Source organism: Schistocerca gregaria, chromosome 9 (genome assembly GCF_023897955.1).
Source record: "Schistocerca gregaria isolate iqSchGreg1 chromosome 9, iqSchGreg1.2, whole genome shotgun sequence".
NCBI classification, from domain to species: Eukaryota; Metazoa; Arthropoda; class Insecta; order Orthoptera; family Acrididae; genus Schistocerca; species Schistocerca gregaria.
The window spans coordinates 29,379,984-29,668,341 of record NC_064928.1 but is presented as its reverse complement, the minus strand read 5'-3'; the positions used below and the strand labels follow the sequence as shown (position 1 = coordinate 29,668,341).

The 288,358-nt window shown below is 40.9% G+C and overlaps 2 protein-coding genes across 7 annotated transcripts in view; one reads left to right on the top strand and one right to left on the bottom strand.

Moving 5' to 3' along the window:
• Nucleotides 1–87,187, bottom strand: part of LOC126292122 (gastrula zinc finger protein XlCGF17.1-like) — a 139,781-nt gene extending 52,594 nt beyond the window's left edge. Inside the window, exons 1-4 of the mRNA XM_049985953.1 lie at nt 87,170–87,187; nt 53,387–53,455; nt 43,842–43,943; nt 15,672–15,773 (exon numbers count right to left, since the gene is read on the bottom strand). Of these exons, the coding sequence (XP_049841910.1) occupies nt 15,672–15,773; nt 43,842–43,889 (150 nt within the window). The 5' untranslated portion in view covers nt 43,890–43,943; nt 53,387–53,455; nt 87,170–87,187. The remainder of the gene's footprint in view (nt 1–15,671; nt 15,774–43,841; nt 43,944–53,386; nt 53,456–87,169) is intronic.
• Nucleotides 87,188–118,005: 30,818 nt separating this feature from the next.
• Nucleotides 118,006–288,090, top strand: LOC126292120 (zinc finger protein 701-like). Of its 6 annotated transcripts, XM_049985951.1 has the most exons (8): nt 121,070–121,160; nt 140,554–140,622; nt 157,912–157,980; nt 165,275–165,388; nt 195,579–195,677; nt 235,550–235,599; nt 276,525–277,006; nt 287,628–288,090. In XM_049985951.1, exons 1-8 carry the CDS (start codon nt 121,086–121,088, stop codon nt 287,639–287,641), a joined length of 972 nt encoding a protein of 323 aa, XP_049841908.1. In that variant the 5' UTR covers nt 121,070–121,085; the 3' UTR covers nt 287,642–288,090. The 6 variants fall into 6 exon arrangements, with proteins under 6 accessions (XP_049841909.1, XP_049841907.1, XP_049841906.1 ...); XM_049985952.1 differs by lacking the exons at nt 121,070–121,160; nt 287,628–288,090 and adding an exon at nt 118,006–118,032 and having other exon boundaries at nt 165,284–165,388; nt 276,525–278,827; XM_049985950.1 differs by lacking the exons at nt 121,070–121,160; nt 287,628–288,090 and adding an exon at nt 120,925–121,063 and having other exon boundaries at nt 165,284–165,388; nt 276,525–278,827.
• Nucleotides 288,091–288,358: the final 268 nt, after the last annotated feature.

Below are 288,358 nucleotides of genomic sequence, written 5' to 3'. Positions count from 1 at the left end.
TATAAAATTGCAAAATATATCAATTGTCAAAAAATTATAGTTTACATATGAGTGGTCTTTTGCCAGAATGAACTAAGTGACATTTAGTTAGTTTTGAGAAATAAAGGACTGAAGTTATGAGTTTACAGCAACTTATTTATTAAAAAATATTTATGAATATACATGTGGTCTGGTGCATAATGGGTGTGAAAAACTTTTACAAGCATTTTGAGCCTTGCAGCACATTATTTAATTACAGTTTGAAACTTAAAACTACAGAGAAAAAATGTAAAATATCCATGTACATCAGGTAATTTTGTTGTCACATCACATTAATGCACTTCAGTACAAAATATAAAGTAAAGTTTTCTTGCTTTTGTATTATATTCATATATAGATCTATTTGGCAACTGAAACACACACATATAATTTCAGCATTTATGTAATAGAGCACTATTAAGCAATTTTTGGAATTAGGAGAGAACATTGCAATATACTTAAGGCAATGATTATGCTTCCCCATTACTCATCTACTTCCTTACTGTCACTGCTCATTCCTGATACTTCAGCCATTTTGAGACCCTTATAGAATTCATGGTAAATTGGGGGTACGTACGTTAGAAGGCTCTGAATATCTTTCAGCTTCTCAGGGCGTAGAGTGTGCCTTAATTGATACAGTGCAGGTAGTGTAGTTTGACAGAGAGAACAGTGGCGAGCTTTTAAGCGTTTATTTAAATTCATTGAAGAATATTCTTCCATGTCATTGTGGCTGTATTTGTACTCCATTATCCCCGGCTTCTCTTTTGAAAATCTCATTTCCTTAATCCTAAGCCATTCAACCTTTTCTCCAGAAAGATTTACTTTTCTGTTAGTCATTGCTTTTTCATGTAGCATAGTACTTTTGAAGTCACTACAATCCATTTTTACAACTTCAAATTTACCTTCCTTCACTCTGGCATTCTCAATAATACAATAAAACTGTTCTGGGGCAAATATTTGTGGATAATGCCATAGCTTCCTCTCTATATCCCGAAAATCACTGTCGTTCAGAAGATACGAGCAGATTTGTGCGCAATTTCCTCAATGTTAGTTTTGTCACTCTGAACCAAATACATCCAGATTGTCATAATTTTAAAATTCCTGTTTTGCCCCCCACACGAATCCAACCATGTTACCATCCTTGGACCAATATCATGAGATTCGACTTACTTCAGTACACAAGAGCCTACCTCTTGAGCTCCCCTTGAAGCAGTACTTTCATTCCAGCAAAGCATTACTGCCTTCCCACTTTTAAAATCATGAATTCCAAGATTAAAGCAGGAGAGTTGACGTTTATGGTATGCAACACTTGTTGTCAATTTTGGCAGCAGTAATGCTTTCAGCAAATCAAATGAAAAAACGGTAAGATTATCTTCTGTCTTGGAGTGCTCCATACCCCTTTTCAGACAATCGCTTGCAGCTTCAGCTTTCCTGTGGTGCAATTCATGTTCCTTTCTTAATCTTCATAGCTTCTCCGTATCTGCCTCACCAGTGTCTCCTCTGCTGTAATTAGCGTGTTTAGCCCGTCACATGTTTGACCTGTATCCTTTTGAGGAGGCTTCAAACTGAGATTGAAGTCTCGTCTAAATACTTTTTCATACAGTGATTGGCTGGGAAGCTCAACATTGGGATCTTCTTCTTTCAGCTTATCAATGAATAATCTGTACATCAAACCAAGATTAAGTCTACTGTCCAAGTACTTTTTTGATAAATCTCTTCTGCAGTAGTGACTCCATGTACTGGGAAAACTATTAATATGATTATGGATGTGAATAATAACTGAGTCAGACTTTTATTATGAGGTACGTGTTTTCCACACTGGTCACATAAAGAGCTTGCCTTTGCTTTTGCTATGGCTCGATGCACCCTGCTGCCAGAAATCTGTAGTGTCTTTAGATAAGTTTCTTTGCACGCCTTCACATCATTTCCATCTGCACTAGGAATATTGACTGGAATATTTTAAACTGAACCATATATTATTGATGTCTGCACATCCCAAGATCCACTTTCATAAAATGTGTCAAAAAACTTTTTCTCCTCACAATTTATTTTTTTGCCAGCATTTTTGTCTACATGTTGTTGTTGTCTTCAGTCCTGAGACTGGTTTGATGCAGCTCTCCATGCTACTCTATCCTGTGCAAGCTGCTTCATCTCCCAGTACCTACTGCAACCTACATCCTTCTGAATCTGCTTAGTGTACTCATCTCTCGGTCTCCCTCTACGATTTTTACCCTCCACGCTGCCCTCCAATGCTAAATTTGTGATCCCTTGATGCCTCAAAACATGTCCTACCAACCGATCCCTTCTTCTAGTCAAGTTGCGCCACAAACTTCTCTTCTCCCCAATCCTATTCAATACCTCCTCATTAGTTACGTGATCTATCCACCTTATCTTCAGTATTCTTCTGTAGCACCACATTTCGAAAGCTTCTATTCTCTTCTTGTCCAAACTAGTTATCGTCCATGTTTCACTTCCATACATGGCTACACTCCAAACAAATACTTTCAGAAACGACTTCCTGATACATAAATCTATATTCGATGTTAACAAATTTCTCTTCTTCAGAAACGCTTTCCTTGCCATTGCCAGTCTACATTTTATATCCTCTCTACTTCGACCATCATCAGTTATTTTACTTCCTAAATAGCAAAACTCCTTTACTACTTTAAGTGTCTCATTTCCTAATCTAATTCCCTCAGCATCACCCGATTTAATTTGACTACATTCCATTATCCTCGTTTTGCTTTTGTTAATGTTCATCTTATATCCTCCTTTCAAGACACTGTCCATTCCGTTCAACTGCTCTTCCAGGTCCTTTGCCGTCTCTGACAGAATTACAATGTCATCGGCGAACCTCAAAGTTTTTACTTCGTCTCCATGAATTTTAATACCTACTCCAAATTTTTCTTTTGTTTCCTTTACTGCTTGCTCAATATACAGATTGAATAACATTGGGGAGAGGGCTACAACCCTGTCTCACTCCTTTCCCAACCACTGCTTCCCTTTCATGCCCCTCGACTCTTATTACTGCCATCTGGTTTCTGTACAAATTATAAATAGCCTTTCGCTCCCTGTATTTTACCCCTGCCACCTTTAGAATTTGAAAAAGAGTATTCCAGTCAACATTGTCAAAAGCTTTCTCTAAGTCTACAAATGCTAGAAACGTAGGTTTGCCTTTTCTTAATCTTTCTTCTAAGATAAGTCGTAAGGTCAGTATTGCCTCACGTGACCCAACATTTCGACGGAATCCAAACTGATCTTCCCCGAGGTCTGCATCTACCAGTTTTTCCATTCGTCTGTAAAGAATTCGCGTTAGTATTTTGCAGCTGTGACTTATTAAACTGATAGTTCGGTAATTTTCACATCTGTCAGCACCTGCTTTCTTTGGGATTGGAATTATTATATTCTTCTTGAAGTCTGAGGGTATTTCGCCTGTCTCATACATCTTGCTCACCAGCTGGTAGAGTTTTGTCATGACTGGCTCTCCCAAGGCCGTCAGTAGTTCTAATGGAATGTTGTCTACTCCGGGGGCCTTGTTTCGACTCAGGTCTTTCAGTGCTCTGTCAAACTCTTCACGCAGTATCGTATCTCCCATTTCGTCTTCATCTACATGCTCTTCTATTTCCATAATATTGTCCTCAAGTACATCGCCCTTGTATAAACCTTCTATATACTCCTTCCACCTTTCTGCTTTCCCTTCTTTGCTTAGAACTGGGCTGCCATCTGAGCTCTTGATATTCATACACGTGGTTCTCTTCTCTCCAAAGGTCTCTCTGATTTTCCTGTAGGCAGTATCTATCTTACCCCTAGTGAGATAAGCTTCTACATCCTTACATTTGTCCTCTAGCCATCCCTGTTTAGCCATTTTGCACTTCCTGTCGATCTCATTTTTGTGACGTTTGTATTCCTTTTTGCCTGCTTCATTTACTGCATTTTTATATTTTCTCCTTTCATCAATTAAATTCAATATTTCTTCTGTTACCCAAGGATTTCTAGCAGCCCTCGACTTTGTACCTACTTTATCCTCTGCTGCCTTCACTACTACATCCCTCAGAGCTACCCATTCTTCTTCTACTGTATTTCTTTTCCCCATTCCTGTCAATTGCTCCCTTATGCTCTCCCTCAAACTCTGTACAACCTCTGGTTCTTTTAGTTTATCCAGGTCCCATCTCCTTAAATTCCCACATTTTTGCAGTTTCTTCAGTTTTAATCTACAGGTCATAACCAACAGATTGTGGTCAGAGGCCACATCTGCCCCTGGAAATGTCTTACAATTTAAAACCTGGTTCCTAAATCTCTGTCTTACCATTATATAATCTATCTGATACCTTTTAGTATCTCCGGGATTCTTCCATGTATACAACCTTCTTTTATGATTCTTAAACCAAGTGTTAGCTATGATTAAGTTGTGCTCTGTGCAAAATTCTACTAGGCGGCTTCCTCTTTCATTTCTTAGCCCCAATCCATATTCACCTACTATGTTTCCTTCTCTCCCTTTTCCTACACTCGAATTCCAGTCAATCATTACTATTAAATTTTCGTCTCCCTTCACTATCTGAATAATTTCTTTTATTTCATCGTACATTTCTTCAATTTCTTCGTCATCTGCAGAGCTAGTTGGCATATAAACTTGTACTACTGTAGTAGGTGTGGGCTTCGTATCTATCTTGGCCACAATAATGCGTTCACTATGCTGTTTGTAGTAGCTTACCCACATTCCTATTTTCCTATTCATTATTAAACCTACTCCTGCATTACCCCTATTTGATTTTGTGTTTATAACCCTGTAGTCACCTGACCAGAAGTCTTGTTCCTCCTGCCACCGAACTTCACTAATTCCCACTATATCTAACTTTAACCTATCCATTTCCCTTTCTAAATTTTCTAACCTACCTGCCCGATTAAGGGATCTGACATTCCACGCTCCAATCCGTAGAACGCCAGTTTTCTTTCTCCTGATAACGATATCCTCCTGAGTAGTCCCCGCCCGGACATTTGTCTACATGAACAATTAAAATCCACAAATGTCTTTCCTGGGACAGTCTCAACTCTATTTCACTTCTTCTTCCTTAGGGTTTTCTTCCATTGTTCCCTGTTTCCTTTTTTTCTTTTATTGCCAGAAATTTCATTTTCATCTGAAAAACAAATTACTTACATCTACAAATTCGTTTTCAAAACTGATTTATTAAAAATGCAAATCATGAGGCCAAGTTACGATATTCCATTTCATTACTTTCGGTAGCTGACGAATATGCAAAATACAATTCTTTCAGGAACTCTTCTGCCAGAGTGAACCACCTCTACATTAAATCGCATTACCCACCCTAAATAAAGAGGTATTTCTTTCCACGTGGTCAATTTTTCTCTCCCCTCATTATTTATGGCAGCACTGGACAAAATATCGACATACACTCACTATCGATTGTGCAGTGACATATTTACTACTTGTGGTCACGGTTCATTCTGGCATGTGAGGTAAACAGCATAACCTCCAATTAACGAGTTTATTCTATAAACTAAAGTATCACCAGTTATTAATATCCACTTACTATTTGATGAATGAGAAACACACTCACTAGGTTCATATACATCGCAACAACTACAACTAAAAGACTCGTCTTCAAAATAATCATCGTTTGCTGCCATTGCGCGTGAACGTGCGCCTGAGCTATATACTGCGGTGGCCATCTTGTGATGCCGCATGGTTCACTTTGGAACAATAAAATGAACGGTACCAAACTTTGCCAAAGAAATCCCTTGCTACAACAATGAAACGAGGCGAGTTGTCAGATAGGGTTTCATTTTGTCTCATGTCAAAATGAACTATCATTTTAATATGGTGAAGGACTCAATTTTTTTTAAATGTTGCTTAGTTCATTCTGGCATAAGACCACTCATATATCCATGAATGTCATAGTTATTTATATGTAATGGACATACAGAAACACAAAGCATGATAGTGAACTATAAGGAACAGGAAAAAGAATCGGATACTGAATGCACAAACACATCTACATCTACATGACTACTCTGCAATTCACATTTAAGTGCTTGGCAGAGGGTTCATCGAACCACAATCATACTATCTCTCTACTATTCCACTCCCGAACAGCAAGCGGGAAAAACGAACACCTAAACCTTTCTGTTCGAGCTCTGATTTCTCTTATTTTATTTTGATGATCATTCCTACCTATGTAGGTTGGGCTCAACAAAATATTTTCGCATTCGGAAGAGAAAGTTGGTGACTGAAATTTCGTAAAAAGGTCTCGCCGCGACGAAAAACGTCTATGCTGTAATGACTTCCATCCCAACTCGTGTATCATATCTGCCACACTCTCTCCCCTACAACGCGATAATACAAAACGAGCTGCCCTTTTTTGCACCCTTTCGATGTCCTCCGTCAATCCTACCTGGTAAGGATCCCACACCGCGCAGCAATATTCTAACAGAGGACGAACGAGTGTAGTGTAAGCTGTCTCTTTAGTGGACTTGTTGCATCTTCTAAGTGTCCTGCCAATGAAACGCAACCTTTGGCTCGCCTTCCCGACAATATTATCTATGTGGTCCTTCCAACTGAAGTTGTTCGTAATTTTAACACCAAGGTACTTAGTTGAATTGACAGCCTTGAGAATTGTACTATTTATCGAGTAATCGAATTCCAACGGATTTCTTTTGGAACTCATGTGGATCATCTCACACTTTTCGTTATTTAGCATCAACTGCCACCTGAAACACCATACAGCAATCTTTTCTAAATCGCTTTGCAGCTGATACTGGTCTTCGGATGACCTTACTAGACGGTAAATTACAGCATCATCTGCGAACAGTCTAAGAGAACTGCTCAGATTGTCACCCAGGTCATTTATATAGATCAGGAACAGTAGAGGTCCCAGGATGCTTCCCTGGGGAACACCTGATATCACTTCAGTTTTACTCGATGATTTGCCGTCTATTACTACGAACTGCGACCTTCCTGACAGGAAATCACGAATCCAGTCGGACAACTGAGACGATACCCCATAGGCGCGCAGCTTGATTAGAAGTCGCTTGTTAGGAACGGTGTCAAAAGCTTTCCGGAAATCTAGAAATACGGAATCAACTTGAGATCCCCTGTCGATAGCGGCCATTACTTCGTGCGAATAAAGAGCTAGCTGCGTTGCACAAGAGCGATGTTTTCTGAAGCCATGCTGATTACGTGTCAATAGATCGTTCCCTTCGAGGTAATTCATAATGTTTGAATACAGTATATGCTCCAAAACCCTACTGCAAACCGACGTCAATGATATAGGTCTGTAGTTAAATGGATTACACTGGAAATGGATTGAACACTGGTGCGACCTGCGCAATTTTCCAATCTGTAGGTACAGATCTATCGGTGAGCGAGCGGTTGTATATGAGTGCTAAGTAGGGAGCTATAGTATCAGCGTAATTTGAAAGGAACCTAATCGGTATACAATCTGGACCTGAAGACTTGCCCGTATCAAGCGATCTGAGTTGCTTCGCAACCCCTAAGGTATCTACTTCTAAGAAACTCATGCTAGCAGATGTTCGTGTTTCAAATTCTGGAATATTCCATTCGTCTTCCCTGGAGAAGGAATTTCGGAAAACTGCGTTCAATAACTCCACTTTAGCGGCACAGTCGTCGATAACAGTACCATCGGCACTGCGCAGCGAAGGTATTGACTGCGTCTTGCCGCTTGTGTACTTTACATACAACCAGAATTTCTTCGGATTTTCTACCAAATTTCGAGACAATGTTTCGTTGTGGAACCTATTAAAGGCATCTCGCATCGAAGTACGTGCCAAATTTCGCGCGTCTGTAAATTTTAGCCCATCTTCGGGATTTCGCGTTCTTCTGAACTTCGCATGCTTTTTCCGTTGCCTCTGCAACAGCGTTTGGACCTTTTTTGTTTACCACGGGGGATCCGTTCCATCTCTTACCAATTTATGAGGTATGAATATCTCAATTGCTGTTGCTACTATATCTTTGAATTTGAGCCACATGTCGTCTACATTCGCATAGTCAGTTCGGAAGGAATGGAAATTGTCTTTTAGGAAGGCTTCTAGTGGCACTTTATCCGCTTTTTTAAATAAAATTATTTTGCGTTTGTTTCTGACGGATTTGGAAGAAATGGTATTGAGCCTAGCTACAATGACCTTGTGATCACTAATCCCTGTATCAGTCATGATGCTCTCTATCAGCTCTGGATTGTTTGTGGCCAAGAGGTCAAGTGTGTTTTCGCAACCATTTACAATTCGCGCATTATTATTATGCAGCAACAACTGAATGGCGTCTAACCAGAGTCAAAATAAATAAAGAAATATGATAACAGAAGCAACAGAAGATAGGTAATGTAGACTCTGACTTATCAGTTCCACATTTACAACAGTAACATATATGACAATCTGTATACTATGTGAGAGGACAAATTTCAGATCCTATCATATTAACTGACACACATGTCACTGCCTGGAGGTACATGATGTAAGTAGGCTTATAATACTGTGACATATATATAGTTCTCATTTTGCAGATCAATGTACATACAGTTGTTTGTTTTGCTGGGTCAGATGCCACTGATGATGTGTTATAAATCTGATAACCAGTACTGGCAAATAAATATTTCCAGTGCAAACTCATGGTGTAAAGAAGTTGGTACTTGTGCTATTTGTGCATAGGGTGTGTTTATGTTGTGAAGTCTGTTGGTAGTAACCCCCCGCACAGCTGTCATTTCCTACTTCAGGAGCCTTGGCACCCTGGTACTTGTGTTGTTTGCATGTTGGGCGTGTTTAGGTTGTAACGTCCATTAGTATTACCAAGTGTGTGTGTGTGTGTGTGTGTGTGTGTGTGTGTGTGTGTGTGTGTGAGAGAGAGAGAGAGAGAGAGAGAGAGAGAGAGAGAGAGAGAGAGAGAGCATGTAAAGGGGGGGGGTCTATTACCTAGTAGGAGAATCACTATTTTGGTTCTCATGCATTTGGACATAGGATGCAGATTTCCCCTTCCTGCTCTGTGGTTATGCTCTCCTATCTCCTTTAATGCTTCTACAGTTCAGCTGATACAACCCATGCCAGGTATGTAGATCACTGGTGTTTATTTGTCAAAATCTAACTAGTAAAACCTACTGAATTTGATTTTCACCTTCTTTTATGGGATTTTTAAGTTATGTGATACGTAAGCTTATGTGAGTGGCATGTGTATTCATGAAGTTAATTAAGTTGCAGGCAAAACAGGTAAAAGAATCATTATTGTGAGTGGATTGTACATGTATGATATTGTATCCATCTGTGCCCAGTTAGTCCTATTCATGTTCACAAGCCATTCTAACGCTCCTAAAGTCACTGTATCATTAGATATACTTGTTTATTGATTTGTACAGCTGGCCAGATGAGTAAATTGATAAATTTTATGAGTGCTTGTTTCACTTTATTCATTTTGATTAATTTGGTACCTGTGGTGTTAACTGGCCATGTTTGTGTATTATGCCTGTTTTTGGTGCAGGCTTTTAGGCATTCCCATTTGTAGGAATCTAAACTCACTCACAGTTAGGACTGTAGCTTTACAGTTGAACTTGCTGACTGATGCTCTCATTGGTAAGCACTAAGGTATTTCTTTAATTAAAATGTTATGAATATTTAGCTTTCACACTATCTAAGCCTGTTCTCAGTATTTCACATATTTTATTATTCATTACACCATTCAACTTTAAAACTAAAATTTATCATTCAGACAGACCTCCACTGATGTAAAGGTTTTGTATTTAGATTCTGTCACTGTTAATTTAGCTCATTTATCTGCTGATGATTAAATTGTAAATTATGGAAATGCTGAGGAACTACGGGTAAATAATGTTGTTCGAAGCTTTTCATTTCAATCTCGTCTTGCACAATGTGTCCATCATCTTATACTTCACAGTTTGACTCAAAACTGCTAATCAGAAAAATTGTAATCACTTTTGTCATTTGGTACAAACAATTCTAAAATGTTTGACACCTCATCTCACTTGTTTAAGTAATGCTTATAGAGGTTAATAAATTTGTCAAATTGTACCGTCATTTTCTGGATTGCCACTCAGGTGGCTACTCAAGGGTTCAGAGTATGCTAAATTGTGTTCCTCTCAATAATGAACTTCAAGTAATTATTATTAGCACTACAGACCTATACATTAAGGTCTTACTTGTTACCTGGACTGCATCTGTGTTTCTTACCACTTACTCCATCATACTGTAATAAAGTTAGTTTGTTTAAAATTATTTATATTCTCTGCCTCTAGTAACTTATGCCTCCCCAAACCCTCTCTTGCCTTTCCAGTCAAATTTGTGATTGTATAAGTGCTAACAGGAGATTCAGATTAGCACACGGTAGATGGTTTCTACAATCAGCTATATATAGCCTCACAGAAGAAAAATAAAAAAATAATTAATACAGAGTAATGAGAATACGTTCACCTAGGTGACATATATAAGTGATTAACATTGCATCAAAAGTTAATATAAGCATGAGATAAGCCATTGAAAATGTGCTAAAGTGGTACATTAATAACCAACCAGAATTTTGAATGCAAGCGTGCAAATGTTCACACATGGTGTTGTACAGGTGCCGGATGTCAGTTTGTGGGACAGAGTTCCACACCTGTTGCACTTTCGTCAATACAGAGATAGTTAATGCTGTTTGTAGAGGATGCCGGAGTTGTCATCCAACGGTGTCCCATACATGCTCAATTCTAGACAGATCAGAGGCTCGAGCAGGCCGAGGCGACATGTGGATACACTGTAGAGCGTGTCGGGTTACAAAAGCGGTATGTGGCCACGCATTACCCTCTCAGAAAACACCCTCTGGAATGCTGCTCACGAAGCGTGACATAATAGGTATAATCACCGTTAACCACGAGAATGCTCCTGTTGTCATACGAACTCACACCCCAGACCGTAACTTCAGATGTAGGATCAGTGCGTCTAGCATACAGACAAGTTGATTGCACATTCTAAAGTGCCCTCTTCCTAACCAACACATGGCCATCACTGGCACTGAAGCAGAACCAGCTTTGATCAGAAAACACAAAAGACCTCCACCCTGCCCTCCAATGACCTCGCACATGACACCACTAATGTTACAGGTGGCAGTGGTTTGATGTCACTGGAATGCACACTACAAGGCACCTGCCTTGAGGCTCTCCTCAAAGTAGCCACTTTGAAACAGTACATTGTGTCGCCATAATGCCATCCACTGCTGCAGATGCAGTATGGTGCACCAGAGCCACATGCAGAACACAACGGCCTTCCCTTTCGCTACTGCAATACAGCCATCCGGAGTCCGGTCTTCTCGCAACCGCACATTCTCGTGACCACTGCTGCCGGCAATCGTTTACAGCTAAATTCCTGCCGAGTCTTTCTGCAATATCACAGAAGGAACGTCTGGCTTCTCGTAGTCCTACTGCGTGACCCTGTTCCCACTCAACGAGTTGCCAATAATGGCATCTTTGTTACCCTGAAGGCATTTTTGACTAACATCAACTCACCGTGTCCAATCTCAAAGATAACTAATGCTTACAACCACTACAGTGTATATTTAAAGCAAGCCTGACTTGCATCCTCATAGTGACATTACTGTGACGCTCTTATGTAACTGGCATGAAATTTGAATAGATCATCATCTTTCATTTGTAGAAACAGGCCTACCAACTTTTGTTCGTATCACACAACTCCTCAGTGCTGCGATATTTTTCCTGTCCGTGTATTTTTGAAGGGGTGTGGAAAATACCACAAACAAATCAAATAGTTCACATACTGATATCAAAGAGATGGGCATTTGATATGGAAAATGTGTTCCCTTTCCCATGTGATTTTGATTCTGATCATTACCTAGCAGGAGAAAAACAAAGCAGAAACTTGCCATGGCTGCCAAAGGAAATAGCACCAAGCTAAAAAAATGAAATACAAAACAACTGAAAGTTATGTTAACTGTTCAAAAGTATTGAAAGAGTTCAAATTCCTAAGGATTCAAACAGATAGTAACCTGTTGTGGAACATTTCAAACAGTATCTGAAATAATTTGTAGTTTAACATGAAAAGTAGTCTATTTTGCTTGTTTTCATTTGCTTATGACATTATGGTATTACTTTTTCGGGGAAAATCTTTTGATTCTAAAAGGATATACTTGGCTCAAAAAGGGACGGTTCGAACAATACGTGATGCTAGTTCAAGAACCTCTTGTCGACTGCTGTTCAGTAGTCTGGGAATTCTGACACTGGCTTCTCAATACACATTTTCTTTAATGTTGTTTGTTGTTAACAATATTAGCTTATTCCCAAGAGTTAGCAGTTTTCCTTCAGTCAATACTAAGCAGAAATCCCATCTGCATTTGGAACATACGTCCTGGACTCTTGTGTAGAAAGGTATCAGTGTTCTGCTGCGTCCATTTTCAATAATCTGGCACAAGAATTCGAAAATTTAAGTATCAATCCACAAACTTTCAAGTCTAAACTGAAGAGTTACCTCAGAGTTCACTACTATTCTGAAAAGGGATTCCTGGAAAAATTAAACTAAGGATAAGGATTCCTGGAAAAATTAAACTAATTCCTGTGCTTCATTCTTGATTATGTTTATTTAAATTTATGGCTTGTCATCTGCAGAGGATTTGTGTATTTTTCATTTTATTTATTATTACTCTTGTGTTATAATTTCAAGTACTGACTCGTTCCATAACCATGGAGACTTGCTGCTCAATTTGGTCCTCTGGAATACAACATATAAAATTTAAAAAAAAAATTAAAAAATCAGAACACATTGCAACAAGAGTTACGAGCAAATAATGGTGGACACCACAAGGACAAAGAACAGAACTATATTAAAAATGCTATGTTGAAAACAGCACATCAGATACTAGGTGAGACAAGGGAACTTAAAAATGAAGAGTGGTATGGTCAAAAATTGAAACAGATAGTGGAATAGAAAAAGGAAGCAAAGTTGAAATGCTTACAATGAAATACGAGATCAAACCAGGCATTATATAATGAAATGAGAACAGAAGCAGCAAGGACATGTAGGAGGAAAAAAAGCGAAGCCGTAAGGAGAAAGACAGAGGAGATGGAAGAACACTACCAAAAGGATGCAAGCAGAAAATTTTGCAAGGAAATTAAAGAAGGAACTAAAGGATATAGACTGAAAAGAATAGCATGCAAGGACAAAGAGAGAAATTTGCTGACAGGTAAACAAATTGTCCAAGATGTCATGCATAGATGGAGAGAGTACTTCAAGGGAATTTTGGGGAACGATCCTGCTTGAAGCGAACAGCTACCATATTATATTGTAGATCCAAAGATAGAGGAACCCACATTAGAGGCCGTACAGAAGGTAGTGCACTGTCTCAGAAATTACAGAACACTATGAACTGATGGAATAACTGCAGAACTGTTGAAAAATGGGGGATTTCGTCTCCATAAGTGAATCGACAAACTCATCAAGTTAATACGGAATCATAAAGAATCATGAAAGAGCAGACCTTAGGTGAAATTCAATCAATACATAAGAAAAGACATAAGATTTGCTGTTCGAATTGACGAGGAATTATGTATATAGCCTAAAAAATTGTCTCTAATATTATCTACAACTGGCTAGCTCCGCACACAGTAGAGATTCTAAGAGAATATCAGTCTGGATTTCAGTCTAATAGGTTGACAACAGGTCTGATATTTTGGATACTCGCCCGTAGGGCCAGGGTAAGGGGCTAAAAGGGGACCTATTTGCATGGATAGAGCATAGGACTATGGAGGTTAACGGCAGGGGCTGATCTGCCATCGGGGTCGCGCAGGGGCGTATTGAGGGGGGCCTATTTGCATGGATAGAGCATGGGACCTGTGGTGGTTGGCCGTACAAAGCGATCTGCCATCGAGGGTGCTCAGAGGCAGATATATATTAAGAGCCGAAGCACATACATCAAAAGGCACACAAGTATATTGAGCTTCATAATCTCTATGTAGACTTCAGGGAGGTGTCTGATGGTCTTGACAGTGTGGAAGTGCTATACAATTTGTCACTGTTTGGTATATCCTTTAAGTATGTTTCAGTCACTCCAGCAACCTTGGCTGGTTATAAAGCTGTCAGCACACTGATTATGCTTTTGAATGATAACATTAAGAGTGCCAAGCTCACCGTCCTACTGAATGCTCAGAAACTATGCAACTTGTCCGTACGGTACGCATATCTCAATGTGGTATACACATCACAGCGCGCTCCAGTGGCACTTGTTGGCTGTGTCTAACTTGTGATCTCACAGTTTATTTACAAAATGGATGAGCACAAAATTCCTATGTTAGCTTTAATGCACAGTTCCTCCCTTGTCCATATGCCAATAAACGTTAATATCCATGAAAATGTTATAAGGCAGAAAGGAAAGAACAGTGAAACTTCACGTAGCAAGCATAATTTGTTCCAGAATATTCCTCATAATGCAAAACACTCATTAAATGTAACAATTTATCCCACATAAATTAATGTAAAATATGATAATGCATTGCATGTAGAAAAAATACTGAAAGTTTTATCTTATTCATGCCATTTATTCAATACATACAGCATTATGTACTTTATCATACACGATTCATAACTAATTCTTTTTACTATGAAGATATCTATAGGCATTTGTTTCTGCCGACTCTTCAACACTTGGCGAAAATGCGACACAGCATTATCGTCAAATAAATTTGTAGTGTGCATAGCCACTGCTTTATTGGGGTGATGATTTTCAATGTACCATGCAACTGATTCCCATGTTTTCAGCATTTCTCTTATTGCGCCAGAAGATTGCTGCTTTCCTGTTACCGCCTCCTCCTCCTCCTCCTCCAAACTCCTCTCCGCAACTTCCTGGTGTGAAACACACTGCATGTCCATAAACTCATCAGTGATCATTTCTTGGCTGTGACCTTCCATAAGCTCCATCATATCAGTGTTATCCACTTCTAGTCTCATGCTCTTGGCCAAAGAGACAATCTCGTTGACTAAAAACAAAACAGGTACTGACTCACAAATACCTCAAGAGTTCTCTCCTGTCTTTGTGTCAGAGCTGCCTGCTTTGACATGCCTCACAACACTGTGGATGCTGGTTGTTCTCTTAAACTTCCCTTTATCATGTCTTTAGCCACTGACAATCCTGGGGTCGTGTTGATGAAGTCAGCAAAACTCATTCTCACTTTCTCACAAATGATGTTCTCTTTAATAGTGTCACCTTGCAATTGATTTTCACTTATCCATTTAAGGAGCATCCTTTCAACATCGTACAGAATACAAAACCTCTAGTAAGTACAGAGACTGACATAGCCAATAAGAAAGGAGCAATAAACATCAGCACAGAGACACCCTACACCACGAAGGAGCACTCCAGAACAAGTAAAAATTGTTTATACTACACTAAGCACTCGTTTCCAGACAGAGGTTTATAGGACCTTTTTTTCTACTTTTGAAAAGTATTATCTATTACAAGACTACCTCTATATTAGGAGTATACTGCATTGGGTGTTGCATCTTTTTGTTGTTAGAAAGTCCCTTCCCACTAGACCTGAAGGTTTCCATGCAAAACTAAAATTCTACGGGCAGCTAATTAATATAAAGCTTGACCTTCCTCGCACCAGCAGCAGACAGGCTGTGGGGAACAGACTCACCTTGAAGTCTTCTTCCTCCACTGGCTCCTCGTCTTCCTCATTCTTAATTTTCTCAACAACTAATGTGCTAGGCCCGACAATATCTTCTGAAGCTGAACATTCCTGAAACAGTTTTAAAAATTGCTTCATGAAGGCAAGAGAAGTATAGCAAAAATGATGCAAAGTAGCTTATTTAAATCATGGATGCTAAGGGAACTGGATCAGGAAAACTAGCTAGAGACAGAAGAAGATGAGTTTTGCTATTTTTGCAGCAGAATAACTGACGATGGCTGAAATAGAGCAGAAACAAAATATATACTGGCTATGACAAGAAAAGCATTTCTGAAAAAGAGGAATATGTTGACATTTAATATAAATCTATGTGTTAGGAAATCTTTTCTGAAGGTAATTCTCTCTAGTGTTTAATGCTACGGATTGGTATACAATTTGATCCAGTAACTTTAGCGATGAAACACTTAGACAAATCATGGGAATGACAATATTCTTAGTTACTGTGAACTTTCTGTTTTTCATAATTTCGATGCTTTATTAGATGGTCAATGCAATTAGACTTACAATCATACTATTTGGGATCATAATATTATTATTGTATATAAATTTATGAATTATGGGTGATTCTAGGATACTTCGTATTTTGTAAACAACTCGGAAATATTTAGGCCATTTCCAACGAACATCTAACGGTAGCAATTGTAATAAAATTTTCCACAAGACACTTAAGTCTCATCTTTATCTACAATACTGATGGAAGGTGAAGAAATGAATTAAAATTTGTGCCACGGTCAGGACTCGAATCCAGGTCTTCTTGCTTACTAGGCAGAAATGTTGACCATAGTGCTGCAGTGGTGTAATGGTTAGCATTTCTGCCCAGTAAGCAAGAACAAACAAGTTTTGAGTCCCAGCCATGGTACAAATTTTAATTCATTTCTTCAGCTTCCATCATTAACTGTAACAAATTGTTGACTTTTTTTCAAAACCTTAGAAAATATTCTAGTAACAAGATCCATTGAGGAATTAAAATGTAAATTAACTTTTACTTGTACGAATTCTTTATAATATGCAAGTCCCTAAATTTCAATCTAAAAATGTTTTACTATCTAAATTCCACTTACACAAGATTTTTAACTATATTTTATAATAACAAATCCTATGTTGAAACTATCAAAGGTTTATAGTTTTTAACTGAAATTCCAAGTACACATCTAACAATACTCTATAATATCAGAACCGTAAGTTCCTTATACTGTGGCGGCAGTGCCCACAAACAAAGTATAGCATTATACAGAGTATAGTGTGGTTGTTGTTGTTGCTGTAATTTAGGCTTCGTTACTTGTTGCCACAAACATGTAATGCATTATGTTTCTTTAAGCATTATAATAAATGTAGAGCAATTTAAAAAAAGTGTTTGGTTAACCCATGCAGTTACCACATACCCAGACAATTTACCAATACTGAATAAATTTTCATAGTTACTATCATTTATGCATTTGCCATTCAAACTTATCTCTCTAGGTGTGGTACATTGGAGTTGTTCCAATAGAATCACCTTCAGCTTTTCAAAGTTTATTGTTTGCAACTATTATAAAATTTGTTATTTCATGAATTGTCAATTGGTAGATATCACAAGTGTAGCCTTGTATAGTAATAATACAAGGATGATAAGTGGTCGGGGAAAGAAGAGAATAGATGCTTTTGAAATGTGGCGCTGGAGAAGAATGCCGAAGATTAGGTGGGGAGATCAAATAACTAAGGATGAGGCACTAAATCAAATTGGAGAAAAATAAATTTATTCTACGATGTGGCTGAAACAGGACTGTCCACTTCCTTTGGTTTGTATCCATTTAAACAAGTGCCTTTAAGGAAGTGATTTTCGCTATGAATATGGTACAACAGGAGTAATATACAGAACATTTATACCATGGATTCTAATGCTTTAGACGACCTGAAGCAATGTGAAGTTGGATTGCAAAATCCACACCTCTCTCCCATAGGTTGACTTACTTGGTATGTATAGCCTATCTTCTTCTCTTGATTTCCGGCTATGAAAACTTGTTCTCCAAAGAATACTGCTGGTTAACAGGAATTTATAAGACTCACTCTCTACTTTTGAAATAATTTAGTACCCAAAGAATACTTTTAGTTTAGTCTTGGTATATTTCAACTTCCATAAATAATATATTCACCATTTCTCACATCAATATTCGAATGTTTACAAGCCAACTGATTCGTCTCGCATTAGACTCGATAAAATACATCTGAAATAAAGTTTGTTTAACAACCACATAATTTATGAACCCATCTTGCCTCTAGCGAGTCCAATACTTGAAGTACTTAAAAATCTATAATAAATTGTTCATTTTTCTTTAACAACAATCACAGCCACTAAAACAGCAAAGAATACTACATAATTACTTCTTGTTCTTTCATCACAGCTTCTGTGGCGCTAGCGGCAAACACTAGTCGGCGTCGTTCGACTGCCACGCTTACAGTCTTCTCATAACGAACTTCCAAACTGCACACAGAAACAGGTGGCACAGTAGATACATTTGCACTTTCCCACTTACATTTAAAATATTGTGTGTTTAAGACAGTAGAAGAACAAGTGGTTCTAGAATTTACACGGAAATTCTCGAAGCACTACATATCCCTCACCTCAGCGCAAACCCGCAATATTTTATACATAATCACCATGTACGTTAATATTCCACATAATACTAATTCACATTTTAACTAGGATACATTCTATTTCTTTTAATAATCACGAACAGCCTTTTATTTAATACTTAGCTCTTCTTTTTTCATTCTGCTTTGATAATAACAACTTGAGCATTTCACCTAATGTTGGAGTTAGTTCCTTTATATCTAGGAATCGTGTGAACAACATTCCTGATTTCCAATGGTAAACTCCATGTGTCATGGACAACTGATTATTTCATCCTTCATTCTAATTCTTTGTGCTATTTTTTCTTTAGCATGTACTAGTTTCATTATTCACAGTAGTTTCTCAGGAACTCTGGGCAAATGAAAGTGTTCTTTCTGTCAGTCATAACACATAATAATGCTACTGGTATATAGAATTCAATCTTACTAGAATAATTCCTATAAAATGTGTGACTTCTGTCACAATACTGTCATTTTCCCCTAGGATCAGTACCTATACCTTACATGTGGGTTGACCCTATGAGTGCACTTCCTCCTCCATTTCTGGTAGATACGCCCCATCATAGTACACTCCTATTCATCAGGCCACAGGTCGTCCCATCTCTATGTTAGTACATCTCCCCTATATCCTTAGTAAATGTCGGGTATGCCTCCCTTATCCTTTGTGAGTAGGCCTCATGGTTCATTGCCCTAGTATATGTATGTATACTATAATTAAATATTTCCTGGTAACAATAAAAATCTATTTTACACTTTATTCTCCCTTCTTAATACTTTACTTAGTCCCTGGAGTCCTCCCCTACTTTTTGACTTCTTTACTCTTAACAGATACTATGTCTACTATGTTTGACTTGACATTCCTCAATAATTATCACAATCGATTCCTCTCTGGTTTATGCTCTCTTTCCTTACTCACGCCTCCTTCTTAAATACTCGACGTGGAATCCTCCTAGTTTTTTATGTGTATATTTATATGCGATATTGAATTGTCATAGTTCTTTGTGTGTGTGTGTGTGTGTGTGTGTGTGTGTGTGTGTGTGTGTGTGTGTGTGTGTGTGGGAGGGGGGGGGGGGGGGGGGTGCAATGTAGAACTGTCACAATAAACAACGTGTGCATATTTCCGAATGTACACATACCTTACCCTCCAACACTTGATGGTTCACACCTTTTGACATGTTTCTAGTCAGTACTTTCATTGTTTGCATATCCGTGTATCTTTGTGTGTATGCTGATGTGTGCTTGTGCAGCCTGATTCTTCGGCTTTCTTATGTGAAGATAAGTTGTAGGTTATTGGAAACCATAGAAACCAGGAAGGACTTCTGCGATAGAAGTAGATGAATATGGAAAGAGGGAGAAATAGATAGATCCTCAAACGAGAAGTTAGAAAGGAAAAAAATAGATGTGGTTGCTAAGACTGAAGAAGAGAAAGACGACAGCCACAAATATAGGAAACCATTCCCACCCCCTTTCTCCAGGATCCCTACCTTTCCAATACTTGAGTGAGAAGACGGAGGAGGCATGTTGTTAAATCGTCTCCTACAGAACGGACACTCTCACCTTCACCCTTGAGGTCCATGAAAGAAATCTTAGCAACCGCTATGGAAACGGCAAATGGTGAAGAATCAGGCACACTTGTTAGCGAGGGTTGTTTGAAAGGTGTGATGTGTGTTTAATGTTGTTGTTGTTGTTGTGGTCTTCAGTCCTGAGACTGGTTTGATGCAGCTCTCCATGCTACTCTATCCTGTGCCAGCTTCTTCATCTCCCAGTACCTACTGCAACCTACATCCTTCTGAATCTGCTTAGTGTACTCATCTCTCGGTCTCCCTCTACGATTTTTACCCTCCACACTGCCCTCCAATGCTAAATTTGTGATCCCTTGATGCCTCAAAACATGTCCTACCAACCGATCCCTTCTTCTAGTCAAGTTGTGCCACAAACTTCTCTTCTCCCCAATCCTATTCAATACCTCCTCATTAGTTACGTGATCTATCCACCTTATCTTCAGTATTCTTCTGTAGCACCACATTTCGAAAGCTTCTATTCTCTTCTTGTCCAAACTAGTTATCGTCCATGTTTCACTTCCATACATGGCTACACTCCAAACAAATATTTTCAGAAATGACTTCCTGACACTTAAATCTATATTCGATGTTAACAAATTTCTCTTCTTCAGAAACGCTTTCCTTGCCATTGCCAGTCTACATTTTATATCCTCTCTACTTCGACCATCATCAGTTATTTTACTTCCTAAATAGCAAAACTCCTTTACTACTTTAAGTGTCTCATTTCCTAATCTAATTCCCTCAGCATCATCCGATTTAATCGGACTACATTCCATTATCCTCGTTTTGCTTTTGTTGATGTTCATCTTATATCCTCCTTTCAAGACACTGTCCATTCCGTTCAACTGCTCTTCCAAGTCCTTTGCCGTCTCTGACAGAATTACAATGTCATCGGCGAACCTCAAAGTTTTTACTTCATCTCCATGAATTTTAATACCTACTCCAAATTTTTCTTTTGTTTCCTTTACTGCTTGCTCAATGTTGTTGTTGTTGTTGTCTTCAGTCCTGAGACTGGTTTGATGCAGCTCTCCATGCTACTCTATCCTGTGCAAGCTGCTTCATCTCCCAGTACCTACTGCAACCTACATCCTTCTGAATCTGCTTGGTGTACTCATCTCTCGGTCTCCCTCTACGATTTTTACCCTCCACGCTGCCCTCCAATGCTAAATTTGTGATCCCTTGATGCCTCAAAACATGTCCTACCAACCGATCCCTTCTTCTAGTCAAGTTGTGCCACAAACTTCTCTTCTCCCCAATCCTATTCAATACCTCCTCATTAGTTACGTGATCTATCCACCTTATCTTCAGTATTCTTCTGTAGCACTTGCTCAATATACAGATTGAATAACATTGGGGAGAGGCTACAACCCTGTCTCACTCCTTTCCCAACCACTGCTTCCCTTTCATGCCCCTCGACTCTTATGACTGCCATCTGGTTTCTGTACAAATTGTAAATAGCCTTTCGCTCCCTGTATTTTACCCCTGCCACCTTTAGAATTTGAAAAAGAGTATTCCAGTCAACATTGTCAAAAGCTTTCTCTAAGTCTACAAATGCTACAAACGTAGGTTTGCCTTTTCTTAATCTTTCTTCTAAGATAAGTCGTAAGGTCAGTATTGCCTCACGTGTTCCAACATTTCGACGGAATCCAAACTGATCCTCCCCGAGGTCCGCATCTACCAGTTTTTCCATTCGTCTGTAAAGAATTCGCGTTAGTATTTTGCAGCTGTGACTTATTAAACTGATAGTTCGGTAATTTTCACATCTGTCAGCACCTGCTTTCTTTGGGATTGGAATTATTATACTCTTCTTGAAGTCTGAGGGTATTTCGCCTGTCTCATACATCTTGCTCACCAGCTGGTTGAGTTTTGTCATGACTGGCTCTCCCAAGACCGTCAGTAGTTCTAATGGAATGTTGTCTACTCCGGGGGCCTTGTTTCGACTCAGGTCTTTCAGTGCTCTGTCAAACTCTTCACGCAGTATCGTATCACCCATTTCGTCTTCATCTACATCCTCTTCCATTTCCATAATATTGTCCTCAAGTACATCACCCTTGTATAAACCTTCTATATACTCCTTCCACCTTTCTGCCTTCCCTTCTTTGCTTAGAACTGGGTTGCCATCTGAGCTCTTGATATTCATACACGTGGTTCTCTTCTCTCCAAAGGTCTCTTTAATTTTCCTGTAGGCAGTATCTATCTTACCCCTAGTGAGATAAGCCTCTACATCCTTACATTTGTCCTCTAGCCATCCCTGTTTAGCCATTTTGCACTTCCTGTCGATCTCATTTTTGAGACGTTTGTATTCCTTTTTGCCTGCTTCATTTACTGCATTTTTATATTTTCTCCTTTCATCAATTAAATTCAATATTTCTTCTGTTACCCAAGGATTTCTAGCAGCCCTCGTCTTTTTACCTACTTTATCCTCTGCTGCCTTCACTACTTCATCCCTCAGAGCTACCCATTCTTCTTCTACTGTATTTCTTTCCCCTATTCCTGTCAATTGTTCCCTTATGCTCTCCCTGAAACTCTGTACAACCTCTGGTTCTTTCAGTTTATCCAGGTCCCATCTCCTTAATTTCCCACATTTTTGCAGTTTCTTCAGTTTTAATCTACAGGTCATAACCAATAGATTGTGGTCAGAGTCCACATCTGCCCCTGGAAATGTCTTACAACTTAAAACCTGGTTCCTAAATCTCTGTCTTACCATTATATAATCTATCTGATACCTTTTAGTATCTCCAGGGTTCTTCCACGTATACAACCTTCTTTCATGATTCTTAAACCAAGTGTTACCTATGACTAAGTTGTGCTCTGTACAAAATTCTACTAGGCGGCTTCCTCTTTCATTTCTTAGCCCCAATCCATATTCACCTACTATGTTTCCTTCTCTCCCTTTTCCTACACTCGAATTCCAGTCACCCATTACTATTAAATTTTCACCTCCCTTCACTATCTGAATAATTTATTTTATTTCATCGTACATTTCTTCAATTTCTTCGTCATCTGCAGAGCTAGTTGGCATATAAACTTGTACTACTGTAGTAGGTGTGGGCTTCGTATCTATCTTGGCCACAATAATGCGTTCACTATGCTGTTTGTAGTAGCTTACCCGCATTCCTATTTTCCTATTCATTATTAAACCTACTCCTGCATTACCCCTATTTGATTTTGTGTTTATAACCCTGTAATCACCTGACCAGAAGTCTTGTTCCTCCTGCCACCGAACTTCACTAATTCCCACTATATCTAACTTTAACCTATCCATTTCCCTTTCTAAATTTTCTAACCTACCTGCCCGATTAAGGGATCTGACAGTCCACGCTCCGATCCGTAGAACGCCAGTTTTCTTTCTCCTGATAACGACATCCTCCTGAGTAGTCCCCGCCCGGAGATCCGAATGGGGGACTATTTTACCTCCGGAATATTTTACCCAAGAGGATGCCATCATCATTTAATCATACAGTAAAGCTGCATGTCCTCGGGAAAAATTACGGCTGTAGTTTCCCCTTGCTTTCAGCCGTTCACAGTACCAGCACAGCAACGCCGTTTTGGTTAATGTTGCAATGCCAGATCAGTCAATCATCCAGACTGTTGCCCCTGCAACTACTGAAAAGGCTGCTGCCCCTCTTCAGGAACCACACGTTTGTCTGGCCTCTCAACAGATACCCCTCCGTTGTGGTTGCACCTACGGTACGGCCATCTGTATCGCTGAGGCACGCAAGCCTCCCCACCAACGGCAAGGTCCATGGTTCATGGGGGGGTGTTTAATGTTAGCCACGACTTATCTGTTGGTGTAAATCTTGCTTTTATCTACACTACCCAACCCTTTCAAAATTGATATAAACCCTTCCTTCTATATCATATCTCATAAAAGTTATAAAATATTCTATACAAAATAGAAAATTATACACTACGATAAAATAGTTGTTCTGTTCGGCACATTTTATGTCTAGAGATCACTGTTTATCCGTGGTTCTCTTATGCCAGTCTTTACGTTATGGTCATATCCAGTTTGCTAAATACTAAAATTATTGGATAGTTAAAGAATTCAGTAACAGACTACAGAATAGTTTAAGATTTGAAGGGAATTCGGTGCAGCGAAACTATTTTGGATTAACACAGAATGTTAACATCCCTGGGGGATATACAACTTTACATCCTTTACGCAGTATTTTCCCTTCTCTGATCCAGTTGTAGGATTTACTAAGAATAAGGCTTTGGGATGTATTACCGTTTGTATTCGGAAAGCTCGTTTGTATTTCTAAAAAAACTTAAGTGTCTCTTTCGTCAGGGCAGAACTCTGAAGATGTTATTTTACCAGAAATAGGTCAACCACTTTCTCATTATGTTTACTCACTCTTTGTTGCGCCTTTTCAACTAAATTTCTAAAACTATTTCCTGATTAAGATCGTAATCTAAAGTAGGTTGTTCAATTAAAACATTTAATCAGAGATCCTCCTATAACAGGTTGGCCTACTACTTCTAACAGTGTTAATCCAGTTGATAAATGCAGTAATTCATTTAAAATACGTTCAAAGTCTTTAATTTTCGTCGCCCATACAGAATGCTATTCACGGCACTAGGTACGGCATAATTTCCCAATGTCTTTCATAACTCTTTCACTCAGATTCGACGACGAGTTATAGTTGGATATTAACACTTGACGAATATCTTCCCAAACTAGAAACTCTTTAAATTCGTTATTGACAAATTGTGGTCCATTATCTGTGAGAAATTGTTTTGTTTTTGCTACCTCCAGAAAGTACTGTTGCACACAGTCTGTGTATTTACTCTTTTGATATGATGTAACTTAACATACTTTGACCGGCATTCTATGATGACTAAAATGTACGACACAGCTCCCTTTCCTTTTAGAACTGGTCCAAACCAATCAACTGCTGTAAGATCGTGAAACGATTTAGGAATAACCGGGTACATTCTGTATTTAACATTCTGTATTTCACCTTCTGACAGATCTCACAAGTTCTGATTTAAGATGCCACTTTAGACCCTAGCTTCTCAAAATAATAGAACTTATTCATGTGGGCTATACACTTTTTTATTCTGAAGTGTCCGTATCCTGTATGAACATACCATACAATTTCGTCTTCCATTAACTTCAGAATGCATATGCGCCAACATTGTGATGTTATACTGTCTCTCCAAAACAAATTATGCCCTATAATTTTCCACTTTTCTGTTTGATTAGGAGGTAAGAAATTACTGATAAACATAGCAAACATTTCTGAAAAATAGGGATCATGATGGATGTTACCTGTTACTTTTCAAGCCATCTCTTGTACCTTGGTGTGCTGATATTCTGCTGTCAAAAAATTAATTGCAAAAATTATGCCAGGTCCTCCCATCGTTTTAACTCTTCCATGCCTAAAGGCAACTTGGACAACGCGTCTGGTACAATACTCTCAGACCTTTTACATAATGTATCCTAATGTCATATTCCTGTGGGAACAACATCCATCTAGTTAATCTACTATGTAACAATCTACACTCATTAGAAAAGATAGAGTCTGATGACCTGTATAGAAATGGATTTCTGACCCCCATACTAGTGTTAGCAATTGTATGGAGTATCCAGAAATTTCAAACAGCTCCTTTTCAGTAACCATGTAAATTAATTCACGTTTATTCAGGCTACAGCTAGCAAAGGCTATGGTTTGATGTTCTCCATGATCTAGATCCCACTCTCCTTGCAAGAGTTCTGCAGCGATACCATACTCAGGTGCAGCGATTGAAATTTTAAATAGTGCACTCATTATTGGATGATGTAGTCGAGGTTATTCTACTAGCGTTCTCTTGATGTTTTCAAACGCATCATTTGCCTCTTGATCCCATACCCACAGTATTCCCTTTTTAACAAATGTAAAATTCTTGGGTTGTCCAGTTCTTGGCTTCGTATATATCGTCTATAGTATCCGGCAATAACTATAAATCCCTTCACTTGCCTTATGTTTCTAGGGGGAGAACATATAGCTTTTATGCATTCAAGGTCCAGTCTAATCCCCTGCACCCCTACAATATGCCCAAAAACATAAGCTCTTGCCGCACAAAGTGCGATTTAGACAATTTCACTGCAATACCTTTTTCTTTAAATATTTTCAGCGCCTTACTCGAGGTTAGACAATGTTCTTCCCACGTAGCTGAGATTTTGAGGATATCATCTACACATATTATTAAATCCTTTAACAAATTTCTGCCTAATGCCTCATCCAACACATGTATAAATACTGATACTGAGATATTAAGTCCAAACGGTAACACATTGAAATGATATGATTTACCATCAAACAGAAACACGATATACTTCTTTGATTCGAGATGTAACCTAATTTTCCAATATCCTGCAGTCAGGTTCATCGTGCTAAAAAACCTTGCTTTCTCAAATTTGGATAACAATTCATTGATGTTAATGGGTCTGTCTCGTTCTGTCTCTATATGCTTATTCAATGTACGCGTGTCTAGCACTAAACGTACACCTCCTTTGACCTTTTTTACCACTACTAAAGGGTTATTCATGATGCTAGAACTACGTTCTATTATTTGTTGTCAATCATTTTGTCAATTTCCTCCTTAACTGATTCTTTCACCGAGTGTCATCTTCGATTTTAAACTTACATATGTAATCGCTGATATTACCGTGACGATAAAATACTTCTTCATATTCAATTATATAAATCTTATTTTTATGCACTGGTTAATATTGGAAACTAATTTACTTTGTTTTGTATGTCAACTCAATGTGACATGCACTCTACATTATCAATCTCTGGTAACAATTGTGCTGTAGCAGTTAATTGTAAACATTGACACTCAGCTGTTTGTTTTGCAATGGTATCCAACACCTACTGCCATCTTTGCCAAAACAAAGATTTTCCTCAAAATTCAATATGACGTTAACTTCTAATATCCAATCTAGGCCAAATAATACACCCCTCTTAATATTTTCTAATATTAAAAGTGTTTGACAAAATCTGGTATTTACAATGTGACAGTTCACTTGGGTTTCATGTTTCACTACCTTGTTTTTCGTTCCGGTTATGTCAACTATGTAAACTCCACTTATTGGTAACAGAGATAAGTAACGTTTAGTCTGTATCGTGTTAAAGAATGCTCTAGAAATGAGTGACACCTCACTCCCTGAATCTATAAATATGTTAACTTCATAAGTTTCCACGGTTCCTGCTATTATTGGTTGTGGATTATTGGTAGTCAAGTTTGGTTCTTCCAGTAGCAACCATTGTTTTGTAGGCATTTTGAGCGTGAAATTAACATACTTATTATGAACCAGGCCTCCTAGTGTATCTCTACGACCTAGACCCCGGCCCTGGATCCAGATCATACTGTGTTTTCCTCATTATTGGTAATTACTGGCTGATTACCAAATCAGGTATTACGTTACCACTTTGTACTCTATTATTACTTGGCAGAAATTCCTGCAAAGTTACAGGCCCTAAATTCGAAGGTGGGTGCTTTTTGTGATAATTATTATTACCATTATTCCTGTTATACTGGTGTACTCTAGCTCAGTTGGCGTCAAGTTTTTTAAAATTATTTCTATTATTCCTTTTGTAGTTCTGATTTTCACTTTGGTATACTTTCTCTTTGTGGTCTTTATTTAAGGCATCCAGTGCATCCACAAAGGACAACAACTCTTCTATTGTCTTCCACCAACTACATAATATATCTTTCCTTGTGTAAATGGGTAATCGTCTTACTAAAATTCGAACTAATCCTTCTTCCTCCATTGGCTTATGTAAGTACTTCACCCGTGTTAAATGTCAGTCGAAATACTTCCCCGTTGTACCCCACGTATTACTGTAATACTTCGGGTCCTGCAAGTCTGATATTAATTTTTTCTGAGCACTTGATGACCAATACTTATCTTTAAACTTCTTCTGAAAATCTCCCCAAGAGGAAAAGTTCTCAATGTTTACTGTACCCCACTCTAGGGCCTCCCCTAATAGATACCCCACAGCAAACTCAATCTTTTTAAATCCTCCCAGTTCTTGGGCAAGGCTTGGTTGAACCTTTTCAAAAAATGGGTAGGACGTACTTCCATGTCTGGCTTAAACTTACGGAATTTCCTAGATAATCCTGAACTGGCTCCCCACTGTAAATCTGTCATTAGCTCACTAGTCAATACCACATTAGGAGAAGCCACCCTATTATCTATTTTGTCCTGAATAAGTTTGAATTTTTTCCATAGTCCATCCATACCTCTTGGTATAACCAAGCTCAGAAGATAAAACAGGAGATCATGGAGTAGAAATAAAAACTTTGAGGTTTGCCGATGACATTGTAATTCTGTCGGAGACAGCAAAGGACTTGGAAAAGCAGTTGAATGGAATGGACAGTAGTAAAGGATTTTTGCTATTTGGGGAGCAAAATAACTGATGATGGTCGAAGTGGAGAGGATATAAAATGTAGACTGGCAATGGCAAGGAAAGCCTTTCTAAAGAAGAGAAATTTGTTAACATCGAGTATTGATTTAAGTGTCAGGAAGTCGTATCTGAAAGAATTTGTATGGAGTGTAGCTATGTATGGAAGTGAAACGCGGACGATAAATAGTTTAGACAGGAAGAGAATAGAAGCTTTCGAAATCGGGTGCTACAGAAGAATGCTAGATTAGATGGGTAGATCACATAACTAATAAGGAGCTATTGATTAGAATTGGTGAGAAGAGGAGTTCGTGGCACAACTTGACTAGAAGAACGGATCGGTTGGTAGGACATGTTCTGAGACATCAAGGGATCACCAATTTAGTATTGGAGGGCAGCGTAGAGGGTAAAAATCGTAGAGGGAGACCAAGAGATGAATACACTAAGCAGATTCAGAAGGACGTAGGTCGCAGTAGGTACTGGGAGATGAAGAAGCTTGCACAGGATAGAGTAGCATGGAGAGCTGCATCAAACCAGTCTCAAGACTGAAGACCACAACAACAACAACAACAACAACAACAACAACAACAACAACATGAGATTGGAGATTACTCTTGCTGCAACTTTTCTGTCTATCATCTCTTCTACCTGTTCCTCCAGACTGCTTCTATTTATTATGTCCTAGTTTCTCTTTAAAGTTTCTTTCCACGTTATCTACTCGAGTGTTAATGCCTGCAATTTGTGAATGGCCTATTGGTATTAACTTGTCCTATTTTTCAACATGTAACATTACATACAGTTTAAAATGATACTAATTTTTCACTCAGTTCAGTTTCTACACTATTACATTTATCTTCAATATCAAATTCCATCTTTTTTTTTGTCAAATTCTGAAATTGGTCATTCTGTCTCTGATTAAAGTCAGTGAACAGTTGATTTACATGACTGCTTAAAGAACTAGTTAATTCACCTTTCAAATCTAGTTTCAGATTTTCTACTTTAGTAGTTAAAATGTAAAATTCAGTCTTCAAATTCCCCATACATTCACATAAATTACTAAAGTCTTTACTTTGTGAATCTATCTTAGCACTTAACAATTCTAAAGTTTTATTTTGAACATCCGATTTATTATTTAATGGGAGTATTCACTGTGTCTATTTCTCAACTTAATTTAGCTCTCTGTGCATCAAGTTTTTCACTTCAAGTTGCACTTATTTCATTACTCAAAGAAGCACCTTGGTCATTTATTTTATCATTTAATTGTAAACTCTCAGCTTCTAGTTTGGCATCTAAAATCACACTTAGTTCCGTTCTTAAAGTTGCTGAATCTGCAATTTGGGTTTTGATTAAATTTACTACTTCAGACCAGTCTGGCACCTCCTTACTCACTTTTTTTGCCATGGCTGGTTCTGAAATCCCTCCCCCCCCCCCCCCCAATTCTCTGTGTATTACCCATATTTCTCTTAGTTTTTTATCTAGTGATCATTTAACAAATTAACTCTAAGCATTATAACTACACTAATACAGTCTAGTGACCATTTTCTTCAACATTATACTGGAGAATTATTGTTTTTGCTCACCCAGCATAGAGTTTTTGGTTGCGTCAGTGAGCAGGTATGGAATCAGCCAGGTGAATAGTAACTGGTGCCAGTAGCGTTGGTTGCTGGTTTCTGTGTCGGCGTCTGTGTGCAGATGTAGAATCAGCACTGGTTAGCAGCAACTGGCGCCGGTGTTGTCGGATGTTGTCTCTGCACCTGTGCCCCCGCAGTGCGTGTGAGAGCTGTACACTCCCCCACATTGGATCATCTTAGTTGAATTATTCTCGTCGTATCTCTTCTTAGTCTAGTACATCAAGGTCTTCTTTCCGTTCTTTTAACGTTATTACTTTCATACGTCTTTCACTGTGTTGCATTCACAAAATCTTTTTAATTAATTTTTGGACTTCATCCAACTACGCGAAACAGTTCTCTTGTCTTGTTGTACTTGGTTGATATGGCAAGACATCAGTTCTTCTGCTTCGATTTCCTCTCAAAATTCTTGTTTTTAAAGTCCTGTAATGGTGTCACGTTCTAACGCTTTAGACGACCCAAGATGATGTGAAGTTGGATTGCAAAATTCACACCTCTCTCATAGGTTGACTTACACGGTGGGTACAGCCGAACTACTTCTCTTTATTTCCGGCTATGTCGATCTCCAAAAACTACTTCTCCAAAGAATACTGCTAGTTAACAGGAATTTATAAGACTCACTCTCTACTTTTGAAATAATTTAGTACCCAAAGAATACTTTTAGTTTAGTCTTGGTATATTTCAACTTCCATAAATAATATATTCACCATTTCTCACATCAATATTCGAATGTTTACAAGCCAACCGATTCGTCTCACATTAGACTCGATAAAATACATCTGAAATAAAGTTTGTTTAACAACAACATAATTTATGAACCCGTCTTGCCTCTAGCGAGTCCACTACTTGAAGTACTTAAGAATCTATAATCAATTGTTCATTTTTCTTTAACAACAATCACAGTCACTAAAACAGCAAAGAATACTACATAATTACTTCTTGTTCTTTCATCACAGCTTCTGTGGCGCTAGCGGCAAACACTTGTCGGCGTCGTTCGACTGCCATGCTTACAGTCTTCTCATAACGAACTTCCAACCTGCACACAGAAACAGGTGGCACAGTAGATACGTTTCCACTTTCCCACTTACATTTAAAATATTGTGTGTTTAAGACAGTAGAAGAACAAGTGGTTCTAGAATTTACACAGAAATTCAAACCAGAGAGAACATAAACACCACATCACATCACTCAGTGCAATACTGACAGTGAAACAGAGCATATGCGAAGGCTATTCATGTTAACAAAGAGTTCAAACATAGTATTCTGATCACAGAACTGGCGCAGATGGCAGAATCTGTTAATGGCCAGAGCAAACTGAAATTTTATGTTCCTGACAAAGATCAAACGGTAAGTTCTGCACACTGTGGGAACTATAAAATAGAAAAATCCTTGTACAAACTTTTCAAAATAAAAATTATTCACTCATCAATATTTAAATAGTGATACGAATATTGTGTGTTAATGATAACACAAAATCAATCAGTTTTAATGATACAATGTGAAATCAGCAATTTCTGTGAAATGTAATGAAACTTCCCATTGTCCCCAGAGTAAAAATGTCATAAATCTAAGATCAGCAGAATACTAATATTGGTAACTAACAGTTATTTATTATTGAATTTGGATCGTGACCTCCTTTCTCAAAGTTGAGATTTGCATATCATCTTAAAATGACCAATCATTTTCTACATAAGGACCAATGCCCTAGACTAGACATCACAAGAAAATATCCTACTTTCAACATTATGTCCTGAGCGTTTCTCACAACCATTTGTACCAAAACAATGATGTGCATTGTTGTTGTTGTGGTCTTCAGTCCTGAGACTGGTTTGATGCAGCTCTCCATGCTACTCTATCCTGTGCAAGCTTCTTCATCTCCCAGTACCTACTGCGACCTATGTCCTTCTGAATCTGCTTAGTGTATTCATCTCTTGGTCTCCCTCTACGATTTTTACCCTCCACACTGCCCTCCAATGCTAAATTTGTGATCCCTTGATGCCTCAGAACATGCCCTACCAACCGGTCCCTTCTTCTTGTCAAGTTGTGCCACAAACTCCTCTTCTCCCCAATTCTATTCAATACGTCCTCATTAGTTATGTGATCTACCCATCTAATCTTCAGCATTCTTCTGTAGCACCACATTGCGAAAGCTTCTATTCTCTTCTTGTCCAAACTATTTATCAGCCATGTTTCACTTCCATACATGGCTACACTCCATACAAATACTTTCAGAAATGACTTCCTGACACTTAAATCTATACTCGATGTTAACAAATTTCTCTTCTTCAGAAACGCTTTCCTTGCCATTGCCAGTCTACATTTTATATCCTCTCTGCTTCGTCCATCTTTAGTTATTTTGCTACCCAAATAGCAAAACTCCTTTACTACTTTAAGTGTCTCATTTCCTAATCTAATTCCCTCAGCATCACCCGACTTAATTCGACTACATTCCATTATCCTCGTTTTGCTTTTGTTGATGTTCATCTTATATCCTCGTTTCAAGACACTGAAACTTTATGAGTGTGATGCATGCAAGTAAAACACAAAAAATACCAAATATGACAAATACATAATTCCAGTTAGCAGATTTTCAGTTTACTACTTCCATCAGATCACAAGAATAATACAGTACATTTGTAATTAAACTTTTGCTATTTCAGTTAATGTACACAGAAAACTATCTACCGTGTGGGTACCCGTCATTGCAGGAATGATTGTCAGACTGTGCAATGCAATATTCCCATCGTTAGGAGTGGTGGTGTCATGATTTTCCATTAGGTCCCGGTATTGCTATCGTGACAAAGAGTTGAAACACAAGCATCAGTGGGCATTACAGTTGCAGATAGTTAACATGGGATTGGACAAGGTCAGCAAGGCTTTACCCGGAAACCCGTTTTAGCAAAACCATAATAGTGCTGCCTCCCTTCGTGAGTATCAGTGCGTTAAAGGACTACGGGAGGTCCTTTTCCGCACCACGGTTTGAAGACGACGATTCAGAAGTGCAAATTAACCCACTGCTGTCCAGGGCATCTTCAGATACACCTTTGCTGGTGATTGGAGCTCAATTCTAAGGAGGAATCATCACTGAACACAATTCTACTCCAGCCAAAGAGATTCCAGGCTGAAGATGTGTCTGAGGATGCCCCGGACACTTGTGGTATAGCAATCTGACTGTCGCCCTGAATACAGCATGGCAACCTAGAGTGATGGTGTCATTTCTTTTAATGGCAGGACCCCCTTTGGTTGTCATTCACAGCACCCTTACAGCACAGGCATACACCGACAATATTCTGTGCTCTAATTTGTCGCCCTTCATGAGAAGCCATCCTGCACTTACACTTCTGCGAGATAATGCTCACCCCCCCCCCCCCCCCATGTAGCGACAGTTTCTACTCCTAGCTTTCGTGCTAGAGAAACTCCACCTCAACCAGCAAGTTCGCTGAATCTCTCCTTGATTGAGAATATTTGGAGCATTATTGTCAGGTCCCTCCAACCAGTTTGGGATTTTGAAGGACTGATGCATTACTGACCTGCTCAATTTGTGAAGCTCTTTCCTGTGAATAAATCATCCAATTTTTCTGAAATTTTAATCATTTCCAGAATGAGATTTTCACTCTGCAGTGGAGTGTGTGCTAATATGAAACTTCCGGCAGATTAAAACTGTGTGCCCGACCGAGACTCAAACTCGGGACCTTTGCCTTTCGCGGGCAAGTGCTCTACCATCTGTGCTATCGAAGCACTACTCGCGCCCGGTCCTCACAGCTTTACTTCTGTCAATACCTCGTCTCCTACCTTCCAAAAAAGTGTAGCAACAAATGCCTCCAATCACAAGACAAGAAATCGTTACCAGCTGTAATACAAGATTTTGACCCCTTTAGTGGAATTAAAACAAATTGTTGGATTTCACGAAACAGGCAGATGAAACTGCAATGGATCTCCATACGCTGTTATATACATAATAACTAAAAAATAAAATTCAAATAATCTGAATGTCAGTACCATATCATCATACAGTGCTGATGATGTCAGTATAAATTATGGCAAGCATCAATGACTCACAAAACTATGAGAATGAAAAAGTCCTCAAGGTCAGTTGTCTTGACTGTGTGCTTCATGATGCCATGAAACATGCATGCAATTGTTTCCAATATGTAGAAGTTGAAGTTTTAGTATTGAAAATATATAAGAATTTTTTTCTGCTCTGCCAAACTAAGGGATACGTTAAAATATTTTTTGAATCTGTTCATACTGCATGGGCTGAAATCTTGCAACATGTAAATACTAGATGGTAATCTCTCACACCTGCTGTAGAAAGGCTTTTAAAACATTGGGAGCCTATAAAAATCAAACAATAGAAACTCCAGGTAGGAATAACAACAATGTATTATAAGATACACTGCACCTTATTGTACAAAGGACACGCCAAGTTGCAGACATGCATGATTAAAAGCCATTCTGACCGAAGATGCTGGAGTTGACGATCGTGTGTGTGTGTGTGTGTGTGTGTGTGTGTGTGTGTGTGTGTGTGTGTGTGTAGGTGGGAGGGGTGCACGCACGCTTATTCTATCTTCACTGACAAAGGCTGTGGCCAAGAGCTGCAAAGGAGTGTCTTTTAATCGTGCCTGTCTGCAATTTGATACGTCTTCTTTACAGTAAGTAGCAATCAATCTTTTTCCTACATTGTTGCAGCCTATAAAAGGCTATTTTAAAATCATAGACTGTCCTAAAGTGAACATCGTGAATTTTGGAAATGTTTTCATTCAAACCGCAAAATATTTGGAGATTTCTGATCTTCGCGCATTATGGAATCTCATGGAGATGTACAGTTGCTAATTAGTAAAGGTAGACAGAGAAAGAAAGATATATTTTCTGGCAGTGGTACTCATAAGTTGTTAGCCACTGTTCTTGATTCAAATTTGAAATCTACTAGTGAGATCAAGTTCACTGAATTCTACGTTCTTTAAATTCTTACTAACTTAACAAATTTGATGATAGTTTAAAGTGTTTAATCCCACCATGTCTACAAAGGGAATTAACATTCAATGGCACACATGAAGTTGTGGAATGTGTCACGCTCGGTTGTGTAAATGAAAATGAATTATATGAGGAATTCTGTAGTTCTAATGATGCAATTAAATGTGCTGTCTGTTTAGAGAGTAGTGTTAGCAAGAAACAGTTAAAAGTTTGAACAACTTTGAAATCAAATAATGTGAATTTTGAAAATTTAGGTAAGCTGGTAGGTTATGACATGAGTATGCCAGGAATGAACAATAAATGGGCAGATGTAAGGAACAGAAGTAGTACAAACCTAATAAAATGTGAAATGCAAGTTGCCATGAATTTTCCTTGCTGAAAAATATGTGTAAGCATTAGCAATATGTAATTAAACAGTTATCTTTCACAAATATTGCTTTGATTTTTGGTGAAATTTCACCATGCTCTTCACCTCCTCTTTTTGTCAAGAATATAAATATCTCCCTTATTTTCTTTTTAAAAAATTGATCACACTAGTAGTACACAGGGATTATAATTAAAGTTAGACTTTCAAAATGCTGTAGAAATAACACCACTGGTCAGAATGAAGTCAAATTGCAATGGAATATTATCGAAGAAGGGGGTAAAATGTCTGGCAGAAGGGAAAAAAAAGTGTGAAAATTGATCAACAGATGGCACTGTATGTGTCAGAATACATAAATGAAAATACCTGTCATACACAAGACCCATTGAAGTTGGTAAAACACGCCGGGTACATTGCTTTTCCTCCTTTCGCATCTGCAATGTTTGCCATGACTGTCTCTCAATGCGGGATCGCACTCTGCTTGTAAAGCTGTATTACAAGAATGATGACTGTGTACACGTTGCTCTGCAGAATTTCTGGATGCTGAAGGGTTTGAAAATAAAAGTGTTGGTCTGATGACTGCCTTGGGTCTAGAGAAAACGACTTGGAAATTTGAAAAGACGGGTTCTTTTGATGTGCAACATGGTAGAGGGAGGAAACGAATTGATTCGACGTAAGTGAAAGCAGTGGCCACAGCAATGCAGGAGGTGATGAGTGGTGGTGTGCAAATGTGTAGTGCATGGAGAACTGCCCGAACATTGGCCATACCCGAGAGCAAGGTACGTAAAATCCTATGAAACATCCTTCTTGCTACACATTCAAAATTATCCATGTGCTCGAGTTGCTTCCCACTGACCTGCCAGCAAGAGAGACTTTTGCTTTAGAATTTCTTGCTCAAATGGAAAGGTCACTGTGTGGTGCGGGTTTATGGCACCCATTTATCATAGAGAAATATTTTTTCGAAGAGACAGATGATTCTGGTTCCATTATCTGTACCATAACTGGTAAGCGCTATGAGTCTCTTTTGCCCAACAAAGTCATTTGAGCTCTCCAACAGAGTGGATAGGATCATTTCTTTGCAAGATGGTGCACCTACGCACATTGCAAATTCAGTTAAGCAGCTGTTGAAACGCCATTTCTGAAATGCTAGAATTATCAGATGCCGTTTCCCAACAGCCTGGCCATCCCAATCAACTAATCTTAATTCATGTGGCTTCTGGCTGTGAGGCTATCTGAAAGACGTGTTCAGTGTTCCAATTGCAAACTTAGCTGTCTTTAAGGCATGCATTGTGCAGCACATTCTGAACATGACCCTGGAAATACTTTGATCAGTTGTGGAACATACTGTTTCTTGATTTCAACTTGTTGCAGAAAACAGTGGACAGCATACTGAACATGTTTTGCACTAGTCACATGGAAATTAATAATCTGATTTGATTTTTATTGATGCTTTTTACACGGGGTTTGGCCCCAGGACAATTAAAAACCAATGTGACTGATGCCTTTTATGCGATTTTTGCTCTCGGTATAATTAGAAACCGATTTTTCCCATCTGACAGATATGACCTTACCGTGGCGGATGGGGTTATGCAGCTAACACTATCACACCTGTACACCCACACACACTGAGTAGTACAGTTGGCTCAACATCAAACTTATACCTTAGGCTTTGTGGTACGATTCATTTGTCATTTGTAGTCCACCACTATTAAATTATGATGCTTACCGTTTCATCTATTTCTACATTTTTTAATTATTTATTTCTCTTATGCCATACGTTTCCCCCTTCTCCGCTAATACTCCGTTGCAGTCTGACACCGTTCTGACCAGTGGTGTTGCTTGTACAGTGGTTTGAAAGTTTAACTTTAATTATAATCACCCTGTATGTAGCATGTAAACAACCAAGAGAGAACCTTAAGAATGGAAGAACAAAGAAAGATCTTGGATTAAAAAGAATGTAAAGAGTGTAAGACGGGGAGGCAGTCTTTCAGCCATACTGTTCAACCTACACATCAAATGAGCAATGGCAGAAATGAAGGATAGGCTCAGGAAAGATATTACAATAAATGGTGAAAGGATATCAATAGTACAATTTGTTGATGACATTGCTAACCTTGGCTGAAGTTAGGAAGAACTTCAGGACTTACTGAGCGGAACCAACAGCCTCATAAGTAAACACTACGGATTGAGAACAAAATGAAGAAAGACAGCAATAACGAGAAGTAGCATGAAAGACATTGGCAACAAACTTAAGATTAAAATTAGTGACCATTAAACAAATGAAGTAAAGCATTTCTGCTACCTTGGAAGCAAAAAATCACATCCTGAACAAAGTAAGGAGGACATAAAAAGCAGACTGGCGCAAGTGAAGAGGGCATTCCTGGCCACAAAAAATCTACCATTATCAAACATTGGCCTTAATTTGAGAAAGAAATTTCTGAGAAACTGCATCTGTAGCACATGAATGTGTGAAACTAAATCACATATTCTGGGAAAGGGAAAAATCAGAAACGGAGTGAACTGATCGAGCAGTTCTACTCAGAAATTCATCGATCGAATACAGAGAGGTGGCTGAATAATGGACATCAATTTTATTATTTATAGTATTCATTCCCTGAAATGAACTGTTCATTTGAAAGATATATGTCATTCATCACAAATTTCACTAAGCCATAAATATATTGGGAAGCCATAGCTAGTAACCCAGTTGCTCAAACATGCCTTTGCAAGATGTTCTTGAATTCACAACTCAAATAATTTGTATTGCACACTTTTGGACTTGCAAAACTTTAGTTTCGCTTGATGAGCTACGCCAAAAAATGATCCCGTGTGGCATTATGGAATGAAAGTTAAGTAAAGCACACTAGATTTTTTTATTTTATTTTTATATCAGCGAGACAGCATACACAGACTTTTCAGCAGTTAGGTGGCATGATTCTATCAACTGAATTTATTATCAACGTGTAATCCCACAAATGTAACACTGTCAACCTCTTCTATCTGCTCATCATCAGTTTGAGGCATTTACTACGGAGAAATCTCTTTCAAGTTCTGAACTACGTATTGTGTATCTTTTCAAAGTTTGGTGACAATGAACTGGTTTAGAACCAATAGTGTTAGAATTTACTGGCATGCCCATGACAATTACATTAACAAATCTTTCCAATAGTATACTCAAGTTGCTATTTACTGCAAGGTTTTTATTATCGGCAAACAAAATAAATTTGGCATCTGGTGATAATACTTATGAAAGGTAGCTAATATACACATTATAAAGTAATGGCCTTGAATACTAAGTAAGAACATGGGACACTTCTTTTTGCATTCCCTATGTACACCTACAGAAGAAGTATACAGCACTGGTTGGTGCATCTCTTTGCTACTCAAAGTCATTTCCCACTAAGCTACTTTTGCCGGAAGATGAATCTAATATTCTACAGCCAACTAATCAATATAAAGCTCGATCCTCCTCTACTTTACACAGATGCCTGCAACACACCAGTGACGGACAGTCCACGGGGTAAATGTCCCAGCCGTGTCCACTCGTCAGGCGAGAGGTCGTGAATATCTCGCACCGTAATTCCTAGGACGCAGTGACTGTCACTACCTTTCGGAAAGGAGATTTATAAGCGGGAAGGGACTTGCTTGATGTCTTACGCAGACTCCACTGTGGATAGCAAATGACTTCGTCCCTACTTGCAGGAGGTCATTCTTATTTACGAGACTGAAGAAAGTGACTTCACGAAATAATGTAGATCAAGAAGTAAAAATTGACCTACGTGCTCGAAATGATGTGGGATTTTATTGAAACCACACAAAGTGCACAAAATGACTAACAGCTGGTGATTCATATAAAACAAAAGCAATAATTAGCATAACAACTGATTTCTAGCAAAGAACGTGTTCTTTTTAACAAATGCTTAACATATCAGCTGTCATTCATCAACAATGCCTGCAGCCAGGAGATAACATTATGTACAGCACTGTACTGTTAGTGAGTAAGGTGAGATATTGTTGTCAGAGGTTGTCTTTTAGCATCCCTAATGAGGTCAGAGAACTGCAGTAGATTACCTAGTTCAGGTAACTCCACAACGGATACACTGAGTGAGGTCTGAGGACCTGGGAGGACAAGCATGACGGAAGTGGCTGTTCAGGGCACGATCCTCATCAATCGATGTCCACAAGGAGATCTTTCACAAGTGCGTCCCGCAGAAAAGTTTTATCTTCCACCCGAGTGTTTATTGGCCTCGTACCCGTCACACTGACTGTTTGAAACAGAGCACCCACCATTTCCTCAAAGGGTCAGATTACAACTGATGTGGTAAATCCACACCACACTGTGATTTTCTCACCACACATTGGGCTTCCACAGCAGTTTCTCAGATTCTACAGACGTGGACACTGACAGACCCACAGAGTGTGAAATTGGCTCTGTCGGTCAGCAACACATTAGACAACTGATCATCACCTTACCGAAATGCTCTCACAAAATCGATGGCTAACGGTTCACAGTTTGTATGGATAGCACTGGAAGGCAAGCGTTAATACCCTTCAAACACTAGTGAATGGAATTCCAGTGTGACCTCACTACACAGAGGTGAACCTTCTCTCTGCAGTTCTTCCTGAACTGTCTGAGCAGGAGTAACACTCGTGTATTGTCACCCAATATGGGGCTGATCACATGAACAGACTGTTGCTTCAAACTTCGTGATGATTTTATTTGCAGCCATGCTTGTAACAGGAACTTTACCCATTCAAAGACCTTTTTTATACAGGGTGATTCAAAAAGAATACCACAACTTTAGGAATTTAAAACTCTGCAACGACAAAAGGCAGAGCTAAGCACTACCTGTCGGCGAATTAAGGGAGCTATAAAGTTTCATTCAGTTGTACATTTGTTCGCTTGAGGCGCTGTTAGCTAGGCGTCAGCGTCAGTTGATGCTAAGATGGCGACCGCTCAACAGAAAGCTTTTTGTGTTATTGAGTACGGCAGAAGTGAATCGACGACAGTCGTTCAGCGTGCATTTTGAACGAAATATGGTGTTAAACCTCCTGATAGGTGGTGTATTAAACGTTGGTATAAACAGTTTACAGAGAATGGGTGTTTGTGCAAAGGGAAAAGTTCTGGACGGCCGAGAACGAGTGATGAAAATGTAGCACGCATCCAGCAAGCATTTGTTCGCAGCCCAGGAAAATCGACTCGCAGAGCTAGCAGAGAGCTGCAAATTCCACAATCAACTGTATGGAGAGTCCTACGAAAAAGGTTAGTTATGAAACCTTATCGTCTGAAATTGTTTCAAACACTGTCTGCAGCTGATAAGATTAAAAGAATCGATTTCTGTGATTTTATCCTTGCTCAAATGGAAACAGATGAATCTTTCGTTTCAAAGATTGTGTTTAGTGATGAAGCAACTTTCCACACTAACGGGAAAGTCAACCGTCACAATGTCTGTATATGGGACACTGAGAATCCGCGGGAAACAACTCAGTATGAACGTGACTCGCCTAAGGTGAACGTTTTCTGTGCCATTTCAGCCAATAAAGTTTTTTGTCCCTTTTTCTTCGAAGGTGCTATTGTAACTGTAACTGTATCTGGAGATGTTAGAGAATTGGCTGTTCTCTCAGCTCGAACAAGAAGCACAACAATTCATATTTCAGCAGGATGGAGCGCCACCACATTGGCACTTATCTGTCCGTAACTACCTGAATGTCGACTACCCGAGGCGATGGATCGGCCGCCAGGCAGCCTGTGACAGAGCATTCATCACTGGCCTCCAAGAAGCCCTTATCTTACCCCCTGTGATTTTTTTCTTATGGGGGTATGTTAAGGATATGGTGTTTCGGCCACCTCTCCCAACCACCATTGATGATTTGAAACGAGAAATAACAGCAGCTATCCAAACTGTTACGCCTGATAAGCTACAGAGTGTGTGGAACGAGTTGGAGTATCGGGTTGATATTGCTCGAGTGCCTGGAGGGGGCCATATTGAACATCTCTGAACTTGTTTTTGAGTGAAAAAAAAACTTTTTAAATACTCTTTGTAGTGATGTATAACAGGTTATATTGTGTTTCTTTCATTAAATACACATTTTTAAAGTTGTGGTATTCTTTTTGAATCACCCTGTATTACGAAGCTACTGCAGCAGCATTTTCACTGACAATGGCTTTTCTGGTAAAGTCAGCTCACTGCGACTGCTGGCATATCTGACTCCCTCTTTGACTACAACTCATTTTATACATGATTCTCACACAGCATCACTGACTTCTCGTTGTCTCGTACCATCTGTTGGACAGTTTTTGCACTCTGTTTTTGATTTCAATAATACCCCGTGTCATTTCAGGCATGTGTGTCAAGTTTCATCTTTCTACCTACGTTATTCCACAGGTTACTGCATTTTCAAATGTTAACAGAGTTTTGCGTCACCCTGTTTCTATCAGTATTAACAAAAAGAGAACTGAGAGCAGCCCCCATTCACATATGAATACTATTTAAATGTGAGGGAGACAGATATATTAACCAAAGAAGAAAGGATAAATGCATGAAACTATAAAAGTATCCTAACCACCACCTGCATTACTAATGGGCTGGAGATAGATGAAAGCATGTGGGTATACTAAAATGCTAGAAAAGGGGCGAGTCCACGAGATAACGATCAAGGTGACAGAGGGAGGTGGTTATAGTACCTTCTTCCCACACGGCTGAACGTATTACGACTCGGAAACAACCGACCGAGTCTTGCACGCCGAGTAAAAATGGTGACACCTGTAAAAAGTGACATTACTAGTATCCTCTGCTCAAGGTAATGAACAGCAAAGCTGTATTCAGATTAAAGGTGGCAACTGCAAAGATCAGAGTGTGTTTTCATTGTAGTTGTCTAGCTGCAACTGTTAGCCCCACGAGAAGCTGCGAAACGTGAGACTTGAGTGGCTGTGTTCTGGTGTGTTACATCCTCACAGTGTCCACTCTACAATGAGCTGCTGACCTCACAAAATACGCCCAGTACCGGCAGCTCAGAGAAGCAGTGGCCGAGGATTACCGACTGCAACTTGAAAAATAGACATCTTCTGTCCACAGAGATTTCACGTCCATCCTTGCCTCCAAGCACTGAAACACAATTCCACTGCAGGTCCTCAAGGAATCAGAAAGGAGAAACTTGAATTGTCAACAACAATTAACTGTTGCAATCATCTTGAGCAAAGAATTAAATCATCTCAAAAGATCACATATGAAATTCAATAACAGTATGCAGTTTGTTGGTAGGTCACAAATTTGTCTATTTTAGTCTTCTTTCCATTTTAATTTTTATATGGGGAGGGCAGATGTAGAGCAAAACAAGTAAAGTAGTAAAGGAGTTTTGCTATTTGGGGAGCAAAATAACTGATGATGGTCGAAGTAGAGAGGATCTAAAATGTAGACTGGCAATGGCAAGGAAAGCGTTTCTGAAGAAGAGAAATTTGTTAACATCAAGTATAGATTTAAGTGTCAGGAAGCTGTTTCTGTATGGAAGTGAAACATGGACGATAACTAGTTTGGACAAGAAGAAAATAGAAGCTTTCGAAATGTGGTGCTACAGAAGAATGCTGAAGATTAGATGGGTAGATCACATAACTAATGAGGAAGTATTGAATAGGATTGGGGAGAAGAGAAGTTTGTGGCACAACTTTACCAGATGAAGGGATCGGTTGGTAGGACATGTTCTGAGGCATCAAGGGATCACCAATTTAGTATTGGAGGGCAGCGTAGAGGGTAAAAATCGTAGAGGGAGACCAAGAGATGACTACACTAAGCAGATTCAGAAGGATGTGGGTTGCAGTGGGTTCTGGGAGATGAAGAAGCTTGCACAGGATAGAGTAGCATGTAGAGCTGCATCAAACCAGTCTCAGGACTGAAGACCACAACAACAACAACAACCCAAACATGTTACACTGCAGTTGCAGCATCTTCAGTGGGTTTTTCTGATGTAGTAAAAAGATGAAAAATAAAAGCCCACTGAAGATGCTGCAACTCCAGTGAAAGATGTTTGGGTTAAAAAACAAAATTGTGTTTTGCTAAAGGCAGACCCTATCCAGAAACATTCGTATTGTTAAAGCAAACACGGAAAAAAGAGCTTCAACCCCAAGATGATTGTTGTGAAATTCCAGTTTTATTGACTGACTGGTTTACGAGAGAAGGTACATAATAAAAACAATGGTAATTAAAAATTCAAATGCTTATAAAATGTATGTCAATGCACATTTGCAAACAAAAACTGCACAGAATATCGAGCATTATGTTCTATATAACTGTCTCAAGTTTTACTATTTTAGCTGTAATATTATTGGAGATAAATATGTTTAAGTACAAGAACGCATTTTGAGCTACATCTGTCCTTAACCTGCATTTACAGTTTAGGGAACCTCAAAACAAATTATGTAACATGACAATAAGCTCACAAGCAAGTTAGTCATTCAGAATCGGCCCAGAATCTGCAATGGTATGTATGGAATATTAATTATTTGGAGTTATTTCGTATGGGCCTCACGCATATGCACATTCGTGTGTGTCAACTAATGAGTCACTGTGTTACAATGGAATGTGACCCACCTGCCCACCATCTTCGCTCACTGCTTTCTCGTCTTCCTCATCCTCCATTTTCTGAATATTGAATGTGCCAGACACAGCAAAGTCTGCTGAAGGTGGACATATCTGAAACATTTGAAAGAAAATGTGCTATAAGGCAAGAGATAGGGTATGACAAACTGTTGAGCAAAATCACAATGATTTCCATATATCTAACAAGTGCAACACAGCAACATAACTCAAATAAAAGTGACTCAGGCAGAGTGACAAATCAACAAGAAGGAACAGCATCTTTACAGTGATTGCACTAAAATGTATAATATCTCAAAAACAAAATCAACTTGTTGTAAATATTCACAGAAGAAAACAACTGTAACTGAACCTAGCTAACTAATATAGATTAGGAGGCTACTTACTAGCAAACATTTACTTTAAGCAACAAAATATAAAGGTGGTGGTGTGACAATTTATGTAAGCAAACACATAGTAGTTATAAAACGTGTTCATGAACATTGCACAATAGAAGTACAAATTGAAATGATGAGTAATGTGTTCCACAGTAATGCTCTTAAGTCAATGAAGCATAAAGTGATCATTCTGAGCACTTTTGTCTGCAGAGTACCTAGTAAATTCAGCTTTGCCAAATTGTCAAAAATTCTGCAGAAATGAACACCAAAAATGCCAAACATTGGCTTTTAAATACACAATAGCATAGTTGAAACAGGATTTTGCATATCAGATGAAGAGATCTGATGACAAATAGAATGACTTCTATTCTTTGTCAAATAACAACAGTAAAATCAGGCACTGAATCATTCCTTAAACTACAAGCCTACAAACTACATCTACGAGGTGTATTCAAGTTCTAAGGCCTCCGATTTTTTTTCTAATTAACTACTCACCTGAAATCGATGAAACTGGTGTTACTTCTAGACGTAATTGCCCTGCAGACGTACACATTTTTTACAACGCTGACACCAAGATTCCATGGCAGCGGAGAAGGCTTCTTTAGGAGTCTGTTTTGACCACTGGAAAATCACTGAGGCAATAGCAGCACGGCTGGTGAATGTGCGGCCACGGAGAGTTTCTTTTAGTGTTGGAAAAAGCTAAAGGTCACTAGGAGCCAGGTCAGGTGAGTAGGGAGCATGAGGAATCACATCAAAGTTGTTATCACGAAGAAACTGCTGCGTAACGTTAGCTCGTTGTGCGGGTGCGTTGTCCTGGTGAAACAGAACACGTGCAGCCCTTCCCGGACGTTTTTGTTGCAGCCGCAGGAAGGAATTTGTTCTTCGAAACATTTTCGTAGGATGCAATTGTTACCATAGTGCCCTTTGGAACACACTGGGTAAGGATTACGCCCTCGCTGTCCCAGAACATGGACACCATCATTTTTTCAGCACTGGCAGTTACCCAAAATTTTTTTGGTGGCGGTGAATCTGTGTGCTTCCATTGAGCTGACTGGCAGTTTGTTTCTGGATTGAAAAATGGCATCCACGTCTCATCCATTGTCACAACCTGGATGACACTTTTCGCATTTTCAGGTCGTCGTGCAGGATTGTGTGCACAGAACCCACAGAAATGCCAACTCTGGAGGCGATCTGTTCAACAGTCATTCGGCGATCCCCCAAAACAATTCTCTCCACTTTCTCGATCATGTCCTCAGACCGGCTTGTGGGAGCCCGAGGTTGTTTCGGTTTGTAGTCACACGATGTTCTGCCTTCATTAAACTGTCGCACCCACGAACGCACTTTCGACACATCCATAACTACACCACCACATGTCCCCTTCAACTGTCAATGAATTTAAATTGGTTTCACACCACGCATTCAGAAAACGAATGATTGCACGCTGTTCAAGTAAGGAAAACGTCACCATTTTAAGTATTTAAAACAGTTCTCATTCTCGCCGCTGGCGGTAAAATTCCATCTGCCGTACGGTGCTGCCATCTCTGGGATGTATTGACAATGAACACGGCCTCATTTTAAAACAATGCTCATGTTTCTATCTCTTTCCAGCCCGGAGAAAAAAAATCGGAGGCCTTAGAACTTGAGTGCACCTCGTATCAGAAATCTAAATAAAATATTTTTCAAAAGAGCTAGAAAAACAAAGCTGGGATGAAATATATAAGGAAACCAATGTGAATATGAAATTCTCTAAATTCTCCACATTGTTTAAACTGAACTTTGAAAAGGTATTTCCAAAAGTATGCATGTCTGTATCAATGACTCACAAAAACAGATGGATAACAGCAGGTATTAAGAAGTCCTTTTTTTGGTCATCAGTCTACTGACTGGTTTGATACGGCCCACCACGAATTCCTTTCCTGTGCTAACCTCTTCATCTCAGAGTAGCACTTGCATCCTACGTCCTCAATTATTTGCTTGAAGTATTCCAATCTCTGTCTTCCTCTACAGTTTTTGCCCTCTACAGCTCCCTCTAGTGCCATGGAAGTCATTCCCTCATGTCTTAGCAAATGTCCTATCATCCTGTCCCTTCTCCTTATCAGTGTTTTCCACATATTCCTTTCCTCTCCGATTCTGCGTAGAACCTCCTCATTCCTTACCTTATCAGTCCACCTAATGTTCAACATTCGTCTATAGCACCACATCTCAAATGCTTCAATTCTCTTCTGTTCTGGTTTTCCCACAGTCCATGTTTCACTGCCATACAATGCTGTACTCCAGACGTACATCCTCAGAAATTTCTTCCTCAAATTAAGGCTGGTATTTGATATTAGTAGACTTCTCTTGGCGAGAAATGCCTTTTTTGCCATAGCGAGTCTGCTTTTGATGTCCTCCTTTCTCCGTCTGTCATTGGTTATTTTACTCCCTAGGTAGCAGAATTCCTTAACTTCATTGACTTCTCATTACCTTCGTCTTTCTCCGATTTACTCTCAAACCATACTGTGTACTCATTAGACTGTTCATTCCGTTCAGCAGATCATATAATTCTTCTTCACTTTCACTCAGGATAGCAATGTCATCAGCGAATCGTATCATTGATATCCTTTCACCTTGTATTTTAATTCCACTCCTGAACCTTTCTTTTATTTCCATCATTCTCGCACTCGTCAGCTCTTGCTGTCTTCGGAATTGTGTGGATGATGCTTTTCCAAAAGTCAGATGGTATGTCGCCACACCCATACATTCTACACACCAACGTGAATAGTCATTTTGTTGCCACTTCCCCTAATGATTTTAGAAATTCTGATGGAATGTTATCTATCCCTTATGCCTTATTTGACCGTAAGTCCTCCAAAGCTCTTTTAAATTCTGATTCTAATACTGGATCCCCTATCTCTTCTAAATCGACTCCTGTTTCTTCTTCTATCACATCAGACAAATCTTCACCCTCATAGAGGACCGTAAGTCCTCCCGAACACTTAAACACCTCAGTTCCATGAAAAAGGTTCACAATGATCCAGAATTCTTAAATTTCTTTCATAGATACAAAAATATCTATAGGAAGGTGCTGACTGCTGGAAAAAAGTAATTTAATGACAAAATAATTTATAATGCAGAGAATAAAAGCAAAACCGCTTGGGATGTTATAAGAAAGGAAACAGAAGAGGCAAACAAATGCAGAATCACATACTGCTAAGGGAGGGGGATATGGTAATAAATGATGCACAATAACAGCAAAAATTGCCCAAAACAAATATAACATCTGTAAATAATGTTGCATTAAATACAATGAGGTTACTTCCAACCACAGAGAATGAACTCAATAAAAGTGATAAAAAACTAAAAAATAAAGTCAGTAGTCTTAGACAAAGTAACTGAAACAATGCCTAAGGATTATACAAAGCTCCTTAACAAATATAATAAATGAGTCCTTTACATCAGGGACATTTACAGAGCAGCTAAAACAGACAAGAGTTGTACCTTTGCTTAAGAAAGGTAACACAGAAGACATAGAAAATTACTGGCCCATTTATCTGCAGTCAGAATTTTCAAAAATAATAGAAGCAATTATGAAAGACAGATTAATGAATTACCTGAATAAATACAATCTTTTAAGTGAATCACAGTTTGGTTCCCGAAAAGGCAAAAATACAGTCAGCCATAGCAGAATTCACAAAAGTTGTACTTGATGCTCTTGATAAAGATGAGTGTGTCACAGGCATATTTTTGGATCTTTCTAAGGCGTCTAATACAGTCGACCACAAGATTCTATTAAACAAATTAAGAGGGGTAGCTAATGACTGGTTTCGATCATACCTATCAGATAGGGTACAAAGAGTAGAGGTAACACATACTTCGAATAGATCGAAACATTTAGTAAAACACTTATCAGAATCAAAATACATTAATATAAGGATTCTGCAAAGTAGCATATTACGACCAATACTGTTCCTGATATACATCAATGACTTTCGCAGTAGTATTACTCATGGTGAACGAATTCTCTTCACTGATGACAGCAATATTATAGTCACGGAGAAAACATGAGAACTCCTTGCCATGAAAGCAAATGAAACTCTCAAGGAAGTTTATGGTTGGTTAATAAGCAATAAAGTGACATTGAACATAAAGGAAACTAATGCCATGAATTTCAGTTTGAATTGGAAACATGACAATGTTAAATTAAATGTAGATGGCAGCTCTATAGACTGTGTAACAAATGCAAAATTTCTAAGAATGAATACTGATTCTCAGTTGAAGTGGTGTGGACACACAAAGGTACTTGCAAACAGAATGCCATCAGCATGTTAGGCCCTTAGAATCCTATCATCAGTGTGTAACATGCAGTGTCTTTTAGTTACATATTATTCATATATACACACTCAATTCTTAGCTATGGCATTCTTTTTTGGGGAACAAATGCACAAAATATGAACACGATTTTCAAACTCCACAAAAGAGCCATAAGAGCAGTAAACAAAAATACTAGTTGAGCTCATTGTAAAGATCTGTTCAGAATACTAGAGATTTTAACTGCTCCATGTGAATACATTTACCAGTCAGTTGCACACATCAAAAATAACATTGGTAATTACTGCACAAACAGCTCTGTCCATGACCATGCAACAAGAGATAGACTCAACTTACATTTACCAAGAAAAAATAAACATAAAACTCAAAACAGCATTTCCTACCAAGCAATAAAACTGTACAATAAATTGCCAACAGAGATTAAAGAAATTGCAAAAATACACTTATTTATAAAGGCAGCTAAAAAGTACCTGCTATGCAATACATGTTAAGATTACTTAGATAAAAAAAAAAAGTTATACAAATAAAACTGTGTGCCGGACCGAGTCAAAATCTCATTCTGGAAACATCCCCCTAGCTGTGGCTATGCCGTGTCTCCGCAATATCCTTTCTTTCAGGAGTGCTGGTTCTGCAAGGTTCGCAGGAGAGCTTCTGTAAAGTCTGGAAGGTAAGAGACGAGGTACTGGCAGAAGTGAAGCTGTGAGGACGGGGCGCGAGTCGTGCTCGGGTAGCTCAGTCGCTAGAGCATTTGCCCACGAAAGGCAAAGGTCCCGAGTTCGAGTGTCGGTCCGGCACACAGTTTCAATTTGCCAGGAAGTTTCATATCAGTGCACACTCTGCTGCACAGTGAAAATCTCATTCTGGAGTGCAATCATTGTCAGAATGTCGAAATGGAAAGATTTATTACAGGTCCAAAAAGACAGCGGGAGTCCGGTTCACGCACATATTCCGTCAGCAGCGACACAGGCTGGAATTTGTATGCCAATACTGCAACTGGAGTCCATCGAACGGTTACAGGTGGCTTCTTCAGACTAAATGACGTTTTATGCCCCATCGAGCATGAAACATTTGAAAGCAAATACCCTGCCAATCGTCGGAAGGGTTGAGACTGAGAGAGGATGCGTTATAGTCTGTAGAATATTTTCGTGGCATTTCCTGTGTGACCTCATCACTCTGGAAGGCACAGTGGATCAAAACAAATACGCACCTTTCCTTGGGGACATTTTCCACCCCCGCATCCGCATGCAGTTTGTTTTTCCTTGGCCTGATGGCACCTACCAGCAGGAGCACTATGCAGTGTGCCACACAGCTACTAGTGTGTGTGTGTGTGAGGGAGGGGGGGGGGGGGGGGGGGTGTTGGAAGAGCAGCTGGATGACTTTACCACATTCCACTCACCACAAAATTTTCAGGATTTAAACACAACCGAGAATCTGTGGGACCACGTCGATTGTGCTGTTCGCGACAAACCTAGCACAGTTGGCCGCAGCAATGGAGTTAATGTGGCTCCTTGTCCCCATTGATACTTTCCTGGGCTCCACTGACATTCTTCCTGAACATCTCGTTGCAAAAAATAGTTATTCCAGCTTCTGACATATGGTCACATTAAAGTGATTGGACAGTGTTTTTATCACACTAGTAGTAGTAGTAGTAGTAGTAGTAGTAGTAGTAGTAGTAGTAGTAGTAGTAGTAGAGGGGTTTTGGGCGCACGACAGCAAGGTCTTCAGCGCCCGTTCAGTAATATCTTTCAGGAATATAAAACGGAACAGATAACATGGGTAATAATTGTCGAAAAACATGTGCTCACCCACACCAAAGCGTGGAATGAAGCAGAGCGTCAGCAGTAAAACATGGACAACACAGGAAGAAAATGATAGAAGAAGCTAAAACAGTGTAGCAGATGGAAGTGGCTGGCTGACCGCAAGGAAAAAAGGGGAGGAGTCAGCCACTCTGCAATTTATCACACTAGGTAAGATTTTGTATCTACAGTGCAATTATGGCATAATGGGACGTTTAGCTGCATGGTCAGTGGTAACTTGTTGCCATAGGTCGTATCAAATTGGGTGACAGTATCAGCAGCCGACAAGAACTGACAAATATAATGATTTATTCCAGCAAAATATATGATTCCATTATTTCCACTTTCAAATTGGAGAGCTTAAAATTGATAGTTATTGAGCTGGCTATTATGGATTATAAAGTTGGGCACTGATTTTCGTATATATTTTTTGTATTATATGTTTTTCAGAATATGACGCACGTTTTTGAGGTGGTGTTTCACGTTACAATAAAGTTGCTTCCATTTGTAAGATGAGGAACTGAAATGGTGTACGGTTCACGGATCATTGCAAAATACAGGATCTGCAGATATGTTTTCAGCCAATGAAGCATGTACTAAGAAAATATACGAGTGATGACATACAATGGTTCTACAAAGAATCTTCTTATAGTTGTCGATACAGTACTCGACAGAGAAGTTAGTTTGTGGAAGGCAGGCTGATAATGGGGAACACATTAAAATAATTTATTTATAGGTTCAAAAATGTAGTAGCATTTTTACTGCTTAGCTGCTACATTTATCAAAGCATACTGTTGTTGACTAGAATAGCTTTTGCTACAAAGTCTGTTTTGGATTGTGTTGTAGGGACTGACAAATACATGTTTGGCAAGAGAATCAGGAAGAGATAATCATGTTTTAAGCAAATTGATGTTGGGTGGTGTGTAAAATACTGCAAGAAGTGCTGCTTTGAAGTTGTTTACAATAGAACATAAAACGCTCTTCTCAATGTGATAACAAGGATGAAGGTTGCATATGCTTGACAGTGAACCATAAAATTATTGTCAAAGATTAAAATGCAAGTGCACACACTAATACTACAGAAGGGGCATGGTCAGCTATGCAATGATCTATGCAGGGAACGAACAAGTTCAAAAATCTGTTTAACTCTTGTTTTATTATACATTGATGATGAAGTGAAGAGAAGAAAGTGAATTATTATGAAATTTATGGTACGTGATTCCAAAATTAATCATACGGAATAGTTTTAATTTTGGCTGTACATTTTGCTTTTCAATTACTACTTCAATAATAGTTGCAACTCTTTAGGCTAAACAGAATTGGTACAGAAGGAAAATTGGTAATGCTGTGGTCAGACCATGCAGCTGAAGATCCCATTACACCATAATTTCACAATAGATATAAAATCTTTGCTAGCGTGATAAAAAGTCTGTCCAATCACATTAATGTGACCATATGTCAGAAGCTGGAATAACCACTTTCTGCAACGAGATGTTCAGGAAGAATAGCAGTGGAGCCCAGGAAAGTAACAATGGGGACACGGAGCCATACTAACTGCAGTGCCGCAGCCAGCTGTGCTAGGTTTGTCGCGAACAGCACGATCGACGTTGTCCCACAGATTCTCGATTGTGTTTAAATCCTGGATATTTTGTGATCAGTGGAATGTGGTAAACTCATCCAGCTGCTCTTCCAACCCCCCCCCCCCTCCCACCCACCCACACACACACATTGCACAGTCCTACTGGTAGCTGCCATCTCTAGCAAATTAAGTACAAAGTAGTATCACAAACAAATAGAAGCAGCACCTATTTTAGTACATGTGTGAACTAGAAAAAAAAATGTATGATGTGACAGGCTGGTTTGTAGTGTAGCTCGAGGGCTAGGTAAGATTGGAATGTTACAGTTTGGTTGTGAGAAGGCAAAGCCAACAAATGTAAATGCAGGAAAACTAGCTGTGGTGATGGACTGATCTGTAGCATAGCCCAAGGTGTAGATTAGGTGCAAATGTGTGTATGTAGCTGTTCAACCTCTACAATACATTTATGGTGATCATTTCAAAACTCAGTAGGTTGTTTCCATAACATCCCAATTTGCATGATAGTGGTTAGGCATTAACCTAAGAGTACAACTTAAATTTTACGGTACATTGTTTTTCATGAAAGCTTTCTACACAACTGAATTTCATTATGCTGCTACATAATTTCATACACTCGAAGTCATGTCAATGTTCATCAAATGCTATTTTCCCAATGAATCTGTCATCTTGTCTAGCCAGTCAATGCCACCAGTTTACTACTGCCATTGTGTATTTAACATATTTTTCTTACATCATAATTTTCAGTGCACTGTATGGGGATTTCTAAATGATTTATGTTAGCAGATGCACTTCTTACAATTTAGTAGCCAACATATAATTTTCACACTTGCTGACCGCTTGGAATTGGCTCCATACGTATTCCACAGAACGTTTTAGAGGTTCTTATGCTAATTTGTTAATATTCACAGTCGCATTTTTCCCCCCAAATATGCCGACATTTGTGAGGTTGTAGTTAGGATGGCACCTACAAGTACTGTTTAAATTTGTGTGACTGAAATGCATTATTCGTGGCACAAAAATTGCCAACTGCACCAATGGAAATACCAGCTACACTGTAACCACACTTCTTCTGATTGTGTTTATCGCCTTGCATGACATCAGACAAAAGATACAGACAACAGGCTCTATGACACGGGAATGAAATTGCTTAACGAACTTCCGAAGTACCCATATGGATGTTGCTCTGCAGGTGTATCTTACTAATAGGTGTTTTTATAGTAATACGTAATGCCTCTCAGAAAGGTAGACTATCTTTCTTTGCACCATACAAGCTATAAATAATTGAAATGCACTGTGTTTCTGTAATTATTTCCTGCAAGATATGACATGATTTGTAGCACCTGTTGAAAATAAAAAAGTATTGTTTTTTATGGAAAATAAATAATAAACTGCCTTTCTATGTTATGTAATACAATTATTCACAGCAGCATAGGAAGAATACAAAAGTAAAACTGCCCTAACCTCTTTCAAGATGCTTCGTGCGCCCTGTGTACCACTGTGGTCATCAGGCACCTCCCACTCTTGCAGACACTGAAAAGGAGTGCACCAAGTTACTATTGTGTGAACTACAAATACCACATACTTGTTTAAGTTATGTCGTGACCACTACAAAACCTTTTTCCTTTTTTTTTTTTTAAATGAGTAGCAAATAACACACAGAGAGCCAGATATATATAATTTGGCGCCCTTCGCAATTAATAGTTTTTTAAGGAGGGGCAGGACTGCCAAATGGAAGTTGTAATGTTATACTCCTTACTGAACACAAAGAAAACAAAAAGCATGCAAATTTCCATTACAGCGGGAAAACAACTATGTCACGTTACACATAGATGACAAACCTATATACTGTGTAATCAACACGAACTAGTTAAGGATGAATACTGACAGTCAGTTGACATGGAAATAACACAAAAAAAGAGACTGGCACATAGAACGTCGTCAGCACTGTAGACTCATCAGGCTCCATCTTCAATTAAATAACAGCAGCCAAAGTCATGTGGTGACACACTGTTCCTATGTCCACTTAGTTCTCACATATGGATTCTTTTTGGGGGTTTAAAAGCACAAAACATGGGCACTATTTTCAAACTGAGGACGATAAGAATTTTAACTAAAATTAGTAGGTTAGTGAGATTCATTATAATGATCTATTTAAAAAGACAGGATATCTTTACTGAACCAAGTTAGCACTTCTTCCAATCTGTTGCGTGTATCAGTGAAAACATTAAGTATGCTACTTCACTAGGAGTTCCATACACACACATGTAACAAGAGCCAGTTTGGAATTACATTTTCAAAGGTAAAACAAACAAAACAAAGTTTTCTATAAGGAATAAATTGCACAATAAACCATCAAATGAAAGATTCATTTGCCAAACATTACAGTGCGAGATCAGGAGGTGTTAATACAAAATAAAACAAGGGATTAACAATGACCTTTTTCCAACGTAGAATATGCCTGAGTCATCTCCTGTACCAACTATTGTTTTAATGGAGCTTTATGTTTGAGATTTCCAGGTGCATTAGAATTCTCCGACAGTGAGCTTCCATTCTGTTTGCAAGTTCACTTTCGTATGCTTAGGTTCTTCAGCCATATTCTCAACATATATTTTCCCCTTTGTTACTCATGAAATGCGCTGTTTCATTGACAAAGATGTACATCATCTCCTTTTCCTGTGTACGGTACTTCTTGGAAAGAAGCCTATGCATAAATCCTTTTATAAAATCATAAACAACAATAATAAATGATAAAACAATGGCCTCACAGTATATCCTATACGTTATGCGCTTTGTAATTAAGAGCCACTCAATGTAAACAAACAAGATCAAAAGACGAAAACACAACTTGGATATAGACAGTAAAAAATTGAGCCTTGTACAAAAGGGGGTAAATTACCATCTTGCACAAAACGCCTTGCCAGTGTAGTGCCAAAATGTGTGTCTTGACGATTTTCTAATGAATATTTATCCATTGTAATTTAGCAACGAAGCACTATACATATAATAATCATTATTACCACTTTGTACATGAATATTATGCCCTGCCTTACCACTGTACTTATTATGGTCCATTTAATGACATATTTTCATGTTTGGCATTTTATAACTTTTAATTTGAGACACCTAAAATTTTGTTTCATATATCAGTTTCAATGTGGTAAATGCTCAAGTTTGTAATTATTGGAATATTTTGTTCCCGTGCACATGTTATGTTACTGTTTGTAATTATTAGCGCACTTGGCTACCGTTCACATGTATTGTCAAAGTACCTCAATTTCTAAATGTTACTTTGTAATGCACAACTCGTCCCACAGCCACTCGATTCTTTATTTGGATCAACGGTAAAAGAATAAATGGAATGTTTTGCTGGAGTTTCGTCTCTAGGATTCGCATGAATGTTATAATACTTTCTATCGTAGCACACACTTGTTATATTTTAATTACATGGAGTATTTTTGATTACGTGATAAGTTACTTTTACATTTTAAATCACTTCATACATTCGTTCTAATTTCATTGTATTGTTCCCTACTTACATTGGAACTGCATTCTTCTGCAACGTTTTGTTGTTGACCATCAGTTAAATGTCTGGGGAGATCGCTTGCAATATGCAGCGAACTGTCATCAGTTTGTTGATGCTCTGATGGACAGCACATTTGTTTACTATTTCCGCTCTGGTTATGTGAGGTTGTGTCGTTTTCCACATTAATTTCAGTTATTCGTCTAATAGGATCACTTTCCTTACACACTACACTGTTGGCAGGGGTTTCGCCACTACGTTTTTCGTTACACTTTAGCGACTGTAATAAATACTCTTCCAATCTTGCATTTGAACTGAGAACTGTATCTAGATTTCTATTTATTGTCGAGTTATCATGTGATATTTCATATGTTAACTTGAGAAGATTTTCTACAAGCTCCATTAGGCAACTGTTTACACTGTTCTCTAAGCTTTTAGTTTCATGCGCTTCTTTTCCTCCGACAAGTTCGATACCTAACCTATTTTCGCAAGCTTCACAATGAAACTTAATCTGCTGTTTCGAAAACGACACTGCACGAGCCGCTCTGTTACTAAGGCCTACACAATCACTGTGGAATGATTTTCTACACCATAATCCACACACTAAAGCTATTTCCTTGCTATTAACTGTTTTTTGGCACTTTACACACGATTTACTTCCGTCACTCGGCGCCATCATTGTTTTTACAAGATCGCGTACTACCTGTAGCGACGACCGAGAATTCGTCACGCGAACTGTGCTCTAGCACGCATGCATAGCTCTCCAGCGCCAGCCGGCCACCGCATTCTGAGCTGCGACGCCGATCTGTTCGGATGCACTGCGCTAACGCTGGTCTGATCGCCGCTACTATGTTATTCTCCACCGGCGCACGTGACTGCCGTGAAACGGCGTGCGCTCGCCGGTGTTGATTATTGTGTTTGCGACGACGCACACTGGACAAGTCGGTGTGCGAAGGCCGCGAAATACACGCGCTTAGTTTATTGCCCCAACATCACGACACCACGCAGCAGAGCTCCCACTCTGCTTCCACCGAAAATAGGGATGATTCCGAGCCAGGGTCCGCGGCACTGCCCGGTAACCCGCGTTCGAGTAGCTTAGGGCCAGCTCTGCACCGGATACCCTACGGTGACAGCCAAGGTGTAACTGGCAATCCCAGCGTGGTGTCTGGAGACTTTCCCCAATGCCAGACGTCTGACTTTACCCAAACAGATCAACCATTCACTACAGTCAAGCGTGGTACTGCTAGGGACCGCCGAAAACAAAACACGACACACACAAAACACACTAGAAAGACACACAGACCCGAAGGCGAACCAGGCACGTCTGCTGTCAGCAGCAGAAAACAAGCCATGGAGGACGTGGCTGCAGCAATGGCCGCCCCTCTACCTCACGATCACGAGGAGGACATGGAAGTGGCAAATGTCCCCACTTCAAACAGATTCAATGAACTCACACATGACGTAGACGACGCTCCCCGCCCTGGAGCAACAGCGTCTTCAAAGAAAGTCCGCAAAAGGCTATATTGATTTCGTCAAGGAAATCAGACCAGGGCTCAAAAGCAAGATACAGCTTACTTACAAAGGAGACTCGATAACCCAGACGACTACCGCTATCTGCGGCAACACCTCGCCCTTCGCGTTATGCAATCTCACACGTATGACCTAGAGCCAAACAGACTACAAAAAGTAGTCATTGAATATCTCCCTGACTTTGCGGAGCCGCTCGAGATAAAATATGCGTTGACCGAACTCAACTTTGATGTCGAAAACGTAATTCAAATGCATGAATACCAAGAAATAAATGGGAAATCACAGCTCGTGAAATTACCAAACTTCATAGCCACCATTGTGAAAGGTGAAAATTCTGGTGAAACCTACAAAGTAAAACGCCTTTACGATAGAATCCTACAGAAGGAAAGATCGCCCAACGCAGTGCTACCGCTGCCAGCGGTTCAATCACGGCAGCCGCAACTATCGAGCTGAACCGCGTTGCGTAAAATGCGCAGGGCCCCATCTATCCTCTCTGTGCTTCAAACCCAAAGACAAAGATCCAACGGGCGTACACTGCGGGGGAAACACCCAGCAAGCTACCGGAAATGCCCGAAATACATTGAAATAGCACAAGCCATGAAAAACAACTCGAAACGAGAAGCTGGAAAGCCGAAACGAAAACCAGGCCCAGCCATAAACACCACAAATTTCCCGACGTTGAGAAGCCGTGGGGTCGTACCCACGGTTATTTGAATGGGTGCCCAAAGGGAGCGTACCGCAGCAGACACAGGGAACGGCGGCCGCGCAGCAGCCAGCCCGGCCGACAATACGTCTGTCGCACTGCATGCACTTCCCCACAGCGGGAATGAACCCTGACGCAACTACGAGGCATCGCCAGCCGACTCACTTCGTTTGATCTGGCCAAAGTGGCCAGAACAATAAACACTATGGCACAGCTTCAGGCAACAAACACCTGACAAGGTCTCGAAGCTGATAGTACTAGCGTCTGCAGTTTTAAGTTTCTTCGACGGACCTTAATACAGTAGACAATCTGTACCTAATAAACTGGAATGCTGACGGCGTTCAGAGACAAAAGCATACTCTAGAACATTTCCTGGCTGATATGGGAGTTGACATAGCTCTCTTAACAGAGGCGCATCTCGACCCCGACCAAAATCTAGCGATTACGAACTATTCCATGTCTCGAAAAGACAGAGCGGACCGTCCAAAAGGCGGAACGCTAATACTAATTAACAACAGCATTGCTCACAGAGTGGTGGACGTCCCTCGACTCGAAAGAATGGAGGCGTCTGCCACAGAAATCAAGCTCGATCAGGGATTAGTTATTCTTGTAGCTGCCTACCAGCCTCCAGGAAGAAACGTAACAGTCAGAGACCTGGATTCCCTGCTAGGACTAGGGCCAAAGTAATTGTGGTTGGAGACCTGAACTCCAACAGAAGGACGTTGCCTCGCAAACAACAACAGTGGTGGCACGTTGTACAACTATGTGCAAAACCACAATAATGTAACTATAATAGCCCCTGACGAACCGACCCACTTTCCAAAAAATCCGACCACAGACCCGATATACTAGACATCTTTGTAACAAAAAACTTCTTCGGGGCTACGACCCAGTGGTTATAAAAGAACTGGACTCTGACCACGACCCTGTTGGTATCGAAATCACAGGAGCCAGACACAACCGAAACAACAAAGCCTATTACACATATAGCACCTACTGGCACAGCCACAGGGACCTAGTCAAGCACCATACCACCGAACCACCTAGACTGACAAACTGTAGGGATATAGATCAAGCCGTGGACCACTTCACCCACATAATTAACAAGTGCAATATACAAACATCCACCAGAACACGCCACCTAAATAGAAGGCAGGACCTACCTGAAGAAATCAGGAACTACTGCGCACAAAGAAACGTTTCGGTAAAAGGTGGCAGGCTTACCGCGATACCGAAGACAGGAGAATCGCAAACAGTCTAGCCCAGGAAATCAGGGTACTCTTGGCTGAGTTCAGAAGCTCTCTCTGGGAAAAAACTCTCCACGAAACCGGGAATAATCCACAAAAGTTCTGGCGCATAATCAAGTCGCGTAAGGATTCCGCCAAATCCACGGCCAAAACGGTCTAGTCTACGATCCCCACGACAAAGCGGAGGTCACGGTGAATTCCTTGGAACTACAGTTCATGGAAAACATCGTCACTGCTGACGAGGCGGGCGACCACGAAGAAACGGTCATTCGCACAGTTCCGAGAAATTTACGAAGATGCTCGGACATGGTTTTTCAACCTGTGACAGAACAGCAAATCTGCTCGGCCATCAAAGGGCTCGGAAACAACAAATACCCCGGTCCTGACGGCATCAAGCCACCCCAGCTCAAAAACCTACCCCCCTCAGCCACCCTTATCCTAACAAACATATTCAACTCCTGTCTTATACATACTTCCCATTCTCCTGGAGAGCAGCAAAGGTCAAAAGGTCAAACCCGGAAAAAATCCCTTATTCCCACAAAACCGTAGACCCACTTCCCTCCTTTGTATCCCTGGAAAAATACGCGAACGCCTTATCCTCGCCTCACTCCATTCATTGCTAACAGAGAGACATATAACCATCCCACAACAGTTCGGACTTCGCGCCGGAAATGGCACAATAACTCAGACCACCCGAGTGGTCGTGCAGATTTGCAAGGCATGAGCCGAAGGTCAAAGTACGGGGGCCGTATTTCTAGATATAGAAAAGACCTTCGACCGCGTATGGCACTACCGCTTGCTATGCAAAATACACAACTATGGCTGCCCACACCACATTCTTGCTGTACAAAATACACAACTATGGCTGCCCAACCCACATTCTTAAAATACTGGCGTCTTTCTTAAGCGATAGGAAGTTCTATATAAACCTGGAAAGACACAAGAACAACCTCAAATCCATAGAGGCAGGCGTGCCCCGAGGTTCCGTACTCGGCCTTGTCCTTCACAGCATTTACACCACTGATATACCCCAAAGAGACAACACCCAACAGACACGGCCGTATACGCCAGTCACTCTAACCTAAATTACATAGCATACCATCTCCAAAGGCACCTTGACGAAATTACGCAATGGTGCAATCTTTGGAAAATTAAAATCAATGCTACGAAATACAACGCCATCATGCTTACAACCAAAAGACGGCCACCAAACCGGCAGACCACGATCGAAGACAACGACCTTCCCTGGTGTAACACCATCAAATATCTAGGGCTAACGTTTGACAGCAAACTCCTCTGGAGCGAGCACATCACAGACGCGAGCAACAAAGGCTCAGGACGACTTTTCCAGCTTTACCGGCTTTTGAAAGGAAACGGGCTGACCACCCAAACAAAGCTAAAAATCTGGAAGATGGTGGTCCTTCCAGGTCTACTCTATGGCTGCGAGATCTGGGGCATGGCTGGAGACACCCACATACGCAAACTGCAAGTCATTGAAAACAAGGCACTTCGTATCATCACAGACGCGCAACGGTTCGTCCCAAACGCCACTATACACAGAGATATACACATGCCCACTGTATCGTCTATAATGCAGTTGAGAACGCAAACATTTTACGAAAATGCCGAAATATCACCTTACCAGCTGACATCATCACTGGGCTCAGACCCATTCCACGTGCACAAACAAACCCATCATGTTAACAAACCCAAAAGTCAGACAGAAGGCATTAGGAAAAGCCACCGGCCCTTCAGAATAAATGGACTGAAGTCCAGTCATGACAACGGCAATGGCAGCCCTCCCGCCTGGCTCCACAACTCCCCTACAGCCAGACTTCGCTGTCTGAACGTGAGGAAGGAGAAACTGCGAACGCACCGCTTTCTCATGACAATACAATCGCATTGCATACCACTTGGTTTTATATATCAACAATATAGATCACAAAGAAAACAGATTTTCAGTATTATTTAAATAATGTTTGACCAGCTGAAGGCCTAATTTTATCTGCCACAAATTGGGGGCATACGGACAGACGCACGTACTTTAATCGTAACTTATTTTAGTTTCAGAATCCAAAAGCGCCTTGCGCACACATATGTTAATCTAAATATTTTATCACGTTTGCAGGATCATTGGAGAGGCATGCAAAGCTGAAAACTTAGTCCTTCTCGACAGTTTTGACGTGAAAGAATTTATCTTAGAAGAATTACATTACAGTTATCTGTTGCATCTGGTCATGAGCAATGGCACTTTCAACTAAAATGGCAAAATGTCTCTAAAACAGATGCAAGTCGGCAATGTCATCAAAACAGTTAGAAAACTATCCTCGAAATTCCATCGAGGTCACAATGCATTCTTCAGAACTCGCGTTTAAATTGAGGCTGTTTTTTGTGCGAATTTGTTCCTTGCATAATGCGATTTTCTTTTTAAAAGCATCAAATCAGAAGTATATTGTTTCTCACCTTGCACTGTCGTCACACAACACAACAGACGGGTGGAATCGGACGCTTCCATTGACCCGGTTTTTAAATCGAAAAATCGGTCCGGGCATGCCCTTAGACTCAACCAACGTATTTTGCAGCAATACAGAAAATATCTATACTATTAGTTCAATTCTGCAGAAAATGTTGCAATTCACAGCGTAATAATGCGTGCGAGCTCAGAAAATTTACTATGCGTACCTAGGGCGACCAAAATTTGCACATGGTTTTAAGGGAGATAACCAACATCTGGCCATTTTTTAAATGGAGCTTTACGGGGATTTATTAGCAATAATTTTCAACCGCCCAACTGCATTGTATTTTCTTGGAATGATTGATATAAAATTGGCATACTTTGCTTCCTTTCATTTTATTATGTCATACGGTATCATATTTTGGGGTAACTTCATTGTCACTAATGAAAACTAATTTACTTCAGACGCAAATGAAACCATAAGTGGAAGGTGAACGATCACTTCGTTTACATGGGGCTCCCAAAACCGGATTTCTTAAACCAGTTTCCCCAATATCGTACCGCTTCTGGGTTGTCATCACCCCATTTACACGGGGCTCCCAAAACCGTATTTCATAAATAGATTCCTAATACCACTTCAAGGTTATCATGTAAACACATCAAAATCTGTTTTGGAAATGCGCTTCTGATTGCCTGTTTTCCAATGTAAACGCAACCGGTTTCGAAATGTGCTTGGGCTGTCAGGTTTAGTCTTAGTTTTAAAAATGTTCGGCTAATGTGGACGGAGAGGCTTTTTGAACAGTAAAGAATAAATAGAAAAATTACACCGAAGCTGTTAACACCTCGTCTGTTCGAAGAGAAACAGCGATGGTGCTGACTACATCAGACACTGTCACAGCCGTTTTCCAGGCGCCATATTTAACTGGGCTCCCAAACCCGCCTCAGACCTTAACACGTAAATACGACAGCGAGAAATGGTTTTCGAAATTCGTTTTTCGTGTTTCAGAAGATATGTCGCATTTAAACGCAGTGAGTACTCTTACGGGAAGAATACGACACACTGGGACATTTCGTGTTGGCTGTCCTTTGTTTTCGATTGCTGCCAACTGGTGTGTTCCATCAGTACTGCCTCTTCGTCACATAGCGAAACGTGTTGAGCAAGTGGTTAAGAAATAACTAATGTAACGAGTACAGCTGGGCATTAACATCTCTATAATGCGATTTCTGGAGTCCTTGTTACTTCTGTGTATAGTTTATACTACAGCTGCTGATCAGTTCGAGACGAACGCATCCGTGCGTTGCCCGTACCACAAATATACTGTTGAGCTACCTACTTTCATTGTATTAAGATGACAAATCCTACAACACTTAGGAGTAAAGAAGACCACTCGCCAGTCCTGCAAAGCGGCCCATCTCACTGTCTGTGACCGCACTTCTTAGCCCTCTGCGTCAGCAGTCAGCAGTCTCGGACGAAACGGGCCCGTGACGTCACTGCAAGGGCCGAGCTGGGCCACCTGTCTGATGGGTGTGCGACGGGCCGGTGTTGCCCGCCATCCCGAGGGCGGACGAAACGAGACCGAACGTCAGTTCGCGGGCAAGGCAGTGTTTTATGTGTTATTCCCACAACTAGGAGCACGTACTTTATTTTATCGTTATTTTATGTAATTCTATTTCACACATGAAATTTTACTCTGGGCCGGTTGTACAACGGCCGCTTAAATACAAGATTAGCTAACCACGGAATAAGCTAACCACGGTATAACTTTGACAGGGCGTTGTACGGTGCCATTTTATTCTCTGGTTAGTTAATCCTGGAATAGCGATCTCGTTCAGTTAAGTTGGCAACAGCAAGAGAGCACTCTGGATATTTTCGCGCGTTTTTTAAGTTTATTTACGTCTCGTCGTCTGCAAAAAGAGCTCGATTAAAATGAGCGAAAAGCGATCGAGAGCTCAAAACTATTCCCTGAAGATGTATTAAGGCTTGTCGATATCGTTCACGATTTCAGAAGCATAATAGAGAACAAGGAAACGAATGCAGTGTCATGTAGTGGAAAGCTCAGTCAAAACATTTCACTAACCTTGTAACGTATGTATAATGAAGTATCTCTTGAAATTGGTTAAATGATCAAATTTTCGTTGTTTGACCAATAAGATATCTTTCCAAATTTCAGAACAAAGCGTGGGAGAAAGTATCCGATCTCTATAATTCACAAACAACATCATGCAGAACCAGTGATCAGCTGCGACAGAAATATGACACGCTAAAGAAAGAGACCAGAAAATATGCTCCCTTAAGGCAGCATAGGCACCAGACTGGCGGTGGGCCTTTTGTCCAACATAAATTTGTAACTGTGTATACAAAAATACACAATATAATTAAACTTCCTTCAGATGGCCACACTAGTCATTTTGATTCTGACGCAACGTTTCTAGGTAAGAATATTCCGTCCAAAATGGTAGATGATGAATTTTTCGTAGGCAGCTAATGTAGTAACTATTTTGAAAGGCAAGGAGCTTTTTAAAATAATGAACGTCATGTCATCGTTTCAGAGACTGCAACAACCAGCGACAACACAGGCGTCACGGAGTTTAATTTGGCCGATAATTTTGAGGTGTGTTATTTACGAGCTAGCTCTCTGACGTAATTAAATTTTATAATGATTAATTCCCTACAGTAGCAATGGGTGTTTTACAGCACAGGATAGAGTAGCATGGAGAGCTGCATCAAACCAGTCTCAGGACTGAAGACAACAACAACAACAACAACAACAACATAGTACATTTACTGAATTATTGAACACTGTTTGTTCCTCCACTTCTGCTGCTTCTTTTTTTCCGTATACAAATACCATTTTTATGGTGGGGCGGTAATTAAATATTTTTTGGGGGGATACACATGGAGAATAGGTTGTCAACATTTATAGTGGACAGCCATAAACCTTTTTATATTGCTGGGGTTTAATTAATCTACTTATGGGTCATATCTTAGCTAGAGGCTGTTGTCATTTAATGTCTCCTAAATATATGAGTAACAGTTGCTTTTAAATATATAATTATGGCTTTTCAATTATCTCTAGCATCTATGTGTAATATAGGGCGAGGGGGAAGTAACTGGAGAAGTAAGATCTTCACTCTGTTCTTCCTTGTTTTCTACAATATTAAAATTTGCGAAACAAGACAAAAAACTGTTTGTTTAGTTAATTCACAATGTTTCACCAAGGACTCTCTGTTGATGAAATTACAATGATTTATCATTACTTTATAAGAAATTGTCCCTGCCCAATAGTTTCAAGTCATTAAAATGTCAACTTTTGTCTTTTACGCCCCTGCTCGACGTGTCACAAAGAAAAAAATTACACCTTCTATTTTTAACACTTGATTTTTAACGCAGCAAGTGCACAAATTTGGCTTTTATCGGTGTTTAGGTCATACTGAGAAAATGAAACGCCATCTCCTGGCAACATATTGTGGATATCCCCATTATGGTGCGTCTAAAGCTCTTTCCTCAATTTTCTGAGATTGTTTTCCCATTAAGGAGCAAGATCGATGTTACAGTTACTTCTCAAAGAAGATAAACTGCGCTTTATACTCTACAACGAGGTAAGGAAAATAGTAAAGTACACTCCTGGAAATGGAAAAAAGAACACACTGACACCGGTGTGTCAGACCCACCATACTTGCTCCGGACACTGCGAGAGGGCTGTACAAGCAATGATCACACGCACGGCACAGCGGACACACCAGGAACCGCGGTGTTGGCCGTCGAATGGCGCTAGCTGCGCAGCATTTGTGCACCGCCGCCGTCAGTGTCAGCCAGTTTGCCGTGGCATACGGAGCTCCATCGCAGTCTTTAACACTGGTAGCATGCCGCGACAGCGTGGACGTGAACCGTATGTGGAGTTGACGGACTTTGAGCGAGGGCGTATAGTGGGCATGCGGGAGGCCGGGTGGACGTACTGCCGAATTGCTCAACACGTGGGGCGTGAGGTCTCCACAGTACATCGATGTTGTCGCCAGTGGTCGGCGGAAGGTCCACGTGCCCGTCGACCTGGGACCGGACCGCAGCGACGCACGGATGCACGCCTAGACCGTAGGATCCTACGCAGTGCCGTAGGGGACCGCACCGCCACTTCCCAGCAAATTAAGGACACTGTTGCTCCTGGGGTATCGGCGAGGACCATTCGCAACCGTCTCCATGAAGCTGGGTTACGGTCCCGCACACCGTTAGGCCGTCTTCCGCTCACGCCCCGAACATCGTGCTCCCCGCCTCCAGTGGTGTCGCGACAGGCGTGAATGGAGGGACGAATGGAGACGTGTCGTCTTCAGCGATGAGAGTCGCTTCTGCCTTGGTGCCAATGATGGTCGTATGCGTGTTTGGTGCCGTGCAGGTGAGCGCCACAATCAGGACTGCATACGACCGAGGCACACAGGGCCAACACCCGGCATCATGGTGTGGAGAGCGATCTCCTACACTGGCCGTACACCTCTGGTGATCGTCGAGGGGACACTGAATAGTGCACGGTACATCCAAACCGTCATCGAACCCATCGTTCTACCATTCCTAGACCGGCGAGGGAACTTGCTGTTCCAACAGGATAATGCACGTCCGCATGTATCCCGTGCCACCCAACGTGCTCTAGAAGGTGTAAGTCAACTACTCTGGCCAGCAAGATCCCCGGATCTGTGCCCCATTGAGCATGTTTGGGACTGGATGAAGCGTCGTCTCACGCGGTCTGCACGTCCAGCACGAACGCTGGTCCAACTGAGGCGCCAGGTGGAAATGGCATGGCAAGCCGTTCCACAGGACTACATCCAGCATCTCTACGATCGTCTCCATGGGAGAATAGCAGCCTGCATTGCTGCGAAAGGTGGATATACACTGTACTAGTGCCGACATTGTGCATGCTCTGTTGCCTGTGTCTATGTGCCTGTGGTTCTGTCAGTGTGATCATGTGATGTATCTGACCCCAGGAATGTGTCAATAAAGTTTCCCCTTCCTGGGACAATGAATTCACGGTGTTCTTATTTCAATTTCCAGGAGTGTACATAAAATGGAAGGAATTGAGCACTGCAGATTAATCAACATCTACACTTGAAAATGTGAATTGCATGCAAAGTAGCTCTAATCTAATGTCTTCTTGTGTTATTGTCAACTGCATGATTTGACTTCAGATAACACCACTTGTAAAAATCCGAGTTTTAAGAAGCCCACTACATCCTACATTGGAGGAGGAGGTGGATATTGGTGTTTAACGTCCCGTCGACAACGAGGTCATTAGAGACGGAGCATAAGCTCGGATTAGGGAAGGATGGGGAAGGAAGTCGGCCGTGCCCTTTCAAAGAAGCCATCCCGACATTTGCCTGGAGTTGTCTAGGGAAATCACGGAAAACCTGAATCAGGATCGCCGGACGCGGGATTGAACCGTCGTCCTCCCGAATGCGAGTCCAGTGTCCTCATCCTACATTGGATCTAAATGCAAGTTCTTTACATGAATCTGACTCTAGTTCTGCAAGCTTGAAGTTACTGCGAAATGAAACAACTGGTAAGCAAATTAATTACTCTGTTCATGAATTTTCTCAGTATTCTAATGTAAACTTCAAATATTGCATTACCTGTTGACATCATCCTCTGCCACACAAAATCTAAATCTTATGTAGGGGGAACCGTAAACTTATGTTTACACTAGGTTAGCAGTGCTTATAATTATAGTTTCACAAAATAATATTTTGTTGGCAGCACAATACTTGATGTTGAGTGAAAATATTTTAACAGCCTAGAGGGTTCACAGCAATTAACTTAAAACTTTGGAGAATGTAATTTAAAATTTGTGCTAAGGTAGAATCTATGTCACTGTGTCTGTCTCACAGAGCTGTAAATATGCTTGCCCTCTTACATAACGTGATGTCTCAAGGTATTACCTTGTATATTCTATAGTTTAGTGCCATATACTGGGGTTACTTTACCCTTTGCAGGTAACAGGCCCTATAGTCAGATAAAGTCTTAAATTTTCTTTTCCCCAGTGAAAGTAATCATCTTTAACAAGGAATAAACAAGGCAGTACGCATTCTCAATGTGGAAAGAATGATCCTGAAAGATGATATTATTTTGTGAAACTATTTTGTTGGCAGTACAATAGTTGATGTTGAATGCGCCGGCCGCGGTGGTCTCGCGGTTAAGGCGCTCAGTCCGGAACCGCGCGACTGCTAAGGTCGCAGGTTCGAATCCTGCCTCGGGCATGGATGTGTGTGACGTCCTTAGGTTAGTTAGGTTTAAGTAGTTCTAAGTTCTAGGGGACTGATGACCACATAGTGCTCAGAGCCGTTTGAACCATTTAATTTGATGTTGAATGTAAATATTTTAACAGCTTGGAGGGTTCACACCGGTTAACTTAAAAAGTTAGGTAAATGTAATTTAAAATTTAGAACCACTTAAACCTAAGGACATCACACACATCCATGCCCGCGGCAGGATGCGAACCTGCGACCGTCGCAGCAGCGGGTTTCCGGACTTTAGCATCCAGAACCGCTCGACCACAACGGCTGGCTATAGCGAAGTACTCTTCATAATTTCATTAGATGCATCTGCAGCCGGCATTCAGTTATAAATTAACTGCTTTTACTGCTTCGATGTACACAATCATACAGTAATACGTTCCCTGCCTTTTCACGATTTTCTTTACTTTTCTTCTAAGGCTATTTTCCTCCCATATAAAGAAAGGCCTGTTTATACTACACAGAAGCCCCAAAAAACTGGTACAGGCATGCAGTATTCAAAAGCAGAGAGATATGTAAACAACCAGAATACGGCGCTGTGGTCGGTAACGCCTGTATCAGACATGCGTCTGGAGCAGTTAGATCGGTTACTGCTGCTACAATGGCGGGTTATCAATATTTAAGTGAGTTTGAACGTGATATAGCCGGCGCACGAGCGATGGGACACAGCGTCTCTAAGGTCGCAATGAAGTGGGGTACTCGCTTCGGCGGTACATATACTACAATTGGAACGACAAAGAGAAGATTAGCAAGAGAATCGTTCAACATGACAGAAGTGCAACCCTTCCGCACATTGCTACTGATTTCAATGCTGGGCCATCATCAGCGAACCATTCAACGAAACATCATCCACGGGCTTTCAGAGCCGAAGGGGCACTCGCGTATCCTTGATGACTGCACGACACAAAGCTTTACACCTCACCTGGGCCCGTCAACACCGATATTGGACTGTTGATGGCTGAAAACATGTTGCCTGGTCGAAAGCGTCTCGTTGTAAATTGTATCGAGTGAATGGACGTGTACAGGTATGGAAGCAACCTCACGAATCCATTGACGCTGCATGTCAGCAGGAGACTGTTCAAGATGGTGAAGATTCTGTAATGGTGTGGGGCGTGTGCAGTTGGAGCGGTATGGGACCACTGATAAATCTAGATACGACTCTGATAGCTGACACATAGGTAAGCATCCTGTCTGATCACCTGCATCTATTCATGTCCTTTCTGCATTCCGACAGAATGTCGTCCAGAATTGCTACAGACTGGCTCCAGGAACACTCTTCTGAGTTTAAACACTTCCTCTGGTCACCAAACTGTCCAGGCTTGAACATTATCGAGCATATCCTAGATGCCTTGCAACGTCCTGTTCATAAGAGATCCCCACCCACTCGCAGTTTTACTAATTTATGGACAGCGCTGCAGGATTCGTGGTGTCAGTTCTGTCCAGCGCTCTTCAGACATTAGTCGAGTCCATTTTCAGGCACACAGTTCCAGCTGTTTCAATTTTTATAGCCGGGATGGCGGCAGTTGTTCGACAGTGCGACGTCTTCATACTTCTAAAACAGATGCTTTGTAACACAGCTGCTCCAACGCAGCTAGTAGCAATCTTATTGCGATGGACACAAATAAATGAGGCACGAGTCGTTGATAAATTCTAGGAAATCGTTTACGAAAGTCCTTGTGTAATCTTTTGGAAAGATACGTTGTCTTATTATGTGTCAAACAGAAGTTATGGTATAAGAGATTTTCATGTTTTTCGTATTACATAGAAAATGATGCGGAAATTGCAAGTGCTTCGATAAGAAAGGATGGTATGTCAAGAAAACGGGAAATAAAACAAAAACTAATGGTTGGTGAACACAGAACCAAAGAGCCTGAGCCAAATCAGATGGTGATGGCAACACTGTGCAATGAGCATTACTTGCATGCTGAAGGCTCATCTGGAATTCACCTGTCTCACGGTGGCATGGCTCACCAAACACGCCTTCCCAGATCTGCTCAGGGCAAATTACTGATAAATTCCTGGCTGTGTATGCGCGTGATTTGAGATCCTACGAAGTTATTGGAGGGGAAGGGATTTTGGATCTGGCTCAGAGATTAGTCAATACTACAGCGACTTACAGAAAATGTATCCGCAAAACCTGTTATGCCTCCCCCACAACTGTCTCACGCCACATCACAGATAGAAGTGAAAGAATGTTCGACGACACAGATATGCGAATATGTAGCGCCAAGAGCATTCATTACCTGACATGTACAGATCCTTATTTTGTTAACTGGGACGTCAGCTCTCGTTTCATGTTTATGACCTGGTTCCTAGGCGAGCCTAAAACAGATGAAAACATCACAAAGGAATTGCTGAGGCGATTTATCTGAAACATGTACCTTTTACGACTGTCGCTGCTCTTCTACACTGAAGTTTGCCTGTCAGTTGCTGAACACAGTGCTACCAAATGCGTTTAATGTGCGGTATATGTCACTCAATATCCCGCAACTTGGTTTTGTTCCGACTGCAGTGAAGGAACTTGTGACATTCGCAGAGCAAAGTGGCGTTGCTCTTAGTCTAGAGAGAACAGTGGAGCAGTCGTCCGAAACTCTCTGGGACGCACGATTGACCACGCTTTAATCGGTCAAAAGGCAATACTGGGTATTGTGCAAAAAGCTCTCTGAGGAGAGTGAGAAACAGAGAGAATGAAGGCTTCACATAACGTTCATGGACGAACTGAGCTCTGTTCTAGCGCTATGTATGCTGTTATTTTTGTGGTGTCACCGCCAGACACCGCACTTGCTAGGTGGTAGCCTATAAATCGGCCGCGGTCCGTTAGTATACGTCGGACCCGCGTGTCGCCACTATCAGTGATTGCAGACCGAGCGCCGCCACACAGCAGGTCTAGAGAGACTTCCTAGCACTCGCCCCAGTTGTAAAGCCGACTTTGCTAGCCATGGTTCACTGACTACTACGCTCTCATTTGCCGAGACGATAGTTAGCATAGCCTTCAGCTACGTTATTGCTACGACCTAGCAATGAGCAATTATCAGCACTATTGATGTTGTAAACCGTGTGTCGTCAAGAGCGACGTTCGTCATTAATGGATTAAAGTTAAGTATTCCAGCAGCTACGTCCGTTTTTCTCAATTCTAATTCCCTTGTCCTGTTCCAGACCTCACGCCAGCCTGCGTGAGCTAAGACGCGTGCATTTCGGCCTCCTTTACCAATATGGTTAGCTCTCCTGCCGACAACAACATTGGCGACGAGAGTAAAAGTGTTCTTATCTAAATTGCCCTGATTTACTTGTGTAATGGCTTCGCCACAATCTCCAGATGTACTGTCCGAATTTTATCGCTTACAGAATCAGCAGACGCAGACCTTACTGGATGCCCTTGGACAGCTCGTCCAGGGTCAACGTGCAATGCAAAACGATGCGGCAGCAGCTCCTTCGCCGCTAACGCAGCCACAACACGCTGTTGCACCCACTTTTCGACCTTTTGATGCTGCACTGGAAAGCTGGACGGAGTAGTAACGCCAATTTGGATTCCATCTCACCGCCTACAGAATTCAAGGTAACGAGCGGCAGCCTTTTCTCCTTTCCTCCATCGGGGTACAAACGTACCGTGTGATAGTCAAATTATTTCCCCGGCGAGACGTGGCAACTCTGTCCTACGAAGAAATTTTGTCTGCATTAGATGCATATTTCAAAGAATCAGTCAATGTAGTTGCCAAACGGTTTACCTTCTTTCGTACAAAACGTACGGCAGGTCAGACTAATCGGGAGTGGGTTGCAACCTTGCAAGGCCTTACTAGGGATTGTGCTTTTGAGTGTCAATGTGGACTCCCTTATTCAGATACTGTGGTACGGGATGCAATTGCACAGAACTTTTCTGATGTTCGTATAAGGGAACAGATTTTGAAACTAGTCAATCCCTCCCTTCAACAAGTGATGGACATATTGGATCGGCAGGACACACTTGACTTTGCTCAGGAATCATTTGAAACTTCGCCAACAGTGTGTTAGGTTCACCAGCCCGCCGGGCGAGCTGCACGGAGCAGTAAACAGCCCTCACTCCGGGCCGCGCCGCTGCCGCCAGGCTCTCAGCCACGTGTGTCACGCTGGCAAGTAAATGCCGTGATCAAATCATGCCCGCGGTGTGCTGCTAGACATTCGCGTGAGAACTGCCCGTCACGCCAAGCTATTTGCTTTTATTATAATAAAAAAGACATGTTCAGAGTGTTTGCCAGAAAAAAACTCAGATCGGAAGCTCAAAACCGTTCCAGGCCCTTTGCTTCGCGCCGGAATCGGAATAGCACCATGGATACTCAGGCTCGCGAAACTTCGCCCATGGAAATTCATGTAGTTCATTCCACTCCGCCCAGTGCCACTCTCTCTAACAGTGACTGTTTTCGTCCCAAAAATGGAGTGCGTCGACATAGCAGGAACTAATTTCAAGTCGCAAGTGATTATGTACCAGTGTCAGTTCACGTTGCACGAGACAGTCGCTCTTGTCGTCAGCAGGACAATAAACTTTTTGTAGACTTGGACATTAACGGCAAAGTGATACCATTCCAGCTCGATACCGGAGCTGCAGCTTCACTGATCAATCAAGACACTTACAAACTGCTGGGCACACCTCCGTTGCGTGCCGAAAATGTTAAATTAACTAGTTTTTCAGGTCACGATATCCCTGTGTTCGGACAGTGCAGCCTTCTTGCAACATACAAAGCACAAATAAAACTTGTGTCATTTTACGTCCTTCGTTCTTCTTCTGCAGTGAACTTGTTTGGTTTCGATTTATTTCAGTTGTTTAACTTGTCTGTAGTAAATCAGGTCCTATCAGTGAACCAGACTGTGCCTTCAGACAGTGTTTCTCGTCTATGTGAAGAATTTGCAGACATTTTTGCACCGGGCCTCGGTTGCGCTAAGAACTATAAAGCACATCTGGAACTGAAAGTAAACGTGCAACCGAAATATTTCAGAGCGCGCAATGTTCCCCAGGCATTGCGTGATGAGGTCGCAAAAACATTACATGATTTGGAATCACAAGGTGTAATTGAACGTTTGCAGGCTTCTCTCTGGGCATCACCCTTAGTAATTTTGTCAAAACCTTCCGGAAAGTTGAGACTTTGTGTGGACTTCAAGGCAACAGTGAATCCACAATTAGTGATTGCAACTTTTCCTTTACCCCGCCCGGAAGATCTTTTTGACAAACTGTGCCCGGGTAAATATTTTTCGAAGTTGGAACTAGCAGATGCGTACTTGCAAATACCGGTGGACGAAGAATCCCAGCTCGTTTTGGTGGTTAACACGCATCTTGCTTTGTATCAATTCAAACGACTGCCATTTGGGTGTGCTTCTGCCGCTGCATTGTTTTAGCAATATCTACAAACTGTTTGTGCGTCTGTCCCTACTGCAGCAAATTATCTGGACGATATTGTGATCTCCGGAAAGACGGTAGAAGAACATTTGGACAATCTCAGAACATTATTTCAGGTCTTGCGACAAAATGGTCTTCACTTGCGGAAGGACAAATGTCTGTTTTTTGCTCGGGACTTACCATACTTGGGACATGTACTCAATGCCCAAGGCATCCATCCCAGTCCCACGCACCTACGTGCCATACAGGACTTGCCTTCGCCGCAGACTTTGAAGCAGCTACAGAGTGTGCTGGGAAAAATTACGTATTATAACAGATATATTCGGCACGCCTCTTCCATTTCAACTCCGCTTCATCGCTTACGCCGTAAAGGTGTTCCGTTGGTCTGGACGACGGAATGCGAACGCGCCTTTCGCCAGTTGAAATCGTCGTTGCTTTCCAATACTTGCCTTACGCCAGTCGATCCCCAGAAGCCCCTTTTGTTGATGGTGGATGCATCGGATTTCGGGATCGGTGCTGTGCTTGCGCACAAAGATGGATAGCACGATCGCCCTATTGCCTTTGCGTCCAAATTTCTCTCGTCTGCTCAACGAAATTATTCACAGATCGAGAAAGAAGCATTGGCTCTCGTATTTGGTGTTACAAAGTTTCATGGTTTCTTGTATGGTCGTCACTTTACCATAACCACAGACCGCAAACCTTTGACATCGCTTTTTCATCCGACCAAGCCTGTACCTCCACGTACAGCGCAGAAATTCATTCGCTGGTCTATTTACCTCTAGCAGTACCGCTACGATATCTTGTATTGGTCCACTGCTAAGCACGGAAACGCCAATGTGTTGTCCCGCTTGCCCGTTGCTGAGGATAGGGCATTCGATTGCTCCGAACTTGCTTGCATGTTCATTGATGCCATTTTCGCCACAGTCAAACGGTGCCGCTAAACGACTGGTCAGGACTTTCAAGTCACAGATGTTGAAGTTGAAAGAGTCGCATTCTCGGGAGGACGCGTTATTGCCCTTTTTGTCCTCGTATCACTCTCAGCCCCGAGATGGTCGCTCGCCGGCTGAGTTGCTCCACAGTCGCCCTCATCGAACCTTGATGTCTTTGCTGCATCCGCCGCATCAGGTTCCTGTGCAGCGGCAGACACCTGCTTTTGCTCCAGGCGACGTTGTCTACTATCGCCACTACCGAGGTTCACGGCGTTGGCTCGAAGGGAGCATTCTTTGCTGCCTCGCACGCGCTATGTATCTGGTTTTGGGGGCCTCTGGTGTGGTGTGTCGGCATCTCAATCAGCTGCGCCCCTGTCGTCGCACGGGATCTGCCGCTCGCCGTCTGCTTTCAGCGACGGTGCCGTCCTGTCAGCGCCCTGGGGACCCATCTACTGGCTCGCCTCAGCCCCAGGTGTTACCGACGCTGCCTTCCATTTTGCCCCATGGCGACGCGCCGCCGCCGCCGCCGCCTGTTCTCCCGCCGGCGACGCCCGCAGTGGACGCGTCGCTGCAACCGCCGGGCGTCTCCCTGGCTCACGCGCAGCCAATCGCTTCCCGTGCCCAGTTGTCCTCCGACATGGAACTCTTGCCCGCTCCGGACCATATGTCGTCTTCGCCCGTCGGGTTCCCCGGCCCGATGGAGGTCGACCCTTCGGCACCTCCTGTCTCTCTACGGGCGCAAACACCGCATGTTGGCGTGCACCCTGGAGCAGGTTTTCAGGCGTTTCCTAGCTCTCCGCGGTCCGAATGGCAGGGTGCGGGTGGCACAGCCTCGCATACGTCAACATGCGGTCCTACCCACGGCGGGCGGAAGCCTTATGCCACAACCGTACGCCGATTTGCGGGGGAGGAATGGTGTCACCGCCAGACACCACACTTGCTAGGTGGTAGCCTTTAAATCGGCCGCGGTCCGTTAGTATACGTCGGACCCGCGTGTCGCCACTATCAGTGATTGCAGACCGAGCGCCGCCACACGGCAGGTCTAGAGAGACTTCCTAGCACTCGCCCCAGTTGTACAGCCGACTTTGCTAGCGATGGTTCACTGACTTATACGCTCTCATTTGCCGAGACGATAGTTAGCATAGCCTTCAGTTACGTTATTGCTACGACCTAGCAATGCGCCATTATCAGCACTATTGATATTGTAAACCATGTATCGCCAAGAGCGACGTTCGTCATTAATGGATTAAAGTTAAGTATTCCACCAGCTACGTCCGTTTTTCTCAATTCTAATTCTCTTGTCATGTTCCAGACCTCACGCCAGCCTGCGTGAGCTAAGACGCGTTCATTTCGGCCTCCTTTAGCAATATGGTTAGCTCTCCTGCCAACCACAACAATTTTTATGTTAAACTGCTATTCATAAGCACGTAAATTATTTGAGGAATTGTAAAGCAGGGATTTTTTTTACATCCCTTCTTGAAGACCTCAAAATAATCACCTACAATGTACCTCGTGTTGCGATGGGAGATGAAGCTCCTAAAACACTTAAATAAAGATCCTCAGGACGTAGAAATCTCTGAAATAAATATTGCGAATACGCCAGAAAAATTATGTAGAGGAAAAGGCGCCTCGATCTAGCTTCTTTCCTGTGGGCAACCTGGAAATGGTGTCTCAATCTCAGAGGCGTGAAGTCATGGGAGAGATAAGAATACTATTTAGTAACTACTACCAAAATAATTTCGAGTGACCATTCACAATAGGACGCTCTCTCCTGAAGCGCCGTGTACTAAATAAAACTAAATTCGGCCATACAAAAGACGGCCATATCACGTATATTCTCACTTAAATAATGGCCAAATATACGTGAACTGTTTGTCAGACTGTCCAGACCGAATCTGAGAGCAACCTTAAATCCTGAAAAATAATTCAAATATTTTTAAGAACGGAATTTTTTCCCCCTTCAGTAGTACTTTTACACTCTGTTGGTTTGCCAAACAGTATATTAAAAGTCTGTGTTTCACGCCAAGAACAAAAGTACAGAAGTTTGGTTTGTGGGCAGATAATGATGGCAATCCGACTCCCACAGATGAGTTAGATAGGTAGTTAAACCAGAATTCGAAATTGGTCTAAAATGTAGCTTATGACTGGAATGAAAACGGGCAAATGAACTTCTGGACCCGAACAATGTTCATGCTCTTCTCCTTCTGCGTAGCAAGTCCAATATCAGAGAAAATGAATGAAGGAATAGCTTGTAAATGTTTTCCACACCACGTTTTGTTTTATGTTTTCTCTAAATCTATTGTCGATTCTGGTATCTGTTTGTCTTGTAGCTATTCTCAAATTAGTGTTGATTTATTGAAGCCAAATAAACGTAGGCATCATGTTGGCAGTTTTATCGCACTCCAGGTCATCATGTTTTGATGTTAGTGCAGTGACAATCGTGTAACGCGAGAACGCTTAATCTAAATAATCCGTTGACGTGAAATAATACTATGGACCCGGCGTAATGACATACTCAGTTTTTCTTTAGCACGAAACAAAATGGTGTGACATGACAATATTCCGCTTCTCATTACAGTTAGGTATTCAGTACATATTTTATGCAGTTGCATCAACTCTACTTTTGTTTATTTGTTAGACCAAGCAGAAGAAACACTGCTGCTTTTGGGCATGTTCTGGCGCTGCCAGGGTCAGAAAATTTCATTATTCTAGTCAGTCAGTTTTCGAATTCGGTTCTGGATGTGTCGAAGCGTAATTTATGTGTCTGATGGCTGAGAAATCTATGCGAATACAACTCATCATTCTGCGTAAAATCGAAACATTCAAAGCGTAAATAAATGTAGCTAATGATGTATTATGCAGACACTACGTCGTGACGGTTTTAGGTGGGGAGAGTTTTGAACTATGATTGCGTAACATACCGGCGGGGGGCGGGCCTGAACTGCCACCCCAGATCACGTAAGAAACAGATTGAACGTCTTTACTGCGGAACTGGCAACCGTAAAAATAGTTTTCCCATCGGTCAACAGATGTCGCAGGCGACGCTACAATGCTGACCTGTCCATGTCGCGGAATTGGCAACGCTGTATCTTCGGTGACGTGAATGACGCTGATTTGTGTTCGGCTAGAGCGTTGTGCGCGAAATGCTTCCGTCACACAACTGACTGTAGACCATGATCGGCTATGGTTTTTCAGTTTTCAATCGAAGAATGCAGATTAGCTCCTGTAATTCTACAAACCAAGTTTATTTCTACTATAGGGATACTTCAGACAATCATATGCGAAATGAAATAAATGAAAAGTAATACACAAATATTTCTCGTGAGCTACTGTTTAAATGCAGACTGTATTGCAGTCACATAGGTTTTACACTCGCTTCCCATGTCGTCTATTTCCTCTTTGTTATATAGCTCTTCTGATACGGATTATGGTGGTAAAAAAGATTTCCACGTGCAGGCTAACACTAGAAAAAACCTCAACGTCTTTGAAATATAATCCGTTAATTTACCGAAAAATATTGCACTGAGCAGTGGGTTTCGTGTCCTGACATTACCGACATAATTATTTATTTTGCATAAAGTTTGTATAGGGATTAGGTGAGTTACAACTACAAGACATTTTTCACATTGAGACTGTAAATAAGTTTAAGAAACAGATTTTGCTTCCTTTCTAAGTATTTCTGTAAGCGTTCTTAAGTATAACCACGTTTTGCACTTGCTTACTGTTAGTTGTAAACGAATATAATTTCATGTACGCACTTAACAACGATATCTTCGGAAAAAAAATATTGTGAAACTTTAAATATCGTAAGTAGAAAAAAAATTCTGTGATGGTAGACATCTTAACTTTGCGGTCAGCATATCAGCAGTACTGTTTTGCTCATATTTAACACATTACTTCTTTCTAGTTAAACATGGTAGAGTGATTAAGGAAAGGCAACGAAACTTATTGAAGCAGCCTTACGGAGAATCTTTATTTGGTTCTTAAATACAATATGAATAAACTACATATTTTTTTTATAATTTTCAATTTTGAGACAGTTCTACTACACTTGACTTTGAACATTTAAAAAAAGTCCAAATCGCAGCTGAGATTTCATTTAAAAATTATATGATATGATACTTGTACAGGAAGGGCGGCTGCCACGTTATATCAGAATATAAGATCGACAAAATGTAGATAGGATCGAATGCTTAGGGCTCTTCATTAATTCTTACTCGTAACTAATTTATTGATTTAACTGAATTAAAAATCCACTCGTGTAACCTTTCTTTATCTTTGACAGGAAATCTGAACATTTTTAATTCTGGATTTGTTCGTCTACTCCTTCCACAGTTGATATACTCGCAGGCCCTTGGCATGACGCGATCCACTACCATTGGTATGTCAGAAACAGCTGGTACTTCACACACGCCAAATAGTGGAAAGCAGCACGCGTTCGGCCGATGTTGCCACATATTTCACAGAACGGAGTGACATCTAGTGGTTGATTCCACAAGTAAGGGTGTGACGCTGTTGCCACCTGGTGGCTGTTCACATCTACATCTACATCTACATGACTACTCTGCAATTCACATTTAAGTGCTTGGCAGAGGGTTCATCGAACCACAATCATACTATCTCTCTACTATTCCACTCCCGAACAGCGAGCGGGAAAAACGAACACCTAAACCTTTCTGTTCGAGCTCTGATTTCTCTTATTTTATTTTGATGATCATTCCTACCTATGTAGGTTGGGCTCAACAAAATATTTTCGCATTCGGAAGAGAAAGTTGGTGACTGAAATTTCGTAAAAAGGTCTCGCCGCGACGAAAAACGTCTATGCTGTAATGACTTCCATCCCAACTCGTGTATCATATCTGCCACACTCTCTCCCCTATAACGCGATAATACAAAACGAGCTGCCCTTTTTTGCACCCTTTCGATGTCCTCCGTCAATCCCACCTGGTAAGGATCCCACACCGCGCAGCAATATTCTAACAGAGGACGAACGAGTGTAGTGTAAGCTGTCTCTTTAGTGGACTTGTTGCATCTTCTAAGTGTCCTGCCAATGAAACGCAACCTTTGGCTCGCCTTCCCGACAATATTATCTATGTGGTCCTTCCAACTGAAGTTGTTCGTAATTTTAACACCCAGGTACTTAGTTGAATTGACAGCCTTGAGAATTGTACTATTTATCGAGTAATCGAATTCCAACGGATTTCTTTTGGAACTCATGTGGATAATCTCACACTTTTCGTTATTTAGCGTCAACTGCCACCTGACACACCATACAGCAATCTTTTCTAAATCGCTTTGCAGCTGATACTGGTCTTCGGATGACCTTACTAGACGGTAAATTACAGCATCATCTGCGAACAATCTAAGAGAACTGCTCAGACTGTCACCCAGGTCATTTATATAGATCAGGAACAGTAGAGGTCCCAGGACGCTTCCCTGGGGAACACCTGACATCACTTCAGTTTTACTCGATGATTTGCCGTCTATTACTACGAATTGCGACCTTCCTGACAGGAAATCACGAATCCAGTCGGACAACTGAGACGATACCCCATAGCTCCTCAGCTTGATTAGAAGTCGCTTATGAGGAACGGTGTCAAAAGCCTTCCGGAAATCCAGAAACACGGAATCAACTTGGATCCCCTGTCGATAGCGGCCATTACTTCGTGCGAATAAAGAGCTAGCTGTGTTGCACAAGAGCGATTTTTTCTGAAGCCATGCTGATTACGTGTCAATAGATCGTTCCCTTCGAGGTGATTCATAATGTTTGAATACAGTATATGCTCCAAAACCCTACTGCAAACCGACGTCAATGATATAGGTCTGTAGTTAAATGGATTACACTGGAAATGGATTGAACACTGGTGCGACCTGCGCAATTTTCCAATCTGTAGGTACAGATCTATCGGTGAGCGAGCGGTTGTATATGAGTGCTAAGTAGGGAGCTATAGTATCAGCGTAATCTGAAAGGAACCTAATCGGTATACAATCTGGACCTGAAGACTTGCCCGTATCAAGCGATCTGAGTTGCTTCGCAACCCCTAAGGTATCTACTTCTAAGAAACTCATGGTAGCAGATGTTCGTGTTTCAAATTCTGGAATATTCCATTCGTCTTCCCTGGTAAAGGAATTTCGGAAAACTGTGTTCAGTAACTCCGCTTTAGCGGCACAGTCGTCGATAACAGTACCATCGGCACTGCGCAGCGAAGGTATTGACTGCGTCTTGCCGCTTGTGTACTTTACATACGACCAGAATTTCTTCGGATTTTCTACCAAATTTCGAGACAATGTTTCGTTGTGGAACCTATTAAAGGCATCTCGCATCGAAGTACGTGCCAAATTTCGCGCGTCTGTAAATTTTAGCCCATCTTCGGGATTTCGCGTTCTTCTGAACTTCGCATGCTTTTTCCGTTGCCTCTGCAACAGCGTTCGGACCTTTCTTGTGTACCACGGGGATCCGTTCCATCTCTTACCAATTTATGAGGTATGAATATCTCAATTGCTGTTGCTACTATATCTTTGAATTTGAGCCACATCTCGTCTACATTCGCATAGTCAGTTCGGAAGGAATGGAAATTGTCTTTTAGGAAGGCTTCTAGTGGCACTTTATCCGCTTTTTTAAATAAAATTATTTTGCGTTTGTTTCTGATGGATTTGGAAGAAATGGTATTGAGCCTAGCTACAATGACCTTGTGATCACTAATCCCTGTATCAGTCATGATGCTCTCTATCAGCTCTGGATTGTTTGTGGCCAAGAGGTCAAGTGTGTTTTTGCCACCATTTACAATTCGCGTGGGTTCGTGGACTAACTGCTCGAAATAATTTTCGGAGAATGCATTTAGGACAATCTCGGAAGACGTTTTCTGTCTACCACCGGTTTTGAACAAGTATTTTTGCCAACATACCGAGGGTAGGTTGAAGTCCCCACCAGCTATAACCGTATGAGTGGGGTATTTATTTGTTACGAGACTCAAACTTTCTCTAAACTGTTCCGCAACTGTATCATCGGAGTCTGGGGGTCGGTAGAAGGAGCCAATTATTAACTTAATTCGGCTGTTAAGTATAACCTCCACCCACACCAATTCGCACGGAGTATCTACTTCGACTTCACTACAAGATAAACCACTACTGACAGACACAAACACTCCACCACCAATTCTGCCTAATCTATCTTTCCCTGACAAGGGAGTGTGCTCCCTGCCGCCGTTGGATAAGTAGCTGCAGCAGCAAGTCGTATATTCCTAGCTCACTCATTTGTTACATATTTTAATTCCTAATTTCTTTGCGTGTTTTTGGTACTTGCATTGTTTAATTCATAAATTTCGTGCGTATTATAGTATTTGTGAGTTGTAGCATCGCGTTTTAGCACCTGAATAGTGTAAAATCGCGTAGTCTCCTTCCGCCGCCGAGCAGTGTCAGCAGTGCGCAAGTAGCAGCATTACTTCATTTACTAGGCAATCTTGTATTTTAATAACCGCTTACATTTTGTGTTGATTTTTTTGCGCTCTCTGTAGATTAGTTCAGACGTTCTTTGCACAACAGTTTTTAGCATGGATAGGGACTGCAACTGCTGTGTTCGGATGCAGGCTGAGTTGGCATCCCTTCGCTTCCAGCTTCAGGCTGTGTTGGCTTCGGTCACACAGCTTGAGGCTGTTGCCAATGGGCATCACTGTGGGGGTCCGGATGGGGGTTTGTCGGGGACGGCCAGCTCGTCCCACGCATCCCCCGATCGGACTAACACTGTGGTTGCCCGGGATAATGCCCGCATTGAGGCTGGTCCCTCCCCTGTGGTACAGTGGGAGATCGTCTCAAGGTGTGGCAGGGGGCGAATGACATTCCGGAGGGCTGAACGGAAGGCCTCTCCAGTTTGTTTGACGAACCGGTTTCAGGCTCTGTCTCAGGCTGATACTGATCTTCGGCCTGACATGGCTGCTTGTCCTATTCCAGAGGTTGCCCCTCTGTATGCAAGATCTGGGCGGTCGCAGAGGGTGGGCTTACTGGTAGTTGGGAGCTCCAACATCGGGCGCGTAATGGGGCCCCTTAGGGATATGGCAGCAAGAGAGGGGAAGAAAACCAATGGTCACTCCGTGTGCATACTGGGGGGAGTCATTCGAGATGTGGAAAGGGTCCTTTCGGATGCCATGAAGGGTACAGGGTGTACCCATCTGCAGGTGGTCGCTCATGTTGGCACCAATGATGTGTGTCGCTATGGATCGGAGGAAATCCTCTCTGGCTTCCGGCGGCTATCTCATTTGGTGAAGACTGCCAGTCTCGCTAGCGGGATGAAAGCAGAGCTCACCATCTGCAGCATCGTCGACAGGACTGAGTGCGGACCTTTGGTACAGAGCCGAGTGGAGGGTCTGAATCAGAGGCTAAGACGGTTCTGCGACCATGTGGACTGCAGATTCCTTGACTTGCGCCATAGGGTGGTGGGGTTCCGGGTTCTGCTGGATAGGTCAGGAGTCCACTACACGCAACAAGCAGCTACATGGGTAGCAGGGGTTGTGTGGCGTGGACTGGGCGGTTTTTTAGGTTAGATGGCCTCGGACAAGTACAGAAAGGGCAACAGCCTCAAAGGGTGTGGGGCAAAGTCAGGACATGCGGGGACCAAGCAGCAATCGGTATTGTAATTGTAAACTATCGAAGCTGCGTCGGTAAAGTACCGGAACTTCAAGCGCTGATAGAAAGCATTGAAACTGAAATCGTTATAGGTACGGAAAGCTGGCTGAAGCCAGAGATAAATTCTACCGAAATTTTTACAAAGGTACAGACGGTGTTTAGAAAGGATAGATTGCATGCAACCGGTGGTGGAGTGTTCGTCGCTGTTAGTAGTAGTTTATCCTGTAGTGAAGTAGAAGTGGATAGTTCCTGTGAATTATTATGGGTGGAGGTTACACTCAACAACCGAACTAGGTTAATAATTGGCTCCTTTTACCGACCTCCCGACTCAGCAGCATTAGTGGCAGAACAACTGAGAGAAAATGTGGAATACATTTCACATAAATTTTCTCAGCATGTTATAGTCTTAGGTGGAGATTTCAATTTACCATATATAGACTGGGATACTCAGATGTTTAGGACAGGTGGTAGGGACAGAGCATCGAGTGACATTATACTGAGTGCACTATCCGAAAATTACCTCGAGCAATTAAACAGAGACCCGACTCGTGGAGATAACATCTTGGACCTACTGATAACAAACAGACCCGAACTTTTCGACTCTGTATGTGCAGAACAGGGAATCAGTGATCATAAGGCCTTTGCAGCATCCCTGAATATGGAAGTTAATAGGAATATAAAAAAAGGGAGGAAGGTTTATCTGTTTAGCAAGAGTAATAGAAGGCAGATTTCAGACTACCTAACAGATCAAAACGAAAATTTCTGTTCCGACACTGACAATGTTGAGTGTTTATGGAAAAAGTTCAAGGCGATCGTAAAATGCGTTTTAGACAGGTACGTGCCGAGTAAAACTGTGAGGGACGGGAAAAACCCACCGTGGTACAACAACAAAGTTAGGAAACTACTGCGAAAGCAAAGAGAGCTTCACTGCAAGTTTAAACGCAGCCAAAACCTCTCAGACAAACAGAAGATAAAAGATGTCAGCGTAAGGAGGGCTATGCGTGAAGCGTTCAATAAATTCGAAAGTAAAATTCTATGTACCGACATTACAGAAAATCCTAAGAAGTTCTGGTCTTACGTTAAATCAGTAAGTGGCTCGAAACAGCATATCCAGACACTCCGGGATGATGATGGCATTGAAACAGAGGATGACACGAATAAAGCTGAAATACTAAACACCTTTTTCCAATGCTGTTTCACAGAGGAAGACCGCACATCGAAATAAGTGCCCAAGGAATAGAAAAGCAACAGGAATCACTCAACAGAGGAAAGTCCACTGGACCTGACGGGGTACCAATTCGATTCCACACAAAGTACGCGAAAGAACTTGCCCCCCTTCTAACAGCCGTGTACCGCAAGTCTCTAGAGGAACGGAAGGTTCCAAATGATTGGAAAAGAGCACAGGTAGTCCCAGTCTTCAAGAAGGGTCGTCGAGCAGATGCGCAAAACTATAGACCTATATCTCTGACGTCGATCTGTTGTAGAATTTTAGAACATGTTTTTTGCTCGAGTATCATGTCGTTTTTGGAAACCCAGAATCTACTCTATAGGAATCAACATGGATTCCGGAAACAGCGATCGTGTGAGTCCCAACTCGCTTTATTTGTTCATGAGTCCCAGAAAATATTAGATACAGGCTCCCAGGTAGATGCTATTTTTCTTGACTTCCGGAAGGCTTTCGATACAGTTCCGCACTGTCGCCTGATAAACAAAGTAAGAGCCTACGGAATATCAGACCAGCTGTGTGGCTGGATTCAAGAGTTTTAAGCAAACAGAACACAGCATGTTGTTATCAATGGAGAGACATTAAATAACCTCTGGTGTGCCGCAGAGAAGTGTTATGGGACCATTGCTTTTCACAATATATATAAATGACCTAGTAGATAGTGTCGGAAGTTCCATGCGGCTTTTCGCGGATGATGCTGTAGTATACAGAGAAGTTTCAGCGTTCGAAAATTGTAGCGAAGTGCAGGAAGATCTGCAGCGGATAGGCACTTGGTGCAGGGAGTGGCAAATGACGCTAAACATAGACAAATGTAATGTTTTGCGAATACATAGAAAGAAGGATCCTTTATTGTATGATTATATGATAGCGGAACAAACACTGGAAACTGTAAAATATCTGGGAGTATGAGTGCGGAACGATTTGAAGTGGAATGATCATATAAAATTAATTGTTGGTAAGGCGGGCACCAGGTTGAGATTCATTGCGAGAGTCCTTAGAAAATGTAGTCCATCAACAAAGGAGGTGGCTTACAAAACACTCGTTCGAGCTATACTTGAGTATTGCTCATCAGTGTGGGATCCGTACCAGATCGGGTTGACGTAGGAGTTAGAGAAGATCCAAAGAAGAGCGGCGCGTTTCGTCACAGGATTATTTGGTAACCGTGATAGCGTTACGGAGATGTTTAACAAACTCAAGTGGCAAACTCTGCAAGAGAGGCGCTCTGCATCGCGGTGTAGCTTGCTCGCCAGGTTTCGAAAGGGTGCGTTTCTGGATGAGATATCGAATATATTGCTTCCCCCTACTTATACCTCCCGAGGAGATCACGAATGTAAAATTAGAGAGATTAGAGCGCGCACGGAGGCTTTCAGACAGTCGTTCTTCCCGCGAACCATACGAGACTGGAACAGGAAAGAGAGGTAATGACAGTGGCACGTAAAGTGCCCTCCGCCATACACCGTTGGGTGGCTTGCGGAGTATAAGTGTAGATGTATATGTAGATGTAGGTTGCCTGCTAGACAAAGCGATCGGGCAATCTGTTTCTTACGTGATCTTGGCTACCACTGCCAACCGCAGCGAACAATTGCGCTGTTCAAATGGCTCCGAGCACTATGGGGCTTAACATCTGAGGTCATCAGTCCCCTAGACTTAGATCTACTTAAACCTAACTAACCTAAGGAAATAACACACATCCACGCCCGAGGCAGGATTCGAACCTGCGACCGCAGCAGCAGCGCTGTTCCGGACTGAAGCGCCTAGAACCGCTAGGCCACAGCGGCTGGCAATTGCGCTGTAGCCACTACCAAGTGCTTTGTGTTCTCCAGTTTGCTTTGCATTTTGATTCATTGTTTCTTTCTCTAATATTGAAATGAGTGAAGTGACTAATCTTGGTGCATGAAGGGATTCGAATAAGACTCTCATCACAAGAAAAGGAATCAGAGATCTCTATGACCGTTATGTCCGTTGTGCTTTCGTGGAATCAGAGAACGCGGAAGCTGGATGGTAACCCACAGCACTAGTCTCCCCTCGAACACTCAAAGTTCTCGTCTCTTTACGGTCGCGGCCGACTACCATCGTAATATTAGCATAATATCCGCATAATACTAGCAACTGCGTGTGTACATTTTAGGAGCAAACAATATTTCAGAAAATTGCTTCCAATATACTGTCGATCATTTATTTTGCATGTATAGAGAAAATGAATTTCTTTTAGCAAGGAAAAATATTTTGAACCCCATCATTTTTGTGTTAAACAATTTTCACGATACACTATGTGATCAAAAGTATGCGGAAACCCCCAAAACCATACGTTTTTCATGTTAGGTGCATTGTGCTGCCACCTACTGCCAGATGCTTCAAGTCAGCGACCTCAGTAGTCACTAGACATCGCGAGAGAGCAGAGTGGATGGTCAGTTGACTAGGTGTCACTTGTGTCATACGTCTGTACGCGAGATTTCCACTCTCCTAAACATCCCTAGGTCCACTGTTTCCGATGTGATAGTGAAGTGGAAACGTGAAGGGACACGTACAGCACAAAAGCTCTTGACTGACAGAGACCACCGACAGTTGGAGAAGGTCGTAACGTGTAATAGGCAGACGTCTATCCAGACCATCACACAGGAACTCCTGACAGCGTCAGGATCCGCTGTAAGTATATGACAGGCGGGAGGTGAGAAAAGGTTGATTTTACGGTCGACCGGCTGCTCATAAGCCACAAATCACGACCGTAAATGCCAAACGACGCCTCGCTTGGTGTAAGGAGTGTAAACATTGGACGATTGAACAGTGGAAAAACGTGTGGAGTGACGAATCACAGTACACAATGTGGCGATCCGAAGGCAAGGTGTGGGTATGGCGAATGCCCGCCAGCGTGTGTAGTGCCAACAGTAAAATTCGGAGGCGGTGGTGTTACGGTGTGTTCGTGTTTTTCACGGAGAGGGCTTGCACCCCTTGTTTTGCGTGGCACTGTCGCAGCACAGGCCTACATTGATGTTTTAAGCACATTCTTGCTCCCCACTGTTGAAAAGCAATTCGGGGATGGCGACTGCATCAGCACCCGCTCATACTGCACGGCCTGTGGCGGAGTGATTACACCACAATAACGTCTCTGTAATAGACTGGCCTGCATAGAGTCCTGACGTGAATCGTATAGAACACGTTTGGGGTGTGTTTGAACGCCGACTTCGAGCCAGGCCTCACCGACCGACATCGATACCTCTCCTCAGTGCAGCATTCCGTGAAGAACGGGCTGCAATTCCCCAAGAAACCTTCCAGCCCCTGATTGAGCTTATGCGTGCGAGAGTGGAAGCTGTCATCAAGGCTAATGACGGGCTAACACCATATTGAATTGCAGCATTACCTATGGAGGGCGCCACTAACCTGTAAGTCGTTTCCAGCCGGCTGTCTGGATACTTTTGATCACGTAGTGTATATAGGTAAACCCTTCAGTGAGAGGTGGTAAGAGCACATCTAGTGTTGCAGAGCCTGGCAGGCAGCGCAGGACGTGTGTCGGAGAGGCGAGTGTGGCTGCCGGCGGCAGCGAGAACGTTCCTGCTTCCCTTCCCTCCCCCTCCCAGCTTACGTGTAACTGCTAGAGATAAGTGCGGAAGCCAGTATCATGTGTGAAACAGTCAGGGTTCCTCAAGTATTTAGGGTGAGATACAACAGCCTCGAACTTGATATGTGCCATAGGTACATTTCTGTCCCAGGATTTAAAAAAAAAGTGGTCACTTATTGTAAATGCCGGCACATATACTAAATGTAATTAATAACAATCACATCATAGAAACAGAATTACATATGTCTACATCTATATCTACATACATACTCCGCAATCCACCATACGGTGTGTGGCGGAGGGTACCTCGTACCACAACTAGCATCTTATCTCCCTGTTCCACTCCCGAACAGAACGAGGGAAAAATTACTGCCTATATGCCTCTGTAAGAGCCCTAATCTCTCTTATCTTATCTTTGTGGTCTTTCCGCGAAATGTAAGTTGGCGGCAGTAAAATTTTACTGTAGTCAGCCTCAAATGCTGATTCTCTGAATTTCCTCAGTAACGATTCACGGAAAGAACGCCTCCTTTCCTCTAGAGACTCGCACCCGAGTTCCTGAAGCATTTCCGTAACATTCGCGTGATGATCAAACCTACCAGTAACAAATCTAGCAGCCCGCCTCTGAATTGCTTCTATGTCCTCCCTCAATCCGACCTGATAGGGATCCTAAACGCTCGAGCAGTCCTCAAGAATAGATCGTATAAGTGTTTTATAAGCGGTCTCCTTTACAGATGAACCACATATTCCCAAAATTCTACCAATGAAGCGAAGACGTCTATCCACCTTCACCACAACTGCCATTACATGCTTTTCCCACTTGATACCGCTGTGCAATGTTACGCCCAAATATTTAATCGATTTAATGTCCAAGAACTCCAGAAAGTGATGCACAAATGGGGTTCAATAATTCAGCAGGGGTATTTTCTGCATAACGCCCGTCGCTACAGTAATCAATTAATCATTCTAGCCGGCCGGAGTGGCCGAGCGGTTCTAGGCGCTACAGTCTGGAACCGCGTACCCGCTACGGCTGCAGGTTCGAATGCTGCCTCGGGCATGGATGTGTGTGATGTCCTTAGGTTAGTTAGGTTTAAGTAGTTCTAAGTTCTAGGGGATTGATGACCTCAGAAGTTAAGTCCCATAGTGCTCAGAGCCATTTGAACCATAATCATTCTAAGACATAAAACCGACAGCAAGCTAGCCAGTAACACCTCTCAGAATTTTCAGTTAAATCAATCTCCATGCTGTCTGTCTTGTAAGAGCTTCTTTGAGAGACTGCAAATTTCACAAAGAAGACCACATTTGACAGTTCCTTCTATACTATGTGCATACTTACAATCCACCAACTACGACAAAGCTACATGTGATGGAATAGTATCGTGTAGAAGTGTTTGCATCTGAATCGAACTGACTGTGGCGTTCTTCTATTGACAACTTAACCAAATCGTGTATTCCATGGTACACAATTTGTAACTAATATTTCACATATAGCGTCACTGCGAATTACCTCGACTATGTAACAGAGCGTTTCTCCCATCATGTCATATATTTGTGAAACTTGTCTGGTTATTCCCATAACTGAGGACAGAACGTGCAGTATTTACCATGTTCTTAACGATACAGGAAAGATTTTTTAGGCGTGGAATTATAATCTGGAAAAATAATTTGTTGAAGTGACGAGGATGGTTTATCTTTTGCTTAAAATTAGTGCAGTGGATGTTTTTGGGTTGTGGTAGGTGGGCATGAGCAGTGCCTGATTCCTTGCACGGTTTTCGTGACGGTAGGGTGGCGACTCTGCTACGTGAAGTGCTGTTTCCACCTTCCAGTGCTACACGTGTTGAGAGTATCCCACACTTTGCGTTTGTCTTTCACACGTATACTGAATGACAGTCATTGGAAGTTATTTGACGTTAAATGAATCCAGTACAACAGATTTCGAGTACGCAGCGACTTGCAGAGGTGTGATTTGAGGTCTATTAAAAAATCCTGTTCTCACATTAAAGATGCATTTCTGGTTCAAGTAAAACGAGAAGCGACACTTTGATACTTGACAACTATCGATTACATCTTTCTAGTAATTAGACCTACATCACATTGTGAAAAGTACAGTTTCAAAGTTTATGTCTGATACGTTAGATGTTATTTACGATGTTCTAAATATTAATTTGAAATCTAATATTTTCACTCTTGCACGTGAAATACCTGTTCTACAAAATTTTTAATTTTTTAACCGAATTTTGAAGTTTTGAAGCGCACTAAAAGACAATGTAGTAGTGATTTTCTTTATTAAAGGCAACACTCAATCTGAAATAATACTGCCATCAGGAATACTGTTACTTCCTTTGTCAAATCCACTTGGTAAGTGTCTAGAGAGCAGTGAAGTATACTAGAATCAGATTATCTGAATATCCAGCAAGTATTGCATTAATTTTTCCAATTTTTAGAATAAAGTGAGCTGCTGTGAAATCACAAATCTATCTTTCATTAATTACACAATACTTGCTTCCTTACATTCAAATTTTATCTATGCATCATATAATACAAACACGTACTTTCACCAGGTAAATTAACCATTATGTGGTCATAACCTCACTGGCAAAAACTTTACAGACCAAAGTCGTACATCCTACCACTATACCATACTAAACCACAATCTGAACAACGTGCTTCGGAGAGATCATTAGTGCAGTGTATTACTGAAACCACATATTTTCTTAATACACGCTTATAAATATGAAAAACGTCAATTGTGGCCTGTTAGTTTTTAAGGCGGTGGTCTGGTCCCTTCTGACGCTGATCGCTGTTGAGAGGAGGAAAGTGGCATCACAAAGTTAAAGCGTCTTCCACTTTTGTGCCACGGTGTTTCTCCTTTCCTCTCGTGTGTTCGTACAACGTGTCTGGTGATTCTAGTAAAGAAGGACGGAGTGTACAGTACTCGCCACGTTCGTTTCGAACCAGGTTCAGCGAAGTTACATCCATCTTATAATGTACACATAAAAAAAGTTTTGCATCACCCCGGTTCCCAGGACTACTCAGGTTAAACGTTGACTGTGGATACTGTATCACAGACACAGTCCTTTGACCGTTCAGAGATGTCACTAAACTCGCCCAAAGATCTAAACAACCATGCCTGAGCAGCGCCTATTAGATTGAGGGGGTCCGACAGCCGATCAGTTCCAGTCATTCCACCAAGAATGAGGTACACGGCTCGTGTTGTCTGTAGTTCAACCGTGCCTAGCTGGTCAGTACCGCGGTTCGATCGCTTCCGCATTGTTAGTTTGTTCCGGAAAGGGCTCTCAACAAGGGAAGAGTCCAGGCGTGTCGGAGTAACCAAAGTGATGTTGTTCGGACATGGAGGAGATACAGAGAGACAGGAACTGTCGATGACATGCCTCGCTCAGGCCGCCCAAGGGCTACTACTGCAGTGGATGACCGCTACCTACGGATTGTGGCTAGGAGGAACCCTGACAGCAACGCCACTATGCTGAATAACGCTATTCGTCGTGTTACGACTCAAGATGTGCACAATAGGCTGCATGATGCGCAACGTCACTCCCGATGTCCACGGCGAGGTCCATCTTTTCAACCACGACACCATACAGCGCAGTACAGATGGGCCCAACAGCATGGATCACTCAGGATTTGCATCACGTTCTCTTCACCGACGAGTGTCGCATATTCGTTCAACCAGATAATCGTCGGAAACGAGTTTGAAGGCAACCCGGCCAGGCTGAACGCCTTAGACACACTGTCCACCCAGAGCAGCAAGATGGAGGTTCCCTGCTGTTTTGAGGTGGCATTATGTGGAGCCGACGCACGCCACTGTTGTTCATGGAAGACGCCATAACGGCTGTACGATACGTGAATGCCATTCTCCGACCGATAGTGCAACCATATCGGCAGAATATTGTCGAAGCATTCGTCTTCACGGACGCGCCCCCATCGTGCTCATCTTGTGAATGACTTCCTTCAGGATAACGACATCGCTCGACTAGAATGGCCAGCATTTTCTCCATACATTAACCCTATCGAACATGCCTGGGATATATTGAAAAGCGCTGTTTATGGACGACGTGACCCACCAACCACTCTGAGGGATGTACGTCGAACCACCTTTGACCATGCGGACCAACAGTGCCTTGAGAAACTTGTGGATAGTATGCCACGACGAACACAGGGATGCATCAGTGCAAGAGGACGTGCTACTGTGTATTACAGGAACCGGTGTTTACAGCAATCTGCACCACCACCTCTGAAGATCTTTCTGTATGGTGGTACAAATGCAATGAGTCGTTTTCATGAGCAATAAAAAGGACGGAAATGATGTTTATATTGATCTCTTCCAATTTTCTGTGTAGGTTCCGGAAATCTCGGAACCGAGGTGATACAAAACTTTTTTGGTGTGTAGTTTCTCCTATGTCTGTAGACACGGCGCCACCGGCCTACAGTTCAGTTTCGTCGTTTGTGAGTGCCGTAGTAGCGTGTAAAATGGAAGTACGAGTTGTGGAGGAGTTAACCTTCTTTGCATGAAATCGCTGCACAAGCCAAAAGATAAAAAAAAACAAGAAATGAGTTTGGTCTCTTGACTGTATAAAGATAAGACGTGAGCTCTGTTGCTCACCGACTATGCTGGAAGAAATTGTATTGGAAGACCCTATAAGTTATTTTAAGCATTGTATTTTAATCATTGGGAAGCACTGCTGTGACGTTTTAAATAAATATTGAATAAAGTGTTCATCTTTCCAGATTTCTGTAGACTTTTCTTCTATCACTATTTTTCTTAAAAAAGTATCGTCCAACTCTAACCACGGGATTTTAGCTTTGTAGACGTGGCCAGTTCCACAGCCAGATGTTTTGCTTGCTTGCATTTTTTAAAAATTCATTTGTGTATGTACTCCTATAATTTAAATTGAATGGATTTTGCTCTGCAGCCCAGACATTGTCCACGAATTGACTTCAGATCGTGCGTGGCAGCTTCACGCCCATCAAGAAGTCACTGCTTGTTTTTGTACTCAACCTCACTAAAACCCTACATACCTATGCGAAGCATTGATACCTAAAAAGCCAACAATTTTCTCTGTTCCTCACTTAATATTCCAGTTTGTTTACCCTCTGCCTACACAACTAACTTAAATACACATGTAAACTGTGTCACCAAAGTTGGAACAAGCCGAGAAAGTTTAGTTTCGCCAACGGGATTGCAAACGCACGCATGCGCAGTGGCCGGTAGCGCAGTTGCGTGCAACTTAATGTCGTAGTGTGAACTAGGCTTAAACGCCAGTCGCGTAAGAGTGGCGCTATCTTCATGGTAAGAATAAACCTGATATAAACATTACGCCATGTATTCTTCTGCGTTTGCTTGAAGTCACTGGATTTCGATTCATTTGGAGCGGAAGCCAGTACAATCGAGTACAATCATTAGCGTACGGTACGTTTTATGCTGTGTTACACGCACATAGACGGATCGATAACGCAGGACAACAGTTTTACAGACGCGTTAAACTTTCATACCACTGGCCAGCCAGCGGTCCAACTAACCTGCAATGGTTTGAGCAGTTGTAGTTCAGACGTAAAAAGAGACAACCAAAGAAACAATATTGCTTCGAACGTCATTAGAATTTTAAAAAGAATGAAATAATATTCGCCAAAACTCCAGCACTAACTCGCGGTTCTTACCTGACCAGATGGTAAGCATAAAATGCTGTCGTTCTCACCTCGCATAATATTCTAATTACAAATAAGAGCGATGAAAATTCCGACCTTAAACACAACGTATTTTTTCTGAGCGAGCTATGTGTGATGCAAAAGCGTACTGCAGGGATTTCAACGTACTGTTGGATACTAAAGACAATGAACGTATTAATTACTGTCAATCGTCGGATAATCTCTTAGCTCCTTGCTTCTCCGAATTTGAGAAATACGTTTCAGTTCTGGAACTGCCATGTGCTACGCCGATAAGGAGACAATCAAAGACAGGATCCAGACGCCGCGTTCTCTCCTCTTCTTTTATATCGTGTCATTCTGTATTACGCGAGCGATAGGCAGTGAGATGTGAAAAAGCTGCGTTCGTTAGTCCAGTACGTCTGGCAGCTTGACACTCTTATTTATCGGTCCAAATCCCTTAACATGTCTCTGTTAGGTTCATGTTGTAATGGTACAGTGGCAAATATAAAATGCATGACGATGCTATGAAAATGATTGTTTCCACGTTTCTGTGGTATGAAACAACGGACATGGACCAAAAAATTAAATTGCTATGTTTTCCTAATTTAAGTAATCTTTATTAACAGTCTTTCATAAAATATCGATAAGTAAGAATTTATATTTGAAATGGAAACATGAATTTCGCGTGCAATATATAATTAAAACAAGAAGGGGTGCATTATTCATAAAAAAACGATGAATTTTACAATTATGAGATGTAAGTGTTTAAAATCGGACGAGAAAAAAGAACATGACTCAGACAAAACTCGAACCTTTCAATTTTATGTAATACAGTCCATGGAAAAACTTCAAAGCCGATTATCTCTGCAAACTCTTAAAAAACATTGAAGAACAACCTTTTGCTCGGCACTTTTTAATCGTGTTCCACACGCGTGCTTCACTACGGAACAGTAAGCAATCTAAGCCATTCTCATAAAAAACTACATAACTAGAGTGTGATTAATAAATACGTTGATGGCCGTTAATACATTTGAATTAATGAACATCTGAATGTATGAACCATGGACCTTGCCGATGGTGGGGAGGTTTGCGTGGATCAGCGATACAGATAGCCGTACTGTAGGTGCAACCACAACGGAGGGGTATCTGTTGAGAGGCCAGACAAACGTGTGGTTCCTGAAGAGGGGCAGCAGCCTTTTCAGTAGTTGCAGGAGCAACAGTCTGTATGATTGACTGATCTGGCCTTGTAACACTAACCAAAACGGCCTTGCTGTGCTGGTACTGCGAACGGTTGAAAGCTAGGGGAAACTACAGCCGTAATTTTTCCCGAGGGCATGCAGCTTTACTGTATGGTTAAATTATGATGGTGTCCTCTTGGGTAAATTATTACGGAGGTAAAATAGTACCCCATTCGGATCTCCGTGCGGAGACTACTCAGGAGGAAGTCGTTTAAAAAGGGAAATGCATAGGTTAAAGTTAGATATAGTGGGAATTAGTGAAGTTCTGTGGCAGGAGGACAAGACTTCTGGTCAGGTGACTACAGGGTTATAAACACAAAATCAAATAGGGGTAATGCAGGAGTAGGTTTAATAATGAATAGGAAAATAGGAATGCGGGTAAGCTACTACAAACAGCATAGTGAACGCATTATTGCAGCCAAGATAGACACGAAGCCCACACCTGCCACAGTAGTACTAGTTTATATGACAACTAGCTCCGCAGACGACGGTGAGATTGAAGAAATGTATGATGAGATAAAAGAAATTATCATATAGTGAAGGGAGACGAAAATTTAATAGTCATGGGTGACTGGAATTCAATACTAGGAAAAGGAAGAGAGGGAAAAGTAGTAGTTGAATATGGAATGGGGGTAAGAAAGGAAAGAGGAAGCCGCCTGGTAGTATTTTGCACAGAGCATAACTTAATTATAGCGAACACTTGGTTAAAGATTCATGAAATAAGGTTGTATACATGGAAGAAGCCTTGAGACAGTGGATGGTTTTAGATTATATAATGGTAAGACAGAGATTTAGGAACCAGATTTTAAACTGTAGAACAATTCCGGGGCTGATCTGGGCTCTGGCCACAATCTGTTGATTATGAACTGTAGATTAAAATTGAAGAAACTGCAAAAAAGTGGGATTTTAAGGAGACGTGACCTGGACAAACTGAAAGAACCAGAGGTTGTAGAGAGTTTCAGAGGGAGCATTAGGGAACGATTGACAAGAACGGGGGAAAAGAATACAGTAGACGATGAATGGGTACGTTTGAGAGATGAAATAGTGAACCAGCAGAAGATGAAGTAGGCAAAAAGACGAGGGTTAGTAGAAATCCTTGGGTAACAGAAAAAAATACGGAATTTAATTGATGGAAGGAGAAAATATAAAAATGCAGTAAATGAAGCAGGCAAAAAGGAATACAGACTTCTCAAAAATGAGATCGACAGGAAGTGCAAAACGGCTAATCAGGGCCTGCCGGAGTGGCCGTGCGGTTCTAGGTGCTACAGTCTGGAGCCGAGCGACAGATACGGTCGCAGGTTCGAATCCTGCCTCGGGCATGGATGTGTGCGATGTCTTTAGGTTAGTTAGGTTTATTTAGTTCTATGTTCTAGGTGACTGATGACCTCAGAAGTTATGTCGCATTGTGCTCAGAGCCATTTGAACCATTTGGCTAGGCAGGGATGGCTATGGGACAAATGTAAGAATGTAGAGGCATATATCACTAGGGGTAAGATAGATACTGCCTACAGGAAAATTAAAGAGACATTTGGACAAAAGAGAGCCATTTGTATGAATATCAAGAGCTCAGGTGTAAAAACCAGTTGTAAGCAAAGAAGGGAAAGCAGAAAGGTGGAAGGACTATATAGAGGGTCTATACAAGAGCGATGTACTTAAGGACAATATTGTGGGAATGGAAGAGGACTTAGATGAAGATGAAATGGGAAATATGATGCCGTGTGAAGAGTTTGACAGAGCACTGAAAGACCTAAGTCGAAACAAGGTCCCGGGAGTAGACAACATTCCATTAGAACTACCGAGAGCGTTGGGAGAGGAAGCGCTGACAGAACCCTACCATCTGGTGAACAAGATGTATGAAACAGGTTAAATACACTCAGACTTCAAGAAGAATATAATAATTCCAATCCCAAAGAAAGCAGGTGTTGACAGGTGCGAAAATTACCGAAGTCTCAGTTGAATAAGTCAAGGCTGCAAAATACTAACACTAATTCTTTACAGACGAATGGAAAAACTAGTAGAAGTCGACCTTGGGCAAGATCAGTTTGGATTGCATAGAAATGCTGGAATACGTGAGACAATACTGACCCTACGAATTATCTCAGAAGATAGATTAAGGAAGGGCAAAGCTACGTTCCTTGAATTTGTACACTTAGATAAAGCTCTTGACAATGTTGACTAGAATTCTATATTTCAAATTCTGCAGGTGGTAGGAGTGAAATACATGGAGCGAAAGGCTATTTAAAATTTGTTCAAAAACGAGATGGCAGTTGTAAGAATTGAGGGGCATGAACAGGAAGTAGTGGTTGGTAAAGGAGTGAGGCATGGTTGTAGCGTATCTCCAATAGTATTCAGTTTGTATATGAGCACGCAGTGAAGGAAAAAAAAAGAATATTTTGGAGTAGGAATTAGCATCCGTAGTGAAGAAATAAAAACTTTGAGGTTTGGCGATGACATTATAATTCTGTTAGTGACAGCAAAGGACTTGGAAGAGCAGTTGAACGGAATGGACATCACCTTGAAAGGAGGATATAAGGTGAACATCAACAAAGCAAAACGAGGATAATGGAATGCAGTCAGATTAAATCTGGTGATGCTGAGGGAGATTAGGAAATGAGACACTTAAAGTAGTAAAGGAGTTTTGCTATTTGGGGAGCAAAATAACGGATGATGGTCGAGGTAGAGAGGATATAAAATGTAGACTGGCAATGGGAAGGAAAGCGTTTCTGAAGAAGAGAAATTTATTAACATCGAGTTGAGATTTAAGTGACAGTAAGTCTTTTTTGAAAGTATTTGTATGGAGTGTAGCCACGTGTGCGAGTGAAACATGGACGATAATTAGTTTAGCGAAGAAGAGAATAGAAGCTTTCGAAATGTGGTGCTACAGAAGAATGCTGAAGATTATATGGGTAGATCACATAACTAATGAGGGGGTACTGAATAGAATTCGGGAGAAGAGGAATTTGTGGCAAGGCTTCGCTAGAAGAAGGAATCGGTTGGTGGGACAAGTTCCGAGGCATCAAGGGATCAGCAGTTTGGTATTGGAGGGAGCGTGGAGGGTAAAAATCGCAGAAGGAGACCAAGAGATGAATACACTAAGCAGATTCAGAAGGGTGTAGGTTGCACAGGACAGAGTAGCGTGGAGAACTGCATGAAACCAGAGTCTGGACTGAATACAACATTTGAATATCTTAAAACTTCAAGTTACGTAACGTAGTAGTAACGTATCTAATACATAAGTAGGACCTACTTGCAAGAGTGTAACGACACCAGCGCACGTGCGCTACGGCTTCTCACCAGTCACCGTGTTTGTGTTTGTGTTTGTTTACATGTGGTTTGTTCTTATGATGAACGGAGTATAGTAGCGCTCTTATGAGGACGCGTCTACGTCTCCGTAGCTACCCCGCAGTCCACCGTACAGTGCGTGGCGGAGGGTATCCTGTACCGCTACTTATCATTTCCTTCCCTGTGTACAACGAGGCTGAAACGACTATTTACATGCATCCCTATGAGCCCTAATTTCTCGTATCTTCGTGAGCCTTGCGTGCAATGTGTTGGCGATACTAGAATCGTTCGGCAGCCAGCTTCAAATACCGGTTCTCTAAATTCTATCAAAGTGTTTCGCAAAAAGAACGTCGCCTTCCCTCCAGAGACTTCGATTTGAGCGTCCGAAGCGTCTCCGGAAGGAACACTTAGATGTTGTGCGGAACCTACTGGTAACGCACTTGGCAGCCCACCCCTGAGTTGCTTTGATGCTTTCCTTCAGTCCCACCCGCACTGTGACATTTGTGCGATGGAGGCGGAGCTCGCCGTCTGCAGCATCATTGGCAGAACCGACTGTGGTCGTTTGGTCCAGAGCCGAGTGGAGGGTCTGAGCCAGAGCTTCGGGCTGTTCTGTGACCGGGTAGGTTGCGGATTCCCTGACTTGCGCCATCGGGTGGTGGGTTTCCGGGCTCCGCTTAATAGGTCACAAGGCCATTACACACAGGAGGCGGCTACACGGGTAGTGAGGGCTGTGTGGAAGGGACTGGGCGGTTTTTTAGGTTAGAGGTGTTTTTTACGTTAGTTTCTCAGGAAACCACAGAAAGGGCGTTGAGCTAAAACGGGGGCAGGTAAAACACAGTAAGGTAGTTGTATCAAGGATCGGTATCGTAGTTTTCAGCTGTCTAGCTGTGTTGGGAAAGAACCAGAGCTCCGAGCCCTAACAGAAAGCACTGAAGCTCATATAGTTACAGGTACGAAAAGCTGGCTAAAGGCGGAAAGAAGTTCAGCCGATGTTTTTTCAGACGATCTAACTGTTCAGAAAGGATAGATTAAATAGAGCGGGTGGTGGAGTATTTATTGCTGTCAGAAGTAGTTCACCTTGTAGTGTAACTGAAGTAGCTAGTTCAAGCGAAATACTATGGGTAGTAGTTATACTTCACAATCGGACTAAACTATGAATTGTATCGTTCCTCCCCCCCCCCCCCCCCCCCCCCCCGCCCCGACTCAGAAGAAACAGTTGCTGAACAGTTCAAAGAAAATTTGAGTCTCATTTCAAATGGGTACCCCACTCATCCAATTATAGTCGGTGGTGACTTCACTCTAGCCTCGATATGCTGAGGAAATTATACGTTTAAAGCTGACGGCAGGCATAATACGTCATCCGAAAATGAACTGAATACTTTCTCAGGCAATTACTCTGAACAATTAGTTCATGAGCCCACTCTAAGCGTAAATGGCTGCGAAAGCATACTTGACCTCTTAGCAACAAATAATCCTGGACAAATAGGGAGTATCGTGACGAATACAGGGATTAGCGACCACAAGGCAGTTGCTGCTAGGGTGAATACCGTAACACCCAGAACCATCAAAAGGAAACGCAAAGTACATCTATTTAAAAAAGATGATAAAAATGCTCTTAACGCCATTTTATTAGACTGTCCAAATCCTTCCGATCTGATCATGTAAGCGTAGAAAAGATGTGGAATGGTTTCAAAGAGATAGTATCGACGGAAATTGAGAGATCTATACCACATAAATTAATAAGTGTACTGATCCCCCATAGTACACAAATCGAATCACATCGTTGTTGCATAAGCAACGAAAAAGCCTACCAAATTTAAAAGAACGAAAAGTCCTCAAGATTGGCAAAGTTTCGCAAAATTTCGAAATATAGTGCGAGCTTCAATGCAAGATACTTTTAATAATTTCCGGAACGACCTCTGTCTCGGAATCCGGCAGAAAACCCAAAGAGATTCTGGTTATACGTAAAGTACTCCAGAGGCAAGGCGCAATAAATACCTTCACTGCACGATAACAACTGTGAAGTCACTGATGACAGTGCCACAGAGCCAGAGTTTATAAAGACGGTTTTCCGAAACTCCTTCACCAAAGAAGACGAAGTAAATATTCCTGGACTCCAATCAAGAACAACTGCCAATATGAGGAACATTGAAGCAGATATCCTCGGTGTAGCAAAGCAGCTTAAGTCACTTAATAAACGGAAGATGGTATACCAGTCAGGTTCCTTTCAGCTCCACGTTTAGCCATTATATACAGCCGCTCGCTCATAGAAAGATCCGTACCTAAAGACCAGTGAATTGCTCAAGTCACACCTATACCCAAAAAGGGAAATAGGAGTAATCCGCCAAATTACAGGCCCATATCACTAACGTTGGTTTGCAGTAGGCTTTTGAACATATGCCGTGTTCGAACATTATGAATTACCTAGAAGAAAACGATTCAGAAAATATCGTTCTTGTGAAACACAACCAACTCTTTACACTCATAAAGTAATGAGTGCTATCGACCGGGGGTGTCAAATTGATTCCAGCAGGCTTTCGACACCGTTCGTCACAAGCATCGTCTAACCAAACTGCATGCCTGTGGAATATGGCCCCACCTGTGCGACTGGATTCGTGATTTGCTGTCAGAAAGGTCACAGTTCGTAGTCATAGACGGAAAATCATCGAGTAAAACAGAAATGGTGTCCGGCGTTCCCCAAGGAAGTGTTATAGGCCCTCTATTGTTTGTGTTCTATATTAGCGACATAGGAGACAATCTGAGTAGCCCATTTATTTATCGTCTCGTAAAGCCATCAGATGACTAAAACGAACTGAAAAATGATTTAGATATATGTATGGCGCGAAAAGTGGCAATTTATCCTGAATAAAGGAAAGTGTGAAGTTATTCACTTGAGTCTAAAAGAAATCTGCTAAATTTCGATATGCGATAAGTCACACATATCTGAAGGTTGTAAATTCAAGTAAATACTTAGGGCTTAGAATTACAAAGAACCTAAATTGGAACGATCGCGTAGATAATATTGTGGGCAGAGCAAACCACCGAGACTGCGATTCATAGAACACTTAGAAAGTGCAACAGGTCTAATTAAGAGACTGCTTACACCACGCTTGTCCGCCCTATTGTGGAGTATTGCTGTGCGGTGTGGGACCCTCATCAGGTGGGACTGACGGATGACATCGAAAAAGTTTAAAGAAGGGCAGCTCGTTTTGTATTATCGCTAAATACGGGAGATAGTGCAACAGACATAATACGTGAATTAGAGTGGTAATCATTGAAACAGACATTTTTGGTTGCGACGGGATCTTGTCATGAAATTTCAATCACCAGTTTTCTCCTCCGATTGCGAAAACATTCTGTTGGCACTTACATATGGAGAAATGATCATCACGATAAAATAAGAAAAATCAGGGCTCGCACATAAAAATTTAAGTGCTCGTTTTTCCTGCGCGCCGTTCGAGAGTGGAACGGTTCAAAAATGGTTCAAATGGCTCTGAGCACTATGGGACTTAACATCTGAGGTCATCAGTCCCCTAGAACTTAGAACTACTTAAACCGAACTAACCTAGGGACATCATACACATCCATGCCCGAAGCAGGATTCGAACCTGCGACCGTAGCGGTCACGCGGTTCCAGACTGAAGCGCCTAGAACCGCACGGCCACAACGGCCGGCCAGGAACGGTAGAGAGACAGCTTGAAGGTGGTTCATTGAACCCTCTGTCAGTCACTTCATTGTGAATAGCAGAGTAATCACGTAGATGTAGATGTAGATACGATGACGAACACTCGTACAGTACTCAAGAGTAGGTCGCAGCAGCTTCCTGCGGTCTCCTTTACAGGTGAACCACTCTTTCGTAGTATTCTCACAGTAACCCGAAGAACACCTTCCCTACCACAGTTCTCAGATGCTCGGTCCATTTCACATTGCTTTGCAACGTGACACCCAGACATTTAAACGACCTGACCTTGTCAAGCAGGACACTACAAACACTACAGGTCTGTTCTCCTTACTCGGCCTCATTAACCAACATTTTCCACATTTAGAGACAGCTGCCACCAACTAGACATTTTGTCCAAGTCTTGTATGTTCGTACAGTCACTCAAGTTGGACACCTTACCGGACACCACAGCGTCACCAGCAAACAACTACAGGTTGCTGCCCACCATTAATGTATGTAGAAAACAGCAGCGGTCCCGTCACACTTATCTGGAGCACTGGTGACGGTACCCTTGTCTCCGATGAACTCTCGCCGTCGAGTACAACGTACTGGGTTCTATTACTTAAGAAATCGTCAAGACACTCACATATCTGTGAACTTAATCCATATGATGGTACCTCCGTTAAAACCCTGCAATGGGGCACCGTTTCAAAACCTTTCTGAAATCTAGAAATATAGCATCTGTCTGTTGCCCTTCGTCAATAGTTTGCAGTATATCATGTGAGAAAAGGGCAAGCTGAGCGATGCTTTCTAAGATCATGCCGATTCGTGGACACAAGCTTCTCACTCTGAAGCTAGTTTATTATATTCGAACTGAAAATATGTCCAAGGTTTCTGCAGCAAACCGAAGCTAGGGATATTGGTCTGCAATTTTGCAGTTCTTCTGCCCTTTTTATATACTGGAGCGACTTCCACGTTTCTCCAGTCACTTGGGATTTTGTGCTGAGCAAGAGATTCACGATAAATGCAGGCTGGGTAAGGCGCTAATGCCGTACAGTACTCCTTGCAAGACCGAACTGGAATTCCATCCAGACTTAGTGACTTATATACTTTCAGATATTTCACTTGTTTCTCTATAGCTGGGATCTTATTACTAGGTCGTCCATACGGGAGTCTGTCCGATGGTCAAACGACGGTATGTTTGAACAATTCTCCTGTGCGAACGGCTTCTTGAATGTGAAATTTGAAACTTGGGCTTTCGTTTTGGTGTCTTCAACTGCGACAAAGGACTGAACCGAAGCAGCAGGCCCGCTTAGCGATATCTCGCAGGACCGGAATTTCCTCGAGTTCTCTGCCAGATGTTTTGCTAAGGTGTGCCGGTGGTAGTTACACACATCTTTCCACAGCCGCACGAAGCTCTACTGAACTTTTCTTGTTGTCATTTGTGCGTTCTCCTTTGAACCGAGAGTGCAACAGCTTCTGCTTCCGAATTTCATTTTTAAACAATGGTGGGTTTTTCCCATCCTCTATCCACTTACTAGGCAGGCATATAATTCTCCAGACGACGATTTACAGTCTGCTCAAACTTTGCTCATAAGTCCTCTACTAGTCCAGTGAAACTGTCAGAAAAAAAGCCTGTACCTTGCAAAGGGTGGGGTAAGAGATCCTATTTTTTTAACTCGTTCATATTGTTGGAAAGGTTAGAAAACAAAGTTTTGCCAACAAAATTTCTCTTGGGAAAAGATTCTGCAGTCAAACTTCGAAAATTTCGAACTTTTTTCAGTTTTTTTAAATATCTCAGTTTCATTTGCTCCTATCTCTTTAACGTCTATTTTCTTTTTTAAAGAGCACTAAATTCTCTACAAATTTGATTGTTACCATTTTTTCTACTTGCAGTATCTAAGACGTCAAAAAATACCAATTTTTCAAATTTCGAGCAAAGTGGCCAATTACCTAATTTTTGAACACTGCTATTTCAGTTTCTATTTGTGTAGTACAAACATGTTACTCATCATGTTATTCATTGGATTTACCATCTCACTCTGCTGCAGGGCCAGGACAAACAGCATCATATTCAGTAACTACGAACACATTCGCGTCGGATTGCGTGAAGTTTATTTATGTTACAATGTGTAATACGGTTGCATGCAGGTGCCGTACATTTTCTACAGTTGATTGACGTTAACGATCAGTTATAAGAAAAAGTATGTAGGAATTGTTCTTTAGCGGACAAAAGCGAATTTATTCTTTGGCGGGCGGAAGGCGATTATCTCTGGTGATTATTCATAGCGCGCTGACAGCTATTAGCACACAACAATAAGGATCCTACAGTTTGGAGTCGCTTCCATTCAGTATATGTTGTGGTGCTGAAAATGAGTATGTCTGACATGAATTTGTGTTTCATTTGCGAAAAATCTGTGGTGAGTGGTAGACGCAATGTGAAAAAAAAAAAAGCCGGCCGGTGTGGCCCTCCGGTTCTAGGCTCTTCAGTCTGGAACTGCGTGACCGCTACGTTCGCAGGTTCGAATCCTGCCTCGGGCATGGATGTGTGTGATGTCCTTAGTTTAGTAAGGTTTAAGTAGTTCTAAGTTCTAGGGGACTGATGACCATAGATGTTAAGTCCCATAGTGGTCAGATCCATTTCAACCATTTGTGAAAAAGAAAGGACTGAGCACACTTACGATTGTAGTGCTAAACGCAGGGAGTCTGCTCACACCCGTTTTTTGAAAACGCTGAGTGAAGTGATGTTGCATGAAGCATGCTACAAGAAGTACATTAATGAGAGAATGATAGCAGCTAGCCTCCGACATCCTCAGGAACCAACAGGCGTGCTACGTCGGTCGCAGGAAAAAGGTCAGTTCAATTTCAAAGAGAAATGCTTTTTATTTGCAAACAGTTAAGATTGCCATATGCCAATCGAAATTTTGCATACAAAGTAATGAAATTGGAAGTGCAACCGACAGTATTAGAACAGCCTAAACGACGTGGTAATGAATTTGGTCAACAAGTGATAGAGCTGATTCAAAATGTAAATGATTTGGTTGCTGCAGATGGGTGATACCACGGATTTTGCTACAGAAAGCTCTTTCACCGTGTTTCAACTATTGGACAGAATCGAGGTTACCGACCTGCAACACAAGTATATGAAGGCATGGAGGCTATATTTGCCTACCTGGAAACCAATACGGAAGAATGTCGGTTTTCTATGGACAATCTGTTAGAGCAAATACCCATATCACCTCGCCCTGATATTCGAACTGTCAAGGCTCGCCTTTTCCAGAAATATGGTGACGATGTGGTGATAGCTGAAACAGCTTCAAAGCCAGGACAAGAAGATGCTGACGTTATGATTGTAACATCTACCATTTCAAGAACCAAAGATTTTGGAAGTGTTGTCATTGTAGGAGAAGATGTTGACCTCCTTTTGCTCATGACCGGTTTGGGGCAAGGCAACTTATTTTTCTTAAAGCCAGGAAAAGGAAATGCAGAAGACAAGTGTTTTTCCACTGCATCTTACAAGTTTGACAGTGAATATATTCTGTTCACTCACGCCTTTAGCGGATGTGATGCAACATCCGCTTTTTTTGGTCAAGGAAAAATTAAGTGCTGCAATGTTGTTGCGAAAAATGAACACCTAACCTCAGCGCTTTGCACGTTCAATAAACTACATACTACCCATGAAGAAATAATAACAGCAGGATAACAGATTACTATCGCATTGTATAGTGGAGGTGTCAGCAGTTCCCACACACTAGACCATTTGCGGTACCAGCTACTCGCCAAGTCTTCCACAAAAAGCAAACTAAATCTTGCACGGTTGCCACCTACATAAGATGCTGCACAACATCATTCGTTGCGGACTTACCAACAAGTCCAAAGCTGGATGGGAAACTGGAAACCTCCTGAGAAATGGGGCTTGAATCACAGTGACCACGGTCCAATATTCGTTATAATGTGCCAAGCTCCGGCACCTGAAGCACTTCTTCACATTTTTTTCATGCTCATGCAAGCTCAACTGTGGCGGAGCGTTCTCCTGCAGAAAAGCGGGTTTGAAATGTTCTTCAATTTGCAATAAATGTATTGGGGTCAACTGTGAAAACATGCCAAAATTTTTATGAGGACAGTGAAGAAGATGTTATGGAGGATGTTGAGGAAACCGCTGACGAAAGCAACGAACTTGCTGAGGCTGACACACTGTTTAAAGAAGAGGTCAATCTGGGATCAACTCTATGTACAGACCCTGAATCCTAACTCAAGGTATTTCTGATGACATTGAGGAACCTGGCCCATCAAAACGTTGGAAGTGATGCTCATACCTGTCTCAAGTGCACTAAAGAGCGATATTACAAGTATTACACACCCAGAACTGTCAACATTTTTTAGTAGCTGACAATGCATTTTAACTGAAATAAAGCTACATATTTTTAATGACAACTGTGTGGCCTTCACACACAAGAATAATTACCTGTCTAATTAGGTTGCCTATTGCACTAATAATAGTTCGGTTTCCTGAGACAATTTATTTTGTGTGTGTGTGTGTGTGTGTGTGTGTGTGTGTGTGTGTGTGTGTGTGTGTGTGTGTGTGTGTGTGTTGGTGTCTTAATGATGTATTTTTATATTTATAGTTTTACAAATACCAGGGCTGAGGTGGCCCATAGTGAACTTCAGGTAGTGATGTAAGAATCACAATAGTTGGGTGCCCAGCAATCCTCATGTCGCATACAGAGAAATTGAATACCTGAAAGTGAGGTGGTAAATTCCAACATATAGCATGATGTATAATGTATTTATACTACACAAACAGAAACTGAAAAAAATAGTGTTCAAAAATAAGGTACCTTGCCACTATGCTCAAAATATGAAAAATTGATGTTTTTTTGACGCAATGTAGCGGCTTAGATACTGGGAGCAGAAAAAATGGTAAGAAACAAATTTGTAGAGAATTTTCTGCTCTTTAAAAAAAGAAAATAGATGTTAAAGCGATAGGAGCAAATGAAACTGAGATATTTTTAAAAAACTGAAAAAAGTCCGAAATTTTCGAAGTTTTTTTGACTGCAGAAAATTTTCCCAAGAGAAATTTTGTTGGCAAAACTTGGTTTTCTAACCTTTCCAACAATATGAACGAGTTAAAAAAATAGAATCTTCTATCCCACCTTTTGCGAGGTATATCTGCAATTTGACTGGTCTATACGCCCATCTTCACTAAGTGAGACGTTACTAACTGCTTATCCGCTCTATGTAACAGAAACATTCGTAGCCTTCTTGACCGAATTATTAACTTTCGTAGCCGTAGTTGCTATAATGAGAGCATCATTGCTAATCTCCATTTCTAAAGTATCTCGAATGATTGTCTATCCTCCACCGCCCCCCCCCCCCTCCTCCCTCCCAGAAAGACTTCATAGACATCGGAGTCTATACTCGGTAGGTTAATGTCGCTTCCATTATTGTGTGATCTGGTTATTTATGCACTACCGACTGTAGACTTTCTTCGAGTGACTGTAGAACTGTCACAGCGCAATCGCGTGGCGGGTAAAAATATCCAACAATTAACTTGGTTTCATCTACACATGTTACACGCGACCAGATAACTTTACTGTCACACACAACTTCAGCCTCATTAGAGACAAAATTTTTTGTAAGCTTCGATGAACACTCATCCTCCTGTGGCCCCTACCCTTACTCGCAAGATGTGTCAGAGCCTTCCATTTCGGACTTCAGCCAGCTCTCGGTGCCAAGAATAACTTAAGCGCAAGAACATTCCTGGAAGGCAGTAAATTCGGCAACTTTATTACGAATACTTCGACAGTTTACTGATAAAATTTTGACAGTCAAAGTGTCTTTACTCTGAACACAATCTGGCTTCCCTTGCTGTGTATCTACCGGCGAGTGTTCATCAGAGCACCTCAAACTACTGCCTAGTCAAAAAGAAAAACCTCATTTGTACTCCACAGGCAATCTGCTACTCAAGTAGTAGCATTTTTGTAGTGCACCCCTGACCTATCAGGGGTATCCCTACAGATCTTAACACGATAACGTAAGCTAGAAATCTGCAGCCAAGGCCATCACAGACTCGACGAAGCCTTTGACTGAGACCCTTCACTCGGCTCCAAATCAAAGGACCCCAGTCAGCTTTGAGGGCAAAGCCAGTATTCTTCTCTACCTCCACCAGCCAGCAGTACAAATTGAGAATCCGTGCCACAGGAGTTGTGAGCCACAAGCTGCAGGCGATTGCCCACTGCCCTCTCACTAGCATCAGGCCAGGCTGCCTACGCATCTCGGATGAGGCTCAGCTGGCAGGCATACCGAGTGGACAGTCTCTGGTCTCTGGCTCCATAACGCGCCTAACGTTAGAGCTCCAGATAGCTATAACCCCCCCCCCTCCCCCCCCCCCCCCCCCCTCTGTGTGCCTGCTCGGACCCTGGTGAAGGAATGGCCACCTGTCCACCCATAGGGTGAATGGTTGAGGCCAGGCGGCCAGTCTCCACACTGGCCTTCTGCCTCGAGCTATGACGCGCCACTCTCCGTGCTGTGGGGCCGATCCACCGCGTCGAGTTCACTAGGAAGCACCTCGGAAGTAGACACCTGAGATGTCCCATGTCACTAGTCAGATTCTTCGCTACCACTAGATCCTGAGGGAGCAGCCTGAAGGTAACTGACCGTAGCGAAAAGTGCATTCAGCTGTTTGCAAAGTGTGGGCAGCTCCTCCTGCATCCACACACAGCATGCACGCATCCTAACCATCTACATCTACATACATACTCCGCAATCCACCATACGGTGCGTGGTGGAAGGTACATGTACCACAACTAGCATCTTCTCTCCCTGTTCCACTCCCAAACAGAACGATGGAAAATTGACTGTCTATATGCCTCTGTACGAGCCCTAATCTCTCTTATCTTTGTGGTCTTTCCGCGGAATATAAGTTGGCGGCAGTAAAATTGTACTGCAGTCAGCCTCATATGCCGGTTATCTAAAACTTCCTCAGTAGCGATACACGAAAAGAACGCCTCCTTTCCTCCAGAGACTCCCACCCCAGTTCCTGAAGCATTTCCGTAACACTCGCGTGATGATCAAACCTACCATTAACAAATCTAGCAGCCCGCCTCTGAATTGCTTCTATGTCCTCCCTCAATCCGAGATGATAGGGATCCCAAACGCTCGAGCAGTAATCAAGAATAGGTCGTATTAGTGTTTTATTAGCGGTCTCCTTTACAGATGAACCACATCTTCCCGAAATTCTACCAATGAACCGAAGACGACTATCCGCCTTCCCCACAACTGCCATTACATTATTTTCCCACTTCATATCGCCAAACATTTACTGCACTACTAATGGAGTATTCAAACATGACGGGATTCTTTTTCCTATCCATCTGCATTAATTTACATTTATCTATATTTAGAGTTAGCTGCCATTCTTTACACCAATCACAAATCCTGTCCAAGTCATCTTGTATCGTCCTACAGTCACTCAACCATGATAGCAAGACAAACTGAAAAAGTAAACTATAAAAGCAGACAGAATCCTTGATATGCAACTTGCTGCCCTCCTGATGTGTCGCCAACTGACTTTGATGCTTTAGTGAGCTATGTAGTTGGCTGTTCAGTGAGCAGCTATTGCGCTACAGACTCATTGCATTTACCCTTATAAAAACGCGAGACTAAACCTCTTAAACAGAAAAACACGCACGAAATTTATTAAATGCGCTACTCGCCGCTCTGCAGACGCGAATCAGCTGAGAGCTGCTGCCTGCGTGACCCGCTGGCTCACTAAACGAACGGACGATTGCCTTAAAAACAAAACAAATGAGAAACTACTGCGCTTTTGTACTGCGGATTTGTACTTAGAGAAACGCAAGATTAAGCCTCTTAAACAGAAAAAGACTCCCGTTATTTAATAAGTATATTATGAGGAAAATACAGAAAAAGATAAACATTTAACTTGTCTTTCTGTAGATGAATATCAGCTGAGAGCTGTGGCCCGGCCCACTGTATGCTGCAACAGCCGTGAGCGTTAGTTACCTTTCAGGCTGGACCTGCTGAGTTGATGTTAGTCAAGAATGCCTTTAAGGCGAGAACGACGCCATTTTGAACACCTCACTGAGTTTGAACGAGGTCGTCTGATAGGGCAGCGAGATGTGCGATGTTCGTGCTGTGATACTGCAGACAGGCTTTGTAGGAATGTAGTCACTGTACGTGATTGCTGGTGGCGTGGTCACGGCATTCTACGGTCACAAGGAGACCGGTCTCCGGATGGCCACCACCATGCTCGGCATCTGGCTCTGGCTCATCGTATAGCACCTGCAGCAACAGTATCAGCAGCAGTTGGCACCACAGTGACAGCTCAGAGCTAGATGCCCTGTACCGCGACCCCAGACAAACGCCATTTGCAACTTCAGTGCTATCAAGCGAGAGCTCATTGCAAGGTGGAACGGGGGTGTGTTGTGTTTTCTGCTGAAAGCTGGTTCTGCCCCTGTGCGAGTGATGGAGGTGTGTCGGTTAGGAGGAGCCCAGTCCAGGGCCGGCAGCCAACCTGTCAGCAGTCTAGACACGTTGGGCAATGGTCCGGGATGCGATTTCATACGACAGCAGCGGCACTCTCGTGGTTATTCCACGCACCCTCACCGCGAATTTGTACGTCAGTCTGGAGATTCGACCTTTTGCGCTGCCATTCAGTGGGAGGTCGCCCCAGGGCGTAGCAGGCGGCGAAAGATTTCCCAGGCGGCGGCACGTAAGGCCTCCCCGGTTTGTCTGACAAACTGGTCCCAGGCGCTGTCTGACACTGTCGCTGAGCCTGTCCTGTTTTAGAGGAAACCTCTCAACGTGCAAGATCCGGACAATAACAGAGTGTGGGGTTACTGATAGTTGGGAGCTCCAACGTTAGGCGCGTTATGGGGCCCTTTAGGGACACGGCTGCCAAGAAGGGAAATAAAACCAATGTGCACTCCGTGTGGAGTCATTCCAGATGTGGAAAGGGTCCTCCCGGATGGCATGAAGAGCACAGCGTGCAACCGATTGCAGGTGGTTGCTCACGTTAGTACCAATGACGTGCGTCACTTTGGATCAGAGGAGATTCTCTCTGGTTTCTGGCGGCTAACAGAAGTGGTAAAGGCTGCCAGTCTTGCAGAGCTGACCAATGCAGCATAGTCGACAGGACCGACTGCGGACCTCTGTACCAGAGTCGAGTGGAGGGTCTCAATCAGAGGCGCAGACGGTTTTGCGACCGTGTAGGCAGCAGATTCCTCGTTTCCGCCAAAGAGTGGTTGGGTTTCGGTTTCCGCTGAATAAGTCAGGTGTCCACTATACGCAGGAGGCGGCTACACGGGTAGCAGGGTTGTGTGGCGTGGACTGGGGGTTTTTTGAGGTTAGAGGGCCTCGGGAAAACACAAGAAGGTCTTCACCCGGAAAGGGTGCAAGCCGAACACAGGAAGAACGTAGATACAGGAACCATCGGTATAACAGTTGTAAATTGTCGTAGCTTTGATGAGAAAGTAACAGGGTTTTAAGCGCTAATAGAATGCACTGACGCTCAAATCGTTATAAGCGCAGAAAGCTGGCTAAAGCCGGACATAAACTCAGCCGAAATTTTTGCGAAGTACCTAACGGTGTTCCGAACGGATAGGCTAAACACGGTTGGTGGAGGCGTGTTTGTCGCTGTTAGAAGTAGTTCATCTCGTCGCGAAATTGAAGTAGATAGTTCCTGTGAGTTAGTAAGGGCAGAGGTCATTGTTGGCAACCGGAATAAAATAATAATTGAATTCCAATTCAGATAATACAGTTGCTGAAACTTTCAAAGAAAACTTGAGTTTGATTTCAAACACGTACCCGAGTCATACTCATAGTTGGTACCGATTTTAATTTACCCTCGATATGTTGACGAAAATACATGTTAAATTCCGGAGGTACTCAAAAAACATAATCTTAAATTGTGCTAAATACATTCTCTAATAATTAATTCGAGCAGTTAGTTCACGAGCCCACGGCAACAGTAAACGGTTGTGAAAACACACTTGACCTCTTAGCAACAAATAATGCTCAGTTAATAACGAGCATCAAAACCGATACAGGGCTTGTCGTGGCGAAATTGAATATTGTAAACCCCAAATCTTCCAAAAATAAAACCAAACTATACCTATTGAAAAAAGCAGATAAAGATTCACTCGACGCCTTCATGAGAGACAATCTCCACTCCTTCCAAATTAATGATATAAGTGTAGACCAGATGTGATTTGAATACAGAGAAATAGCATCGGCTGCAATTGAGAGATTTATACCAAATAAATTAACAAACGACGGAGCTGATCCTTCTTGGTACACAAAACGGGTCAGAACACTGTTGCAGAAACAACGAAACAAACATGCCAAATTTAAACAGACGCATAATCCCCAAGATTGGCGATCTTTTACAGAAGCTCTAAATTTAGCGCGGAATTCAATGCGAGATGCTTATAACAGTTTCCACAACGAAACTCTGTCTCTAAACCTGGCAGAAAATTCAAAGAGATCTGGTCGTATGGGAAGCATGTTAGCGGCAAGAAACAATCAATGCCTTCTCTGTGCGATAGCAAAGGAGATACTATCGAAGACAGTGCTGCCAAAACAGAGTTACCAAAGACAACCTTTCGAAATGCCTTGACAAAAGAAGACGAAGTAAATATTCCAGAATTCGAAACAAGAATAGCTGCCAACATGAGTAACGTAGAAATAAATATACTCGGAGTAGCGAAGCAACTTAAATCACTTAATACAAGCAAGGCTTCTGGTCCAGACTGTATACCAATTAGGTTCCTTTCAGAGTATGCTGATGCATTAGCTTCATACTTGACAATCATATTAAACCGTTGCTCGACGAAAGATCTGTACCCAAAGACTGGAAAGTTGCACAGGTCACACCAATATTCAAGAAAGGTAGTAGGAGTAATCCACTTAATTACATGTCCATATCATTAACGTGGATATGTAGCAGGATTATGGAACATATATTGTGTTCGAACATCATGAATTATCTCGAAAAAAACGGTCTATTGACTCACAATCAACATGGGTTTAGAAAACAATGTTCTTGTGAAACACAACTAGCTCTTTATTCACATTAAGTGTTGAGTGCTATTGACAAGGGATTTCAGATCGATTCAGTTATGTGACTTCCTGTCATAGAGGTCACAGCTCGTAGTAACTGACGGAAAGTCATCGAGTAAAACAGAAGTGATTTCTGGCGTTCCCCAAGGTAGTGTTATAGGCCCTTTGCTGTTCCGTATCTATATAAAGGATTTGGGAGACAATCTGAGCAGCTGTCTTTGGTTGTTTGTAGATGACGCTGTCGTTTATCGACTAATAAAGTCATCAGAAGATCAAAACAAATTACAAAACGATTTAGAAAAGATACCTGAATGGTGCGAAAATTGGCAGTTGACCCTAAATAACGATAAGTTGAGGTCATCCACATGAGTGCTAAAAGGAATTCGTTAAACTTCTGTTACACGATAAATCAGTCTAATCTAAAAGCCGTAAATTCAACTAAATACGTAGGTATTACAATTATGAACAACTTACATTGGAAGGAACACATAGAAAATGTTGTAGAGAAGGCTAACCGAAGTGATTTTATTGGCAGGACACTGACAAAATGTAACAGATCTATTAAGGAGACTGCCTACACTACGCGACCGTAGCAGCAGCGCGGCTCCGAACTGAAGCGGCTAGAACACACAACGGTCGGCGCGTTTTTTTTCGTCGGTGTATAAACATCTCATGCGTCCTCAATACTATAATAAAGTCAAATCCAAGAAAAAGCTATTAAGATGTTCCGAAGGGATAAGTCGATGTGGTTCACATAATAATTTTTCATAATTCGCCCCCTTCTCCCAGTTTCTTCATTTGGAATCTCGGGTGGGGTGGGTAGAGGTAAATTCCCGTACAGCAGCCAGTTTCTTTGAATTGTGAACTTTCCCACTGAACTACTTCTCCTGAACATGAAAACTTGTCCCATTTCTTCCAGAACCTTGTGTTTAGTTATCCTATCTTTGTATTCGGGCCGGCCGAAGTGGCCGAGCGGTTCTAGGCGCTAGAGTCTAGAACCGCGCGACCACAACGGTCGCAGGTTCGAATCCTGCCTCGGGCATGGATGTGTGTGATGTCCTTAGGTTAGTTAGGTTTAATTAGTTCTAAGTTCTAGGGGACTGATGACCTGAGCAGTTAAGTCCCATAGTGCTCAGAGCCATTTGAACAATCTTTTTGTATTCGGAACATCTAACATTTCTCATTTGCTTTGAAATACGTCCGGTTCCAGGGTTGGGAGCTGGGGGCCACCGCCACCGTCCAGGACGGCAGGTTTATGGGGGGGAAACAAAATGTTAAATTTTAATTTGGTTCCAAAAGAACAAATTAAGCAAGACAATGAAAGTTTTGTACATATGAAGAAGTGTGAGAATGTGTTGAAAACACAAATCAGTCATAAAATCCAGTATCTTATTCGAAACTGACTACGGTATTGTGAAACAGATGACAAAGAAAGCGCAACTGAAAGTGTTGGCAACTCTGTTTCTACCGTGCGCCTACACAACACTCGAAACAGAGTCTTCACAGGATACAGTGGTCGGTGTGCAATGAAACATTTTCATTCAAAGCGCTGGGCAGGAAGAAGAGGGCGACAGTGTTGCCTTCTTTCGGCCGATCGGTGATGACAAAATCGAGGCGCACGCCCTGGAATCTTTCTCGAAAGATTTTACAAAAACTATTCGGTAAAAACGTTTCATTCTTGCATTGTTTATAGGCTTCATAAGTCAGGTCGACGATGATGTCCCATCATTTCGTTAATGGTCATAATTGTTTACGTAGAAGCAAGACATTGCACGAAATTTAAAAAAAAGGAGTGCAAATTAGGGGTCGCTATCATTTTGCGTTTGGTGCATATTACAATAGTACATAATATGTTGCTGCGTATGCAATTTAGCAGACATATTGAATTTTTCTTTCAATTTGGGTGCAAGACTCCAACTGTCACCAACATCGAGAAAATTGATCTGAATTAGCACACTTATTTACCAGCCACAGTAAAATATCCACAACATTCCTAATATTCCATAAACGATTGGAGATATCGAAACGAGATTTTGGCAAATGATAGCTCGCAAAGAGGAGAGTATTTTGTCACATGATTATTATGCAAAACTTCACTATCTACTGAGTTATTTCACTAGTTACAGACTTTTCCGATGAAAAATTGTAATTTTAAAGGGCCATCGATATCTGGTGAAACAAGAAATGCTGTGAGGTTTGGAAAAACATAAGTGAAGTCACTACAAATTTATTTTGTACCAAGAATGTGCTTTTTCGAAAGCCACTGACCTTAATTTTCCTTAGTTCCTCAATCAATAAACCATAGTGATGTTACCCTGTGGAAACTCCTCTCTGTTTTGGCAAGGAAGTAAATTTTAACATGGCAAGAAGACAAAAGTCTCATGACGGTTCTGTGAAAGTTACAAGTGTTTGACAAGCCAGGCCAAAATCAGTCGTTGCATTTTCAGTGGTATAATTTTTAGATAGTAACCAGATTAGGAAATGAGACGCTTAAAGTAGTAAAGGAGTTTTGCTATTTGGGGAGCAAAATAACTGATGATGGTCGAAGTAGAGAGGATATAAAATGTAGACTGGCAATGGCAAGGAAAGCGTTTCTGAAGAAGAGAAATATGTTAACATCGAGTATAGATTTAAGTGTCAGGAAGTAGTTTCTGAAAGTATTTGTATGGAGTGTAGCCATGTATGGAAGTGAAACATGGACAATAAATAGTTTAGACAAGAAGGGGATAGAAGCTTTCGAAATGTGGTGCTACAGAAGAATGCTGAAGATTAGATGGGTAGATCACATAACTAATGAGGAAGTACTGAATAGGATTGGGGAGACGAGAAGTTTGTGGCACAACTTGACTAGAAGAAGGGATCGGTTGGTAGGACATATTCTGAGGCATCAAGGGATCAGCAATTTGGTATTGGAGGGCAGCGTGGAGGGTAAAAATCGTAGAGGGAGACCAAGAGATGAATACACTAAGCAGATCCAGAATGATGTAGGTTGCAGTAGGTACTGGGAGATGAAGAAGCTTGCACAGGGTAGAGTAGCATGGAGAGCTGCACCAAACCAGTCTCAGGACTGAAGACGGCAACAATAACAGTAACCAGAGCAGAAGAGGCAGATCTTTTTGATCGGTCACCTTGCAAGTGTGGGCGTGGAGGAACTCCACTTAATAATTACAAAAAAGTGTGAGCATGGCGTCACTTTAGAATGGCACCTTCACTGCACGCCGGTACCGGTCTCACGACGCGTGCCCTAGCGGCTGCGTGGTCTCGACCTGTGTCAACTTGAAAGGCCCCACAGATGCAAAAAACTTTGTAATAAAGAAATAAAAGTAAATTTCAGCATATGGTGGCCTAACAGTTCCTTAAATACCTATAGGGGTATCAATGAGAAAAAAACACTTTGTAATAAATAGAGGAAGAATAAGTAAACTACATACTGACCGTTACATGCCACAGAATTTTGAATCCAGACATTGTGATTAATGGGCGTTTACATGTGGACAGATGTGCGGCTTCCTTCCCCCACCGTTCCATCTCCTTTGGATCTGTGATTAATAATATTTACGTTGCTCTTCTTCTTCTCATGGTACTCTAAACTAATTTCTTCTGCCTTGTCTGTAGCTTCTTTTAAATTTTCTCTCATTCCTTTTTTTCTCCGTCTTGAAGCCATAATGAATACATTTTAACATATATTATATATCGGAAACTAGCCTGTCAAACATTTTGGAAATAAAACACCTAAATGAATTACACAAACTGTTTATCCAGTGTCCTCGTATTTCACACTGTTCGCATTCCATCAACTTTATTTATCGTATAATTGTTACTTTTCGCTGCAATAAATGAAAGTCCCTCCAAAACTACTCGTATCGAGCCGTAAATCACGGTCGTGGCATGTTGGAAAGCGCGCCCTCTCGATATTCGACCACAGCTGTTTTTCCTTTATGGACGCGCCATATACGTGCTGGCGATTTCAGCAAATAAAGCGTTTACGTGGAAGTCACTCGCTGACCTGTGATCTTCTACTTTGTGCGACAGAAGCGACGACCCCTGCGGTACTCAGCTACGTTCTGCTCAGGGAATTAGTCAAAGTGAACAGATTTTAGTTATGTACCCTAAGACTGACATAACTTAATTTTGGTTGCATAATTAATTCTGGAGTTACAACTCAAAACGTATTACACTGTAAATGTTTCACCTCTGTTTCACTGACTGGTATCCCACTCCCAGCCCAGCTACGGTCTTCAGGTGTGTTTACGTAGGATGTATGAATAAGCGTGGTATGAAAAAATTAGACGTCGTGGATGAATGACATTGTGAAAAAGATTGACTGAAAATGCAAGCAGCGGCAAAATCCTTGAGGCCAGTCCTGCTTCGTAAAGTTATGTTACTCTCATAATTTGTTAGCAAGACCACTGTTTGGGCATCTTGCAGCGCGCAACTATGGGACAGTGTCTCTCAGAATACGAACACCGGTCCCATTGGCAACCTTCTTTCTCGCCGTGTAGGGGCACCCTATCCCCCGAGTAGCGAGCGTTTCACAATTCCCCCACTCCCTGGCTGCTCCGCGCCTCATTAAGAGAAACACTCTGACACTAGCGAGCTCGTCAGCAAGCCGCCGAGTTTTACTGTCAGGCGGACACAAATCGCGGGATCCTTTAACCTTCGACTGGACGCCGTTTTCCAGTGTGTTGCGGCCATTGTGGTGATTTGAGTAGAATTGTATTGAGGCTGATAGAGATGCAGATCGAACTTTATATATTCTTTAGGGCACAGAAACAATATTTGTTACTTTTAATTGCACTGTCTACATGTTCCAGTCTAACCAGGAAAAATGGTGAAGAGCTGTGCCGCGTTTTATTGTACAAATAAATTCCAGAAAGGGACAAATGTTACCTTTCGCAAGTACGCGGATATATTTAGACTTTTGTATGGTAATACACTTTGCTGATGAATAACTATAACATGGTAATAATATAATGATCACGCATTTATTTGAAGGTTTCCTGTTTCAGAGTCACAGCTGTTACATCTACATCTACATGGTTACTCTGCAATTCGCGCTTAAATGCCTGGCACAGGGTTCATCGAACCATTTTCATACTACTACTTTACTATTCCACTCTCGAATGGCGCATGGGAAACAAATCGTCTACCGCTGTCACAAAGCAAGGTTTCCGACCCACAGAAAACTATTTTCTATGCTGTGGGCGTTTCGAAGAAAGCACTTTCCTTGCGAGCTACGTAAATTGCAGAAGGCGGGGAGGATAACGCTGTTCCATCTATCTTTCGTTTTCGTAAGTATATATAGCAGAAAGTAAATTATTTTTGTAATCGATATTTTATTTTCACTACAGAACTTTTAAGGAGACTGAGATGCAAGCAACGAGTTAGCAGGGCTTTTTATCAGTATAAAACTGGCTGTTTACAATCAACTGATTTCACAGCTTTCCTCGATAGATCTTCGTTGTTGAGCTTTCTTTCGTCCACGTATTTTTTGGGACAAGTATAAATTTTCAGCCAACTACAGCTTATCGCCGTCTGTTAAAGAGATGCAACGTAGTAGTCAGACAATAACTATTTCCTAAAGCTCGAACACCAATCAGTTGAAAAATCTAAGTGAATACAAAGAATACTAATAAAAATCAAAGAGTAAAGCAGATTGTCCGTGCACTCGTCGCCACAGAATAATGCTGCATTTCATTGTGCACTCACAGATGTTCTTTCGGCGACATCCACAAATTCAGTACAAGAAGATAAAGCTATTTAGGTATGTCATCACCACCTCACTGTCTCAGAAAGATACAAAATACTCGGTACAATAGTATTCACAGCCTGTTGTTGTTGTTGTGGTCTTCAGTCCTGAGACTGGTTTGATGCAGCTCTCCATGCTACTCTATCCTGTGCAAGCTTCTTCTCCCAGTACCTACTGCAACCTACATCCTTCTGAATCTGCTTAGTGTATTCATCTCTTGGTCTCCCTCTACGATTTTTACCCTCCACGGTGCCCTCCAATACTAAATTGCTGATCCCTTGATGCCACAGAATATGTCCTACCAACCGATCCCTTCTTCTGGTCAAGTTGTGCCACAAACTTCTCTTCTCCCCAATCCTATTCAATACTTCCTCATTAGTTATGTGATCTACCCATCTAATCTTCAGCATTCTTCTGTAGCACCACATTTCTAAAGCTTCTATTCTCTTCTTGTGCAAACTAGTTATCGTCCATGTTTCACTTCCATACATGGCTACACTCCATACAAATACTTTCAGAAACGACTTCCTGACACTTAAATCTATACTCGATGTTAACAAATTTCTCTTCTTCAGAAACGCTTTCCTTGCCATTGCCAGTCTGCTAAGTGAAATAATGTACTTGAAAAGTAAACGTAATAAATTCAATAGTTGGTTAAGTTTTTGCTTCGTAGTTCTGCAAAAAAGTGTATTATGTGTGAGTTAAAATATGCAATAGTCTTGTGTCTGTAAATACTCAGCAGCGTGCCTTTTGAATCACTGGCGCTGTGCGCAGAGACGGCCGGGGGTGGCTGTTTTCCAGTAACTGCGTTGAACGTATACTAATATATCGTATACTAATGTAACCAACTCAAAAACGCAAATGAACAGAATACACACAAATCACAGCACACTGTGCTGCTACTGCTACTGCTACACGGGATTCTCTGAACTACAGTTGCAGCGGACTTCCCGGCAAATGCCACTTGCTTGCACGATTCATTTTAGAGACAGGCAATTCTGTTTATTGTCTTCAGGCTACATTTACTCTTTGATATCGTCTGTGGAAATACTACAATTTCCGACATTTCAAACGACAGTCAGAGAAGCATTCTGTTGAGAAAATTTTTCGTGATAGTGCATATCTCTCTGCTCACATAATTTCAGTTCCATAGTTTGTATTGCTGCCGTTAACACAACAGAAAACAGTTAATCCAGTTCTTGATTACTGATGTAGGCTATAGCCAGGACCTGTAAATTAACAAGAACTCAAGAAGTGACAAGAGTATAAGGAAAGATGGACTTAAACATGAGTTGATAGATACGATGAGTTTTGCAGAAATATATGGCCAACATGTCGCACTCATGCCGGCCAGATTGGCCGAGCGGTTCTAGGCACTACAGTCTGGAACCACGCGATCGCTATGCCGGCACGGTAGCATAGCGTGTTCGGTCAGAGAGCCGGTTGGCCTCTGTAATAAAAAACTGAGTGGAAGGATCAACCACCGAACTTGAACAGGATGTCTTGCGACGTCCGCAACGACCAAACACAACGATCAACAAAGAACAAAATGAAAAAAAAAAAAAAAAAAAAAAAAAAAAAAAAAAAAAAAAATCCTGTCTCGGGCATGGATGTGTGAGATGTCCTTAGGTTAGTCACGTTTAAGTAGTTCTAAGTTCTAGGGGACTGATGACCTCAGAAGTTGAGTCCCATAGTGCTCAGAGCCATTTGAACCTTTTTTTTTGTCGGATTCATTTCCTTGTAATAAGTACAGTTCCCGTTACAGGAAACGAGTTAATGTAACTGTGTCCTCGATAGCAGTATTTGGAAACGGTACAATTGGTTTGGGCTTTTTTTTTTTTTTTTTTTTTCACCGACCCAAAGATGTTTATGGTGTATGAGAAAAGATGGCTTACACTTTAATAGGTTACTAGTAGGCTCCAAGAACTTCATAAAATGCTTTGGACGTGTGTAAAAAAAAAGATAAGCGAAAGCATACTTCTGATGGGATACAGAAAAAACGGACTTAAAAGAGAAAGCGTGAATATCAAAGAATCCACCAAATCATAGTCGACAACATATATGGTCCACTGATGCACTGTAATATTCATGTCTAAACAGCCGGATATCTTAAATATTATAAAATAGTGAGTTAATTTTTTTCTTACAGAATGTGCAGATACCAGAATAATCTGCATAAAGTATATTGGTTATAGAATGGCATCGAAGGCTCTCGTTTGTCAGAATGCTGCAACTGCTGTACAGGACGACCGAAAATCTGCTTTTAGTACAGCAGTGTAGTATGCTGTGATTTGCGCGGATTGTGCTCTTCTGCGTTTTTCCACTGGGTGCTCATTCCGTTTTTGCTATAGTATTAAGAGTTATTGGAAAGTAACCACTACTCGGCGTGTCTGCGCATTTCGTGGCCACTGGTTCAAAAGGCGCGCTATGGAAATGCCAACATAAGCGTAAACTCACGCATTCGCACAACTCGTACGTATCCATAGCTGTGGTATAAATAACAGAAGCAGCAAGCTTATGTGAAAGCACTAAATATAGACGTTCATGTCCAAACACACATGTTAAGTCTTTTATTTGAGAATTCAGACGCTTCAGACTTCGCCACACTACTACTCTTAGCTCGTTGATGTTGGTAGCAATCATAAAAAACACAGTCGACACGAAATGTTCCGGTTCGTGCCAACACGATGGATTATTCAGTGTGGGGGACAGTCGCACTTCTTTCCGTAATAAAGCGCAAGTCAACTTTAGAAGAAAAAAGAGATAATTGAAATAATTAATTATAAGGGTAATATTATGTAAAATAATGGCGTGAAAGACGTATTGATATAGCCGTAATCGATTACCAGAATAATTACGATTAATCGATTAATAGCGCATCCCTTTTACCAACCGCTGGAACTTCAGTTAAATTCGTTATCAGTTCACAGACTACAGAATTGAGAATTACGTGTGTAGATTCAAGCTCTGTGAATCTGAGAAGTAATCCTGCTTTGGCGTAAAATTTGTGAAAGAGCTGAACTTCGGAGCATTCGCGATGGAAATGGTTAGTTTTATCGTAAAACAACATGTTTGGTCTGTGTGATCTAATATTACACAGTGTGCTACAGATGCCGGGCGAACTTTGCTACTGTTTACATCGGGTAGTTATGGTTTACAACAAATTGCAGTAGGTTCATACGAAACTTACTTCTGAGTAGTTCATATGTCTACATCTACATACATACACCGCAAGTAATCGTGTGTGTCGAAGGGTACCTCGAACCACGATGTCATTTCCTTTCTTGTTCGACTCTCAAATAGAGCGAAAGAAAAATGACTGTCTTTATACCTCTGTATGAGACGTAATTTGTCATATCTTTGTGGCCCTTACTCGAAATTTATGTTGGCAGCAGTATGATTGCACCGCAGTCAGCTACAAATGTCGGTTCTCTAAATTTTCTCAGTAGTGTTTCCTCGCAAAGAACGTCGTATACCCTTCAGTGATTGCCAATTGAATTCCCGAAGCATCTCCGTTATACTTAGGTGGTGTTCGAACAAACTGGCAACAAATGTAAAAGCCTGCCTTGAGTTGCTTCGATGCCTTCCTTCAATTCGACATGGAGCGGATTCCGAAAACTAAAGCAGTATTCAAGAATGAATCGTACTAGTGCCCCATATGCGCTATCCTTCACACATACACCTCACTTTCCTAAAATTCTCCCAATAAAGCTAAGTCACCCATTCACTTCCCCTATCACAAACATCACGAGCTCGCACCTTTTCATATCACTTTGGTACGTTATTCCCAGATACTTACACGACATGACCCTGCAAACAGAACGCTACTTGCACTTAGTCATAACATACTGTTCTAGATATTCAATTATAATCTGGGACACAGCAAGTAAGACTTGATGACTTTCCATATTTATGAGTTGCCTTCAACAGACTTTGTACCATACTTGCATTGATCATACTGAACAGCTAAAGGTCCATGTGGAATGCTCCTTTTTGCCAGAGTTGTGTATTAACAAGTCCACATGCAGATTTGAATTTTCTCTGTTTGTAGTTTTCATTGTGTTTCTTTAGCCTGTGTTCAGATGGTGCCATGTGATTTTTCTAAGATTCTTGCAGTCCTGGAAATACACGAGCAAAGCAGTGTTAGCATCTTGAGATCTGTCAACAAGAGTGTCTAGTTTTTGTGTCATTAGTGATCTTACGTAAGCCCCTGTTTGAGCATAGAATGCACTTAACCAGGCAATAATTCCCCTAGCCTTTGCTTTTTGTGGGAAGTTTTATGCGAAACATGTGTTGCATATAAAATTTAACAAGATTTGATATTTAAAAAAAAAAAAAAAAACCGCCAGCATTGAACATCAGTGGTATTGATAAACTGCATTTAGGGACCTCCTACAAGTATCTTACAAAAATGGACCCTTATGAGCTAACTATAGCAAGGTAGCTTGTATTGACATGATTCTTTAAAGGTCGAATATTTAAGGAAAATCCTGTTGGCCAAACCACAAATTCTTGTTAATTTTGTATTCAGCAATGTTGAGAAAAGTATAGTTGCTACTTACCATATAGCAGAGTCGCAGATACGTACAACAAAGACACAATCTCTCTCTCTCTCTCTCTCTCTCTCTCTCTCTCTCTCTCTCTCTCTCTCTCTCTCTCTCTCACACACAAACACACAAACACACACACACACACACACACACACACACACACACACAACTCACACATATGACCACAGTAGCCAGAGACTGGGATGAAAATTTTATATTCACACATGGATGTTGAGGTGATGCTACCATCTCCAACGTGGGTTTCCATTTATTTTACTTAACAGGAATAACTTGTTTATGGTGCTAACTGATCTTATAAAGAAAAATCACTTCATAAAGAATATGTAAACTTCACTTGGCAGAGAATGTTGGTTGTGTTCTTACACTATCACCTTTGTTGGCATCGCCAACTTAAAATCAGTTCAATTCTGAACCTAATGAAAAGCTCAGGCTATACTATAGCACAGCCTGACACTAAGATTTTCTATAGCTCAATCTGTCACTATAATCTTCATCCACTAAATAGTATGTTTGTTAAAGAGTAAACGTCAGTAAAGGCCTAAAAAATCCATCCCTTTTCTTATTGCGACTCTTGTGCAAAGGATGAGTTTGTTGCTGTTTGTAAGCGGTTGGAATTGTCCAGAAAGCTGCTGCAAATGAGTATGTGGGAATAACTATCAAAGAGATACCAGAGGTACTTAAAGTACTGTTCTCTCCCATAGATACCGTCTCCTCTCCAAGAAATACAGTACTTACCTGTCACTACACAGTGACTCGACTTGCTGATGAGTCTGTGGCAGGTGTAGGCCTTTGTACATGGGAGGCAGGTATGGGGGGGACAATCATGGTACTACACGTGTACCACTTACAATGTAATTTGAAACTGAGCTACTTCGACAAATTTCACCTGTTAGGGAGGTTGCTGTCAGAGAAAACATGTTCAAATGGGGTGCAGTATGTTATCCTTGATAGTTTGAATGTACTTCAAATAATGCTACACCTTAGGGAAGCAGCAGCAGCAGGTGTTGTGAAAGAGGGGGTGGGTGTCATTAAACATGTTGAGGAGGCTGTTCTAAAGGCATTGAGGGAATACCTGCAGCCAGCTGCAGAAAGTTGTGTATGTTGCAGCAAAGTTCCAATGGTTAACAGTGCAACAAGAATAACAAAATACTCAAAGACAGCTGTTGATCAGGTATTAACAGATTTAGGCAAAGAAAACTGTGAGGTGGTGGTTGCAGAGCTAGGATTGTCTGATCACTCAGGTCAAATCATTAATGTAAAAGTGGCTCCAGAAGAAACAAAGAAAATGTACATTTACAGACAATTTTTTTCTAAACAAAGTAGATATGAGTTTGCCAAACAGATAGCAGGATAAACATGGGACTCAGTATACTCAGAGGTAGATGCAAATGAAAAATTCAAAAATTTCATGACATTGTTTAAATTAAATTTTGAAGAAACATTTCCTGAAGTGTTATGTCCATTATCAACAGCAGAAAAAAAAAACAAGTGGGCCACAAAAGGCATCAAAAAATCGTCTGAAACACTTAAGTACCTGAGCTCCATTAAACACAGCCAAACTAATCCTTCTTTCTCACTGTTTTATAAAAGATATAGGAAAACATATAGGAAAATATTGATTGCGGCAAAGAAAGCTCATAACTCCAAACTGGTGCTCTCTGCTGAAAACAAAAATAAGGCAGTATGGAAGATTGTAAAGCAGGGAACTGGTACCAGGAAAATGAATCTGTCAAACTTGAAAATCAAAGAGGAAGTGACTCTAATAAAAGACCCAATATATTTGTAAAATTATATAAATGATTATTTTAGTAGCATAGGTATAAAATTATGGAAATGTTTCTAACAGCCCCTCAAGTCAAAAAGCCAAATAATGCTGTATCACACTCAATGGTGTTATTCCCTACAACACAAGAAGTAGTCTACAAAGCAGTCAGCAAACTGAAAAACAAAAACTCAGCTGGTCTGAATGAAGTCCCCGTTTTCCTAATTAAGGACTGTATCAAGAGCCTATTTCCACCTTTAGTTGATATTATAAATCAATCTTTCAAGCAGAGCTCCTTTCCAGACTATTTAAAATATGCTAAATTACTACCTCTCTTCAAAAAAGGTGATGCAGGAAAAATTGAATATTATAGGCCAATTTCTCTACTCTCATGCTTTGCAAAAATATTAGAAACTATTATGAAAGATAGGCTAATGAATTATTTAAATAAATACAACTTACTGTCTGTTGACCAGTTTGGATTTAGATCAGGGAAAAGCACAGAATCAACAGCACACTTCACAAAACACATTCTAGAAGCGTTAGGTAAAGGGAACTACACAACAGGTATATTTCTTGATCTAACTAAAGCGTTTGATACAGTAGACCACAACATATTTTTAAATAAGTTAGATGAACTGAGAATAGGGGGACTTGTGAAAAAGTGGTTCCAGTCATATCTAAAAAATAGAAGACAGATAACTGAAATCTCACCTATTTCAAGTTGTTCAAACTATATTGTAAAGTATACTTCAGACCCAAATGATGTAAATATAGGTGTCCGTCAGGGTAGTGTCCTTGGCCCAATACTATTCCTCATTTACATAAATGACTTCCCACAGAGCATCAAGCATAGACAAACAATATTGTTTGCAGATGACTCAAATGTTCTATAATCAGTGACAAATTACCAGATGCACTGGAAGAAAAAGCCGAGCAAACACTAAACAGTGTATGTGAGTGGGCATCCAATAATAATAAAAAAAAGTTAACTTCTATGTCTGCAAAAAACCACACTACAACAACTTTAAGTTAAATGATGAAGCTATGGAACGTGTAGACTACATAAAATTTCTTGGTATGCATGTTGACAGTCAGTTAAAGTGGGAAGAACATTAAAATACTTCGTAACAGAATCGCTACTGCATGCTAAGCTCTTAGAATTCTGACTGCAGTGTGTGATACTACATGTGTCACATCTGTATATTTTTCTCATATCCACTCTGTTATTACCTATGGAATAATATTTTGGGGAGTCAACTGTAAAAATATTCCAATAGTTTTCAAATTACAGAAAAGAGCAATTTGTATAATAACAAAGAGTGGCAGTAGGGCTCACTGCCTTGAACATTTCCAAAAGCTGGAAATCCTAACTGTCCCCTCTGAATACATTCTTCAAAGTATTATGTATGTAAAAAAAAATAAAAATAAAAAAAAATAAATCTTGAGTGCCATGTTAAAAATTCTTTAGTACACAGCTATGAAGCTAGAAAACAATACAATCTGCACCTAGAGAGGAAAAATAAAGTTAAAACTCAGCAGAGCTTGTTGTACAATGCCATTAAATTGTATAATAAATTACCCCAAAATATAAGAGATATTGACACAATTGGAAAGTTCAAAACCAAACTAAAAATTTCTTATTAAATAAAAGTTATTGCACGGTAATGGACTATCTGAATTAAAACACGTAGTGTAATTAAAGTAGCCTAGATTGTAATACACAAGAAAAAAATTGTAATATGAAATCCAGAATTCTTCAGTACTATAAGAAAATTACATAAGGATATAAAACTAATGTAAGATACCTTAAAAATGTATGTAAATATTAATTTTGTGTGTATAAATTGTAGGTGTATTGTATATGATTTTGCTGACGAAATCCACAACATGTAAATTGTTACATGGATTAATAAATAAATAAATAAATCAATCAATCAATCTTCTGGGATGTGAGTTCAGTCTTGGAGTAAATGGCAGAGAAGGTGGAGAAGATCAGGGTTGCTCATGGAGTTTCACTTAAGGTGAACCTGCATCATTGTCCTCATACCCCTTTGATTCCTAGTTGAATAGAAATTTTAAACTAGAGGCTTTGAAGGGTCTGTTATAATTTAGGCTATGACTTTATGGTCTGTAGGCCCTGTAAATAATCATACATGTTTGTCAAATTCACACTTATCTAAACCCACATTTGACAATAAGCCTGTAGACATACCGATAAGGTGTGTCAGTTTAACCTCAAATGCTGTTTGTATATGCTGTATTTTGAGACTAGTGGGAATGGCTACAAATGTTCATATGGCATTTCTAACATTGACTCTGGCACTCTGTTAAAAGATGCTGGGCCAGGGAATGGTTTAAAATAAGACGACTCTGAACCTTTCTGCAGAAACTGTTAATAACTTGTTTAGAGTTTCTTTGCACTCAAAAACTGTAAAAAAAGATATGATTATGCAAAAAAATTATTTTCTCTTCTTAGTTCTCTTCTGACAGTTCATTAAAATACCAGAATGTGGTAAAATGTAGGCTACATCATCCATGGAAGAAAAGGAAAACTTGTGTGTATTAATTTTATTACACTCCCTGCTGCATTTTGTGTGCAGAATATTGATTTTCTTCTTAACATCTTCCTGCATAATATACTGCTGGAGACTGTGCTACACCTCTACCATTTTGGTAATTGCCATTGCTATTTTGTATTTATTCTTCATTGTAGGTTCTGTATTTGTGGAAACGGTGGTATCAATTGTAATAAAACTTTTTCATCGAACATTTGTGGTGAAACATCAACACAGTGCCTGCCATCTTCTCAAATTTTCCGTCAGTCGAGATTTCTGTGATACTTGCTGTGTTTGACAAACATGACAAGCAGAACTGTACACAGTCAAATATTTGGCAAACATAGTAAAATTTGATGAATTGTTTGATCATGTACAGGGGCCTTTCAGCCATAGGGTTAAGAACAGTAGGGTCCACCTACACAGGAATGCTGTGCTCTACACAACAGAAGCAGCTACCTGGGTAGATGCACAGAAGAATTCTTTCGGTTAGGCAACTCAGCTACTAGTCCAGATAACGAGAGCTGAAGGGGGCCACAAAGTATTCAAGGAAGACCCAAACCTATGGTTTCCACATGTGAAATGATTAAAATCCTAATGTCAAAGCATAAGATAAGTGGCCAAAACCCAGAATTGGCAGCAACGAGATGGGATAAGTAATACCGAAAGGATAGGCTTATGGGAAACAAAAATGAAGCATATGTTGCAGTAGACAAAAAACTAAGTACACTGTGATCTATGATGGAAATTGATGGTCCATGCAAGTCTGTTTAGGCAAGACTCAGTATAAACAGTGAGCATGAACTTTTGTTTCTTTCTACCGGATGTCTGACTCACTACCAGATGCAAAACAAAATTTTTAGAGAAAACCTCAGCCAAGTGGCATATACATTACCCAATCATATTGCCATCATTAAAAGGAGACTAATCATCTAACAATTGATTGAGATAATTCAATTTTATAAGTGGTGGGCCAGTAAAGACTCCCAAGAAATGCTATGAAATGCCCTCTATGATAACCAACTACAACAGATAGTTCAGAATGGCAGTGGAGTGTCATATAGAACTATTGGCAACTAATAGATGTAACTACTTTGATGGTGTTCACATTGACAGGGGTATCAATCAGCAGGAGGCAGTAGTAATGACAATGACGACAGAAGTGCAAAGTTGAACTGAAACACACACAAAGGTTTACATATTTGGTAAACTGGATAGGGATGCAGCAATATTATATCCGATGGAAGAACATGAAACATTTACATCTGAGTAGGAGCTGCTTAAAGGAACTGTGAATCAAATTTAGAGGAATCGTTCACTAAACACTGGATGGGTATGTATCTAGCAGAACAGTTCATGATGGGAAGGTCCCTACACTTCTAGAGAAACAGTGATCATTCATTCCTTCATTCCCAGTCATTCAATCATTGTGTTCTGTTAATCCCCTCGTGAAGAGAGCTTTCAAGGATGTGGGACAAGTCAAATTATCCACTAACGGTCAGAGGCAGCGACAGGTGGATGCTTGTGTAGAGTGTACTAACAACAAATTATGAAAAGCAATGGTCTACTCAAACTGACAATTACAATAATTGCTTCTAGATTACATGGTACACACACTGACAATTTTTAAAAATTTACATATATTTACAAAAATATTTTGCTTCTAAATGTTCACCAGTTTATATCTGTGCCACTTCCTGTTAAAATTTAGAGTATTGCAGATAGATTTCAGACACTTTAGATTCAGCATTTAACTAGATTGACGTAGTTGTCATTGGTGATGAAATATCATTGCTATCTGGTCTTGTTTATTTCTGATGCTTTTTGTTCACAAACTAAGTCATGGACATTCAATTTATTCATTACCATTACTTAATTTCAGTGTATAGTTAAATGTACTGCAAGGAACTTAATTCAGGATCAGATAATTTTAGTTTATTTGTCAGTGAGTTAGAGGTAATGGAGACCACAGACTGAAGCTGGTTACTAAAAAAAGAAATGTTCTGTAGTTAACAGTCGTCCAATCTGCAATGGCGATATTTTTCAAAATTAAAAATTGCGACCAATTTTGCACCAATTGAAGACACATCCTCAGGTGATATCCTTTTTTAACAAGTCACAATGAAAAGCTAACTGCCTTGGAGCCTCTTCCAATCATCCACATCAGGTTATAAACTTGTATGTGCCAAAAGTGGTAGCTCACAGTTAAAATGAAGGGGACAGCAGAATCATGACTGAGCAGCATCAACAGCAGGCAAGGCAGCAGTGACTGCTCTGGGTTCCCCTTTCCCACCTGTGGCACTGTTCTGGTATCCACTTCATTTCAACTATGGACTATCACTCATAGCACTGAGTTTGATTTGATGTGAATAATGGGGAGTGGCTCTAAGGCAGTTAGCTTTCTGCTATGAATTGTTAAAGAATCTCTCTCACCTGAAGATGCATCTTTGATTGACACGGAACTGGTCACGACTTTTACTAAAAGTATTATACAGCCAGTGCAGATCATGTCATTCAAAATGTGGAGATTTGGCTGCAGTTGCCCACAATTTAAAATAACACACTTTGTGAAAATGGCTTCTTACTGTTTTATGAAATTGGTGCTGGGCACTGAACTTCAAATACTATAAATACGAAGAAAATGGAAGAGGTTAGAGCAGTCTGTAAGTTAACCTTGTTGAATGTAAATAGTGGGTCTGCACAACAATTTTTGAGAGAGCTATTGGCAGAACTGGAGTCCGCCACAGTCGTATTGTGGCCTTAGTGTCTGCATGCACCGAAGATGGTATGGATACAGAAATTATTCATGAATTGCTGCTCGGACAAGAATATGCTTCATACTGTCCACAAATTCTTTTATTCTGGTATTAGGATACTTGTCCCCCAAGTATAGCACAAGATCCTCAGTTTTGAGGGTCCAAATTGAAACCCTGTCTATCGTTTGGAGTGCCAGGGAACCTTGACCATAGAGCAATGGCAGTGTTCCACTCACTGAACCGTAGCAGAAAGTCATATCCACCTTTACAACTTGAGTAAAATTAGGGTTCTGTTCCATACAAGTGGTAAAAAATAGAAACAAAATGGATGTTATCATTCACATTTGTACATACAAACAGCACAATAACAGTGAACACTGAAGTGACATAATATGTTTAAATAAGAAGACAACATGATACATACGCAGAGCCGTGAGTAATTTACTGTACGGTATCGCACACTGACACAACTGAGACTACTGTACAATACCACTTGGACCCCACAACAGGCTTAGTTCTGAAACAGTATAAGTAGTACAATGATACCGACAGACAAAAAATGTGACTCAATTGATTCAATGGATGGAGCACCAAGCAATGACTGTGTTCATATCCACAAATGGCTTTCAGCTCTTTTTGTGAACATCTGTTCAGATCTCAGAAAGTATGCTTTTCTGCATCCACATTTATGGAAAATTGTTTCTGGTCTTGATGATTGCTACCACTTGTCAATATATTAGACACTTTTCCTTGATGGCCTGTAAAAATCAGTCATATCAATGTACAAACACAGTTTAGTGTAAACAGTAAAATGATAATAATAAATGTTGCTACTGATGCATTGAGAACTGTATAGTTTGTCTTAATCTACCCCTTTCTGTCTTGTGGAATTGTATTGTGAGGTGATAACTGACAAATATACGAAGAGACATGTGAAAATTATTGAAGAATTAAAGTCAAACACGAATATGTTTATTAGTTTTAATACTATCGCTGTTTATGTTGTTTAAGTTTTATGAACAGTAATGAGAGTAAAGAAAAACTCTTTCATATGGTCAGTAGAAGGCTGACTTTGATAGCCAGTAGCTTATGTATTGAGATAGGAATAATTTATAATTTACTGCCAAATGAATTGAATTAACTGTCTGAGAGAACTTTACAAAATGGCTAGAGTGAAATATCCTTGTAACATGGAACTGACAAATAGTGACAAACTTCCTTAAATGTAAATAAATATCATACACAGATGTAGTTCAGATCTCTCCCTCTTCAGTCCATGTATCTTACACTCGTAAAACTAAGAACTTACCTGCCAGGCTGAGGAACACTTCAGTACTAGCAACTGTACAGGCTATAAGCATGCCTAAAATTTTCAAACTTGATTTTCTCAAAAGCAGTTCCTGATTATACATGTTGAAGTCCTAGTCCTATACAACCTGTCAGTATGAATCAAGTCATTGAATCAAACTCCTGCAGCTATGCAACTACTCTTAAAAATATTCAAAGATCTGACCTCTGCACTGGAATATGTTCACTGAAAGCAATCCATTACCCCAATGTCCAGCAGGCTCCTAGCAGCTTCTGGTGATAATATGGTCAAAAATCAAAAGGGAAAGAGTCGCACAAAAACAACAGACTTCAGTTTCCAGAGAAATGAGCATAATTTATTGGCTTTAATGGAAACCTCACCAAATCTGTCTTGTACACTAAATGTCCAACAAGCTACTTCATTCCAAAACTTAATATGAGGCCTCTTCCTATTGAGTGCCTGCAAATTTGCTAAACTACAACACACACTTAGAGAAGTGGAATGGTTCAACCCAAAATCCATCACCATGCAGAAGCATACACTTTCAGAATCTTTCAATTTTCCATACTACAAGAAATAACTTGGTTCATCTCAAAGTATTACCCTCCTATGACTCCTCCAAATACACCAAAGAAATACCAACCCCATCCCAGAGAGTGAGAGACTTCTATACCCCAAGAGGGCTTCCAGATAATTCCTTGGTTTTCTTTGCAAGATCCAAACTACTGCCAAAAATTATTTAACATTAGGCGTGTCAGCCAGTCAGAATTAGGAGCAGAATATCGGCATTTTCATTGGACATTTCCTGCTCCCACTTACTGTGCTTCTGTAAGCTGCCACTTCCTGTCAGGATACTTACAAGCTTTTCTGCAAAGGCCATCGTGGGCTAGATCCTGAGTCAGCCTTCTGTGCTCACACCACTGTCAATTTGGGAGGTTTAGGGAAAGCCGGCCCTTCAAGTCCAGGCTGAAGACAGCCTCCTTTCCTCAGAAATGGACCCTGTAGTCACAGAAAGTACACAGGTGCAGCCAGGAAATTGTGTTACATTTTGTGCATAAAAAACAAAATACCTTTACATAAAGCCTTTCTGATTTTTGCATTATAATTCCTGACCCTGTTAGATATTGTAAGAAAAATTGTTGCTTATTATGCTTGAATATGGACAAATTAGGTACCAGCACTGAATGTTGTATTAGTGGCATAACATAGCTTCCAATTAACGTTGCACCTTTGGCTCTTATAGTTCTCAACTGGAGCTTTTACTGAAAGTTCAGACTTTGAGCTTGAAACACGAAAAATCAAATCCTCGAGCAGTGACTGCTGCGATTCCAGCTCTATACCCCAGGTGGTAGAGGATCATTGCCACGTCCAAAGCTTGCTCAGGCCATTGTAGAGCAATGACTGGCGCTGTTCACAAATCATCCCAGATGTGTCTGCTGCAAAGAGGAAAACTGGAATTTCTTGAGAACTTTCTGTAACAAGAGGTAACTTTGGAAAAATCTTTAGTAAGAAATACAAACTGTGACACATTGAACCCCAAATCAAAAGAAATTGACAAGTTGATTTGTGAAGATATGATCCTTCAAGATCACCCATCTAATCTCAGGTTTCAATGCCTAATACAGTTTGTTACAGGGTCAGTTTATTTTTTACAGTCTGACGTGTGATATAAATGGCTAATGAATCATTTCAGTTGTTTATAACGATTGTATCCAGATCGCAGTGTTCACGAAAGTGATGATGAATCAAATTCTTTTAGTAAAATGTTATCAGTCAGGAGTGAGTATAAAGAAATTCCCAAACACTAGCCTTAAACCCTTGATAACTGTTCCTGTTTGTATAAACATATTATGAGTAATAAGAGACTGAAATGTTATTGAGGGTTTGATGCTGATGCCATCTAGGAAACCTTTATTGTGTAATTTGTGACTTGGCTGACCAATGACCGCTCACAAATTGTGAATGCCCAGATATAAAGATGATCATTATATACGATTGAAACTAGATATGAGTAGATTAATACTACTGAGATAGTAAAAGTATACTTTTGCCAAAATAAACTGTTGCGATATTTCCTGAGACAATGTGCTTTAGCAGTTTGTTATGCCAAACTGTCAGTCGGGCAGCAGTTCTCAGCAGATTCACACCTGCAGAGTGACAGGTTAAGTTTTTATCTTTTTCTTTGTTTTCTTCAAAGATTATTTATTAAATTTTGTACATTTGTTTCTGTTCAATTTTGGGTTTTTGTAAGGACGAATTCATTCAGTCCATAACGCAATAGTTGCTCACTGAAGAGGGAGCTGCATAGCTCATTAATGCATCTGGGTCTGTTGGTGACACATAAGGAAGGTAGCAAATTACATATATGGGATTCTGTCTGGTTTTATAGTTTACTACCTCAATTAGTCTTTCTAGTATGGTTAGGACGTGTGCATGCTGTGTGCAGATGGAGGAGGAACTGGCTATAGTTCACAAACAGCTGAATGTGCTCTTTGCTAAGGTTAGTCGCCTTTTGGCTGTTGCCTCGGGGTGTGGTGATGACGGAGAATCTGTCGTGTCGTGTGGGACACCTCAGGTGTTGCTTGTTGTACCCACGGGCTCTGCTTCCAGGGCACCTCACGGTGTACCCGACACAGTGGATCCAACCTCACACAGATCGAGTGGCAACGCGTTTGTGTCACTTGCGGTGGAGGGCCAGTGTGTAGAATGGTTGCCTGGCTTCGCCCATTCACCCTACGAGTGGACAAATGGCTGCTCCTTCAGCACAGTCATAGTAGACACTTAGGGGCAGGGGTTTACTAATTATCTAAAGCTCAGTGTTAGGTGCGATATGGAGCCCCTTAGGCAGATAGCATTCGGGGCTGGAAAGAAAGCCAATGTGCGCTCAGTGTGTCTGCGAGAGGGCCTCGTCTGAGATGTGGAGGCGATGTTGCCTGTAGCTATCCAGTGTGCACCCTGCAGTGTGATGTCTTCAAGTTGTGGCTCGTGATGGCATCAATGACACCTGGTGCATGGGTTCTGAGGCCATCCTCAGTTCATACAGATGGCTGGCGGAGGTGGTGAAGAATGTTGGCCTCGCACGTGGGGTGCAATCAGAGCTCGAAATTTGTGGCATTGTTCCCAGAGATGATTGGGGTGCTTTAGCTCAGAGCCAAGTGCAGGGTCTCAGTCAAAGGCTTCGTCGACTCCGTGATGGTCTACACTGCAAATTTCTACATCTGCATTATTGGGTGGGGATTTGTACGGTTCCTCGTGATTAGTCAGAAACACACCACAGAAAGGAAGCAGCTACTCAGGTAGCAGAGTACTTGTGGAGTGCACATGATGGTTTTTTTAGGCTAGGCAGTAGCTTGAGGTGCTCAGATCAACATTCACAGTTGATACACAGCAAGGGAAGGCAGACAGCGTTCAGAGTAAAGACACTTCAACTTTCAAAGTTTTATCATTAAACTGCAGAATGATTTGTAATAAAGTTCCTGATTTTGTTGCCCTGCAGGAAAGTTTTTGCACTAAAATTATTCTTGGGACTGAGAGCTGACTGAAACCCGATGCGAGTCGTGGAATCTATATCGGAAAGACGGATTAGAGGCCATAGGAGGTGAAGCGTTCATTCCACTTGACAAAAATATTGTCACGTAGAGGAAGGTGTAAGTAGATGAATGACGAATACTAACTTCACTTAACGAAGGTTTATTCGGCACTTGCACATACAAGAGAGCAGAGCGAACTACCTCTGGCCAGAACACGTATGATATATACACAGCTACTGAACATTCCAGTACAATGATTCTTGCCATTTGTGGGTACTTCTAGAATGTACTCGAACCGAATATAGAAATTAAAATTTTACAGTTCAGGTGAGTTTTGAACTCACTACCCTCCATGCAACAATCCAGTATCATAACCACCATACGACGCTGTTCTCTGAAGGAGGGAGCATAGTCTCAGAAGAAATTGAGTAGCAAAGTCAGATAATCAGTGCAAACAATAATCCATCCATTTCCACTAGCAGACATTGGAAATTGTATGAGGAGGTCAATCCCAACATGCCGGAAAGGCATTTTGGCTGGTGGAATTGGTATGTCAGCCAGATGGTTTCTCAGGAACTGCCTTTCTCCTCTGGCACTCTTGACAGTGCGATACATAGTGATGGACACTTCTAAATACACCTGGCCAGAAAAATCTCTTGTGTATCCTATCATATGTCTTAATAATAATAATTTTCAGTTCGAACATTATAAACATTCTTGAGATTGAGAACCTTATGTCTATGATCAGTGTGATTTTAGAAAGCATCGCTCCTGCAAAACTCAGCTTGTCCTTTTCTCACATAATATACTGAGGACTATGGATGAAGAGCAACAGGTCGAGTCCATATTTCTAGATTTTCAGAAAGCATTTACCTTAGTGCTCCATTGCAGGCTGTCAGTGAAGGTATGAGCATACATAGTGAGTTCAGATATGTGAGTGGCTTGAAGACCTCTTAAGTAATAGAACCCAGTACATTGCCCTCGATGGCAAGTGTTTGTCAGAGTTGAGGGTATCATTAGGAGGACCCAAGGGAAGTGTGATGGGACTGCTGTTTATCTCTATATACATAAATCATTTGATGGACAGGGTGAGTAGCAATCTGTGGTTGTTTGCTAGTGATGCTGTGGTATATAATAAGGTGTCGAAGATGAGTGACTGTAGGGCAGCTGTCTCCAAATGTGGAAAATGTTGATTAATGAGGATGAGTAGGGAGAACAAATTTGTAATGTTTGTAGTGTCATGCTTGACACAGTCAAGTCATTTAAATATCTGGGTGTAAAGTTGCAAAGTGATATGAAATGGAATGAGCATGTGAGAACTGTGTTAGGGAAGGCAAATGGTTTATTGCGAGAATTTTATGAAAGTGGTTCTTCTGTGAAGGAGACCACATATAGGATGCTGGTGCAACCTGTTCTTGAGACTGCTCCAGTGTTTGGGAGATTGAAGGAGGACATTGAAGCAGTTCAGAGCCGGGCTGCTAGGTTTGTTACTGGTAGATTCGAACAACTAAGTGATATGGAGATGCTTCGCGAACTCAAATGGGAATTCCTGGAGGGAAGGCGATGTTCTCTTCAAGGAACACTACTGAGATAATTTAGAGAACTGGCATTTGAATCTTACTGCCAAATGATCCTACTGCCAACACACATTGTATGTAAGGACCGAGAAAGTAGGGTTCATATGGAGGCGTACAGACTGTTGTTCCTCCTTCGCTCTATTTGTGAGTAGAAGAGGGGAGGGAATGACTAGTAGCATCACACGGTTCCCTCTGCTGTGCACCACACAGTCACTTTCAGAGTATCAATGTAGAGTAGAAATGGGAACCATTTCTTGTTGTTTTCAGTATGTGTATTTGCATTGTATCTTGTAATCATTAATCATATGATTAATTTCTGATAAAACATTAAAAAAATATAAACAGATAATTTGTGCAAGTCTTCTTTTTTCCAGAAACTTTAATTGTGTGACTGTTACCTCCTAATTTAGCTCCAATTAAACCACCTCTCTTGCATCCGTAGTGTGTATGGTTTCAGGAAGATAATGTTGATTTATTTGAAGTTGATCATGGATAATAAAATATTGGCATTACTGGTTAAAATATTTTCAACTTTTCCAGATAATTGTTGTTATCTACCATAAGTGTAAGTGGGGTTTAAAAATAGTATAATTATGATGTAAAATACTGTGTATGTGGTCTCGTGTGACTCTTACAAAATGGGTGTGAAGAGCTACCTGTAGTGATGCTGTACATTTTCTGTCATAGTGATGGCATATGTTTTGGTACTAGAGTGGTGTGCAAGTAAAAAGGCAGCTGCACAATGCTGTCTTTGTAGGGAGAGATGGAGAATGCAGTTGTGTAATACAGGGTGACAGTTATTGAACTACATGAAATAAAATTGCCATAACTTCTGAACGGTTTGTATTAGAATGTTCAAACTGGACTGTTGGCTGCATGACGGGAATTACTATGTGCCTTGTTGTTGCCAGCCACTTTCATTTGGATGGGTTCATCAATAAACAAAATTGACGCATTCAGGGGACTGAGAATTCATACTTCACAAGAGAGAAGTCTTTCACCCTCAATGAGTGACTGTGTGATGTGCAATGTTCAGTCACGGAATAATCTGTGCGATAGTCCTTGATGGCACGGTGGCTACCAAATGGTATGTGAAGGGTTTGGAAGATGATTTCATCCCCATTATCCAAAGTAATCCTGATTTTGATAAGATGTGGTGCAGGCAAGATGGAGCTCGACTCCATCGATGCAGGAGTGTGCTTGATGTTCTGGAGGAGCACTTTGGGAACTGCATTCTGGCGTTCGGCACCCAGAGCCCACTGGCACAGGCCTCGATTGGCTGCCATATTCTCCAGACCTGAACACACGTGACTCATTTTTGTGGGGCTATATTAAAGACAAGTGTATGGCAATTACCCCAAAATCATTGCTGAGCTGAAAACAGCCATTGAGGAGGTCATCGACAGCATCAATGTTCCAACACGTCAGTGGACCATCCAAAATGTCACTATTTGTCTGTGCCACATCATTGCCAATGATGACAGGCGTATCAAACATGTCATAACCAAAATCTGAATATCTGTAGTGACATTTACATGTTGAATAAAGTGTGTGCAAACTGTAGTTTGCAACTATTTTATTTTTATTTTTTCATATGGATCAATCATTGTCATCTTGTACACTCTATGTAGAGAAAGGGATAATACTTTGCAGCATCACCAGTTTGGTCTGTGCCACACCTCACACTCTAGCTGTTGCCTACTGTGGCAACTGCGCCATGTTCCAGCTTCTGACTCCTCCTAGGAAAATATATATGCTCAGAAAGCTGTTCTTGTTTTCTTGTTTGCTTAATGCCACCCATAATGAAGCATGTTCACCTTACTAAACTAACACAAAAATCTGCACTAAATGTTTTGTGTCCCGCTTGAAGCATACACTAGAGGTGGACTTGGTAGAATTACATTGAAGTGACGAAAATCAGGGAGTAACGATGTGCACATATACAGATGGTTGTAGTATCATGTACACAAGGTAAAAGGGCAGTGCATTGGCAGAGCTATCATTTGTTCTCAGGTGATTCGTGTAAAAAGGTTTCCAACTTGATTTTGGCTACACGACTGAAATTAACAGACATTGGACGCAGAATTGTAGTTGCAGCTAGAGGCATAGGACATTCCATTTTGGAAATTATTAGGGATTTCAATGTTCTGAGATCCATCACAACAAGTGTGCCATGAATACCAAATTTCAGGCATTACCTCGTATCACAGACAATGTAATGGCAAATGGCTTTCAATTAATGATCTAGAGCAGTGGCGTTTGTGTAGCACTCTCAGTGCTAATAGACAAGTCACACTGCTTGAAATAATCGCAGATATTGATGTGGGTCATGTGACGAATGTATCCATTAGGCCAGTGTTGCGAAATTTAGCAATAATTGGCTAAGGCAGCAGACGACTGACACAACTGGCATTGCTTACTGCACAAAATCATCTGCAGTACCTCTCTTGGGCTCGTGACCACATCAGGTGGACCCTAGACAACTGGAAAACTATGATATGGTCAGATGAGTCCTGATTTCAGTTAGTTTGAGCTGACAGTAGGGACTGAGTGTGGCACAGATCCCACAAAGCCGTGGACCCAGTTTGTCAATAAGGCACTGTGCAAGCTGGCGGTGACTCCATAAAGGTGCAGGCTGTGTTTACGTGGAAGGATTGAGTCCTCTGGCCCAACTGAACTGATCATTGACTGGAAATAGTTATGTTCGGCTACTTTGAGACCATTTTCAGCCATTCGTGGACTTGAAGTTCCTGCGCTAGCAACGCTTTTAGTATTATGGACACCTATGGAGGCAACATGACAATGTTTCTGTAGGGCTCTTCCAGTGACTAGTTGAGTCCATGCCATACCTTGTTGTTGCACTACGCTGGGCAAAAGGAGGCCCAACATAACAGTAGGTATCCCATGACTTTTGTCACCTTAGTGTATGGTACTGGCTGGAATGGCACGTGATTCACTACGGCTTGCCACTGTGCATCGACTCATCACCTACCTTATTATTTGCACACAATTAGAACACTGCCCAAAGGTGAAAAATTCTTCCAGGTATCAAAAGACAGAAAGTGGAATGGATCAGCTGATCCTACCAGTACTGGGAGTTGGCTTCATCCCATTGCATAATGCAACAGAAACACTGACAACATTCGTTATTTGTCTGTCTTAGTTTTCAGAATGTGTGTTCTGGTGACAGACTGGTCAGTTGTGTAACCTGAGATCTATCTTAGGATCAAATGTGACAATTCAGTTGAGATTTGGTGAAGCTAGCTGATGCAGATACAGTGTCATACTGCTCTGGTGTAATGTAGGTTGAAAGATGATGGTTGCGAGTTGGGAAAGCAGTATCAAATTCTTGATTAATTCCTCTCCAACATAACGTTTCTCTTCAGATTGCCAACTCAGTAGAGAATGAAAGAGAACTTACATGCAGTTTCAGAAAAACATGTCACAAGTTGATGCTTGTTGTTGTTGTTGTTCAGAGGACTACAAGAGAGGGAACACTGGGATTGAGTTCAGATCAGGCACAAGTATTCCTCCAATCACATTGTCTCAGTACAGTGTGGTGGAATAGGAGCCAAAAATTCCAGTGGTGCCCCTGTGTGAGTGCCCCAGTCCTAAGTTTTTGTACAGCTGTGCTGTATCTCTGTAATCTGACTTTTCCTGAAGACTGCATGTGATTTAAGTCCAGGTCATCAACCAGCAGCTTGCCAAGATGACACTGACTAAATCAACTACTGCACATTTCTCATATTGCAGGAGATGTATGTATATTCCTTAGGTGTAATGAATTAAATACACAGAAATGAATGGAAGAATGAGGATGAACTCCATGAGGGAGCATGATGTAAAATGACATTATTTTAGCCTTGATCGTTTGAGAACACCTGGACTGTTTTTGTAAATATCAGTGAAGAAAAAACTGAAACCTGCCACAGTTGTTGAATGAATGATTTATTTTTCTGTAACTGCTTTAATTCCTGGGCCCATTATTGTACGCCAGTGAGAATTTATTGCACAAATTCCACATTTTGTCCTTTGTTTGCTGTGCTGTTCTTGATGATGTTCACTTTCATGTGCCTTAGAATGATTTTTTTGTTATATGCTTTTTGTTAATCACAGTTCCTAGTTACAGAGAAAGAAATCATTCAAGAAGTGTGGCAGGTTGCAGTGATGTGGACATGAGCTAATACCAATGAAAATGGAAGAGAGATATTGCCAAACCTGCAATGTGATGCACTGATTTCATCCCCATCAAACAGTTTACTTAAGTTCACTACATTTGATTCATTTTGTGTCTGTCCCTATGTCTGTGTGCATCTTGGTCCTTGCGACAAGCAGGAATCACAGGTCTGAGTCATGATCTTACACAGACTTTCAGGTGCCATGAAGTAATTATTTGTATTATGTGGACTAGTCTTTATTTGTGATTTGTTTATTCTGCATTGCAATTGTAATAAGTCATTTACTTTCATTCAGGTGGAGACTGATCCACTAGTATCTGTGAAGCAAGAGATCGAGTATGTATGCGTTGAGCAAGAATCTCCGGTAAGTATTAGAATTATATGGAGGCTTTCATTGGATAATTTGCACCTATTTTCAGGCGTATGCCAGTTTATTTGTTTCAGCATTTCCATGACACTCTCTCACTGGTTAAACAGATCTGTGACCATTTGCTCTACTTGTAACTGTCAGTATCCTCTGATAGTCCTATTTGGTATGGGTCCCGCATACTTGAACAATGTTCTAGGATGTGTCACACAAATGTTTTATGTGCAATATCCTTTGTAGACTTATTCCATTCTTCTAGTGTTGGATCACAGTCTGGCACTTATTTTACTCAAGACTGGACCTATGTGATCATTCCATTCCATTTCATATCCCTACATTGTGACACTCAGGTGTTTGTAAGCAATGACCCAGTCCAACTGTGACTCAAACAATGGTGGATACAGATAAACCTCAAGGAGGGGGCACTGAAGATATCTTGAGCTACCTTTACTTTTACTATGATAAAAAAATAATAAAGTTGTATGCAAAGTTTAAGAAAGTTTCATTTAAACTGATTGTACACATATAGAAGACAATGCCATCTTCTGATATAAAAAAGTTAAAATTGTGGTTCTCTTCCTTAAATGATGAATTCTATGCACCTAGTCTTCCTGGCAAATTGGTTATTTACATCGTCAATAGGACAATCGGTGTCAGAGTAAGTGTTCAACAGAGATAAACCATAAGTCGATCCTCCTCCATTGTCGACCTCATCCGTGTATTTGGATGCCACAATGTTGAAAAAGTTCTTTCTACTGTAGCAATAGATGCAGGTAGACAAGCAAATATTTTGTACAGTGTGTGCAAAGTAGGATAGTACAATATAGGACAAACAGACAATGCTTGCATAACAGAATCTACGTACTAGGCAGAAACATACGAAATAACGACGATGTGGATGCGCGTGCTGCACAGGAAAGTAAAACTACTCGATAATTCGGTTCAGTCGAGTAAACTGATGAAAGAAACGAATGAATAGTGTGCAGGCTGGCCGGTGGGGGTGGCGCAGGTGTCAATGCGGGTGCCCCCGTAAGAGGGGAATGCACGCCCCGTGCACCCCCATATGTATCCGCGACTGGATTCATTTACATTGTAGTTGTGGGATACTACGTGTTTACATTTTGTGATGAGCACAATTTTATATTTCTGAACATTTCAGCAAGTTGTGAACCTTTACACTACTTTGAAATCATATTGAGATGTGACGGAATATTTGTGCAGCTAATTTCAGACACTGATTTGTTATAGGTAACTGCATCGCCTGCAGAAAGTTTGACATTACTACCATCTACGGACTAGTTTGATGCACGACTGTCAGGCTGTCATGTGTGAGAAATGTGTTGAGTTTCACATGATCTAAGTTTTGGTTGGAAATGAGGTGGTCATTCTGTTCAAGATATCTCATTGGCATATATTCTAAGGTTCTACACCAAATGAAAGTGATACTGGACTGTGGTTTTCTGATCATTTCTATTATCTTCCTTGTAGACGTGTTGTGATCCGTACTTTCTTCCAAACACTCACCACTGTTGCTTTAAGGTATCTACAATATATCTCAGCTGCAAATTCAGTATGGAATGTGATAGGACCCCAGAGTGTTGTTAATCCTTTCAGACCTGAATTTTTTTCTGGAGGTACGAAAATTTTTCTTTCTACGCTAATGCTCTTAGGTGATTTTTTAATGATTTTAGACACAAGATTTCTTCAAAAATATGTATCCATTTTTGAAACATGCTTTGTACACTGACTTCATTTTATGGACTAAAATAACTAACTACAAAATATTTTCTATTGTAGTAAATAGTGAAATGATAATTCAATAATTACCACAAAAAATAACAATAACAATATTCAATTACACAGTGGAATACAGCGAACTGACCACATCTGTGTATTCTTGCGGTTAATTGCTACGATGCACTCTTACGTCGACTAGCTGAGACATTTGTAGCGACACCCGACAGTTAGCAGCACTCACACTCGACAGAGAGGCTGAACGGCCGCAGATGTCTGCCTCAGGCCACCACCGAGGGGAAACACCTGTGCTGCAGCTAGACCACAGCGAAGCTTAATGTGCGCAACTGTAGCCAGGGGATGTGGAAGGGTTTAACTGTAACAATTTCAACTGTTTCTCAGTACCATTGATCTTTGCACTGATGTGACAATTACATTGGGACAATAATCCTGCATTTTTCTTTGTAAAGAAATATTTGAAAATGGAGCCCAATATTTCTCCGTTTGTTTTTACCATCACTTTTGGTTTGTATTTGTACACGTATGGGGACACTGTTTTACAACCGACAACCTTTACGTATCATCTGGATTTTTTTTCTGGGGTCTGTCAATACTATTCTTCCACAATACTCACTGAAAGCTTCACACATTGATATATTGACAGCTAAACTCATTTAATTCAACATCTCTCTATCTATAGCCTTACATTTTGTATTACACCTATTATGCAGAAGTCTGTTTCTGTAGAAGTCGCTTTACAGCAGCTGTACGGTATGGCGGGTCCCTTGGATTACAAACTCATCTACTCAGTGAATATCATCTACCCAGTCCGTGGTCAACTATTATTTCAAACTTGAGCCACAGTTGTTCTGGATTCTCCAGTCGACATCTAAAATTTCTAATTCCCCGAGAGGTCATCGGGGACGCTTTATCTAGCTTGCTGAACACACATTCTTTCTGCAACTAATATTATGTGACCTGCACTATTTTTCAGAAGCACTTCAAATTGTGCAACTTTGTTGCCTCAACTATTAATCTCTAGGATTTTAATACTCTTGCCTGTAGGTGACATGTACGTTGGCCTTACACCGATTCTTCTGGGTCTCATACTGATATTGTTATCTATACTTGGAGAGTTGTCTAATCTGAAAAACACTTGTACTCACCCCACAGTCAGCTACGTGGCTAGCAGACTCCATATACGAGGTATGTCCACAAAGTAAGTTCCGTTTGGTTACATAAAAACAAATGTATACAGATACAGAAAAAGTATTTATTGTACAAAAATCTAAAACTATTAAATTACTTTTTTACATAGCATCAGAAATTTTGTAGGCACTTGCCATAGCATGGCACAGGTTTTATATGCCTTCTTCATAGAAGGCTGCCACCTGTGTATTCAACTCTGTGGTAACGAGTACTTTCAGCTCGTCATCATCGTTGAAGTGTTGACCACCGAGGACAGATTTTAGGTGTAAGAAGAGATGAAAGTCACTAGGAGTGAGGTCCAGGCTGTCCAGAGGATATCCAAACTTGCCTCCAGTTCATTTGTAACCACAGACGGGCGTCCACATCGTTCTTCATTGTGCACTTGATCACGTCCTTCATTGAACAGTCTGACCCATCTTTTAACCATTGAATCACTCATAGCATTTTGTCTGTAAACCTTGCAGATTTGCTGATGAATTTCCTTTGGTTTAACTTTCTTTGCAGTTAGAAAACGAATCACAGATCTGATTTCACACATGGCGACATTTCCAACTACGGTTGACATTATAAAGAAACACTACAAAGAACACGTCGGTGGCAGCAGTCTTAAAATGGTGTACATGTCTTCTCTTTGAGTAGGAGTAACTGCTGCGCATGCTCAGAACTGCGATCGTAGCACTGCCACGGACAGATATAGAAACGGAAGTTACTTTGTGGATGACCCTCATATAATGCACCCCTGGTTAATACAGGAGGCCCCTACAATTATCAACCCTATGATGCAAGTCTTGGAAGTTGAAGCCTAACTTGTCACAGAATCTTCAAAGCTTCTTTTGAAGCCTACCTTTCAGCTCAGAACTAAGGGCAACAATCAGTCCTGGGGCCATTGCTGCAAATTCTGAGATGTGCAGAGTATGATGTTCATTAAAATTGTATGTGCAAGGCTGGTCTTATCAACCTTCTCTGACTGTCACACAAGATCAAAGTGTGACTTTAGAGCCCAGACAACAGGTATAATTTGTTATGATGTCTGCCTTAGTCTGCAGTTGTTTGCATCCCATCCCCTCGATCGCTGCCAGAGTAGTCTGTTTAGCATGTTGAATGACGCCTCATTGCTGCCATTTCTCTAAAGGATGTCATTATTTGCCATATGTTTGAACTCTGGAAGATTTATAGTGCCATGCCATTTTACATTTCTTTCCCCTTCTGACACAGCAGGTTCCCACCAGGGGAAGTAAATCTCTCTAGCTTGTGTTCAATTTCAGTGGAAGACAGCACCTCAAACTCTTTTGTTAATCCTTGTCCCCCCCCCCCCCCCCCCCCCCCTCTGTACAAGGTGCCTAGCCCTACCATTGACACTCCACTCGCACCCATTGGTAATCTCAATTTTTAAATTTCATCATTAGTACTGGCACGTCTGAGCTACCAATTTCATCTTTATTCTAGAGGCATCTGCTTTGTTTGGAACACTTGGCTTTGCAAATTACACATTTCAAAATTTGGAAAATGCACCAAATTTATTGATTTTTTTCTACTTTCCACTATAATGTTACATGGAAATGGAGTGAATGAGTAAATCACAAATGAAAATGAAGTAGAATCATTTTGGTGTTCAACCTGTTAATATCAGAGTCATACTCTAGTTTTCGAATGATACCACTGAACTACCACTTTTTTTTTGAAAACATTCAGTTTTGTTCATCTCCATATAGCAGTAACATGTAATGTAGTAGGCACATATAGCTGTAGAATTAGAAAGTGTTTTCTTTTGTATTTGTGTGACACTTTGTTTGTTGCCTAACAACAATGTAGTGGTCACAAAGTAAAAGTATCTTTGGTGAGCATGCTCAGACAGCTGCAGTTTGGCATTCAGTTAGAGCACAGATGATTATTTTACCTTCATTTATTTAGTCATCCTGAAATCATCTCACAATGCTACATAGAATATGAACATATGTTGTTTGAGAATAGGACAGGTTGTTGGCCAAGGTCTGTTGCTTGAAATGATTTAGGAAAACAACAGACAATCTAATTCAGTATGACCAGATAGAGAAGAATCCATCCTTGTGCATATGAGGTCAGTGTCTTACAACTGTACTGCCTCATTCATTTGATCTCTGCCATACAATGCTATTTTGATCACTGCAGTTTGCACTAGATGGAATTATACTATGAAACATAGTTTTCCCCTGCATCACTATTCATACTATAGACACCTATTGGTAACTCCAGGACTATGAACTTGCTCCATGCCCCTTGGACTCCCCCTTCAGTCTCCCACCTACCTTTGCCCCCCCCAGTGGACTCTTCGTTCTTTTGAGAATTCGTGCGTGGCACACACGGGTCCCTTGAGCTATTGCAGCCCATTCTTCTTCTCAGGCTGCATTTTCTTCACCGTGCACCTCTCTGGCTGAAGAAAAGCCTCCTCTTCTTCAGCACCTGCTGGTGATCGGGCTCCACCTCAGGAACCTTCCACCCGCATCTCTCAGACCAGAAGCCTACTGCCACAACTTGGCCACGAGACATACCGTATGTCCACTGCGAGGTCACCTGCTCTTTTTCGGTTCTCGATCTTGTGGAAGCCTGCTCACCCTCTGTGCCCTGCCCTCCTCAACCTCTGAAAGAGAAGAAAAACAGGAAGAAGAAGAAGAACCGTAAATCCCTGGACAAGGCCACCCCCCCCCCCCCTTGTGGTGCCATCTCCTCCCTCACAATATGAGTCTGACATCTTATTTATGGATGTTACCCAATCCTTGTGACGACTGTCCAGGTGATTTGATGCCCCCTCATTTCTTTATGCCTAACTTGGATTCTCACCACATGCTAATCCTGTGGAATTGCAGTAGATATTATTGTCACCTACCAGAAATTCAACACCTTGTTTCCTCTTACTCTCCCTCTTACTCTCTGTTCTGTATTGCTCTTCAAGAAACACGCATCTGTGATGATGCATCTCCAATGTTTTGTGGTTATCGGGCATTCTGTCAGATCTGTGCTGGTCTCAGGATAGCATCTGGAGGGGTCTACACTTTGGTTTGCCCCAATGTCATTACTGACTGGATCCCCCTGTGTACCAACCTGGAAGCAATAGTGATTAGAGAGCAAACAGCCGCAGCAATCACTGTTTGCAATGTCTACCTCCTTCCTTATGTTGAACTGCCTACCTTTATACATCACCTCCCACCTTGGGAACTTCAGTGCACACTACACCATATGGAGGAGTGCCTCTTTCATGGGCAGGAGTCTTCCAATTGACCAGCTTATTACAGACGTTGATTTGTGTCTCCACAATGACAGTTCCCCTACCCACTTCAGTGCCGTTCGAGGCACCTTCCTGCTGCCAGTCTCACAGTATCCTCCCACATTCTCGTGGCTTCCCTGCCTTGGTCACCCCATGATGATCCTTGTGACAGTGACCACTTTTGGTGCTATTGTTCCCCTGCCCTCCCCCCCCTCCCCCCACTTCTACTGTGCACTTAGACACCTGTCTCTTGGTTAGCATTGATACCGTCATTACCGTCATTCAAGACAACTCTGCTACTATTCTTCATGCTGATGGCACTGCTATCCCTGTATCCACAGGTCCTTCTCATTGTTGACTGATGCTGTGATGGATCAAAGACACAGCAGTTACTATCCGGGACCACCAATGGTTAGTGCAGCGATTTAAATGATACCCTTCGCAAACCAACCTTATCACTTTTAAGTGTCTCCATGCTACCTTATTAAGCAGAGTAAAATGGAATGTTGGGAGTGCTACATTTCCTCCCTGCAAACGTATGCCTCTTCATTGCAGATTTGGTCCGAGCTCCGTAGCCTTCTGGGCCACAGTGATAATCAACTGTCCAGGGTGCTCTGTGAACTGGTCTGTTGGTCCTTGCATAATACCTCGTGACAGCACCTGCATCCTCTTATTGTCCTGCTACCTTTCTCCGGCAGAAACACAAGAGTTGTACAGACCCCCTTCTGTTTCTACTGCCACCAAGCTGAACCCTATAATGAACCCTTCACTGAATGGCAATTTTTGCAGGCTGTTACCTCTTCACATGCCGCAGCCTCAGGCCTGCATTCATCCACAACCAAATGATCCAACTCTTGGATGTTACCAAGAGGCAAAATCTCTTCAGGGTCTTCAACTGCATTTGGCTCTCAAGTGTCTTCCCCTCACAGTAGTGAGACAGTAAAGTTATCCCCATCCTTAAGCCCAGAAAGAACCCAATGTCTATTGACAGCTACTGCCAGATTAGCCTGATGAACGTACTTCATAAAGTGCTAGAGAGGATGGTTAGCTTCTTATTACGGTGAGTGCTCGAATCTCAGGGTATTTCATTCCTGTATCATACTGGCTTTGGGAAGGATGCTTTACAACTGACCATTTACTCAGATTGGAAACAACAATCTGACAGGCTTTTACTAACCACCAACACCTTGTTGCAGTCTTCTTTGGCCTACATAAGGGATGCGGCACAGCTCGGTGCCATCACATTTTAATTATCCTACATGACTGGGGCTCCCATGGCCCTGTTCCAATTTTTATCTATGAGTTTTTATTCCACCAGTCAACTCTTCTGGGTTAGAGTTGGGACTTCACCCAACACCCCTCAGGTTCAGGAGAATGGTATCCTCTATGTTGTCACACTCTTTCTCATAGCCATCAGTGGGCTTGTAATCTCTGTTGGGCCTCTGGTTACTCCAGCATTGTATGTTCATGATTTTTGGATCTGGTGCAGCAACCACTTGGTAGCATCTTGCTGGCTCCAGGGCACCACCTGCAGCTTGTGGTCTAGTTGCTAGCATTTTTACCTCTGGATCACAGGGTCCTGGGTTCGATTTCTGGCCAGATTGGGGATTTTCTCCACCTGGGGACTGGGTGTTCAATTTGTCCTCATCATAATTCAGGAAGTGGCAAGTTGGAACAGGAAAGATTGCAAAATTGTATGGGTGCTGATGACCTCAATGTTGAGTGCCCCCACAAACTGACATCATCATAATTGTGATGCAGGGCACCTTCAGGTGGGCCTCTGTGTGTCCTCTCCCATGGCTTCCAATTTTCTCCCTCCAAAACATAGGTTATGCATTTTCCCATTGACCTACAGTACACTCAAATCTAGACCTTTATGTAGGCAACTAGTGCCTAGATGTTGTAGCACAGTCCCATTTCTTGGTCTTATTTTTGATAAGCTGACATGGCTGCCACATTTTCACCACCTGAAGGCTACATGCATGTGGAAACTTAATGGTCTCCACCTTCTAACTCACACATTGTGGGGTGCAGACCGTTCTACTTTTCTCCACTTTTACCATGCTCTGATTTTGTCTACACTAGATTATGGTAGTCAGTTTTATAGCTCAGTGGCTCTTTCCACTCTGAAACTACTTGACCCTGTTCATCATTGTGGGGTGCGTCTGTGGCTATAGGTGCCTTTCACAATAGTCGTGTTGATATTCTCCTCGCAGAAGCAGGGTTTCTGTCTCTACAAATATGGTGGAGCCAACTCCTGGTTACTTATGCAATCGCCATTCACCGATTCCTTGACCAAACTGTGTTCCCTGCCCTCTTTCAAAACAGTGGCTTTGCCATTTGGAATGTGTCTCACTTCCTCATGTCAGTATTTTCATCTCCACTCACTGGAGTGTGCCCCATATATTTCCTTCCAAACCCTCCCCTCCCCCCACCCCTCCCCTCCCCACCCATTGGATGGTGCCTATACCACAGATTTGGACCAATCTGTTCCAGGGTCCTAAGCTCTGTTGGCCCTATGGTCTTCCGGCACCTTGTACGTTCCATCCTTGCAGAGTTCCAGCATGCTACCATCTTCTACGCTGATGGTCCTAAGACAATAGATAATGTGGGATATGCTTTCATGTCTCACACTGGCTTGGAACGCCATTAACTGCTGGGATCATGTATTGTGTTTACAGCAGAGCTGCTGGCCATTTACAGGGTCCTGCATTTTGTTACTCAGGTGTCCTTCCACAGCGTTTTAGTATGCACCGACTCAATGAGCAGCTCACAGACTGATGCTACTCTCATCATCTTTTGGTCCCTGTTATCCATGACCTGTCACCCATGACCTGTCACCCATGACCTGCCATCCTGCCTGCTCAGTTATCTTTCTCTTGGTTCCAAGTCATGTGGACATTCCAAGGAATGAACTGGCTGACCATTTGGCTAAGGAGGCAGATACGTATCAACAATTCCCCTTCATGATTCCTGGTGCAGATACATTAATCCACATCAAATCTCTCTCTCTGCCCAAAAGTGAAATGACATCTGGTGCACTACTGCTCTCAGCTATAAACTCCACACAATCGAGGAGACTACAGCAGTTTGATGCTCTTCTTTCCACTCCTCTCAAAAGGAGTCCACTGGTGTGCTGTCTGTGCGTCGCTCATACCAGGATCATGCATTATTTTCTCTTGCATAATGAGCCACCCCACAATGTGTCTGTGGAGTCAAACTGACAGTATCCTATATCTTGGTGGAATGTCTCCCTTTTTTTGGCCCCTCGTACTAAGTTTAGCCTTCTGGATTCCTTGTTTTTCATATTAGAAGATGATTCATAGATGGCTGAACTGCTCCTCAGTTTCCTATGTGAAAGAATGTTAACTGATAATCATCTCTAAATACTTTATTCCACAATCATAGGTCTGTGCTTAATGCAACAACATTATCCCTCTTTATGTTGCAGTGCATGCTTTTTATTTTCTTTGTGTTCATTTGGGAACCTAACACAAAAACTTACATTTGGTAGCCCCCATATGTACCCAAAAAAATTATTAATTGCAATTGGCATCTTTACCCCTGGAGCAAGGTGGTTGCAGTCGGGGCCTCTCTTCATGTTTTCTTGGTCTGGGACTGATGACTGCTCCCCTGTGCAAATACTGTTCTTTTATCCCTGTGTTTTTACAGTTTTTAGATTTGGCCTACCCTTTTATGCCTTCTACTGTGTGTTTTAACTTCCTCATTTTATTGTTTGGCCCCTCTGACTGGATCTGTGTGTTTTTAATGGGCCCCCTCTCTTCTGCAAGTAACTTTGGAATCGTGAGATTAATGGCCTCACCATTTAGTGTCATAACCCTAATCAATCAATCCATCAGTCAATTAACGGTCAAACCATCCCTCGAATCTCTATGGAAACTGATCATAGGTTTGTACACATGCTAATGTGCCCCCCTGAATCTCTCCATGTCTGCCCTTTAGTTCATATGGAAAACACAATCCAGCATCCCTCTGTTGTTGATGTGGTCTTCAGTCCAGAGACTGGTTTGATGCAGCTCTCCACGCTACTGTATCCTGTGCAGGCTTGTTTATCTCCCAGTACCTACTGCAACCTACATCCTTCTGAATCTGTTTAGTGTACTCATCCCTTGGTCTCCCTCTACGATTTTTACCCTCCACGCTGCCCTCCAATACTAAATTGCTGATCCCTTGATGCCTCAGAATATGCCCTACCAACCAATCCCTTCTTCTAGTCAAGTTGTGCCACAAATTTCTCTTCTCTCCAATTATATTCAATACCTCCTCATTAGTTACATGATCTACCCATCTAATCTTCAGCATTCTTCTGTAGCACCACATTTCGAAAGCTTCTATTCTCTCTTATTGTCTAAATTATTTATCGTCCACATTTCACTTCCATACAAGGCTACACTCCATACAAATACTTTCACAAACGACTTCCTGATATGTAAATCTGAACTCTATGTTAACAAATTTCTCTTCTTCAGAAGTGCTTTCCTTGCGATTGTTAGTCTACATTTTATATCCTCTCTACTTTGACCATCATCAGTTATTTTGCTCCCCAAATAGCAAAACTCGTTTACTACTTTAAGTGTCTCATTTCCTAATCTAATTCTGGCAGCATCATCTGATTTATTTAGACTACATTCCATTATCCTCGTTTTGCTTTTGTTGATGTTCATCTTTTATCCTCCTTTCGAGACATTGTCCATTCTGTTCAACTGCTCTTCCAAGTCCTTTGCTGTCTCTGACAGAATTACAATGTCATCGGCGAACCTCAAAAGTTTTTATTTCTTCTCCATGGATTTTAATACCTACTCTGTATTTTTCTTTTGTTTCCTTTACTGCTTCCTCAATATACAGATTGAATAACATCGGGGATAGGCTACAACCCTGCCTCACTCCCTTCCCAACCACTGTTTCCCTTTCATGCCATCCGGTTTCTGTACAAATTGTAAATAGCTTTCACTCCCTGTATTTTACCCCTGCCACCTTCAGAATTTCAAAGAGAGTATTCCACTCAACATTGTCAAAAGCTTTCTTTAAGTCTACAAAAGCTAGAAATGTAGGTTTGCCTTTCCTTAATCTATTTTCTAAGATAAGTCACAGGGTCAGTATTGCCTCACGTGTTCCAACATTTCTGCGGAATCCAAACTGATCTGCCCCAGGGTTGGCTTCTACCAGTTTTTCCATTCACCTGTAAAAAATTCGTGTAAGTATTTTGCAGCTGTGGTTTATTAAACTGATATTTTGGTAATTCTTACATCTGTCAACACCTGATTTCTTTGAAATTGTAATTATTATATTCTTCTTGAAGTCTGAGGGCATTTCGCCTGTCTCGTACATCTTGCTCACTAAGTGGTAGAGTTTTGTTAGGCCTGGCTCTCCCAATGCTGTCATTGGTTCTAATGGAATGTTGTCTACTCTGGGGGCCTTGCTTCGACTTAGATCTTTCAGTGCTCTGTCAAACTCTTCATGCAGTATCATATCTTCCATTTCATCTTCATCTACATTCTCTTCCATTTCTATAATATTGTCCTCAAGAACATCGCCCTTGTATAGACCCTCTATATACTCCTTCCACCTTTCTGCTTTACCTTCTTTGCTTAGTACTGGGTTTCCATCTGTGCTCTTGATATTTGTGCAACTCATCCTCTTTTCTCCATGAAGAGTGAAATGTTAAAGTACATCATGCATGAGAAGAGTCCAAACCTGGTGCCAAGGCAGCTGTGATGCACTGTGCACCATAGATGACTGATGAATGCAAGCTGTTGAGATGTGTGCTGGCAAATAGATGTGCAACTGTTGAGTAACAGATTACCCAGATGAAATAGCAAGACCATCTCCTCAATGACCATCCAACAAACGTGTCGCATAAGGGCCTCTGCAGCAGTTAACGAACCCGTCTCGACTGCCGTTCATTGGCAACGAAGGCTGGAATTTGCGTGCCGGTACCACAGTTGGATGTTAAAACATCCCAGCTTCCTCAACCAAATTATAACGTCCCAGGACTTTCTGCACCAAATTATAACATTTCAGCTCCTCAACACCAAATTAAAACGTTGCATTAGGAGGTGTCTGCTTCGTGCAAAAGGTCTTGAGTTCATATTGACGACAACAAGTAATTCTGTGCGTCGGTAATGCCTCTAATTTTTATTCCAACAACTGGTAATTCTACAAAGTCAGGATCATGCTTAATTATATCTCTTAATTTGCTTGAAATGGCACTAATTGGGCTCCCTGTGTCAATCAAACAATACCCTTCCCAACCTGCAGCTTTAATTTTTATGTATGGACTACCAATAGTGGTGTTTTCCCTTTCTTCCTGTTCTTCATACAAAAGATCTTCTGCTATCTCATCATACCTCTGTTCCATATTTAGGTTTTCTTTATTAGGCAATACTTTCTTCAAACTTCTAGGTCTACTGGAATTTACTGGAATGTCTGGATTACTATTTACCTCACACACATCCTGACTAGTACCCCGTTTGATGATTTCATTAGGGTTAAAAGCAGAAACTGGTTCACAAATTTCCCTTAATTTGATCTTAACATCATTGTCATCACTGTAATCTTTAAATTTGTCCCAAACAGATTTCAAAATAATCTCAGATGCATCAGCACAATCAACCCCCCTGTCTCCTGATGTATTACTAAGCTGAACTGGCACAATCTGATTCTCATGTGGATTGTAGTTAGAGTTCCTGGCACAACTATTCTCAACACTATTGCTTATAACATCCTCCTTAACTTCAACATAAACTATTCCATCCAATTCACCATCAAAATCTTCTAGTACATAATCACCATTAGCCTTAACATCAACATTATCATCATCATTGCCTGAGCTTACGCTACAAACACTACTAGTATCACCAACATTACTCACAACACCATCTTCACCAACCACATCCACATGAATATCAGACTTTCCAGAAACTTCAGTACGAACATCATTATGACAACTTACATCTGAAACATCACCACACATAAGTTTGTACAATCCAAAATTATCAAAGTTATCCTTACCTTTCATTTCAGCATTAGGTGCTTCTTCTTGATTATATAAATTTGCAATTATATCATCTTCTAAGCCTACTTCATCAAAGGTAGCCTGGTTCCTATTACAGTTGTTTCTAGTATTTTCTCTGATGACATTCCAAAATTTCCTGTCAAATTTAATTTTTTCATTACCTCTATCTACAGATCAATCATAAGCATACTGTCTATACTGGTTAGGTCTCTGATTATAGTGCTGTCTGTTCCGGGTGAAATTAGCCTGATTTTGAAAATTCCTTGCCCCAAACTGACAGACTCCCAGTGGAGCATTTAGTCTTTTAAAGGCCTATGTCTGTCGTTTCCCTGCCTCGGGTTACCTTCTCTCATGTCATTACGCCAGGACCTGTTTCGATTTTCCCATTCTCTGTGTGAATTAAAGTGCTGATCATTCCTACCAAAATTTCTTCTGTCATTGCTATTATAATTATCCCTGTAGTTGTTAAAGTTTCTTCGTTCACTATTATTGTTATTATTTCCACGGTTCGCTTTCCACCCTTTGTGTGATGATCCTACAAAGTCGTTAAATCTGTTGTTTTGTTCAAAGGCTCTATCAAGTTTGTCCACGTATTTCAAGAATTGTTCTATGGACTCATCTGGACCATATACTAAACCCCATTGTACTCTTTTCGGAAGTCTCCGTTTTAGTGCATCAATTTGAGTTAGCTCATCAAATGGCTTATCCAGATGCACTAATTTTTGCAACTGTTTCTCACAATAGGCTTTCATTGTCCCATCAGATTCTCTGTAACTAGGACCATTCAAGAATTCACTTTTGATTCGAGCTTGCTCAGTTTCAGACCAAAATTTGGTTAGAAAACATTTTGCGAAATCTTCAAAGGACATTTCCGCGGAACAATTCTGATTGGCCCACGAAAGCGCCTCACCATCAAGTAATTTCTTTACAAATTTTATCTTAACACTATCTGTCATTATGGACGTGAACTGCTCCTTGCAGAATTGCAATTGTATATTCTTGTCACCGGGATAAATTTTAATGGGAAAATTTCCCCATACCCCATTACAACTATTACTAAAACCTTTTTGCAACATAGTTTCTTGTATTTCTACAAATTTTCTGTCTACAGTTTTTTCGACATTACCTACTCTACTACAAATTTCTGTGACCTTTTTGTCAGAATCAGATTTGAAAGATTCAATTTCGCTTTCAAAAAATCGTTTTGTCTGGTCAAATTCATTTCTCAATTGAGAATGTTCCTCATTTACAAAATCAACAACTTTTTTTAAGTTTTGACTGGTTATTTGAAATTTCGTTACTTAAATCAGTTTCAAGGGCAGAAATTTGGCTCTCAACCGTGTCCACACGACAACTAAGTTCTTTTTGGTTTGACTCAAAAGTAATTCGCCATTCTTCGAGAACCTGATTAGTGTGAGCAATCTGTTCTGTATTTGAATTTATTTCTGATTTTAAATCACACACAGCCTTCGAAATCGACCTGTCCATCTGTTGTTGTGTCTGTTCAATTTGTTGACGTAATTCGGCACGAGAATCGGCCATCTTCGAGTTTAACTCTGAAAACATTTGTTTTAACATTTCCAACATTCCTACACTGTCAGAAGCACTTTCCCTAATAGGTGTACTCGCTACGTTGTCAATACTGAAATCTGCGTCTTTTTCCATTATTTTAGGAAGCAAGTACTTATCTTAGTGTCCGTCGGCGGTCGTTGGTGTCCGTGTTTTGCGAAATTTCTTCAATTCCTGGATGGTTTCGCTTGGTTGATTCACTCCTCTTCTTGTGACCCCAGAATCGACGTATTTACTTCTGAAGAATGACTGGTCCGTCGTATATCCTCTTCTTGTGGTCCCAAAACAGACGAATTTTCTTCTTGTGATCCCAGAAGAGACGTATTTTATTTTGAAGAATCACTGGGTGGTCGTCAAATCCTCTGCTTCCTCCACCAAATTAAAACATCCCAGCTTCCTCAACCAAATTATAACGTCCCAGGACTTTCTGCACCAAATTATAACATTTCAGCTCCTCAACACCAAATTAAAACGTTGCATTAGGAGGTGTCTGCTTCGTGCAAAAGGTCTTGTGTTCATATTGACGACAACAAGTAATTCTTCATTACAGACGTTTATTTACAAACAGAACTGACAGACTTCACAGACTCAACAACTGACTCTCCGAGCTACCGCACTGCATATCCGAACTGAACTGAACTGGCAACTGACAACTCCTAGGTGTATTAATATCTTTCCAAACAATGAGAGTCTTTAACAATGTTTTGTTTACAATACGATAGCAATTCATGACCCAAAACTAAATTAGACATTACAGAATTTTAGTACAGATTAAAGTAAGTAAAATGATCAGTACATATAAATTCTTACAAGCATAATTTCCAAATAGATTTTATAACATTTTTCTACCAGCTTCTGGATAACCTTCACCAGATTTGTACCGATGTTTCCAGAAATATCTTGACATTTGATTCTGGATATTTCTTGAGTGATTTAGAACAATATCTATATGTAAAATGATTTAAATCGTGTTTCAAAACGCAAACAAATCTTTTTAGCAATATTTCTTGATACAAATCGTCTTTCGAAATTAGATTATGAAACAGTTTTCACAAGTTTTCGTATTTTTGCGATCATAATATAGAATTTCTCCATAGAAGGTTCCAGAAGTGTACATTAAACGATCATTCACAGACTTTCTCTTTAGCTGGTGAGTTTTTAAAAGTATCTTGTCCATATTATACGAAATAATTTAGCTCAAAACTGATAATTTATACAATTAATCAGAGCTACAGCAAACAGTGAGTCTTTCTTTTACAAAATGAAATATAATTACAAAATTGAATGAAAATAGGTTACTAACACTAATATATATTTACATTAATTCTATTTTTGTTCTTTCTGTGCAAAATGTCCTAATATTGACACAGTACAATATTTAAACATCACCAAAGTTTCCCTTTACATTTTGCATATCTGTATCGACATCCCCTAAAAGTCTACAGTATGGAATACTTCAATATGTCCCAATATGTCCTGTAATGTTACAATGTCTACAGAGTGTTGACAGGTGACCTTTTCAGATGAATCACATTTTATACTCCATTGGATTGTCAGTTGTTGGCACTTATGGTGTGAAAAGTTTGAGAATAAACACCTTGCAACAATCATTGGGAGGGTCCAGGGAGGAGAAGGGAGCATTGTGGCCCGGGGAATGTTTTTGTGACATTCTCTGTGTGATCTTGTCTTTCTGGAAACCACAGTGGATCGACACATGTACGCACCTACCCTCGGGAAACGTATCCGTACATACACGCAGTTAGGTTTTCCTCGTCACAGTGGCGTCTACCGGCAGGATAGTGTATTGTGTCACACAGATTACAGTGTACGTGTGTGGTTAGAAGATAGTACTCCTGTGGTCTCTATAAACTCCCCAGACATAAACACAGTTGAGAATCTGTGGAATTACCTCATTCGGGCTGTTTGTGCTGTGGATTCTCAACCGAGAAACCTATCACAGCTAGCTGTGGAAAAGGAGTCAGTGTGGCTTCACACCTCTATCAGTGCCTTCCAGAATGTGATTGGCAGTCTTTCTGCATGTCTCATTGTGGTCTGTGCTTTTTACAGCTGATAACATCAGTGTGGCTGGACATGATAGAACCCTACAAACATAAAATGCTGAAGGCATTCCTTTTGTCAGTATCTGTGTGTAATTCCATGTTAACTGATAATCATCTCTAAATACTTTATTACACAATCATAGGTCTGTGCTTAATGCAACAGCCTTTTCCCTCTATTCTGCAGTACATGCATTTTATTTTCTTTGTGTTCATTTGGGAACCTAACACAAAAACTTACATTTGGTAGCCCCCATATGTACCCGAAAAAAAAAAAAAAAAAAAAAAAAAAAATGCTATTGGCATCAAATTATATAGAGAAGGTGCTTCATATATAATTTGCTACATAATATAGAAAGAATATAAAGTTGGGTCATGATCCTAACATCACTTCATGGACACTAACTTGCACAATAGTAACTCAGTACAATCCATTCCAGGATGTGCAGCAGTGGGAGGTGCCTAACGATTGGAATGATGTGCAGGATCCACTAAGCATCGATAAAGAGGTGAGTGCATCTTTGTATTCATCTTGTGTTGTAAATATTAGCACTGTGTGGGGTGGAATGATAATTTATCTATAATTCACAGAAAAGTGAATGGTATTTTTAGGATTTTGAACTTATGTTGCAAATCTTGTCATAACTTGCTGGAAATAATTACAAAACCACAGTCTATCTCAGTTCTCTATAGATAGTATGGTGCAAAGAAAAAGCTTACTTGTTAGTAAGTTGCTCCCTCAAAACATCTTCCTTTTAGATTGTTTCAAAGTATGCTAAGCAGTTTGACTCCTGTGTAATATAGGAACTGATATCTGCATCTTTTTTGTGGTGCCATGCCAGGTGATAAGCACAGTCTTTTGTGATGTTACAGATATCATGACCACTGTCTCTGGCAGCTGAAGGCCAGACTGCAAGCAGCAGGGGTAACTGGGTCACGATAAGAAGGGTGGGAAGGGGAAGGGGGTAGGGGTGGATAGCAGGGTAGGGGTGTGGAATGGTAAAGTGCTGCTAGTGGGAGCTAGCAGCGATGAGGTTGTGAGGTCGAGAGAGGGTAGGGCAGCTAGGTGTAGTCAGGAGGTTAGACTGGTGGGGGGGGGGGGGGGAGGGAGGGGAGGGGGCGCTGCTAAGAGAGCAGGGCTATTGGAAAAGGAGAAGTATAAAGACTAAATTACCCATGGTCTAAGGGTAGCATCTTTGATTCATAATCAAAACATCTTCAGTCCCGGGTTATAATCAGCATTGGCGGCAGAAGACTTCCGGCATAAGAAGTCAGCCTCATTCTGCCAACGGCCTTGTCAAAGAGGGCAGAGGAGCGGATAGAGGTTCAGGGAACTCTCTTGTCCTAGGGGTGGGAAATTGCCCTTAAAGGTGGAAGAATCAGCAATGATCAACGACATGAGGATGCAGAAGGCAATAGAAACCACTGCATTAAAGACATGTAATGTGTATCCACAGGACATGTGGCCTGTAGTTGAAGAAATGTCATGATGATCTCTCCATTGGCAAAAGATTCCAGAATAGTCCACCATTCGGATCTCCGGAAGGGGACTGCCAAGGAGGAGGTTACCATGACAAAAAGATTGAATAATCAACGAAAGGATAATGTTCTACGAGTCGGGGTGTGGAATGTCAGAAGCTTGAACATGGTAGGGAAACTAGAAAATCTGAAAAGGGAAATGCAAAGGCTCAATCTAGATCTAGTAGGGGTCAGTGAAGTGAAGTGGAGGGAAGACAAGGATTTCTGGTCAGATGAGTATCGGGTAATATCAACAGCAGCAGAAAATGGTATAGCAGGCGTAGGATTCATTATGAATAGGAAGGTAGGGCAGAGGGTGTGTTACTGTGAACAGTTCAGTGACCGGGTTGTTCTAATCAGAATCGACAGCAGACCAACACCGACAACGATAGTTCAGGTATACATGGCAATGTCGCAAGCTGAAGATGAACAGTTAGAGAAAGTGTATGAGGATATTGAAAGGGTAATGCAGTATGTAAAGGGGGTCAAAAATCTAATAGTCATGGGCGACTGGAATGCAGTTGTAGGGGAAGGAGTAGAAGACAAGGTTACAGGAGAATATGGGCTTGGGACAAGGAATGAAAGAGGAGAAAGACTAATTGAGTTCTGTAACAAGTTTCAGCTAGTAATAGCGAATACCCTGTTCAAGAATCACAAGAGGAGGAGGTATAATTGGAAAAGACCGGGAGATACGGGAAGATTTCAATTAGATTACATCATGGTCAGACAGAGATTCCGAAATCAGATACTGGATTGTAAGGCGTACCCAGCAGCAGATATAGACTCAGATCACAATATAGTAGTGATGAAGAGTAGGCTGAAGCTCAAGACATTAGTCAGGAAGAATCAATACGCAAAGAAGTGGGATACGGAAGTTCTAAGGAATGACGAGATACATTTGAAGTTCTCTAACGCTATAGATACAGCAATAAGGAATAGCGCAGTAGGCAGCACAGTTGAAGAGGAATGGACATCTCTAAAAAGGGCCATCACAGAAGTTGGGAAGGAAAATATAGGTAGAAAGAAGGTAGCTGCGAAGAAACCATGGGTAACAGAAGAAATACTTCTGTTGATTGATGAAAGGAGGAAGTACAAACATGTTCCGGGAAAATCAGGAATACAGAAATAAAAGTTGCTGAGGAATGAAATAAAAAGGAAGTGCATAGAAGCTAAGATGAAATGGCTGCAGGAAAAATGTGAAGACATCGAAAAATATATGATTGTCGGAAGGACAGACTCAGCATACAGGAAAGTCAAAACAACCTTTGGTGACATTAAAAGCAACGGTGGTAACATTAAGAGTGCAACGGGAATTCCACTGTTAAATGCAGAGGAGAGAGTAGATAGGTGGAAAGAATACATTGAAAGCCTCTATGAGGGTGAAGATTTGTCTGATGTGATAGAAGAAGAAACAGAAGTCGATGTAGAAGAGATAGGGGATCCAGTATTAGAATCGGAATTTAAAAGAGCTTTGGAGGACTTATGGTCAAATAAGGCAGAAGGGATAGATAACATTCCATCAGAATTTCTAAAGTCATTAGGGGAAGTGGCAACAAAACGACTATTCATGTTGGTGTGTAGAATATATGAGTCTGGCGACATACCAGCTGACTTTTGGAAAAGCATCATCCACACAATTCCGAAGACGGCAAGATCTGAAAAGTGCGAGAATTATCGCACAATCAGCTTAACAGCTCATGCATCAAAGCTGCTTACAAGAATAATATACAGAAGAGTGGAAAAGAAAATTGATAATGCGCTAGGTGACGATCAGTTCAGCTTTAGGAAAAGTAAAGGCACGAGAGAGCCATTTCTGATGTTACGGCTAATAATGGAAGCAAGGCTAAAGAAAAATCAAGACACGTTCATAGGATTTGTCGACCTGGAAAAAGCGTTCGACAATATAAAATGGTGCAAGCTGTTCGAGATTCTGAAAAAAGTAGGGGTAAGCTATAGGGGGAGACGGGTCATACACAATATGTACAACAACCAAGAGGGAATAATAAGAGTGGGCGATCAAGAACGAAGTGCTCGTATTAAGAAGGGTGTAAGACAAGGCTGTAGCCTTTCGCCCCTACTCTTCAATCTGTACATCAAGGAAGCAATGATGGAAATAAAAGAAAGGTTCAGGAGTGGAATTAAAATACAAGGTGAAAGGATATCAATGATACGATTTGCTGATGACATTGCTATCCTGAGTGAAAGTGAAGAAGAATTAAATGATCTGCTGAACGGAATGAACAGTCTAATGAGTACACAGTATGGTCTGAGAGTAAATCGGAAAAAGACTAAGATAATGAGAATTAGTAGAAATGAGAACAGCGAGAAACTTAACATCAGGATTGAGGGTCACGAAGTCAATGAAGTTAAGGAATTCTGCTACCTAGGCAGTAAAATAACCAATGGCGGACCGAACAAGGAGGACATCAAAAGCAGACTCGCTATGGCAAAAAAGGCATTTCTGGCCAAGAGAAGTCTACTAATATCAAATACCGGCCTTAATTTGAGGAAGAAATTTCTGAGGATGTACGTCTGGAGTACAGCATTGTATGGTAGTGAAACATGGACTGTGGGAAAACCAGAACAGAAGAGAATCGAAACATTTGAGATGTGGTGCTGTAGACTAATGTTGAAAATTAGGTGGAGTGATAAGGTAAGGAATGAGGAGGTTCTACGCAGAATCGGAGAGGAAAGGAATATGTGGAAAACACTGATAAAGAGAAGGGACAGGATGATAGGACATCTGCTAAGACATGAGGGAATGACTTCCATGGTACTAGAGGGAGCTGTAGAGGGCAAAAACTGTAGAGGAAGACAGAGATTGGAATACGTCAAGCAAATAATTGAGGACGTGGGTTGCAAGTGCTACTCTGAGATGAAGAGGTTAGCACGAAAGGAATTTGTGGCGGGCCGCATCAAACCAGTCAGTAGACTGACGACAAAAGAAAAATAAAAAAAATAAAAAATAAAAATAAAAATAAAGACTGGGTGCATTGGTAGAATAGAGGGCTGAAATGGGAACAGAGAAGGGGCTAGATGGATAAGGACAATCAATAATGAAGGGTGAGGACAGGAGGGTTATGGGCAATTAGGATATATTGCAGGGATAGTTCCCACCTGTGCAGTTCAGAAAAGCTGGTGTTGGTGGGAAGGATCTAGAAACAGTCATTGAAATGAAGAATATTGTGTTGGGTAGCGTGCTCACCAACTGGGTTATCCAGTTATTTCTCGGCCACAGTGTGTCGGTGGCTATTCACGTGGTCAGAAAGCTTGTCGGTGGCCATTCACGTGGTCAGAAAGCTTGTCGGTTGTCGTGCCTGCGTAGAACACAACACAGTGGTTGCAGCTTAACTTGTAGATCATATGACTGATTTCACACGTAGCCCTGCCTTTGATGGGATAGGTGATGTTCATGACCTGACTGGAGTAGGTGATGGTGAATGTATGGGACATGTCTTGTATGTAGGTCTATTGCAGGGATATGACCCATGAGGGAAGGGTTGCCAGGAGGGCTTGTGTAGGGATGGATGAGGATATTGTGTAGGTTTCTGCCAAGCAGAATACCACTGTAGGGGGGTGGGGGGGGGGATGGGAAGGATAGTGAATCCGAACCAATGGGGGCATAGTAACCGTCCACAATAGGGCATCCTGAGTGATTGGGTTTATGGACTTTAGGAATCATGTCGAAGGTAAGAGTGCAGGGATGGCAGGGGTGAGGGGAGAGATCAACTCTGCGGAGAGGTTCTGGGATGGGCCTAAGGATTTGAGGAAGGCTGGAAATTGTGCTGGATTTCTGGAGTGGGGTTACTGGCAGGGTTGGTAGGGGGATGAATCTGACAGCTGGTGGAGTCCTTCATCCAGGTAATCCCTGCAGTTTGAGACAACATTGATGGAACTCTTGTCAGCAGATAGGATTATGAAGTTAGGATCATTTTCTAGCTGCTGGATTGCGGTTCTTTGTGCAGATGTAAGGTTAGTTTGCATGTTGGTGGATTTGGGGAGTGATGGTGAAGCAAGGTTTGAGGTTAAGATATTCTGGAAAGTTTACAGGAGGTGATTTGGGTGCAGTGGGGGTGGATCATGGTTGTATGGAGGAGTGAACTGAGTCGGGCAGGGTTCAATGTTGGTATTTAGTTGAATCTGATTGGTAGCGTTGGTGTCAAAAAGGTTTTCCCACTGTAGGGACTGGGAGAACGAGAGAGGTCTGTAACACGTTGTGCATGATTGTATTTGGAATTAGGGCAAAAGGTGAGGCCTTTGGAAGGGACTGATACATCTGCAGGATTTGTCAGCTCTGAGGGGACATGTGGGATGGTTGGAGATTGTTGTATAGGTGGTGGATAGTGGTAGTCCAAGGCAGGAGTAGGAATTGAACAGGGTGGAGGGTTTTTTGAGGTGGTGTTGTGCATGTTCTTCTAGTTCCTGTAGGGCAAGACTTTAGATGTGTGTTATGCAATCCAGTAGTTTGGAACTGCATCAGTGATCCAGAGCATGGTATTCTTTGTCGTCATCATTCAAAAACACCAAATAAATCTGTCAGCATACCATGGCTGTGTCTTCCACTGCTGTATCCATTTATCCTTTGTGTCGGAGCAATGTGATGTGGTGTGAACAACCACCATATCCTGTGATCTGGCATTATGTTGACATCCTTGTGAATTGGTGTCAAACCACTGACAGCAACATTACGTGCTGGATTTTCTGGACTGACAGTAATTTATTTATTACTTCCAGTTTCATTGCATGGATCCATTAAAATGATAGACTTCTTGTGTTTTTCTTTGAAACATACAGAGTAGTAGCTTTATAAACCAGTGTAGGTCATGTACACTCTGCATGTGCCTAATCTGATGTGGTAGAAGTTTGTCAAGAATTACTTCGATTTTGGCAATGTTTAACTACCTACTATGTTTCTAACAGGGCAGCGGTAGAACCATGGTTTAACAAAGGTGAGTAGAACTTATTCCATTTGTCATCAGACATTTTCACCTTGTATAAAGAATTACATTTCTTCTCTGCTAGTTTGTATTTATGGATAATGTTTGAGCATTCTATTTAGCTTTACAGCTTTTGTTAATTCTGGCACAGCTGAATCGAGATGCTCTATCACCTGACAAAAAGTGACCAGAATAATGAAAATCTAAGTTAGTGAAGCATAAAGTGTCTGAGGCATATCACCCACCAAATGATGTCATGCGGTTTTGGTAAATGTATCAATAAACCGCATGACTACACTGGTAAATGTATCAATGTGTAGTTGGTCTGATTGGCCTTAGTAATTTTACTAAATTTGATGATTTTAACACAGATGTAAGTTCACAACCTTTTAAATATAGTAAGCTCGTACACTACACCACAAACACTAAAATAGATTATGCTACAATCAGCAAAAACATTAGAGATAATGTAAACTACAGTTTGTAGTGTCTCTGTTCATGTCGTGTCTGAATACTATATTTAAAAGGTTATGAAGTTGCATCCGTATTAAAATCATCAAATGTAGTAAAATTATTAAGGGCAGGCAGACCAACTACACAGGTAAATGTACTCATAAACCACATGACATCGTCATTTGGTGGGTGATATGCCTCGGATACTTTGTGCTTCATTAACTTAAGGTCATCACTGTGGAGCACAACACTCATTTCGAATCCTGTTTCTGTGGTGTTGTGCTGAAGAAGAGAATTTTTGAGCTGCTACGTGTTTTCTGGCATAAACTGTCACACTATTGCTTTCATGGCATTGGCTGCAAGAACTGTTTGCTAATAAGTAGCCTTCTAATTGGTAATATATTATTTCCCTGGACTTTCATCTGAGTTAATACTAAAAATTGTGGTTACTGTTCCTTTATGAATATTTGCAATATGTAGAGTTTGTTTCTGAGGTATGGTGCATTTAAATGCAACATCTTTAAAGGTGGTATTCCTTTGCTGGATTACTGTTTTGCATGAGGTACATTTACTTAAGTTACATTTATTATTACAGTAGCCTAATGCATTATTTGGGCATTTATGATTGTGTTGCAATAATTATAAATTTTACAGCATGGATTTTCTCCAAGTACACAGTGACACATCTGAACTACATCCCTGAAGATTAGTTGACAGTACAGTATAAATTTGCTACATGATGCCTGTATAGTGCCACCTTCATAACTCTAATCATTACATTCAAAGGAATTTATTAGACATGGAAATACAGGGAAGTGGATTGATCATTTCTCTGTGATTTTGCTTGAAAGTTTGTTGCTCTCCATGCCTCACCTTAAAGGTTATTTTCTTTCAGCTGTTTCAGGAATGTCCATCTTCAGAAGACCACCTTATGTCCAGCACATTCAATATTGTCAAAACGGAGTATGAGGATGATGAGGGCCACACAGGGAGGAATGATGGTGGGGAGGTGAGTCACGTTCCTCTGTAACACGACGATCCTGTTATTTGGGCACTCCACGTGTCATTATGTATAATTGTGCATTGGCAAAGGCTTCTAATGAGGAGAGGGTTCGACTTCTTGAAACAGACTATGCAGTGCTGTAGGTTAAGGTCCAAAGTATCACACCCTGCAGCCATTCACCCTGCTGGTCTCTTGTTTGTGAAAAATGGCCAAAAAAACATTTTGGTATTTGCGTGATGTTCTACGGCTTTAAAAACAGTTATGTTAATCAAAGTATTTTCACAGTGTAGTGATTATCATGAGGATGTCGCATGAAAAAGGTTGTGGGTTTGAATCTTGTCAGCTGCATTGAAATATCTTATATTTAAACCTTTATTGAAATTTCTGTAAGCATTATTTTCATTCAGTTAACTGGTTTAAATGTAGTTTTTTTGCTTCTATTCCTTTGTCACATCATTTTAATCAGCATGTTAACTGTGTCAGTTGTTCTCATTTCTTCTTCCTATCATTCATTCATTTATCAGTCATAACTTTTACACATTTAAAACTGCTGATTTATTGGTTAAAAACAAAACACGAATCTATTGTATGGACTGTGCAGTGGTGTCAGAAATGCTTTTCTCATTACTAGATGTCCATTATTTTTAATGAAAATTGTCACATAAACATTTAAAACATAAATTCTTGCTGCACTGTGTACAAAGTAATGCAGATGAAGATTGAAACAAAAGAAGGGATCATAACCTATGTAAAACAAGATTCAGCAAAATGAGGAATAAACATAAGGGGTGCAATAACATGAATGGAAATAGAATATGATAAAAGAGAAGTAAATAAATTGAAATCAGTAAATAATGATTATTAAAATCACATTCACAGAGATTCCAATTGGAAAAGGAATTATAGGAAGAAGAAATGACAGCAATTGAAACAGTTAATATACTGATTAAAATGATATAACAAAGGACTAGAAATAAAAAAAATTACATGTAAACCACTTACTGAATAAAAATAATGGCCAGTCATTTCAATATAGATTAAAAACATAAAAAAAATTCAAAGTGCATGACAAAATTCAAACTCAAAATCTCTTGTGTGCAAGGATCGCACAATAACTTGTAGTGCCTCAAGAATTTCGGTGTAAATTCTAGAAACACTCGGTCTTCCACCATCTCAAACACCCAATATTTTAGGTATGAGTGCGGGAGAGAGAGAGCATTTCTACCAATCCACCTGTTTCCATGTGCAGGTTGGAAGTTTGTTATTAGAAGACTGTAAGAGGTGCAAGTCACTGACAATGACAATTGTTTTCCGCTATTGCCACAGAAGACATGATGAAAATTTAAGGAATAATTATGGAACATTCTTTGATGTGTCAGTGAAAGTGATTATTGTAGAAAAAGACAAGAAAACAATTGACTATATACTTTTAACTCACTTCATGTCTTGGACTTGGTGAAGTCAAGTTGCATGTTCATATTTTCATATGGGTTTCACACCAACTATTATGTCTCAATGTACTTAAATATTTCTAAACCTCGAGATACGAGTGAGGCAATGGAGATATTTATATCTCTAAGAAGAGAATTTTGTTCTGCATAGCAGTTCTAGTACATCGTTAATCAACGAGTACGTTGACGCTAAAGTTCATATATGTGATCAATAGACTACAGAAATAAGAATGTATTATTTTCTGTCATGAAAAACATTTGATTTTGGCAACCAAAGCCACAGAAGAGAAGACGCCAGCTTTTTGACTAAGAAGATTGGGTGTGGAGAGTAAGCAGTTTTCACACACGTACAGCTTTGGCCGATGCAGTAACCAGCCACTGATGCCAACCGCACCAGTTGCTGCTCACTAGTGCTGACTCTGTGTCTGCTCGCCGCCGATGACACTGAAACCAACATTCGATGCTGCTGGCACCACTGCTGTCCATTGGCATTGATTAAACATCCGCTCACCAATGCAGCTAGAACTCTACGACGGGTGAGCAAAAACCAATAATTATTTGGTAAAGTTGAGGAGACGGTTGAATGATAAACTGTTTAGTGTAGTTCCTGTACTCAGTGGTGAATTTTCTTCTGGGTGATTATTAGGTCTAAGATCAATAAAATTATGGATCAGGAACATCAACAAACTTCAGAACCAAGCAGGGCCATTAAAGTGACTTGGGAAATGTCAGATCGGTCTGAAGTAGTGATTTTAATCAAAGCTCAAAATGCCCAAATTGCAACTTTAAGTGAAAAATTAGATGCACTGAGTGCACATTCAACCACTTTAAGGCAAGAACTAAATGTTAGATTAGATGACGAAAGTGCTAAGTTGGATGACCAGAAGACTGATTCAGCCACTCTAGGTGAAAGATTAGATGCTCAGAGTGAAATTCTAAGTAATCAAAGTGACACTTTGAACAGTCAAGCAGCAAATATAGTTTTATTAAAAACTGAAATTGACTCTAGTTCTTTGAACACTGATGTTAATCAACTATTTACTGAATTTAACCAGAGACAGGATGAGCAATTTCAGAATTTAGCTAAAAAACTAGAATTGATATTGAAGATAAATACAATAATGTAGAATCTGAATTTAGTGAAAAATTAAAATTTTGTGAAAATGTATGTAATGTTAAATTTAATTATGTAAGACAGGAAATGAATACTTTGAAAGAGAGCACAGGAAGTAATGTCGATTATTCAATCAAAAATCCCAGGTGTTACTAGACGCATTGTTAGTTTGCAAGTAGATAATATAGGATAAAGTTTTAAAGGAAAAATAGCCAACTTTGACATTATAAATGTAAGTAGTTTGGCGGAACCATTTGAACTAATTAAAGATCGAGAAGTTACTGAGAGTATAATCTCTGGAAACATTTTGATGGTTGCTTTTTCCAAACTTAATGATGCTAGCAAGGTTATGGATGACTTGTGCGAAGAATTCAGACTTGTCTGTGACAAAGTAGAAAATAAAACAACTTTACTTGTGTTTCCTAGTAAAGTGGTAATTGTTTTGCTGTGGGGAGACCTTCACACAAAATTTAATGTGAAGTACTGGTCTGCATTTGCTCAAGTGAGGTTAATCTCAGATCAATGGGATCCGGGCAGAGTCACATTTGTCTTCCAGGGACGTTAACATACTGTGTTAACGGGAGGAGTGACGACTGTCGGATCCCTAGTTGTTTTCGGTATTTCTTCTGTGCTATTTTTCCTGTACCAAATTCCCTTCAAATCTTGAACTATTCTGTAATCTATTCTTGAATTCTTAAACTATCCTATAGGTTTAGTATATATGAAACTGGAATATGACTACAAGATGTACTGGTTAAAGAAGATCACAGATAAACAGTGACCTCTAGAAATGAAATGAAACAAATAGAATATTATATTAGTGGAAAGTATAATATGAGAGTATTAATTAAACAGAGTGATATTGAGATGACAAAAACTGAATAGAGTATTGTATGTGTGCAAAAGATAGTAATGTGGTTAACTAAACAGCTAATATGTTATAGTAAGGTGAAGGTGAGAATGTCGTTTCTGTAGGAGAAATTTAACATAATACCTCCTCCGGCTTCTAACTCAAGTACTGGTGAAGTAGGAATCCTGGGGAAGGGGAAAAAGGGCAGTATTGTGACAGAAGTCACACATTTAAAGGAAGTGGTCTGGTAAGTTTGAATTCAATGCATCAATAGTCTTATTACATTTCAGGTTACAAATGTCCAAGAAGATAACACTTTTGTTTTACCCAGAGTTTCTCCAAATTACAATATGTGATGAATAAGTATGTACTTAGAAGAGGTAGCACAAAAAATAGGAACAAACAATAGATTAATCATGCGTCAGGTACACCTGGAATTTATGACTGGAAGAGGAATAGAAAACAAAAATTTGGTACTTACAAATTTTTGGAGATTGAAAAGGGCTAACTCCAACATGGATTGAAAGGTTCACGTTTTACAATTGTGGCAAAATATGCACGGTTATTAGTAGAAAGAGACGTACTGTTAAAAGATAAAGAATCATCTTATGTGATATTATTGTACATAATGAATATGTATAAAATATCACATGTTTGAGCCAAGGGGAGGGATATGTAGTGCCTCAAGAATTTTGGTGTAAATTCTAGAAACACTCGGCCTTCCACCATCTCAAACACCCGATATTTTGGGTATGAGTGCGGGAGAGTGAGAATGTCTTTACCGATCTACCTGTTTCTGTGTGCAGGTTGGAAGTTTGTTATTAGAAGACTGTAAGAGGGACGAGTCACTGACAAATGTTTGCCACCAGCACCACAGAAAACGTGATGAAAACTCAAGGAATAATTATGTAGTATTCTTTGATGCATTAGTGAAGGTGATTATTGTAGAAAAAGAGAGGAAAACAATTGACTATATACTTTTAACTTACTTCATGTCTTAGCTCTGCTTGAGACAGAGTGCATGTGGTGTCCATAAATTATTGGATTGTTAAGACCTATGATATTGCACTTGTGTTTTATCGAGTCTGACATTTAAAGACACGAGTTGGCTTGCCAGAGTTTACATACTTACGTGAAAAAGCATCAATGTTGCTTTTTGTTGAAAGTTGAAAGTATACCATGATGAATTGAAAGTGTTCCACCAGTACACAAATTATTTCAAGAATAGAGAAGTAGCTTAATAAATTCCCGTACCCTGCTATAGTCTTCGGAGCAGAAGCTTTTAGAGATCGATGTAACTGATTACCCAGAGAAGAGGATCAGCTGCATTTCGAATTTTTTTTTCCATCGATTGCTCAGAAAGTAGAGCCCACCACTGTGAATAGCTGTAGGGTGTGATACCTTATACCTTAACCTACATCACTATATAAATGGTTTCAAAATGTGAGTCCCACCATTGGGCACCTCTCCTTGTAAGAAAGAGACCCCAAATAATTATTCCAGAATAAATATTCCAGATTCCCGGCCTAACACCTTCCTGACCTCCTGAGAAAGAGTAGACTGGTCTCTATTTTCAGATGCAATTGTTTTGAGAGAATTTGATTATGTGTTCAATACGGTAGCAAACATTAAATTCAGATAAAAATTCCAACAGCTCCTTTCTTCCTCAAGGAGGCAAAGTGATAAACAACAATGTTATGGCGGTTGGAGCCTTGGCAAAATGTGAAACCTTTCTGAACAAAATGTTCCGTCCACCAAGTTACAGCAGGCAGTACTTGGCCACTACTGCTCCCAGATTTTGACACTGGTCCTATTTTCCTGAGGTCAGAAGCTCATTACAGAGTGGACACTCTGAAGTCAAAAAACTCTGGTGCACTTTTTGCCAGATTCTCTTTGGACGAACAACTGCAGCCAGAAGACTCCAATGTTAACATGGTCTGTTCTTCATAATTTCCATCTTTCATCGAATTACAGTTTGCCGAATCATTCTTGATCAGAAGATTGTAATATCCCTGACATATTGGATCACATTGTCCTACCAGTTATTAGTGTTTCTTCCTGTTCCATTCACATATGGAGCATGGGAAGAATGATCGTTTGAATACCTCTGTGCTTTCTGTAATTATTCTAATCTTTAGGGCCTGGATTTTAATTACCTAAAAAACAGTGAGATATGCAAGCATTTATGACCTAAAAATTGCATAAATATGACCATAAAAAATAAAATATGACTTAACAGAAGTTTATTTAAAGCATTCTTGTGTGTTATTTAATTTTTTATTCACCATAAAGTAATACAAAATTCACTTCTCGAAATATTGTAAGTATAGTTCTTTCTTTCCGTAGGGTTTGTGGCTAATTTGCACCTATTTGTTTGAATGTCTGAATGTTTTATTTTCTAAACACAAAGTACAGTGTAAAGATCATCTATCGAAACAGTAAAACAATGTTTTTATTTCTACATAGTATTTGAAGCATTTCACCCTATTTAATACCATATGTCAATCTTAAGTATCTGCAAAGTTGCACTGGATCACAAGGTGTATTTTCATGTTTTCCATTGTCAAAGATCTACTGTTATCACTGAGGATAGTTTTGGATCTGGAAAAGCTCCTCTCCACTTCACAAGACATCACTGGAGCGTATTTGAAGACAGTCAGGTCACTGAAGTACAGCTTTGTTTCAGTATCTTCAAATGCTGTGGCATTCCCTGAAAGACTGTCACTAATTTGGCACAGTGTAGAATATCCAGGATTCCATTGGAGAACACTTTGCAATTTGGTTTTCATTTTGTCAGCCACATGACCACAAGCTCGACCCAACTCATTCTGCACATGTTGCACAATACTCAGGGCCTCACATAGCTGAGTGCCGACAGCTTCTAGTCGTTTGATGGCTTTCGATATCACTGAAAAATTGCCGTTGATGTATGCCAAGTTTTGAGACAGTGTATCAGTAAAAACTTCTTTCACATTTTTGATAGCACTTGATTCATCGCTATCAAGCTCACAGAAGATTGTCTTTATTTGGGTATAGTTGGTGCCGTAATACTCAGCAGCATTAAGCCAAGAACCCCATCATGTAAGAACAGGTTTAGGTGGGAGGGGCGTTGAAGGTGCTTGTTCCTTGAATTTTTGCACCCATAGCGGAGCCTTCACATAGATTTTCTTGCCACAGGAAATTAATTTGTCCATATCAGGGTAATTTGGTCGCACCTCTTTGGCAACTCTGTGCAATACATCTGCAAGGCAAGTGGCGTACGCCATACTGGGGTAGAGAATCTGAAGCCCTTTGGCTGCTTTAGCCATATATAAAGCACCATCTGTTACAAGCAACAAAACGTTGTCTCTTTTCGCACCATCCAGCCACAGTAGCTTCAGAGTGTTGTCAAACAAAATAGCAATTGTTGAATTGTTTACTCTGTCAAGAGCTTCACACATTAGTAGAAACATATCTCCAGAGCCATCAGCTTTTAGAACACCAACAACAACATTTGCAATATATCGCCCACTAATATCCATAGTTTCATCTATCGACAGCCAGATCTTCTGCTAAGCAATAGTAATTTGTATTTTGTTGAGCACATCATTGTAGCATACAGATAAGTAGTTTTTTCTCAGTGTAGATTCATCTGGAACTGGATGTGTTGTGTACTTCTTTAAGAACTGCCTGAAGCATGGGTTCTTCAGCTTTTCCAATGAGATGTTGCAGGACACCATCTCTCACAAATCCTTGCAGAATGATTGCACGGTTGACAATTGACCTGCCTGTTCAAATAACAGCATTTGCCTGCTGTTATTTTCAGCACTTCGTTTAACTTTAACTTCACACAGTTTACAAAACAGTATTTTCCCATCAGTACTAAAGAACTTCTCTCCAAATTCTTGAACATTTCCTTGCAACTTCACGCGGTTGGAGCACTTTGCTTTAGGCACATTGAACAAGGCAAAGGCTGTATTCAAACTGGTTACTGGGAACACCTATGCGACTGCGATGATTATTATGGCAGAAGCCACCTTTGTTGGCTCTGAGAGCATATTGTCAACTCTGCTTTATGTTCACTCTGTTTTATGTTCACGAAACGGCTGTTGTGGTACACCGATTTTCTGCTACAGTCCTGAGAAATAAAGCTGTGTACTGATTTATCCATTTATCTTTCATAATAGCACGTTAAATATTGTCTCGTGAGGAACATATTCATTTTATTATTTGTGTATCCCGTAAGATACGAGAAAAACAATATGTGCATTTTTGGCAAAAGTTGATGGAAATATGACCCATTACTAAAATTTGTTGAAATATGACTTTATATGCACAATCAAAATACATTTTTTGACACTAAAATGCCTATATTTATGTATAAATTGTTCTAAAATTCACCCTATAGTTCAGAAAAAAATATGACTTGTCATTAAAATCCGGGGCCTACTAATCTTATGCTCACGATCCTAATATGAGCAATAATAGGGGTTGTAGTATATTTCTATAGTCCTCATTTAAAGGCAGTTCTTGAAACTTTGTTAATATACTTTCTTGGGACAGTTTACGTCCAATTTCCAAGAGTCTTCCAGTTCAGTTCCTTCAGTATCTCTCCCACACTATCCACCGGGTTAAACAAACCTGTTACCATTTGTGCTGCCCTTCTCTGTATACATTTTATACACCATGTTAATCCTATTTGGTACAGGTCCCACACACTTGAGAAATATTCTAGAACTGTTTGCACAAGTGAGTGAAACTAATTTTTTCTGGGGCAAAAAGTGGATAATATGAATTATTTGTCATGTGATCTCAATAACAACTTACAGAGCCCTCTTCAATGAACTGTGGATACTAACTACTGCTTCCCAATATAATCATATTTTAATGAAATTTGTGATGAATAAATCTCTTTTTGAAACAAACAGCTTACCTCATGAATCAATACTAGAAATAAGGATAATTTTTATACATGATTAAAGTTATTTTATTGGGTTAAGAAAGGTGTCCATGATTCAGGACACACATTTTCAGTAAGTTTGCCAGTAGCCATAAAAATAATGACTAATTAATTTATGTTGAAGAGGAGCCTAAATGATTTATGTGTGACCAACTCTTCTGTTGCTCCATACTTTCCGTGTCCAAGTTGGTGCCTCCCATAGTTCTATCCATATCCAAGAGTATGGAGTCACGCAGGGCTCTGTATTAAGTGTGTCTCTATTTTTAGTGGCCATTAACGGTCTAGCAGCAGCTGTCAGGCCCTCCGTCTCACCTTCTCTGTATGCAGACGACTTCTGCATTTCGTACTGCTGCTCCAGTACTGTTGTTGCTGAGCGGCACCTACAGGGAGCCATCCACAAGGTAGTGTCATGGGCTCTGCCCACGGCTTCCAGTTTTTAGCCGCAAAGTCATGTCTCATGCACTTCTGTTGGTGTCGTACTGTTCATCTGGAACCAGCACCTTACCTTAATAATGATACATTCACTGTAGTGGAGACATATCGATTCCTAGAACTGGTTTTCGATGCTCAATTGACTTGGCTCCCTTATCTTCATCAGCTTAAGCAGAGATGCTGGCAGCACCTCAATGCCTTTGACTGCCTGAGCAACACCAGTTGGGGTGCAGAACGCAAAACTGCTTCAGCTCTACAGAATTGACTATGGGAGTGTGGTTTGTGGTTCGGCAACGCCTTCAGCATTCCATTTACTCGACCCTGTTCACCACTGTGGGGTTAGACTAGCGACAGGAGCTTTTAGAATGAGTCCGATGACCAGTGTCCTGGCAGGCTGGGGTCCCTCCATTGCAGATCAGACATGCGCAACTGCTCGCCAGTTATGCTGCACGCATTTGTAGTTCCCCTGAGCATCCAAATTACCATCTCCTTTTCCCGTCGGTGTTAGTCCGTCTCCCGCATCAGTGGCCCAGTTCGGGGCTAACGATTGTGGTTTGTGTGTTGTCTCTTCTCTCCGAACTGGAGTTCTTCCCTTTACCACCTCTACTTGCAGTCCGTTCACATAGGCCTCCATGGTGTACGCCTCAGCCACAGCTTCATCTGGACCTTTCACATGGCCCTAAGGACTCCGTTAACTCTGAAGCTCTCCCCTGTCACTTCCTCTCAATTCTTGATGTGTTCTGGTTCTATGAAGTGGTTTACACCAACGATTCGATGGCTGATGGTCACGTCAGCTTTGCCTACATGCACAGTGACTATATTGAACAGCATTCCTTACCCGATGGGTGCAGTGTATTCACTGAAGAGCTGGTGGCCATCTCTAATGCACTTCAGTATCTCCATTTTTTAAATGTACTGAATCTTTGAGCAGCCTGAGAACTAATGACCAGTGCTACCCTTGTCATTCTTTGGTAGCATCCATCCAGGAGTCCATCTATGCCCTGGAACAGTCCAGTTGTTCAGTGGTGTTCGTCTGGACTCCTGGTCATGTCGGAATCCTAGGAAATGAACTTGTTGACAGGCTGACCAAATAGGCTATGTGGAAACCACTTCTGGTGATCGGCCTCCCCACAACTGACCTGCATTCTTTATTACGCTGCAAGGTTTTTCAGCTTTGGGAAACGGAATGTTGAAATCTCAGTATGCACAACGAACTGTGAACAATTAAGGGGACAGCGAATGTGTGGAAGTCCTCAATGAGGGCGTTGCACAGGGACTTTGCAGTTCTCTGCAGGCTCCACATTGGCCATGCATGGGTGAGCCACGACTAGCTCCGGCGCCGTGAACACCCACCTCAGTGTCGGTGCGGCGCCCAGTTGACAGTGGCCCATATTCTTCTGCTATGTTCTTCTTTGGGTGCCCTGTGACTTCATCTTTGGTTGCTGTACTCTTTATTGTTGATTTTAGCAGACAACACCTCATCGGCTGATTTGGTTTGTCATTTCATCTGTGAGGGTAGGTTTTATCAATTGATCTGAGTTTTAGCACCTGTCCTTTGTCCTTCTGTCTCCTCCACCGCAGTGCTTTTCGTTGAAGGTTTTAATGTGGCTTTTCCTTTTTATTTTGTAGTCGGCCAGGCACTGTAATCTGCTTCCTTGTTTTATTCTCTTCTAACTGTTTCTTGCCTCTCTCTGTGTTGTGTTGTTCTCTTTTGTTCCTTTTAGTGTTTGTTGCCTTTCTTTTGTTCTTGTGGTCTTTTCTTTCTTTCTGTTGTGTGTTATATGTCTCTTCTATTTTATTTTCGTACTTGTGGCATCTTTCATTAGGAACAAGGGACCGATGACCTCGTAGTTTGGTCCCTTTCCCCCTCTTTTAAACCAGCCAACCAAAATCTGAATTCTGCACATATCCAGTGCAGTGATGACGATAATATAAATAAGTGCTCTTTAATTACTTTCTGTTTGATGTATGGTTAGAATACCCAAGAATTATCATGTGTACCTCAAACTATTACACATTGCATGTTTCTGTGATAAGGATATTACCCTTTAAATGAAAATATGTTCAAAATTTTCTGACTTGTTCTGCTTCCATGAAGACCATTTAATTTTTTTGTAAATGTGTATTATGTGATCATGTTTTATAGTCTGTTCTATATCCTTGAGAATCAGCTCACTATGTATATATTGGACAAAAGCACCTCTAGTCTAACTTGCAATACAGTCTTATGGGTTAGCACTTTCATTGGGCAATCCATTTGTTGTTGTTGTTGTGGTCTTCAGTCCTGAGACTGGTTTGATGCAGCTCTCCATGCCACTCTATCCCGTGCAAGCCTCTTCATCTCCCAGTACCTACTGCAACCTACATCCTTCTGAATCTGCTTAGTGTAGCCATCTCTTGGTCTCCCTCTATGATTTTTACCCTCCACGCTGCCCTCCAATACTAAATTGGTGATACCTTGATGCCTCAGAACATGTCCTACCAACCGATCCCTTCTTCTAGTCAAGTTGTGCCACAAACTTCTCTTCTCCCCAATCCTATTCAATACTTCCTCATTAGTTATGTGATCTACCCATCTAATCTTCAGCATTCTTCTGTAGCACCACATTTAGAAAGCTTCTATTCTCTTCTTGTCCAAATTAGTTATCGTCTATGTTTCACTTCCGTACATGGCTACACTCCATACAAATACTTTCAGAAACGACTTCCTGATGCTTAAATCTATACTCGATGTTAACAAATTTGTCTTCTTCAGAAACGCTTTCCTTGCCATTGCCAGTCTACATTTTATATCCTCTCTACTTCGACCATCATCAGTTATTTTGCTCCCCAAATAGCAAAACTCCTTTACTACTTTAAGTGTCTCACTTCCTAATCTAATTCCCTCAGCATCACCCGAGTTTTTTCGACTACATTCCATTATCCTCGTTTTGCTTTTGTTGATGTTCATCTTATATCCTCCTTTCAAGACACTATCCATTCCGTTCAACTGCTCTTCCAAGTCCTTTGCTGTCTCTGACAGAATTACGATGTCATCGGCGAACCTCAACATATTTATTTCTTCTCCATGGATTTTAATACCTACTCCGAATTTTTCTTTTGTTTCCTTCACTGCTTGCTCAATATACTGATTGAATAACATAGGGGATAGGGGATAGGCTACAACCCTGTCTCACTCCATTCCCAACCACTGCTTCCCTTTCATGTCCCTCGACTCTTAAAACTGCTATCTGGTTTCTGTACAAATTGTAAATAGCTTTTCGCTCCCTGTATTTTACCCCTGCTACCTTCAGAATTTGAAAGAGAGTATTCCAATCAACATTGTCAAAAGCTTTCTCTAAGTCTACAAATGCTAGAAATGTAGGTTGGCACTTCCTTAATCTAGCTTGTAAGATATGTCATAGGGACAGTATTGCCTCCCCTCTTCCAATATTTCTACAGAATCTAAACTGATCTTCCCCGAGGTCGGCTTCTACTAATTTTTCCATTCGTCTGTAAAGAATTTGCGTTAGTATTTTGCAGCTGTGACTTATTAAACTGATAGTTCGGTTATTTTCACATCTGTCAACACCTGCTTTCTTTGGGATTGGAATTATTATATTCTTCTTGAAGTCTGAGGGTATTTTGCCTGTCTCATACATCTTGCTCACCAGATGGTAGAGTTTTGTCAGGACTGGCTCTCCCAAGGCCGTCAGTAGTTCCAATGGAATGTTGTCTACTCCGGGGGCCTTATTTCGACTCAGGTCTTTCAGTGCTCTGTCAAACTCTTCACGTTGTATCGTATCTCCCATTTCATCTTCATCTACATCCTTCTCCATTTCCATTTCCATAATATTGTCCTCAAGAAAATTGCCCTCGTATAGACCCTCTATATACTCCTTCCACCTTTCTGCTTTCCCTTCTTTGCTTAGAACTCGGTTTCCATCTGAGCTCTTGATTTTCATACAAGTGGTTCTCTTATCTCCAAAGGTCTCTTTAATTTTCGTGTAGGCATTATCTATCTTACCCTAGTGAGATAAGCCTCTACGTCCTTACATTTGTCCTCTAGCCGTCCCTGCTTAGCAATTTTGCACTTCCTGTCGATCTAATTTTTGAGACGTCTGTATTCCTTTTTGCCTGCTTCATTTACTGCATTTTTATATTTTTTCCTTTCATCAGTTAAATTCAATATTTCTTCTGTTACCCAAGGATTTCTACTAGCCCTCGTCTTTTTACCTACTTGATCCTTTGCTGCCTTCACTACTTCATCCCTCAAAGCTACCCATTCTTCTTCTACCGTATTTCTTTCCTCCATTCCTCTCAATTGTTCCCTTATGCTCTTCCCGAAACTCTGTACAACCTCTGGTTCTTTTAGTTTATCCAGGTCCCATCTCCTTAAATTCCCACCTTTTTGCATTTTCTTTAGTTTTAATCTACAGGCCATAACCAATAGATTGTGGTCAGAGTCCACATCTGCCCCTGGAAATGTCTTACAATAGAAACCTGGCTCCTAAATCTCTGCCTTACCATTATATAATTTATCTGAAACCTGTCAGTATCTCCAGGCTTCTTCCATGTATATAGCCTTCTTTTATGGTTTTTGAACCAAGTGTTAGCTATGATTAAGTTGTGCTCTGTGAAAAATTCTACCAGGCAGCTTCCTCTTTCATTTCTTTGCCCCAGTCCATATTCACCTACTACGTTTCCTTCTCTCCCTTTTCCTACTACCGAATTCCAGTCACCCATGACTATTAAATTTTCGTCACCTTTCACTATCTGAATAATTTCTTTTATTTCATCATACATTTCTTCAATTTCCTCGTCATCTGCAGAGCTAGTTGGCATATAAACTTGTACTAGTGTAGTAGGTGTGGGCTTCGTATCTATCTTGGCCACAATAATGCGTTCACTATGCTGTTTGTAGTAGCTTACCCGCATTCCTATTTTCCTATTCATTATTAAACCTACTCCTGCATTACCCCTATTTGATTTTGTGTTTATAACCCTGTAGTCACCTGACCAGAAGTCTTGTTCCTCCTGCCACTGAACTTCACTAATTCCCACTATATCTAACTTTAACCTATCCATTTCCCTTTTTAAATTTTCTAACCTACCTGCCTGATTAAGGGATCTGAAATTCCACGCTCCGATCCGTAGAACGCCAGTATTCTTTCTCCTGATAACGACATCCTCTTGAGTAGTCCCCGCCCGGAGATCCAAATGGGGGACTATTTTACTTTGGAATATTTTACCCAAGAGGACGCCATCATCATTTAATCATACAGTAAAGCTGCAGGCCCTCGGGAAAGATTACGGCCGTAGTTTCCCCATGGTTTCAGCCGTTCGCAGTACCAGCACAGCAAGGCCGTTTTGGTTGTTGTTACAAGGCCAGATCAGTCAATCATCCAGACTGTTGCCCCTGCAACTACTGAAAAGGTTGCTGCCCCTCTTCAGGATTTTCAGCATTTAAAACATATGTTTGTGCATACCTACTTAGAAGAGTTATTATGGTGTAGGTGAGTATCTGCCACATTAAAAACCTAAAGGTGCACATAATTATTGTAAAAATATATCAAAATTAAAAAAAAATTTGATGTGGGAAATGGTTGAACTTGCTGCATTCTGTGTAAACAGAAGTAATTGAACAACTGAAGGATTACTTGTGTCTGCAATATTAAAAAAGTGCTGTGTAAGTCTATGTGATTACTTTTGGATGTTTAGAGTCATAGAAATTTGACCTGTCCACTATTTTAATAGTCTTGCTGTACAGAAATGATTAAAATACTCAATATAATACATTCCAGGGAAAATTATATCTTATGGAACTATTGCTCGATACAATATTATGAGAAGGAAAGTTGTTATTCACCATATAGCAGAGATTCTGACTCACAGATAGGCACAACAAAAGACTCTCGCAATTTAAGCTTTCAGCCATTGGCCTTCATAAACAATAGACACGCATATGCGCATGCACAACGCGCACACTCACACACACACACACACACACACACACACACACACACACACACAAATGCGCACACAAACGCTCTTACTTTTGCATGTCTTTGCCACTGTTACAGTCTTCTCCTCTCTCAGCAGAAAAAAAATGTTCAGATGCCAAAATTTTGGGGAACATTTTTAAATGTGCTGAAGAAGGTAATATGAAACAGCTGGTACACCATTTTTCAGTCAGTCTTTTAAATAAATGAGAGCACTTATGCTGGTACATCACTTTTTGCTCAGTCTTTTAAATAAATGGGAACATTTATGCATTTTTTGTGTGCTGACAGGATTGTTTTGCTGGTTCCCTTCTTTTCCCTGCTGCGACAGGAGATGTAACTCTTATGAAAAGAAATATGGTGGTCAGTAAAATTTAGGTTACTTGTGTGAAACTAAAATAATGCAAAACTAATTTTACAGCTGAAATCAAATTTTATGTGAAAAATGTTTTTCATGTGCTTCAGCACAACAACATAAGGTTCACAAATTATAAGAGACTTTACAAATTATTTCTCCATACTATGTCACTTTATAAACTAAACTTTTGCCTCACACTGGATTTTACATGTGTGTTTTACGTGTACAAGTAGGCTAACACTGAACCTCTCTAGTACAGAAACTGATCAAGATATGAAGAACATTTTCAACTTTGCTTCAGGTGGGTATCTTAGGAGTGCATTTGTACCTTAGGAGTACATCGTAAAAATGACTGCCATTTGCTGTGTATGGCTGTTGTGGAATCCACAGCTGTGTTTTGGAAGGAAAAAAAAAAAAAAAAAAAAACAGATTTTTGGAAACGGGATATAGCTCTCGTAGATAAATATCTGGAGGATATACTGTTAAAACCTGAGCAATTTACTGCTGTTATTTGTTATTTAGAATTCACAACATACTGGATTTCATGTGTAGAAGCAGGATAACTTTGAACTTCCATATTTTGCAAATAGGTGAAGACACTGTGAAAATTTTCAAGGTTGTTAGAGATCGGGATCTTTGGAACGTGTTGTAAATATTTCAGTTGTTTGCTGTGCATAGCTGCCTTGCAGTCCTAGGTTGGTTCTAGTCCACTGGTGATGGTGAAAATATAGTAAATGATCCCTTTCTGTGGGGGTTTTCCAAGGAACTGCCCATGAACTAATGGTGCCTCTGCAAGTTCCATGAAGCCCATCATAACCACATAAAATGCAGAAAGAACCAGCCAATTTGCTCTATTTCCCTAAGCAGGAGGAAGTGTGTAGTATTCATATTTTGATCTTGCACTGCAGGCTAGTGAGACTAAGATGACTGTTCTGCTGTGTATACAAACTGTCAGCAGATGAGGTCCATCCAAAACACTTGACCCTACGTCTTTCTCAGTGAACACTGGAAAATCCTGTTTTTATGGGTGGGATTTTGGAACACATTAGGTACGTGTGCTGTTGCATGTGTACTGATTGTACCAGCACTACCAGTTGCTTTGTGTGAATGGTGTGTTCCAACTTTTTGTAACATGGACAGCCTCCTATGGGGTATTACATTCTGTGTTGTGTGAACACACCTCTATTTCCTAAGATGTGATATTCCATTCCCGGACATGTGAATCTTTTTTAAATGAGCTATAAATGCTGATTCTTAATTCGTGTGCTGTATAAATGTTCTGTATGATGATTGTGCAGTAGCATGTTCATAGCTGTAACCACTACCCTAAAGGATTTTATTAGAAAGGTGTAAATCAAGGAAAATGTACAATGTATTCCTCCTTGATTTTTTTCATGAAAGTTTCTTGTAGCCTTTTGCCTGCCTCAGTGTTTGAACGTCCTTACTGTAATCGTGTCTTGGCCTCACTTTGCAGTTTCTACCATCAACACTTCTTTCTCTGTTACACAATTGATGATTTATAACCCTACCAGTACCATTGTAATTTAGTATGCTTTTACAACAGAATACCCTGTTTCTATGTTGCCATGTATAATCCTCTTACTAAATTTAGTGTAGTTTCCAAATAAAGTACACTATGGGAGGATATTCCTGTTAATAGGAAAAGCTAATCAATAGAGTTACCCTTTTTACCCTGTGTTATGTCTAATGGATAAGTAAATCAGACTATTCACTTCTTTTCCCAAGATCTTACCCAGCAGTTAGATAGAAATACAGTATGAATAATTTTATATTAAAGCTAGGACAACTCAGTTCCAAGTTCATTTAGTGGTTTAAAACATGTACTGGTTGCCAGCCTAACCAGGCAATTAAACAGTGAAGTATTGGAAAAGCAGAAGTATGAATTTTGTCTTCTTTCTTGTTACTGTTTAATTTGGTTCTTCAAATAAATAGTACTCTACTTAAACAGTGTTGGACTACACCCTTATACATAACGTTTTTAAAAGAGAGAAAACCCTGTAGATAACTTTCAGGAAGCTAAAAAAAAATGGCTAGGGGAGATGTTTAGAAAAGCACTTTCCATAATCAATATACTTAAATACTAAATTATATCAAAAATAAAGATTCCAAGACTTACCAAGCGGGAAAGCGCCGGCAGACAGGCACATGAACAAAACACACAAACACACACACAGAATTACAAGCTTTCGCAACTGGCAGTTGCTTCGTCAGGAAGGAAGGAAGGAGAGGGAAAAATGAAAGGGTGTGGGTTTTAAGGGAGAGGGTAAGGAGTCATTCCAATCCCGGGAGCGGAAAGACTTCCCTTAGGGGAAAAAAAAGGACAGGTATACACTCGCACACACACATACACATATCCATCCGCACATACACAGACATATGTCTGCTTGTGTCTGTGTATGTGCGGATGGATATGTGTATGTGTGTGTGCGAGTGTATACCTGTCCTTTTTTTTCCCCTAAGGGAAGTCTTTCCGCTCCCGGGATTGGAATGACTCCTTACCCTCTCCCTTAAAACCCACACCCTTTCATTTTTCCCTCTCCTTCCTTCCTTCCTGACGAAGCAACTGCCAGTTGCGAAAGCTTGTAATTCTGTGTGTGTGTTTGTGTGTTTTGTTCATGTGCCTGTCTGCCGGCGCTTTCCCGCTTGGTAAGTCTTGGAATCTTTATTTTTGATATATTTTTCCCATGTGGAAGTTTCTTTCTGTTTTAAATACTAAATTACTTAGATAACAAAGTGCACACTTTCTATGCTGACCATTTCACTTAAACAAAACCCCTTTCTTACTAGAATTTACTTTCAAAAGCTATTAATCTTTAAACGAACTCTGTAGCCTGTAGTCATTTAAAAGGTTCCAGTAATTTTGCTTTACTCTGATTGAATTTTATGTAAGCAAATTTTTACTATAACACTTTGCAATAGTTAAGAAATGTTGTAAAACAAAAATACTTTCACTTTATTCCTGTGTAATGTACTAAAGCATGGATGTGTTATTACTCTGACTAAAATTTTCATTATGCCTTTCAGTGAAACAACTAAGACAACTTTTCTTTAACTCTTGCTCAAGATGAAAATATTTATGAACTCTTTAACTTTATGATCTAAAATTACATTTAAATTCTCGCTATTGAGTTTACAATCTTCCACTACTGAGACGTAATTTCATTACTACCGTATTTAGTCCCTCACACATAATCTCATCATTTACACAATTCCTCCTCAAGGACTACCACCTTAATGTTGGTGGGGAGGTTGGTGTGTGTTAGTGATCCACTGAGCTATGCTGGCAGGGGCTGTGCTCCCAGTAGGGTCACCCATACCAGACAGGTCAGTTGGTGAGATTTCAGACAAAGAGTAGTCCCCCCTGGGGGCTTCTGTCGTGGGAGTATGTGAGTGGTAACCACATGGACTCTTAGCTAAATCTGACATTACTTCCACTTACTTGTGTCAGGCTTCTTCTGTTTTCTTTCCTATCGGCCTCCCTTGACCAACTCTTACTCTTTCAACCCCAACAGTATTAGGTTTTGAGGCCTTAGGGTGTCTTTCTTTTCTATTCTCCAACAATCAAAGGTTGGCAAAGGACCTTGGGGTCTGGTCAGGCAGCTGATACCTGTTTGCAGAAACAAAACATGCCCACTGAAATTTGAAAAAGCAATCAGACCTCAAGGATTTCAATGCAGCTCTGCCAACAAACCCTACACCCACATTCTAGAAGGCATGAGTCACAAGACCCCTAGACAATGCATAACACACAGTGGATACAGACTACAAATCCCCCAGGGGCTCAGCATTCACTTGCTGAGTATGGGCTTGGCGACCCCGGGGTCCTGAGCTGGGGACTGGTCTGCGCCGCCAGTGTCCTGTCACCGTAACCCCCGGACATGCTTCAGCGACCACCGTACGGCGCGGCGGTGAAATGTTATGTGCTGCGAGGAATGGTAATCTTGGCTTGACCGCTTGGATTGCGAGGAAGGCCAACCTCTATAAAAACCCCTCAATCTTTTGGTGTGCTCCGCGCCTAGAAGATGCATGGCTGTTGGGGTGGAACAGTCGCAAGCGGGCAACCTCTGGGGCACCTGCCGCACCCCAGTTGTATAAGGCTTACTCAGGCACTTGGGGCTCTGTCTGAGCGAACTTTTAGTTCCCTAGCTGCTCGTGGGACCGCAATGGACACTTCGACCTCTACATTTCCCCCTCCCAGTGGCTTGGGTGGGCCACTGGTAGGAACACACACCCCATCGAAAAAGCGGCTACGCGCTGCGAGTCCTCCAGCGCCTGGTGTTGCTAGAGATTTAACAGAATGTAGTAACGGAGCACATGCTGATAATCAGAATGTGTTTTTGATTATTAAAAGGAAGGAGGGTAGCTTTTAGAGGGTTTCTCCCTTTTACATCCACAAGGGTCTTGAGGGAATTGCAGGAACACTGAAATCTGTAAAGCGACTGCGCAATGGGACTCTGTTAGTTGAGACTTCTAGTTCCCGTCAAGTCGCTGCCCTTCGGAAAGCAACCTGTCTCGGAGAGTATGCTGTCGAGACCGAGCTCCACTCCACTTTGAATTATAGTAAGGGTGTTGTGACGTGTAGGGACTTGGTGGATATCCCCATAGACGAGTTAAAATCTGAGTGGGCTGACGAAGGTATTGTTGACGTGCAGCATATTATGAAACGAGTCAATGGGGACCGCGTCAAATCTGACTCGTTTATTCTCATGTTCAGTTGCCCGAGACTCCCAGACCATGTTAAAGCAGGGTTCTTATGTTTGCCAGTAGGGCCATATTTCCCCAACCCAATGCGCTGTTTTAAATGTCAGCGCTTTCGGAATATTACGTTGGGGTGCAATGGGATAGCCACTTGTGGTAAATGTGGTCAGCCTACCCATGATGGAGCCGATTGTTCATCGCCTGTGAAGTGCGTGAATTGCTCTGGGAGTCACCCTGTCTGGAGCCGGATCTGCCCCATCTATCTCAAAGAACGGAAGGTACAGGAGATTAAAACATCTAAGCGCATCTCAAAAAACTGGTACAACTGGCCACTGTTGCTACGCAAATGGAGGTTGCTAGTGTTAGCACTAATACCTGTGCTTGCCAGTGCACTTGTGCTGCTGCGGTTGTTTTGCAATCTGCGGCTCTCCCCGCTACATCGGACAAGGCCGTTGTTGCTGACATTGGGGTACTTCCTGCCTCTCCCCATATGGCGCCTTCTGCCCAGGCGAGTAAACCTCCAACTGTTGACAAGGCTCTGCATTCTAAGCCCCCCAAGACAAAGCCTCAGAAGGACCAGGCACAAAGCCTCAGAAGATGAAGGTTCTGCCACCTGAGGAGACTAGTCAGCATCGGTCCGATGACGAGGCCATCGTACCGTCTGACATCTCCCGTGGGTCGTCATCGGAGCTTATGGACATTGATGTCGACCGGGGGTGATCTTCTCGCCCCAGGAATAAATCTCCAGCCAGTACGGTCTCTCCTCCTAAGCACAGAGGCAGGGTGAAAGTTCAGCCACCCTGATCGCTGGCTCCAATATTACAGTGGAACCTGAATGGGTTCAGGACGCATGTGGCCGAATTACAACTCCTTATACGAGAGTGCCCCTTGTGCTTATGTCTCCAAGAGACACATTTTCGGGCCACTGATGCTCCTTCCTTATGGGGCTATACCGTATATCGAAAAGATGATTTGACGGGGGAAAGGGCAAAGGATGGTGTTACGGTTTTTGTCCGTGACATGCACCCCTCATCTGAGCTCCCTCTCGTCACCGACTTGCAAGCTGTTGCAGTTGACTTCTTGTGGGTCGGAGGCTCACAGTCTGTTCAGTTTATTTACCGCCTCCGGATGCGATAGACTCTGAGGCTCTCACAGACCTTATTAGCCAACTCCCCCGCCCATTTCTTCTTCTGGGGGACTTCAACGCTCATAATGTCTTATGGGGCTCTCAGACTACTTGCCCCAGGGGTCGCATTCTGGAAAGCCTCATGATGTCTGACGAACTGTGCCTCCTCAACTCTGGTGCTCCCATTCATTTCTGTACTGCTTCCGGGTCGTCATCGGCTATTGACCTTTCCTTTTGCTCTCCAGCACTAGTGGAATGTTGGAAGAAGAAGAGTATCCGCAAAGACTGGAAAACAGCTAGAGTGATATCAGTTTTGAAAAAAGGAGATAAAAGTCTATGCAGTAATTACAGAGGAATAAGTTTACTGGACTGAGCATGCAAGATGTATGCAAAGATTTTAAACACAGGACTTAAAAACATAGCAGAAGCAGTATTGCATGAGGAACAAATGGGTTTTAGGAAAGAATGGTCCACAATAGATGCAGTTTTTATTCTACAGCAAATAATAGAAAAATGGAGAGAGTATAATAAAGAAACACACATTGCTTTTATTGACTTTAAAAAAAGCTTTAGACAATGTCAATAGACAGAAACTTTGGGAAATAATGACGAATCACAGATATCCAAAGCATAAAAAGTTTGTATCAAGACACAAATGTCACTCTAGATCTCAATGGTAAAACAACTAATGAGGTACCAGCTAATAAAGGGGTATGGCAAGGCTGCTGCATCTCTCCAACTGTGTTCAACATCTACATCAATGAAGTAATACATATATGGAAATCAGAATTTCAGATAGGAACATTCTTTTAAATAATTTACTATATGCTGATGATGCAGTGATCCTAGCAGATAAGGAAGATGACCTTCAAGAAGGAATCTACTTGCTAAAACAAATAAGTGCAAAATTTAACATGGAAATTTCAAAAGAAAAAACTAAGACAACGGCATTTGTGGGGAAAGAACCAAACAGAACCAAAATAGTGATAGATCAGAAAATTTTAGAGCAAGTAAACCATTTCAATTACCTCAGATGTGAAATGACCTATGGCTACAGCAGAGATATTGAAATTAAGCTCAGTAAATTCTGTCGGGTATGTGGAACAATCAACAGGAACCTAAAAACAAAACCAGGAAACACAGTCAAATTAAATTTTACAAAACTGTTGCAGTTCCCACACTGCTCTATGGAAGTGAAAGCAAGAAAGCCAGACTCAGACACAAGAAATGAAATTTCTTAAAGGTGTTAAAGGTTGCACAAGAGAAGACAGGCTAAGAAATCAAGATATTAGAGAAGAACTGCAAATCTTTAGCCTCAATGATAAAATTTCAGATTACAGAAGAAAATAAAATGAACATCTACAAAGAATGGAGAGTGGGAGACTTCCCTTAAAGGCAAGAAATTATAAGTGCCACGAGAGAAGAGACAGAGGAAGACCACGACAAAAATGGGTACTGTGACAGGCAATACCTGAAGAGAAGATGAAGATGATTTGCACAGTTAAATGATGCCTCTTTATATTAACTTGGTACTTCATAGGTCTGTAAAACAGGATACTCAGATTAATCAAACACCAGGAGCGAACCCTATATAGTTGTATGATTAGGATGAAATAATGGGGTGAATCAGTTTCTTTAAAGTTCAAGAATGATTATTCACTAATAAAACACAGTTTAAATTAATGGTTCACACTGTAGAGAAGTAAAATAATTAAAAAATAAATATTGTGTGGTGGCTGTAGGCTTAGTTGTGGTGAACAGTTACAGCAGCTACACTACCCACAGTAGGGCCTACAAGTATCTTGCTAGATGGGCTCAATTTCTCTTCTTGGCATCGTTCAACTTTACATGCACTAGCCCAACAACTTGCAGCTATACCGTAAGCCACTTGCAGCCTTCATCCGAGGCATTTTTGTGTAAATTCGCAGGTACAGCTTCTCCTGCTACACAAGGGCGTTATCACGCTTACCAAATAACCCTGTGATGAAACGCACTGCTCTTCTTTGGATCTTCCCTATCTCCTCTGTCAACCCCATCTGGTATGGATCCCACACTGATGAGCAATACTCAAGTATAGGTCAAATGAGTGTTTTGTAAGCCACCTCCTTTGTTGATGGACTACATTTTCTAAGGACTCTCCCTATGAATCTCAACCTGGTACCCGCCTTACCAACAATTAATTTTATATGATCATTCCACTTCAAATCATTCCGCACGCATACTCCCAGATATTTTACAGAAGTAACTGCTACCAGTATTTGTTCCGCTATCATATAATCATACAATAAAGGATCCTTCTTTCTATGTATTCGCAATACATTGTACAGAAAGCAGATGGCAGTTATAAGAGTTGAGGGGCATGAAAGGGAAGCAGTGTTTGGGAAGGGAGTGAGACAGGGTTGTAGCCTCTCCCTGGTGTTACTCAATATGTTTATTGAGCCAGCAGTAAAGGAAACAAAAGAAAAATTTGGAGTAGGTATTAAAATCCAGGGAGAAGAAATAAAAACTTTTGAGGTTCGCCGATGACATGGTAATTCTGTCAGAGACAGCAAAGGACTTGGAAGAGCAGTTGAATGGAATGGACAGTGTCTTGAAAGGAGGATATAAGATGAACATCAACAAAAGCAAAACAAGGATAATGGAATGTGGTCGAATTAAGTTGGGTGATGCTGAGGGAATTAGATTAGGAAATGAGGCACTTAAAGTAGTAAAGGAGTTTTGCTATTTGGGGAGCAAAATAACTGATGATGGTCGAAGGAGAGAGCTGTATCAAACCAGTCTCAGGACTGAAGACCACAACAACAACAACATTACATTTGTCTATGTTAAGGGTCATTTGCCACCTCCTGTATCATCCATGAAAAGCCGCATGGAACTTGGGACACTACCTACTAGTCATTTATATATATTGTGAAAAGCAGTAGTCCCATAAAACTCCCCTGTGGCACGCCAGAGGTTACTTTAACATCTGTAGATGCCTCTCCATTGAGAACAACATGCTATGTTCTGTTTGCTAAAAACTCTTCAATCCAGCCACACAGCTGGTCTGATATTCCGTAGGCTCTTACTTTGTTTATCAGGCGACAGTGCGGAACTGTATCAAATGCCTTCCGGAAGTCAAGGAAAATGGCATCTACATAGGAGCCTGTATCTAATATTTTCTGGGTCTCATGAGCAAATAAAGTGAGTTGGGTCACACACGATTGCTGTTTCTGGAATCCATGTTGATTCCTACAGAGTAGATTCTGGGTTTCCAGAAACGACATGATATGCGAGAAAAAAACGTTCTAAAATTCTGCAACAGATCGACGTCAGAGATATAGGTCTATAGTTTTGCGCTTCTGCTCGACAACCCTTCTTGAAGACTGGGACTACACTACCTGTGCTCTTTTCCAATCATTTGAAACCTTCCGTTCCTCTAGAGACTTGCGGTACACGGCTCTTAGAAGGGGGGAGGGCAAGCTCTTTCGCATACTCTGTGTAGAATCGAATTGGTATCCCGTCAGGTCCAGTGGACTTTCCTCTGTTGAGTGATTCTAGTTGCTTTTCTATTCCTTGCACACTTATTTCAAAGTCAGCCATTTTTTCGTTTGTGTGAGGATTTAGAGAAGGAACTGCAGTGCGGTCTTCCTCTGTGAAACAGCTTTGGAAAAAGGTGTTTAGTATATCAGCTTTACTTGTGTCATCCTCTGTTTCAATGCCATCATCACCCCAGAGTGTCTGGATATGCTGTTTCGAGCCACTGACTGATTTAACGTAAGACCAGAACTTCCTAGGATTTTCTGTCAAGTCTGTACATAGAATTTTACTTTCGAATTCACTGAACTCCTTACGCTAACTTCAACATCGTTTAGCCTCTGTTTGTCTGAGAGGTTTTGGCTGCATTTAAACTTGCAGTGAAGCTCTCTTTGCTTTCGCAGTACTTTCCTAATTTTGTTGTTGAACCACAGTGGGTTTTTCCCGTCCCTCACAGTTTTACTCGGCACGTACCTGTCTAAAATGCATTTTACAATTGCCTTGAACTCTTTCCATAAACACTCAACATTGTCAGTGTAGGAACAGAAATTTTCATTTTGATCTGTTAGGTAGCCTGAAATCTGCCTTCTATTACTCTTGCTAAACAGATGAACAGGGGCCCGTGGTCTGGGGGTAGCGTCTTTGATTAATAATCAAAACATCTTCAGTCCCGGGTTCGATCCCCGCCACTGCCTAAATTTTGATAAATAATCAGCATTGGCGGCAGAAGACTTCCGGCATAAGAAGTCAGCCTCATTCTGCCAACGGCCTTGTCAAAGAGGGCAGAGGAGCGGATAGAGGTTCAGGGAACTCTCTTGTCCTAGGGGTGGGAAATTGCCCTTAAAGGTGGAAGAATCAGCAATGATCAACGACATGAGGATGCAGAAGGCAATAGAAACCACTGCATTAAAGACATGTAATGTGTATCCACAGGACATGTGGACTGTAGTTGAAGAAGTGTCATGATGATCTCTCCATTGGCAAAAGATTCCAGAATAGTCCCCCATTCGGATCTCCGGGAGGGGACTGCCAAGGGGGAGGTTAGCATGAGAAAAAGATTGAATAATCAATGAAAGGATAATGTTCTACGAGTCGGGGTGTGGAATGTCAGAAGCTTGAACGTGGTAGGGAAACTAGAAAATCTGAAAAGGGAAATGCAAAGGCTCAATCTAGATATAGTAGGGGTCAGTGAAGTGAAGTGGAAGGAAGACAAGAATTTCTGGTCAGATGAGTATCGGGTAATATCAACAGCAGCAGAAAATGGTATAACAGGTGTAGGATTCGTTATGACTAGGAAGGTAGGGCAGAGGGTGTGTTACTGTGAACAGTTCAGTGACCGGGTTCTTCTAATCAGAATCGACAGCAGACCAACACCGACAACGATAGTTCAGGTATACATGGCGATGTCGCAAGCTGAAGATCAACAGATAGAGAAAGTGTATTAGGATGTTGAAAGGGTAATGCAGTATGTAAAGGGGGACAAAAATCTAATAGTCATGGGCGACATGAATGCAGGTGTAGGGGAAGGAGTAGAAGAAAAGGTTACAGGAGAATATGAGCTTGGGACAAGGAATGAAAGAGGAGAAAGACTAATTGAGTTCTGTAACAAGTTTCAGCTAGTAATAGCGAATACCCTGTTCAAGAATCACAAGAGGAGGAGGTATAATTGGAAAAGACCGGGAGATACGGGAAGATTTCAATTAGATTACATCATGGTCAGACAGAGATTCCGAAATCAGATACTGGATTGTAAGGCGTACCCAGCAGCAGATATAGACTCAGATCACAATATAGTAGTGATGAAGAGTAGGCTGAAGCTCAAGACATTAGTCAGGAAGAATCAATACGCAAAGAAGTGGGATACGGAAGTTCTAAGGAATGACGAGATACGTTTGAAGTTCTCTAACGCTATAGATGCAGCAATAAGGAATAGTGCAGTAGGCAGCACAGTTGAAGAGGAATGGACATCTCTAAAAAGGGCCATCACAGAAGTTGGGAAGGAAAACATAGGTAGAAAAAAGGTAGCTGCGAAGAAACCATGGGTAACAGAAGAAATACTTCAGTTGATTGATGAAAGGAGGAAGTACAAACATGTTCCGGGAAAATCAGGAATACAGAAATACAAGTTGCTGAGGAATGAAATTAATAGGAAGTGCAGGGAAGCTAAGACGAAATGGCTGCAGGAAAAATGTGAAGACATCGAAAAATATATGATTGTCGGAAGGACAGACTCAGCATACAGGAAAGTCAAAACAACCTTTGGTGACATTAAAAGCAATGGTGGTAACATTAAGAGTGCAACGGGAATTCCACTGTTAAATGCAGAGGAGAGAACAGATAGGTGGAAAGAATACATTGAAAGCCTCTATGAGGGTGAAGATTTGTCTGATGTGATAGAAGAAGAAACAGAAGTCGATGTAGAAGAGATAGGGGATCCAGTATTAGAATCGGAATTTAAAAGAGCTTTGGAGGACTTACGGTCAAATAAGGCAGAAGGAATAGATAACATTCCATCAGAATTTCTAAAATCATTAGGGGAAGTGGCAACAAAACGACTATTCACGTTGGTGTGTAGAATGTATGGGTCTGGCGACATACCATCTGACTTTTGGAAAAGCGTCATCCACACAATTCCGAAGATGGCAATATCTGAAAAGTGCAAGAATTGTCGCACAATCAGCTTAACAGCTCATGCATCGAAGCTGCTTACAAGAATAATATACAGAAGAGTGGAAAAGAAAATTGATAATGCGCTAGGTGACGATCAGTTCAGCTTTAGGAAAAGTAAAGGCATGAGAGAGGCCATTCTGACGTTACGGCTAATAATGGAAGCAAGGCTAAAGAAAAATCAAGACACGTTCATAGGATTTGTCGACCTGGAAAACGCGGTCGACAATATAAAATGGTACAAGCTGTTCGAGATACTGAAAAAAGTAGGGGTAAGCTATAGGAAGAGATGGGTCATATACAATATGTACAGCAACCAAGAGGGTATAATAAGACTGGGTGATCAAGAACGAAGTGCTTGTATTAAGAAGGGTGTAAGACAAGGCTGTAGCCTTTCGCCCCTACTCTTCAATCTGTACATCGAGGAAGCAATGATGGAAATAAAAGAAAGGTTCAGGAGCAGAATTAAAATACAAGGTGAAAGGGTATCAATGATACGATTCGCTGATGACATTGCTATCCTGAGTGAAAGTGAAGTAGAATTAAATGATCTGCTGAACAGAATGAACAGTCTAATGAGTACACAGTATGGTTTGAGAGTAAATCGGAGAAAGACGAAGGTAATGAGAAGTAGTAGAAATGAGAACAGCGAGAAACTGAACATCAGGATTGATGGGCATGAAGTCAATGAAGTTAAGGAATTCTGCTACCTAGGCAGTAAAATAACCAATGACGGACGGAGCAAGGAGAACATCAAAAGCAGACTCGCTATGGCAAAAAGGCATTTCTGGCCAAGAGAACTCTACTAATATCAAATACCGGCCTTAATTTGAGGATGAAATTTCTGAGGATGTACGTCTGGAGTACAGCATTGTATGGTAGTGAAACATGGACTGTGGGAAAACCAGAACAGAAGAGAATCGAAGCATTTGAGATGTGGTGCTATAGATGAATGTTGAAAATTAGGCGGAGTGATAAGGTAAGGAATGAGGAGGTTCTACGCAGAATCGGAGAGGAAAGGAATATGTGGAAAACACTGATAAAGAGAAGGGACAGGATGATAGGACAATCGCTAAGACATGAGGGAATGACTTCCATGGTACTAGAGGGAGCTGTAGAGGGCAAAAACTGTAGAGGAAGACAGAGATTGGAATACGTCGAGCAAATAATTGAGGACGTAGGTTGCAAGTGCTACTCTGAGATGAAGAGGTTAGCACAGGAAAGGAATTCGTGGCGGGCCGCATCAAACCAGTCAGTAAACTAATGGGGCAAAAAAAAAAAAAAAAAAAGAGAGAGAGAGAGAGAGAGAGAGAGAGAGAGAGAGAGAGAGAGAGAGAGAGAGAGAGAGAGACTGGGTCCATTGGTAGAATAGAGGGCTGAAATGGGAACAGAGAAGGGGCTAGATTCCCTGTTTTGCACTTACAGAGTCGAAAAGTTCGAGTCTTTTTGTTATCAGTAGATCCAAGATGTTATCTGCATGAGTTGGTTCTCTGTTTAATTGCTCGAGGTAATTTTCGGATAGTGCACTCAGTATAATGTCACTCGATGCTCTGTCCCTACCACCTGTCCAAAAACATCTGAGTGTCCCAGTGTATATCTGGTAAATTGAAATCTCCACCTAAGACTATAACAATGTGAGTAAATTTATGTGAAATGTATTCCAGATTTTCTCTCAGTTGTTCTGCCACTAATGCTGCTGAGTCAGGAGGTCGGTACAAGGAGCCAATTATTAACCTATCTTGTTTATTTAGTATAGCCTTCACCCATAATAATTCACAGGAACTATCCACTTCTATTTCACTACAGGATAAACTACTACTAACAGCGACAAACACGCCACCACCAGTTGCATGCAATCTATCCTTTCTAAACACCGTCTCTGCCTTTGTAAAAATTTCGGCACAATTTATCTCTGGCTTCAGCCAGCTTTCCGTACCTATAACGATTTCAGCTTCGGTGCTTTCTATCAGCACTTGAAGTTCAGGCACTTTACCAATCCAGCTTCGACAGTTTACAATTACGATACTGATTGGTGCTTGGTCCCTGCATGTCCTGACTTTGCCCCGTACCCTTTGAGGCTGTTGCCCTTTCTGTACTTGCCCAAGGCCACCTAACCTAAAAAAACACCCAGTCCATGCCACACAACCCCTGCTACCCATGTAGCTGCTTGTTGCGTGTAGTGGACTCCTGACCTATCCAGCAGATCCCGAAACCCCACTACCCTATGGTGCAAGTCAAGGAATCTGCAGTCCACATGGTCACAGAACCGTCTCGGCCTCTAATTCAGACCCTCCACTCGGCTCTGTACCAAAGGTCCGCCGTCAGCCCTGTCGACGATGCTGTAGATGGTGAGCTCTGCTTTCAATCCCACTAGCGAGACTGGCAGTCTTCACCAAATCAGATAGCTGCCGGAAGCCAGAGAGGATTTCCTCCGATCCATAGCGACACACATAATTGGTGCTGACATGAGTGACAACCTGCAGATGGGTGCACCTTGTACCCTTCATGGCATCTGAAAGGACCCATATACCTAAGGGCCCCCATTACGCGCCTGACGTTGGAGCTCCCAACTACCAGTAAGCCCACACTCTGCGACCGCCCGGATCTTGCAGACTGAGGGGCAACCTCTGGAACAGGACAAGCAGCCATGTCTGGCCGAAGATCAGTATCAGCCGGAGACAGAGCCTGAAACTAGTTCGTCAGACAAACTGGAGAGGCCTTCCGTTCACCCCTCCGGAATGTCATTTGCCCCCGTACTTGAGTCCTGGTCTGGGTCACAGTTCCAATTTGCCATAAAGTGGACATTTATATTTTATGTCAACAAATTTCACTTTATCAGAAATGATTTTCTTGCTATTGCGAGATTGCCTGCTTCATGAGTCGTCATCAGTTAGCTTCCAAAATAGCAAAATTAGTCTACTTTCAGTTTCTTGTTTCTTGATCTAATTCCCTCAGCACCACCTGATTTTATTCAGCTATACTGCATTACCTCAATTTTACTTCTTTTGTTTTATGAAGTATTTACAAAAAAAACCTGTTCCAGGATTATTCATCAGAAAACTTCATCAGATGTAGCACATTCAATATTGAGAAGACTGAGGGCAAGGAAGATGAGGAGGCAGTGAGAGAGGACCACATGGAGGTAAGTGACCTGTACATCACTGGTGTCTTGCTGACAGTAGTGTAAATCAGAGGAAAGTCAAGCTTTGTATGAAGTACTTGCCAGTAGAATGTTAGCTTTGCTTTTGAATGTTCATGCTAAAGTAGTCTAGTGGAAAGGAACTTTCAGTAACAAAACAATGAACAATTGTAAAGCAAAATGGCGTTGTATATACAAACTGTGGCAAATTTCTCCGTAAATTTTGAGTTATTATCATCAGTAAAGTGTTGTTCATGTGATATTATAGTGGAAAAAGGTATCAGAGCATGCTCACTAATGCATAAATGGTACTACTCAAGTTGTTTTGTGTGAAATTAAACTCTGATAAAATCTCGTGCGATTGTGGTCAGCTGTGTAACAGTCTCTAAGTAGCAACGGAAATGTGCAGTGCCAGATTTGAACTATCACGAGCTTTATTGTGATATAAATGGAGCTAGAAAATACATAGAATTTCTGGAAAATCTAAAGCAAGTATTGAGGAATCCTCGTGAAAGCAAAAACTGTGAATCAGAAAGTGCTTACAGCAGGCCTAGGTCTATAAAACTACAGAAAAATTTCGCCATTCCAGACGGTCTAAAAGCAAACAAGGAAGACTTTAATGATAATGATTGCCATCTAACAGATGCTGCTGATATACAAAAATATAGAAATAGCATTGCCCCAAAAGGCAGTAATGACAGAAATATATATCTTAGGAAATCCAAGTTAGTTGTTTACTCAGACAGTCATGGTCGTGATCTCGCAAAAATCTTGCAAAATGAACACAATGTTAGAACTGCCAGCTATATAAAACCTGGGGCCCCTATGAACGAAGTAATCAGGAACATACAGCCTGATAACACTACACAAGAAAATTGGGTTTTAGTTATAATTGGTGGTGCAAATGATGTTTATTACAATGAATTAAAAAGTGCCATCCGTGATCTCCGGAAAACCCTAGATACAGTGAAAAATTTAAGTGTAATAGTGACTGGAATACCACACAGATATGACCTAATAGAAAATTCGTGTGTCAACCAGGAAATTATTAAGGCCAACAGGCAATTTTGCAAAATATGCAAAGCATACAGAAACACAAACTTCCTGGACGTGAAATTCTTGGAAAGGAAACACTCACCAGGCATGATATGCATTTAAATATTCATGGTAAAAAGTTCATAGGTTCTAGAATAAATGAGATGGCTGTGATGATGTACACAAAAAACATCACGCCTATTATTGTATCAACTCAAAACAGAGAAGCCATCTCATCACAGATGATACAAAAAAAAAAAAAGGCAGCAGAACAAACACAATCAATAGCAGTTACACAAAATGCAGCAGTACAAACAATAATCGAAGCAGAAATGCCAACAACAGCATCACCATCAACAGCAGCATCACAGACAGCAGTAACACCAGAAATCCCAGCAATAGCAGGAGCAGCACCAGAAATGGAAACAACCATCCATGGGGCAGCAAGTAGATGGAAAAGGGCACCGCCTTACCATATGAAGGATTTTTTAATTGCAGATATGACAAAGAAGAAGGCACCAAGATAACTAACTTTAAATGCCTAACAGTACTCCACCAAAATATTCAGTGTGTAAAAAAACAAAGTGCAACAGCTGGAAGTTGAGTTAAAAATCTTAGACAGCACTGTTATCTGTATTACAGAGCACTGGTGTAAAGAAAGTGAAATCTTATATATTAATTTACCCTCATATGTCCAAGCATGTTCTTATTACAGAAACACAGTGAAAGGTGGAGGATCATGTAATTATGTTAAGAACGGCATTGAATTTAAAGTAAGAAATGATATTATCATGCTAAGTGTAGGCAAAGACTTTGAAGTGTCAGTAATAGAGATAGTTGCTATAAATATACCCAAGAAACTAACTATATTATGTGTATATCGTTCTCCTAGTGGTAATTTAGAGGTATTCTTTTCAAAACTTATACAAAGCCTAGAACTAGCATTAACCCTGAAACATAATATCCTTTTGTGTGGGGATTTTAACATAAATACAACTAAAACAGATGACACCAGTAACACATCTTACATAGTTTTGGTATATCATCACTAGTCAACTGTGCAACAAGAATAACTACACATTCATCATCTACCATTGACCATGTAACTACAGATGTAGGCAGAGAAAACTGTGATGTACTTGTCAAAAATCTGGGACTGTCTGACCGTCTATCTCAGATTATAAAAGTAAAAGCTTGTGTAAAAAAAGAATCAAAACTGCATGTATATAAGAGTCTACTCTCCATCAGCTTTGCAAGAGTTTTCCTTAAAGTTAGCACATGAAAGTTGGGAAGGAGTATAAATAAAAACTAAAGTGAATAGCAAGTTCTCTAATTTTATGTCTGAGTTTAAATCAAAATTTGAAGAAACATTCCCCAATGGACTACTAAAGGAATTAGAAAAAGTGCTTAAACTTGTAAATACGTAAACTCCATTAAAAAGGACAATAGTGATCCAGTTTTTTTGCACTACTACAAAAACTACAAAAGGATCTACAGGAATATACTCAACACTCCAAAAAAATCAGCCAACGATAGGTTCATAAATTTAGCCAATAATAAAAGTAAAGCTGCATGGGCTATAGTGAAACAAGAAACAGGAACTGTGAAACAGAGAGGTACAAACACACAAATCAGGAACAAGGGAAACTTAGAAAATAACCTGAAAGAATTAGCAAATTATGTGAATACCTACTTTGGCAGCATTGCAATGAACTTACAATTTTTTTTTTACAAAAGGTGCTAATCAACCAATACAGAAGCATATAGCAAACTCAATGGTATTGCTTACCACTACTGGAAGGAAGAATGCAATGTTGTAAGGCAATTAGTATCAAAGTTCCACTAACAGAAATCATAAATGAATCCTTCAAAACTGTTTGCTTCCCTGACTATCTGAAGCATGCTAAAATTTTACCAGTTCACAAGAAAGGTGACATAGAAAATGTTGAGAACTACAGACTAATAGCCCTATTGTCATGCTTTTCCAAAGTGATAGAAACAATTCAATTCAATTTACTAGTGTCCTTGTAGTACATCATCAAAATGACATAGTACTTGTCAATAAACATTACAATTTAAAATACATGTACATGAAAATTTATAATTGAATTTACTTGTCACTTAGGCATTACAATTTTAATAGAACTATAAGAACATTAACATAAAAATATACAAGTAGGATAACAACATAAAAAAAGAGCTAGTGATTCTCACTACAAAGATTATTTCCATTCTTACATTAACACTGTTTCACACTTTCATAGAAACAGGCAGTATTTAAATGTGAGCAATTACACACATTTGTTATGTCAGGGAAATACTAATTGCACTTTTATTGTCAATGATTCATAAACTCTTCAATACTGTAAAAACTATTGCTGAATAACATGTTTTTTAATTCTCTTTTAAATATGTGTAGTGTTGGTATTATTTTTAGTTCTTTGGGGAGAGCACTGTAGACGATTTTGGGTTGGTATAGTACACTTTTGTGATACAAAGCTGTTTTTTGAATTTCTCTGTGGAAACCATTCCTATTCCTCATTTTGTAGTTGTGAAATTCTCTGTTTAATGTAGAAAATTCCTCGTGTTCTTTTAAGAAACATATGCTTTCATATATGTATAAGGATGGTAGTGTCATGATTTTTAATTCTTTGAAAGCATGCCTACAAGAGTATCCTATACCTTTTATTATTCTGACTGTCTTCTTTTGTAGTCTAAATGAATGTTTTGTTAGACTGTTGTTCCCCCAAAACTGTGCACCGTATCTTAATAAACTGTGCATGAATGAGAAATAAACACACAACACTGTTTTAATATTACATAAGCTTTTAAGCATTCTAAGTATATAACATGTTTGACTTAATTTTTTGTTCAATGATATTACATGCTAAGTGTTCATCAAACCAGACTCCCAAGAATTTAGTGTATGATGCTTGTTCAATCTTACACTTGCCCAGTTCTACTGTAAGGTTAGTTTTTATTTTATTTGTAACATGTCTGAAGTTGATCCACATTGTTTTTTTGGCATTGACAATGAGTCTGATTTCATTGAACCATCTGTCTGCTTCGTCTCTTGCTAATGTGACTTTTTCCTGTAAGTCAGCTTCACTATTTGTTTTAACAAACAAACTTGTATCGTCAGCAAACAGTAGTGCCTCTGCTTCAGATAGTTGACTTGGTCATTATAAATATTAAAAACAGTAAAGGCCCTAATACAGATCCCTGGGGTACTCCGTACAAAACTCTCCCGAATGTTGATGAATATGTCCTATCTGCATGGCTTATCTCCACCTTCTGATACCTGTCTGACAGATATGATTCAAACCATTTGTTGGCAACTCCACGTATCCCATAGGCATATAACTTCCTAAGCAGTAACTTATGGTCACTGACATCAAAGGCCTTTGATAAGTCTAAAAAAAATTCACAATTTAATTCCTTTCTATTTATGGCATTTAGAACAAGTTGCAAAAAGTTGAAGATAGCTGATTCAGTTGATTTATTTTTATGGAAACCATTTCGTGCATTAACCAATATTCTATTCTTAATAAGAAATTTGTATAGTCTATGATACATTATCCTTTCTATTATTTTTGAGAAACCTGACAACACTGATAAAGGCCTAAAGCTACTAACAGGATATTAATCACCATTCTTGTAAAGTGGCTTTATAGTTGACATTTTAAGTTTTGATGGAAACACCGCTGTCTTAAAAGATTCATTTATAATTTCAGTGAGATGTGAGACTATGTTTCTTGCACTTTGCTTAATGACTTTGTCAGGAATCCCATCACATCCACATGACATTTTATTTTTTAACTTATTTATAGCATTTAGTACCTCTGATTCAGTTACTGGGTAAAGGAACATTGTCATGCCATTCATGGGGATTTTTACCGTGCTATTGGAATTGCATTTAGTTTTAATTAAATTTATGACTATATTTGTGAAATGTTTGTTAAATATTTTGGCAATCTGAAGTGGGCCCTTAACAGTTTTACCTCCACTTTTAATGACAAAGTTGTTATCTTTTCTTTTGTGTCTACCTATATTTTTATTTATTACCTCCCAAGTTGACTTCATTTTGTTATTACCTTTCTCAATATATGAATCATTATCAAGCTTCTTAGCTGCAATTATTACTTTCTTGTACAGGCTTCTATAACATTTCACATGTGCTTTCAGTGATACATTCTTCCTGGCTGATTTATTTACCTTTCTGAGAGTGTCTGGTGACTTTCTAATCCCCTGTGTAACCCATGTTTTAGTTTTATGTTTAGTTTTGACTCTTTTTATAGGGAAGGCAACATCGAAGCAGTGTTTGTAGCTTTCAAGGAATGAGTCAAACTTTGTGTTGACATCACCACTTGATTCACTACCCCAGTTGTTATTTTCCAGAATGTAATTAAAATTCTTATGCTGTCATCATTTATAAACCTCCTTTCTCTGTAACTGTTATCGATAACAGGGTCCTTGTAAGATGTGACATTTAAACTCAATTTGATACCCTTGTGATCCGAGAAACCAGTGTCAGTTACTTCAGTGTTATATTCACACTTGTCCTTGTTTATAAATACTTCATCTATTATAGTTTCAGACATATTTCCACATCTGGTAACTTCATTTACAGTTGCCATCATATTGTGAAACAAAAACAGATTGCACAGTTGCTGTTGTTTACTACAATCATTCTTAAAGTTAACATTAAAATCACCAAGAACAATTACATTATGTTTAAGTTCATTCAGTAGTCTCTCAAGGTTTTCCATAAAAATGGCAAAGTTGCCCAATGGTGATCGGTACAAACACACAGTAATAATTTTTGATCTTCTTTCTTTTCACAGTCTCTATGTATTATATTATTAACAGATTTTAATGTTTTGAGCACATTATGGGCTGAGTTTTTAAGTTTTTGCTCAAGGTTTTTGTTAACAGTTGCTTGTATGTTAGGTGTAATGAACTTTTCGGAGGCTTGTTTACTTTCAGTTCTCACGACACTTACTTCTTCCACACTCCTGCCACAAGGTTTTATTTCATCACATATTTCCAGAGTATTGTATCTGTTTTGTACAGCGATCTTTTTAGTTGCTTTTAGTTTGTATTTTTTAAAATTTACACTCATTTTAGGAAGAATAGATGTGCTGTTGATTTCAGAGTTTGTGTTAAGTGATGATACTCCATTCAATTCACATTCACAAAGCCTTGCTTTTAGGACTTTTATTGTTTTTTAGCACTTTGCAATTCATACAACACACTTTGTAACACATTAATTTCACGTCCGCTAGCGTAAGCAACTAACATAGCGTTAAATCCGTTACAACTTCCCTGATCACATTCACATGAAAACACAGTTTTTGCATTAATGTATCTCTCACACACAGAATGTATCCATAATCGTGATTCTAAGCAAAGTCTGAAACCATTTAGAACATTTGAATTACAGATTACGCATATGATTACATTAGAATTTCTGTCTTCTTGAGAGAAACTATATCACACACTGCTGTTAGTGACGCCATCTTAGAATATAATGAAAAACTGGTTTTTGAGCTATCTAAGTAAATTCAACGTCCTCTGCAATGACCAGCATGGTTTCAGGTCTGGTAGAGGTACAGAATCTGCAATAGTACAATTTACAAAAACAGTTTTAGAAGCACTAGATGAGAACAGCTGTGTAACTGGTCTTTACCAACACCTGTCTAAGGCATTTGATACAGTTGACCACCAGAAGCTGTCGCATAAATTAGAAGCACTAGGAGTAAGGGGAGTGGTTCCCAAATGGTTTCGTTCATATCTAGAAAACAGAGTACAGTCAGTAGAGATCACGCATCTCCAGTGGATCAAAGTACATTGAGAAACATATATCTGATCCAAAATATATCAATATTAGGGTCCCTGTATTATTTCTGGTGTATATAAATGTTTTCCCACAACATATCAGCCATGGAGAGAAGATATTGTTTGCAGGTGACAGCAACATAGTAATCACCAGTAACACACCACCACAAATTTTGGAAAATTCTACTGAAATGCTGAGGGATGTTCACAAATGGTCTCAGGACAACAAATTAACTCTCAGCGCAAAGAAAACAAATACAATATGCTTTAGAATGAACAGAAAACATAGTCCCTTAAATTTAAAACTAGGTAACATCTTCATAGATGATGTACCTACGACAAAACTCTTAGGGTTGCACATTGACAGCCAAATGAAGTGGAATGAACATGCCATGAAACTCTCAAAAAAGATATCCACAACATGTTATGCACTTAGTCCTTGTATCTGTATGCAGTAGTGAATGTTTGAGAACTGTATACTTTAGTTATGTTCATTCAGTAATCACTTATTGTATTATTTTCTGGGGAAACTGTGCTCAGAGTTTACTAACAGTATTTAAAATGCAAAAGAGAGCAGTAAGAATTATAGCAAAAATCAGTAAGCGGACCCACTGCAGAGAACTTTTCAAAATTTTACAAATTCTAACTGTTCCTTGTGAATTTATATTCCAAACCATAGTGTACATCAAGAAAAATATAGAAAATTATAGCACAAATAGCAATTTTCATAACTATAGTACAAGAACAAGTCACTGTCTTCACCTAGACAGGAAGAATAAACATAAGACTCAAAATAGCTTCTTCTATGAAGGTGTAAAACTCTATAATAAACTGCCGCAGAAAATATAAGCAGCAGATAACATGTACCTCTTTAGGAAACACCTTAAATTGTTTTTGCAGGAACACTGCTTTTACACTATAAGTGAATTCCTTAGTACAAAATGATTGTAAATAGTTTTTGTTTCACAATATTTTGATAAGGAGCAAAAATGATTGTAAATAACTCATATGTCACAATGTTTAACTGCATAAATATATGAATGTATGCAACTGACAACATCCATAAAATGTCCATGGATGGCTAAATAAATAAATGAAAAATGTCGAAAAAGATTGTATATTCTTACTAGTCAAAACTGGAAAAAAAGATTCCTATAAATCCATGTCTGGAAACAAATGCTTCTTGATGGTTAAGCTATTTTGCTTGACTCTGGAGTTGTCAGTACATGGTGACGTAAACTTTTCCTGCTAGTGTTCATTGCATGTTTGTCATCGGTTGTCTGTCTCTGTACTTACAAGAGGACCTCACAGACTGGCCTTTTAAAATTTTCTTCTTACTTGTAGGAATCGAAAGTCACTGTCAGAACGTCAATTTCCTCAAGCAGTGTGGTGTACTACGCAAATAACTTGATAAATTAACATTTAGAGATTATAAGATTTCAGAGTAGTGTTAAGTAGAAAACATTTACACTGAAGTGCCAAAGAAACTGGTGTAGGCATGCATATTCAAATAAAGAGATACGTAAACAGGCAGAAGGTGGTGCTGCAGTTGGCAATGCCAATATAAGACAACAAGTGTCTGGCACAGTTGTTAGGTCGTTACTGCTGCTAAAATGGCAGGTTATCAAGATTTAAGTGAATTTGAATGTGGTGTTATAATCGGCACATGAGCAATGGGACATAGTATCTCTGAGGTACCGATGAAGTGCAGATTTTTCCATATGACCATTTCACGAGTGTACCGTGAATATGAGGTATCCAGTAAAACATCAAATCTCTGACCTTGCTGCGGCTGCAAAAAGATCCTGCAAGAATGGGACCAACAAATAAAGAGAATCGTTCAACGTGACAGACTATAACAATCCTCCCGGATCATTACATTTAACTTAACTTTCTATTGCGTGGAATTCATTTGATGAAAGAATATAACAGTTTCCAACTTCACAAAATTTATTGATAACTGAACTGCATACTCGTCATGTTAACAAAACACTGACTGACATACTTCACAGATCTCTTTGACTGACTGACAGAACAACTCAATAACTCACTGACTCTCTTGCAGCATCACTGCTTTGCTTTATATAGAATTTTAACAATAAATCTCAAAATAACCCATTATTAATTTTGTACAATTTTTATGTTACAATTAAAATCTACAAAACATAAAGGAACTGATGTTAAAGCTGAATAAGGTTCAAAATACAATATTAATTGACATAATTTTTATAGTATCATTACTAGTTTTAAATATGAAAATCGATCTGAACTTTAATTACAATAACGTCTTTTGTATTATTTTAGTTATATAATTAATTACAGTTTGGATTTGGTTACTAACATTCAGTGATAGTACAAATCTCATGCTTTATGCATAAAATTTACAAAGCATTGTCCATAAAGTTTACAAATAAGGCCTTAAATTCTGAAAATCGGAAAGTTTTGTGGTGTAAACAATTGGAGAGTTAATTAGAAATGTAATTACAGAGGATATTATTTACAGAGGACAACATAAAAATAGATAACAAATGCAAATACATTGCTTGGTAATAACTTTTAAGCCGTTTCTCAAGATAATGATATTCTCTGTGTCAACCCTCCAATCAACTGCAATTAAGGTAATTAGAGGCACCAACCACTTATGCCAACATTTGCACAGCCTCTTAATATTTGCTGCCAGATATTTAACCCTTCAATTTCTTGATTAAACATCTAAATCAGCACATGTACATAATTTTGTTAATGACAACAATCCCCTGACAATTATGATAATATACGCCCTTCCAGAGCATTCTATATGCTTTCACAATGAATATCAAGTGCTTTAGCAAATTGGACAGAATTTTATATGTCCCTAGAAACACTGACTAGTCCGATAACTATCAGGATGCATATAAAAAGAAAAGGTGGTATCAGACATTTCATATGATTCTTGGGGAAGGCTGCATCGTTATAAGATGTGCAACCCTTCAGCAGATTGCTGCAGATTTCAATGCTGGGCCATCAAGTGTCAGCATATGAACCATTTACTGAAACATCATCGATATGGCTTTCAGAGTCAAAGGCCCACTTGTGTACCATTGATGACCACATGACACAAAGCTTTATGCTTGCCTGGATCCGTCAACACTGACATTGGACTGTTTATGACCGGAAACATGTTGCCTGGTCAGACAAGTCTCATTTTTAATTGTATCAAGAGGATGGATGTGTACATGTATGGAGACAACGTCATGAATCCATGGACCCTCTATGTCAGCAGGAGACTGTTCAAGCTGGTGGAGGCTCTGTAATGGTGTGGGTCATGTGCAGTTGGAGTGATATGGGATCCCTGACACATCTAGATATGACTCTAATAGGTGACACATACATAAGCATCCTGTCTGATCACCTGCATCCATTCATGTCCATTGTGCATTCTGATGGACTTGGGCAATTCCAGCAGGACAATACGATACCCCACACATCCAGAATGGCCACAGAGTGACTCCAGGAACACTCTTCTGATTTTAAACACTTCCACTTTGCACCAAACTTCCCAGGCATGAACATTATTGAGCATATGCAGGATACCTTGCAATGTGCTATTCAGAAGACATCTCCACCCTGTTGTACTCTTACAGATTTATGGACAGCCCTGCAGGATTCATTGTGTTAATTCCCTCCAGCACTACTTCAGACATTAGTCGAGCCCATGGCACGTTGTGTTGCTGCACTTCTGCATGCTCTTGGGGGCTATGCACGACATGAGGCAGGTGTATGAGTTTCTTTGGCTCTTCAGTGTATAATCGATTAACATAAATGGTGGTAGCTCACCATGTGACGTAGAAGTCTAGCAATTGTGGAATTGTTGGATTGAATCGTATTAAAAGCAAAATGTTTTCTTACTTTTGTTTAAATTCCATATTTATTACAAAATGAGGAGCCTAGATACTATGTACATCAACAGTACTGTTTAATCTCAATAATAAATATCGTATTTGCCATTTGCCATTTTGCACTTTAATACCGTATTTCAGTTTATTGTGACTACTGGCATTTTCATGCAATTAGCAGTTAAAAATAGACATATTTCTATTTAGCTAGTTAGTGAAACTTTGTGCGTAAGTATTTGTTAACTATCACTTCTACTTGTTAATAGATATGAAATATAAGTAAAGTAAAAAAGTTGCAAATAATGAGATTCGAACGAGCAACTTTACGAGTACTAAAATTTCATGCTGCTTGCTAAGCTACCAATGACTGTGTTAACACATCACATATGTTTTGTGCTTAACAGGACTCAGGTATATTCTAATCCTCAAATTCAGTTTCCTTTTTATTTATTTATTTTTCAGTATTGCACTTCAGGAAATAATTGTATAGGGACAGAGCTTATGAGGGCAGGCAGTCAAGGTTCCCTTGCAATTTCTCAGATTGTAATACTGTTGTCCAGACAGTAGCAATTGTAACTCCCTCCTAAATCAGTTTAAATCAGGGTCCATTGGCATCAGAATAACATTAGTGATTCTGTGGAGTGTGAACACTGTAAACAGTGAAATGGAGTCCTATTACTCCATGTGGTAAACGGCAGACATGCTGATCTGATATGGTTTACATAACTGTATTAGTCAATGGCACATTGTATGTACATTGTCTGACACCAGCACTGCACTCCATCTGAAAATGTGTTCAGTCGATTCTTCCAGCAACTTGCAGAAATGTGATCATTTGCAACAAAGATAACAGATTGTAATAGACTCAGTTCACATGCCAATAAGCAGGAGCAAGTGTCATGATGAGGAGAAAATGATGCTAATACAAGTGTGTGAAGATTGAAGTGCCTGACAGCATAAGCAATGCTCTTGTATGGTAAATTCTGCGTGAGCAGTCAGTGCAAGCTCTCAAGTCACTGCCATGCCAGGTTACATTTCTGTCAGTGGAGTCTTAAGACAGAGGGCTAAAGATCCATTGTTCACAGCTTGTTTTTTTATTTATGATTGAGATGAGAGTCATACTGAGGTAATAAGAGTAAATTTACCCGTGGGGCCGGAAAAAAGGCATCAGTCTCACTTTAGTATCAATGTGTGGACAGAAGTTGGGGGTGACAGACTCGTAGTGTCACACACTTTCTCAGACAAATTAGCAGACGCTGTTCATCACCGTTTTCTGTGCATAAAATTACCTACACTACTCACAATAAAATACTTGTTTGGAATTTCATCCAAGTGCAAGAGAGAGTGAACTGACAAACTGTAGAAAGTTTAATTATATTTGAATAGATTTCTCTCTTCCACTGATGCACGATAAATGCATGAATATGAAGGTAATATAAAATTCATCAGTCTGTTATCCACTTGGGCCTATATTCACATAAGATTAATGCAAGTTCCACAAAAGTTCTAACTCAGTGACTAACATAAGTGTTGTATTCATAAATGACATGTATAACGAAATGCAAATAATGTCTTTCAGGAAATTATTAAGTGGTTCTTTGCAAATGGACTCTCACTAAATTTTGAGAAAACACAGTTTATACAATTCTGTACTGTAAATGGAATAACACCATTGATAAATATAGACTATGAATGGAAGTCTGTTGCTAAGGTAGAATACTCAAAATTTTTGGGTGTGAGTATCGATGAGAAATTGAATTGGAAAAAACACAACAATGATCTGCTGAAACGGTTAGGTTCAGCTACTTACGCTATTAGGGTTACTGCAAATTTTGGTGATAAACATATCAGTAAATTAGCCTACTATGCCTATTTTCATTCACTGATCTCATATGGCATCATATTTTGGGGTAATTCCTCATTAAGAGAAAAAGTATTCTGTTGTGACTCGCCGATCTTTCAAAGTGCCGCTGCGCAGTTATGTGTGTCCTCTACATGCAACGCTGTCTGCCAGCCATGCAGCAGCAGCGCCACCTATGCAGCCAGCCAGCCAGCAGCCTCTAGACTCGGACTTAGTTGTAGTTTGACTGTTAAAGTGACACACTTTCATGTATTGCATCATCCTAGAAATATATTTGTTCAACTTGAAGTTATAACAATTGGCGATGAGGTAGTGAATTTTCCTTCTTCATCGTTGACCCACGTGTTTCCATGGCTACTTTAGAGCAACTATTGCAAGGTCTCATAGAACAGCAAATGCTTCTCACAAATGCGATTCATGATTTTGTCACTGCGTCTCTCGTCATTGTCTCTACCTCCTTTTCCTTCTTATGGTGAGACAGCAGAAGACTAGTCTGATTACGAAAAATGTCTTCGACAGCACTTCTTGGCATTTCATGTCGCGGACGACCAAACATATAAGTCTCTGTTCCTTTCATGGATTTAACCTCAAATGTATTGGTTGTTGTCACAGTTGGCTCCTTTGAAAGATCCTGCGTCTTTGTCCTTCGCTGAAAAGTGCTCACTTCTGTCCATCTATTTTCAAAAGCATACGTATGTGGTAGCCTCTCGTGTTGCCTTTTATTGTTGTCAAAAACAACCAAATCAATCCAATTGCGCTTGGGCTGCTGAACTTCACGGCCTCAGTAGAAAGTGTCAATTTGTTACTGAAGTTCACAAAGAATCCGGTCGGCGCCTGACAAAGAAGTTAGGCAACGTGCCCTTCAGTTGGCAAATCTGACCCTAGATGACGTCCTATCCATCGGTCAGTCTTTTGAAATTTCTCACATTGCTGGAGTGCAAATAGAGGCATGGAGTGACACTGGGGAAATACAACCCCTGTACGCTGTTGATTAAGCGTGTGGTGTGTCCCAGCCGGCCGACATGGCTGCAGTACGCTCCCAAGCACAACCTCGGCCTAACCATAAACAAACCTCTAAGAAACTGCAGCAGAACCCACGGCAACTTCCTTCATGTCCGCGGTGTTTTACGAAACATTCACAAGAAGATTGTCCACAACATTGGGCTGTGTGTCACAATGCAAAAAAAAAGGGTCATGTCTCATCCATTTGCAAATCCGACCGCATACATGAGGTTCATGAACATAGTGCTGATTCTGATTCTGTGTTGTCTGTCAGTTGTACTTCTTCCCTTTCAGGGAAGTTATTCCTTACTGCCCAAAAACTTGGTCCAGATGTTCGAATGCAGGTGGATACTGGTTCTGCTGCCACTATCATCAGTTCTCAGATGTATCTTCAGTTGGGTTCTCCAATCCTGTCACCTGTCACTAGGCAATTGCGGACTTACAATAAACAGAAGATTTCTCTCTTGGGACAGTTTGATGCTGAGGTATCTTACAAATCTGTTGTTCGCACTGTTCCAATATTTGTGGGCGACCACAGTAATGCGGAGAATCTTTTTTTGGTTTCGATGCCCTTCGCGTTTTTGGGTTCTCCATAGATGACTCTGTCAATATTGTCTCTGATGCTGTTTCTTATGCTCATTTGGATTCCTTGTCGACGACATATTCATCCCTTTTTTCTCCTGGGTTACGCCATGCAAATGACTTTGAAGCTCATATCATTCTCAAACCCACTGCTCGGCCTAAGTTTTTTTGGGCTCGGCCCATTCCTGTGGCCCTTCGTGATCAGGTCAAATGGGAGCTGGATCATCTCACTGCTCCAGGGGTCTTGCTTCCTGTCACTTCCAGTGAGTGGTCCTCTCCTGTCGTTGTCGTTGCTAAGTCAAATGGTGATATTCATCTCTGTGGCGATTTCAAAGCCACTGTAGATGCGCAATGCCTTATCGACACTTACCCTTTGCCTCGACCTGAAGAATTGTTCACTAAACTTGCTGGAGGCCAGTATTTTTCTAAACTTGACCTGTCAGAAGCTTATCATCAACTTCCTCTCGATGCTGCTTCCCGGCAGTTTCTGGTCCTTAACATGCCTTTCGGCCTCTATCAATACCAATGATTGCCATTTGGGGTTGCCAGCATCCTTGCTCTCTTTCAGCGATCCTTGGAACAGTAATTGCTCACTGTCCCTGGGTGTATATATTACATGGATGACATTGATGTCATTGGCTCCACCACTGAAGAACATCTTCAGAATCTCCGCACACTTTTTCACGTCTTAGAGACGGCTGGTCTTTAGTGTAATCTTCAGAAATCAAAATTTTTTTCAGGCATCTATCATGTACTTGGGGTTTCAGCTCTCTCGAGATGGTATTCATCCACTTCAGCAAACTGTCGCTGCGATCGATGCCCTTCCTCACCCTACATATGTTAAGGAACTGCAGGCCTTCTTGGGGAAAATAGCATACTATCACAGGTTTTTACTGTCTGCTGCTTCGATGGCTCAGCCCTTACATCGCCTGTTGCATAAAAATGTGCCATTTCACTGGTCTGCATCATGTGATGCGGCTTTCCAGAAATTGAAGACTATGCTGAAACAGGCCCCGTGCCTGGCTACTTATCGACCTGGCCAACATCTTGTTCTTGCCATGGATGCCTCTCAGTACGGGGTTGGTGCAGTCCTTGTGCACCGTTTTTTTGACAGTTCTGAACAACCCATTGCTTATGCCTCCACAACGCTCACAGATGCCCAACAAAAGTATCATCAAATTGAAAAAGAAGCTTTGGCCATTATTTATGCTCTTCATAAGTTTGGTGTTTCTCTCTATGGATCCAAATTTCATTTAGTTATGGATCACAAAGCACTTGTTTCCTTGTTTCATTCATCAACGTCATTTCCCGACAAGGCTGCACACCGCCTTCAGCGTTTTGCTCCTTACTTGTCTCCTTTCTATTATGAGATTCATTTCCAGCTGAAGGCTCAACATGCGAGTGCTGATGTACTGTCTCGCCTCCCCATGGGTCCTGATCTGGCATTCAATAGGGATGAACTTCTGTGTTTCTACCTGGATGTTGCCGAGCAGCGGGTTGTGGACAGGTTCCCCATCACCGGGGACCGGCTGGTGGCTGCTATGGGTTCTGACCCTACCCTCTTCCGGGTTTTATGCTGTATTCAGAAGGGTTGGCCAGATTGTCCGTCCGCTAAGACTTCTGATCTGTTGTGGAACTACTACGCTTTGCATTAGCACCTCACGGCGAGGGATGGTGTTATTCTCCTTTCTACCAAAAATGCTACGCCACGTGTTGTGGTACCTGCGTCTTTGCGTGCTTCGGTCTTGTGCCTCCTTCACCAAGGGCACTGGGGTATCTCTCGCACAAAATCTCTGGTGTGCCGTCATGTGTACTGGCCCAGCATCGACTGAAATTGCACACATGGTCACTGCCTGCGGCCCTTGTGGGTCACAGGCCGCTGCCCCGAAGTCATCTTTGTCACCGTGGCCTTTGCCTGAGAAGCTCTGAGAGCGTATTCATGCTGACTTCGTGGGACCTTTTTTAGGGACTTATTGGCTTCTCATTATTGACATCTAGTCTAATTTTCCTTTCATTCTCCGTTGCACGTTGCCTACTACCGCGGCTACCACCAATGCTCTAGCTCGCATTTTCTCTTTGGAAGGCCTTACCTTTACTCTTGTTACTGATAATGGTCTGCAATTTGCCTCTTCAGATTTTGCGGATTTTTGTGCCCGTCACGGTGTCATGCATGTCTCGGCCCCTCCGTTCCATCCACAGTCAAATGGTGAGGTTGAACGACTGGTCCACACATGTAAGGCTCAGATAAGGAAACTCCTGACTTCTTCTGCTGCTGATGAAGTGCTTCTCAAATTTCTGGCTTCTTACCGTTTCACCCCCATGGGCGACCACAGCCCAGCTGAGCTCTTACAGGGCCGACAGCTTCTCGCACTACTTCATCTTCTGTGGCCTTCGACCTCACGGCCGCAGGTGCCTTCGCTTGGCCAGTTCACTGCCGGCGACCTTGTATGGGTATGGGGATATGGCAGGTAGACAAAATGGAGCCCTGGCTGCAACTTATGACACCGTGGGTGGCGGCTGTATGAAATCCATACGGACATGGGTGTTGCAGTGCGTCATTCGGACCAGCTTCAGCCTCGTGCGGCTATGCCTGTTCCAGATGCCGCTACCCCACCTTCGGCTCTACAGGATGCTGGGGATCCTGGAATCTCTCATTACTCACAATGCAGTCCTCTCACCATCATATCGGTGCCAGCACAAGAACTGACGCCAACACGAGACGTGCCCATGCAGGAACCAGATGACCATCATCTGTCGAAGCAACTCTACTCGCCTTCTTCTCCTACGGACGTGGACACATCGCCCATGTCTCCTGTTATAACAGGACTTGCCACAACGGGCAGATTGGTGCATGGGGCCCCAGCAGATTTGACCCCCACGTCTCCTCTCATCTAGACTCGTTATCATCAGGGACACTTCCATCCGTACAGGAAGCCTCCTTGTCGAGACTTTACGGCCAGTCAAACAACACCTATGGATGTTAGCAATCTACAGGCCACCTCCATCAAGACCTATGCAAAAACTTCGAAGGAGGGGAAAGTGTTGTGACTTGCCAGTCTTTCAAAGTGGCGCTGCGCAGTTACGCGTGTCCTCTACATGCGGCGCTGTCTGCCATCCATGCAGCAGCAGCGCCACCTAAGCAGCCAGCCAGCAGCCGCTAGACTCAGACTCAGTTGTGATTTGACTGTTAAAGTGACACACGTCTTTCTCTGTTTACTTGATCTGTGACTTTCATGTATTGCTTCGTCCTTGAAATATATTTGTTCAACTTGAAGTTATAACATATTCATTGCACAAAAGCATGTAATCAGAATAATAGCTGGAGCCCACCCAGTATCACCTTGCAGACATTTATTTAAGGAACTCAGGATATTCACAGTACCTTCGCAATACATATATTCACTTATGAAATTTGTCATTAATAACCCATCCCAATTCAAAACTAACGGCAAAGGGCATAGCTACAACACTAGAAGAAAGGATGATAGTGACTATTCTGGATTAAATCTCACTTTGGCACAGAAAGAGGTGAATTATGCTGCCACAAAAAGTCTGACAGTTAGCCAACCAATATTTAAAAACAAATTAAAAGAATTTCTGAACGGCAACTCCTTCTACTCAATAGATGAATTCTTAGATATGAAGTCGCAACTTAAAAGTAAAGAAAACTTACATTAAAGTGACACGTTCCACATCATTACAAAATGTCTTATTCATGATCTATGGAACAAGGATTACAAGGATTAATATGTGTATGTATTGTATGTATGTACAGCACTAATTGTTAAGGTGAAGTAAGCACACAATATGAAAATTTATAAAAAAATTCTGGACTGTAAGAGATCTAAACAAATTAGTAAGGAATGCAAGAATAGAACATACATGACAACTATAACAGTGCACATATGCATTTCAGACAACATAAAACAGTGCAGTGTTACACCTATTGGAGTGTAAACAGTTGATGAATAGAATGGAAATAATCAAAAGGCTACCATCATAGTTAATCAGACCAGTAACGTAGATAATGGAAATGTAGATGTGTTTCAGTTCACATGGTGTTTATGAGCCACAATACAATATTTCTGAAAATATAATGTAATTGGATAGATAAAAAAATCTACTCACCAAGCTGCTGTGGGAGAACATGCTTACAAAAGGTGTCAAAATTTGCAAGCATTGTGAGTTAGTGGCTTCTTCTTCCGACAGAAGAGTTGAAGGGGAAGGAAGAGAAGTGAAGGAAAAAGGTCAGGTCAGGTTTAGAAAAAGGAGTAGAGTTTGGAAAAGTCACTCAAAACATCGGGTCAGTGGAGATGTACCAGATGGCAAGTTTCCTCTCACTGAGGGTTCTGGTGACTTTTCTGAACTCTACCCCTTTTCCTAAACGTCATCAGTTCTTTTCCTTCACCCTCTTCTTTCCCCTTTGACCCTTCTGTCAGAGAGAGGAGCCACTAGCTTTGAAAGCTTGCAAATTTTAATACCTTTTGTATGTTTGTTCTCCTGCCTCCACTTGGTGAGTACATTTCTGAATCTATCAAATTACATTACATTTTTCAAAAATTGTCTGCTTCTATACATAAATGGAAAAATAATATAAATGTTTCTGTATGTACAGATGCAGCATAGATTTATCAGTTTGAGTGAAAGAATAAAATATGACCATCAGTGAAATAACAGCTCCTTTTTACCCAAAACTGAATAATGTGAGAAATATTGCTGATCAGTTGTCAAGCATATAACAGATGTTTTAAAGTGACATTATGTAAACTGAGGGAAAACCTATGCTTCACTAAATGTTTTGCAAAACTCAAAAGCAACCCAACACCTAATTCCCTGTCTATAACTAAAAGTCTGCAAACTTTAAGTTTATTCCCACAGCAGTTTTGAACCTCATCAGAGAATGTGTTTCTGAACAGTAATGTGCCACTATATTTTGTAATCTTTGCTTAAAATTCTCTTATGACGACAAAACTTTTAACATAGCATCAGAAACTTCAATACTCTATACCTTCTCTACTTCATAGAGAATGTCAGACATCATTTTTCTGTTCCAGCAACACTTTATTCCCTTCTTATGTGTAGCTCTGTATTATTTAAGACTTGTTACAATAAAAATTCAGGTGATATCAAGTAAGTCAACATCATAACATTATAAATGCATGGACAATCCTCTTCATAACCATTAATAGTTCCGTCATCACAATCAATATCACATTTCACATAGTACTTCAATACAGCCTAAACCACATTAAGATTTCATCATAGTACTTGCTCAGAAAACAAAGCAAGCCCAAACATTTCATCATTTCATCATTACATTATATATACACAAACCCTCATCATTGTATCACCGTACTCACCTTATCAATTCTACATTCTTACAATCATCCTGTAAATGTTAAACATTTTCAGTCTCTTCTCCAACATGTTTTTATCCTTAATTCAGTTTGCTCATAAATTATCCACATATGAAATTGTTCTCACCTATCACAGTTCTCAAAATTACGTAAATGGTCTGAAACATATGCTCCTCCCTCTCACTAAATAGCATTCATTGCAAGAGTGTGATTTGAACAAATCACAAAAGTTGTTAATGTGCATGGAATTTCAGTTTAAAGTTTCCCCATTCAACCTATTTCTGTCATCAGTACTTTCACTTCTCCATAGTAGCTCAATGCTGATTGCAAAATTACAAAATGACAGTAGCAAACTAACATGTCAGACCTGTCTTATGTTAAATATTTCCAGACATGCACAAATCCTTACACATTCGTTGCAATAGCTGCCTTAATGCATCCAGAACATGTGTGTGCACTTCCATTAAACCAAAGAAGACTGAAACCTCAATTACACCTCACATCATTACTTTTTCTGAAACTATACTCAACTCAGATACAGGGCAGTGCAGAATCCATTCCAAACAGCCTACTCTGAATTCATTAACAAGTGTAATAATTTCACAGAAACAAACAGTATTTCACCTGATAAATTTCCTTAAGTTCAGACAGTAAAGGAACACAATATGTTATTAATCTCTTTGTATGCAAAACATTTTCACTTAGTTATAGTAATGTGCAAGAGTCTGTTCAAAATTATACAAGTTTCCAAAAATAGACAAATGTTCACCTACATAAATTATTCAAACCAGTTAGGACAAAGTATGAAGCATACTCATCATCATTACCTGAAAAATGTCCTCGAAGATCGTAAAATACATATTTTTTTTACAAAATACAGGACAATTTCTTCTCTACTTAAGCATAAACGTAAAAAGATTTTTCTTTCATATTAATGTAAAGTACGTTAAATGTAATCGTGTTGCAAATAAAAAATCTAAGATTGAACCAACAACACTCACATTTTATTTCAAAAACATAAGAAAATGTTTCAACTCTTTGATAAAACAGAAGATAAACTTTTCATTAATACACTGTGAGACTACACTTGAAAACCTATGACATATGTGCACCTACTACCTAATGAAGAAAGGATAGCACAATACCAGATGATAACTTGAAAGATTCACAGGTAAGTCAGAGAAGAAATGTGGCAAAGGGAAAACAAACAATTTTGGAAAAATTGCCACATTGGTGACTACACACACACCATAAACAGCTTTTATGGTCTCATGAGGCCACATTAACTATAGTGCACTCAAATCTTCACTATCTTTATCATTTGTTTCTACTTCTAACATGAGCTCAATTGATACTACTTGCTTTGACATGATGTAGCACATGTACTTTGAAAAATACAATGACACAGAAAATATTTTGACTCTTAGCAGTTCTTGATGTGTTTGCACTTTTTAACATAGCTGCATTTCTTAATGTAACTTTACTCTGTGTGAATAATTTTCTGTTTGGCATTCCACACACATGTATCTTGATGTACACTTAACAATGTTGTCAGACTTCTCATACTTCTATAATAACATACATTTTGAAACTACATATGTTTGAAATTAATTTTGACTATCAACCAAATCTACAAATTTTTCAATCTATTTCTTCATAAAATGTTTCACATGCAAGTCAGTTAACACTTCATGTATCCATAGACACAATTTCCTAAGTCCGTGTCATGTTTTATGGTGGCCCAATTTTCAGCCGTTCTGCACATCCCCCTCCACTAGCCTCTGGCAGCCAATAATATTCATTCTCTTCCTGAGTGGCTAGCAGTAAACTACAGCTAGACAGTGAGAATCTGACTCCTACATGCTGCACTTGACAATAACTGAATTCTTCATTCAACTGTCAGTCTTTATTTCTTGTAAAAGTATAGGTGTGAATTTGTGTGTATAAAAGTTTAAGTATGATAAAAAAAAGGCCAGGTGATGGCAGTAAATGTGAAGTTCGTCACAAGCAGGTGAGGGGGATTATTTACCACATTTATAACATTTTCAAACGTGAATTTGAAAACAGGTCTCCTACTATTGACATCTGAAGATACAAGAACAGGCTGATGAACCCTGTGGTGTCAGCAAGAGAATTGTAAACGAAAGTGTCAGAGCTGTAGGTTTCAGTCACCTGGAAAGCATTGAAATTGCAAGGAACATAAATGGATGCTTTTAACAACGATGCTTTAAAGTGCCCCATGTGAATGATAAATGCCAACATTACAAAACAATGTTACAGCTGTGCGGGAGAAAATTAGCTTCAATGGTAAGCACTTTGTAAATGTAAAATTTTTGAAATATGTTGATTCCTGATACATTAAGAAGAGAGTTTTAGTTCAAAGAAGTGAAATAGGTGGAGCACAAACTACATCCCATATAAAGATTCATGATACAAGAGAAGGAGGTAGTTCAACAGTATATTACCTTTATGACACATGGGCCAATTAGAATCATTCTAGGAAGATCTGCTGTAAAATGAGTGATGGTACTGGTGGTTTTAAAGTTTTCATAATAATAAGTTCTTAGGTAGTTAATCTGCATGCTGACTCTTGGTTTTGTTTCTGAGACTAAACTTGTATTTACATGTAAGAAAAATGGCAGTGATTACCATTCAGCAATGAATGCTGTCTGTTTTGTGACGTGATTCACAATTATTCTCATATCTTGTTTTGAAGTCGGTCATTGCTAGTTATAATTCAACTGTTATAGAGAAAACATCAAGTACAAACACCAGAAAAGTGGATAATTTTCTCTGGCTTAAAAATAAAAATATTATGCACCATGTAAACCAGACTCATGCTGATCTCCTGCAACTCATTAATTTATACTGTACAACACCAATGAAATTTTTAATTTCATTATTGATCTCTCCAGTGGTTTGTTTATATGATTCATCTATTGCCAAAAATCTTTCAACACTGAAGTTTTTACTTTCAGATTCTTCCAGTAAAAGTTAATTAATACCCTTTCAACTTACTTACTTACTGTTGTGAGTTTTGGCTAAAATTTCATTACATATATCTGATCTGTCCATTCAATCATTTAATCACCTGTTTCAATTCAAAAAATGGTTTCAAATTGCCTAATGATTCTTTAATTTCTACAGTTTCAGCATTGGTATTCAAAAGTTCTGCTTTTAGTTCATTAATCAAATTTTTGATTTTGTTACTCATTTAATTATATGGAGCTTTAATCCTACTACTAAGTTCACTTTTTGATTGAATGATTTTTTGTTTCTTTTAGCTATTTTACTACCAAAATCACTACTATTGGCTGAATTTTTCATCTGTGAATTTCATAAACTGTTTAAACATGCCATTATTCAACCCGAGAAATTTGGCAGTAAACACTACTCACATTCCCACCTAATGTTAGTTCTTCAAGACACTTCTAAATCATCAATGTGCAGAATTTATTCTTGATTAATTAAGTTATTGTGATCTTACATTTTGTAAAATTCAGAAAAATGAAATAAAAATAAACAGAGTACTGGTACTTAACTTTTGTCTCCCAGTCACACTCCTTGTCATTTATGAATTTGTTTCCTTGCCCAGTAATACAACTTTTTATGTCCATAATTGCTTTCTTTATTATTGCTAAAATATCTCCTAATTATTATGAGGAGTGCAGATCTGAAACTGAAAAATACGTAGAGTGCCAGTTTCATTATTTTCTTCTGGATCACCGCTCTGAACACGACCTGAAATGTTAAAATTGCCACATTTACTCAACTTTGAGGGGACAGCTGCCTTTGAATTGTTATTCCAGAATCTGTTGGTTGCATAATAAAACTCATTGCCTGTGATTCTTCAGCCCACCATCTCAAAACTTGTTCTTAGTCCATATACATCTACATACATACTCCACAAGCCATGGTTTGGCACATGATGTAGTGTACCCTGCACCACTAATAATCATTTCCTTTCCTGTTCCACTTGCAAAGATAGCAAGGGAAAAAGACTTTTACATGGCTCTGTAAGAGTCCTAATTTTTCTTGTCTTTGTGTTCCTTACAAGAAGGGTACTTTGGAGGCAATAGAATCATTCTGTAGCCAGCCCCAAATGTCAATTCTCTAAATTTTCTCCAACTGTGTTTTACGAAAAGAACACAGTCTTCCCTTCACGGATTCCCCTTTCAGTTTACAAAGCATCTCCGTAACACTCTCATGTTGATTGAACCTATCGGTAACAAGTCTAGCAGCCTGCCTCTGAATTGCTTTGATGTCTTTCTTTAATCTGACCTGTTGGTGGTTCCAAATAGTCAAGCAATACTCAAGAATGCAATGCAGTAGTGTCCTATATGTGGTCTCCTTTACTTTCCTAAAATTCTCCCATAAACCAAAGTTGACCATTCACCTTCACTAGGCAGTTGGAGTACATAATAATAGGTAAAAGAAAAAATCTGCTCATCAAGTGGCGGCAGAAGAAACACAGTGTCAAAGAAAACTTGCAAGCATTTGGTGCCATGGATCCGAAAGCTTGCAAATTCCTTTGTTGCGTTTCTTCTGCTGCCTCTTGGTGAGTAGAGTTCTTTTATCTATTCAGTTACACTATATTTTCAAAAAATGATTATTTTTGTGTTAACCACATAACAGCAACTCGAAACTATTGATTTAAATTATCTAGTATACTCGTGAATTAAATGATTAATGGAAAATCTCTATAAATATGTGAAACAAATACTAACAAAGAGATAGAGGGGCTGGTCAGTACTTACCTGAGCTCAGTAAAGCCGATAGATACACAAATCGGAACAATTTACATTCCTAGCTTTCGGAATTTTGTCCCTTCATCAGGGAGGAGAGAGGGGGAAAAAAAGGGAAGAAGGGAAAGTGGATTCAGTTACTCACAACCCAGGTTATGAAGCAAAAAGAAAGGCAAACAGAGAGGGTAGCAAGGATGGAGGCTTGGTTGTCAGAGGGAAGCCAAAGATATTCTACTGTAAGTACTGTGCCAGCTTCAAACCAAAGAGGATGCATGCTGAAGTAAAGAGGTATATAGTATAAAGATAAACACAACTATGTAGGATGAAAAGATGTGTGAATGGCTAAAGAGGAGAGGGAAAAAGGACAAGACTGAAGAGTAAATGGGAGTGAGGTTGGTGAACGTAGGTTCAGTCCACGGGGATGGCGGGATGAAAGGATGTGTTGGAGTGCAAGTTCCCATCTCCGCAGTTCCAAGGGACTGGTGTTTGGTGGGAGAAGCCAATAGGTCCCTAGAATTATGCTGGAGGGCATGCTCTGCTACTGGGTGTTGGACATCTCAATTAAACTGATGCCCTCCAGCATAATTCTAGGGACCTAGGAACCTGCTACAACGTACATGCCATTTGTCTTCTCCCACCAAACACCAGTCCCTCAGAACTGCGGAGATGGGAACTTGCACTCCAACACATCCTTTCATCCCGCCATCCCCCTGGACTGAACCAACGTTAACCAACCTCACTCCCATTTACTCTACAGTCTTGCCCTTTTTCCCTCTCCTCTTTAGCCATTCCCGCATCTTTTCATCCTACATAGTTGTGTTTATCTTTTTTACTATATACCTCTTTACTTCTGCATGCATCCTCTTTGGCTTGAAGCTGCACAGTCCTTAACAGTAGAATATCTTTGGCTTCCCTCTGACAACCATGCCTCCATCCTTGCTACCGTCCCTGTTTACCTTTCCCTGTTGCTTCATAACCTGGGTTGTAAATAACTGAATCCACTTTCTCTTCTTCCCTTTTTTCCCCTCTCTCCTCCCTGATGAACAAAGTTCTGAAAGCTAGGAATGTAAATTTTCAGTTCTGATTTGTGTATCTATCGGCTGTAGTGAGCTGAGGTAAGTACTGGCCAGCCCCTCTATCGCTTTGTTAGTGTTTGTTTCATACTCGTGAATTAAACTGATGCAGCATGTGCCGTACAAAAACTGGAAACAGAATGAGTCTACGTGGCTTCTGCTGTTGTGCTGTTATGATAATTTAACAATCACATTCATAATTTAGTATTGTTACAGAGGTATTTTCATAAAAATTACAATTGAAACATTTCGAATTTGTATATGTCTGGCATGTTGAAAATTGCAGAATGAGATAAACAATTTCTTTACTTTATTATCATCTTTGTCATGTGAAAGAAATATGTAAAATACATGCAGTAAAATCCACTGACTATGCTTTCTGATTACTATAAAAATTACTTCAGAATTATAGTGAATTGAAAGATGCTAACATATTTTGAATATTCTTGTATTGCATGCATTTCATAGAACTAATAACTTTTTAAAAGCAAAATTTTGATATCTTGCTTATAGTCAATACAGTGTCAGTTGTAAATATAAAGAAAAATAGGTGGAGTTCACAGTGAGTTAGTCGATACTCACATTGTCTATTATATTGACTAACCAGAGTCGTTAGACCTATAATGTGGGTACACACTCTGTCATGTTAAAAGTGGAAACTCATGTTGTATTTGAACTATCTTGCAGTAAGATTTCTCTTAAAGTACGTATCATAAAATGACTACCTCTTAAAATACTTCAAAAAATAATAATTTTACATAAATTTTTAGTAGTTAAATACATGTAATAGCCCAAAAAACTTATTTTTTAATACCACATGCCTGCTGGAGGTGGCAAGTGTTAAACATAAAACAGTAATGCTTATCTTTTCAAGTAAAATGAATTGACCCTTATCATAAATTATATATTATTTATTTATTTATTTATTTATGCATTTATTTTACCTGGCAAGATTAGGGCCTTCAGGCCCTCTCTTACACCTAACCAGGCATACTCAGGTTGAACGAGTTACAGTTTCTACTTAACATTAAGGACATATAGCCTATTATGCAGTATTGATGTTAAAGAAAAAAATAGATATTATAACAGTAGTACAATGATAATTATAACAATAAAAAATAATTATAACAATCAATAATAATAATAATAATAATAATAGTAATAATAATAATAATAATAATAGTAATAATAATAATAATAATAATAATGACTATGTATATGAAAGTAAACATACTTTTCTTTTCTGAATGTCAGTCCCATTGTTAGTTGGGAATTTTCTTGTTATGTTCTTGCAGCTTGTGAGTTATTCTCATCGAGCAGAGACATAAGACGATAGAATGGGGTGAAAGAGATATATAAGAGGTAGATAGGTTAGAGGAAGAGAAATAGAACGGTAAAATTCGAAGCTGTGATGGAGAGGAGAAAGAAAGAGATGGGAGGGGCACTAGAATGGTGGTTATACCGTCCCTAATATGTAAGCTTTGAGTTCCCTCTTGAATGTTGAGTAGTTCTGGATAAGACGCAGATCACAGGGGAGCGCGTTCCATAGTCGTATGGCTGAGATGGAGAATGACACGGAGAAAGATTTTGTGTTATGTAAAGGTACAGCCAAGATGATAGACGTATCCGATCTGGTGTTGCGATTGTGGAATGATGATAGGTGTTTAATGTGAGAAGATAAGTATTGGGGGCACCAGTGGCTAAGAAATCGATGAAGTAAGCACATCGTGTGGAGATCGCGTGCCGTATGTGGGCGTATCCAACCTAGCTGGGAGTATGAAGGACTGATATGATCATACAACCGAATATTGCACACGTATCTAACGCAAGCATTCATCACTAGCTCGAGGCATCTAGAATTTTCACTATTTGTGCCGTGTTGAACTACATCGCACTAGTAAAGATTAGGCAAGACTAGTGTTTGGACTAATTTTTGTTTAACATGGGTTGGAAATATTTTTCTAAACTTTTGAATTGCATGTAGGGAGGAGAGCGATTTCCAGCAAGCTGTGACTGTTTGTTCTTCCCAGTTTAGGTGTTCATCCAAGATTATTCCAAGGTCTTTTACTGTTTTTTGGTATGGTAGTTGGGTACCATTGAGGAGTATTTTAGGGACTGTTTCGCGAAAGTACCGGCTGATTAACTTTGGATGAGATATAAGTATGACCTGGGATTTCTTGGGGTTTAGTTTCAGACCTAGGTTCTGTGCCCATCGAGAAACAGAACAAAGATCTGCGTTCATACTCGCTACTGCGCCAGCAATGTTTTTGGGGCTTGCACTTATGTACAGTTGGATGTCGTCGGCATAAAGATGGTAGTTGCAGGAGTGAATCACTGAAGAAATATCATTAATGTACAGTGAGAAGAGTAGTGGACCAAGGACGGAGCCTTGGGGAACTCCAGAGCGCACGCTTTTCCATGATGACTTTTCCGACCCACAAATGACTTGTTGACTTCTGTTTTTGAGGTAGCTGTCGAACCATTGTATTGCGCTGTTTGAGAAATTCAGCTGTTTCATTTTAATTAGTAATATATCGAAGTCAACTGTGTCAAAAGCCTTGCTAAAGTCAAGCAGTGTTAGGATAGTAGCTTCACGTCTGTCCATAGCATGTTTAATTTCATCAGTTACTTTGATTAATGCGGTTGCTGTACTATGGTGCTTTCGAAAGCCTGACTGATATTCGTCATGGATGTTATAAGTTTTGAGGTAATCCGTCAGTTGTTCATGGACGATGTGCTCTAGGGCTTTAGAAATTGCAGGTAGTATGCTGATCGGCCTGTAGTCACCTGGCGACTTAGGGTTGTCAGTCTTGGGTATAGGCTTAATTAAACTTTGCTTCCACTCAGTAGGATATGTACTACTGACAAGAGACAGGTTGAAGATGTCTGTGATAACTGGAATAATAGTGTCTACGACGTTCTTAATCATGCCAATGCTCACTCCATCATTTCCTACTGCCTCGGAAGAGATTCTCATAATTGCCTTGTGTACTGTGCCGGTAGTGACATGCTTTAGGAAAAACTTGTCTCTCGAGAGATTGATATCTTGGGGCTGGTAATATGTCGCTGCGTGGCAGTTTGCAGCTGTTGAGAAGAAATCGTTTAATTCTTCTGCAGACGCTTGATAAACAGCGTCAGATCTTCGCTTCCCTATACCGAAACTGCGCAGCTTTTTCCACAGTGCAGCAGGTTTTGATATCCGCATACGACAGAGCGGGCATGTCTGATTTTGGCATTCCTCACGCTTTGCTTGGTTCTGTTTCGGAGTTTCCTATAAGCTTCGTACGCCTCGGGAGTTGGGTTACGCTTGAAGGCCCTATGTGCAGCATCACGTTTATTCATTAACTGACGTAATGCAGTGGTGAGCCACGGAGCGGGAGCTCTCTTTACCTTAACAGTGCGTTGAGGAGCATGTTTATCATACAGTGCAATAATTTTGCGACATAATTGCCGAATTTTTTCGTCTAAAGTCGGTTCATCGTTTATATCATGCCAAGGGATGTCTGAGCAATCCTTTTGAAGAGCGTCATGGTTAACATTTTTTAAGTTTCTGTAGGTTACCAGATGAGATTTTTCTTTAGTAGTATGCATTGAGTAATTTAAAAATATCACGTCATGAGCAGAGAGTCCCGGAGCGGATGTCTGATTGGCGCGGATTATTTTATCTGGTCGCTTTGTTGCTATTATAACTATGATTGTGTGGCTGTGTGGCGTGTGATGAGTTGGGTCCAGCAGTGTTAAACTCATATCATTGGAGTGGAACAGTCGCCTTAGTTTTTCGGCAGAGGGAGATTTTAACTGTAAGTCGATGTTTGTGTCGCCCATAATGATTATGTGTTCATACTGTGTCACGAGTGAGGACAGGGCAGACTGAAAGGAGGACATGGCACCGACGTTTGGAGGTTTATAGATTACTCCAATTAGCAGTTTCTGATTTGATGTATTTATTTCGAAAAACAAGAACTCTGCTTCTCCTTCGCCCTTTGCATCCGATGTGCATAGCACAGTAGGTGTCAGATCAGAGCGAACATAGGCACCCACACCACCCCCGCGTCGTGTTTCACGATCTGCCCTTAGGAGAGAGTAACCAGCGATTCGGATAGCGTCGGAAGAAATGTTTGGTTTCAACCAAGCTTCAGAGACGAGGATAATGTGGAACAGCGATTGGCAGAACAGGTCACAGAACTCGTCGAAGTGAGCCGTTAGCGACTGCGCGTTCGCGTGGGCCACAAAGAGCCCGCCGCCGAAACCGGTCCGTCCCATGGTGGCCGCCTGTAGGACCGAGCGCGCTCCGTTTACCTGCTGGCCGGAAGAGGGACAAAAGCTGGATTTCGCGGGCGAATACATATTTACAGGTGTGTCCCAGGTCGTGACTGACTCAAGCGTCTGTGGACTAAAGGTGAAAAGAAAGATGGAAAGTGGCAGCAGTAGTTACGAAAAAGATAGTAGTAGTAGTAGTGGTAGTGGCGAAGATGGAAATAACAGATATAGCAAGGCGGTTGTAAGGAGATTCCTGTTAATGGAGGATGTTAATTCCCATTTGACTGACAATATGAATATACATGAGCACTTATAATAGACAAATAAAGAAACAATATTTTTGTGAAACAATTGACTGATTTTAAATAGAGTACTTATAGAAATAACGGAGCAGTATTTAAGCTAAAAAAATGAAAAGAAAGAATAAAAAATTAACTTATATTAGACAGATTACAATATGAGACTTTGTGTCTCGCGAGATTTCGCTCAGTCTTTCAGTTCGAACATGTTTGTCACCGTTTTCCTCCCTCCTTCCGTCTTGATTACGATCCTGCCATCCTGGGTCCATACATTTTGAAGACCAAACTGTGTGATCGCAGCGTTCAAAACTTTTAGTCTTTCGCGCGTCAGATCTTCCCTCAGGGTAACCCCACTCTTAGCGAGTTTTCTTTTCTGAGCAAACACTTCAGCTCTTTTCCGGTAAGACTCAAATTTAATTATTATGGGCCTGGGTTTCATGGCACCTGGTATCCTGCGCCCAACACGGTGGCTTCTGTCAATATCGGCCACGTCGATCTGCACGCCAAGTTTCTCACGCACGAGGCTAATGGCCAGGTCGTCGGTGTTTTCGCGATCGTTTTCAGCTACCGCGAACAAGCGCAAGCTGTTCCTTCGCTGATACTGCTCAATTTCATCGGTGGCAGCAGACAGTTTAGCCTCTAGGTCGGCGGCTTTTTTCTCTTCTGCGGCCAGGGACTTTCTAAGAGACTGGATTTCGGTGCTGTTGCGCCCGACAGACTCTTGTAGTTTGTCCATGACCGCGGCCGTCACGGAGTCCGTGATGGATTGGACGATTACGTCTAAATTACAGAGTCCAGACAAGGAGATAAGTCCAAAACAACAAATAACTCGACAACCACCATGTCATTACCAACTATCTCAGGGCTTCTTTTCACCAATATATTTTCTCAACAATTCATATTTTCCATTTCTTTGTAGCAGTATAAGTCAAATTTGATTCTATTATATATGAAAAATGTCATGAGAAGTGTGAATGTAGAATCTCCTGGCAAATAACACCGACGTAAAGCTCTCAGGTTTGCAGCCAAATGGAAGTGTTAAAGTACTGTGATGTTCTGAAGAGTGTCATATTCGTCATCTGCAGATGACTATTTATGCTACCAGTGCACTGTCCTCTACCCAGCTGTGGGCAGCCGCGTGGTGCCTGCAACGAGGGGTGGTGTTGACATTGCCATGGGGGGTTAGCAGGGGGCACGTGTCCTCTCATCGTATTGCCGCTAACACGGTGTTCTGTTTTGCACTCAGTTGGTGTCTTTCATCCCTGTTGACCAGATTCTGGTGAATCCATATTTCAGTGGATTCCTTTATGGTTGCTCGGTTTAGCACATTGGTGCTGTGAAACTCAAAGGTGTAGACACTGCTCTGCTGTTGTTGATTTCTCTGTTCTTGTCCCAGTCACACATGCCCAAAGGCAGTACCATAAATCCCAGGTACATCCAGTTTAAGTAAGTCTTTCACAGAGTTGAGCAACTCTTTTTGTCATTGAAAGTGTTCAGAAGACAGCTTTTATGTTGGATTTTTCAGGGATCTTTACAATTTCCTCTCAGAGCAGTCCCCAGTATGGAATAAAAGTCTGGTTTCTCCTCCTCCTCCTCGTCTTATCAATTTTCTGTGTCTTCTCTCATCTTGAATGCCCTGTTAATCTGTGCTTCAGTGTGCCCACTTTTGTAGAACAAGTCCTTGAAATATTGTAGCTCAGCTCGGAGATTGTTTATTGCAGATGATGTGTGCCCCATGTACTGTAGTGGTTAGCACTGCACGCCATTGTGCTGGACGAAGGCAGCTTGTTGCATGCAGGTACAGGTCTTGTTCCTATATACTGACTGGCCTAGTATAACATCTGCCTATGTCCAAGAAAGGGAGACAACTGTTGTATATTTCCATATAAGGCAGTGTTTTGATGTATGTATGTTCAGGTGGCCCAGGAACTCAACAAAAACCTTTCTGCCTTGCTCCCTTACCAGAAAAGTATTGTCATCATAGTGGAGGGAATGGTTGGGTTTCTGCTAAGAGGTTTTAGAGACACTTATAGGTAAAGATTTGCGATTCTTGGAGCCAGTGGGGATCCCGTGGCCACTCCGTCCAACTGTTCATAAATCTCCCCATTGCACTTGAAGTAGGTGGCCATCAGAGCATGTTCAAAAAGTTCAGCTATTTTCAGCTTGAAATGTTGAAGTAGCAACACCAAGCAGGTTTGCAGAGCTGCATCTGTGAACAGCAGTATAACATCAAAACTCACAAACAGCTCATCTCTTTGTAGTCGCGTGTCTCTAAGTACTGTAATGAAATCAACAGAGTACTCATCACAATGCTACTGTCTCTCACAAAGATGTTTGAGAAGTGATGTCAGATATTTGGCCTATCCATAATTGTGTGAATAACTCTGTGAATTAATCGTGTTCAGTATTTATCGCAGACGCAGCCCTTCCTTGTGGATGTTGGCAAGTCCATTTGCTGGCACCCTGGGATACACCACTCCTTCACTACATCTGCTAGACTTGAGCTAAGCAGAGTCACAATTTTCTTGGTCATCATCAAGGTTGGATCCTTCTCGAGTTCCCTGTAGGTTGGGTGCTGCAGCAGTAAACCAATTTGATGACGGTAATCATCGGCGCGCACCAGAGTCGTTGAAGCCCCTTTGTGTGCTGATCAGATGGCCTCCTGTTATGCCACACTCATATTCATGTTCAGAAGCTGGTATTTGTCAATGGTCTTGCAAGTTTCCTGTGTGACCTCATCCAGTTCTTCCTCTGACAAGCCTCGAATTACTTCCTTCGTGCCACTGTTAAATATAGTCCTGAGGTGATGGTGACCAAGGAAATGGTGGCTCAACTGAAGAACTCAGATCTACCAGAGATACTGAAGAAGTGGCTGTGTCCCAGGGTGCCAGCAAATGAACTGGCTAAAATCCACGAGGAAGGGGTGTCTTTGTGGCCAAAACTCAACACCGCTAATTCACCCACTTAAGGATGACAAAATATCTGGCGTCACTTCTAAAACCCCTTGTGAGACGCTGTAGTCATCATGATAACTTGGCTGATTTCACGAAAGTACTTAAGGACATGCAATTATAGAGAGTTGACAAGCTCATGAGTTTCGGCATTGTCACTATTCACGAATGTACTGCTGCAAGACCGATTGTTTCTGCTGTCTCAGCATTTCGAGCTGCAAATATTTACACTTTTTGAACAGTCTCTGATGACCACCTCCTTAAAATGCAATGGAGAGTTTTATGAACAGATGCACAGAGTAGCCACGGGCTCCTCAAAAGGTCCTGGGATCGCAAATCTCTATGTGTTCAGCAGAAACCCGAGCAATTATTCCTCTATGTCAACTTTACTTTTCTGGTATTGGAGCATGATGGACAGGTACTGGATGCGTTTCTGGACCACCTAAACAGCAGCCATCAAAACATTCTTTTCACTATAGACATGAGAACAATAGTTGTCTCCCTTTCATTGACATGCTAATAAAGAAGGAGCAGATGGTACACTAAGTCATTCAGTATATTAGAATAAGACCCTTATAGATCTGTACTGTACCTACATGTGAAGAGCTGCCACTATCGAGCACAACAGCAAACAGTGCAGACCAACCTTGTACATAGGGTGCACATCATCTGCAGTAAAGAATGTCTCCCAGCCGAACTATAACACCTACAGGAAGTGTTACATAAAAATGGGCACTCTGAAGCACAGATTAAAAGGGCATCAAAGAAGAGAAAAGATACACCAAACTGGGAAGAGGAAGAAACACACTCGTGTTCCCTCCTTACCTAGGACTGCTCTCATCCAAAATTGTGAGGGTACTTGGAAAATCCAACATGAAAACTGTCTTCAGATCACTGCCAAAGATGAGTCACTTGGCTCTGTGAAAGATCCACTTAAACCATACATACGTGAGATTTGTAGCATTGCCTGTGAAGTGTGGCCAACAATATACTGTACAAACACACTGCTCTAATTCAGAATGTTGAGAGAGAGCACATCAGGCATGTGCGACTGGGACACACAGGTAAATCAGTGATAGGAGAGTGGAGCATAGCATAGCATAGCATAGCATAGCATAGCATAGCATCAAGGAAGATCACACCTTTGATTTACAGAACACCAAGATGCTGTGCTGGACAACAGGCTTTTGGGTCAGCATCGTAAAGGAATCCATTGAGATAGAAATTCATGAGACTCTAATCAAGAGGGGTGAAGGATACCAACTGAGTGCCGCAGAGAAACCTTTGTTAGCAGCAATATGATATGAGCATGCCCAACACAGTTCATCTCGCAGGATACAGGAAAATGCAAATTGATTTTGCTACTCCCACTCCAGGAACTTCTCCTCCCTCTTTGTCTGCTGGCCATACAGTACAGTACCCAGCCACGCACAGCCAAATGGAGAGGGCTACACCACTAGCATAAATATTACAGCACCTGCAATAGCTTGACACTAGCTCTGGACAAAATGTGAGGAAAAAGAAGTTTCTCAGACCGTGGCCATACAACCTGGACGATTCACCAGCAAGTAAAATAACCAGTCATGAAAACCTTCATTGTATAATTTTGTAAGAGGGTCCAACGGATAAGTTATTTAACATTTCTGTCTAAAATCTTTACAATAAAGATTTCTGTCTAAAATCTTTACAATAAAGATCATTTATGAACACTCCTTTTTAATAGCATAAATACAGTTTTTTCCCTTTTGTTATGTTAAAAATAATAATAGCACAGACTCAGTTTCAGTTTTTATAAAAAAAAGTCAAACATTGTGTAACATTTCAGAATTTATGCTGTGTAAATGATGAAGTGGAACAAAGAATTCTCAGGAGGATATTGGGACTGTGAAGAATGATGGTCAGTATAGAAGACAAGCAAACCAGGAACTGCATGCCCACATAGCGAGAAGCTCAGATACCACCACGAAAATAAGGGGCATGTTTTTCAGACACACCTTTATAATGGACTGTGGGACGTTCACACATCAGTTAATGCAGTTTCTTGTAAATAAGAGAAATAAACTAAGCTGGATACTAAGGGTATAAAGCAATCTGTAAGAAAATGGAATACAGGATATGAAAATTTATGGCAGGTGACTATCAAATTGAAGATTCAAGCTTTCACATATTTCCAGGACAGAAGTAGTCTCTGGGAAAAATCATCATGGCTAGAAGTGTGAAAATGGTTGCAAACCATGGAACTGAAAGAATATTGTATAATAAACAAAAGGACATAAGAAAAAAACCCGTATCTCCCAGGATCCTTGGCTACATTCTGGAAATTTTGTTTTGACTTGGTCTTGGAAATTTTGTTTGGACATTTCATAATTTCCTTTAGCTTTGTCAATACTTTTTGATGGACATCTTCAGTTCACTTTTTGCTTGCCATGGCTGCATCTGTGTTGAAATTTCAGAGCAGTCAGTTTCGGTTTGCGATGTTGGACGCAAGTTTTCTTATGTCCAACATGCTTAAACCAAACATTGCCTCCTAAAATGTAAGAATATGCTTCTGCAAATTATTTTCAACGTCAGTGGGAAACATTTTACTGCAATAAAAATTTTTTATATCCCAGTATGTATTTTCGATATTATTTTCAACATAGCTCTTATATATAAAATATGTGCCCATTAATTTGATCCATAATGCCTAGTTAGATATGTGGTTACAGCTAAATACAGTTATCTGAGTTACAGATTCCATATCACCTGTAATAAAAAATAATTACTTATTACAGACTATAAGTAACACATTAGAAAATTCTCCATATTGTTTGTAAACTTTATGTTGCACTAGTAACACTTAACTCTCTTTTTAAAGCTCACAGGTTTCTCAAATTGCACTGGTACAAAATTGGAAAATTAGTGGCACATTACAGACCACATCACCATTTTTTTACTCTTCATCAATTTCCAATGAACATACCACAATGAATAGATTGATGACTTTCTGAAAATTAAGTTTATTTCATGTATATTCACCCATAAATAAAGCATTGTTGCCATTTAGTGTACAACAGTAATTCTCTTCACAAAGTTGGATGAAAACTACAACAAAATCAGTACTGTCTTCATCTCATCTGTTCCTCAAACACAGAGCTCTCAGCTGATGATGCAGCTCCAAGAAGCACATAGTGCATGCTGAGGTTGCTAAGTGTTGGTTAATACAGGAGTGACAAATTTTACAGCAATGGCACAAATTAAAGCTGGCACAAAACAGGCACCTATTCCCCCACATTTTAGTAGCAATTTTTTTCTTATATTTATGATATTGTTTTATAGAGTAAAGTACACTGAAGTGCCAAAGAAACTGGTATACGCATGCATATTCAAATACAGAGATATGTAAACAGACAGAATATGGCGTGCAGTCAGCAATGCCTATATACGACGACACACATCTGGCGCAGTTGTTAGATCGGTTACTGCTTCTACACTGGCAGGTTATCAAAATTTAAGTGAGTTTGAACACAGTGTCATAGTCAGCGCATGAACGATGCAAATCTGAGGTAGCAATGAAGTGGGGATCTTCCTGTACGACCATTTAACGAGTGTACCGTGAATATCAGGAATCCGGTAAAACATCAAATCTCTGACATCGCTGCAGCTGGAAAAAGATCCTGCAAGAATGGGACCAATGACAACTGAAGAGAATCATTCAATGAGACAGAAGGCAACCCTTCTGTAAATTGCTGCAGATTTCAGTGCTGGGCCATCAAAAAGTGTTAGCATGAACCACCCAATGAAACATCATTGACATGGGCTTTCGAAACTGAAGGCCTACTCGTGTACCCTCGATGACTGCACTACAGAAAGCTTCATGCCTCGCCTGGGTCTGTCAACACTGACATTGGACTGTTGATGACTGGAAACATGTTGCCTGGTTGAATGTGACTTATTTCAAATTGTATCGAGTGGATGGACGTGCTCAGGTATGGAGGCAATCTCATGAATCTATTGACCCTGCTTGTCAGCAGGGGACTGTTCAAGCTGGTGGAGGCTCTGTAATGGTGTGGGGTATGTGCAGTTGGAGTGGTATGGAACTCCTAATATGTCTAGATATGACTGTCATGTGACACATACATAAGTATCCTGTCTGATCACCTGCATCTATTCATGCTCATTGTGCCCTCCAATGGACTTGGGCAATTCCAGCAGGATAATGCGACACCCTAAACAACAAGAATTGCTACAGAGGGGCTCCAGGTACACACTTCTAAGTTTAAATACTTTTGCTGGCCACCAAATTCCCCAGGCATGAACACTATCAAACATATGTGGGATGCCTTACAATGTGCTGTTCAGAAGAGATCCCCACCTCATTGTACACTTTCAGATTTATGGATTCATGGTGTCATATCCCTCCAGCACTACTTCAAACATTAGTCGAGTCCATGCCACATCATGTTGCAGCACTTCTGAGTGCTCACCGGGACCCTACATGCTATTAGGCAGGTGTATCAGTTTCTTTAGCTCTTTGGTGTATGTTGATTGTGTTAATGATAAATTTATAAATTATTTATCAAATAAGCAACATTTCATGAATAATGAACAGTCTCAATTCCATTACATTACACATTCTGATAGTAAATATTACCTCATAAAAAATTATCCGGTATGGTATCAATATCCCTTAGTTGCAACATAATACCTCTTACTTTCATGCATGTGGCAGATAAAGTTCCTCATATATCATTGTGGATCCTCTGTTACATGTAAAAGAAAAATTGATAGGTATCCAAGTTTATTCCTGGTAGCATATTAATAAATGTACCATGGCTAGTTCTGTGCAAGCAGAAATAATAAGGCAGGGCTGCAACTGAACAAGCAGAACATCATCTACCTACAACTAAAGGTGGCACAATTGTACTCATGAGGCATCTGTTGTTTTTCCAACTTCGTTGTTGGAAACTGTGGATTGATCCGATGGTCATTGTGAAGTGGAAGATTTCTTTCCTTAGTAGATTTCAAAAATTTAAGCATTCTGTGGCATATATAAATATTTGTGGCTAGTTTTACGCAAAGTCAAAAGTGTTAACATGCAAAAATGTGTTATATGACTCTGAATGCAGAACAAGAAATAAAGTCATTTTGTTACTTATGACTGTAATTATTTGCCAAATACCTTGTGAATTAATATCCTGATCTCTGTTAATACACAAGAATAATGTGTAAAGAACTTTCCAGATTTAAGTCAGTCTGAAGTAAAAAAGAATGTGGATTAGTAATTAAATGCCTAATAAATAAAATGAAAGAGTGAATTAGAATGAATTGTAACTGTGACTGCTACAATAAAATGCAGTGGCAAAAGTAGTTGTGGAGCTAGTCCCAACAGACATTGCTACACGAGTATAATAGGCAGCAATTTATCAAACTGAATTTATGCAAGTCTAAAGAAACTCAACACATTTGTTGTATTTGTTGATTTAGATAAATTGAGTGACACTATAAAGTGGTACTTGATGTTTGAGATCTTCAGAAAAGTTGTGTAAGATGGGTAAAATAAAACATACACAGTGACTAAGAAGCAGCAAAAGAAATGCTTGGACTGAGAATGGCATTGGTGGACAGAAAGTTCATCTCTTCTATTTAGCCTTTTTATCAAAGCAACATTGAAGGAAATGGAAGAGCCAGGAGTGGGATCAAAATCAGAGTGAAAGGCTGTGGATGATAAGATTCATTGAGGACAGTTCTATCCTCTGTGAAAGTAAGAATGACAGGACCTCCTGAATGGACTGTACAATTTACTGAGCAAAGAATATGGATTGAAAGTAAACCAAACAAAGAAGAAAGTATTGTGCAGCGACAGAAATGAGATTACTGATGAATGTAGTACCATACTTTGTGACCATGTGGTAGACAAAGTGAATGAATTTCACTACTTCTGAAGCAAAATAACACAAAATGCATGAAGCAAGAAAGGTAAAAAAACTTAACTCTGATAAAGGGGGCATTCCTCACCAAAAGAAGCTACTAGTTCAAACATTGGCCTTAACTTGAAGAAGAAACTTCTGAGATTATGTATCTGGAGTTCAGTATTATGTTGAAGTGAATTGTGGATTGTGGAAGATGAGAAAAGGAGAGAAACCAAGTGTTTGAAATGTGTTGCTATACAAGGATGCTGAACATTTAGTGAACTGGTTAGAAATGTCAAAATTCTTGTCAGGGGTGTTGAGGAAAGGAATGAATGACAAGCACTTCCTGGAAGAAGTGATAGAATTGTGGCAAATATTTTAAGAGATCGAGGAATAACTTCCATTATACGGGTGGGAACTATATATGGCAAAAGTTGTAAAGGAAGATAGAGATCAGAATACATCCAACAAATAACTGAAGAAATTGGGTGTAGATGCTATGAAGAAATTGATGCAGGAGAGAGATTGTTGGAGACTCCATCAAACCCATCAGAAGACTCCTGACAAAAAAAGTGTTGCATACAATTTATAAATTGTAGAGCACAGCAATCAGTCATCCTGTTTTACAGGTTTTATGAATGGCAAATAAAATATGCACAAAAGGACAATTGTTAGCTGTCTTCTGAAATTTATAAATCAAATAACAGTTGCTGAGTGCACCCATGTTCCTAATGGAAGGTAACTTGATTCATTGTAATTAATCACCGTCATCTATGCAAGATTAGGCATGAAGCATGTTCCAGTTTTGTGAATCACTCCACTGATTGCACGATCAGTCCACATGACTTTTCCCAAAGGAATTGTATTTTTTTTTAAAATCTTAGGCAACCTTCTTTCCATTGCCATTGTACATATTCAGACCAGGATGGCCAATCAGATGAGACATCACGTGACATTGTTGGATTCATATTTATTTATTTCAATGTGTTGTCATTTGGGACTAATATGAGAGATGAAATCCTTTGACATTCCATAGAAATCTCATTTCAGCTGCCTGAACGCTGATTATTGTTTATTATTATAGGTGCTCTTCATCATTTTTTCAGGAGCTCAAACATGAAGTAGAATCGACAAGTAGTGGCAGTGAACCCAAAAGGTATTGTAATGTTGTATGTTTCTCTTCTTTTTCATTTTGTGTATGGGTTGTTTTAGAGCTTCACCTGTTAAGTGGGGTGGCAGAAAATAAGACTAGACACACATATATATGGAGTACTGATTGCCGTTGACTGGTGTATATAATGTTCACACACTTGATCGCCTGGGACAGTCACTTCCTATTCCAACAACATCATGTGTTCCTGTAATTAATTTGTATCTACAGGGATGGGGAACATACACACTTCGAAATTACACATGTGAACCTTTGGTAAGTTCTCCATGAAGATTTTGAGGAAATGGTGTTGCACTCAGAATGTTTTAAGCCTGTCATCGTTTGCAGGTATTTGCACTTTCGTCGAATGTCCCCATGGTGAGAAACTTTCCATGAATTCCATTTAATTCCACCAATTGTATTCCCAATACAATTGTGTGCAGGGCGCATATGATTGCTGGTAAGGGCAATCTAAAGGAAAAACGTGGCTTCTCAAAAAGGTTATTGAAGAACATGAGTCTCAATCATTTCTGTGCCAGTACCAGACATAGCCACACTTGTTGGCTCTGTGTAGGATGACTTGATTCTACAGAAGGCAGGCATTTAAAAAATTCTTTGTCAGTGTGGTTTGTTGAATATCAGACATACTTTACTTACTTAAAGTTTATACCTGCTCGCTACAGCCTGATAAATCTGCCATGGTCAAATGCTATACAGGCAAGTTACAGACTGGGCTGCGAGAACATCTAAATTTCAACATCCATTTCATCATTCTGTGATTTGTGTCCCAGGAAAGCTAAAGAAATACATTTGATGAATGATTCATATCAGTTGTGATGATGGTTTTAAGCTTGAGAAAGTGTGGGCCCTTGGCACTAACAATATTTAACTATCATTGACAACAGTATTGTTCCCCTGTTGACCAGAATTGTGAAACAACATTCTTTGCAGTGAGGTCATGGTAGCTTGTTTCTCTGCCATCCACTTGCTGTTTCTTCCACAAGTTTTACTATGTACTGATACACACTTCACTTGTCCTACTGATATATAAGGTAGATGAGAGCAGTTTGCCGTCAGTCTTTCAGGCTAATTGTGCAGATGGTTGAATGGTTTGCTGCAAAATATTAGCACTGTATAAAGTTATAGCTGAAGTTTCAAAATTGTATGCATGTCTGGTGAAATTGTTCATCTATTGAGACAAGATAAAGCTCTATACTCATTTGTAAGTTAACTTTAATTATTACTGTGTTTGGATAATTTGTAACCACAATCATCTTGCCTGTGGTTACAGCTTTGCAATATATATATATATATATATATATATATATATATATATATATATATATATATATATATATATATATATATATTAAAAATAAAGATTCCAAGACTTACCAAGCGGGAAAGCGCCGGCAGACAGGCACATGAACAAAACACACAAACACACACACAAAATTACGAGCTTTCGCAACTGGCAGTTGCTTCGTCAGGAAGGAAGGAAGGAGAGGGAAAAATGAAAGGGTGTGGGTTTTAAGGGAGAGGGTAAGGAGTCATTCCAATCCCGGGAGCGGAAAGACTTCCCTTAGGGGAAAAAAAAAGGACAGGTGTACACTCGCACACACACACACATATCCATCCGCACATACACCACATGTATGTGCGGATGGATATGTGTGTGTGTGTGCGAGTGTACACCTGTCCTTTTTTTTCCCCTAAGGGAAGTCTTTCCGCTCCCGGGATTGGAATGACTCCTTACCCTCTCCCTTAAAACCCACACCCTTTCATTTTTCCCTCTCCTTCCTTCCTTCCTGACGAAGCAACTGCCAGTTGCGAAAGCTCGTAATTTTGTGTGTGTGTTTGTGTGTTTTGTTCATGTGCCTGTCTGCCGGCGCTTTCCCGCTTGGTAAGTCTTGGAATCTTTATTTTTAATATATTTTTCCCATGTGGAAGTTTCTTTCTGTTTTATTTACATCGTCATATATATATATATATATATATATATATATATATATATATATATATATATAGAAAGAAACTTCCACATGGGAAAAATATATTAAAAACAAAGATTCCAAGACTTACCAAGCGGGAAAGTGCCGGCAGACAGGCACAATGAACAAAACACACAAACATACACACAGAATTACTAGCTTTCGCAACCGATGGTTGCTTCTTCAGGAAGGAGAGGGAAAGACGAAAGGATGTGGGTTTTGAGGGAGAAGGTAAGGAGTAGTCATTCCAATCCCGGGAGCGGAAAGACTTCCCTTAGGGGGAAAAAAAGGACAGGTGTATACTCGCGCGCACACACACACATGCACACATATCCATCCGCACATACACAGACACAAGCAGACATATTTCAAATATTGCTGGGTTTGCTGTATCTGCTTGATCTTTAGGTTTCAGAAAAGTTATTCCATGTGTAAGTGTATCAGGGAATGTGTATGGGTCTGCAATGTAATTGTTAAATAATTTAGTTAGATGTGAATGAGTTGAGGTGAACTTCTTTAGCCAGAAATTTGCTATTTTTTTTTCCAGGGGCTTTTCAACTATGCGTAGAATTAATTGCTCGGGTGACTTCATGTTGCAAAATTATCACTTCTGTCTGTTTCTGCTTGGTTGCTCCAGAAGTGTTCCATGTTTCTTATGTTTGGTGGATTGTCTATTTTAATGTGTGTGTTATCTGTTGTCTGGTAAAATTTCTGTCGGTTTGTGTTGAATATTTGGTTTTGTTTCCTTCTGTTTTCACTTGTTTTGTATCTTCTAAGTCATTTGGCCAATGCTTGTAATTTCTGCTTCTTTTCATCTAATTGCTCTACCACTTCTTGTTGTGATATTTTACCTAACCTTTTTCGTTTTTTTGTCTGATATTTCATTTCTTATAAATTGTGTTAGCTGTCCGATGTGTTTTGTCAGTTTTTCTATTCCGATCTGTAGCCTGTGTTGCTATGCTGGTTTTGTGGGTTTCTTCTGTGTCTTGGTTTGTTCTGATGTCTGCCTAGTGTGTATATTTAGTGTAGTGAGTGCTCCTATATAAACCAGTAGTTGTAACTCTTCCATAGTTGTATTTTCATTTATTTTGTTGTGTATGATTGCGTTGATAGTTGTTATTGTTGTTTCGACTTGTGTGTTATTTGGTGGTCTATGCAAGAATGGTCTAATGTCTGTATTTGTATTCTATATATGCCAGCTGAAATTTTTCTTCTATGTCTAACATGTGTGTCACTTCATGTTCTATTTGTGCTTGTTCTGGTAGCTGCCGCAAGATTTCGTTTTCCTCTGATTGTTTAATTGATGCGTGTTGTTCTTTATTTGTTTTCTCTGTGGTGTTTGAGTCCATTACTGTATTTACTTATTCTTCTGATTGCACATTATTTTGTTCCAGTATTTGTTGTACTTGTTGTTTGATGTTTTCTAATTCTGACTGGGGTATCCTGTTACTTTTAATTGTTACACGGATCTGATCAGCTAGTTTTTGTTCTGTTAAAAATTTTAATTCTGGGTATATGGTGATAAATTTTGTGTATACTTGTGATCTGTATCCAGTTCTGTTGGTTCCTAAGTTTGTTGCTTGGTAATAACAGAACATGAGGTGTCGGTTAACTTCATCTGACCATGTCATCCTCTGTCTTTGTTTTCCTTCTAAAGTGGTTGCAGGAAGCATATCTACATCTACATCTACATGACTACTCTGCAATTCACATTTAAGTGCTTGGCAGAGGGTTCATCGAACCACAATCATACTATCTCTCTACTATTCCACTCCCGAACAGCGAGCGGGAAAAATGATCACCTAAACCTTTCTGTTCGAGCTCTGATTTCTCTTATTTTATTTTGATGATCATTCCTACCTATGTAGGTTGGGCTCAACAAAATATTTTCGCATTCGGAAGAGAAAGTTGGTGACTGAAATTTCGTAAAAAGGTCTCGCCGCGACGAAAAACGTCTATGCTGTAATGACTTCCATCCCAACTCGTGTATCATATCTGCCACACTCTCTCCCCTATAACGCGATAATACAAAACGAGCTGCCCTTTTTTGCACCCTTTCGATGTCCTCCGTCAATCCCACCTGGTAAGGATCCCACACCGCGCAGCAATATTCTAACAGAGGACGAACGAGTGTAGTGTAAGCTGTCTCTTTAGTGGACTTGTTGCATCTGCTAAGTGTTCTGCCAATGAAACGCAACCTTTGGCTCGCCTTCCCGACAATATTATCTATGTGGTCCTTCCAACTGAAGTTGTTCGTAATTTTAACACCCAGGTACTTAGTTGAATTGACAGCCTTGAGAATTGTACTATTTATCGAGTAATCGAATTCCAACGGATTTCTTTTGGAACTCATGTGGATCATCTCACACTTTTCGTTATTTAGCGTCAACTGCCACCTGACACACCATACAGCAATCTTTTCTAAATCGCTTTGCAGCTGATACTGGTCTTCGGATGACCTTACTAGACGGTAAATTACAGCATCATCTGCGAACAGTCTAAGAGAACTGCTCAGATTGTCACCCAGGTCATTTATATAGATTAGGAACAGTAGAGGTCCCAGGATGCTTCCCTGGGGAACACCTGATATCACTTCAGTTTTACTCGATGATTTGCCGTCTATTACTACGAACTGTGACCTTCCTGACAGGAAATCACGAATCCGGTCGCACAACTGAGACGATACCCCATAGCTCCGCAGCTTGATTAGAAGTCGCTTGTGAGGAACGGTGTCAAAAGCTTTCCGGAAATCTAGAAATACGGAATCAACTTGAGATCCCCTGTCGATAGCGTCCATTACTTCGTGCGAATAAAGAGCTAGCTGCGTTGCACAAGAGCGATGTTTTCTGAAGCCATGCTGATTACGTGTCAATAGATCGTTCCCTTCGAGGTGGTTCATAATGTTTGAATACAGTATATGCTCCAAAACCCTACTGCAAACCGACGTCAATGATATAGGTCTGTAGTTAAATGGATTACTCCTACTACCCTTCTTGAACACTAGTGCGACCTGCGCAATTTTCCAATCTGTAGGTACAGATCTATTGGTGAGCGAGCGGTTGTATATGAGTGCTAAGTAGGGAGCTATAGTATCAGCGTAATCTGAAAGGAACCTAATCGGTATACAATCTGGACCTGAAGACTTGCCCGTATCAAACGATTTGAGTTGCTTCGCAACCCCTAAGGTATCTACTTCTAAGAAACTCATGCTAGCAGATGTTCGTGTTTCAAATTCTGGAGTATTCCATTCGTCTTCCCTGGAGAAGGAATTTCGGAAAACTGCGTTCAATAACTCCGCTTTAGCGGCACAGTCGTCGATAACAGTACCATCAGCACTGCGCAGCGAAGGTATTGACTGCGTCTTGCCGCTTGTGTACTTTACATACGACCAGAATTTCTTCGGATTTTCTACCAAATTTCGAGACAATGTTTCGTTGTGGAACCTATTAAAGGCATCTCGCATCGAAGTACGTGCCAAATTTCGCGCGTCTGTAAATTTTAGCCCATCTTCGGGATTTCGCGTTCTTCTGAACTTCGCATGCTTTTTCCGTTGCCTCTGCAACAGCGTTCGGACCTTTTTTGGTACCACGGGGGATCCGTTCCATCTCTTACCAATTTATGAGGTATGAATCTCTCAATTGCTGTTGTTACTATATCTTTGAATTTGAGCCACATCTCGTCTACATTCGCATAGTCAGTTCGGAAGGAATGGAAATTGTCTTTTAGGAAGGCTTCTAGTGGCACTTTATCCGCTTTTTAAATAAAATTATTTTGCGTTTGTTTCTGATGGATTTGGAAGAAATGGTATTGAGCCTAGCTACAATGACCTTGTGATCACTAATCCCTGTATCAGTCATGATGCTCTCTATCAGCTATGGATTGTTTGTGGCCAAGAGGTCAAGTGTGTTTTCGCAACCATTTACAATTCGCGTGGGTTCGTGGACTAACTGCTCGAAATAATTTTCGGAGAATGCATTTAGGACAATCTCGGAAGACGTTTTCTGCCTACCACCGGTTTTGAACAAGTATTTTTGCCAACATACCGAGGGTAGGTTGAAGTCCCCACCATCTATAACCGTATGAATGAGGTATTTATTTGTTACGAGACTCAAACTTTCTCTGAACTGTTCCGCAACTGTATCATCGGAGTCTGGGGGTCGGTAGGAGGAGCCAATTTTTAACTTAATTCGGCTGTTAAGTATAACCTCCACCCACACCAATTCGCACGGAGTATCTACTTCGACTTCACTACAAGATAAACCACTACTGACAGACACAAACACTCCACCACCAATTCTGCCTAATCTATCTTTCCTGAACACCGTCTGAGACTTCGTAAAAATTTCTGCAGAACTTATTTCAGGCTTTAGCCAGCTTTCTGTACCTATAACGATATCAGCTTCTGTGCTTTCTATTAGCGCTTGAAGCTCAGGGACTTTTCCAGCGCAACTACAACAATTTACAACTATAATTCCGACTGTTCCTTGATCCAAGCACGTCCTGTAATTGCCAAGCACCCTTTGACATTGCAGCCCATCCCGCACTTTCCCGAGGCCTTCTAACCTAAAAAACCGCCCAGTCCACCCCACACAGCCTCCGCTACCCGTGTAGCCGCCAGCTGAGTGTAGTGAACTCCTGACCTATTCAGCAGAACCCGAAACCCCACCACCCTATGGCGCAAGTCAAGGAATCTGCAGCCAATACGGTCGCAAAACCGTCTGAGCCTCTGATTCAGACCCTCCACCCAGCTCTGCACCAAAGGTCCGCAGTCGGTTCTGTCAACACACCTCTGTTTGGATTTAAATCATTTTCCGTGTGGCTAACAGTGTCGTTACCATTGTGGACGGGCATAGGGTTCAAGTGTCATCCCCGACCATGACAGCGCTTGTTCGAGGCTTCATTAGTTCTGTTGTGAACCAACTATTCACACTACAAGGGGGGTTAGCCCTATTAGTGGTTTGTTCTTTTCATCGCCTTTTACGACTGGCAGAACATACCGAAAGCCTATTCTTTTCCCGGGTCTCCATGGATTTTATTATTATTATTATTATTATTATTATTGTGGTTGTTGTTGTTGTTGTTGTTGTTGTTATTGTTATTTTTCCTCATATTCCAGATGGAACACTTGTATTTGACAGCTCTTTATAATAACTCTCAGCATGACTGGAGCATTCGGAAGGGACTTACTGTTCAAGGCCATACCTGTGAAATCTCTAGCTTTTCTTCCACTTGTTGCCAGTATTTCTTTAGACCTGGGATCAGAGGAGAACAACTGGTAATTGCAGGAGGCTGAAATTTAGAAAGTAGCTTGCGAATGTGCTATGGTTTACATAGGTCAGACTGCACATTGTGGAAGATTGCTGTACTTGCCTTTCACCACTAATGAAGTCTGCTATTGCTGAGCATTGTATCTTCATCGGGCTTTGAATAATGCATGATAAACATTAATTTTGGCCACAGCAACATCTTATGGGATTCCATTATTTAAAAAAATCCATAGAAATTAACATGACAGAGAATCTCATGAGCTATGATAGTGAGTAATGCTCGAAAAATTCATGGAGCCCCATTATTTCCATGATTTTCTGTAAATAAAGATGGAAGAGTGTGCTGGTGGTCAAAGCTAGCTGTAATTCTTAGGACAGCTGAATTCTGCAGTTCTCCTGCCAGTGATGGAACTGTCTGCCTGGTACTGTGGTCAGTCCCGCCACCACAATCTTAGTGTGTGTAGAATACACGCATACTGCCTACTAATAAATTGCAGAGGGGGCTAAGCCTCCATCGGACAATGGTGGCTCACATGAGATGGCTCGCTGGTGTCCAGTTGAATTATCTTGGGTTCTAGTGATAGATGACCTGCTGTGAGCCTGAAATTTCTTCAAATTTTTGCTACCCTTTAACTGTGACAATTATGTCAATGCTTTCAGAGTGAGCACCACATCAGTATGAGCAGCAGGTAGCTTATTGCCATAAATCTACATTCTCTCAATAAGAACTTTTTCAAATTAAAAAAAGTAGATATATACAGCCCTTGTATACAAAATAGGGAATGGGGTTGAGTGATCTCACGGTATAGTGTCAGATGACAGAAATGGATGTGTGTTTCAAATTGAGTAGGATACACAGTGGTTCACTCAAAGAACTTAAACACAGTAAGTAAGAAACCTCCTGTGCAGCCCAGTACAAGGAAAATATACTCATGCCTGCCAGCTCCCCCACTGTGGGTGGGAGACTCCAGACTTTCCACTTTTTCTCCTGCCTCCTGATTATTCCACTGTTTCTCCCAATTTTTACTAATTATTGTCAAACCCAGGGTATTTGTTTTGAAAACCGACCAAAGATCAAAATTCAATTCATTTGCTCATTAGTTGGTTTTAATTGATCACACGTGTCAAAGTTTGTAGAAATCAGAAAATCACACACAACCTGTATATTGATACCTGACCAAAACAGTCTGCCCTCCTCCTTAAAGTTGCTTACATCAATGGATTTTCCCATTTGTGGTCTGTATTGTCTCCAAATGATGTCCCATTCATATCTGCTCCACTTAGAGAGTAGGTTCCAGGAGGAATGGTCAATAATCACAGCAAGTGCCAATTGTGTGAAGCCAAAGCAATTAGTAACATGGGCTCTAAAATGAACAACTTAGGAGCTGTGAGCACTTGTTCATCTTTGCTACTGTGAATCACCTCTTCTACTTAACAAGTGCCCTTAGCTCTTAAGATATACATTTTAGAGCCATTGTGTAGGAGACAATTTTTTTCATGTTTTGGTCCATTCTACCTTCTCCCAAAATATGAAAGCAAAGATCTCACAGCAGAAGAGATTTCTTTCATTGTATGTGTTCATACCTTTTGAGGTATACCTTTTAAATTTAAAGCCCATGTTTACTAGGCTTTCTTGCTTTGAGTGGCTGTCCCTGTCATATATAGCTGCCACTGTCTCTCACTTCCCATTTTCCATTGCTCCTTGTCTATCCAGCCTCCATATTGCAGATCTCTGTTTTGCATTTCTTTGTTAAATTCTGGTTCCATATTCTTGGTGGTCTATATCTTTTTCTTCTTCTGGGAAAAATCCACTGCCTTACTTGTTTCGGCCATCTTGTATCACCCATCGTTTCAAGATGTCTATACTAAACTGTCTGTTTCAATTGTGTCTATTGTAGTCGTTTCAGCTTATATTATCCTCCATATTTCTTCATTTCTTACATGATCTGATCTTGATATTCCATTACTTAACTTCCAGTAATCAATTTCCATTGCAAGCATTCTCTGTGTATCTCTCTTATTAATTACCCAGGTGTCTAACCCCTATGTTGCAGTACTTTCTTCTGTTGTGTGGTATATTACTTTTTTGTTTTTGGTTGTTACTTTTTTTATTCCATGAGGCAGAATTTAACTGTCAGATTTGCTTCTTGCATCGTCCAACTTTATGTTTTATTTCTTCTCTGTTGCTCCCACTACTAGGTAACTTTCTTCCAAGATATTTAAAAGATTTACCCCCTTTTTCTTGGCCAATGTCAGTTTATGAATCTATTGTCTCATTCTCTCCTAGTGCAAGATATTGAGTTTTGCTAAGATTTATTGTAAGATGCCATTGCTCATACTGTTCTGAGTTTCCTGAATATATATTCCTTATCTTCTTCATCTGTTGCAATGCATCCACAAAAAGTAATCTATAAAACATTTGTTCTAATCGGACTTCCCATGTCTCAGTATTTATCTTTCCATTCTTGTAAAACTTCCTGTGAATAGGTTTTGAGCAGAGTAGCAACTAAAGTACATCCTTGTCGGAGTCCTTTCGTGATCCTAAATTCAGCAGATACCCGTTTACCCATCCTCACACAACTGGTGTATGCTGTGCAAAACTGTTTCACAACTAATACATAAATCTTACAGATACTCTTCTTCAACATACTCTCCCATAATTTACTTAGTAGGACCATGTCATAAACTTTATGTAGATCCACAAATGTTGTTGTTGTGGTCTTCAGTCCTGAGACTGGTTTGATGCAGCTCTTCATGCTACCCTATCCTGTGCAAGTTTCTTCGTTTCCCAGTACCTACTGCAACCTACATCCTTCTGCATCTGCTTAGTGTATTCATCTCTTGGTCTCTCTCTACGATTTTTACCCACCACGCTATCCTCCAATACTAAATTTGTGATCCCTTGATGCCTCAGAACATGTCCTACCAACCGATCCCTTCTCGTCAAGTTGTATCACAAACTCCTCTTCTCCCCAATTCTATTCAATACCTCCTCATTAGTTATGCGATCTACCCATCTAATCTTCAGCATTCTTCTGTAGCACCACATTTCGAAAGCTTCTATTCTCTTTTTGTCTAAACTATTTATTGTCCACGTTTCACTTCCATACATGGCTACACTCCAAACAAATACTTTCAGAAACGACTTCCTGACACTTAAAATCTATACTCAATGTCAACAAATTTCTCCTCTTCAGAAATGCTTTCCTTGCCATTGCCAGTCTACATTTTAAATCTTCTATATATCCACAAATATCAAATGGATATTCTTATTTCTAGTATTTCCCTTCTGTACTAAATTTTGTAAAGTAAATATTCTGTCGGTACTGGAGCATCCAGTTTGAACACCATTTTATTCTTCTGTGTCTTCTATTTGTTCTCCTATCCACTTCCTTAGAACTCTGGCTGCTGAGGGCATCACACCAATCCCTTTGTAATTTTTGCATACCCTCTAATCATCTTTTTTTTTATATGAAAGTAATACATGCCTTTTTCCATTAATAAGGAATTTGATCACCTTTTAAACCTTTGTCAAAGACCCTTGTCAGAATTTCATAAGGAAATGTGGGTACAACTTTTATAAGCTGAATATATGTACTGCTTGGTCCCAGTGTTTTATGTCTTCATTTGTTTGACTGCAATATTACTTCATCACAGCTTATTGCTGGCACCTTGTTAGGCAGCTCTCTCTCTTGCCTCCATAGTCTACAGCATATTGGAAAAAATTGGATGTCCACCAATGTTGTTGCCCTTAATAATGGTAATATGTATGGCTCTGTAATCTTTGATGGTAGCACATCTGAACCATTCAGTATGAACTGTGGCGTAAGGTAGGTTGGCACCCACACTTTTTGGAATTTTCTTCTCAGCTCTGCCCCAAGTGGCTTTTGAGGATTGCAACTTTGGAGTACACATGAATACCAGAAAATACAGAAGGCTTTCCAACTTCAGTCTTCTGAAGAGTAAGACAAAACTCTATCTGATAATTGCTCATGAATTCCTATACGCTGATGATGCTGCAATTATTGTGAACTCTGCAGAAGAGCTGCGAGAGCTAATATCAAGGTTTAGTGATCCATACCACCACTTCTTGATGAGTGTAAACAGCAGTAAGACCATAATTATGGTTCAGGATGCTAATACACAACTGAATATCACATTAGGTGGAACTACACTGAAATTGTGGATAAATTTGCTATCTTGGATCCACCATAGAATCAAACATGTCTGTTAACAAGTAGATTGATGCTGGCATTGGAAGAGCTGGGACTACTTTTGGTAAGCTCTCTACACGTGTTTGGAAAAACAACAAACTCTCTTTGACCGCCAACATTCTTATATACCAAACTTGGGTCCTCAGCATCCTTTTGTAAGCATTGGAAACACGGACTACATATGCCCAACAAGAACATTGCCTTAATGCTTTCCACATGTGGTGCCTGAGATCCATCCTCGGAGTAATGTGAAAGGACCGAGTGACCAATAAAACAGTACTATCTAAAACTAACTGCAACAGCTTTTCAGCAATCTTGAAGCAGAGACAACTCCACTGGCTGGGACACATCTACCTTGTGGGTCCTGAGAGATTACCACATTAAGTGATGCTTTGAGATATTTCTATAGCCAAAAGAGCCATAGGATGTCGTGTATTGAGGTTCAAGGATTGCTGTAAACGAGATATGGAAAGCAGAGACCGGAGTGGCGTAATGTTACATCATCTGAAAGGCTGAAGCACGATGAAGGCTTGTTAGACAGATTAAGGCAGAAAAAGCTTCGCAATGCTGCCACTGCTGCCAATACAGGGATCGAAAGACTATTTACAACTTGTACAGGAACCAGATGGCAGTTATAAGGGTCGAGGGACATGAAAGGGAAGCAGTGGTTGGGAAGGAAGTGAGACAGGGTTGTAGCCTCTCCCCAATGTTATTCAATATGTATATTGAGCAAGCAGCGAAGGAAACAAAAGAAAAATGTGGAGTAGGTATTAAATCCATGGAGAAGAAATAAAAACTTTGAGATCTGCCGATAACATTGTAATTCTGTCAGAGGCAGCAAAGGACTTGGAAGAGCAGTTGAATGGAATGGACAGTGTCTTGAGAGGAGTATATAAGATGAACATCAACAAAAGCAAAACGAGGATAATGGAATGTAGTCGAATTAAGTCTGGTGATGCTGAGGGAATTAGATTAGGAAATGAGACACTTAAAGTAGTAAAGGAGTTTTGCTATTTGGGGAGCAAAGTAACTGACGATGTTCGAAGTAGAGAGGATATAAAATGTAGACTAGCAAAGGCAAGGAAAGCGTTTCTGAAGAAGATAAATTTGTTAACATCAAGTATAGACTTAAATGTCAGGAAGCCGTTTCCGCATTTGTATGGAGTGTAGCCATGTATGGAAGTGAAACATGGACGATAAATAGTTTGGTCAAGAAGAGAATAGAAGCTTTCGAGATGCAGTGCTACAGAAGAATGTTGAAGATTAGATGGGTAGATCACATAACTAATGAGGAGGTATTGAATAGGATTGGAGAGAAGAGAAGTTTGTTGCACAATTTGACTAGGAGAAGGGATCTATTGGTAGGACATGTACTGAGGCATCAAGGAATCACCAATTTAGTATTGGAGGGCAGCGTGGAGGGTAAAAATGGTGGAGGGAGAGGTGACTACACTAAGCAGATTCAGAAGGATGCAGGTTGCAATAGGTACTGGGAGATGAAGAAGCTTGCACAGGATAGAGTAGCATGGAGAGCTGCATCAAACCAGTCTCAGGACTGAAGACCACAACAACAACAAAAACAACAACAACAACAAGTTGTAAGGGTCAGTATTGCCTCACGTGTTCCAACATTTCCACGGAATCCAAACTGATCCTCCCCAAGGTCGGCTTCTACCAGTTTTTCCATTGTCTGTGAAGAATTCATGTTAGTATTTTGTTATTAAACTGATAGTTCGATAATTTCCATATCTGTCAAGAGCTTCTTTCTTTCGGATTGAAATTATTATAGTCTTCTTGAAGTATGAGGGTATTTCACCTGTCTCATACATCTTGCTCACCAGGTGGTAGAGTTTAGTCAGGACTGGCTCTCCCAAGGCCGTCAGGTTCGAATCCTGCCTCGGGCATGGATGTGCGTGATGTACTTAGGTTAGTTAGGTTTTTTAACTGGTTCTAATTTGTAGGGGACTGATGGCCTTTAAGTTAAGTCCCATAGTGCTTAGAGCCATTTGAAACCTTGTTTCGACAGGTCTTTCAGCGCTCTGTCAAACTATTCATGCAGTATCATATCTCCCATTTCATCTTCATGTACATTCTCTTGCATTTCTATAATATTGTCCTTAAGAACATCGCCCTTGTATGGAACTTCTATATAGTCTTTCCTACTTTCTGCTTTTCCTTCTTTGCTTAGAACTTGATATTCATGCAAGTGGTTCTCTTTTCTCCAAAGGTCTCTTTAATTTTCCTGTAGGCAGTATCTAACTTACCCTTAGTGATATGTGCCTCTACATCCTTACAATTGTCCTCTAGCCATCTCTGATTAGCCATTTTGTACTTCCTGTCGATCTCATTTTTGACACGTTTGGATCCCTTTTTTCCTGCTTCATTTACTGCATTTTTATATTTTTACCTTTCATCAATTAAATTGAGTATCTCTTCTGTTACCCAAGGATTTCTATTAGCCCTCGATTTTTTACCTACTTGATCCTCTGCTGCCTTCACTACTTTATCCCTCAGAGCTACCCATTCTTCTTCTGCTGTATTTTTCCCCCCATTCCTGTCAGTTGTTCCCTTATGCTCTCCCTGAAACTCTGTACAACGTCTGGTTTAGTCAGTTTATCCAGGTCCCATTTCCTTAAATTCCCACCTTTTTGCAGTTTCTTCAGTTTTAGTCTTCAGTTCATAACCAATAGATAGTGGTCAGAGTCCACATCTGCCTCCGGAAATGTTTTACAATTTAAAACCTGGTTCCTAAATCTATCTGAAACCTGTCATGTGTCTCCAGGCTTCTTCCATGTATACATCCTTTTTTTATGATTCTTGAACCAAGTGTTAGCTATGATTAAGTTATGCTCTGTGCAAAATTCTACCAGGCGGCTTCCTCTTCCATTTCTTTGCCCCAATCCATATTCACCCACTACGTTTCCTTCTCTTCCTTTTCCTACTAATGAATTCCAGTCGCACATGACTATTAAATTTTCGTTTCCCTTCACTATCTGAATAATTTCTTTTATCTCATCATACATTTCATGTATCTCTTCGTCACCTGCGGAGCTAGTTGGCATATAAACTTGTACTACTGTGGTGGGCATGGGCATCGTATCTATCTTGGCCACAATAATGCGTTCACTATGCTGTTTGTAGTAGCTTACCCGCATTCCTATTTTCCTATTCATTATTAAACCTACTCCTGCATTACCCCTATTTGATTTTGTGTTTATAACCCTGTAGTCACCTGACCAGAAGTCTTGTTCTTTCTGCCACTGGACTTCACTAAGTCCCACTATATCTAACTTTAACCTGTCCAATTCCCTTTTTAAATTTTCTAACCTACCTGTCCGATTAAGGGATCTGACATTCCACGTTCCGATTCATAGAACGTCAGTTTTCTTTCTCCTGATAACGACGTCCTCCGGAGAAGTCCCCGCCCAGAGATCCAAATGGGGTACTATTTTACCCCCGGAATATTTTACTCAAGAGGACGCCATCATCATTTAATCGCACAGTAAACTGCATGCCCTCGGGAAAAATTACAGCTGTAGTTTCCCCTTACTTTCAGTCGTTCGCAGTTCCAGCAGAGCAAGGCCGTTTTGGTTAGTGTTACAAGGCCAGATCAGTCAATCATCCAGACTGTTGCCCCTCCAACTACTGAAGAGGCTGCTGCCCCTCTTCAGGAACCACACGCTACATATTGTTATGTTTGTGTAGTTAAACTGTACTTACACCATGTGATCAAAAGTATCTGGACTCCAGGCTGAAAATGACTTACAAGTTCATGGCACTCTCCATTGGTAATGCTGGAATTCAGTATGATGACAGCTTCCACTACCACAGGCACACTTTCAGTCACGTGCTGGAATGTTTCTTGGGGAATGGTAGACCATTCTTCACGGAGCGCTGCACTGAGGAGAGGTACCAATGACGGTGGGTGAGGCCTGGCACGAAGTCGGCGTTCCAAAATATCCCAAAGGCGCTCTATAGGATTCAGGTCAGGAGTGTGTCCAGGCCAGTCCATTAGAGGGATGTTGTTGTCGTGTAACTACTCCGCCACAGGCCGTGCATTATGAATAGGTGCTCGATAGTGTTAAAAGATGCAGTCGCCATCCCCGAATTGCTCTTAAACAGTGGGAAGGGACAAGGTGCTTAAAACATCAATGTATGCATGTGCTGTGGTAGTGCCACGAAAAACAACAAGAGGTGTAAACCCCCTCCATGAAAAACACGACCACACCATAACACCACCACCTCCGAATTTTACTGTTGGCACTACACACGCTGGCAGATGACGTTCACCGTGCATTCGCCATACCCACACCCTGTCATCTGATCGCCACATTATGTACCGTGATTCATAACTACACACAATGTCTTTCCACTTTCAATCGTCCAGTGTTTACCCTCCCTCATGCGAGGTGTCGTTTGGCATTTACCGCCGTGATGTGTGGCATAAATGAGCAGCTGCTCGACCATGAAATCAAAGTTTTCTCACCTTTCGCCTAACTGTCATAGTACTTCCAATGGCTCCTGATGCAGTTTGGAATTCCTCTGTGACGGTCTGGATAGATGTCTGCCTATTGCAAGTTACGACCCTCTTCAACTGTCGGCCGTCTCTGTCAGTCAACAGAAGAGGTTGGCCCGTACGCTTTTTTGCTGTACATGTCCATTCACGTTTCCACTTTGCTATGACATCGGAAACATTGGGCCTAGGGATGTTTAGGAGTGTGGAAATATAACGTACAGACGTATGAGACAAGTGACACACAACCACCTGACCATGTTCGAAATTCTTGCGTTCCGCATAGCGCCCCATCCTGCTCGCTCACAATGTCTAATGAGTACTGAGTCGCTAACATGGAGTACCTGCCAGTCGATGGCAGCACAATGCACCTAATATGGAAAACTTATTTTTTGTTTTTTTTTGGGAGGGGGGGGGGGTCAGGATACTTTTGTTCACATAGTGCACATGAAAAGTAATTGCTTTGGTTACATAGAAACGCAGGAGTTCAACTAATTTTTATTACTTATAAAATGCAATTTATATTCTGTAAGGATATAAAATACACAATATACACAGTGGACTAACACTGAAAGATGTACAGTACTAATTATGTTCAAAACAAACAAAAAAATAAGTCCTCGGCTCGTATTTTCTCTCGTACACGTCCATTAATGTTACTTTCTGTGGTAATTCTAGTAGTATTACCTGTAATCCTCTCATTTATTACGTCATTTATGTAGTGTAACAAAACTGCCGAACGATACTTTTGGTACAGCACAGCTCCAGCGACAAGTGTTATTACCTTTATATGAAAAATTTAGATTTTTTTGAGGTATTCCACATCAAGGAGTACCATTTCATTTGGGATATGTGGATGGTACAATAGCATATCTGGTTTTCTTTGTTAACATTTGTTGTCTATTCTTTTTTCCTGACGTGTATATCTCAACTAACCTCTGAACACTTTCAGTCGATCTTCAAACAATCCAGTGATCATTCATGTTTTACTTCTTTGTATACAACTACCCCCTCCGACTCCTATTCTGTAATGATGGGACACACATAATCAGTATCCTAGGATAGGCTGCAAGAGTTATTTGTGAGCAATTCCGTTTTCAGACTGATGGCATTTCCCACCATTTGTGTTAGTGTCAAATGTTCCTTTAGGCGAGAGCAGTGGTTCTGACGTGGGACTTTTTCTCAAGAACTTCCGAAGGTAAGCCATGTTGTAGTACCAATGGACCAAAGTTTGCCATCCGCCTTATCTGCAACTGAGTGTATGTGATCCTCCTCGTCTACAGGAAAGTATCAATGTTGGACGACAGTAAGGAATTGCAGGAGGCTTGGACCAAATTTGCACATGTTCTAATGAATGACAACTCTGTTTAAATGTGGGTAACTGTAAGATAATGACTATGACAAAGAGAAAAAAAAGTGATGGTATCTTATTACAAGGACTAGGGGTGAAAGTCCTGATACTGTCACATCATACATGTACTCGGCTGCACGCTCTGCATCTCCACAAAATATGCGTTAGTAGTAGGGCAACCTTCGCGTTAGGCCGCACTGCATTGTTGCCAAATTTATTCAAGATGGTGGCAATGGCGTCATCCAAGATGGCGGCATGTAGACTTGGCAACAGCGCATGACGTTTTCCAAGATGGCGTATTTTGGCGTGAAAATAGGCCAATTGTGCTATGTCCACTAACCTAACCTCAGCAAAAAATGGCGGGAAATTTGAATTTCGACGAGAAAATAGACCAATTCATCTACATCCACTAACCTATGCCTCCAGAAGAAAAAAATGGCGCTAAGTTTAAATTCCAACACGATAATGCATGCAAAACTGTACTTGTCTTTCTTATTATTGATTATCATTTATTAACATTCATTATCATTTCTTATTATTTATTATCATTTATTATTATTTATTATTATTGACCTACCCCCACTAGAAAATTCCATCCAAATTCAAATTCCAACACGATAATGGCTGCAAAACCTTACTTTTGTTTATTATTATTCATTATCATTTATTAACATTCATTATCATTCATTGTCATATATTATCATTCTTTATCACTCATTATCATTTATTATTATTATTATTATCATTATTATTATTATTACTATTATTATTTATTATTATAGGCCTACCTGCACTAGAAAATGGCGCCAAATTCAAATTCCAACAGGATTATGTCTCGAAAACTGTACTTCTATTTATTATTATCATTTATTATTTATCAAGATGTCCGATTTTCTCGGCGAGAAAGCCATTTTCCTTACATCCATAACAAAAATCTATCACTACAGGGTTATAAACACAAAATCAAATAGAGCTAATGCAGGAGTAGGTTTAATAATGAATAGGAAAATAGGAATGCGGGTAAGCTACTACAATCAACATAGTGAACACATTATTGTGGCCAAGATACCTGTAGATACGAAGCCCACACCTACTAAAGTAGTACAAGTTTATATGCCAACTAGCTCTGCAGATGACGAAGAAATTGAAGAAATGTATGATGAAATAAAAGAAATTATTCAGATAGTGAAGGGAGATGAAAATTTAATAGTCATGGGTAACTGGAATTCGAGTGTAGGAAAAGGGAGAGAAGGAAACGTAGTAGGTGAATATGGACTGGGGCAAAGAAATGAAAGAGGAAGCCACCTGGAAGAATTTTGCACAGAGCACAACTTAATCATAGGTAACACTTGGTTCAAGAATCATAAAAGAAGGCTGTATACATGGAAGAAGCCTGGAGATACTGACAGGTTTCACATAGATTATATAATGGTAAGACAGAGATTTAGGAACCAGGTTTTAAATTGTAAGACATTTCCAGGGGCAGATGTGGACTCTGACCACAATCTATTGGTTATGACCTGTAGATTAAAACTGAAGAAACTGCAAAAAGGTGTAAATTTAAGGAGATGGGACCTGGATAAACTGAAAGAACCAGAGGTTGTACAGAGTTTCAGGGAAAGCATAAGAGAGCAATTGACAGGAACTGGGGAAAGAAATACAGTAGAAGAAGATTGGGTAGCTTTGAGGGATGAAGTAGTGAAGGCAGCAGAGGATCAAGTAGGTAAAAAGACGAGGGCTAGTAGAAATCCTTGGGTAACAGAAGAAATATTGAATTTAATTGATGGAAGGAGAAAATATAAAAATGCAGTAAATGAAGCAGGCAAAAAGGAATACAGACATCTCAAAAATGAGATCGACAGGAAGTGCAAAATGGCTAAGCAGGGATGGCTAGAGGACAAATGTAAGGATGTAGAGGCTTATGTCACTAGGGGTAAGATAGATACAGCCTACAGGAAAATTAAAGAGACCTTTGGAGAAAAGAGAACCACTTGTATGAATATCAAGAGCTCAGATGGAAACCCAGTTCTAAGCAAAGAAGGGAAAGCAGAAACGTGGAAGGAATATATAGAGGGTCTATACAAGGGCGATGTACTTGAGGACAATATTATGGAAATGGGAGAGGATGTAGATGAAGATGAAATGGGAGATACAATACTGCGTGAAGAGTTTGACACAGCATTGAAAGACCTGAGTCGAAACAAGGCCCCCGGAGTAGACAACATTCCATTGGAACTACTGACGGTCTTGGGAGAGCCAGTCCTGACAAAACTCTACCATCTGGTGAGCAAGATGTATGAGACAGGCGAAATACCCTCAGACTTCAAGAAGAATATAATAATTCCAATACCAAAGAAAGCAGGTGTTGACAGATGTGAAAATTACCGGACTGTCAGCTTCATAAGTCACAGCTGCAAAAATACTAACGCGAATTCTTTACAGACGAATGGAAAAACTAGTAGAATCCTAGCTCGGAGAAGATCAGTTTGGATTACGTAGAAATGTTGGAACACGTGAGGCAATACTGACCCTACGACTTATCTTAGAAGCTAGGTTAAGGACGGGCAAACCTGCGTTTCTAGCATTTGTAGACTTAGAGAAAGCTTTTCCCAGTGTTGACTGGAATACTCTCTTTCAAATTATGAAGGTGGCAGGGGTAAAATACAGGGAGCGAGAGGCTATTTACAATTTGTACAGAAACCAGATGGCAGTTATAAGAGTCGAGGGGCATGAAAGGGAAGCAGTGGTTGGGAAAGGAGTGAGACAGGGTTGTAGCCTATCCCCGATGTTATTAAATCTGTATATTGAGCAAGCAGTAAAGGAAATAAAAGAAAATTTCGGAGTAGGTATTAAAATCCATGGAGAAGAAATAAAAACTTTGAGGTTCGCCGATGACATTGTTATTCTGTCAGAGACAGCAAAGGACTTGGAAGAGCAGTTGAACGGAATGGATAGTGTCTTGAAAGGAGGATATAAGATGAATATCAACAAAAGCAAAACGAGGATAATGGAATGTAGTCGAATAAAGTCGGGTGATCTTAAGGGAATTAGATTAGGAAGTGAGACACTTAAAGTAGTAAAGGAGCAAAATAACTGATGATGGTCGAAGTAGAGAGGATATACACTCCTGGAAATTGAAATAAGAACACCGTGAATTCATTGTCCCAGGAAGGGGAAACTTTATTGACACATTCCTGGGGTCAGATACATCACATGATCACACTGACAGAACCACAGGCACATAGACACAGGCAACAGAGCATGCACAATGTCGGCACTAGTACAGTGTTTAGGCCACCTTTCGCAGCAATGCAGGCTGCTATTCTCCCATGGAGACGATCATAGAGATGCTGGATGTAGTCCTGTGGAACGGCTTGCCATGCCATTTCCACCTGGCGCCTCAGTTGGACCAGCGTTCGTGCTGGACGTGCAGACCGCGTGAGACGACGCTTCATCCAGTCCCAAACATGCTCAATGGGGGACAGATCCGGAGATCTTGCTGGCCTGGGTAGTTGACTTACACCTTCTAGAGCACGTTGGGTGGCACGGGATACATGCGGACGTGCATTGTCCTGTTGGAACAGCAAGTTCCCTTGCCGGTCTAGGAATGGTAGAACGATGGGTTCGATGACGGTTTGGATGTACCGTGCACTATTCAGTGTCCCCTCGACGATCACCAGAGGTGTACGGCCAGTGTAGGAGATCGCTCCCCACACCATGATGCCGGGTGTTGGCCCTGTGTGCCTCGGTCGTATGTAGTACTGATTGTGGCACTCACCTGCACGGCGCCAAACACGCATACGACCATCATTGGCACCAAGGCAGAAGCGACTCTCATCGCCGAAGACGACACGTCTCCATTCGTCCCTCCATTCACGTCTGTCGCGACACCACTGGAGGCGGGCTGCACGATGTTGGGGCGTGAGCGGAAGACGGCCTAACGGAGTGCGGGACCGTAGCCCAGCTTCATGGAGACGGTTGCGAATGGTCCTCGCCGATACCCCAGGAGCAACAGTGTCCCTAATTTGCTGGGAAGTGGCGGTGCGGTCCCCTAAGGCACTGTGTAGGATCCCACGATCTTGACGTGCATCCGTGCGTCGCTGCGGCCCGGTCCCAGGTCGACGGGCACGTGCACCTTCCGCCGACCACTGGCGATAACATCGATGTACTGTGGAGACCTCACGCCCCACGTGTTGAGCAATTCGGCTGTACGTCCACCCGGCCTCCCGCATGCCCACTATACGCCCTCGCTCAAAGTGCGTCAACTACACATACGGTTCACGTCCACACTGTCGCGGCATGCTACCAGTGTTAAAGACTGCGATGGAGCTCCGTATGCCACGGCAAACTGGCTGACACTGACGGCGGCGGTGCCCAAATTCTGCGCAGCTAGCGCCATTCGACGGCCAACACCGCGGTTCCTGGTGTGTCCGCTGTGCCGTGCGTGTGATCATTGCTTGTACAGCCCTCTCGCAGTGTCCAGAGCAAGTATGGTGGGTCTGACACACCGGTGTCAATGTGTTCTTTTTTCCATTTCCAGGAGTGTATAATGTAGACTGGCAATGACAAGGAAAGCGTTTCTGAAGAAGAGAAATTTGTTAACATCGAATATAGATTTATGTATCAGGAAGTCGTTTCTAAAAGTATTTGTATGGAGTGTAGCCATGTATGGAAGTGAAACATGGACGATAAATAGTTTGGACAAGAAGAGAATAGAAGCTTTCGAAATGTGGTGCTACAGAAGAATGCTGAAGATTAGATGGGTAGATCACATAACTAATGAGGAAGTATTGAATAGGATTGGGGAGAAGAGAAGTTTGTGGCACAACTTGACCAGAAGAAGGGATCGGTTGGTAGGACATGTTCTGAGGCATCAAGGTATCACCAATTTAGTATTGGAGGGCAGCATGGAGAGCTGCATCAAACCAGTCTCAGGACTGAAGACCACAACAACAACATACGTCTGCAAAGGTGTTCAACTACCTAATTTCAGCTACTTCGCGAGGACCAGACAGCCACCTCTTCCTAGCAACCAGTGCCAAGTTTGAATAGTGGCAGTAAAGAAAGGGCATTTGTACCAGCCTCTTAGGAACCAGTGCCAAGTTTGAAATCTGTCAGTAAACAAAGCTCATTTGCGCTCCCGCCACCAACCTAAGAAAATTGTTCAAACGAAGCTCATCACCACTAAACTAAGCAACTAGCACTCAAACTCTTCCTACACGTTTTGGCACAAAGGCCTCACCCTGCACTAGGTCCATGCATGGAGGAACCAATTTACTTTATTTAGGAATGGAGTGTGTATCACACCGACATGTTCCACACCATACAGGCCTGCAAAACACTCCTACATAATTAATTTATAATGCTCCACAGACACGCTTGCTAATTGTAAACAGTTAAAAATAACTCATAGCACAGCCTAAAGACATGCGGACCGCTCGTAAATAATGCAAAACATTTACATCCAAATAGCCAAACGACTGCTAATTTTCCGCAATAATTTCAGTGCATAGGCTGATGGAAGGAGGAACGAGTGTACTTTATTTATTTGCGATATATTATTTTTTGAAACTTTTGCCTCTCATCGGTTTCGATATGTAAGGCTGACCTAAGGCATGTTCTGAACTCCAGTAGTGCACTACACTTGGCAACACAACCACACCCATCAAGATATTCATTCCAATCCAGACCTGTAACTCCTCTACAGATAAATTTGTCCAGTTATTTGTCGACTCACTCACCGTCTGACCAGATTACCGTTATTGCGCAAAAACAGCTCAGACTGCGCTGTGCTGCTTGGGGAAGTAAGGAAGGTCTGCACTCTATTTATTTGGAGCCCTTTTATTTAGTCGTGGAATATATTTCTCACAAAACACACACACTGATCCGACTGTGGTCATGTGACACAGGCCACAAACATGTAAACAACTCCTAATTTCACCACACAATAGCAAACAGCTCTTAAATAATGCAGTACACAATTTCAGCCGACGAACTCTGTACTCTTAAACTCTCCAAATAAAGCACCGTACAGTGTACAGACATGCTCGCAAACTAGTGCAACAGACGCGCCCAAACACCACCAGCTGCCAAACCGACCAAAAGTCTCTGCCCGGCCCCCCCCAAACATGACCTCAACACAGTCGCATTCGCACCTATCACCGGACTAATTGATATCACCTATGCGCCTTTGATGACGCTCCAAGGCAGGACTCGCGCCCGTGCGGTCGGCGGGGAGGGGGATTCCAGAGTCTCCAACCAAGTTCAGCTTCCGAGCGCTCGTGACAGCCGACACATGTGAAAGCTGCATTGTTCTTCTCATGTATACCGCTGGCGTCTCAGGTCTGGACCTGGCTTCACGTCTATTGTCATAATACACTCCTGGAAATGGAAAAAAGAACACATTGACACCAGTGTGTCAGACCCACCATACTTGGTCCGGACACTGCGAGAGGGCTGTACAAGCAATGATTACACGCACGGCACAGCGGACACACCAGGAACCGCGGTGTTGGCCGTCGAATGGCGCTAGCTGCTCAGCATTTGTGCACCGCCGCCGTCAGTGTCAGCCAGTTTGCCGTGGCATACGGAGCTCCATCGCAGTCTTTAACACTGGTAGCATGCCGCGACAGCGTGGACGTGAACCGTATGTGCAGTTGACGGACTTTGAGCGAGGGCGTATAGTGGGCATGCGGGAGGCCGGGTGGACGTACCGCCGAATTGCTCAACACGTGGGGCGTGAGGTCTCCACAGTACATCGATGTTGTCGCCAGTGGTCGGCTGAAGGTGCACGTGCCCGTCGACCTGGGACCGGACCGCAGCGACGCACAGATGCACGCCAAGACCGTAGGATCCTACGCAGTGCCGTAGGGGACCGCACCGCCACTTCCCAGCAAATTAGTGACACTGTTGCTCCTGGGGTATCGGCGAGGACCATTCGCAACCGTCTCCATGAAGCTGGGCTACGGTCCCGCACACCGTTAGGCCGTCTTCCGCTCACGCCCCAACATCGTGCAGCCCGCCTCCAGTGGTGTCGCGACAGGCGTGAATGGAGGGACGAATGGAGACGTGTCGTCTTCAGCGATGAGAGTCGCTTCTGCCTTGCTGCCAATGATGGTCGTATGCGTGTTTGGCGCCATGCAGGTGAGCGCCACAATCAGGACTGCATACGACCGAGGCACACAGGGCCAACACCCGGCATCATGGTGTGGAGAGCGATCTCCTACACTGGCCGTACACCTCTGGTGATCGTCGAGGGGACACTGAATAGTGCACGGTACAACCAAACCGTCATCGAACCCATCATTCTGCCATTCCTAGACCGGCAAGGGAACTTGCTGTTCCAACAGGACAATGCACGTCCGCATGTATCCCGTGCCACCCAACGTGCTCTAGAAGGTGTAAGTCAACTACCCAGGCCAGCAAGATCTCCGGATCTGTCCCCCATTGAGCATGTTTGGGACTGGATGAAGCGTCGTCTCACGCGGTCTGCACGTCCAGCACGAACGCTGGTCCAACTGAGGCGCCAGGTGGAAATGGCATGGCAAGCCGTTCCACAGGACTACATCCAGCATCTCTATGATCGTCTCCATGGGAGAATAGCAGCCTGCATTGCTGCGAAAGGTGGCCTAAACACTGTACTAGTGCCGACATTGTGCATGCTCTGTTGCCTGTGTCTATGTGCCTGTGGTTCTGTCAGTGTGATCATGTGATGTATCTGACCCCAGGAATGTGTCAATAAAGTTTCCCCTTTCTGGGACAATGAATTCACGGTGTTCTTATTTCAATTTCCAGGAGTGTAGCTCATGGCTCGTTGACACACGATTAATGCGACCGGGAAAACATTTACTACTCGCATGCAACCGAGATGGTGACGGAAAACCAATCACTCTGATCTGTGCTGCAGGCGCGTGTAATCATTGGGAACACACTGTTTATTTTTTCGAACAACTTATTTAACCGTACAGGATATCTATCACGCTATCACAAAACACCCTCCCAGATGTGCCCTGGGCCATGTGGCACAGCCCACAGACATGCACCCAATCATAATTTTAGTACACACTATAGTAAACTGCAACTAAATAATACGTCACACAGATGTGAAGATACGCTCACTACTCGTAAACTATCCTAATAACACACAGCAGAGCCTGCAGATCCGCTCGCAAAATATCACAGCAGACGGGCATAGGTACCCCTCCACTCCGCACCCTGCCCACAGGATCGTGAAGTCACCCATCCGTCTGATTTCAGGCCTCGCACAGCCCCTGATTGGCTTCCGCAAGCGCGAGTTAGCTCAGTCAACGCGCTCGTCAGCGGTCAAAGCACACACATACGTCCGACCAGTACCGCAATCCATCACAACCCCGAGCCGCTACCACCGAACGTGGGTGAAAGTCAACTTTATATCAACGTAGCATAATTATCAAAGTGCAGCCTCCATACGCTGGATCCATCATAGCAGCACATGTCTTTACCTCCTATGACCCTGTGGCACACTGCGCATTGCTCCTCACACGACATTACACGGCCCTTTAACTAAACATAACTGCACATCCCTGCTCTCGCCTCGTCGCGTGACCAGCCATCTAAAACCTTCTCAATATTATTCTTACTTTACAACATTAAAAAAAAAGATCTAATTTACACCTCCCACCGCACTTAACCTCACACCTGTCCCACAATCAACATACGCAAACGCCCTCAACCCTATCTTGACACTCATATCACACCACAAACCATGCCCATCAATCAATTTACCATTCTCATCCTCTCTTTTCGAATTGCAAACGCAGCCTCTATCGAAACACCAATCAACTCATCTTTCTCGCACTCTCAACAGTAAAATTAAATTTACACAGACCCAGAAATACCAAACGAAATTAAAGAGTCAAACTTTTATACAGAGCATCAAGCACATACTACAATATTCAAAGCTTGGTCCATATTTACCACCTCCACCTTGAATTAAATATTAGTACCGTTGCCGTAACATTCTGCCAGTGCTCGATTTGTACCTATTTTCTCCGCTCTTAACTGTTGTCACTAGCGGTCGAATATCACTATCTATAGATTACATAAATTTACATATAAAAAGAAATCTCGCCCCGCCGTTAAGACTCTCCTATATCCGAACACATACCATCACTCAACTATCACTTGTTCTTAACTAATAACTCATTCATCAGGTCTGGGGGAAAGGTCACCCCATTCTTTCTTTCTTTCTCTCAGCAGCAGATAGCTATTTTTTTACAGTGATAGCTAAATGGACAAGATAGATAGATACGAAACCCACACCTACTACAGTAGTACAAGTTTATATGCCAACTAGCTCTGCAGATGACGAAGAAATTGAAGAAATGTATGATGAAATAAAAGAAATTATTCAGATAGTGGGGGAGATGAAAATTTAATAGTCATGGGTAACTGGAATTTGAGTGTAGGAAAAGGGAGAGAAGGAAACGTAGTAGGTGGATATGGATTGGGACTAAGAAATGAAAGAGGAAGCCGCTTGGTAGAATTTTGCACAGAGCACAACTTAATCATAGCTAACACTTGGTTTAAGAATCATGAAAGAAGGTTCTATACATAGAAGAAGCCTGGAGATACTAAAAGGTATCAGATAGATTATACACTCCTGGAAATGGAAAAAAGAACACATTGACACCGGTGTGTCAGACCCACCATACTTGCTCCGGACACTGCGAGAGGGCTGTGCAAGCAATGATCACACGCACGGCACAGCGGACACACCAGGAACCGCGGTGTTGGCCGTCGAATGGCGCTAGCTGCGCAGTATTTGTGCACCGCCGCCGTCAGTGTCAGCCAGTTTGCCATGGCATACGGAGCTCCATCGCAGTCTTTAACACTGGTAGCATGCCGCGACAGCGTGGACGTGAACCGTATGTGCAGTTGACGGACTTTGAACGAGGGCGTATAGTGGGCATGCGGGAGGCCGGGTGGACGTACCGCCGAATTGCTCAACACGTGGGGCGTGAGGTCTCCACAGTACATCGATGTTGTCGCCTGTGGTCGGCGGAAGGTGCACGTGCCTGTCGACCTGGGACCGGACCGCAGCGACGCACAGATGCACGCCAAGACCGTAGGATCCTACGCAGTGCCGTAGGGGACCGCACCGCCACTTCCCAGCAAATTAGGCACACTGTTGCTCCTGGGGTATCGGCGAGGACCATTCGCAACCGTCTCCATGAAGCTGGGCTACGGTCCCGCACACCGTTAGGCCGTCTTCCGCTCACGCCCCAACATCGTGCAGCCCGCCTCCAGTGGTGTCACGACAGGCGTGAATGGAGGGACGAATGGAGACGTGTCGTCTTCAGCGGAGAGAGTCGCTTCTGCCTTGGTGCCAAGGATGGTCGTATGCGTGTTTGGCGCCGTGCAGGTGAGCGCCACAATCAGGACTGCATACGACCGAGGCACACAGGGCCAACACCCGGCATCGTGGTGTGGGGAGCGATCTCCCACACTGGCCGTACACCTCTGGTGATCGTCGACGGGACACTGAATAGTGCACGGTACATCCAAAACGTCATCGAACCCATCGTTTTACCATTCCTAGACCGGCAAGGGAACGTGCTGTTCCAACAGGACAATGCACGTCCGCATGTATCCCGTGCCACCCAACGTGCTCTAGAAGGTGTAAGTCTACTACCCTGGACAGCAAGATCTCCGGATCTGTCCCCCATTGAGCATGTTTGGGACTGGATGAAGCGTCGTCTCACGCGGTCTGCACGTCCAGCACGAACGCTGGTCCAACTGAGGCACCAGGTGGAAATGGCATAGCAAGCCGTTCCACAGGACTACATCCAGCATCTCTACGATCGTCTCCATGGGAGAATAGCAGCCTGCATTGCTGCGAAAGGTGGATATACACTGTACTAGTGCCGACATTGTGCATGCTCTGTTGCCTGTGTCTATGTGCCTGTGGTTCTGTCAGTGTGATCATGTGATGTATCTGACCCCAGGAATGTTTTAATAAAGTTTCCCCTTCCTGGGACAATGAATTCACGGTGTTCTTATTTAAATTTCCAGGAGTGTATAATGGTAAGCCAGAGATTTAGGAACAAGGTTTTAAATTATAAGACATTTCCAGGGGCAGATGTGGACTCTGACCACAATCTATTGGTTATGACCTGTAGATTAAAACTGAAGAAACTGCAAAAAGGTGGGAATTTAAGGAAATGGGACCTGGATAAACTGAAAGAACCAGAGGTTGTACAGAGTTTCAGGGAGAGCATAAGGGAACAATTGACAGGAATGGGGGAAAGAAATACAGTAGAAGAAGAATGGGTAGCTATGAGGGATGAATTAGTGAAGACAGCAGAGGATCAAGTAGGTAAAAAGACGAGAGCTAGTAGAAATCCTTGGGTAACAGAAGAAATATTGAATTTAATTGATGAAAGGAGAAAATATAAAAATGCAGTAAATGAAGCATTCAAAAAGGAATACAAACGTCTCAAAAATGAGATCGACATGAAGTGCAAAATGGCTAAGCAGGAATGGCTAGAGGACAAATGTAAGGATGTAGAGGCTTATGTCACTAGGGGTAAGATAGATACAGCCTACAGGGAAATTAAAGAGACCTTTGGGGATATGAGAACCACTTGTATGAACATCAAGAGTTCAGAGGGAAACCCAGTTCTAAGCAAAGAAGGGAAAGCAGAAAGATGGAAGGAGTATATAGAGGGTCTATACAAGGGCGATGTACTTGAGGACAATATTATGGAAATGGAAGAGGATGTAGATGAAGATGAAATGGGAGATAAGATCCTGCGTGAAGAGTTTGACACACCACTGAAAGACCTGAGTCGAAACAAGGCCCTCGGAGTAGACAACATTCCATTGGAACTACTGACGGCCTTGGGAGAGCCAGTCCTGACAAAACTCTGCCATCTGGTGAGCAAGATGTATGAGACAGGCGAAATACCCTCAGACTTCAAGAAGAATATAATAATTCCAATCCCAAAGAAAGCTGGTGTTGACAGATGTGAAAATTACCGAACTATCAGTTTAATAAGCCACAGCTGCAAAATACTAACATGAATTCTTTACAGACGAATGGAAAAACTAGTAGAAGCCGACCTCGGAGAAATACTGAAACACGTGAGGCAATACTGACCTCACGACTTATCTTAGAAGAAAGATTAAGGAAGGGCAAACATACGTTTCTAGCATTTGTAGACTTAGAGAAAGCTTTTGACAATGTTGATTGGAATACCCTCTTTCAAATTCTGAAGGTGGCAGGGGTAAAATACAGGGAGCGAGAGGGTATTTACAATTTGTACAGAAACCAGATGGCAGTTATAAGAGTCGAGGGACATGAAAGGGAAGCAGTAGTTGGGAAGGGAGTGAGACAGGGTTGTAGCATCTCACCAATGTTATTCAATCTGTATATTGAGCAAGCAATAAAGGAAACAAAAGAAAAATTCGGAGTAGGTATTAAAATCAATGGAGAAGAAATAAAAACTTTGAGTTTCGCCGATGACATTGTAATTCTGTCAGAGACAGCAAAGGACTTGGAAGAGCAGTTGAATGGAATGGACAGTGTCTTGAGAGGAGTATATAAGATGAACATCAACAAAAGCAAAACGAGGATAATGGAATGTAGTCGAATTAACTCTGGTGATGCTGAGGGAATTAGATTAGGAAATGAGCCGCTTAAAGTAGTACAGGAGTTTTGCTATTTGGGGAGCAAAGTAACTGATAATGGGCGAAGTAGAGAGGATATAAAATGTAGACTGGCAATGGCAAGGAAAGCGTTTCTGAAGAAGAGAAATTTGTTAACATCGAGTATAGATTTAAGTGTCAGGAAATCGTTTCTGCAAGTATTTGTATGGAGTGTAGCCATGTATGGAAGTGAAACATGGACGATAAATAGTTTGGACAGGAGGAGAATAGAAGCTTTCGAAATGTGGTGCTATAGAAGAATGCAGAAGATTAGATGGGTAGATGACATAACTAATGAGGCGGTATTGAATAGAATTGGGGAGAAGAGAAATTTGTGGCACAACTTGACTAGAAGAAGGGATCAGTTGGTAGGACATGTGTTGAGGTATCAAGGGATCACCATTTGGTACTGGAGGGCACCGTGGAGGGTAAAAATCGTAGAGGGAGACCAAGAGATGAATACACTAAGCAGCTTCAGAAGGATGTAGGCTGCAGTAGGTACTGGGAGATGAAGAAGCTTGCACAGGATAGAGGAGCATGGAGAGCTGCATCAAACCAGTCTCAGGACTGAAGACCACAACAACAACAACAACAACAACAACAACAACAATCACTTTCTTCAACACAGTTAGTCTTTGATAATTTACTAACACTAGTTTCACCTGACCCATTTCTGATGTAGCAGCAACATAATGAACACATACCAGATATTTTGGAAACACGCCCCTGTTTAGCTTCTACCTAGCTTCATTCATCAAGCCTCCTTCAGAGAAATGGTCATCACTAACAAAAGCATTAGCAGAGTTCACATCAGGTGGCAGCTCACTAAACGCTTTTCCACTGCAGAAGTGTTTCTTAATGTTGTCTGGGAAACCTGTAGAAATGCTTATTGTTAACTTCCTCTGTTGAACCTACGTAATATCCAGATGAACGGCTCGGGAATTTACAGGAATATTTCAACGTCAGTTTCGTTTGTGGGACATTCTGAAAAACACAAAATTCTTTATTGCACTCTTTAGAATAACTGTTATCTTACCATAGTATTAATAGTGAACATTTTCTCAACTGAAATTCCCTCCAGTTCCACGATAAAGCTTATGAAATTTTAAGTACACAATCCTATTATAACGATGATGTAACAAAATATAACTCGCAGTATGCAGATATGAAGTGAGAAAAAAGACTACAAAAACGAACAAAACTCCAGAATTGCATGCAACTACACAACTGAATCAGCCTCTATTGGATCACACTGCGTGGGGTCCAATCAGCCAGTTACATGGTTTCATGACTCTTCTGGCACCTCTAATGGTATTGAGATGAACGTTTCGACGTGTTTCCCGTTTTTCCATGTGGCTTTCAGGCCTGGGACTGAACTCACGCGTTTTTGGAAAGGAAAGCGACGGTATTGTTGCCTCCAATCTCCTTGGTCGGTGGCGTATTCTGCTTAGAGAAGCCAGATTAAATTGAGAAAATTGCCTGATGTAAGGATCTGTTGCGCTGATGACAGAGGGTGAGCAGAGTAGAGCATGTACAAACTTAGTAAACATTATAAATTATATCATTATTGACAGTTACAGCTTTAACCACATTTTTGTTATCTTTAATTTTTTTGGTAAAAGTAGTTGCATGTTGTAAACAACGAATGTGTAATTTTACTTTTACCATATCGACACTCAACTTATTTCTAACGTCGTGTCATAAATGATTGATGTCACTGAGGATTTTCTCCACATAGGCATTGCTGCATGGAGCCGCCATTAGCCTTCTGATACTTTTGTAAATCGATAAATAAATTAGTGATGTGAATGGATTTCTAAAAATACCGAGCCAGTCATACTTCAGTACAGAACAGCGAACCTGGGGCTGAAATACCGAACAGTTCGGTAAAAAACCTAGCACTTGGCAACCGAGAATCTAGAGGCGGTTTAAATAATACCAACTGGCCATGACCAATGTGCCCAGGTCTGCCCTACCTAGTAGATGATGATGTGGTTGTCCATGCTATACAGTCTTCTTACTGCGCCGGCCGCGGTGGTCTCGCGGTTCTAGGCGCGCAGTCCGGAACCGTGCGATTGCTACGGTCGCAGGTTCGAATCCTGCCTCGGGCATGGATGTGTGTGATGTCCTTAGGTTAGTTAGGTTTAAGTAGTTCTAAGTTCTAGGGGACTGATAACCACAGCAGTTGAGTCCCATAGTGCTCAGAGCCATTTGAACCATTTTCTTCTTACTGCTGTTGCTAAGGAAACAGCAATTGCTGAGGTAAAAAGAGTCATAGGGCTATATATAGGTACTAATTTAAACGTGACTGACTGCAGCAAATGGCGATGAGTGGAGCCTGCGATGACACTCTTCGCAGACTCTTATCGAGACACTATTCTCAAAACGAAAAGTAGTTCTGGTCGTGTGTAACAGATTTCAGTGGCACGGAACATTGTGCGCAGAGACTCGCGGGTGACACAGGAACTGACACCGAGCTTAGCAATGCGAAGCAGAGTTGCTGAACTCCATTTTCAAATTTCCTTTAATTGCACTAGTGCTGAATCAGTTTAATTCTCGCATTACTGCAGAAGTGAGCGGTACATACATAAGTGTTAAGGTTGTTTAGGAACCGCTGAAACCGCTAGGATTGGTCCCAGGGCCTAATGTACCTGTTCTCGAATTCTATGTAGAAATTGGGACTGAGTTAGATCCTAATTCAACCACAGTAATCCAGAGATGTCTTGAACAAAGTGCTGTGTTGGAGGAAAGCACAGCTCATAACCGTCGACGTGAAGTATAGCAGAAGTTATCCAAAAAAGTAATATTGAATATCTTTTTCGTTTTTTCGTCTATTTGTTGCGAAATAGTAAAACGCTTTTGAGCCCAAACGTGAAACCAAATGAGCGTACGGCATTGCTGGCCGGCAGATCGACGCCACATCGGGCGAGTCGCGTGCCGGTGACGAGGCTGGGATGACGATGATGAGCACGACACGACACGACACCCAGTCCACGAGCGGAGGAAACCTCCAACCCGGCCGGGAATCGAACCCTACACGGGAGGCAAGCACTTTACCGACGAGCTAAGCAGGCGGAATGGCCAAACATAATGTGGTACCTCAGACAAAATGGATGTCTCCATCTAACTGTGACTGATTCCAAAACATTGCTCATGTAAACCACAACTCTCACATGCCATCCTTAAACCAATGGACCACGCCTCTCACGTAAATGCAGTATTTATTGACTTTGGAAAAACTTTTGACACAGTACAACAACAACTGTTATTACCGAATGTAATAGGGGTGTTAACGGAATTTAGAGTGGATTGCGGATTTCTTGCTAGGTAGAAATCTTATCTTCGATGTACACTCATCGACAGATAATCACACAATTTCAGATGTTCTCGTCGGAAGTGTGGCAGGAGCATTTATGGCCATATATTAGTGTATTAGCAGTAACCTTAGATAACTGCAAATGGTGTAGTTGTCTGTAAAGGATGTCACATATAAGATTGTAACTTGTTGCATTATTCGACGGTAATGTTATTTGAATATCGTTACGTCTTTAGTGTGATTTGTGATGAGACCTCTTTAAGCCGACAACTTGAGTTTTTGTGAGGAAGTGATCGTCCGTAGGGGTGGTCTGCTTGAAAGGTGGTCGAGGTAAAATGTGATGCCGAAAATAAACATTAAAACACAGTTAATGACAAGAACTACTACAATGAAAAACAAGATCTAATAATATATTAATAACCATAATAATAATAATAATAATAATAATAATAATACAGTATGTACTTAATCATTTACGTAGTAAAATACGCGGAAACTGAAGTCGGCACATATTTTTTCATACGTTTGTTTACAATGACATTCTCATATTCCTTTCCCACCTCACATACTAGGGAAGTATACATCAGTTTTTCTGTTTGGAAAGCTGAGAAGCAAGAGACTTGTATCTAGCAGCACTGTGTACAGCATCGCCTAAATGGGATTTCCTGTACAGGAATTGTGTCATTTTCACTATCACTGTTGAAGGGTTCAGTTTCTTCGTTCAGTGTAGAAATGGCCAGCTCAATGTTGCCAGCATCGCACAGGTGAGTGAGGATGTTTATTGATTGACTGCCACCTTCTTCTTCTTCTCCAGCGTCCACATTTTGAGAAGACTGGAAACCAGAATTAACGAGGCTTTTCTAATTGTTTTGTTTTTCACTTCATTCCACGCACCTTTAATCCAGCTGACAACATCAGCCACGGTCATAGACTTAGCTGAGTTGTACACGGATGTGGCGTTGTCCATTTTCGCAACTAGGGAACACAGAAGCTTCTTTCGGCAATATGATTTAAAAGACCAGAGCACTCCTTGGTCAAGAAGCTGAAAACACAATGTTCTGTTTCCAAGAAAAAGGATTTACTTCCACATCTGATAACTTTTCGCTGCAATGACATGGTGCGTTATCAACGAGAAGTTAGATGTTATGCTTCTGAATTATTCAGTCGAGAACGCAAAAATCAGACTCATCTCCATGCAATGCCCCCCCCTCTCCTCCCATGCCAAGAGACACCACGCAAGGAAATGCCATGCCATTGTTTTTGAAGTACCGTGGATGATTTGTTGTATATGTCGCTAGTGACTCTTTCCTTATTCACCACAGAGGTTAGCAAAAAGACCGATAGTGAATCTTTGTTTCTCCATTTTACCGCCTTTGCACTGATTAGCCTTCACAGTTAATGATTAGTTTTGAATAGTTTTAAACAATAGGCCAGTTTCATCCATATTGTAAATGTCACTATCACAATAGCCACTTATAATTACACTAACAAGACGACCCTCCATACTGTAAATCACGGGTTTTGATAGGCTTCAAATATGTTATAGAGGCACTTACCCTGAGTACCTGGCTATCCGTTTTTTTTTAGCGACGGGCCTTGTTTTTTGAGAAAATTGATTTTGAAGCCTATTGCGCGATTTGTATACCCGTAACATTAAGTGTGTTCCGAGCAAGTCAACATAGCGTAGCGGTAAAGGTTCACGGCTACTTCCATATGTTTTTTTTTATGCATCAAGAACCGTCCGGAAAATTTGGCCATAACGTTCAAAAGCGAGTAGACAAATTAACTGGGAAATACAGGAATGTAGCCGAGTCCTGTACGAAATCCGGGAAGTTCACGGAACTGTTGTACGAAAAATTTTTGGTTTCTGTAATTCTTCCGTGCGTGGGATAGAAAAATTTGTTTGTACATCATCGATTCGTGCAGGGGGCAAACCGATTTAACTTTACACGATCATCTATTCACTGATGAAAGGAAAGCGAGCAACTGCACCCTAAAAGTGGCCCCATCAAAGTGCACTTCTTATTGCCAGCCCTGCGATGTTAGTTTTTACCGACAGGTGAAAATCTTCACGAAAATTATTCAGTATACTCCCGACTTGAAAAACAATAGAGAGATCGCTTTTAGGGAAAATTCGATAAAATTACATACGCCAACCCTACAGCAATTCAGCTCATCTAATTTTGAAAGCATGATTAGATACGCATGGTTCGCATCGAAATTAGCGAATGAAAGAGAAATCTTTTTGAATGCAAAAGAATTGTCTTTCCCGGTATCGCTCATGAAGAAACCGTGCACTTGCAAGACGGTTACTTCCATGAAATGCGCGTGGTTCTGCGAAAATTTGTGCTTCGGTTGTTTCTATGATAAGTATCACCCACAGTATTGTTCTGGCACATCAAGCAATGTAGACGATGAAAAATAAGAATTTGTAATATTGTATGACAGAAAAAATTAATATCTGAATATATATTTATAATGTCGCACACCTTACACTGTGTCGATTTTCTTTGAAATAAAATTGAAAAATTCGGTCGATTATGAAGAAAAAAAAGTACACAAGCAGGATTCAAACACGGTACCTCCAGCGCGGTAGGCATGAATCTTTACCGCTGTGCTAGCTGACTTTCTCGGCATGCACTTCATGTTACGGGTGTACAAATGCCGCAGTGAACTTCAAAATCGATTTTCTCAAAAACCAAGGCCCGTCGCTAATAAACCCGGATAGCCAGGTACTCAGGGTAAGCGCCTCTACAACATATTTGAAGCGCAGTATGGAGGGTCCCCTTGTAAGTTTCGACTTGTAGTGGGATACAACATCTTGGTCACTTCTGTACATTCACCACAGACGGCTCAGAAAACAATACCATGTCGAACACGAAATCAGGCCATTCAGCCGTTGGTTGCATTGAAATGAGGAATTCCAAGATCAGAAGAGAATTTAAGAGCTTTTTCTCGTAGCATTAGCCCATTAACTGGCAATCCTCTGACACGTACCCAATTAAATCCCTCTAAAACTGCATTACTAACCTCTTCAAATCGTTGCCTCCGTCTTTTCTTTGAAATTTTGTTGGCGTTTTCTCCCAATTCCTTAACATGACTACTTCGATTTGCAACTGTATTCTGTACATGACTTTTTCCACAATTAAGCTCATTCGCTACTGGCTCTGAAATGTTCCTTTTTCACTCTAATAACACAATTTCGCTGTTCTAGTGAAAGAACAAGAAGTTTTTATTTATTTATTTGAAGTAGCCATGATTGTTCACTTCAGAGGAAAAATAAGAACTATTTGCTGTTAGAAGTACAAAGGACAATAAAATATCAGAGGTAGTTGACCCACATTGTCGACGAGAAATCTTACTGCTATAAGGTGTTGTAACTGCCTCTTCTATGATAGTCCGTGGTCGTCTTAAAGGGAGGACATTGTTAAAGAGTGGTCGCTGCTCGGGAAAAGGCGTGGTCATCTTAAACGTGATAACGATGCATTGTTCTTATAGAAGTTTATTTCCGTTCCTTAAAAATATGTTCGTTTCGAGAGGGGGTTGGCTTAAAGTGGCAGTCTTTTCGAGAAGCTTCGCTGTACGTTAAATAGTGATGTACGAATATGCAGGTTGTGTCGCGCGGAGTGGCCGTGCGATTTGAGGCGCCGTGTCACGGACTGCGCGGTCCCTCCCGCCGGAGATTCGAGTCCTCCCAAGGGCATGGGTGTGTGTGTTGTTATTAGCATAAGTCGGTTTAAGTAGTGTGTAAGTATAGGGGCCGACGACCTCAGCAGTTTGGTCCCTTAGGAGTCACACACTTAATATATGCAGATTGTGTCCTACCTACTATTGCTGTGTCAAACTGTTATTACCTGTTGCTTCCTCCATACAGACGTTTGGAATATGTCATGCTCTTGCCATTATAATTTTTACTGTGATGAAAGTAACAGAAGCGCGTAACCTTTTTTTTCTATTTAAATTTTTGCTTTTATTTCTTCAGTTTCTTCTTGCAGCTACTATAACTTTTGGTATTGTTTTTACAAACACGTTGCTTTGTAATGCCCAAAGAGGCGAAATTAGCTAATCGCTAAATTGTGAAATAAAGTGAACACCTCAAATAAAACATCCTGCGCAGGAAAAAGGCCTCCCTCAAAAATTTACAGCCTCTGTGGACCCGTACATACAAAAGGCTATTAATTTCCTCATAATACGGAAGTACAAGTGAACGGATCTGCATATATGGAATATGACGCTTTCATCAGGTTCTTTTGCAGCCTATGTTCAGAAAACAAGTTGAAGACCTATATTAATTCATAATAAACGATTACATTTACACCGACAGCCCAGACAAGATTGCTTGCCTCAGTAACCCGCTGTCGCTCTGGTATGTAGTGTCTCACATCGACGTTTGAGAGACCCGCCCCTGCTGTCAGGATGTTGCAGAGAAACCCAGTCCTACATGTACAAACATACTCTGCAAACCACTGTTAAGTGCCGTGCCAGAGGGTGCTTACTTGTTACTACAAGTTGAGATTTCTTCGGTTTTCAAAATTTCTAATCTGGAGCTTTGTACTGTGAACCTAACAATTAAAATGAAAGCTTCGCATTGTTGTTGAAAGTAGAAGGATTTGTATAGGTTAGATTTGTACTAGATTCAGCAAATATTAAATAAAATTTGGAATAAGACATCTAATTGCAGTATAACACCTTCACCCAGTGGACGAGAATTGCTGTACAATAATTCATATGCTAGCCAATATTCAAGCAACACTGAAAACAACGCTCATTCAGTCAACAAAGAGAGTAATTCTTTCTTTTTAGTCATGGGCCCTATCTTTATCGAAGTGGAAAGTGGTTAATGTGTGTCACTGAATGTGGGTGTCAGAAGAAACTTTTGATCGTACATATTTGAACTTTTTACGTAAATGCAAGAGCCTTATGGAATACGTATTCATTAAAAACCTGAAATTTGTTCGGGATCCTCTAGAAATAAAGAAAAACGGAAGTACTGCTCAAATTAAGCGCTGCAGCTTAAAAAGAGTCGAAGAGAAATCCTGTAAAAATGAATCTCACTTATTTAAAGCACAGAGCAGACCATGTGCATTGCAAAATAGTGTATGACAATCCTAGAGTGCAGATTAAAGCTTTATGGTTGACTGTGATCATTCTTTGATTCTAATTTACAGTATGTTATGTATTGGGCAATGATTAGTTTAGTGGAAATGTTCAAGTTGTTATCAAGACTAAAGAAAAATCAACAGACGTTCATAGGATTTGTCGACCTTGGAAAAAGCATCCGTCTATGTCAAATGGTGTAATACGTTAGAAATTCTGAGGAAAATAGGAACAAGTTATAGGGAGAGACGGGTAACATGCATGTTCAAGAGCTAAGAATGAATAATAACAGGTGAAGAACAACAACGAAGTCCTTGGATTAAAAAGCGTGTAGTCGTTCGCCCCTATTGTTCAAGCTACACCCCCAAGAAGCAGTGACGGGAATAAAAGAAAGGTTCAAGAGTGGAATTAATATTCAAAGTGAAAGGATATCAGCGATAAGATCCGATGATGACATTGCTATCCTGAGTGAAAGTGAAGAAAAATTACATAATCTGCTGAATGCAATGGACGGTGTACCGAGTAGAGAATATAGATTGAGAGTAAATGGAAGACAGACAAAAGTAATGAGAAGTAGCAGACATGAGAACAGTGAGAAAGATACCAGGATAATAGCCACGAAGTAGATAAAGTTAAGAAATTCTCCTGAGTACGCAGCAAAATAAACCATGGGATGGAACAAGGAGGACATCAGAAACAGACTAGCACTGGCAAAAAGTGCATTCCTAGCCAAGAGAAATCTGTTAGTATCAAACATAACTTAAATTTGAGGAAAAATATCTGATTATGTACGTTTGGAGCACGGCACCATATGGTAGTGAAACACTGACTGCCAGAAAACTGGAATAGATGAAAAACGTAGGATTTGAGTTGTGGTGCTACAGGCGAGTGTTGAAAGTGCAGAATCGGAGTGGAAGGGAGTGTGTGGAAGACACTTATAAGGTGACAGGGGGAAAGGGCGTCTGTCAAGACATCAGGGGACAACTTTCCCGGTACTAGAGGGAGCTGTAGAGAGTAAAAACTGTAGGGGAAGACATATATTGGAATATATCTAGCAAATAATTGAGGAAGTAGTTTGCAAGTGCTACTCCGAGATGAAGAGGTTGGACAGGGGAGAAATTCGTGGCAGGACGCTTCAAACCAGTCAGAAGACTGATGACTAAAAACAAGCCACATGGATTAGCTTAGATTTTAAAGAACTTAGTGACATCAGAAAGGAACCTATTTTCATTTGAGCAGCGTCGTGACCAGTGTTATATCGGCCCAAGTCGCATTACAGATTCGTAGATTCAATAATGTTTTATTAAAATAGACGCTACTAGTATTGCTGTTGTCGGAATTGTCTAACAATAATTCCAATTTATAATTAGTTACTGGGTGATAATATATCAAAAATGCATTGGTAGATTCAATAATGTTTTATTAAAATAGACGCTACTAGTATTGCTGTAGTCGGAACTGTCTAGCAATAATTCCAATTTATAATTAGTTACTGGGTGATAATATATCAGAAATGCATTGGTAGATTCAATAATGTTTTATTAAAATAGACGCTACTACGATTACTGTAGTCGGAATTGTCTAGCAATAATTCCAATTTATAATTAGTTACTGGGTGATAATATATCAAAAATGCATGAACCAGTCAAGAGTTGAAAGGGTTTATTAAGCTATAACGCAACACAGAAGTCTTAATTTTTGATAAACTATGGAGTGTTGAGCTGAACACTATTACCTGTCGACTTTCCTTTCAAGATGAATACTTGTGACCATTTTCAATCAAATTTTGGATCGAACTTTTCGTGACCACACACCGTCACTTAAGTAGTTTATTTCCTGTAATCCGCAAGGTTTACAGAGGTTTCTCTCAGTGCAACGTCTTTTACATGGTGCATCGCTCTGTAAACGTTATTATCCACTGCTCCACGACTAAGGTGGCGTCATTTATAATAGTCGAAGCAAGTCCTACTTCCGTTTTCGTCCTAGTGTATTTTGAATGCTAGGAAAACTATGAAAATCCCTTAACATGCCCAAACAAATCGAGAACAGCACCAAATGACTATCTGATGTTGAGCATCTAATAGTTTTGTAATGGAGTTATTGATTTTGATGTAGTTCACGTAATATGCCTTATAGTTCTGTGGTCCATATCAGTTAATTTTCTACGTCTGCCAGAGTTATGATTGAGTTTCACTTTGCATTAATCGCGCTGTCAGTGAATTTGGTTATTTTTAACTTCTTTGAAATTCTCAGAGAAATTTAAAAACTTTTAAGTCCTAAAGTAATGCCTGAAATGACCTCAAATCTTTTTTTGTTGCCTCTTCAAAGGGGCTTAAAATATGTTGATTCAAGGCTGTGTGATCTTAATTAATAATCTGTTTTGGAGCACCTTTTGAGACATTTGGCGACCTAACATTCGTTGATATAATTTTTCATTTTGATTGTTGTACTGCTCTGAAAATACTTTCTAACACAGTTTTCTCCACTTTTCGCAGTACTGTTTCCATTGGTGCGGAGGATGACAAGAGTAATGATGACAGCAGCTGTTTGGTTACCAACATTTCCCTGGCTGCAGGAACAGGCAACAGGGAACAATGCACGACAACGGAGGAAGCATGTTGTGGAAATAAAAGTGGTATAATGCCTATGGGACACGGATGTACCATCTGCAAGAAGACGTTTGCACAGTTGCAGGAAATGAGGGAGCACACACACGTGGACAGACGTGAACGTCTACGTTCGTGCAGTGTGTGCAACAAAACATTCACAACAGGCGCCAATCTAAAGAGACACTTCAGAGTGCACACTGGTGAACGCCCATTCAGCTGTAGCGTTTGCAACAAGACGTTCATACAAAATGGAGATCTGAAGAAGCATTCGTGGTTGCACACTGGCGAACGCCCATTCAGCTGCGGGGTTTGCAACAAGACATTCGTACAAAATAGTGACCTGAAAAAGCATTCACGGTTGCACACTGGTGAGCGCCCCTACAACTGTGAATTCTGTCATAAGAGATTCAGAAACATGAGCAACTTGAGGGAACATTCGCGAGTGCATACTGGTGTAAAACCATACAACTGTAACATTTGTCAAAAGAAATTCTCGTATGAGAGCAACTTGAGAAAACACTTACTGCTTCACATGAGGAAATGCCCAAATACTTGAGAAATGTTTCCAAAGACATTCACAATGAGCTGCAATGGGATAAGATGTCAGTTTCGCACACAAATCACATCAGCACAGCCTATAAATATACTTTAAACAGTTGTCGATGTGATTGTATCATAAGAAGTTCTAGAGCAGAAATGGCTTACCAGTGTGTGAAATTTCTCATCCGGTATGTTCATATGTCTGCTTGTCCTGTAGGGTCATGAGAAATAGCGATAAAGTTTTGATTATCACATATAAAAATAAAGTTGTGTAATTAATGTGGTGTTTGCATGTAATGCTGTTGTTCAGAACGGTTATAGCCTTTTCTTTACAATATTGCAAATTTGTTACTGGCTTTGTAATATTAGATATCTGATTTTACTCCAGCATGAGACGTGAACATGGGTATTGATGTAAATGAAATATCAAAGTTTAGCTCCAAATTACTATTGACACTACACTTCCAAACAAAACAGTTCAACAAATCCAGAAGCCATTTGTTCTAAACAACCAAAACGTGGCCCACATATGACACAACTACATACGTACCATTTCTTGTATGCTTGGTCGTAACACTTTAGAAATAAAGATAGGCAGGTTAAGATGATTACCATAGTTCCTGATTGTATCTTCAAGACACACATACCAAATAGGTCCACTGTATATGACTGAATGCTACGTATTAACTGTAGGACCTTGTAGCAGCTGAAAGGAACCTATGACCAAATTTCCTCATATGCTCAGACCTTGCAAGTGTGCTGTGGTCACTGCGCGATATGCGCCCAGAAGATAGAACCATCCAATAAAACCCAACACGTTGATATGTCAAGTTTAAAATCAAAAATTTATAGCTCTTAACTGAGAGAAGTACAGTAGGAGCTATTAATTAAGTGACATAGTCTCTTCTACTACAATTTAAGAATGTGGCGTTTGCTTAGTTAATGCAACAACATTTGTCCATCACTTTCAACTGAAGTACCAGTAGCACGTATTGATGTTGAGGTGTCACTATCTTAGCATTGGCAGTTCAGTTTATAATTGTGCTTGATGTTTTGATATAAGAGTGGTGTGAAGATTTTTTAGAAATGAACTTTCCACTTTAGGTGATAATGACACGTGTATGAAGAGGTTGTGCAAATCTGTATCACTGTGCATCTTGTTGGAAAAGAGATTTCATTATGTCTCAGAATTGTTGAGTCATATTCAATTTCCACAGTGATCAGCTACTGGTAACTAACTCATTGTTTTGGTCATTTTGCAGCATTTCATGTTACATATATAATTACTAAGATTAGGTAATTTTTGACAGAAGTGTGTGTGTGTGTGTGTGTGTGTGTGTGTGTGTGTGTGTGTGTGTGTGTGTGTGTGTGTGTGTGCGTGTGCGTGTGCGTGTGCGTGTGTTCAAATAGTACCATTAAAATTCGTTTCCCCTTAGGTCATCAGCAGTTAGCCTAGTCCTTACTCATGGTTACTGCTAAGTCAGTTTTGAAATTTCAGGCTTTGCTGCAACAAAATGTAGAAATGCTTGTGGTACTTTGGCACTTTTGCATATCTCTAGCTAAAATACGTAACAAAGTTTATTTTCTGTGTGAAACGGCTGTAACAAGTGTCTTTCACCAAAATGAAATAAACAAATAATCTAAAAAAATCGAAGGAATTACTTAAAATTCATCATACCAGCTGTCATCCATTAGGCGCGAGCAGGTGGCAGTTCAGTTTTTTAGTATGACTTAAACATCCATACAATTGAGGTGCACATATGCTTTGTTCAGAATTAAGCATAGAAAGTAGAAGGAAATCCATGTGAAATAATTCATATTTCTGTGGTTATTATGAGGTTTAACGTATGTTTACACCAGTATAAGTTATACATAACTGTCCTATACACATAGCCATTACTGGAAAGCGAATGTTTATTTGTTAGAAAGTACATTAAACAAATGGATTCCATAATTGGCGTGCATTGTGGAACACATTCACGAAGTCTCCTCGTTACTCTCTAAATCGTTTCTTGACCATTAGCTCTTCGTGTATTGTGATTCTCAATCCACCTGTGCTCTGAAGCCGCTGTGAAAATATGATGGGCTTGAGAAAAAAATCATGTGCTGGAAGATCAGATGACATCACTGACCATGGGATGCACCAAATCGTGAGTGTAATTTTTATGTATTTTTATTCAAAAACGCGTTTCGGACTTCACCTATTTTCAGTTGTCACATTACATATTTCACCATTTAGTTGGTACATCGTAAGTTGGATGCTGCAGTTGACCTGTGCAAAAGAACAATTCTATTTAGCTACAGCTACTTCTTTCGGTTTTCGCTTTTGTGATCGTTGCACAAACACTTTTTCCATTTATATGTTGCACAAAAACAATGCAGTATCCACCATACTGTCGACTGAAATTTTTGTTCACATCGGAAAATTATGTCTGTGTCCAAGGACGCGTTTTACTGACAAGTTCTGACAGCACAGATTGTAGCTTAAGCTTCTCCGTGACTAAAAAACTGAAACTGCGTAGTATGAATGAGGTGAGTGCTGAGAATGCTAATTTAATAAGTGCAGTAGCGAATGGTTAATTTTGCGAACTGGATATTACAAAACTAATATAGTACATTTTGTATAAAAAATTGATACTGCCAATTGAACTCACAGTTGAAGTGACATTTATCAAGAATATAGATGGAGCAAATGAATTACATGACGGATAACTACTGTATGCATTGGATGCGCTCACTGGATGCAACACCACAAATATGTGGTGATGGCACAACAGCGGAAATTGAGGACCTTGCAAAAGAAGTGAATAAAGCGCAGTAGAAAATCGTCTGCACTTTTGAACACCAGACAGTCGATGGTTTACATTTGCTGGATGTGTCCATAAGTGGCTCCAGCAACAGATATAAATTTCAAGTATACGGGAAATCAATGTACACAGATGCCTCAATCAATAAAGCCTTGTGCGACCTAGATAAGCACGAAATGTCTCCATACACAGCAATGATAACAGAAATCGAATGACGCAAAGGTCCTGTGATGAACAAATGAAACGTAAATACTCAGCGGAGCACAAGCGAGCACTAGCGAACGCAAACTGAACGCGACCGATTACAGTTCACCTGCGTTCACCTACCGTTTACTGCTGAGGGAGTTCACGTTCGCTGACTCTCTTCTATTGATGCTCATTCGCCCGTGTTCTCTCCGGTGTAACGCGGAGCGGCTCCTATTTCTGACTGCTGGCAGCAGCTACAGGCGTTCCGCTGCCCGTATTAACCACCGCGACCGCTGCGTGAACTCCTCTCAAACCAAACGTCATTTGTTTTGGCCTTGACGGAGTTCATCGGAGCTGCCAGTGCTTAGAGGCTATCCGTCGAAATTTTACATTTACATCCATACTCTGCAAACCACTGTGGAGTGCATAACAGAGGGTACTTCGCATTTTACCAGCAGCTAGGGCTTCTTCTCGTTTCATTCACGTACGGGGCTTAAACGCCTCTGTGCGCGCTGTAATTAATCTAATATTGTGGGAGCGATATGCAGGGGGTTGTAGTATATTCCTAGATTCTTGAAACTTTCTCGAGATAGTTTGCATTTGTATTCAAGTTTCTTCAGCACCTCCGAGACATACTCCTATAGCTCAAAGATATTTGTGTCCATTCGTGATGTCCTTATTCGTACGAACTGAGTACCCTCCATTAGCCCTATTCAGACTGGTTCCATCGAGCTGAGCAGTATTTTAAAATGGGCCATATGAGTGTTTTGTAAGGAATCTCCTTTGCAGACTGACTGCATATCGCTAATATTTATCAATCGCAATCTGTCTCCGCCTTTACGTATGGCTGAGCCAATATGATCATTCCATTTCATATACCTAAATAATTGTTGTTACATAGCCGGCCGGTGTGGCCGAGCGGTTCTAGGCGCTTCAGTCTGGAACCACGCACCGCTAGGGTCGCAGGTTCGAATCCTGCCTCGGTCATGGATCTGTGTGATGTCCTTAGGTTAGTTAGGTTTACGTAGTTCCAAGTTCTAGGGGACTGATGACCTCAGATGTTGAGTCCCATAGTGCTCAGAGCCAATTTAATTATTGTTACAACCAGTCAGTTGTAAGAGTTGGCCGATTCGAGCTGTTTTCTAATGTGCAGAATTTCTAAACATTTAAAGCACGATGCTAATTTTTGTACCACTCTGAAATGATATCAAGATGTCACTGAATGTTTGTAGGCTCTTCCAGACAGTACATCTTTACAGATAACCTCGTGATTTGTGAAATATTGAAGTCACTGTTAATATTGTCTGGAGGGTCATCACTATACAACAATAACAATAAGGGACCGAACACACTTTTGTGGGGCACACCTGAAGTTACTTCTTAATCTGTCGATAACTTTCCATCCGAGATAAAATGCTGTCTGTCCTACCTAGCAACGAGTCCTCACTCATAAATTTCACCTCTTACCCCATGGATTGTCCTTTTGATGATGAGTACTAATTCAAATGTTTCTCGGAAGTCAAGGAATACTGCATATTCCTCTCTGCGTTGTTTCATTTCTTCCAGGAAATCAGAATACATAAAGGCGACTTTGATTTCATGCTGGATTCCATGCTGGTTGGCGTGGAAGTCATTCTGTTCGGGATGGCCCATTATCTTTGAATTCATAATATGTTCTAAAAGTCAACAACAAATAGATTTCAAGAGTATTGCACGGAAGTGTGGATCACTTCTATTAGCCTTTGTCGTAGAGAGGTGTGATCTTTTCTTTCCTTTCAACGGCTGGGCACAGTTTTCTGTTCAAGGGACCTAAAGTATGGCTAACTCATCCGCAAATTCGGTATAAATCAGATAGGGTTTCCATCAGGACGTGGGGCTTTGTCCAGTCTTAACTCTTTCAGCACTTTCTCAATGTCACTCACACAGTAATATTTATATCACTCGCATTTGAAGTGGTGAGAGAGTTAATTTGGGGAAATACTACTGGGTTTTCCTTCGTAAAGGAACATTTGAAAAATGACTTCAGCATTTCTGCTTCTGTTTTAGGATACTTTATATTAGTTCCCATCTTGACCATGAGAGTATGTTCCCTAACTTTGGCACCTCTAGTAGCGTTTTCGTATTACCTGAATTTCCTCATAGTTTTTTGTTTCCATAGTCGTCGTCTTTGCGATGTTCGTTCAGTGTATTCATTTGTTCTAACGCAGGTTTCGCAGCTTTCACATCGTCCTAGGGTATTGCTACTAACTTCTCTTTCGCCGGTACCAGCGGCTTGTATAGAATTAACGATGCGCTGGCCTTTTTAGGTTTCCGTAACTAAACTGGCAGAAAATAACACTTACAGCATCCATCACTTTGTTGACTGTCCGCCTGTTAAGACCCCTTACGACGGCTAGACGTTTGAAGTTGAAATTTATATCAAGTACCGGTACTAAGGACTACTCTAGCCCGCCCGGTTGGCCTTGCGGTCTAACGCACGCACGGCTTTCCGGAGCGGGAAGGAGCGCCTGGTCCCCGGCACGAATCCGCCCGGCGGACTCAGCTACACTATGTCGGCGATTGCTGCACAAACAAGTTCTCCATGTACGCGTACACCACCATTACTCTACCACGCAAACATAGGGGTTACACTCGTCTGGTGTGAGACGTTCCCTGGGGAGGGGGGGTGCACCAGGGGCCGAACCGCACAATAACCCTGGGTTCGGTGTGGGGCGGCGGAGGGGTGAAGTGGACTGCGGTAGTCGTCGTGGGGTTGTGGACCACTGCGGCTACGGCGGGGACGGAGGCTCTCCGTCGTTTCTAGGTCCCTGGTTAACATACAACATACAACAAACATACATGGACCACTCTCCCTTCGTGGTGTAAAAAATTTAGGCATCTACGAGGGTAATCCCAAAAGTAAGGCCCCTATTTTTTATAAGTACATAGACCTGTTTGTTTCTACAATAATTTACAATGATTTACATCAGTTTACAGATTGAACATTTAGCTATTTTTCGACATAATCACAATTTCTGCCGATGCATTTTTGTAGACGCTGTGGCAGTTTTTCTATGCACATGTCGTACCAGCTCGCCGCCATGCTGTTCAGAAAGTTACGAACCTCTTCTTTCACCTCGTCGTCGGAGCTGAATCACTTTCCGGCCAAATGTTGCTTTTAACCTAGGGAACAGGTGATAGTCACTGGGCGCCAAGTCTGGACTATAGAGTGGGTGGATGATTATGTTCCACTGATACTGTTGCAGGAGAGCAACGGTTTGCCGAGCGATGTGTGGGCGAGCGTTGTCATTGCCCGTTTTTTTTTCAGTGTCTCACAGTACCTGTCCGTGTTAATTGTGGTCCCAGCGATTCAGCTCTGACGACGAGGTGAAAGAAGAAGTTCATAACTTTCTGAACAACATGGCAGCGAGCTGGTATGACATGGGCATACAAAAACTGCCACAGCGTCTACAAAAATGCATTTACAGAAATTTTGATTATGTGGAAAAATAGCTAATTGTTCAAGGTGTAAACTGATGTAAACCATTGTAAAAATAAACAGGTCTATGTACCTATAAAAAAATAGGAATCGTTACTTTTGGGATTACCTTCGTAAGTCAGTGGAATCAAAAGATGCGGTAATTTACCTTCCATATATTAATACTCGCAAATTCACCTATCAAAATCTATATTAACCGACAGAAAAAATCCCAAAATCAAGAAAAAATTAATAAAGAGTAATGAAATTTCGGGAATACATTCGTCTAGGTGATTTACTTAAGTGATAAAGGTTGCTAGTTCACAAGCTGATGTAAGCGCGAGAAAAACCATTGCAAATGTGAAATACTGGCAGAACACGACCAGTGTAACCACGAAGCGCAAATCACCGAAGTGGCGTCAAATCGCACCCGGCAAACGGTCTACCTGGCGGGAGGCCGTAGTCGCACGATGTTTGTTACCAATGTAACGGCCAGAATGTTGAATGCAGGCATGTAAACGTGCATGGGACTTTGATGCTTGTTGTGCATAGTCAGTGAACACGGGGACAGTTAACGCTGGTTATGGCTGAGACTTAAGTAGTCGTCGAAAGGCGTCCCGTAAGTGCTCGACTGGAGGCGGATCTGGTGATCGAGCAGGCCGAGGCAACGTGTCGGCGCCCTGTGCAACGTGTTGGACTAGAACAGCGCTACGTGGGCGAGCGTTAATCTGTAGGAAAACACGCATTGGAGTGCTGTTCGTGAATGGCAGCACAAGGAGTCAAGTCATCAGGCTGAATTGCAGCCGGGTGCGTGGGATAACCAGGGGAGTGCTCCTGGTGTCGCATCCCAGGTACAGGGCCACTGTGTCTGGTACACAACAGATTGCGTGCAGGCACTCACCTGATCTCTTACTAACCGACACACGGGGGCGCCACTGGCAGTGACGCAGAAACAGTCTTCAACGGAAAACACAGCATACTCTATTCTCCAATGAGTTCTCCCATGACACCACTCAAGTCGAAAAGGGCTGTAGTTTGGGGTCAGTGGAATACACCTATAGATCGTCTGGCTCGGAGGTGTCACTGGAGTAACCTATCTGTAAGAATTCGTTGTGTCACTGTTGTGCCAACTGCTGCTCGAATTGCTGCTGCAGACGCAGTACCATGTTTCACGTCATACACTGAACACGACGGTCTTCCTTCTCAGTAGTACCACGTGGTCGTCCGGAATCGTGTCTTAATGTGGCCGTACGTTCTCGTGACCACCGTCGCCAGCAATCATGTACAGCGGCTACATTCCCGCCAAGTCTTTCTGCAATATTGAAGAAGGAACATGCAGCTTCTCGGAGCCCTATTGCGCGACATTGTTCAGACTCGGTGAGCTGTTGATTGTCTCTTTGTCGCCTTAAAGGTATTCTTGACTAAAATTACTCACTACATCCCGTCTAAAGTGCTGCTAATGCTCACGATAGGTGCAGCGCATATTTAAGGGAACGGCAGGTACGAGGGCTGTCCAGAAAGTAAGTTCGGACTGATCGAGAAATGAAAACCACTTTGAAAATCAGAAGTGTTTCATTTGTAACAGTTATCTACACCTTCCAGCTACTTCTCTACGTAGTCGCCGTTCTGACTTAGACATCTGTCGTAGCGTTGAACCAACTTTCCAATGCCCTCATCATAGAAGGCAGCCGCCAGTGCTTTCCACCAATTCTCTACGCTGGCCTACAGCTCGGTGTCTGTGCCAAAATGTTGTCTTCACAGTCAGTGGTTCATGTGAACAGAGATGAAACTCACAGGGAGACAATAACGGCCTGTACTGTGGGTAATCAAACATTTCCAATTGAAAACGATGCAGGAGTATCTTCACTGCCCCTGCAGAATGCGGCTGAGAATTGTCTTGAAGAAGAAACAGCACGACAGTTATGTAATGTTGGCTGCATAGCTTCCGGCGAAATTTCTCACCAGGCCCTCGTACTTGGCGGAAGACAGTATTTTCTAGAAATCTTTACGCTCTCACTGTGAGCTCAGAAACGAGAAGAGCGACGTGATGCTATGTAGGGTCATACTAGAGACACTGCCCAACACAACTGTGCAAAGCTTTATCGGATTTTCAGAGTCGTTTCCATTTCGCGACCGATCGGAACTTAAGTTTCTGGACACCCCTCGTAGTCTGGGCCAGTTGGCATTTCAGCTTTTCACCACTAGGTAGCAGCACGGTGATCATTGTAATCTTTGCCGCCAGCGCCATTTCGCCATGTGCAGGGAGTTTGTTTGATTCCCAGTGTCATATCGCTTGTGAGTGATTATTGTTTGTCTGTGACCGTACAAGTTGTTGCCTCGAATACTTTTTAACATCGCCATGAATCATTACAGGTAAGAATAGACTTATGAAACTAGAGCTGTTATTTAGTTGACTCTATTAATATAAGACACTGACAACTGCATTTCGTTTGCTCTAACAATGTTTCGCTTAGTACCATGTTTTCATATCAGTGTGAGTTGAGTAGTATGGGCCATGGAACTCATTTTCTTTTTTTTTTTTAAGTTTTTGGATATTGTACCAACATTTAAGGAAAGACCAGAAGGTGAAGGTCGGGGAGAATGGTCAGACAATGATATGAAAAATGCTGTTGCCAGTGTACTGGAAAATAAACTTTCCGAAAGAGCCGCATCTGAGTGATACCATGTGCCTAGAAACCCTCTGCAAATAAAGTTAAAAGCTATAGCAGATAATCAGCCAACTGATATGAAACCGCAGATGTGGTCTTTTAAGGCAGTGTTTGATGAAAGATGTGAAAAACTGTCAGTCTTGAATCTAAATCCATCAAATGAGCTACTAATACCCCTGTTCAAAACAGCGTTTTTGAAACTGTCACATGACCTGGCAGAAAAATTAAATTTGAGTCACAGATTCAACAAAAGGACGAAAATGGCTGGAAAAGATTTTTATGCAAGTTTTATGAAGAAGCACCCAAATTTGACCTACAGAAAACCACAATCTACTAATCTGATGTGGTGTGTAGGGCTTAATAAGCCACGGGTCGAAAGGTTCTTCAACCAGTTTGAAATTCTTTTAGAAAAGCATTCCTTTTGTCCATCCCGAATTTTTAGTGCTGACGAGAATGGCGTATCGTTTGAGCAAGATAATTACAGTGAAAGGCAAACGTAAAGTGGAGAAAATTACTTCTTGAGAGAGGGGCCTAATGTTACACTTCTATTTTGCTTGAGTGCAACTGGGCAATTTATTCTTCCGCTTTTTATTTTCCCATGGAAACGAATGAATCACCGCGTCGTGATTGGTGCTCCAACCGAAAGCATTAGTTTTCCGACTTCTAGGGGTTGGATGACAGCTGAGGCTTTTCTTAAGTGGCTTCGACACTTTGTTTTCTTCGCAAAGCCCTGAGCAGTGCTGATTGTAGATGGGCATGCCAGTCTCAAAGACTTAGATATCATCATGTCTGCTCGGGAAAACCATGTCCATATGTCAAATTTTCCCCCACAGACTTCTCATAAGTTGTAGCCCCTGGATAGGACGTTCATGAGATCTTTCAAAAACTGCTACAACACTGCTTGCAGTTTGTGGATGAGGGATAATCCAGGGTCAAGAATTAATGACTTTGATGTTGCAAAATTCGTAGCTAATGCCTACAAGCAAGTCTGTCGACTAGATATTACTGAAAATGGATTTAGATGCACTGGCAGTTACCCGACAAACCCAGACATATTTAGTGATTTGGACTTTATGGGCAGTGATGTTAGCAACATTGTACAGGAACCTCTCCCCGAGATGACGTCTGATTGGGCTGTTGTTGCTACATCTAGGACACCCACGTCAATCTCACCAGCAGATTTGATACCCCCCTCCCCCCGGATTGCTACCCAGGCAGAATCTACAACCACTTCTGGAGAGACCACCATTTCCTCCAATGCACTACACTCAAGTGAACATTCTGATTTTGCAAGTGTTTTAAAAGAGCTGTTGCCTTTTTTTTCCTGCAGCGAAAAGAAGTTGAGATGTCGGGAAGGAAAGGCAGAGAGAAGCGAAATACTGACATCAACTCCAATGAAAAATATGCTGAGAGACAAGAAAGATTCAGAAGAGCAAAATGAAAAAGGACAACAGGAAAAGAGACATTTTCAAAACAAGAACAACGATGATCATAATAATAAGAAAAATGAACAAATCAAAAATTTTCATAATGATAGTGGTACACCAAGCACTTCTCAAGACGTTGTAGATGTAAAATGCACTGTGTGTGGAGAAAACTATGAGCAAAACTGGATTCAGTGCAGTAAGTGTGGAGGCTGGGCACATGAGCTCTGTGCGGACATTGACTACATATGTTTTTACTTGTGTGGTCTCTGTAAGCTAAATAAATCACAGGATAAATGAGCTATAATGTGTGTTATACATTGTGCATACTATTAAACAACAAAACTTTTATTCGAAACAATTTTTTAATTTATAAACATAATCATATTCGTGTGGCCCATACTACCTGCCAATTTTTAAAATGTCCAAAATAAAAGGTTAATTCTAATTACATTTTGTGTTATGTTCCCTTCATATATTGCTAAATATATTTTTATTAGTTAAAGCAAAAAAGTTGAAAATATGATTTTTCGCTCATGACTAAGTTAAGCTACAAACAAACTTTGTAATTTACATTTTTCCTTATATGGCCCACGATACCCGCCCTTCCCCAAGAGCAAACCTGATTTGCCTGATT

Excerpts from the sequence above, each read along its gene's own strand:
- LOC126292120 (XM_049985947.1), top strand. The coding sequence starts at position 121,086 with ATGTTTGGTCTGTGTGATCTAATATTACACAGTGTGCTACAGATGCCG. Across the intron at positions 140,623-157,911 it reads GCGTTGAGCAAGAATCTCCG|GATGTGCAGCAGTGGGAGGT; the intron begins GTAAGTATTAGA and ends AATCCATTCCAG. Across the intron at positions 157,981-165,274 it reads CACTAAGCATCGATAAAGAG|CTGTTTCAGGAATGTCCATC; the intron begins GTGAGTGCATCT and ends ATTTTCTTTCAG.